This window comes from Strix aluco, chromosome 5, assembly GCF_031877795.1.
Source record: "Strix aluco isolate bStrAlu1 chromosome 5, bStrAlu1.hap1, whole genome shotgun sequence".
NCBI lineage: Eukaryota > Metazoa > Chordata > Aves > Strigiformes > Strigidae > Strix > Strix aluco.
Window position 1 is genome coordinate 9,367,102 of NC_133935.1, and position 242,340 is coordinate 9,609,441.

Genomic DNA, 242,340 nt, shown 5'->3' on the forward strand with positions numbered 1-242,340 from the left:
GTTTATTCTACTGATTATGTATGTCCCTAGGAAACCTCTTCATTCAACTTGGACTGATCTCCAGAAAACACTCAGCATCTGCTTCTCCATTCTCACTGTTGAGATTTTGGTTCTTCAAGATCAGTTGAAGATTCTCTGCCTCAAGACAGTAAGCATGCCTGTATTTTCTTAGTAGTACTTTTGATTTTGCTATTGTATCCAAACCAGTATGCAGAGATATTTACATTAACTATTATCATCTAAAAATCTAGGAACAGGCAGAACCATGGCAGTTTATTTTGCAGAAAGTGCCCTGAGTATGTTGTCAATCCATAAATCTGGTCTGAATTTTAAACCTCCACACAAGAAGTGTCCCATGACTGGAAGTCACCCATGTGATACTACGAACAAGATAATTAACTCCTCCCACATGAGAATTAATTTGTGCACCCACTCAAGTAGGTAACTGACCTAGTTATATGTAAAATGAGGTAATTCAGACTGCTTCTTCAGAGATCTTAACAGTCTGAGAAAACATTTAGGTACAACTTCTCTAAACATTTGAGTCAGCAAACCCGATGTGTTTTTAGAAGTCAACATTCTCAAAGAACAGCAAGTTAACTGCAGTACAGGAAAGACTACCAGGCTATCAAGGAAATTGCAATTACAGCAAAGAGAAACCCAACCCTAGATTTTGAAGAAACACTCAATACATACATCGGTGAAAACCTTTTAATGGTAAGAATACATACATGCAATTGCAACAAAAAGGCCTGAATAATTTGGATGGTGTTTTGCTTCAGTATCATGAAACCTGAAGTGCAGGTAATATAGTTCACTGTTCATGGCTTCCAGATTAGGTCTAAAAAATTATATTTCCGTTTTTTCTTGAAACAGTGTTGTTTGGAAACATGTACCAGAGCAGTAGCATACACAAAAGACAGACATGTATCTATATATACAATTTTCTTTTATTAACAAGGTATGTCATTACTGAACAAGGCAACTGGGAAACACAAGGACTGGACATATACATGAAAATTTTACAACTCAGCAAAAAATTGGCATATGACTTATATACAGATGCAATTAATAAAGGTTACAGCTATTTGATTAAACACACTTCTAAGCACTTACATTATGAAAATATGAAGTTGATCATACAGAGGTCAAGTTCTGGAATCTAAAAATAATAACAATTTAAAAACTTCAAAACCTTCTATGTCCATCCATTTTACAGAACATCGCTACAGCTTTTCCTACTACCATATACATGAAAGATTATCAAAAATATATCAATGAGTCTATCGCTAATCATGAATGTTTATATTTACATTAAGTTAGCAAATTCTTCACCAAATACTTTATATACAAAACTCAATTTGCCCTTTGTGAAAGAGTCATTAAAAAGTTAAAAACCATAGAAATGCCAGTTAGAAATAATGCATTCCAAAAATTGGACTTGTTTACAACAACTGAGAACAATTGAAAATAATTTATGAAAAAAGTATGTCATTTTCGTACATGTACTCTCACAACACTTTAGTTCCAATACAGAGTAGCAGGAATTGTCCTGTGTGTTCTTTGAGTGGTATCTTCTCTTCCAATAATGCTGCAAGAAAAAAAGAAAAAAAAATATTCTTAAGCAGTTTGTTATGAGTCTTTGAAGAAGGCAGAAATAATTTAAGGGACCAATATTCTTTCCCCCCTTCTCAGTGCAGGAAGCCCTGTCCCCATTTGTATTGGCCCAAATACTCAGAATTCTTATTTCTTACTCCTTAGAGGCTAAATGGGGAAAGGTTAAAAAAAAAGATAAACCCAACAGCCTCTGTACTTTAGTGCTATTCAGAAGGCGCACATCCTTTTGCCAGCAGTGTTTTTGAGTATGATCTTGGCTGATTTTTGGATTTGACTATAATGCTTTTGCAGCATGCTTTGAACACCCCTAACAAAATCAGTCTTCTCTGCCAAACTAGAAACCCCTCCAACCTGTCTCTCAATTGAAAAAGAGCTTAGACAGGAACCAGACGTTCGCTCTGCAGGCACTTCTTCTACACAGACACGAGCACCTAAGGAATTCTGTAATACAAAACATGGATGCTGAATGAATCTACACATACTAAGGATCAGACAGCTACTGAAACACGGACTCTCTTTGATTACGTTCCACTCCATCCGAGTACCAGAAATCAGTTTGAGAACACAGAAGCAGAGTTTACAGTGCTTCCAATATGTGAGAAAATAGCAGATGGATTAATCGCTAAGGTCTCGGCTCACTTCAGGTGACAGCCATTATGGGAACAATGCTGTGGTTCTTCACTGAATCAAATCAGCACAACACAATTGTTCATAATGCACCACAATAGCTTTGACAAAGTGCTGACACCACGTAACAAGCAAAATTAGATCTTGCTGTCAAATCCAAATGAGGTGGATCGAATTTCCCTTTTTATTTCTAGAGATGCTGAATGCATCCTCTATACTTGCTGTATGGAATCCCTATCTTCCAATTCCAAAGTCTCTCCATGTGCTATTATCTCGCCTATATGCTATTACTCATTCTTCAAACTCAATAATGACCAACTCTTTTTTTTTGTAAAAGGTAAGTATGGAATAACATCTCAATCACCTTTAATCTATGCAGCCACACTCCTAGTCTTGAAATCTTGTCCCCTCTCATTTCAGACAGCCCTCCATTCTTTGGCTTTCCTCCTAAGTAAATTAGTCTTTAACTTGTCTTTCAGGTCATCTTCCTTATTCCTCTCAAATCAAGCTCACTGGGGGAAGGGGTTAACATCTCTGGCCTTCTCTTTTCTCTATCCTGTTCCTAAGTAACTTTATCCGAAACCAAAATCCAGTTATCTTCTCTATGTTGATTATTTCACACATATCAAACTCCTCTTCCACTTTACTGCTTCTCTCTACACATTTTCACATCTGTTCATGTATGTATATCTAGCAATGCCTCCCTCTCCAAATTCAAGTACTTTTCACCACAGCTTTTCTTGACAAACTTTGGCATCTGAGCATCCTGCTTATGTTACGGACCAATGACAAATGTTAAAGTCTTTGAATCTTTCTTGTCCCTACATCTTTACATGCAATAACTACATCAGCATTTTGCAGGTTTTCTGCAGTCTCTAAAACATGTTCTGCTTAGCCCACTTGTATGTCTAAAACTCTAATCCAGGCCCTGAGCCTTTCCTTTTAAGTTGTGCTAGTCTTCTGATTCAGGTCACCGTACACTCACACAAACAGTGCTGCTGGCACAGCTTAAGGTGACAGGCAGGAGCAGAAAGTAACTGAAGCTACATAAGCAGCTCTGCTAATGTATGTGAAACCCCAGTTTATCCATCTCCCTTTCATTAACACCTTGATCTGTGTCTGATAATCTTTGGTCTGGTTCTATTTTTATAACTACTTCCTATCTCATACTTTGTAAACTCTCTAGAGCCAGGATTTTGTATTGTTTGTACAGTACCTGGAACTGCAATATTTACAGCAATAACTTAGGATCCTTTGCATTGCAGTGATATGAATGTTATCACAGACACAAAATCTGTACAGAAATTTACTCATTAACAGGATAACTTACCAGTTTAATTTGTGCTCTGTCGCTGGACTTTTGGTCCAGAAACGCTCTGAGTTTCTTCTTCTGGATTTGGGCGTTTCCCTGCACTAATGCCAGTACCAAGGGCTGTTCTTCCTGATAATTTAAAACCAGTGTTTACATTAAGACGCTACTGCACCTTTATATAAAAGCTTTTTTTTTGTTCTTTAAATTACCTGCTTGCAGTAAGTGTGATTGCTGATTGTCTCCATGAGCATAGTGTAAGATACTACTTGCTTGACAGTAACCTGTTCAGACACAGTAGATATTTATTATAAAATTTAGAACTGCAAGCAAGTGTACAGTTACATTCTTTACAACAACAAAAGGAGCCAACTGATTTATTTTCCATCAAGAAAAATCCTGCCAGAAACCATCCTGAATGCAGAAGAGTTGTTATGAAAATAAAAAAGCCTCATGGCAGTCTACAGCAGTTAAATATATATGCACTTATATATGCACAATGAGCGATATTAAGTGCGTACATATTTATGCATTATATTTGCAGCTAGCAGAAAGTTTATATATCAAACACTTTAATTCTAAGTTGTTATAAATTTTAACATTTGTTCTGCCAAGCCTCCTTAATTATTCTTTTACAGCAATACTTGTGAATTCTTAGCATAACTGAGCTGTAAATAAAAAAAGCAAGTAACTTAGATGCACACTATTTTCTGGTTTGCATAAACTATCCACTGGCAACCTTGACACTGAGTCCTCTGCATAAATAGTGCAAATCAGTAAAAGCAGTTGCAAGGTTTCTTATTCTGAACAGTTGTGGTGTTCCAGTTACGTCCTGGATGCTTAAACAAAACACAGATTACAGTCTTTCATGATCAGTAAGCTCACAACCTCTGTTAAGACTGCAAAGAAACAGTTCTGCTAAATTTGATTGCAACTTTGATCTATCACAAACCACACCTTAAGTTTCTGTACAGTTAAAGTAATAAAAATTTGCCTCCACAACATGAGAATATCCACACAAAACTGTGGAAATTTATTATATATGGAAAGAGTGGCAGTGAAATCAGGGAAAAGATAAGGTTCAGATTTTGCTATCAAATACACAAAGTTAACTTCTTTCTTTCAGTATCTTTCATTTAAAGTAACCTAGGATAAAGTTTATTAATTTTTGTTTAGTCACACTTGAGATCCCTCCCACTCAAAACATACAAATAATGTTCTAGATGAGCATTTTAGAGATAAAGGTGACAAGACAAGCAAGTTCACGCTAAGAAATAATTTTTATGTTTCAAGAGCAGAAACAAGGCCAGTTCAGGTTGTAGACAGCAGCTGTCACCAAAAACGTATCCATGTTATTTTGATGTTTTCTCTGTTTTTCCATAGTTGCAAGGATTTGGAGATCCTCTACAGACAGGCACTGCCATAATACCTTGCTGCTGAATTCCACTTGCTCCTGTATGAGTCTCTCCCAGGGCACATGGCTGAACAACTGTATGACCATCACCAGCTCCCAGCTGAGCTCCTGGAGAAGCAGGAAAAAGAATTATAAACATAACAGAAGATACAATCCCAGTTCTGGAATTTAAAATATTGTGGTTTTTTCCCCTCTTCAAGAGGTAGACTTTGACTGTGGCTTTTTTTTAAAAAAAAAAAACACCTCAGAACAGGGTCCAAAGCTCTAAAGCTTTAGTCCTTCCAAACTCACACTTGCAAATTCAGATGAATACACAGTAAGCTTGTACAAAATGGATATATTTCTGATGTGAAAACTGTAACTACGTGTATAGGTATACATTTGAGAGCACATAATTTTTTCAACTAAGCTCTTCCTGTCTTCTAAATCTCTGAACTTAAAAGAAATAAAAGCTCAAGCACCCAGCTTTAAGGAGTCTAGACTTTAATTCAAGAGGAATTGTACTGGCTGAAAACAATAAGGTCCCTCTTTCTCCGTGATATGCTTCTAACCTTGACTAAAGCCTAAGGAGAACACAAAACCAGCAGATTTCCAGTTCTGCTGTATCCTTTTACAATGAGAAGTGCAAGGTGTACACAGTATTCAAGATGTAATGCACCATGGATTTATACAATGTTAATACTGTTTTTTCTTAGTAAGTAGTTATTGCTAGTCTTTGCATGTTACAGTAAGAATGTTAATAGTCTAAAGTAATTTTAATCAAAACTGTGTAAATTCTATTTTAAGTTTTCAGACACTGTTCACCATAATGTTGACATTATGGTAGAATTAAATTCCAGTAATCAATCTAATGCTAGCATTAGAAAACTTTACAAATTAACAGTTCTGACTTGAAAATTCACAAGTCACTTATTACAAATATCAGGATGGTTATAGACTTCTAGAACAAAATCACATTCAAATGCTTTTGAAACCAAACTGTTAAGTAATTTTCAGGGAGAAAAAACAGGTTAAAAAATTCTTACATGTTTGAGATTAAAAAATCTAAATATGTCTATATACAAATACTACCAAACATAGTGAATAAATTTGAAAATGTTTGTGACTTTCACTGAAAACTGTCTTATGAAAACAGTTCCTTCTTATAATACATAATATCAAGGGCATTATAAAAGTTCGTGCAGTTCAGTTCCAATAATTCTATGTATTGAAAGAATTTGACTGACCTGTACTACCACAACCAGAAATGCTTTCTCCTGGTGAATAGCCCATTAGGCCACCATTTCCATTTCCATTTGGATTAGAAGGCACTGTTGCAAGAAGACCTAAGCAACAACAACAAAAAAATACAGCCATAAAGACAGACAGAAAAAAAAAAAAAAAGATTAAGTGTGGCATGTTTTTTTCCTCATGATAGCCAATTCTCCACCCTCTCCCTGAGGGGTTTACCTTTATTAAGAGGAGAACATATTGCCATCTTGCCCACTTCTGGGATCTTGCCAAGTAATTTCAGTTCACAACTACTTAACAGGCATTTTCTACATAATATTCTGCATAACTTTTCCAATATTCATTAGTTACACGTATTCACTATGTTGTGTTGAAGCGCACTGCATCCTGATTCAACATCCAGTATTTGAACATACTGACTGCTTACGCCTTCCTGAGCAATACAAGTGCGTGTGGTTTACCTCTCAGAGCAAAGGGGATGGTCTTTCCGAACTAGAAAGAAGGCTACCAGAGGTTGCACTGGTTTCTGTTTGAGCAACAGCATTTGCAAATGTAAATACAGTATGGTATTAACACCTATCTGTATAAGGGCATCAGAGTGCACAGAAGACCCAGTTTAAGCAGAAAACTTCCAAAAATCCACAGAAAAAAGTTTCCTGGTAAGATTTGGAAAGAGGCACTCCACTCAAAGTCTTTCTTCCCTCTCTTGGTTACATCTAATATTTTCATGTATTTGGATACACAACCCTGGTCACCACACTGAGCTCACACCTGACTACCACTGCTGCAGGACAAAAATTATTAATTGCTAGACAGTGAAAGAAGTTTTCAAGTAAATAGAGCAAATAGCCTATAACCATACCCAGTCCTCTGTATCGTGAAAGCTGCTGGTAGATTTGTTTCATCCTCTCGATATTCAGACGGCTTGCCTCTGCATGATTTACCATTGGTTTGGGATAATTAACTCCTATAATACATTTTGCAGCCTTCTGGATGCTCTCCGGGGCATTCCAAGGATCATAGATGTATTTTGCAGGGAAACCTCTAAGCACTGGCAAATAGCGTCTTAAAAAAAAAAAAACCAAAAAAACCCCCCAAAAGGTCATTTTAAGTATAAAGCCACTTGACAGTTTAAGTAACATCTATGAATTGGTACTACTTCTGGATTGTGAGTTACCTGATATAATCCCCATTTGGGTCAGTTCTTCTGCCAAAACCCACTGGACAGTAGCAGTGAAAAAACTGCTGAAAGAAGGAACTACAGGATAGCCACATCCAGCTTCCAGCATTCACACTCCAATCTGCATCAAGTAAGAGCTCTTCAAAGACCTTAAGAAATTAGAGCAACAAGTTAGTCTGAACATGGCACACCTTCAAGACACCTATTTTTTCACTAATTGTTCCGAGTTTCTGATTTCAGCAGAAGCAGCCCAGCTCTTCAACACTGCATCACTTTCTTACCTGGCAACATTCACAGAATGCTCAGTACACAACTGCAAATACTTACCTAAACATCAAACTCGAGAACAAAAATGCGATATCGAGAACAAAAATGCGATAGCCTGTTTGGCTTTTACCCTGTAAAAAACCTTGTAGACATCTCAGAAAGCTACAACCAAAGAGTTACACATTCTTGCATAAACACATCCTTAAAAAATAAATCCCCAAAGGATGTCTGGAGCCTGACTGCTTGCAAGTGGTATTTGTTGCTTTCAGAAGAATTGCTTCATCACATTACAACTGAGTAAGCTTTGCAAACTTCCAGAAAACAGGGATCATTTCAAACTCAAATTGTGAGTCTGAACACCAAAACTTGCACAGCACCTTTTACTATGCAAGGAGTCCCAAGGGTAGAATTCAAGGGTTTCAGGGTAGCACATTCAGAAGGTGTATTCTTGGAGACCAACAGTTAATCTAGTAAGTCAGTTTTGAGGATGCACACTTGAATTCCTGGAGGTACATGAACCACCAAGCATGCTGAAGAATGGCGGGACAGATCATGAACTCTGGTCTGAAGACAAAAATAGTCTTCGCCATTATATTAAAAATAACCTCAGAGAATGCTGAAGATTTATGAGGGTTTTACTTTACATCTGGAGCTCAACAGTTGTGAAACATTCAAGCTTTCAGCACTGATTGTTTTTTAATTATTAACACTGACAATACTAACTTGTATGAAAAGTTTCTCTGCTCAGTCAGATCACTAGCAATGCAGACTAACAAGAAATAAAGAGAAGCCTTATTCTTTGAAGGAGAACATTCAAGTACCTTTTATAAAAAGAGTGCGCTGAGAAGTAGATTTCAAAACAGGTATTTTTTTTTAATACATATTTCTGCAAGTCCTGATATCCCTTTTCAAAGTTGCATTGTCTCCAAATGTTCCAAAGAAACCATCATCTATCTTCACACTAAGACACTAAAACTTAACATCTTATTACTGCCACCCAACTTCAATTAATATTATTCCAATACAAAGTCTAAATAAGGCAATACCATTAAACAAGAATCTCTCTCTCTACATATATTCAATAAGGCATTCATTCTACAGTATACACTGAGTGTTACAAAAGTATCTTTGTCTAAATATCTGGCTTGAAAAAATAAAGTTTATCTCAAAAGATTTTTAAAAGCATTTTAAATACAAAGTAACTAATAATGTAACAAGATCTTCAGATGAACATTAAGTGCTAGCACACAAGTGTTCCACTAGATGCTGCCATGTAATAAGACTTTGGAAATAACATCACCTTGGAAGGCCAGATTAACTTTTGCTAATTATGGACGTACAAATTAAACATCTTCCACTGCACAAGTCTGCACCCTCCATATATCTGTATTATTTCAAAAGTAAGAATAAGTAGGCATTTATCTGTAATATATACAGCTTTGTTGTTTGGCTGAGTTACCTATGTATGTGCATCACCAATGTCTTTATCTATGAACCGCAAAAGGGAAATTCCTAAAGCAGCTTATGTTGTGTAACCAGTTGTTTTTTTAAATGCAAGGTGTTTGCTTAAAACTGATTTGTTAAAAAAAAGGTGAAATTTCATAAGATTATATCCATATATAAATATGAGGTCACAATCCTGATGGCAAGTAAATTCTTTTTTAGATTTCAAAAATAAAAAGCATTCTTAATTAATTATAATTGCTCAGTAAAAGATGTGCTACCCTTCTAAAAATGTAAAACTGATTCAAAGGCTGAGATTAAATTATTCCATTCTTTTCTTCAAAAGACTGACATTTGTAATTTGAACTTCAGCTTCTCTTGGATAGTTGCACAGAAATTAACTGCATGGAAACTTCAGCCAAATCATGTTGCCCATACTCACATTTCTAACATTGGGCGAAGGGACAGAAATTGCTGAAAGGACATTCTCAGCTTTTAGTTTCTTCCCTTTAATTCCCCTTTGCAGGGAAGCAGACGCGATATGTGAACAGAATCTGTTCACACGGTATGACTGGAAAGAAGTTTCAATACAAGGGAAATCCATGTTCATTTGCCAAGATTTAGGAAGAAATCTCAAATTTAAAAGAACTGCAGACCTATTCTGACTGCAAGAAATACTTTAATATTTCAATAAAAGGGGGCATTCGAGAGGCAAAACTTCAGCACCGCTGGTTTATCAGAACTGATTTAGTTTTGGCCACAGTTTAAGATTCATAATTCATCTTACACCACACAGTAACAACAATTCTAGAATGACTCTCTGAGACTTTAACAGGCACTTCAAGAAATTCAAGAATAAGAAACAATACCTTCATTCCTTCTTCCCAGCTAATCCAGAGGTCACCTCGAGTCAAAAAGCATGCTACAGCATGCCGGGCTAAATGGTGAATCCAACCTTCTTGACGAAGCTGCGTCATAATTGCATCAATCCAGGGAAAACCTGTCCTGCCTTCTGCCCATTTGGCCAAAGCCTCAGGATTCTTATCCCATGGAATTTGAACACAGATAGGATTCCCCTCCATTTTATCAAACCGTGGATTGTTAGTCGCCGCTGTGTAGAAAAATTCACGCCATAACAGCTGGCCATAGAGGGAGAGGGGAGGGGAGCTGTTCTTTTTTACCTGAAGATCACCATCAAAGGAAAACATTTTATTAGGAGAAGTAGGGAAAAATCATGACATCTAAGAACGTGTAGCTGACTACGTAGAAATCATACCTTTTTGTACAGATCCGTTAACTTGAAATAAAAGAGACGACATGACAAACAGCCAAAGCGGAGGTAGGGACTAAGCCCTGTAGGGCTTGCCAGAAGGGAATTTGCATTCATTCGTGGTCTTTCAAAGTTTGCTACCCAAGCCTTAAAATAAAAGAAACAAAAACCACACAACAATATCATACTACAGGCAACTATGTTAGCAACTTGTAAACATAAAAGGGAGAAATCACACACACTGCCTATAACTGAATCCAGACACTGGACAGGTGATCACGTTACCTACAACATCGTGGAGATCCTTTTGAATCAGCAAATCTCTAGAAGGTAATTTATCTCAATGCAGAAGGCATGAGCTGTCATCCAGAATTACCTATCCCTTTCTTTTAAATACAGAGGAAACCTAGACAACTAGCAATACGTTAGCTCTTAGAGGAATTCCCCTTCAAAGCTATAAAAAGTATGTTTCAGGTAAAAGTACCTCCAAAGAAAAGAAAAATTAAATTATTTTGAGTAGAAAATAGTCTAACAGACATTCTCTAAAATTCAAATTAAAAGACAATCTGCTATCACCTTCTAGAACTAAGAAACAGTAACTGGATTTATATCATTATATCAAGGCCTTGAGTTCAAGTTTGTGGCTTTGAGTTTTTTTTAAAAGGACTTGCCCAATTCCTTTTACATTTCACTGCAAAAAGCAAGTATGTTTCCCCGATATGTCATAGTTGCAATGATTTGAAATATACCTTTCGTTCTAAATGTCTTTCCAATCGTGTGAGAGCTTCTGTTTCTCCCCCTGGCCATACTGCAGAAGGAAGACCATCTGTGTCAAAACCTGAAAAACAAATTGAAACAAGGAAATTATACTTAAACAGTAGGGCAACAAAATTCTAGCATATTGATACTTGACTACATTTTATTGTATCTTGAGAACAACCCTAAGCTGGACACATGGCAAACAGAATGCAACCAAGTCTTATCAAAGCACATTCAATACCTCTAACTTCTAAAAGTAAAAATTGGATTTTGCTGCATTTACATTAATTCACATTACAAGTTTTACATGCTGAATAGTCTTACTTCAATTCCACTTCTTCTGGGTTTTTTTTCCACAAAACAACCTTCCTAACATTTTTCAAATTATTTTCAAGTTCTCAGCTCTGCAATATGTGGGCTATCCCAAAACCACAGCCTTTTTAAAAAAAATTAGTGCTAAGAAACAATAATTGCTATTCTAATTTACTGAATGTCTAAAACTCTTCCATCAAGTTAAAAGCATGAGTGCTATCTTCAGAACATTCCTAGGTTTCATTGACCTTGACTTAAATAACAGATGGGGATTATTGTCAATTTGATGATAAACACACAGTGGAGCTGCAAAAGAAAGATGAAAAGAAGGCAACAAAATTTCTTCCACACTCCCACACCTCCCCCAAGATTGTTCACCAGGTGCATGAGATAACATGTCTGTCTATAGTTTAACCCCTGTATAGTGAGATCTTCTCATCTTAAAAAAAGCTTTCAAAGCAAGGTCTGTTGTTTAAGAGTTCAACAGGACTAGACAGAGCAGCCAGAGCTTAGCCAAAATCTGTCCAGACCCTTTTGTTTGCAATTTGGAGGTCACACCACATTTGCTTGTATTTTGTGGCGGGGGGGAAACAGGAAAGAGATGGGGGATCCACAGGACAGTAGCTTGGTACTGTTTCTTAAAAATCAGATTTACAGAAACATAAGACCTTTTTTCTTTTTTCAAGAAGTTTCTAAAATAATTATTTGCCTTATTATTATCTTTTTTTGGCATTGCAAGACAAGAGGGGGTTTTTTTAATTAATTTGTAAAATGACAGATTAATGACCTGAAGCACAAAGATACCGAATACATTTAATACAAAATGAAATATCAAAGACTATTAGTAGCTTAATGATTATTTGGTACCATGGGAAAATGGCTACACTGTATTACAAGAAGCCAAACAGACTTAGTGTAGTTTGATATGACCTTCCATTTAAAAGAAAACAACTAAACTTTACAGAGTTGATTATCCTTTTTTGTTCCTTTTACGAAAGGGTATCATGTCATAATTGGCATCAGTTTAAAAATTAACCATAAGTAGAACGTCTCTCATGGTTATTTTAAGTATTATGCTTTCAGTGGTAGATTACATCTTACTTGCTTCACAATGTCAAAGCAACCTTAGAACATACCGAGCTCTTCAAGTGATGGGACACCATATTTCTCGTCATGGTCATCAGAAACTGGAGTAGTACATTTTTCCATTACTTCTGGGGTTATAGTCTCCACTGGCATCTCCAGTGGTTCCATTCTACTAATTAGGGTCTGGAATCGTTTGTAAGTAAGAGGAGGCTGTCCTCCATTTAATTCTATGATTCTGGATTGAAAAAACAGGAAAAAAAGAGAAAGTGAGTATGTCAGACAACAGTATATAACCATTTTAAATTTTTAAAAATGAAATATACACATCTATACACATACAGAAATATCTTCTTACCTGCCTCTAGCATGTTATATAAAATCACAGATATATACATGGTAATTCAGATAGCTTGAACTTTAGTTTTACCATTCTTTTTTCCCCACTAGGGAGACATATAAATTAACTGTTTATAACCAAGTCAATTATTCTTCACTCCTGGGTTGAAGAAAGTCTCTCAAGAACAAGTAATGAATATAGACAGCTCAGGGCAAAGAAAAATACAGAACAGCAAAGCAGATGAGAGATCACAGCTACATAAAGATACATCCAAGTCACCTACAAAACTATGCTATTTGCATTAAAAAAAAAAAAATCTATTTTTCAATTCTTGTATTGAAAACAGTAGGCAGTATTACAGCTGTCTTAATATGGGGAAAAAATAAGGTGTAGCTTAAACATAATGACTGTTGTAAAAACACACAGTTTGCATATTTTGCATTGTCACCTGAAATATAACTAAAATCTTGGAAATAGGAAAACTTCAGAGAAATAATTTACAAAGTGGTAGATGGAACCAGCTGTTCATTTTGGGGGGGTGTTTGGGTGGGGACAGAAGAAAAGGAATTTTCAAAGCAGTAAATAATTCCCTTTCCCCCCATATGACTAGCTGCCTCTTATACATTGGCTTGTAAATATAAATAATATTTATATAAATAAAACTGGCATCTACCACAATAAATTACTCAATGTTAGGAGAAGCCAAGTCATATTCTGAATAGTCTGTGGATTATGTTTCTACAACAGGGAGCTAATACTAATCCATTTAAATAGACCTGTGGAAAAATATAAACAAGGCATTAAGGCATCACAGGGATATCAAACAATCCCCAATTATTTATAGGATACATAACTGATAGGAAACAGTTCTTAAAAAATAAAGAACTTTCTGCTAACTTGTGTACAGCAAGTGAAATAAGGACAAAACAATGTAACAAAACAACTAAACAACAACAGATCTTATTTGGGAGAAGTTAAAAGTCATGTTTGAGTAACTTCATTATAAAGGACAGATAATTAACAGGACCGTTATTTTCAGAAGAACCCCAAATCAAAACTATACTTCAGATACAGTTTTGTATCATTTTTTGGAGTTGCAAAGTTCTATTCAGTATGTAGTAAAATCTGGATGGATTGATAAAAGAGAAACATAAACCAAATTTGTAGTCTTCCTAACTATAAAGTGTTCTGCGTAGGAAGTAGCACACAGTATCTAAACAAATTAATTTTTTTTCCATTTTTAAAATCAGAGGTAATGGTAACTTACTTGTCTAGGTCATATAATGTATGGGAAATTCGAACGATGACCTCCACTCCAGCTTCACTAGCCAGCTTCTTAATCGCTGCATCTCTTTCCTTTCCAAATGGTTCAGAATCATATTCAATAGAAAGTTTTGCAATGTTCCATTCCTGCAACACAAAACAAAAATATGGTCCTTCAGCAAGTCAGCTGTTTGATGGAGGGTGAGGGAAAGGAGAATGGGGAGGACAGGGACAAGGTGGAACACCAGCTATCACCTGCAGATAGTTGTCAGAGATACACAAAGGCCCAAAATACATTTAGACACTCAGGCTCACAAAAAATAAAGTCCAACATCTTGGCATCTAAGCAGGAATCAGGCATTAAAAAAAGCCTCTATCTGTTCCATTACTGTGGGTGCACACAGTAATAGGACAACTTCTAAGCAAATTTTGAAAACTCAGCTCTAACTTTAGGATCCATATACCTGAAGAGACACAACAGAAGGGAAAGATGACAGAGGCTGCCTTCTGGACATTGATCAGCAGCAGTGTTTTGCTCTGCAGAAAACCTTTTCGCATATGCCTGTCAACTTTAACAGCAGAACTGAAGTGGGGTGGGGGAGTGGGGGGCAAAATAACCCCTGGCTCCCTCAAACCAAACACCACACACTTTCCTTCCCTTTTCCAAATCCCTGCCCTTCACCCACCAGAACAGATAATCTTCAATTTCAATTAAAAAATAAAATTAAAAAAAAATAAAAATCTGTCTTCTAAAAAGAGGACACCTTCAAGTCTAATATACTTTATGTCACAGATGCTGTTACCAAGGCCAACAGTAACAGGTGGGGGAAAAGAAGCAAAGAAAGGGATCAACTAATGGCTAAGGCTTCTCCAACAGCAGGGAATTTGAAAGGTTAAGTATGCACAGAATGATCCTAGAAAGCCATCCTGTCAATCAAACTCAGAGAAATACCTTTCTAATCCCTCAGAATCTTAAACAGTTAATTTAAATACATCAGCCAGACTATTTCAGAGAACTGGATTTACACCAAAGAAAGAAGGGGCACTCTACGCTGTTCACCTACGGTGCTGTTTCACTTCTGAACTAGCTCTCTCCTAGGTGAAGCCCAAGTACAACCCTGAGGACAGGCGATTCCAAGTAGTGCTTGCTCTTTCAAAGACAACTCGGCTCTCTCCATCGCTGTCTGCCAAGACTGACCCAGGAGGCCCCGAATCCTCAAGCAACCTCCCACACCCTCATACAACATTTATTTTCCATTTCATAATGTAAAACCACTGTCTGACAAGTTGCAGCAGACATTTTTCTCAATCTTTCTTTCCTCTGGCATATTGAAAAGAAAACCACAAAAAATGTGTCCAAGAGCCAGAGCCACATCCCCAAGGGAGTCGAGGAATTCTCAGACAAGTGCCACGTGATGTGAATACACCCAGATCATGTCAGCATGAGCTAGGCACTTAGAATAAGCATGGGCACAAATCGCTTTGCACATACCACTGAATGTTTTTAGCAACACTGATGCATTTAAAGAATTAGAGATTGTTCCAATTTTATTTTCTTTATCAAAGAGCTAGAGATACAAAGCAGACCAGGACAAACTGAAGAGAATGAGGCAAGAACCAACCAAAACTTGACTGATTCAAGTTAGCCAACAGGCACCAAGTGGGTGCCTGCTACTAGTGGAAGTTGCATTGCTGCGGTCAGATGGAACCACCATCCTTAAGTTACTTAAAAATCCCAAACAAAAACCAAAAGATCCCAAACAAAAAACCCAAAGAGTTTTGCAAAGACCTGCGAAGTCCACTGGCAAAAATATTCTGTCTCTATGCACTGTTCCAAAGGATGACAGCCTACTGCTGCTATCAGCAGCACTGTTAGCTAGCACTGCTGAAAACATGTGACATTGAATTCAGTGTCTTAAGGGAAGCAAAGCTCCTCTGAAGGACTGGAAAGAGGAAAGCAAACAGTCATATATATATATATATATACACACTCACACATATATACACATACACACACACGTGAATGAAAGAGCCTAAAGGTCCTTGAGGCCTCTTACAAGGATAAAGATAGATCAGTGCTCTGCCTTTTGAAGGAATTGTCCTTCAGCCTTTGAAAAGGAGAGCCCTACCAAGAAACAGTTGAAAACATTAATCCCCAGGAAATCCACAGATGTTGGCAACTGTGATAGGGTTCCGACACAAGGGTCTATAGAAGTTCCACTGTCTCCTACCATTATTTACTTAAAGTTATCTTCTACCAGCCAAAAAACATCAACATGTGTTCTTCAGGGTCAGGATCATCGCTCACCTTTGAGACATTTAATGAGGATGATCTGAAAAGCTTGGTTCAGTGTTAAATGCCCTTCACTGCACTGCAAATGCCTGATATACAGCTACTGCTCTGGCAAAAGAGGCTGTGAGATAATGGTATGAGATGCATGTTCCAGGTAGTCTTCAGCCAAAAGGTGAAGAAGTCTTCAAGACCTTCAACAATGCCTCTCATTTGTTCAAGGATAGAGGATGTCCTGAAAAGCCCCTCAGTGAACAAATGTAAGATAAAGACACTTTTTGGTACTTTGACGAACCAGAAGACAGACAGATGTAAATGTTCTTTTTTGATTGATGCACACTATCTATATGACAAGTTATATTCATTACCGTCTCAGAACTAAAATTAATATTCTGAAAATGTGGCACTCCAGTGTTGTTAAGCATAGAAAGATCAGCCTAGTAGGAAGATCTGAAACAGGAGCTGTCAAAGCAGCCATTAAAGTATTTAAGAAAACTTGTCACAGGTCACTCAAATCCAGAAGGTAACACACACAACAGAAATATCTTTGCTCCTATTTAAATGCAATCAGACCAAATTTGGCATGCAGATATAACAAGCTTGAATATCTGGAGGGTTGCACGCAGCAACTAATGTCACAGTACTGCAGGAAATTCTTCACTGAGGGGAAATCAAGAAAAGACCAGTCAGAGAATCATCCAGTTAGTATTTCAGAACTAAAGCACAAGAATAAAAACAGAAATGTGAGTTTTAGTTGAGTTTTCACCTTGGTGTTGAAGACTTGGGAATAAAAATCTTGAACAGATCATCTCTGAAAAAATAGGTATTTATTTCGCTCCTCCAGTCTTGCTCATCTGTGTCACCTCAATCCAGTCATTCCTTAAAAACTTTTAAAATCTATCTGCAAAGTGTTCATTTTTACTATCCTATTATAGTATTGTTACATTAAATACACTATTACCCATGGAAAACAAATATCAATAATAATCCCTCACAGCTTTAATTTCCTCAATAATAAGACTCTTTCCCATGAGAGCCTTAAACTGCTTCGACTAGAAATTGCTTTTTACCTGCACTATGCTTTTACCAAGCCTACTACTGGCAAAGAGCTTATTAAATCACTTTTAACAGCCAAAAAGCAACCACAACAGATATTTGACCTAAATAAAACATTGCTTTTACAGGTCAGGCTTTGAACCTGGATTCATGTGCACGGAATTGTATTTCAGTATTTCAAAGGGAACCTGTAAAGGAAAATTTAGTAATATACAGTACCTACACTTAACCAAACCATTAGAAATCAGTTCCATTTCTGGAAAGAAAGAAAGCAAAAGCTGTAAAGTCTAAGAGCAACTCACTTAAGTTGGTGATATGCACACTAGAGGGGAAAAACCCAAATCTAACAAAAACCTTAAAGAGAAGCTGCAAGGACAGTTAAGTATTTGCACGGATAACAACTTGCACTGAAGTATACAGTACAAGAAATATTCCTAGTTGAAATTAGTTTGTCAGTCATATTTTATGGACAGAAATAACAACTGCAAGGTGGCATGATGTACCTTAAAAAGTCTGGGGAAAACATCTGCTGGCTGTCCACGAATAACAAACAAACGTGAATTCAGTTTCCGTAGATTGGCATCAAGATCCTCAAGACACTGAAGCAGGAATCTGAAAGGAATTGTAAAGAAACATTTACTTTGAGGCAAACCAGACAATTTTACAATAGAAAAAGGGAACTAAGAGGAACAATCCAACAAATATTATCATAACCTTCAGTATTTGGTGTGTATTTTAGTGATGTATGCATGTTCACATCCTAATTACACTTAGCTTACCATAGTTCAATAACATACAATATATTCAATAATACATAATTCAGAAAACCAAACTGCACTTCATTTAAGTTTTCACCTCAACACTATTCAGCTCTGGAATGGACTAAAACGTACTCAAGTCTTAACTAAAACTAGAAGTACCTTGTCACTCTAAAGAAAAAAGCACACCACAGAAAAATCCCCAACAAACAGATAATCAGCTGTTGGCATACTGCTACTAAACCTAATCCAAGACCTTCTGACCACACAGCAGCTTGAATTGTTACTAAAACCAACATACCAGAGGACTACATGGTCATAACTATCCCTTTGGCCTTCATTTATAAAAATAGCCCTCTATATAACAAACAGTTTCATACATCTTGGCTGTAACCTCACCTGAATTGTTTAATGAGCAAATCAGCAAATAAGGAAAAAAAAAGCAGGTGGGAGGAAACGAGATGCTGCAAATCTGCCAGTCTTCAAGAGAAACAGGTAGTTGCACAAAGGATATTGAGACAGGTTTGCAAGCCCAAAGTTTTATTAGTGGGTACAGTAACTAAAAATAATTCCAGTGGTGAAAGTTGTTTGGAGGAAGAAATAAAAACAAAAGGAAGGAGAGGAAAAATGGAAATTCTCCCTTGCGATCAGCCAGAAAGAGATGCTGGAGGTCCCCAGATGAGTGCCCTTCCCTGGGACTTCTCTCCAGTGTAACAAGTGGCTCCCCCCCCCAATATTTTCCCTTGTAGTAACAATATAGTTTTCACCAGGAGCTGCCCAAACCCTGTTGGCTATTGTTAATTACAATGTGTTGGCACACACCAAAGTGCATGATGATCAGGGCAGCTACTGAGTCAGAGCCTGCAGTCATTAACCTCTATGCACGCACATTATCCGATCCCCTGCCACAAACCAAAGGCTACACCCAAAGGGGGAAAAAACCAGGCGATTCCCACGCTGCAGGGCACTATTCCTGAGAGAGCCTGTTGTAATGACACTACGTGCAGGTGCAAGGCCACGAGGATAACACCCCAGGAGCAACCACCCGAGAGCGATGCAGGGAAAGCAGTGCCACGGAGGCCTGGAGACACTGCGCCCGCAGCCTGGGTGAGAGGGCAAGGAGCTACCGGCGAAGGGCAGGCTGCACAGGCAGGTGTCCACAGCACTACAAAGGCACCGAGCAACCAGGTTTACGAAAATGAAGTTCATGACACACCTAGGTTTAAGAATGAAGCCTAAAAAATAACCGGTTACAATGAAAATGCTACACCCTCTAGGAGGGATATAACATACATGACTGTTGTAAACCTACCATCATTTTTTTACATTTTCTAGAGATTTAGCAATATATAAGTGATACCTAACTAACATACATTGCCTCCCAACTTTATATGGAAAAAAAAATATAAAAATTAGTAACACTGGCAGGAAAATCCCCTAGCTGCTATTAAATGCCAAAAATGCATGGCTCACTTGACCTGAAAGGGTATAAGAAAGCAAGTCTGAGAAGAAGCCAGTGTACAAGAATACATCTGCTTCTTGGCTGGCAACTATGCTTATATGTTTAATGACTGGAACGAGACAAAAATGTCTAATTCTCTCACTTTGCTAAATTTTATTTTGAAAAAAGCTCTGGAGTAGCGAGATCATGAAGGATATGCTTGCTGTATCTAAAAAAACCCTTCTGTATGCTCATTTAGTTAGAAACCACACAGGAGTAATTTTAAGAATCAGATGAGAATCCTGTATGCTTCTAACTGAGAGAACCTGGGCCCCACGTTCCCAGGCCAAAGTCACTTCCAGATGGACTCTGAAAAATACAGCTTCATTTTATCATTTTTTTGAAACCTGGAGTGACAGACCTTATCACTAATCTTATCCACCTGAATCTTGCTTTCAAAGAGCATGTGCCTTCACTTAAACTTCACAAATTGCTACAAAGACAAACCGCAATAGTGTCCCGGACAACTATGAAACAGTCCAGGAAAGGTTGGGGATTTTTTGTTTGGTGGGGTTTTGTTGTTGTGGTGGATTTTTGGTGTGGTTTTTTGGTTTTGTTTTTGTTCTTTTTTTTTTAACTTTGTATCACAGAATATAGGGAAAGGGTATGAAGATAAATTGGTGACATAAAATGTTCACAACTATTCAAAGTAAAAATCTGTCTTTCAGGAAACTCTTAGGGTTTTCTCCTGTTTGCATCTCAGTTCACTCTAATTTCTCATTCTCTTTTCTTCTTACCTGACTGACCGTAACATACAACTTCTAGCCTGGACTTGGCACAAAATCCTATTCAAGAAGATTACATACATTGACCCAGTCTCCAATTCACATCCATGATCCCTAAACTTGCCCTTAATACTGTTTAATCTCTATTTTGTTGGTTCCCCAAATCCCCTCTATTATCTCTTTTAGCTATCTCTTACCACACTCCTGCAATCCTTCAATCTCCATAAAACTCTTTCATGTATTTAACAAACATAATGGTGTAGACTCAAAATGTTAAATATATGTATGAAGGGAGCAGTAGAGTGGCCAGGGCAGACACACATTCCCCCTACCTGAACAAAAACATAACAAATGAAAAACAGCCAAACCACGGTTTGAGTTGCACGACTGTCACTGAAAGCATATTGTTCTAAAATAATAGATTAAATTAAACCCTAGCAACCCTATGATAACTATAGTAACAGCAATGCAAAAGAATATTGCTTTTGACTTTCAGAACACAGATTCAGTTTACAAGTGGTTACTCAGAATAAGCATATTTGAATCTTTCAGTTGGACCAAATGTGTTTTAACAGAATGTGCTGCAAATAATCATGCATCCATTTCATTTTCACCAACTATATTTATGCTATTCTACATCTAAAGGCATTTTTTCATTAAAGTGTTCATATTTGTCAAAAAGCCTTTACACAGATTTGTCTCGCTCAGTTAAAAATGAGCCTTCTTAAATCATTGCTTCTAGATACAACCACTACCAAGAAACTTATAGTTGAATCAACTACTTGTCATAACCAAAGTTTTCACCTCCTCTTTTTCTCATGAGTACCTTTAGAACCTGCAGAAGCAGCACAGAACCTTTACTATGGTTAAACACATGCTAATTGACACCTAGCTTCAGGTATATCCAGATACAAATTACTTTGAATTTAAGGAAGGAAAAAAATCTACCTTTCAGAACTTCTGCCTTCATCTTCATCTAACATGTTAACATACGCCTAGGTGAATAGGCCTTCATGAAACAAAATTTTTTAATTGTACCAACTCCCTGGGACAACTTCCAATTCCAGCACTTTCTCTAATTTTGGCATGGCATTGTAATGCATTGCATTTATCTCTTGTCCTAGCAAATTAATGTTTCATCTATAACATACTCAGGGAGGAGTAATAACACGTCCACAACATGCACACCCCCACACATATTAAGCACAGTAATAGAAAAATAATAAAATAATAATTCTCAGCATTCAACACACTGTCACAGTGAATTATTATGGGATCTGGAAGAGAGGAGTTTTTAGTTTTCCAAGGTATCATTTCGAGTGGTAATGCCTGTTTGCAAGTGAACTAGTTCTGAATTACTCTAACACCATGCATGGGCACTTAACTGCAGCATAAGAATATGCAGGTGTTTTGCTCAGTGCAGACATTTAAACATAATTAAGAGCGGCATTCTAGCACAGACAAGGCAAAATTGTTTGAGCTTTCTCTCTGAAGCGATGCACCAAAATGCTCCCAAACATGTTCCTTTCACAGTATAACACAAATGAAAGTGAATGGTAAATCAGTCTGTAAACTGAAACCAAATATGAAACCTGTCTTATAAAAAGTAGTTTCTTTTCAGTATATGAGCTCTTGAGGCAAAGTTTCTTCACAGAAGCTATGAAGTAAGAGCTATTGGGCTTAAACTCCATTATACTTTACCAAAGTGTGGCAATTAGGAGGTATTAAATCTCTCCCTACAGTAACAGATCATGTTTCTAAGTCTGCAAGCTAAAACAACTTTTTCCTCTCAACCTAACAGTCAACAGGAAAGCACTTTCTTTTTCACCTTGAATGAATATAAAAATTACATGACATCATTAAAAAGACTTGAAAAGGATGCACGGATATTCTTTATCAGATTAGAGCATCAGCTCAGGTTTCTGCACCTGGTCTTCAACTTCCCTTGGACAAAACAGAGGAAGGAAAAGTTCACCATTAGCTTCACAGTAGCAAACTGTTGTGAGGTATGTGCATGACTGAGGTGATGGAGGGAGGCAGAAAAGACTTATTGTAACACAGGGAAGATGCCAATGCAAAGCACACCTGTCTTCAAGCAACATTCTTAGAGGGCGTTATACACATTTTGCTCAGGGTCATCTAATGATAATACTCAGAATTTTCATGGAAGCTTTTAAAGACCACATTCTTTAAAAGACACGCACACAAATCTTAGCTGTTTACTCCAAGAAACTCCACAGTCTTCCCTGCTGCCAATCATGCAAAGTCTGCCTGGGGTCTGAAATCTAAACTAACCTTCTGCCCCCCTGCATCTTAAAAGTGACCGCCAGAAACTGGTTTGCGTAATACAGATCATAATTTTAGCTACCATGCAACTGAAAAACTGGTACCATCAAGGCAGAAATTCAAGAAGTTAAATAACTAATTGTTAACACAGTTAACCATTAACAAAATGAACAAAAACTAAGCACTACATCAAGCAGCCTTCCTGGCTCTGCACTATTAACATGATTAAAGACTTTCTCCAGGGAAGAAGTCAGGAGCAGTCTGTTAAAAAGGTAGCATTCTTATTTAGGAGAAGACTTGCAAGATAGATACTTATAGACACACTGTTTAAGGCTACCATTAAGTCTTGTTTGGGGTTATTTTTAGGAGTAATAAACACACAGAAATTGTAATCACACAGAACCATCCTTGCCAGTATGAAATGAGGACAGTTGCTGGGAATTGAATTGAATGCAATGAATTCTCTTTCAAGACATCATTCACATCTGAAAATGGTGGTGCTAAGCCATTAAGAATCAAGAAACTTCAGTTTCGGGTTTTTTCCCTGAACTGATCCAGATTCTGAATTTAACCATTAGGCAAGACAGGAGTGTTAGACTGCACAGCTGGTACCACATGAAAGAAAGAATCTAGTCAGGCTTCCTCATTCTGAGGAAAACATTTAAAAAGTTGAGTGAAAAAGAACAGTGCTAAAACTTACTTCATTCCTAAATTTAATTAATGCTGGTCAACTTCCAGCAATCCATCCCAACTTCTGTTTAACCAATCTTTTTAAATTCCTCCTATCTACCCACTAGTCCTCATGCCAAGCTGTTGATTACAATCTCTCCAGTGAAAGAAAAGCACTGTCAAACAAGACTCATGTCATTACACACATTTGATTGCCACCCAGACATTATCTATCAGAATTACCTTAAGCAGCCTAATGTCTGCTAGTTTTATTTTCCCCGTTCAATTTTTTTTCCAACGTTGCTATCAGATATATGTCCTTCACCTTTCATAGTTTAGTAAACTGGATTCAATAAAAAGAAAGAATATTACATACTGTATAACATCGACTACATTTTTTTTATTTGAGTGGGTACAGTTTACAGCATTAGACTCTGATTGTATTAATACATTATGCAACATTTATTCCTCTTCATGGGAAGAGAGAGGAAGAGTGAGCCTTTCTTTCATCCATATCTGCTATTTTGCCATACGTTCAGTTAGGTCATTATGAAAGCCCAGCATCATTTATGTAAACACATTCCTCACACTAGCTTCTATAAGAATCATAAGGTGAATTTCATCTAATACCAAAACAGAGTGAGCCACTGAACTATCTCAAATTTTATGTACCTATATACAAATACTTGTGTTTTATCAGTGTATCTTCCTGTTTGATTGCCACCAACCAGCGTGTCTTAGCGCGAGCAGTATACTCTTATGAAACTCTAAGAAGATTAAGCTCAGACGGGATTTAAGTGTTATGTACACTCCACCGCATCCTTTGGCAGCAAGCCACAGTAGTATTTTCCTATTACCAAATCAAGGTCACAGGGGCATGCCTTATTATATTACATTGTTTCAGCAAATACCACATACAACTTCCATGTCCTAAAAAGGTACACAATAATACATTTCATAGAGGTATTATCCTTTAAGCTTATACACAAGAGCAGGAAAAAGTTCACGTTATTCAACTCTAGATACTTAGGTGAAGTGGCTGTGGGAGCTAACTAATCTCCTGCAGAGTCGCTCTACAGTCAGTGGAGAAAAAACAGCTCCTTTAGAGTGCAATTCAGGACTTCAGCATCTTTCATAACTTAGTAAGAGCTGGTCCACATGCAAAACAAAATCAAACAGAGGCCATGAAGTGCGTCACTTGGCTTTTTTCCTCTAATATTTATCAGTGTGATAACCTTCAAGCCAAAGCAGAGCTGTGATGAAGGAAGAATGCAAGATACACCCAAGCCCATGTTCAGCTGAAACATTTGTAATTGTTGTAAAAGAGGTTCCTAAAAATCAAATTCAACCCTTTGAAAAAGGATGAAGGGCTTCAAAGAATAATTGAGAGAAAGCAACATTTAAAATTTAATCTCTCCAAGCTGAGTCCTTTTGGGTGCATCTTCTAAGCAGTAAAGACCATTTCACATACGGAGTGGGACTAGAACACCAACTACAGCAAGCAGTGCTGCTCTATTAAGAACAACAAAATAATTTGAATCTAACCTAGCTTACATAGGACACAAAGCTAGCGTTTCTTTACATATCATTCCTCATCAATTTCTTTCCAACTGAACTACTTTTTCAAGGTTAGCATTCCCCAAAGGAAGGAAATACAAAATCTTTGTCCTATGCAAAAGACATTCATAATCTCCCAAATAGCAATCTGTATTTGGTTCCTATTTTGTGAGCCATACATCACAGGAAATACGTATTCAACTTCTGTAAAGATCTGGATCTTAACTTCACATTCAAAGGGCACCTATTATTCATCTAAACTGTTCCCCTGTAACTAGCAACAAACATCTCAAATTACTTGCTTGTTACAAAGGTCAGCCTTCTGGTGAGACAGTCTCACAGCTTCCTAAATCTCTCTCCCAGTGTCTTCCATTCTTTACTGTATATATTGTGTTTATTTTTCTCTAATCCTCTAATTCCAACCTGATAAATCAAAGTCCTTACTATTTCACGTTAATTCCTTATGCCTACTCTTTCCAGAGAGAAACTAGTTGGATCCATAAATGAAAACCCAAGAGTAAACAAATGTATTTGCAGGGGCAAGAGCTGGGGAAATAGGACCTAGAAGCAAATTACAAAATTAAGTTACTTGAGAGTACAGACATGGTCATATTTAAATAAATTTAAAATTCCTTATTCTCACGTACCCAAGTTCTCTTATTTAAATGAGCAGCTCATAAGGCTTGATGTAATTAAACCAGAGCTGGCCTGCTTTATAAAATAGTTCAGTCACGTTATTTTCAGCAATCTAAGCTGTCCATGAGAAAGTAACAGCTATGGCTCATTTCAAAAGAGCAAGTGTGATAAGAGCACTATAACAAGATACAGTCTTGCAATCTGATTCTGACCGACAAATTTTATACTACCCCTCATTTACTCTACTAAAACCCTTTTATTTTCCTTAAAGTGACCTCTTTAGGGTTACAATTACTGGTAATAAGATTTTTGCACAGTTTTGTTTCCCAGAAATGAAACACTCTGTAAAATGAATGTATTTCTCAACTACACTGTATAAATTGCAAATCCTTAAGGTATAATTTCATCATCTCTGGCTTCCCATATTTGAAAAATCTATTAAACTAATAGGAGAGAATTAAGGACAGAGCTGAAATCTGCTAGCAAACACTGAAATTGTTAGAAAGTTTGGAAAACAGAAAAAAGCCCTGAAGCTGTTCCTGAAAATCTTAGTTAAAACTGACTGGCTTTCATATCTGTGGTGCTCACCTTATTGTGGTGAGATATTCAGCATTATCCTAACTTCCCACTGCTACTCTTGTGAATCAAGAAGGGAAAAATACTCTGAACTGGTCTTTCAAACCTGAAATTAGTCATTTACATCTGAATACAAGGTAAACATGAACAAAACATGTTCAGGTTTTTGAGTAATCATCATGTAGGAAGAATCAACATTTTTTAAAAACAAAAAACCCCAAATAATAAACAAAGCTGTGTTTCAGTTAAGTCACATAAATCCAGAAAAACTCCACTTTGTCCCAAACTTTCTTAGTGCATGAGTAGATTAATGGAGGTAATGGTTCACTTTATGCTGCAGAGGCCTTCCCTCTCAAAGTCACAGAATCACAGAATCATCTAGGTTGGAAAGGACCTTGAAGATCATCCAGTCCAACCGTTAACCTAGCACTGACAGATCCCAACTCCACCATATCCCTCAGCACCATGTCAACCCGCCTCTTGAACACCTCCAGGGATGGGGACTCCACCACCTCCCTGGGCAGCCCATTCCAATGCCTAACAACCCCTTCTGGAAAGAAATACTTCCTAATATCCAGTCTAAACCTTCCCTGGCACAACTTGAGGCCATTCCCTCTTGTCCTATTGCTTGTTACTTGGTTAAAGAGGCTCATCCCCAGCTCTCTGCAATCTCCTTTCAGGTAGTTGTAGAGGGCGATGAGGTCTCCCCTCAGCCTCCTCTTCTCCAGACTAAACCCCCCCAGTTCCCTCAGCCGCTCCTCGTACGACATGTGCTCCAGACCCTTCACCAGCTTCGTTGCCCTTCTCTGGACACGCTCGAGTCATTCAATGTCCTTTTTGTAGTGAGGGGCCAAAAACTGAACACAGGAATCGAGGTGCGGCCTCACCAGTGCTGAGTACAGGGGCAAGATCACTTCCCTGTCCCTGCTGGCCACGCTATTTCTGACACAAGCCAGGATGCCATTGGCCTTGTTGGCCACCTGGGCACACTGCTGGCTCCTGTTCAGCCGGCTGTCAATCAACACCCAAGTCTAGAGCTGATGAAAAAGATGGACAGAGCTCAGTAATGTCAGTTCTGGTAAACAAAACTGAAATGCAGCTCAAGACATAATAGATGAAAAAATGCAAATAATCTCTAGATAAACATGCTATTTTCATCTACCACAACTGCAGCAGTTCACTGCAATACTGAAGGTCAGTACCTCACTTGAAGTACTAAATCTTGAAGTTACATAGTAAAGTGAACATTCTGATAACTAAAAAGTGATATTCAGTTGTCTCTGCAGAAGTGATAGTAGTTTAGACAAAGATTTTATGAAGAATGAAACCTTTATTAGAACAACTGTATTTTTATATTTTCCTCATTTTTCCCTGTCTACCCATTCCTTTCAGAAGATGGGAATGAATTACCAAAATTCACCTCCTGAACATCAGTCACAGATTTATTTTTTTTATTGACTGTTGAAAGAATAAAAGGTAGACAACTGGAAAGCATCATCCTACACAGAATCACTTTTTTTTTTTCCAGTTTGCTTGTGCCAGGATCAGAATTAGGAACACTGCCAATTTATGGGGGGGGGGGAAGACAGAGGACAAAAAGGGGGTGAGAGGGAGCACCAAGCCCACCTTCCTGAAGGTGGATAAACTGTTGGAGGCAAAGCAGTTAAAATAAGAGCAGCTGAATATTAAGACAAACTGTTAGTATTTCAGAAAAGAGATACTCCTAAGAAGGAAGTTGTGGTTTTCTTACACTCCAAAGTCATTTCTGTAGAGAAAAATGATATGGGAGCATTTGTAGGCTCTAAACTCTGGAAACTTAATCAGCATTGACAAGTAATTATTGCTATGCAGAACCTTCAAGCAAGAGATGTTCCCCACTAGAGGTCAAACTGAAGAAAAACAAACCCGATTTGCTTTAATCCCATATGTCCAACATCAAGGGGGAAGACCAAAAAGGGAAAAAAAAGTGGGGCGGAGGGGAGCAGGGGGAGTTTGCAAAGTCTGCAGTTTTCATTGCTACATGTCTCATAACCTGATCATTTCCTTATACCATTTGTAAGAAGAACATTTCAATATGAATCAACAAAAATAGTTTCCTAAAGTAGGTCGTTGCTGCAGCAACCAGGCGGCTGTTTGGACTACTCCCTGCCACAATGACCTACTTTTCCAGTTATATGTAACCGTTGTAGTAGGAGCTGAATTCCTCCTTCCCTTCAGAGCTGCTCCGAGAGGATTCCCATACCAGCGCCAAACTTTATTGCTAACTGCGACAGAGAAAGGCTTCGAGGAGGTACTAGCAGCAGGTTGGTTCTGTTCCTCTATGTTGTATTTAGACGTGTTGGCTACTAAAGGTTAAGTGAAACCTAGTATGTGCTCAGAGTTCAAAAAGTACCAAGCCAACGTTCAAAATTGGAGAAGCTGATAAAAAAAACAGAAGGGGAAGGTGTCAAAACGAACAGCAGCTGATGAACAACGTGTCCCCTGCCAGAGTCAACAGCTGGCAGCAAGCTTCAGCACAAACAGGCTGCTTCAGTATTACCATCCTAGCACAAGCTAATGGACATAATCCTTTATTATAGAGCTAAATAACATTAAATTTGCATAACAGAAAACCCCTCATGAGTGACAGGTAAAGCTAACACGTTTTTAAACCCTATTTAATACTGCATGGATGGTGGAGCTGAGACATACAAAGGTACCACACAAACCCAGAAAAGTAATGTTGAAAATTACTTAATTTCCTGTTGACTGGTGCTGCTAATGACCATTAACCTTATGACAAAGGAAAGCTCACCAGCACAATTTTCATTGAACTATATCTTAACCTCATGAAGAAAATAAAGATTATCTTTGTAGAAATAAGCCTACAAGGCTTCAAGCAATCAATCACACTGACTTGTGCACAGGTATTTTTTGATCAATTTATGCAAAGCCCAAGTTCAAAAGCTTTCATTCAAGGTAAAATTTTAGAAGTAAGCACAAGAGACTTAACATTTCCAAGTGAAAGAGAACTCGTTCCAACAAAAGGCGAGCTATGCATTACCATACAGTACATCCTAATTAAAACTTCAGTTAACAGAAAAGCTTTTGACAGATATAGCTCATACCGTGAAAGAAGAAAAACAGAGCACATGCAGCAAAGCTCTCCAAAGCTTATTTTACCTTAAGTCTTCTTAAAACTTATAAGTTCAACAGGAAACATATTAGAATCGATGACAACACGGTACTGTGAGTCAAAAAGTTTTTGACATTTCCCCCACACTTTTACTTGGAAACAAATATTATATAATGAGATAATTACTCCTGCAAATCTCATACTCTTCGAAGAGAACAGAAAAAAAAAAACCACCCTGAAAATTATTTTTAATTTACCATTGCACTTGACAAGCCATAGAGCAGTAACTGCAAAGGTAGGGTTCTGGAAGAGAGATGGACTAGCAAAAGAAAAAAACAAATCATAGAATTATGAAAAAAATCAGAAAGGCTGCTGCTGTAAGAGCAACATCTGATCACTAGTAACACTTTGCAGTTTGAAAGCATGACCTCCAGTGCCAAACATGCAAGCTCCATTGTGCTGTCTCATATGGAAGTAGTAAAGAACTGGAGCATAACTTTCAGTAAAAGCAGCATTGAAGAACTTTTCTTTGGCAAACTAGCACAATGTTTCAGAGTTGGCACTGAAAAAGAGAGATTGATGGAATTATATTTGAAAGAATGCAGAAAGCCAAAATCTAAAATGTAAAAATAGCAGGATCCACATTATCCCCACAAACCCAGGATTTTCTTCATGGTTTAGAAGAAAAACATACTACCACTGAAATAAAGTACTTCTCACCAGTAAATTTATTGGCAACTAGCTTACAGAAAGAAAATTTCAATCAAATGAAAAAACCCTGCTCAGTGAAGAACACCATTGCTATATGATCAAAACTAATCTTTATACCGATCTCCTCCAATTATGAAAGACTTGAAATAAAAGGGGAAAATATACCACAACTGAAGCTGAACTATCAATATCACAGCAATTTATAACTTTTTCCTTTGTCATAAACTGAAGAAACTACACATTAGTAGATGTGTCCATGTCATACCAATTAAAGAGTATGCTGGAGAAAAGAAAATGAAAAAGTCACTCCTAAGTCATTTAAAGAAGCATTCGGCAGATTTGGGATATACTGCATAACAGCAGTAAACAGCAAACAGCTACACTGTCTAAAAAGAAACACAGATAAAGCATAGTAAACTAGATCTTACTAAGCCTGTCATCTACTGAAAAATAATGATGGAAAGTCACAGGAATTATCCCTAGGCAACCCAAATAAAAACAAATAGTTCAGATGACATCCTTTGCTTGATAACCCTCATTAAGACTTAGATAGTTTCAACTTCTTAAGTTCATCAGTAGCAAGACTCATGAAAACAAAGAAGAAAACCAAAATGCAACCTTCTTCCCAAAAACCATTCTGAAACTTGGAAGTCAAAAATACTCTGTAGAATATTTTATCTTAAATGCGTATCTCAGTTTTACAGATGTAGAGTCATGCCTCTCCCATGAGAGGGGAATAAGGGGAACAATAAGTAGGCAATCTCTGCTAAAAGCTGTATTGTTCTCTTTTTCTACTTTAAGGCTACTAGAAAAGATGGGTTTGTTTATTCTCCAGAATGAAATATCAAGGGGGAAAAAAAAAAAAAAAAAAAAAAATCACTTGATGCCACAGAATTTACAAACAGAAAATTTCAACTTGGAGGAAACTCACAAGAGACTATAGGAAAGAAAAATTTTACTCCATTCTTCAATTAATCCAATGTATTGGAAATCAAATAATTAACTATTTTTAATGCCAGATGCTCTATAAAATGGAGTCTCACAATTCTCTGCACACTTTTCCAGCACTTCAGAACCGCACAGATTGCGAAACTGAGATAGACCTTGCCGTGGTGTTCTATATCTTTATTGCATAGCAAAACTGCAACCATGAAGACCATTATCCTGTTTGTATCCTATACAAACCATGAAGTAACAAGCAACCTACATGAAGGAGTTACATATTTATTTAGTCATCTTCTTATTTCTGTTCTTTTGATTATTATTTTGCCCCTCTCAACTGCTGGACAGTTTACTCTTCACCTACAAGGTAAGCAGAATATTGGCACTGGCATTAAGAAAAAAATAAAATCCGCAAGCACTGAACTCCACAAGTTCCTTAATATAAAAAGTAAAGCATTTCTAGGTCATGGATTCCACATTTTGGATAGATAACAGATAGAAAAATCCAAGTTTTCCTTAGAGAAGTTGTTATTAAGTAGCATGTGCTGTAGACAGTTAATCTCCATCACTGAAGAACCAATAACAACACGTATTCATATTTCACAATTTCCCCATTTGAACTTAAACAGTTTTTTTCAACGCTTCAGGCTTTCATTTTGAAAGGATAGGAGTTAAGTGTTCTGAAAGGGATCAGACTTACAGCACAAGAATTTTACAGCCTTTACTTTCCATGGCTGTGCGAGTCAGAAACATACTAACACATTAAAAAAGGAATGCATGTGACTCAACAGGAAAGGAAATGCTTTTCTACAAATCAGGAAACATTGAGATAAAGTAAGTTTCAAAAGCAGGCCCAGAAAATTTCTCTAGTTGCAGGAGGAAGCAATGCATAACACAAAAGCTCAGATGTACGTGAGATCACGTTAGACTTAGAGGACACATCCTGACCAATGTTCAACTGGAAGAAACCCCTTTCATCTCTGATAATCTGAACAGGTTTCATCCTATTGGAAGGAACTTGTTGCATTAGCACTTTTCAAAGAAATTATGAGCAACAGTTTAACACGAATTTAATTCTGAAACCCAGAGTATTATCAAATTCTTATTTCCTACACAGGTTTACCAATACAGACTTCCAGACTTTTCAAACACTAATGCAATTAAAAAAAAAAAAAGAATCAAAGTATAGAATTTAAGAAAACTATGCATATTTTAGGAAACTGTTCACTGCAGCTTAGCTACAGTCTAAACTAATGCTAACAAAACCCATTTGTTAATTTTTATTATCTCTCCATTAGTCATTGGTATGCTCTCAGAGTCATAACTGTTCCGAAAGTACAGATACACATGTAGGTTTTTGGCACAGCTGTCTCCATTTACACACTTGAAACAGAACATCACAATTATTGACCTGCTTTCCTCAGTCCTTTCTGGTCTATCCTTCACCTCCACTAAAGCTTTATTCCTGCGTAAAGAAACATTTACACACACAGAACTCCAAAGCAGTGAAAGCAAATGCTTAATGGTGACCCGAAAAATACATGGAGGCTTCGGGGTTAGAAGAACATTGCAATTATAGTTCACCTGTTGACCTAGATTGCAAAGAACTTGAAAGCCAGAAGTATACAGAAGCACACAAACTAACCTTGCTCTGAAAGCAAGTTCTGAAAAATTTAAGATGTATTGCACCAATACACCATTAAGTTCTTACCCCGGTAATCAAATCCAGTCCTTTCCTAGAGGTAACCAGAGGCACGACTAATTAAACCTGCTAAAATGTGATATGTAAATTACTAAGCCTATAAAACATAAAGCCACATACTCCCACACTACTTACACAACCAGTTCATGCTCAAGATGACTTTTGCCTTTTTAGGTCACTATGGGAAGGTCACAAAATTCCCTAAAGCAGGGTTTCTCTCAATATACAAATTAATACATCACAGACTTTAGTGTGACTTCTACACTGAAAAAACAGCTGACTTCACCGGCAGCTTGACCTTCCTCCTATCGTGGCTTATATAACTAACCTGAAAACCTGCCAAGCATTGAGAGAGTATGGAAAAGAATCACTGCCCTTGAAAATAAAGGCTTCTAACACTGTAGATAAACTGTCAGAAACCAAAAAGTTCAGGTGGTACAATGATAAACAGCTTTTTCTGCAATACTTGCATAATGAAATATGTTTAAAGAGTAGCTTCCATTGGGAGGAACAAAGACATTTTCATAAACTGGAGAAAAATACACTTTACTGCGTGAAAATGGCCAAAAGAGGACAGTAATACATAAAATAATTTGCTTTGAAGACCTGATGCAGAATTCACTGACATGGCCACATACTGATCAGTTGAGGGAAAAAAAAACACCACACCTGTATTCTTGATTGCCTAAAAAAAGCTGCATTCGCATTCATCACAATGGTGTTTATTGGGGTTTATCACCCTCTTTTATGACCAGAGGAGGTAACACCACAAGTTGCAGACAGATTACCTTCCCCTGATCTAATAAAGAATGTGATCTATTGATACTTAGGCAAAATAAAATAAAATATAGACTTCTGGTCCCAAGAGAAGGAAGACTGAAATAATCCTAGAGTTGTTTAAAGACCGCATTTGTCCCTCAATACTCAGTCCACGTGCTACTCTTACATATCGAGAACACTGTACCCAGATCTTCCCTTGATATCCCCAAACCTGGAGACTAGTGATGTATAAAACCAGGTCTCTAAAACCTCAAAAGTTTTTAACCTGAGGAATTAGCTTCCTCCAAGATCAATCTTGCAGTCAAAAAGCAAATTGTATAAATGCTTGCTGGAATTTTTCTGGCCTACAATAACTGCTCCTTGGAAAAAACAACTTATTCAACAGTTTGTATAAAATTGGATTTGCAGCACTGTCTGCTCTCTCCAGACCAACCCGTGCAGACTTCTTGTCCAATTTAATAACAGTTACACTGCAGAATCTGGCAATACAAGACCATTCACCAAAATAAGCAAACAAACATAGTGTAATTTCTCAGCTAGCAGGGTTATTTCTCACATTCTGACAGTTTGACAAAAAAATAAATCAGGCCTTTCCCCTAAGACAGTAAAAAGGACAATACGTATTTTCAACAACGTAAGTTCAAAGGGTGTCAACAAATGGCAAGCCACAGAAGAAACCAATAATCACCTTACAAAAAATACCCAGTGGTTACCACACACGTGAGCAATGCAGGCCACAGTTACATGGCCATTTTAATCTGCCTTAAATTCATACTGCCACTGAAAGAAATAGTACCTGCCCTTCCCACTCGCCTCTTCACTACCACTACCGCGACCTTTGCTGGCACAACCTACCACAGAGCTCATCCCACCAAAACTCGTAACTAACCTCTTTCAGACAGATTGATGAGCTAACCTGGTTCACCACAGGTCTGTGTGCTATCACGAAAGGGTGGAACCACCCCTTTAATCAGCACTGCAGGATTAAAACCATGAGGACATACGTCAGTGTGGTTCAGTGACGTACTTTGTAAATCATAGGGTATATCATATAACACAATGAATTATAGAGGGAATCGCTGAACTGTGGGCACTTCTGGGGTACACAGGGCTTTCCATGAAAGAGGACAGGTGGGCAGCCTAGGTGTGTGGCACTGGAGGGTTTCTCCAATCTAACCACAGAACTCCCATCCAAACACACAGCTTCTGAAAACAAGTTACAGCTCTTCAATAACAGATTTTGAAATTTACAGGTTAATCACCCTCAATTTAGTGGGCTGGTTGGACAAAGTGCTCCAAGTTGAGCACTGAACTAGAGTTGAAGCCACTAATTAAAAGGTATGACTAGTTGTATTGGGTTTGCATGTCAAGGTTTTGGTAGCAGGGGGTCTCCAGAGGGGCTTCTGTGAGAAACTGCTAGAAGATTCCCCTATGTCCGACAGAGCCAGTGTCAGTCGGCTCCAAGACAGACTCACCGCTGACCAAGGCTGAGCCCATCAGTGATGGTGGCAGCACCTCTGTGATAGCATATTTAAGAAGGGGGAAAAAAAAAAAACCAAACAACAAAACAACTGCGCAACACCAGCAGCAGCCAGAAGAGAGGAGTGAGAATGCATGAGTGAAATAACTCTGCAGACACCAGGGTCAGTGAAGGAGTGGAAGGAGGTGCTCCAGCAGCAGATTCTCCTGCAGCCCAAGGTGCAGCCCCTGGTGAGGCAGCTGTGCCCTGCACCCATGGAGGTTAACGGTGGGGCAGATGCCCACCTGCAGCCTGTGGGGGACCCCACACCAGAGCAGGTAGATGTGCCCAAAGGAGGCTGTAACCCCATGGGAAGCCCGTGCTGGAGCAGGCTCCTGGCAGGACTTGTAGAACTGTGGAGGGAGGAGCCCATGCTGGAGCAGATTTGCTAGCAGGGCTTGTGACCCCATGGAAGGGACCCACACTAAAGCAGTCTGTTCCTGAAGGGCTGCACCCTGTGGGGGACCCATGCTGGAGCAGTTCACGAAGAACTGCAGCCTGTGGGAAGGACTCATGTTGGAGAAGTTCATGGAGGACTGTCTCCTGTGGGAGGGACCCCATGCTGGAGCAGGGGAGGAGTGTGAGGAGTCCTCCCCCTGAGGAGGAAGGAGTGGCAGAGACAATGTGTGATGAACTGACTGCAACCCCCATTCCCTGTCCTCCTGTGCTGCTGAGTGCAGCTGAGCCCAGGAAGAAGAGAGGGGTGGAAGGAAGCTGTTTTAAGATTGGGTTTTATATCTCATTACCCTGCTGTGATTTGACTGGTAATAAATTAATTTTTTTTCCCAAGTTCAGTCTGTTTTGCACATAATGGTAATTGGTGAATGATCCTCCCTGTCCTTATCTCGACCCACAGGCTTTTTGTTATATTTCCTCTCCCCTGTCCTGCTGAGGATGGGAGTGATAGAGCAGCTTTAGTGGGCACCTGGCATCCAGCCAGGGTAAACCCACCACAGTGATATGTCTAGAACACAGCACAGGAATACATTAAGTTCCCTTGCAGACACCCTGGCTATAGCAGTGGTGTTCAGCACAGGCTACCCACCTTGTAAAAGAAACCCCAAAGCAGCTACAGAATAGAGAGAAAACTAATGTTACTCCTAAACCTGATGTATGTCTAGCTTTGTATATGAAAAACCAAGAGCACTGTCTCTACATTTTAGATGACTGACTTATGTTAAATATTTCATAAATCAAACAGATTTTCACCCCAAGTGCTACACCATGAAAACAAACTTAAAGTGATGTTTTTAGCAGGGAAGTCATAATTATTTTGGTGGACTCCTTTTTATACACCAAGTATGTCACCAAAATTAACAAAATATAATACACAAATTTTGCCTGCCTGAATTACAGAAATGGTATTTAAAACTGAAATCACTCATAGAACAATTCTATTAAACTTTTTTCACTAATGCCACATTCAACAAACAGGTCTCTATAGGACAAATCATTACATACATAACCAAAAGCCAACTGTGTCCTGGGCTGCATCAAGAGCAGTGTGACCAGCAGGTTGAGGGAGGTGATTCTCCCCCTCCACTCCACTCTTATGAGACTCCACCTGCAATGCTGTGTCCAGCTCTGGGGCCCCCAACAGAAGTAGGACACGGACCTGCTTGAGTGGGTCCAGAACAAGGACATGAAGATGATCAGGGGGCTGGAACATCTCCCTTATGGGGACAGGCTGAGCGAGTTGGGGTTGTTCAGCCTGGAGACGAGAAGGCTCTGGGAAGACTTTATAGTGGCCTTCCAGTACTTAAAGGGGGCTACTGGAAAGGTGGGAAGGGACCCTTTATCAGGGAGTGTAGGGATAGGATAAGCAGTAACAGTTTTAAACTGAAAGAGGGTAGATTTAGATTAGATATAAGGAAGAAATTCTTTACTGTGAGGGTGGTGAGACACTGGCACAGGTTGCCCAGAGAAGCTGTGGCTGCCCCCTCCCTGGCAGTGTTCAAGGCCAGGTTGGATGGGACTTTGAGCAACCTGGTCTAGTGGAAGGTGTCCCTGCCCATGGCAGGGGGTTGGGACTAGATGGTCTTCAAGGTTCCTTCCAACACAAACCATTCTATGATAACCTGAACCTATAAGGGTATTTTCAAAACCCTTCAAAAAGAATAGCAAAATTTAACAAATGCTACAGAAGCATGTCTAGGCATTAATTTTTTAAAACAAGCTCCCATTTCCATGAACTGTAGTGATTGTCCTGGAAATTAAACGTCTTTTTGCTCAAGCTTTTAATTTTTAATTTGCTTTGAGGTATGAGTGTTAAAAAACCCCATATATTACACCTTTTCTTTCTCCTAAATCAACAGGACCATCTGACATAACAGCAGTTAACTTTACAGGATGTTGAACACATCAATATTCTCACAAAATATACTAAATAGACAAAACAAATTTTATTACTCATTTTAAAAGCGAAAGTTGTTCTCTTCAGGAATGATCAAAAAAAGAAATACAAGGATTGGCAAGATTAGACTATCTTTTTACAGTAAATTGCTGCATGCCAGTCTTAACTAGCATATCAAAAACATGCATACACACTCAAAAAGACAAACTAAAAAAGTAAATTATTACCCAAAGTAAATTCTTATGCAGCAACTAGGTGAATGTTTGCATTTCTTTTTAGGTATTGTGATCAATTGCCACTCTGTACTAAAACCAGGGCTAAATGAAACCCTGCCCTAAGTGATATTGCTAAACATGAGATCCCATTCTCCTTAATATGGAAAAGTCTGTGAGCACATACGAACACATTTTTTCGTAAGTAGGTAATGGTTACTTGTTGGAGTACGTAAATTACATTCTTTGTCTACTCTGTTGACACAGATGCAGGCTAATTCTGGTGCCAAAAGTTTAAGGGCAATTGACAAAACTTTGAGAGTGTTAGAGTGATTTTCCATTTAGCATCTCCTCCACCACTTCTCCATCACCTTTTACTACACCAAATAACCTCTCTCTTTAAAGCCTTGATCTCTGAACAACACTGGAAAACTTATAGGAAAAGCACGTCTCAATGGAAGCACATCTTGATTTATCTGACAGCTTGAAAGAAGGAACAATAAGAAGAAAGAACAAATCAGAAAAAAAAAGCGAAGTGAGTTGAGGAAGTCCTTGGCATTTTTTACGTAGCATTCATGATTTCAGAACAGGTAGGCTGAATGCCAGGAGAAAGGAGGTCAGTAAGACCATGTGACTGCTTAGTAATTAGACTTGCTCAATAGTGCAATTACACAAAAATATTAGTTCATGAGTGTTCCATGACCGCTTAAAGAAAAAAGTTAATCAGAAAGCACCTATGTATTAAAGGCTGCTATTCACCAGATCTAATGCACATTTTTAAAAAAAAATCAACCCTAACTGGTAACTCTGCAGTGGGACAATAATAGTTCTAACAAGAAACTAAACCCCATGGTTTCTTGTATTCTTGCACCATTTTTCCTCATATCCATTGTGTTAGTCATACTTTGAACTCTGAGTGACAAGAGTTCTGCCCAGGGCATTAGGACCATAAACTCACCAGAACATAAAGTCTCTGTGTCAATCAACTCAAACTAAGAAAGGACCACTGTAAATTCATACCAGAAGATTAAATCTGACTCATGTTTCAAATGCTGAAGGGCTTCTGCTCCTAACCTCAAAAAAAATATTTCTGACTAATTCAACACCCTACTCCACAGGCATGTAAGCAAGGATCTTGCTTATGGTCAAGTGACCAAGGAGATAAAATGCTTGATTATTAATTACAAGTGCCAAATGAGACTGGCAAACCAGAAAACTGCATCCTAAGTCTTGCATATACATACTGTGAATGTGTGTGTGTTACCAGTAGTTAAAAAGAGCTCATTAAAATGACTGGAACCTAGAATGGATTCATTCCAAACTAGTAACTGTTCATTTAAATAAAAGTTTATTGAGAACACTAATAAACATACAGCTCTAGCAGTCAGTTATTCTATAAAGTTACTGTACTTTTAAACTTGAAAAAACCCAAAGATCTCACAAAACTGGGCTATGCAGACAGTGAGATTTCCTACTCAAATCCATGTGCAGGATGTGCCTTGAGGGTATTTGAGTCCCAGGAGATTGTTTGAAGTGCTTTGGATAGGGGAGTTGTAATTTACCCTTCTGGGAGATCTTCATGGGGGGAAGGAGAGAAGCACACAAAAACAAAGGACTAAAAGAAAAATGTTCCTCTTCATTAAATAAACAAACCCACAGCATCGAAAACTCAGCCCCTCTAACCAGCAATTAAAAAAACCCATGGTTTTCTTCAAATGCAAAATGCAGCACAGGGACTAGTTGCCTTTTAGAACACTGAGAACCCTGTTAAAGCAAACCAACCAGCAAATACATCACACACAACTGTACTCAAGGACTGTATTAGCTAACAAGCATATTAAACAGTCATTGAAAAACCAGGGCAGCAGCACTAAAGACATGAACTTCCTTTTGCTAGAATCAAAGTTCACATTTGTCTATTATTCACCAGCTCAGAGAATATAACCAAAAGCGTTTTAGCATTTCGATTGCAAGACACATTAGAAACCTATGAAGTATTATTAAGACATGTGATTTCCTTCACACTTAGACTTGTGCCAATTACCTGCATTCTTTTAAAATTGTAGTTGTTCATGCTTCATCCATAAAACTAAGACCTGTGAGCTTTCTTTATAAAGTCGGGATTTGTTATTCAAAAAAACCTTATCCCCTTTAAAACAAACAAAAAACCTAAAAAGCCTCTATAAAATAAAGGTACATCGTGAACCTCAGATAAGGGAAGTATCTAACAATTATTATTCTTAAGTGGTATGAACATTATTTTTGTCAGTGAAAATGGAATAACCATCAAGTTAAAGTTCACAGAAAGCATTTTTAGTATTTCTGTCTTCTGAAAATGAGAAATAGGATAAGGAAAACTTTTCAGAATTTGAAAAACATACCTCCAAAGGTAAGTTACCTTGCTGGTAAAGTATTTAATGACTTGGGATAGAAATTATTAAAGCTGAAAAAAGTAATCCTTGGAGAGAAATAAACGGAACTGAAACGCAAAGTATCTCAACTTTGTCATTCTTCTATGACATGGTGTTAAGCCAAGTTTCATTGTGCTTGTTCCATAATTAGGCAACTCTTCTCAGCACCATAGTCTGGGCAGGCTAAACTCAGGAGCATTTCAAGTTCCTGACACTGAATGGACAGATGATAGAAGAACTCCACTACATTAACAACCCTTTAAAAGCGTAGTAACTTTCAGATCCCTAGTGATGTTTTAACTAATCTCACAAGATAAGTATGCACAGATGTCCCATTAACCTCTGCCTCATTATGGCACACATCTAGCAAGGAAGCATCAGTCACAAATCCACAGTAAAGTTCTTCTTTGTGTTGGGTAAAACCACACCTGGCTTGAAGGTGCAGGAATAGATCTGCATGCTCTGGAAAGGGACACTACATACCCTTCCGTGCAGGAATGCTACTCTGAGGATTTACTTCTGAACCAAGCAAGCAGCTTAACAGTTTTTTTCCCCAGAAAGGCTTCACCCTGTGCCGGCACGGGGTTCCTGGCTACCCAGAGGCGCTGAGGTGAAGCAAACCCTCCGGGCTGCTCCTCCCGGGGCTCGCAGCCCGGCAGCAGCCCCGCTCCGGGCTCCAGCGCGGGCGGGCACCGGTGGCGCGGGCGGACACCGAACCGCCGCCCTCGGCAGCAGGAACAAGACCTCCCCCCGCCCCCCGCTCCCCGTCCCCGGGAAACCACGGCTCCCCGGCCCCGCGCTCCGCCAGAGGCTTCCCCGCTTCCCCCCCCTCCTCCCCCGCCGCAGGGGCTGGATAAGGATCCCCGCCGCCGGCGCCCCGGGGGGGGCGGGCGGGCGAGGGACGCCGGCGCTTGGCGGCGGCCCAATGGGGCTGCGAGAGGAGGAGATGGCGGGGAGGCAGCGTGACCGCATACATAACGCGGGGACCGGGAGCCCCCGCCGGGCGGCCGCCCCCGCCGCCCCGCACTCACCGCCACCTGTTGATGCCCACGTTGGAGGAGCCGGCGAACCAGGGGTCCAGGATGTAGACGCAGCGGACCGTGTCGGCGCCCTGGATGCACTCCCGCAGCGCCGGGTTGTCGTGGAGCCGCAGCCCCTTGCGGAACCAGTGCACGGCGTTCACCCCCATGCCGCCGGGCCGGCCCGGGCCGGGGAAGCTCAGCGGGAACCGCCGCCGCCCGCGGGGCCGCTCATGGCGCGGCGCCGCCGCTCGGCGCCCAGGCGAGCAACGGGGGACTGTGGGGGGGGGAAGCCCACGGGGCCTCGCCTCGGGCGGCTCTAGGACCCGGCGGAGGCGGCGGGGGCGGCCGCCCGGCGGGGACGCATCACCCCGCGGAGCCCCCGCGCCGGGGAGAGCGGTAGACGGAGGGAAGGAGCGCAGGATCTGGCGGTGGCTCCGGAGCCGGTCCTACGCTGCCCGCGGGAAAGCGGCCGCCGGTGCCGGCCGCGCGCACGCCCCTCGTGCCAGCCGGCGGCCGCCGCCTCGCCGCTCGCCCTGTGACTCTGCGCCGGGCGCCGGGGCTCCGCCGGCCGCCCCGCCCCGCCCCCCGCCGCCGATTGGCCGGCGCCTCCCCCACGTGACCGCCGGCCCTCACGTTTCTGAAGTGTGTTCACTACCGGCGGAGGGGGGAGGCGGCGCGGCGAGGGGAGGCCGGGCCGGGCCACGCCACGCCACGCCACGCCACGCCACGCCAGGCCAGGCCAGGCCAGGGCGCCGCCCGCCCGCCCGGTCCCGCTCTCGCGGCGGGGCGGACGGCAGAGTCCGCGATCTCGGCATGAATCCCACCCGCCGGGGCGGCGGGGAAGGGTGCAGGGGGCGGAGAGCGCGCGCTCCCCCCCCCCCCCCCCCCGGCTCGGGGCGGCGGGACCCGGATGAGCACGTGGCTCCGAGGAGGCTCTTGCAGGCACCGGTCCCTGCGGGGAGGCGCCTGCGCGGGAGCTGACCTGTTACGGACGGCGCCCGCGCGCGGCTCTCCTCCCCCCCCGGTAGCGCCCCGGGGCGGGGGGGTGCGGCGGGGTCGCGGTCACTCGTGGGCCGGGCCCGGCCCGGCCGATCCCACCCGCAACCCCATCCCGCGGGGCAGAGGCGGGGCGCTTATGTAAGCGCGTGCGTCGGGAGCCCAGCCGGGTGCCGGCCTCTGCGCGTCCCCCGCCCCGTTTGAGCCCTCGCACGTCTCCCTCTGCCCCCTCCCCTCCCTCCCGCACCCCCGGCCCGGGCCCCTCCCCACCCGTGGTTACGGTGCGGACTGTGGTTTTGCCTCGGGCCTGAGGTGGTGTCAGGAGCGCTGGGCAGGAACCGCGGGGCTGCGGGAGGCGAAGGCGCTTTCAAGCGAGTTCTGAGCAGCAGAATGAGTTAAAATGGTCTCTCTAGCACTGTTAGTAAAGCCATTATTAGTAAATGGCGTGTATCTAATGTCTCCTCTTAATTACAGAGCTCAAACAACGTCTGCGTGCTGCCAACACGGCAGGTCTCCCTGTACCTTCTCTGGCGTTAGGCACTAGGCACGGCTAACCGCTGGATGAGGCGCCACTGGTGGGGCTCAGTACAGCCATTTCGAGTCCTAACAGGGCAGATCTGAAAATAAACCTCCACCTGTGGATTGCAACTCAAATCTACTACTTCCAGAGTGTTCATAGACGAGCCGCTAGCAACAGAAATAACGGCTCCCAAGCAAAAGACAGAGGACTCCCATCAGCAGTACTGACTTTTCCTGACTTCCAGAATTCCGGAGCAGGACAGTACCTTAAGAATTATAGTTGCTTTTTCTACTATTTTTTTTTTCTGCTAAGAGACACAGAAAGTAAAAGTAAAGTCAACAGAGACATGCATCACGTGTTTCCCTTCACGCTTTTCTTTCCTTGCTTTGAATGACTTAATAAGATGTCATCAATGATCAAGGTATGCTTGCAGCAAAGGCCCCAGCCATGATTACAATCCCTTTCTATTTGATTTTATACAAAATTTATTTCCAAAAAGTGTGGAGGCCAAACTGTTCTTAAGCTCTGACTTTAACAATAGCATAAATTACTAGGAGTTTTTCAATTACTACTTTGTCATATGTGGAACATCACACCCCAGAGCTCATCGTTCTGGTCCAAGAAGAACATATGGGATCTCAACATATACCCTCGCTGTAACTCAGACCTGGAGTAGTTGGGTCATTGTAAAGTTGAGCACTGTTTTCTCAATTAATACAAAGTACATGCTTTCTTGCTTGGGTTTTTTGTTTGCAGTCTTATGAAATGCGAAATATTTAATGAATAATTTTCAAATAAATAAAAAAGAAATCTTGGTAGTTAATGACCACTTTCCATCGAACATATTAATTCTATAATTTTTGAGCACATTGAAGAAGATAGATTCCTTATTTTCAAGGAAAGTCACCTCACGTTATAGTCTTTATTTCAAATTTTTAAGCTGCTTTTTTATACTCCTTATGTCCCTTGCTAGCTCCTTACAAGGCTGCAACACTGAAGATGGCCCTGAATAAAGTCCAGCATCAACTGATCTGCCTTCTTGGGAATACTAAGGTGGAAGCAACCCTCCCTCACTAGACCTTATGGTTTCATAATCAGATTGTAACCATGAAAACCATCAGTCAATAAGCCATTTGTTGCTACATACTAAATAACAACTGTAGTATACCATTAGCATATCGTTACTTCAAAACACCATTCAGCTCTAGCCATACCTTCCATGCTAGATGGTTTGTTCTTGATTTAGAAGTGGAAGGAAGGTGAAGAATGTATTAATTAAAATGTCAGATCTCAAGGGAGGAGTGTCTCCAAGTTAGTAGAAAAAGAAAATAGAATCACAGTTAATCAAGAAACTCGTACAAGTAAACCTCACTACTGTGTTCTCTTGTGGATAACTTTTTTAAAGAACATTATTGCTAATTTAGCTAATTGAGCCCAGACCGTGATCGCAAATATCAAGAGAGTGGGGAGGAGTTAGAAGGGAAAAAAGCTAATATGAAGGCATGAAATGACAAAAACCTAAAGAAGCAAGTACACAAATTAGAACTGTATTTTAGATACATGTTTTTAACATCATTATATGTCATTTATATTCACAAACACTGTTAACTGTTCTTGAAACAGCGGATATGTAGGAGACCAAGCCTGAACTTTTGGTCTTCATTACAACTTTTTCATAGATCTAATACAGACTATTGAAAATGTAGCTGACAAAAGAAGCGTTCCCAGAGACACCGTACCAATTTTCACTCTCTGAAGAATGTGATTATCCAGAGTTAGTTTAAAAAATCCTAACACACCTAGAAAAATATTTCTAGTCTAGAAATCATTTATCTATCTCTGCTGATTTGTTACTCTTAAGTTCAGAAGAGAAGTAGCTACAGCTGAAAAAATAACAGAGGAAGATGCTTCTCACCATCACAACCTATTTAACTTCTGAAACCCCACCAGCAAAACACTACAAATCCACTAACTGCATATGTGAATTTTATTCTTTTATTCCCTGATAAGTGCAGTGATGACATGGAAGAAAATATACTGATGTAAGACAAGCCTGCCATCATCACATCAGTGTTGCCTCTCATCCAAATTTGATCCTGAAGAGATTTTTCAGGGTACTGCTTTCAGAAAGAGTAGAAATGTCTTTGCAGAGGTATCACAGAATCATCTAGGTTGGAAAGGACCTTGAAGATCATCCAGTCCAACCATCAACCCAACATTAACAGTTCCCAACTACACCATTTCCTCAGTGCTATGTCAACCTGACTCTTAAACCCCTCCAGGGATGGGGACTCCACCACCTCCCTGGGCAGCCCATTCCAACGACTAACAACCCCTTCTGGAAAGAAATACTTCCTAATATCCAGTCTAAACCTTCCCTGGCGCAACTTGAGGCCATTCCCTCTTGTCCTATCGCTTGTTACTTGGTTAAAGAGACTCATCCCCAGCTCTCTGCAATCTCCTTTCAGGTAGTTGTAGAGGGCGATGAGGTCTCCCCTCAGCCTCCTCTTCTCCAGACTAAACAATCCCAGTTCCCTCAGCCACTCCTCGTACGACATGTGCTCCAGACCCTGCACCAGCTTCGTTGCCCTTCTCTGGACACGCTTGAGTCATTCAATGTCCTTTTTGTAGTGAGGGGCCCAAAACTGAACACAGGAATCGAGGTGCGGCCTCACCAGTGCCGAGTACAGGGGTAAGATCACTTCCCTGTCCCTGCTGGCCGCGCTATTTCTGATACAAGCCAGGATGCCATTGGCCTTGTTGGCCACCTGGGCACACTGCTGGCTCCTGTTCAGCCGGCTGTCAATCAACACCCCCAGGTCCCTCTCTGACTGGCAGCTCTCCAGCCACTCCTCCCCAAGCCTGTAGCGCTGCTGGGGGTTGTTGTGGCCCAAGTGCAGCACCTGGCATTTGGCCTTATTGAAACTCCTACAGTTGGCCTGAGCCCATCGCTCCAGCCTGTCCAGATCTCTCTGCAGAGCCTCCCTACCCTCGAGCAGATCAACACTCACACCCAACTTGGGTACCAGGAGCAGTAGGGCTCGGCTTCCTGGGGGGTGTGTACAGCAACTGTTGTGCTGTATAGGGCGCAAGGCCTCACTAGCACCACTACTTCAACTTCAGTTCTGGATAGATTCATGAAACAGACCCTTTCCGTTACCCAATCAATGGGATCGTTTGTTTCCTGTCAGAACACAAGCACTCAAGTAGCCTATTTTAAAATGTTTTCTTCGCTATCATGATATGTCGAGAGTATTGATTTTCAAATTATTTTGATTTTAAAAAAATACTACACTAATTCAAGCACCTTTAACCATTTCTAAGCCCAGCGAAATCGATTTTAACCAGCGGCAGAACCTCACAGTGATTTTGCATCCCGAGGAAACGGCACAAGCCCATTTACCACAGCGAGAGCAGAGCGCGCCGAGACCGGAGCTGCAGCCCGCTCGAGTCACGGCCCTGCGATGCCAAAGTCCTTGTTTGCTGCCAACTCAGACCCGGTACCTGCCCCTCACTGCCACCCGCCCCCCCCGCGGCGGCCGCCACATGGTACAGCCTCTTCCCCCCCCCCCGGGCGGCAGCGGTGGCAGGGCCCAGCGCGGCGGCGAGCCAGGTCAGGCGCGGGGCGGGGCGGGGGAGCCGGGTCGGGCCGGTCCCGGCGGGTTCCGGTCGGCTCACACCGGCCGCGGGGCCCGTCGGTGCTGCCGCGGGGCCCGGCCGAACAGCGGCCCCTGAGGGCAGCCTTGGCGCGGCCCTCAGCCGCCCGGCTGACGTTGCGTTTGGCCTCCCGTGCTTTGCCGACAGCGACGGCCCAAGGATAAACGGGGCGAGATGCCGAAGGAGCCCCCGGTGGTTTCTGAGCGGTGCGCCGTTGGGAAGGGCGCGAGTCCTCGCTGTAGGCCCCGTGACGTGCCCGCCGGGGGCCGTGGCAGTAACGGCGGGAGCGGGGCTGGGAGAGCCCCGCTGGGCAAACTCCCGTTCCGGCGGCAGGAGAACGGGGCCCTCCCGCCCCTCCACCCCCAAGCGGGGTGCAGAGGGAGAGTGGGGGTGCGGATGGGGCTTACGCGACCAGGCTGTGACTGAGACTTCCCGTTTCTCCGTACTAAAAGCACCACTTGGTGACCTACCTTTGGTTTAAACAGTGTCATGCTTCCTTAAGCTTTTTTTTTTTTTTTTTTTTTAAAGTTTTTCCTTTCCTAGATATAAGGAAAAGCTTTTTTTTTCCTAGGTGGCCAAGCAATAGAACAGGCAACCCAGAGAGTCTGGGTGGGCTCCATCTGTGGAAGTTTTCAGGACCTGACTGGACAAAGCAGCCTGGTCTGACCTGATAGCAAGACCTCCTTTGAGCTCTTGAGGTCCCTTCCAACTTGGATTGTCCTAGAATCTTGTACAGTTTTTTCCTACAAAGCTTTATGTTGGTCTAGCATATTTTTGTAATCCTTCTTTACCTCATTTCCATTACTGATGCAAAGCAGGGATTCATTTTTTGTCTGTAATTGCAGAAGTGTGAATTCTTGCTGTAGTATGCACTGATCTACAAAACTGCTACTTACTAATGCTCCAGCTTTCTTCACAAGCTATTCAAATCCTGTCTACACTGCTCTCTTCTAGGTAGATACCTACTCGTTCTGGTTAATTCAGAGTTCAGTCTAGGCATTTAGTAGTTTCATTTAATTCTCTACTAAGACCTGGCTACGGTTTGCTGTAATGAGAGTGGTAGTGACCAGCATACAGTAGTAATCACACTGTTGCTCTCTTTAGCGAAAGATTTTGTGAAAAATACAACATGAGCAAGAGGTTGGTTTGTTAATTTTCCAAAAGTGAGATTTGAGTCTCAAAATAGGCATTCAAAGATTTTGAGGGATTTTTGAGAAATGAGGGATGAATCAGCTAGTTGATCCTAGTATCCACTTCCTATAGAAGATCTACGTAGGAATCTCACTAAATAATGAAACTTGTAACACCCCTTTACTCTGTAGATATAGGTCACTGCGAGTGTGCTAGCAAGCAGGATCACGGGTAACTTCCAGGTAGACATTAGTTCACTTCCTTATTGCTGTTAAGACACCTGGTGATAAGAGGGTGCTGCTGGCAGTGACAGCCAATGTCTCATCTAAGCTGTTCTGGGTTTTTTTTATCTCTCGATTTACAGTCCCCACAGCAATATAAGTATGTAAAAAGTTACAGTGGGGTCCTGCATATTAGAACAGTAGTCCAGCATGAGCTCTAAGAGAACTCCAAACTCTAGGAAGAGGTTACATACCCTAGAAATGTGATACTAACATCTGTGAACTTTGAAATACACCAAATTATAACTCTTAATCATCTTCACAGTTTTCTATAGAACATCATGACATTAAAATCCATTCATCTCATTTTGTATGTTGTGTTTTGCTTAGTGCTTTATAAGGGCTCCTGAATACCCCAGTCAAATGTGGTTCAGCAAATAAAGTCTTCCTTCCTTTTATAGTAATCTGTGTTTCTACATGGGTGATCCTCACTAACAACAGGAAAAAAATTGGCTATGATGTCAAACTTTTTTTGACAACATAAAGCTTCTTTTAAGTGAACATAATCATTTCCATGTCAGATCTTGGAAGAGGACAATTTACTATACCAGAATTTTTTAAAAGTTCTATAATAGATGAAATGACTGTATTTTAAGTGACTGCATTACTCAGAAGACAATTTTGTTTAACAGCAGGATTACACATTGAAGTAAAAGTCACGGTTAGTTATTTTTCCAGTTTGTACTTTGGAAGTATCATCTGACATCCCAAACAATTTTAGCAATACTTTATTTTGCTGGCACTTTCCAGCTGAGCTGAAGCATTAATGAAGAAAGCCCTGATCCTCCAGAGGTTTATTTACTCTGACTGGACCCACTAAATTCAATAGAACTACTCAAGAGTACGCAGACACGGGCGGTTGTGTCACTCCCTGCGGAGGAGAGGCTTTAGTTTGCAGTTCCTGTGAAACAGTCACTTTTTTAGGACATGGAAAGGTCAGCTCACGAAAAGCCTGTGACTTACCTACACTTTGAGTGCTTTCAGGGCTGTTGGGAAAAATCTCTTGTTCTGTGGTAGAACTCGCTGGACAGCACTTCTCAAGGCACAAAGTTTATAAAGATAAAATCATTAGCCTTGGGGTTACGACATAAGCAGCTTGATTAGGCAATCAGATTTTGCCTCAGAGATTTGAAATAATACTAAAAAAACAAGTTACCAACAAAGAGCTTCTGTTAATAACATAAGTTCACATATAGGAAATGATTTTTTATGTCTTACTCTGTTAGTTTATGATGTAGGAATGTAACAAAGAGTCCAGCTTTTAGAAGCTGAAACACATCAACTTAAAGGTACACTGTCTTAAGATAAATTATTTTACCCCTGTAAAATATTTAACCTTACCTGGCAACTAGATAGAGGCTCTATCATTTAAGTTCTCTAAACAAACCATATATTTTCTTAAAAGATGGCTATAAAGTTTCTAGGGGTCCCATATAGGGTTCTGCAATAGGCTTCTTGGTCTGTTGCATAGGAGATGAGACTGCATGATCATAACAGTCTTTTCTCTCCTAAAAAAACCCCAAACCTAACTTTTTGAAGCATGCTATACTTTGGGAGAGGTGAAAGCAACTGTATAAATAGAATTACCAAATGCACAAATTGTATTTTTTTTTCTCATGTTCAATTTGAGCAGTTTTAAATGTTACCAGCAGCAGCAATTCATGTGAGTATGTCACAGGCCAGCAGTTCTTCCTTTCACGCTCTGTGCTTCTAAAAGGTTGTTATGAAAACACCACCGAGGAGGCTGAAGACACACTTGATGAGATCTTTGTTGGCTGCTGCGGCTCCTTTGGCCATTGCAGAGCAGGTGGCAGCACATGTGGTGGTGGTGATACGTGGCAGTCAGTTGAGCAAAGGTGGGGTATGGGGTTGCCCACAGCTGCCCTATGGTTGCCGCATGGACCCCAGCATAGCCATGCACCTATTCCACGGGTGCACAGGGACTCTCTGCCTACTGGGGGTGGCTGGCAACAACAGAAGTGACCTGGAGACAGAAATAAGGGGTCGGTGCAACGGGCAGAGCAAACTAGGTACTAGAAGAGGCAAGTGAAGGCCTGAAGATGTTGCAGTGAATGTGGTTCCTCCCCCAAATTACCAGTGTGCTTATTCAGAACCCAGTTAACAGACTCAGCTAGTGCAAAACACATACGTAAAGGTTTCAGTGACTTTTTCCTTAATTATAACAAGATTTTGTTTTCCTCAATTATAACAAGATTTTGAAGTGCAGTTAGGCTACTAACTGCTGCTGAAGGAGCACCGGGGCGGGGGGGGGGGCGGGGTGTGTGTCTGACACACGAAGGAACAAGTCATGCTCCAAACAACACTTGAGAAGTTAAGCAAATACATTCAGAAGGGTTAAGAAAGATATTTAAGTTCTTTTTCCTTTTTTTAGTTCATTTAGTAGCATTACTGTCAAATTAAACTGCATGAAACATTCTTCTAGTATGGTGTGAGCGAGCTGTAATGTAATAACAATATTAGCTGCGGGAACTAGCTGACAGTTTGGTTCTTGTATGACTGCAAGCATTTGCACGGACAGATTGCTGCCCCCCGCATCAGGTCTACTGCATCCACGTGTTACTGTTCCAGTGAGGAATTCGTCAGAACATTAACCTTTCAAAAGTATTTCCTCCCCGCCAGCTTTCGCATGAAAGCTGAATTTTGTGCTAATAACAAAAACCACTGCTCTTAAGAGTAATTTCTTATGCCAGCTCAGTCTAAATAGCAATGTCTCGGAGCATTAACTTGTGCCTTAAACATGCTTTCTCACAGTTGCAGAGCTGAATTCCACGATGTTGAGAGGAGTCGCTCACGGTGCAAGAGACACATTTACTCTTCTGTTGGCAAGATGGCAGTACCATTACCCAGGATTGAATTTTTCATCAGTATGGAATGAAGTAGCAAAGAGAAGCTTCCTAATACATTCCACTTACACAACTGATACAAAATCAAGAGAGGAAAATAAAAAAACCATCGAGAGTCTCTACAGATTTTCAGTTGACATTAAGAAAATACGCAGACTAAAGGAATGGGTCCTTCTCCAGGATACAGCCTATGTTAAAGAAATTGCTGGTATCTTAAAAGAAATGGGAGCAGATGAGACTGCTGTAGCCAACATTTTAGAACGCTGCCCAGAGGCAATTCTCCGTACCCCTGCAGAGATAAACTCTCAGAGAGCTCTATGGCAATTAGTATGCCAGAATGAAAAACAGTTGATTAAATTAATAGAGCAATTTCCAGAATCTTTTTTTACTACTGAATATCATGAGAACCAGAAGGCAAATATACTGTTTTTTCAAGAGCTGGGACTTAAGAATAATATAATCACCAGGTTCCTGACAAGCGCACCCAATATTTTCTATAATCCTGTTGAGAAAAACAAAAACGTGATAGAGACATTACAAAGAAATTATTTAAGCTTAGGAGGTTCTCATGCAAATATGAAGACCTGGATACTGAAGCTATTGAGCCAAAATCCATTTATTTTATTAAACGCATCCACTGCAATCCAGGAGAACTTGGAATTTCTCCAGAAGAATGGTTTTACTGACCCTGAAGTTCTACAGCTGCTGTCCAAACTTAAAGGTTTCATTTTTCAACTTACTTCTACTACTATGCAGAAGAGTATGCTTTTTTCCAAAAAAGTCTTTCAGTGCAGTGATCAAGAATTAAAACAGCTAGTGCTGAAATGCCCAGCCCTTCTCTACTACTCTGTTCCAGTTTTGGAAGAAAGACTTGAAGGACTACTGAAGGAAGGAATTTCTGTAGCGCAGATTAGAGAGACACCAATGGTGCTGGAGTTGACAACGCAAATTGTTCAGTACCGAATTAAAAAACTCACTGCTTTGGGATATGATATAAAGAGTGGAACTCTAGAAAGCCTGAATGGTACTAAGAAAGATTTTGAAGTCAGTTATGGTAAGATACAATCAAAGAAGGAGAGGCCAATTTTTAATCCCGTTGCTCCTATACACATTGAAGATTAATTTGAACGCTGTACTTTAAATTATGCAAAAGATAATTATGAAAAAGAGATGTTGATTCTTTGAGAAGAGCCAGAACAAAAGTAATCTTAACCGGATTGTAGTTTTACGTTGTACTTTGTCCTGGAGTGGGTCTTAGGCACAAGTTCATTATACAATTGTAGGTTTCTGATGTGTTCAAATGGTATCATAGAACCTGGTTACGATAAATGTTGCCTTTTTTCCCCAAGGAGTACCTCACAGTTGTTTGATTCTGTTGCTTTTCCTTATCTAACAGGGTACTAACTGCTTCAGATTTCCTGCTCTGTCACTGCACAGTCCAGCCTGTGGTAGTGATTTGCACAATCTTTATCTGAGACAGAGAAAAGGAGGGATTTTTTTTCCCAGCAGTGTTCATCAACCCATGGTTCACTGACTTTTTGGAGACTCTTTTGGAGTTCCGTTCCTTATTGCTGCAGTAAGTAGCCCTAGCTCCTGGATCCTGACCTGCAGCAGACTTGACTTCTTGGATAGGAAAGCCTGTCTAGAGTGAGTCTGAGAACAGGGGCAGGACATAATATTTTTTATTTAGCGATTGCTACATGAGGCCATAGTATGTTTGTGTGCAAACCATAATGTAAAGAAACTACAAGACACCCTCCTTCACATTTCTGAGACTTCAAAATTTACTCCTTTTGCAAAAGGTTTGGGGCAGGAGAAAATACATTTATTGCTACTGTCTAGTTCTTAATTTATTCTTTTCTAGCAAGCTTATGGAGAGAAAAGGGTCAGGAGAGACTCGAGTCTCAAATGATTGTAGGAAAAAAGGAAAACGCCATGCTTTTATATTAGGTGTAACAAAACTCTAGTCTGTAAACCACTGGTGATTAAAAGTGACTACCAGATTTGCAAACAGCTGCCACAGTTTCTAAATATATGGGTGACACTGCTTCTCAGATATCACCGTATGGTAATTGTTGACAAGTGCTGGCTTTCAAAATAGTAACTATCTGACAGTGTTTAAATTCTCAGGGGATTTTATTTATTTTCATTTACGGGCTGTGAATGATAATATAAAGTAGTAGAATCACTGACAATCATCTCAACAGAACTAGGATCATCAGTGATTTCATTTCACAGAAAGACTTTCCTAAGCAATTATTCCATACACATTCCCTCTTGACAGCAGGAGAAAAAACAGTCACACAACCCCCTCACTCCAGGCCATTGTTCAAGGTCATTTTTAACAGACATTTTGGCAGCAAGTCCAGGGTTCCTTTTCTTAAAGAAAAGTTTTAACTTGCTGAAGAAAGCTGGTATTGAATTACTTGATTAGAGGGTGGGCTGCAAGATGATGATTTTATATAGCCTGCCACTGCAAGCTTGGGAAGGGCTAGAAACATCTGGTTAGAGCAGTGCCAAGATCTCAACAGCTGAAGGTCTTAAACTCACGGCCATGCAGGCGAGTGCGGACGTGAGAGCAGCTTGTAGGGGTAAACGCTGCTCTTGTAGGAGCACGTGTGACAGTGGCAAGAATTCAAGAAGGGGCACGTACCACCAGCACGATAAAAGTCAGGTTGTCTTACTAAGCCCATTTCTTTGTTGACTCTTCAAAACACATGATCATTTTCTAAGAGGAAACTGGGAAGACAGCCATATTAAAAATTCATAGGAACTTGACTTTGTCACTTTCTGACTGTCCTTCAGGGCTCAACTATTAAGCAGACCACAATATTATTTGTATTCAAAAGCATCCTTCCCCTCATACACAAGGGGGCATTTCAGCTCTCTGAAGCTATTCACAAGACAATCTGAAACGCTGAACCACAGAACTGATTGGTGGTTTAAGGACAAAAAGGAAACAAAGACATAAAAATTTAAGTTTCGGCATTTCTACAGGTATCTGTTTTTAAAGTTCCTGAAACTGCTTATTCCCATCACTTACAGGATTTGCAGTGGCAATGGACAAGACAGAAAAGTGACATATTTCCTTACCTAAGTCACAGCCTCAGTTATCACAAACTCATTTTCCATTCTGAATGTGTCAATTTCTCCTCCTCCCCTTTCAAAACAAAAGCAAAAGCAGAAAGACTCCTTTTCTCTACCAGCACACCAAAACTCATTTAATTCTTCATTCATAACTCTTATGCCTGGGACTTGTTTCTCTCTTCTTCCCAGGATTCATTTATAATAAAACCTCAGGGAAGCTCCCAATTACCAAAACATTGTATTGCTGAAATCCACTTTCTCTTCTCTTGCTGTTACTCACAGTGAACGTGAACCAGTTTATACCGTTTAAGTCTGGCACATAAAAGCCTGTAGACCAGCCTTTCGTTACACAGCAAGCAGTCAGGCATACAAGTAGTTTTCATAAACATTTCCCCTTTTCAAATGGGGGCTGACAAAAAAGGAGAGTAAAATAAAACCACCACAAAAACAACCCCAAGACATAAGAACAACCCCACTCCCCCTGAAAATTTCAGTTCCATATTCCGTTCAGCTCACTACAATCTTAAAAGTGGGTATCCCCAAGCCTCAGGTCCCAGGAAAAAGAAAAATGGGTATAAGGAATTCTGTGTTGTGTCTATGCACAGCCTATACAGTGGAGTTACAGTTTTTGCTAAGAGCTGGCTGGTGATACATGGATGCAGATAAAAGATACTCTGGGGCATGATACTGTAGGAAGATTTATACCTAAGTATGTCTTTCTCCACAAATTAAGTAAGGAAGCTTTCAAATGTCTGAAACAAGCAACAGTTTAATGTTTCACAAGTGTCAGGACAGAATCAGAACAAGTTTTTAAGACGAAGCGAGTTTCATAAGGGAATGGAAAATATGCAGGATATAGGACAAAGCTCTTTTCGAAAACTAAAACCATATGCCATGTTAAAGTTTTAGTTACACGATTCAGAAGTAATAACTACAGGATATGTTAAGAACAAAACGTAGTGAAGTGTTGGCAGCTCTTTACAGACCTAACATTGTTTATCTCAGACCACACTTGCTTTGCAGCAAGTTTCATAGCATAAAAATGAGAGAATGTCATAAAAAAAAGGGGTATGACCAGTTCAAAAATTAGGAAGGGTTTGGTTGAGCGTCACAAATACCACTATGTTCCAAACGGGTGACTCTTAAAGAGTTCAGTGGTAGCACTCTGGGTATATGTCTGCATTGGAAACTGCAGGGGAGCAGACCACACTAAATCATTTGCTGCAGCTAGACTGCCTCCGGTATCCAAGCTAGCTCATTTCTAGAGCTAACCAGTATCCTTAAACTACACTATATTCTATGCAATTAGCTTTTGACTATAAAAACAGTTAAAGTCTTCCATTTGTTGTGTAAACTTACCTCACCACACCCTTGCAGCATTGGAGCTAAGCAGCTGGTACATCTAACAAAAGGAGCAGATAATGCCAATTGTTGGGTTTTTGCTCTCCCCGCTGCCCCAAATCCCCACGCTTATGAATACCATACTACCAACATATACAATTACTGATATCAAATAAAGTTGTTCCAGAGTGCAGTTGAAGTACCAATGGCTCAGAGAGACTAGGTGACTACCATAATTTACACATAGTGTACTTTCAACACCCATGAATGTAGGACTAAGTTTTAGACAAGTGATATGTTCTGATTTTTTTTTAATTTCTAAAATCTCCCTACATATCCTTTGTGTACAACCATAGCTGCTGAAAAAGTAAGCTTACATGCTTAGAAGTTCTCAGGTGGGAACAAAAGTTTTTAGAAAATACTGTATACACAACATTCATGGCCTTCTTCTATGGGCTTCCAAAGCGATTACTTATTTGCAAAGGCAGTACACTAAAAAAAAAAAAAATATCACTAACGGTTTCTATTTTAAGGCAACCTCAAGCTGTGTCATTTCAAGTGCATTTTGCCTCACACACTGCAGAGGACCTACAGATGTTCCCATTTGAGGTGTGTCAATGTTTGGAATCTGTCAGTATACAATTTACTTGGAAGATGTTTCTTTCTCTCTTTTTTTAAGGCCTCATCTAAAATTTTTTGGTTCGTTTTAAATAAAAGTATTGCATTTTACTCAAAAATCAAAATGCAAAGTATGAGAGGAAGATGTAGTGAAAAATTCCTTGCATTTGCTGAAACAGAGCAAGAAGCTAACCTGGCGCATGACGGAGTTGAGACAACAGCTTTGCTAGTTCTTCAGTGGTTTCCAACTACACAAAGGAATTTCTTTCAAGTCAGACAGTCGTGCTAGATGACCACAAACATCAGCCCAGTTTCCACTAAGCCATCATTTTTTCTAATGTCTAGAAGAAGTTTATTAGAAGCAAGTTTTCACTTGCAGGAGATAGATGCATATCATTAAATACACCTGAGATGGAGCAATCTCATTTTCAGTAAAAATTTACAAGGTTTCAGATATCGGGATTCTTAAAGAGAGTCTAAAGCTCATTCTGTGAACTGCACTGAAATGACAGAACAATTCTTTACACAGCTTCACCCAGTAAAAAGATATTTTTTTCTAATAAGGCATTAAGTTAGTTTACTCTTTATGATCCCTTCTACCATGCTATCAAACTTTCTCACTTCTATCTCCTGCTCTCATTTCCAATTTCTGCGCACCTCCGGTTCTATTTGCTCCAGTCCGCACTGGCAGAATGCAGTCACTGACAGTTTACCGCCTGCCTGCAGATACAGTTTCATGACCGAAACTATTCGGGTACATCCAACAATGCTGTTACACAGCTGAAGGATCCTTAGGCAGAAGGATCTGGAAACCACTGAGAACAGTAAATGGCATCTCATCAAACTGATGGTATGGCAGAGACTACCAAGTTTCTATGTTCACATTTTAGTCCAAAACTGCAAAAGACTTACAGTAAATGAATATTCAAATACATATTATCCCTTCAGATACTCGTACTCACTTCTATAGTTATCAAGTGTAACATTTCACCAGATACAAAGCTTCAATCTAGGCTCTAATAATCTTCATACGCTGTGCTAGCCAGGCTTCTTCTCTCCTTTTCAGATGAAATCGAGTTACTTGCACAGCTCTTTAGAAGATAAAGTGTCTAAGACACATGGCTTCTCATGGTCCAAATCTTAGCAGATTTTAATGCCACTGATGTAATATTCTGGAGAATCGAGTATGTCTCAGTTTTGGTTTTAGTCAGACTTATCCTTTTTCTTTCCTGTTAAAGGCACTTTACTTGCAACAGCAGATCCTACAGCTGTAACACCTCCAGCTACAGCAGAAACACTTCCTTTGACTAGCCCCACTCCCACTGAAGGCACAGATGTGACCGCTGTTTTCGTAATTTCCAAGCTCTTCCCTCCAATCCAAGCAACACCCCCAATCGTGGCACCAACAGCTCCCTTTGTGACACTGAAGAGGCCACCAGTCACACGAGAAAGCATGCCAGGCTGCTGCTGCGGGTGGTCTTTTAATGAACCTAAGGGAGGAAACAACAAGCAAATCAATCACAGTGCTACGATTAAAGCATTTTCAAAAGAAAAGTGTTCCTTAGTATTTACTTTTCTAGCCTAACAGCCACTGCACACAGCATATACCTACCTTGCAGGCTACTTTTCTTGGATGCTCATACACCACCATAGTTCCAAATAAGAAAACACACTTTGTTGCAGCAAGACATACCTCAATGCTGTTTTAGAACACACCAATCAATACTGAGCATACAAATATCAGGCATACAGCTCCCAGATAGTCTTATGTGATAAACTTCTGTCCTCTGTATGCACCACTACCTTCCCAGACTTTGGACAGTCTCATGGCCAAATTAGCCTCATTTCTGGACTTTACTGGGGGGGGGGGGGGGGGGGGGGGGGGGGCACACCCTCCTATTCCCCCATTCCTAATATTAAGAGTTAGCCCACAGAGTGGGGGACACTCCCAAAAGCAGCAGCACTACCTTGCTGTTCAAATCTCTAAGGAAGGACTGGAAAAAGTTTCCTGGAGAAGCAGAGCCAAAAGGTTTACTAAAAAAAGAGCTGTTCTTTGAAAAGAGCTCACCTTGAGACAAAGTTGCTTCTTTCCTTAAGTAATCACTGTTTCGAAGATGTGTTTACAAGGGTTGTGTGCAGGTGTCAGGGAAGAGGGAAAGAAGGTTACAAACAAGAGAGCAGAGGAGTCAAAAGAACTGCGAGAAGGACAAAACTGATGTTAACTCTTCACTGTACCAGCTCCTTTCTTCATCATGTACACAAACCTAATTTTCTTCCAAAAAGGCCTTTTCTGTAAGGCCTTGGATACAGAGGGGGAAGGGGGGGGAGGAGAGGAAGTCCAATGGCCAAATAAGCTCATTAAATACCGAAAGTGGTCCCTACAGACATTAACTACAGCAAGAGTTACAGGCTCCCAACAGAAGTCCCAATATCATGCACAAAATCAAATCTCAAACCATAGGGTATCTGCATGTTATTGACCACATATATATGGGTTTTTTTTCTCTTTTATGTTATGTTTAACCTGCATTTTGCACAATTTCTTGTTATATGCTGCACAAGTCAATTCCTATTCCATGTTTATGGTACAATTACATAGCCAGAAAGTAATAAAGTAATCGACTCCCAGAATTAGCCACTTCGCCTTCTAATAGTTTAGTAATTACTTCGTATTTCTAAATGTGGGCTTCAAAATCCTAGAGATACACACGCACCTTGCCTCTAAACAGAATTAAGACTGCAACGCCATGCCCTACTACTGCATAAACATCATCTCATGTTCAAAGAAGAAACAGGAAGATGAAACAGTATGTTAATGTTGTATTTAAGCACACAAGAAAGTATCACTTACTGCACCTATAAACCAGTAGCCCCGACACATGTTTATCTGCAAGGTATTTTCAATGGGACCCTTGAGAAATCTCTGGTCCTCATTGTACAGGAAAGTGTTTTTCAGCTCCTGTCTTGTCAATTCCTCACCAACCCCAAACACTTCTTAAAGTGTCAGAGACACCCATGGCAAGAGCCAGCCAATTAACACAAATATATAAGAGTTCTACAGCTTTGTGTATTTTCTAGCTACCTGTAGATATCATATGGGATTTCCCTTTCTTAGGGGAAAAAGAACAGAAGGAACCAAGAAAAGAGCAAGTAGAACCACAGTGGGCAGAGCTAGGGAGGAAACAAACATGAAATAAAAAGGTGATGGAGTCAGCAGCAGAAAGAACATGCTTGGAAGAGGACAAGGAGTCTGGAGAGGCAGGGGAAAAGAAAAATCAGATCTAGATCCACCAGACACCTCTATCCAGCCCCTGCCAGTGCATTCACTCTGCACTGCGACATGCCTTAGCAGGACCAGCAGAACAGGTCTCTCTCTCCAGTGCCCTGACTGCTGACAACTCGCATTCAGAGGACAGTTTCCAAGAGCCACCTCCCAGCACTCATCATCTACAAGATGAAAACTAGGGTGAACAACTTCATGAACCTCCAACAAGTCAGTAATAATGCCAGGACTGTCCCAAGACTCAGAATTCATTAAAAAAGTGGCAAGTTAGGAGTTCCTATGTGTGTGCCTGAAGTAATTCAAACAAAAGATGCCATCTAAATGAGAGAATTTCTTACAAGTTTGTCAAGAAGAAAAAAAGTATACAGAGGAACAGTGCAGCTCAAGGGAGCAAAAAATACTTCCAGCTTACACTATCTCTCATTTAAGAAATTGATATAAATAACGGAAAGGGTCATGGAAACTAGAAACAGAATGGACAGCTTTTTACTTAAACCCTTGCTGGTTCATTCTAGGCCAGCAGCTTTCAGCTCTGGAGATGTCCACATCTCCAGCAAAAATGCATTGCTGACATAAACAGAAATCAGAATTTCTATTTACTTACAGAAAGCCTTTAAACCATCACTCTTAAAAGAGGAGTATATACAGCCTGGTATAAAATCCACTATCTAGGTATTACTCCTGAGAGGATTCTTGTCACCAGACTTACACACCTTGTAAAAAATTTGGTCAGACTGTGTTTCACTTCCACCGAACTGGATCACTATCATCAGGGTGAATGGGAGTAAAGTTTTATCCCATTGAATTCTAAGAGCTGATTTCAGTGAATCAGATCTGACATTAGCAAGAAAGGACCCATCACAGCTAAGTTAAAAAAATAACAACAGAGAACAAACAAAAGTAATCTTGACATGTTTTTTTCCCCTCACATTACTTCAGGTAGCCAATCCTTTGACATCATCTACTCTGTTTCACGAGCATAAATACTGACTGCAACTCGGTGTATTAATAACTTCTGGTGATGGCTGACACATTCTCATTTCATTCCTGTTTGCACTGCCCATGAGATATAGTAAATGCTCGCAGCTGCAATGAGTTTTTATTGCCAGCTGATTTCTATTCTAGGATATGCATGCCTGGTCTTGTTTCTAACCAGTATGAGAAAAAAGGTAAAACAGATCATTCCTAAATCTAGGGAGAAAATGACACAAGTTCTCTGTTCAGGGGTTGGCTCTACCATGCCACCTTGCAGCCAGCTTCCTGCTGAAGAGTCCAACAGCGAACAAGAGTTTGAATGAACGTAGGTGGCAAAGGCTGGTGCCACTTGCAAAGCAGAAAATAAAGCATTAGAATAGCACTACTCATAGAAAGCATAAGCACAAAAGCTGCTTCTACATATGTATTTCTTTAAAACCTTTGGGCACCAAGCTTGTCGAGTGTGATTTGGACAAACTGAAACTATTTATATCTTTACGGAAAACTGCAAATTGGTTTTGGAACTGAGCCTTTCCTCTAAGGATTTTTTTTGGCAGCCTGTTCAGAGAGCTGATCTTGCCAGCATTGAACTGGTAGCCTTCCATCCACATTTGGCCATCTTTATGATGGTGTAAGCATATTGCATACGAAGGCCTCATATGACATTTAAAACAGGGATGTTCAAGGGTATGCCAACATTTTAACTAAACTGATAAGTCTTGAAGAGTGCATGTGAAACAGGATCAAAAAAAAAAAAAAAGCCTCTTCAAGGATGGAGTTTCCATTAAGATGAGCTGTGTTTCATTCTATTCCCTCTTAACCACACCAACTTTCTCCATTTAGACTTCATATTTAAACTGGTCATTGTTATACTGAAAGAAGATACTGTGCAGAAGAAAATCAGTCTTAATTGTTCACAAATTTTAAATAAAACCTTGCAATACCTAGTGATGATCAGACTCTGCTGTTATGCTTTGATTCTGGACAACCTGCTGAATATTCTAGGAAGATAAAAAACGCCCACTTGTTTCACTGCCTTCCTCAAGAAAGAATCAGTTGTATTTACCAGTCAGACCACTGTTCACTTTCTATGTGAAGTTTAACATGTTAAAATACAATTCAATCTTTAAGGAAAAAAACAAAGCTTCCCCCAAAACACCCTTAAAAATGAGACTTGAAGATAACACACATTAGGGCATAGTTTCCAACCTGACATTTGCTTTCAGAAATGCTTCTGGGATCTTGACAACCCTGTAAGAGCTTACAAAGAAAAATTTCTGTCCTCACACCATGACACTGTAACAAGTTCAAGTATAGCAGAGCTTAAGAACCACTGTGCCACAAAAATCTATTTCTCCCTTTTCTCTCATCTTCTTGTACTTAGGTTTACTGCCCAATAGTTGTTAAGAATACAGTGAGCTATTCCACTTCAATCCCTTCTGCTACAGTTAGTGGATAATACTGTTGTTCAAGTGAAGTAAATTGTTCAGTTATACAACATACAAAAGCTGAGGAAAAAAAACTCCAAACCAACCAACAAACAGAGCTTTAAAGGGTCATAATAACAGAATCATAGAATCATTCAGGTTGGAAAAGACCCCTGGGATCATCGAGTCCAACCATCAGCCCTACTCTACAAAGTTCTCCCCTACACCACATTCCCCAACATCTCATCTAAACAACCCTTAATAATAAATTAATAATAATAAATTGAAGAGCAATGAACCGAGAGGAATCGTGACTCACTGACCTCTACATCCAACACATTTGGTCTTAAAGCAAGAGAAGACAGAACACAGACAATCTATGTGCCAAGAATGGCTTTTGATCTAGCATGCTTCAGCCACATTATGCGAGCAGGATTCTTCACAGTCCCACTGTCCCACAGCCTGGAAGGGAACTCTGCTCATTTGCAACACCACTTCCTCTACAGATCTAATAACCAATTTAAGATTCATTTGGTTCAGGAGACCAAGATGCCACTGCATTAATAAAGTCAAGCGTGCATTTGTTTTTACAAAACCATGAGATTAAGTCAACATTTCAAATCACAGTTAATCATGATGGAAAAGGGTCTCCAAAAGAATAAACTTCCATATATCTTTAAACATACCCTGTTTAAAAGTCACAAGCACTATGAACTCAGCAAGGTCTCCAAAAGTGAAGCTGGCCTCTTTCCATCTCACATAATGAACAGCAGAATTAAATACCTATTGGACCAATTCGCATCTCTGGAAACTAATCTGCAAATTATGTCCTTCAGTATCTCCCCAACTTCTCCGTAATTTATCAGTACAGTTGTTCACCAAGTTATATTCAGTGGCCTTACTGTAATTAGGAAAATGCAAAAGTGAACAATAATCCAGGCCCATACCATCCCATCCCAGGGTTGGCTGGCTCACTGTTACTTAAATGAAAGTTCAAGTGTTCAGCTTGCAGATCCAATCTTTTAAGAGATATCTGAACTTCTGTGAATTTACTTGATATTATGAAAACTAATACATACCTTCTGGTGGTTCATCATGAAGGTATGATGGGACTTCCTGTTGATTTTTGTCCGTTTGATTCATTATTGCCTAAAAAAGAAAGTCACATATGCTGTACATTTTGTCTGGCAAAGCATAAATGTAATAATCCACGAATCCAAAATTCATGTAGCTACAAGTTCCATAGAAAAGGAAGTTCTTTTTCATTACTAGATACACTAACAGCTCCTGCCAAACTACTGCTATTTCATTATCAGACTGTGCTTTTGTATTGTTCAACCAGACTTAGTACTTGAAAAAGGAGCCTCCACCAGGTCAGCAGGCTTGGTGAGAGCTGCCACCCCACACTAAGTGTATCTCAAACCTAAAAAGCAATTGGGAAGAAAACCAGTATGAAAAACAAAACAGCCACTGTCATACAACAATTTCTGTTTATGTACTAAAAAAAACAAAGCCCAGTGATCACAGAGGTGGTTGGCACTAAAAAAAACAACAGCAGCATGCCTGTAAGATCTGTTAGTACCTGGAAAGTGGTACTTTAAAGAAACAAGTCCTTGCAGCAGAATTTGAATAAATGCCATGAAAACAAGATGGAAGAAATGCAATGAAAACGCTCCATTTATCTTGTAACAGTACTGCATACACGGTGTGGTGATAGCAACAGAACGAGACTGTTTTAACTCTGCACAAGCTTTCCAATTAAAACATTTCAGAAAGAAGGTTTCTTTACACCAGAAGTTGTTTCCTAGAGCAGTAGTCCCTGATGGTAAGGGGAAGCACACGAGAAAGCTCAAATGAGCAGCGCTGCTTACTGCATTTTCCCTTCGGAGGGGAAGAAATCAGTATCTAGCCCAGGCTTCCCTCACGCTTTCCTCCCTGACCAAAGGTGCCTTGGTGCTAAGTCCTGCCTCCTTCTCTGAGCCCTCCTGCCAATCCTGCTGTCCCTCCTCAGCAGCCACTGAGGTCAGGAAAAGGAGAAAGAAAAACAAGTTCCATTATACTACTCAGCATCCTTCTATCTTCCTGCCAGTGACTTCTTAGTTCCTTTCTCCCTACACATATACACAAGCCTTTAAACAATTTAATTTTTTCCAGGAGTCACTGACCACCACAAAAATAATTCCAGCCTGTCTTGCCAGGCCCAGATCTCTCCATACCTCCTCCGGGTGACAAAGCAGTGGCTGGCATCTGAAGAAGGGATGAGGAGGCAGAAGCAGAACTTAAGGGTGGGAAGACTCACCTGGAAAACAACAGCTCAAACCCTCACAGTATAATTATGAAGTCAAAATATCACAGTAAAAACCAGCACCCACACACTAAATGATAGATCTTTGGATGCGAAGCAAATCTAAATTGAATATTAAAGAGTCCTTGCAATCAGCACTAAGGGTATCAGCTCACGACTCAGAAAACAGGTGCCTTTACACAAGAAGCTGAACAGGAAAGCAAGGAATAAAACCTACTACAAGGATGGCTGATTTGATGGCAGTGCTGAACAAATACCTCTCAAAAGCCAGAAAAGCAGATGTGAAAGCTAAGAAACAGGAAAGTGAATAGAATAGCAACACATCAAGATGGATGTAGTCCAATGCATGAGGGCTAAAAGGGCTAATTTGAGAAAGTATCAATTATAGAATTCCTTGTTATTTTATTTAATCACAGGTTAGTAAGTCAAGGGGAAAAAAAAGAAAGAAAAAAGAGCCCAACCAATCACAGGGAGCAACTAAGGGCCATCAGGTTCTGAGGAAGGACTGGATTCGGGTACTACACAACTTCTTTACATTCATCTAACACAAGCTGGAACACACACAAGGATTTCATCCTCACTATGTGAAGTTACATGTAGGTTGTTGCTTTTTTTCAACTTGAAACAAAAATATCAAGCACTGTAAGAAAGAAAAGGCAGATGCTGTAAGAAACTGACAGGACTGACATTATTTGATCAAAACATCTGTACAAAGATGAAGCAACTATACTTCTACTTACCATGTGGCCATTTTGTTTAAGATGATTACTCTATCAAGAATTTTGAAGAAGTTTATTTGCTGCATTAGGGAAGGTACTAAAAAAAGTAAAATAAAAGCCCCAACCTAGCAAGTCTTACTTGAAACAAAGGAATAAAAAAGTGACCAAAACAGTTTTAAAGCAGACTCAAGGGAGACAAATGAGTTAAGCCAGAGATAAATTAATTTTCATAAAGAACTACCTCCACTAATATATTTGTATCTAACTGGCACGTAAGTCCCAAAAGAAACCCAGATGAAACTGCTTGTTTGAGCTTCCAAAAAAGTTTCTGTCAACAATTCCTCATAAGAGGCTCAGAAAAGTTATTTATCTTATGAGGAAAGACAAAATAATGTCAGGGATTATCAACAAGTTTAGAGGGGAGCTGGAGCACGTTACCATTTTTGAACATAGCAGAACACTAAGAAAGTGTCACAAGGCTCCACAGAAGTTTTAGTATTTTCTGCTATTAAGAAGGTATTGGACACAGCAGCACTGTCAGCAGACACAGCCCTGATGAAGTACGGAGGATCTATTGTGCTAGGCATCATGTAAGTATTTAAGACGAGACCTGTCCAATGGAAAGAGCCAGACTGACAAACAGCACAAGTAAAAGATGCTTTCATAACTCTCCATAATCTAGTTTAGGCCACTGTCAGATTTGCTTGCAGTTCCTGCAAGACTAAATGAGCAAAGCAATGTATTGGCAGGGGAGTTTCACAGCAGAGTTTCTAGTTTAAAGTATTAAAAAAAAGCATATAAAAATCACAGCACTACATTAAAAAAAAAGTGGTAAGATTAGGTATTCCCTCCCCCTACTACCTTCCCTAGAACCTCAAGGTTACATAAATCTTGACCCCCAGCTACTTTTAAAAAGTTAGACAACAATATGACGCAATATATCACTTACACGCAATGATTTAATGCACTGGCAACTCCTTCTAAACCTCAGAAATACTCCACTCTCTTACAACTGCATGGACCACAGTGGTCTTACCTTCCACAGCTCAGGCACTGGTAACCTCCTGATCCCAGAAGCCAAGGGAGTACTACACAGGACTGAGAAGAGCAGCTAAGGGAAATAAGCCACTGTTGTGGGACTGAATTTGTTCTACACAGAGGGGAGCTTTCAGGGGTCCGCAGGTCAGGAAGTTGAAAACTACTGTATCATCTGTGGTTCTACAGGTACCTGGAAGCACTCCAGGGATGCTGCAAGAGATGTGCCTAACCAGCTTGTGCTAGGTTTTACTCACTGTTCTACTACATCAGTGCAAGTGAAAACAGAAATCAGATCACTGTCAGAAAAGGCTCAGAACTTGACCCGAAACAGAACTTGGTACACAAGAGCTCACAAAGTGTAATTCAAGTCCTTTTATTTTTCTGTAGAAGCTCTCCAGTGAATCACAGAATCAAGACCAAGATCCAACAAAGGACTTAAGCAGAAAATTTTAAAGGTATCTAGGTTACAGCCTACATCATGCATCCTTGTAGCCAATTTAACACATCAGGAGACTTAAGAGCCTCTGAAAAGTGATCCAAAATCCTATGTGCTAAAAAGGGTATATTACAACTGCTGAGCAGGAAATACTAGGCACAGGAGCATGTCTTAAACCTGGCTCCCCTCCAGAGATTTAAGGTATTTCTATTGACTGGAGGTCAAAGGCCTGGAATAACTGATTGGTGGCAGATAACTTCATCCAGTCTTCAGAAAAAAGAGGGCAGGAATATAATTTTTTTCTTCAAAAACTGTAGTTAGAAAAGCAGAAACCACCCACTATCTTTTACGTAATACCATCAAGGTGAAAGCACTCACAGTTCAATGCCTCCTTTGTCTAGTAAGGTCCAAGCTCGTATGTCCCACGTTGCAGGAGTTGCCTGGTCACCAGACCGTAGTGTATCCTAAGGGAGGTTCCTCTCCACCCTCCCCGCTGAAGGTGTGTCCCCAGAAAGAAGAAGAAAGCAAAATTCATGAGACCCAGTAAGAGATTACAACTCAGCTAACACTTCAGGCACTGATCTGGAAGTGCAAGGATTTGTGTGGAGAATTAGGTCATTCAGACATGGTATTGATTAAGGAACTTTGGAAACTTAAGATGGAAGCTACAGATTCAAAGTCCTCTATGCCCTTAATCATTAGTCACAATTATTACTGATATTGCAAGCGCATACAGCAAGGCAAAGCTTTATCAGAAGCCTGAACTTTGGAACTTTTCTGATACGTTTTTCAGAATCTTCTTCAAAGTATGCTAAGATTGGCCAAAAAAAAAGAAGGGAGAAAGCAAGCAAGTAGATCTTCGGCATTTTCATCCTGTGATGCCAAATTCAGAGTGTCTTGTGTCACTGGGGAGAAGTCTCCAGCTTCATTTAACACCTGCATTAACTGATCACATGGAATGAGGTAGGACCTATGAGTCCTGGCAGAACTCATACAAGACATTCATGAAGCATACATCTCACATCAGTGGCACTCTCCACTTTTCTTCTTCATCTGTGCAGATGAATACGTAAGCTTTGTGTTCTCGTATGCTGAGAAGCGAAAGCAAACCCAGATCTTAAAAGATACTTCACAAAGGGACACCTGTAAACTACTTTCTGTTCTTTTTCCCTGTGTGCTTATAAGGGTGCTTAGTCATTCAAGAGATAACGGATAACTTCTCGTATTTTTTAATAGCACATTAAAATATGTATTAACCTTTACACTTTAAAAAAAGTCACTCTTTCAATTTGATTTAAAGAAGAAAACACACTTTCATATTGTCAGAATATGAAATATATAGGAAACTTCAAAGTTTTACACAGCTGTAAGGAAAGAAATTGTTTAGATGAGAATTTTTAATTCAAGAGCTATCTATAACATTAACACTGTTATAGGACCCTCAATGAAAGTGCTAGGAAGCTCTGGAGGTAACGGTAGAGCCGCACATTAATTCACATCAAAGCTGATTAGAATAAAACTCTCTCACCAAATATATTCCTTAGTGAAGATTTCTAGTTATTTGTTTCCACAAAAGTTTTCTGCATACACCTACGAGAAAAATAGAAGGTTAATGACATCTTACGGAACAGTGCTACTGTCACATCCCTGCCATGGGTATATGGCGGGAATCATAAATACAAAGCCCCAGGGGGGCAGAGAAGCACACCCAGCATGGCCTTAAGACGCCAAAATTTTATGAGATTTATCTCACCAAAACACCGATTCCTTCTGTGTGCTTGGGCAATGGAGATAATTTTACTTGCTCCGTATGCTGTCATGAGGATTACTACAAAGCGTGGTAACCAATGTTAAGACACAACCTCTTCTTAACAAGCCTGCAGTTCTTGGACAGCAATTTGCGTAAAATTTCAGCCTTCCATTGAGAAGTGGGCTCTAACCATTACAGACATGTGTGCAACTTCCTGAGCTTCAGATGATGCTCTTGATGTCTTTCTGACTTTACAAACAAAAAGCCCTACTGTTCCAGCACAGCAAACCTGGCCCAAGCAGCAGCCAGTAAAGACTGGCTTGTTTCAATGCCACTACTCAGATATTTGCGGGCAGCAACAAAACTACCCAAGGATGGGGCCAATTTCAGTTGGCAGCGTTAACGCTGCTCCAGAAGGCTGCAGCAGCAGCAGACAGTGCTGGAACTATTCACCTGACGGAACTGCAAACAAACTGATCGCCTCGTCTCAGTCCACCACAAAAAAATTATCCTCCTTCTGCCCACCAGTTATGCAGTTAGAAAGCTTGGCTACAGAGCTGATGGAAAACAAAACAACCCTTGCCACGTGCACGGCTCTCCTTCCCCTCTTTCAGCGGCTGCAGCAGATTTCAGAATGAACCTGATGTCTTTCACGTACATGAAAAAAAATTCTTTTCAGGGATGGTACTTTAAGAAATACATTTTGGAAAGAGTAACAGTGCTCTACTCTCCAAATTAAACAAGGAAATAAGCATGAAGCCAAAAAGGTAATTCCACTCATGGCTGCTCTTCAGGATACTGCTCCAAGCTGCACAAGCAACCCCTGACTATCTGTTTCCCTGCTTTATGCCTTGGATTGGGGCTTGTAACGTGTTACAAGTAAGAGTGCTCAGTGCTGTTAGTTCTCTCAGACATAACCATCAGAGCACAGCCGATACAGAAGTGTGTTTTTCAGTTAGTTAATGCAAGGGAGACAGTTGACTGAGTTTCTACAAGAAAAGAGTCAACACTAACAGCACTAAAGTAAAAAACCAAATCCAGGCACACAGAAAGTGTATAGCTAAAAACCAAGAGCATAGCTGACATTTCAACAGGCCTTCTGTTTAAAAGCCAAGTTTCAAAATTCAGATTTATATACAAAGCAAGACTGGCTTGAAAGCAAACATGCCCATTTCAGAGGAAAAAAGACACACTTTACACGGAAAGACTACAAAAAGTTCATCAGAAGTTTCCATGTCTAAACCACAGCTTACTTTTTAAGCCTGTAGCAGGACGGGCTACAACCCTCCTCAAAAGATACCAAGTCTGCCATAAGAAATACAAACAACAGGCTCACAGCATGCAGCGTTCAACACACAGCTGGGAGGGTAATGCAACATATCTGTATTAAAAAAAGCAAACACACACACTCCACAATTAAAGGCAATAAAGGAGGCATATCTCCTTCAAAAAAACCCACAACCAACCCTTATTAATTCTGCCCAGGGCATTGCAGCATTGTATCTGCCTATAAGAGAATCCAGCATTTCTCCAACACCCTCAACTAAAGTACAGATCAGCTCCAGAAGAGGCTCTAGGGCTCTAGATGTGGGCAATCAAGTTTTCTGTGAAGCAAGAATTTGCAAGATACCAAATCAAAGGCTGTGGGAACCTGAATTCCCCTTTTCTAGTCCTCCAAAACTGGTTTGTAGAAACTAAATGGTAAATTCCAGTAAGGTACAGGGCACAGCTTCAGAAAGGCCACGGAAGCTCCATTTTACCAGTCCTGTCATCCTCTGCCTTCTGCTAGCCCAGCTTTCTAAAGCAGAGCTTTCACCATTTCTTCTAAGGCTTTCCCAATGCCCGAGCTCCACACTCACCTCAGCTCCCCTTTTCCAGGAGACCTACAAAACGAAAACCTGACAGTACCTAACAGCCAGAGCGAGAAAGCAGCTGCTGAACTTCTTGCCATCACTGCTGATGAAATAATGAACTTTTTCCCCTAGCATTCACCACCTCTTTGCTGGCTCCTGCCTGATATTTAGACCCTGTTTGCTTGCCGGACAAGGACCACCTTTCAGTTTGCGCTTTTGTGACACAATCCATTTCTATACTGAGGAAGCAACACCAACTTCACTGAATGTTTAGCATTCAGCTTAATAGAAAGCTTTAGGGGGAAAAAAAAAAGCCTGGGTAGTATTTACTGAGCAGTCTTAAAATTGATGTGCGCAGAAACCAGTATTTGTGTACTAAATTAAGCTATCTTATATGTACCCTACCAATGATACAGAGCCATGCTGCCCAAAGCAATGCTCTGGACACGCTGAAGCTGGCTACGTGCACTTGATATTTATCTTCCTCATGCAGTGACATCCTGATTCAGAGTTCTCGTTTTCAGCCCGGTTAAACGAGCAGAAGAAAGCATTTAATCGCATCCGCTGAGGCTGTCCATGAGCTCTGCACAATGACCAGAACCAGCTGCACGGCTAAAATAACTTGGGTTTATTTTCAGGCTACACTACACGAACACCTAGGCTAGGTGAACGCGAAAAGCTTTGCTGCTCCCGAACAGTTTACAAAAAAAAAACCCCACCCTCTTCAGATTCTACTCTTTCACGCCGGACTTGAGATAAATGGAGGAAATAAAGAGCAGGTTACTACAGGAAACATCTGAACACAGCGAAGTTTAAACAGAAGAAAAGAAAACCCCAAACAAAGCCTCTCCTGGCACGGAGAAGTTCACGGGGGAGAACAAGAGCAGCCAGGAGCGAGGCCAAGGCGAGCGCGGCTCCCCCAGCCGCCCGCCCAGGCGGCAGCTCTCCGCCACGGCCGCGGGCACCGCGGCGCCCGGCCCGGGAAGCGGGCGGCGGCGGCAGGACGCGGCAGCCGCCCCCGAGGCCGGTCCCGCACCCGAGGAGGCGCCGACTCCGGCCCGTCGAGGCCCCGCACCACTCCCCCCCCACGGAGGGCAGACCAAGGCCCCGCAGCCCCTGCCACGTCCTCCCCCCGCCGCTACCTGCCTCCCCGGCGGAGCGCGGGAGGCGGCCCGGCCGCGACCCCCGCCCGCCTCCCCCGCCTAGCCGGCTGCGGGCACCGCCGCGCACCTCGGCGCAGGGCGGCGGCACTGACGTGGCAGCCAAGGCCGCGGCGGAGCCGCTACGGCCGGCCCGGCCCTCCCTCCCTCCCTCACGCCCCCCAGTCGGTGCCGCGGCAGGAAGCACAAAGGCGGGCGGCTGCGCCCGCCCCGGGCCGCCGGCGCGCCGGGAGGCGCTGGGGGCAGGTGGTGGCGGCGGCCCCGCTTCCCCGGGCCCGCCTCTCCCGCCGGCGGCTCCGCCGGGTCCCCTCCCGCCTCCTCCCCCAGAAGTTTCCCTTCCTCCGCGGGGAGGAAAAGAGGGGAGGCAGGAAGGGCGCTGGGGCGGCTGCTCGCCCGCCCGCCGGGCTGCCCCGGCTAACGGCGGAGCGGCCCCTCAGCCCTCCGGCACTCACCGCCCGGCGGACACGGCTCGGCTGGGCTCGGCTCCGCCGCAGACTTTACTCCTGCGCCTTTCCCCGCTGCCGACGTGGCGCCCGCCGCCGCCCGCCCCGTCGGCGCCCGCAGACCCCGCCCCAGCGCCCGGCGCGGCGCGGCCCCCTCGGCTGCCGGGGGGCGCGCAGGCGCCGCCGCTCCGCCGCCTCCCCGCCCCGGGGGCTGCCGGGGGCCCCCGCGGTATCGCCCCACGCCGCCTCCTCCTCCGGCGCCGCACGTCCCTGCCGGCCGCCCTCGGAGGGGCCCGGGCGCCCCCCAGGGCCTACGCAGGCCCCGGCCCGACCCTCGTGGCCCCGACAGGCCCGCGGGCCCTTCCTCCCCCGGGGAGCGGGGCAGGCCCGGAGACGCGGGGCCGTGGGGGTCCTGCGCTGAGCGGGGCCTTCGTGGCTGCGGGGCCGGGGCCCCGATGTGGGGGAAGATGGTAGGTAGCGGTAGGGCAGACAGAGGAGAGGAGGAGAGGGAGGATGGTCCGTGGCTGAGGTGCTGCGGGGTGCAGGAGTTCACCTTGCGGCACGCAGTTGGGCTGGGGAGCGCCTCGGCCGAGAGGTCGGGGTGCCGTCGGCTGGAAGGGGAGGCTGCAGGAGCTCCCCGCGGCGAGGAGCAGCACCGTCCTGCGAGGAGCACCGCCTGGTGCGGTGCCAGCGGCCTGGGGTGAAGCCACTACGCTGAGGCAAAGGATCTGGGTTTACGTTAAGCAGGGTTTATATCGCGCCCTTCATCCCAGATACGACCTGAGCGAGTGGAGCTACTCACGTGCAAGCTGTAGTTGTAGACATGATGGTTTAAGGGCATGGCTTTCTAGGTAACTACACCAACAAGGGTGGTTGGGGAAAGATGGGTGTTCTGGCGCTCACCCCCTTCTTTGGGACCTTTCCATGTGCATCTCTAAGGGACTTTCAAGTTTGTTAGACAAGGAAGTGTTGGATGGCCAAGGGAGAGAGGGAAGTCCCAGGTACTTCAAATGTGAGTTTAGAAACAGAATTCCTCTCGGCAGCACAGGAATACTAAATACCCCATGAAATGCTTCACAAGATTAAAAAAATTGGCGTAGGCAAAATACCACCCCAGCCTCGTGCTTGACTGCTGCCCTTCTGCTCCACTCTCCTCTCTACAAAAATGTGTATGGAGGATAATCTTTCCTTGGACTCCTCCAAAATCATTAGTCCTTGTCTGAACTCAGCTCTTACATGGAAAATAGAGAAGAGCACCCTGTTTCTGCAGGGGTCTGCCTAAAGAGGCCTTTTCCAGGCTCGTTACCAGCCCCAGCTTCAGCAGGTTACCTCTGGATTAGCGCAGAGGGGTGTAACGCAGGTGTGAGATGCAGATAAAAGAGATCTGTCCTCCTCAGAGCATACAGATCTAGTCAGGTGTCACTGGACAGTTGCAGGAGGATCAGTGTGACCCATCAGAGTGACACTGTATGGGCCTTGAAGGGATAACAGGGACTCAGCATTCCTGACCCGCTCAACGGATACCTGCCATATTCTTTAGTGTGGCACTGAACGGGTGAAAGCATGAGTGCAGCAGAATTCAAGTGAAAAACCAAGGGCGGCATCTGGTCAGGAGCACGCCTTGGGATCTTTCAGCACATGGGAGGCACACAGGGTGCATGAGTTACTCGTGCTCTTTGGAAATACTACATAGGCACACACGAGTCCTACTCTGGGACCTCAATTTCCACCTGGGTGGACAGGTCAGCAACTCTCCGAACTTGTACAGTATTTACCTCCCTGGCACTAACAGGCACCTGCCACTGTTACCATTTTCTTGGTCTTCCAGATAAGGAGATTTTCCTAGATCTGCTATTCATCCCTTGCCCTAAGGCCCAGGCGTACACAGTGCTTTCTTTACGTGCAGTGATCTGCTTCAAATGCAAGGCCTGTAGCTTCATGTTTCTGGTGACAGCAGAAAGAGTTGCTGCTTGAATATTTTCTGTGTAATAGAGTTAATCAATCACCCATAAATTTCACAGAATGAGACGCTGAAGAATGTTTTGCCTCCTAGTAACTGAAAATGAAAGGCATTGCAGAGATTAAAATCTCCTCTTTTTCAAATTCTGAAAGATTTAGGATGGCACAGAAGGACTTGGGTTGGTGAAGTATTTTGCTGAGCAAATGGAAAGAGGCAACTTCCTCGTAAAACCACAGCCATTGGCGGTGGAGTCTCACTGGCAGGTGTAATAACTGAAATAACTTCAGGCTGACATCTCTGTAAACAACAGAAAACAAATGAGTGGCGTCCCTGTTGCTTTGCTAAACCAACATTGAAGCTGAGGGAAAGGTTTTGGTTGCCGGGATGTCATCATTGTGACTATTTTTGTTCTCATTTCATTTTTCATGCATTGAACGTTCCTCTCATAAATAGTCTCAAAGATGGTCCACTGTTGGTATATTCAGTAAAGACTTCCTTAGCATTGCTTAGTCTTTATGATAAATAACCTTCTTTCACTGGAGATAGCATAAAAGCAGCTTCTTAACAATTTTAAAATGGAAAAACTACAACCTTCGGTCTTCCTCCGTGGAGGAGTGGTTCCTTCATTTAAGATTATAAGTTTTTGTCTGTGAATGCACTGTGATTACAGATACACAAAGTAATTGAAGCAAAGTCAAAATATATACGTTTTATATTCCATTATGATGATTGTGGTTACTTCTGTTGCTGCAGTAGCCATGGGGAACTGCATCCAGGGTTGGAGTTTCACTGTATTGGATTTGGTGTAGACTTAGGAAACAGCCCTGAAAGGAATCCTTCTCTTTCCATACAGAACTTAATTTAAAACGTGACATCTGTCTTCTGAACTCCTAGGCCTCACAGTTTTGTTTTTCCTGTTGTAGGTAGCTGTTGTGAAAAGTCAAAGCTGTGAGGAGAGCATCAGGCTCTTAAGTCTGGTGAAGTCTATAGGCATGTGAGTGGAGAGCAAGTTCCAGCTGGACTGTTTGCTCAACAGGAGACCTGAATGAGAAGCCGAACGGGAAAGCAGATGAGGATCAGCATGTGCTGTTTTATCTGGTTCATTTCTAGAGATAATGAAGCATAGCAGCCAGAGGTGAAGGCAGAGCTGGATCTTATGGGGTGCTATCCCCTAACTTGTATGCCACTGCAGATCCGTGCCTGTGGTTTAGTGGAGAAAAATTAGGCAAGAACTGTGCTTTTGCAAATTAGAAATATAATTCTACTTTGGGGCTTAAAAATGGGTTCCCTGAGTAGATAACCTAGGTTAATAGTGTGCTGGAAGGAAGCAGGGAGGGAGAGAGATTAATATCCAACGTTTGTCGGTAGTGAAACCACCGGCTGACGTTATCTTGCTAACAAAACCAGGTTGGAATGAAGGAGCAGCGTACTCCACTCAAACGTATATAATGTCTTCATTGCATATGAAGACACATGCTTAATTAAGTGTGATGTCCTACCTGCAGATTCATGTTGTCTCATAGAAAATGAAACTGTCTGCTAGGAGTCCTGGGTGAGTGTAGCGTGCGGGGGAAGAAAGTCAGGGACATACATTGATTGTACATTTTCAATTGATGGTTCAGAAAGTAACAGATCAGACATATTACTGAAGTACCACTACAGTGCTGGGTACCAACAGAATGGCCAGAGTATCCTCATTCTTTTTATAACACAGCTGACTGTAGAGTTATTCCGATACTATTTGGGAATAAGCAAGAATAGATTTTAAGTCTTAGGTTTAACTGTTTGGAGGTATCTTTTCTGTTACATGTGCACACACAAGTTCAAGCCATTATCACAATATAATTATATACTTTAAAAAATTATCAAGAACTGTGGTTTTGCAGTCGGTACTGGCATCTCATTACTGAGCCATTAAAAAACTGGTTCCAGCAGCAGAACTATTAATGAGCTTGTTTCAAGTAGCGTATGCTTTGTGATTACTTGGCACTCTGCCTCAGTTTAATTAAGATTTTAAATTTACATACTGCTATTCAACCATATGTTGCACTAGTGTTTACAAAGGTGAATACATTTTATTGTCCTCATTTTATAGGTCAGAACATGGTGTCATTTTGGGGTCAAGTGGCAAGACTTGAAGCCACCCAACCCCTGAAGCAGTCTGGATCTGTTGCTCCGACGTGCAGGGTGGCATTTCCTCCGTACAACTGAGAGAATTATTGGGTGGACATTGACAAACCCGGAACAAAATAATTACAATAATATTATTCAGTAGAACTGTAGTACCCTGTTTAATGTGTTCATTAAGATTTATTGCAAAGATCACAGAAAAGCTTCCTATCTGTGGAAGTCCAGTGGCCAATTTAAAAATGTACCTTTGACAGGAAAATGATCAAAATAATTCAAGTGATTTCTCAGAGTCTTAAAGAAAAAAAGATAATCACATAATAAGAAACAGTATTGTTCCGCCTATCACACTTTCTTTATATTATCGGCAATTATTTGATGTTCCAATCTTGCAAGTCTTATGAGTATGAGCAGTCATGAGTAGCATGAACAAAGTTTGCTGAAACAAATGAGCCCAGAAAGGTCAGATCCCTGCCTTGAATAAATAGCTATAGATGGTCACGTTACTGTTCAGTCTTCTAGGTGTGGCGTGCTGCGTATAACTGCAGCAACTCCTTTGTGACGGTTTGGTTTTTTTATCCCATTTTAAATAAAATGTCCTTCTTGCTGTTTCCCAGCTGTGTGCTCTACTTATTAGTGCATTTTTGTAAGCTTTTAGTTGTGTTTTATGGAGGTGGAAGGTTGACTGAGTTACGAGTTGGTGTGTGTTCACTCATTTTCATAGCGTCTAACCTGTGAAGAAAATTGTTGGCACAGGAACCTCCCCCAAGAGTCTGACATTTAAAACAACAAGCTGGGCTAAGCATGAAGTCACTTCTCAAGCCTATCTCTACCATGCCTCTAATTTTGTCAGGAAATAAAATATTATCAGATTTACAGATCTACACAGCAAGAAGTCCTTCCATGTTTTTGAGGTTACAAACAAAGCGAAGATAAAACCCAGGTCTGTAAGGGCACTGAGCACCTCTTTCTTTGCTTTTGTCTTCCAAGGGAGACAAAATCCCTGCTCTGCTGCCTTATTCTTCCCAGTGGACTGATGAGATGCCCAAGCACTTGGAAAATCAGGCAAGTATCTCCATACTTCGTTACAGCTATTTAATGACCGGGTTATAGATAAGTAAGTGCTTTCATGTACCCTTGGTACCTTCCAGAGGTGGCAACGTAACAATAAAACACTCCACGATCTGTCTTAAGCTCTAGTAAGTGGTCTGATCATTGCTAGCGGTTAATCAGGAAAGCCAACAGACTGCCATGTCAGAGACTCTTTTTGCTGTTATGGTGTTTATTCCCACAAATGAAAAGATGAATGTGAAACAAAGAGTTGTAAAACAGGTGTGGGAATACTCAGAAAAAACCACCTTCATTTCAGTTTTGAACTACAAATCACCTACTTCAAGTAAGAAGTAAGATAACAGTGACACTGCTAAGAAGTGAATACTTTATGACCCTGTGGCTTTCTCATGCTGTGCCTGATCTCGCTCCATACCTATAGCTGGCAAATGGAGAGGATGAAAGGAACATTCCAAAGTGAAAGAAGCCACGTGATTTCACAAACCCTGGACCCAACCTTCTGAACGCTGTCACATACAATCCCGTACACAACTAGATCTAAATTCTGCACAATGGTTTTGTACCATTCTTCTCTATGTGGAGTATAGTTTCCTTCCTTCTCCCCATTTTTCTAACCAAACCCTATACTTCCTTTAATTCATTTTTCTGTTGAAGAACAGAATAAAAACAATAAGTGACGATGAGGATGACGATGGTATAATTCATTACTTGCATTCTATAGCACTGACTCATCCTGTGATGCAGTTAACAGCCTGTAGAAGACACAGCACTCCTTTTTTGGAAAGAAGTGATATGATATCTGTCCTTGCCTAGGGGACATCCCAGTACAACTCTTTGACATCCTGTGGAGCAGAGGCTGGGTGTTGGAGGTGGTGTGTGCCGTCAGCCTGAACTCCCGTGGTGGGAGCTGCAGCTTTGCAAGGTCCTGCCCTGGGTGATTTGGGAATTCTTGCTGTGCTACCAGGAAGGGGAGTGGGAGCGAAAAAAGGTGTTTGTAGGCTTGAGGTTACAAGGACTTACAGAGTTTTTATCCTCCATGCAGTGCACTCAGTGACTTGCAGTTCTGCCATCCTTTTCCCTTCGTTAGTCATATCCCATCACTGACCTGTCATTAACCACTTCCCATCATTAGCTACACTGTCAGCTCTGACCCTGTTTTAGAGTTCAGGCACTAAGTAATGACAGCCTTCTCAGCTTGCTCGGCTGTGGGTAACTTCTGAACAACATGAAGTACCTAGAATAAAAAATTTTTAAAAAAAGAAGAAAGTTTTGTGAGTAGAACCATGGAACGGGTAAAGCATCACAAGAATGGATCATCCTTGGAAAAATATAGTGCGTCGTATTCACTGTGCATTATGGAGAGCATGAGGGAGATGGTGCCATTTGTTAATACATAGACCCAAGAGAATTAATCAAACATGTAGAAAGGGAATGTTCTGACTACTTGTTGATTACAAAATGACAATATAATTTTTATTATAAACTGCAAACATGCTCTCTAAAATCACCCTAATATTTCTAAGCAAAACCACCCAAATCAGTCTCATCTCTATACAGATAAAATCACACACCCTGGTCAGTGCTGTTTTATCCATGCTGACATCTTACAGTGTCTGGAGCAATGCTGTGGAGAGAGAATGAGTTGCCTGTAAATCTTAACAGCTCAGGAGCCAGGAGGCAATTAAGGGCAAGTTAAATTCACTTGATGTTTGTTATTTTTTAAGTCCTGTGAATCTGGAGGATTGTGTCAAGTTCGAAAAGGTTGTGCCTTGCACTACTGTCTCCAGTCTCCAACTGTGGTCTGGTGTTTTGATGTGTGAGCTGGAAAGTCCCTAAGCAGCAGCTGCTTCTCTGGTTTAGGCTCACAAAAAAGAAATGAGAGGACAGGTTGGGTCTATGTCTTGCCAGCTTTTCTGCCAGACAGCCGTGAGCAGCTCAGGAAAAGCAGGGCCCACACTCAGTTGGCTCTGCCAAAACCTAGGGGTGAGCCTAGCAAGGAACCATCCTCCTCCCCATCTGGACTTTGAGTTCAGCCCAGCAGAGAAGGACAAGTCATGGTGAGGACCCAAACTTAGTTTTTGTTTCCTGATTCTTTGGCCCATCACGATAAGGGTAGATGGGTTACAGGTCTCTGCCAGCACTTAAACAAGGCATGGGCTTGACCGTATTCAGGAAGAGATTGCCTTTTAGCATCATACTCCAGGCTGAATTACCAGTTTCTGTAGGAGTGTGCTGAGAAGGTAGACCCTAAAGTACTCATGAAATATTTCTAAAGTTCATAATGGTTTAACCCCTGCAGATGATTGGACTCTAGTCTATGGTTTAATTTAAAAATACATGTTTTCTGCTGTTGTTTGCACTTTGAACCCTAAGGAGGGGTTCACAGAGGCTCCTGTAGAGGTGTGGGTTCCTCTGTGTCTGTGGCTGGGTTGCTCAGTGTTTCACACCCAGGCCTTTCTGGGCAGCTCATTCTCTCCAGACTCTGGAGCAAGCTAAATTGTTGCCCTGAAAAGGAAAGCTGGTTACGAACCCAGAGAGATGAAATCACCTGGACTAAAGCTGGCTTTGCTGTGCAGAACCCCTTCCGTGCAGCACTGCATGTAAAACAAAAAAAAAATAGTCTAATGGGTATAAACTTACATGAGGATTAGTACATCTAAACATGATATTCAGCAAAACTGCAAGCACAGATGCCTTTTATTCCTAATCTACCTAAGCCCTGATGACGTAAAGCATTAAACAAACCTAATGCTTGAGCACAGACATACACATTATGGCAGGTTTGTCTTATATGATCTCAGCTTGATTATTCTTCTGTTAACATGACTTAGATATGGAATAATGTGACTGGCTCATGCCAATACATGAAATGAGACCTGGCCTTCCACATGCATCTTCAAAGATAGCAGCAGCGGTTGCTGGAGGGTCATATTTTTTAATCAAGCCAGCAGATGGCATTCGCACACTTCGGGTTTCCCTGCTCCCCACCTCCTTTTGCAGCAACGCACTATGTTTTCCCTTTATTAGGAGAGCCCGAGTCCCTCACGTGAGATTATCTCCCAAATCGGTAATGAACTATTTTTTTATAATGATAGGAGTATTTCCTGTACACTGCCCAACCTGATAAATTACTGGACTGTGAAGATTAGATCTATTATCCCAGAGATTAAAATTTAAATTAGATCTCACAGAAATAAACTACTGCATACAACCTGTCATTTCCAAAACACTTTGATGAAAGTTGGGAGATTTCCAAGCAGCTGCTGTCTCTTACTCCTTCATATGACCTTTTCAAAGCCATTTCATTATTCTGAGTTCTTTGGATTGAGCAGAGTATCTGGAAACCTAAAGATTTTACAAACTGAATAATTGCTTCATTTATCAAGTATGATCAGAGGAAAATAGCACAGAGGTGCATTAGGAGTAGTTTTTCAAGAGTGAATGTGAGACCAGAAAAGACACTACCATGTTCCCAGTTTTTCAAGGTTCACATAAACCAGTAGGAAATAGCTGAGGTTTGACTGTCCAGCTCGTTTCAGCTTGCATAGCAATGAATCTCAACAGGAGGAATTAAGTGTTAAAACAATTGTGATGTGACAAGGAATGCTGATACACACTAGACAGCAAAACGATTGATGAACCTCACAGAAACCAGCCAAAGAAATGCCAAAGGCCAAACTGAAGATTTTAAATACTTGTAAATGAAAGATGAGCATACATGTATTTCTGCCTTCTGTACATCTTCTAAAGGACACAGTAATGGGGGAGATATGTTTTATAGTAATATTGGACTGAAACTATTCCTGATGTCTTTGGGAGTGAAGATTTTATTAATTTTAGTGAGTTTGAGCTTAGATTTTATGTGAACACAGTTTAGAGAGTCAAATGCCAGACTGAAAGAAAAGCTCCCTCAAACTTCCAGAAGATGTATATTGGTAAAGCCAGTATTATTGTAAAAGCTTTAAGTGGAAAACCTGTGACAGAAATGAAATGGAATAGTGCAGTACTTGTGTATATAGCTAGATGGCTGCAATCACACACTAAGAATGTCCAGATTTGCTAATTCGTTGCGGATTCTACTTTTGTTTTATATTTTGCTTCACATAAAACAATCTTTTCTGTTTTCATTTTCTTGACATTTTTATTATGTACCAACTCTGTCTACTTTTGTCATCTTATTCTTCTAAATAAAGTTAATTGTCTTTAAGATGTACATCAAATGATTTTGGGCAATGGCAATTTTAAGCTGAGACTGTATTTCATTTTTAAGTAAAATGTTCAGTCTTTATTTCCTCTGCGTAGCTGCTTCTTTAACTACAGAAATACAGAGAGACATTAAAAAACAATTTAAGAGAACTACACGTATTTAGAAAAATATCTTTTAAAAAGAAATTTTCTTGCAGGCAGCCTGTTTTTACCATCATTTTATAATTTTACAGAATATTATGTCTTAGAACTCTTGCATTACCTTTAGGCAGTGAATTGACACAAAAGGAAACTTAACAAAAAGATGAGAGAAGCGTTGGCGGGCGTGGGAGGGGGAACACATCTTAGTAGCTTACTCAGGCATTTCAAAACTTTTGGGGGGGGGGTTCTGTGAGTGTGTTAGTTTAAAAGATTAAAGTTTGCAATCTGCACTGAGAGGAGAGTTCTTGCTAAAGTCTGTATACCAAAGCTGGCTGTGAATTGAAGAACTGTTGTAATTAGATTACTGTAAATACAATAAGAAACTCACTCCTGGTGGTCTGGGGAGGGGTGTCATAGGGCACTGGAGAATTGTGTTGGCAGGATTTGGGACAGTTTGACTGAAAGCAGAGAACACAATCTCAAAATCCTTTTAATCTTTTTTCCCCCCAGTTCTTTGGGGATTTGTTTGTCATTAAGTAACAGTCAAAAGATTAAGGAAGTATAAAATGACATTAAAGCTCACAAGTACTTCTATAAAATTATCAGTGCTAGTGTAGTCTTCAGCTGGGATCGCTTCTGCCAAGACTTTCTAGAGCCAGGCAAAATTAAAAGAAAAGAAGCAAGCAGGCACAAAAGCCAACCCCGCGACCGTGGGCTGGAATACCGCTTTTCTGCTAGCGCTTCGAACGCACGGTCTTCCAAAGTGTGGCGGCGGCTGTTGCTATGTGTCTGGGCTCAACAAGCTTAAACTTTGCATGGCCCATGCTAAACTAATTTGAGTCAATTTGTCTACATCATTTCAACAATCGTTCTGTGCATTTTGAATCGTACATACAACACTGCATGATAAAGGCCCACCGAGCAGATGCCGACTGCTCATTCTGCCGTGGTCTAGCTGTTGCTAGTTCTTCACCATGGTTTCTCCATATCCTAGTGACAATGTTAGTTTTTCGATGGTGAGGTTAAGTCTGTGCCTGGCTAGTTAAGACTTTTCTTTACAGAGGACAGCTCCTATAACAACTGCCAGCTCTAAGCATGACCTTTAAAAATGAAATGAGGGAGTGTTAACTGGAGTATTTTTTTTTTTTTAATCTCCCAAGGGAGTTCAAAGAAATACAAGGAGATTTTGCAAGTAAAGTTTTAAGCCTGCGCAAGAAAGAGACACCAATATCAGAAGCTCTTATCACAAGAAAGCTGATCTAACCTGCTTACAATTACACAGCTTCAGTGCAAAGAATTTTTACTCATTTGTAAACATACACTTTGTAAGACAGTTTTATTTTGGAAACTGATATCAAATAAGAATAAAGAATTAAAGTAGCTCCACTCTGCCTGTACGTAATATAAGGGGGCTGATCTGCAGCTGGTGCAAATCAGTATAGCTGCAGAGGGAATTAGCTGCGTTATCCCATTTTCTACCAGCTAAGGATTTAGTCTTTGAGACTGGGGCATCATGTTTGGAAAACTCCAGTATTTCATGAGTAAAAGAGAAGAAGGAGCAGTAAAAAATATACCACATTCTCATGTATGCTAAATCCCTGCAAGAGGCATTAAAATCCATGTGTTCTGTAGGGAGAGAAAGCCTATAATTAAGGTTTTTATTATTCTTGGATTGGTTTGATAGTTTCTCTGCAAGCCTCTGCTGAAAAAGGATTACCTGGCGAGCCTTGCCAATTTGGAGCCCTGTATAACTCCAGGGACAGGCTGGCTGTTTTTCTCTCTCTGTGACAAACTACTGAGAATTTTTTGCTAGACCCCACTAAATGTGGCAGCCGTTTTCCTACAGCAAACCTTGAGATAACTCTTAGTTTTGACTGTGTTTCCAAAACAACAAAACTCTGCCCAAATTGCCAAAAACTGAGTTGGGGTTAAACCTTAGTGTTTTAGTGGTTTTTTTTCCACAGTTTTTCCTTTTTTTTTTTTTTTTTTCCTTTTTTAAACCTAAGACAGTTAGGTTAGCCCCTCTGTGTTAACCAAAATTTTATTTTGATGAAAACCAAACAAGGATATATTGCCTGAGTCACTTTCACAGAAAAACATCAGTGTAAATCTTTCAGTGAGATCCAGGTTTTGGAAGAAGTTTCAATGCAGAGGGGTTTTTTTCAGTGTTTGCTCTCCAGATGATAAAACCAGAGAGATAGGAAACTTGGGCAGCTCTGCTTACTATTGCTTAGTGGCTCTTTTTAAAATTCACATCCTCCAGGTGTGTGCTCATCACATTCTGATTTGAGTTTTAGGGCTCAAAATACAGTTCAGTACGTTATTCAAATTCAAATGAACTGTGCTACACTCTAGCAGCCTCTAAGGATGTGGCAGGCCTGAAACCCCTCAGAAAGTGGAGGGTGTGGCAGGAGCTTGCAGATTAAATGCTGGCTGCCCCAGTGAAAAGATATTCTAAAATCTCTTTTCTGGGTAAGTTGAGCAGAGCAAAGGCACGCATGAAGACCTGAGCTGGTCCTTCCTGCATTGCTACAGCTAATAAAGGTGCATCTGAGTTCATGCAGCAGAGGGCTGCACATTAGAAAAGGTGGGTCTGAGTTTGGGCTTCCTGCTGATGACGGTGCTGTGGGAGTGCTACGGCATTATGGTACTTCCTGAATTTTGGTAGGGGATGGACATGCTGGATGTAGATGCTGGGCCAGAGAGCTGAGCTCTACTCTGAGAGTTAGGGAACAAAGTATCTGCCACTGTTGATATAGTTGGTCACTCAAATAAAAGCAATTGCAGCAAGGTTTATCAAGGCTTTGAAAAGCAGTATCAGGAGTAAATCTGAATTTAAACAACAGGGGTTTATAAGATAGAAGTGGGAGATTGTGAGTGCCCAAAGCTAGAATAGGAGCTGGATGCTGCAACCACTGTTGGACACCTCAACCCAAAGTGCCACCTGCAGTTCTGGCCTGAGCCTCAACTCCCTTTGTAAAGCCTCCAAGGTGTTGGTTGAAGAACAGGAGTCACAAAAAGTGGGGATCTGCCTACATTTTTCAGCGGGGTAACTGAAGAGAGAAAGCTGTGTTAAATCCCACCCTCTCGTGGGCGTAGGTGCCATGATAAGTACAACTGGTCTCGTGACAGAATGGCATTATCTGAGGCCACTTATGGCCCCATGTGTATGATGCAGTTCAGCACTGCCAGAACAAGTCTCCTTCCAGCCAGGTATTCTCCTAAAGCAGGTGCTTTTCTTTCAAAATATTACTTAATAAACAAAACACTTCTCAGTAAACACTCCCTTTCTTAAAACTGATAACTCTGGAGTCAGTAAAGATGTTCATGTCAATAATTAGAAAAGTCACCTGGGCAACCTTCCCCTCCAAGAACTACCTGGGTATAATTTTTACCTTATTTATAATGCTCTTTCCCCCAGCTTGATTTCCCAGATGGTAGATGCACAGAGAGGACAGTAAAAGTAGATTAACATATCAGGAGTTAGCCATTAATTTTCAATCTACAAATTATACAACATCCACAAAACTTCTCAAGGGAAAGGTGTCTGGTCTTCAGTGCTCTGCTGGGAGCCTGTGGGACCCAACTTGTTCAGTCCTCGACTTACCCCTTTTCTCACATGGGAACAGTCACAAACACCAGGATGGAAAAAGCGAAAGTTTGCCAGATTTTTCTCAGAAATGGAAGAGATCCCTGCAGGGAGCCGTGGGCCACCAAAGCTGGTCTCAAACAGCGCTTTGTTCAGGCGGCTTTGGAGAGTGCAGCCCTTCAAAAGCGCCAGGGCAGAGCTGGCCTTGCTCTCTGCTCTGGGGATCGGCCTCTTCGGCAGGCTGGGAATACGAAATATGTCAGGGTGAATCTATCCCTAGTAAAGAAGGTAAAAGTAAGCAGCTAAGACCTGACAAGGTTAAAGAGACAGGTTTTCAGCTCTTAGTTTCCAAATAGAGATGCAACTGATGGGTGCACCTAAAAGAGTCTTTTCAAGCATTTTTATGCGGATGTGGTGAGTGCAGCCAGGGCTGGGTCACATATGAACACGGGGCTCCTCAGCTTGGTGAGTGTCCTGAGGGGAGACTCAAGATCCCCAGGCCAAAATGCTTTGGATCTGGGGGAGCCCACCACAGCCACCAAAACAGGGAGCTCAGACCTCATCCAAGACATGGAGATGTTCGCCCTGAGTAAAGCTGGCAGCAAGGTCTCCCTGTAGCCTGGGAAGGCTTAGCTTCATGTTGTAAGCAAGTTCTTGAAGTATTTTTCCTCCAGTGCTGGAGCCAGCTTGCTACAGACCAGGCTGCCATTTAGAGAGCACAACAAGATCAGGAGCCAGGATGAGGGATGAGGGCAGCCCTAAGTCTCTAAGCTGCAGCCACCTTACCTCAGGGCAGATGAGTGAGCACTGTTGTTGAGGTCCCAGTGAGGAAGCTCTCCTGGCCAGGAGAAGGTCATCCATCTGTTGGGCATCTCAGCTGCCTGCCATGTTGAGCAGGGGCAGGATGGGAGGGATGGTCCAGCACCACAAGAAAATGGGACATCAGCCCTCAGACTGCCATTCTTTGGAGGCATCACAGTCAAAGGAGCAAGAGGAGATGGTTCCCCTTTCTGCCAGAAAATGAAAATATGATGAGCACCTATGGAAAGGGAATATGTTTTCACAGTATATTGCCCTTCTAAATGAAAATGCCCACTCTGAACCTCCCACAGAAAATTGTTTTTTCGTCAAATAAAGATGTTCCCCTTACCCAACCTAGTACCCTCACTGGGACCCCCAAAATGAGTAGCAACTTGTTACATGAGCAGTACCACTCTCTCCACAGGCATAACCATAATGGTGCTGTTTTGGGTAAATCAAGTTCTCAGAATCTGGTTTTATAAAACTTTGGACCAACAATTTAACTGGTTGGTGCCATTCCCTTTTTGTCATGCAATGAGCATAAAACCATGCAGTTCTTGCATAACAAGGCTACAGTGCTAAGATCTTCAATATCTTTAAGATACTTGGGCCTGAGCTAAATGTAACACTGCACCTGATCTGGGGAGCAAAGCAGTCCTAACCCTTCCCAAGACTCGCAGAGCAAATATCTTGCACTGAAAGTCCCAGACTAACCAAAGCATTGCAGGTGTAGGTTTAGTGATGATCAAAGCCAAGAGACCAGACAAGGTAGGAGGCCCCAGCAAATGCTCCATGTTAACTGCTGAGGGGATGAGGGAAGATGGGGGAAGGATGCTGGTGCTTCAAGGCTGCTGGAAGGAAAAGGAACACTATTTTGCCCAAAATGGTCAAAGCCTGGGGCTTTTACTGGCCACTGCCACTGCCTTGTCCTGGTCCAACAGTCTAAGGCAGTTTTTAGAAAAAATGTATTTGTGGAATTTGAAATTCCCCTTGGCATCCCTTGATCTCAGTGCTAAGTTTCGGCAGGATGCAATGCTGTGTTCCCAAGTGCTGGCCAGAGTGTGTCCAGCACGCTACAGCAAATGTGTTTTCTGTGCTACATGCTGAGCATCAACGCTGGTCTTATTAACGCACAAAACCCCTCATATTTGAACTGTGTAAACTGCTTCTAACAGCTCCTTTCCCCTCTTTGTTCAAACAAACAATGGCCTTTGGAAATTTATTTTAATGCTGCCAAGACCAAATTGTTATTTAATTTAACAAATGAATAATTCTCCCTTCTAAATCCCCTTTAGCTCTGCATGTATATTACTTAATAGCTTATCTATACGCCTATCAAATTCTTGCTCCTCTGAAAGAATACAATGAGCGACCCTTTGCTTGTACAGCAGATGAGAAGGAAAGAGGGATACGGCTCCTCTCTTCGTTCCCATCTTGCCATACAGAGAAACAACGTACTTTGGTTTTCTATGGAGATGTTTTCTAGCTTTTTTGGCCATGAGATATCAAATTTGGAGCTGCCTCTGGGAAGACATTTGTGATAAGGAATGCAGCACAGAAAACATATTTGCATCAATAACCCCTGCTGATAAATCATAAAGATGTTTTGTATCATTTGACTTACATGTTACTCCATTCCTTTTTTTGCTCGCTTTACGTATTCAGGATTCATGTTGATGGGGATAAGGTTAACACTTTAAAGGCCCCCACACCTTTGCACACCTGAGGAGCTATGTAGGTGAGCTGTAGAAGACAGTTTGCTCAGACCCACCTATTTTAGGAGCTGGAAGCTGACCTTACCTCCTTCCACCTCACTGCACCCCACTGCCCTCAGCCAGAGCTTCAAGTTTTCCCCGGGGACTTCCCTCTCTCCTGCAGGTAAAGAGCAGCCCTGGCAGCACAAGCTGAACATGAAAGGTGAGTGCTCAGCTCCAGCGGAGAACAGAAAAGCCACATGTGCTGTCCCTGCAGGCCTCCCAGGCGCTATTAGGGCCCCCTCCTCAGGGAGCCAGCATGAAGAACACACACAGGCAAACACCGAAGGAGCAGAGGAGTGCAGGGGCACAGAGCACCATCACAGGCGTTAGACCCCCTTGGCACAGATGGGAACAGGCCTGTCTCAGCCTCTTTGCAAACTTGGGCATCACAGCATGCACTGCCACACGTCACATTTCCAGGGCTTTTTCAAAGCCAGTGATGGTACCTTCCCTTCATATCACTACACTGTTTGAAGGCCCTTTACTGCCATGATTTCTGAAGAAATTTTTTGACAGCTTTCTTCAAGAGCAAGCAGGGATAGCTTGTGTGTCTCTCTCTCTCTCTATATATGTATATTGTATATCACAGAATCATCTAGGTTGGAAAAGACCTTGAAGATCATCTAGTCCAACCATTAACCTCACACTGACAAATATATTATGATAGATACTAGGATTGTCAAAACCCACATTTTCACAGCAAACCACAAGGTGCAGGCTCTGCACGGCAGTGAGCACTGTGAGCTGCCGGACCTCACTGTGTGCTGTCTTTTGGCACAGCACCATGACCACACGTCACCAGTGCAGGAGCATTTCTTTTCCCAGAGGACCAATACACTTCTTCACCTTCTGCCACCACCGCCTCGGTGGGTGCCCAGCCTGCACTGAGGTTAACCTGCCTTCACCTAAAGGGATCCGATCGGATGCCCACGCTGGCCAGTGGGACTCCATGGCCTTTGAGGTGTGCTCCTGCAGATGAAAGCAGGCACAGCTGAATAACCTCTCTGCCTGCCAGGAGAGATGGGGGGTGAGGGAAAGGAAGGTTATTAGGAAATTAATAGCATGAATGGAGAGGATGGGCAACTCAGCTCAGCTTGGTGAGACCTGGTTGCCTTGAATACAGAGCCCACATGGCTGCAGGGACTTCTTTTAGTGATGGGTCAGGAATCCTGCATCTGCCCTGGCTTTACAAAAATTACCTGTGGAGCTGAGGGCAGTGGAAAGCAGCAGCTGGGCTGCTCTGCAGGTATTTCAGGTATTATTAGCCTTGAGAGAACGAAAAGGTGTCTGTGTGGGACAAGAGAGCGGCAGCATTGGGGGAGCCTGCTGGGTATGGACAGCACTTCAGCCACTGAACTGCAGAGTTTTCCTTATCCTTTCTCTTTCGCCTTTCCAGCTTCTCTTCAGTCTCAGCCTGACTTCTGGATTTATTCAGCCTCATTCCCCAAAGCCTCAGATTTACAGAAAACATTTTCCAAGGCTTCTGCCCTTTTACTTGGTAATTTTAGAAAGGCACTTTTGAATAAAAAACCCCATGAAATAACACTAGAGGGTATACAGTAGGACCTACCATGTCAAATTATAAATAAACTGAAAACATTTAACTTTGAGAACAAACACCCCCATCACCACCACCACCACCCCCCCGCCCCCCGCCCTTCACCCTGCAAAAGGCAGCATTAGAAACATTCTTGTATTTAGGTTAAAATGTGAGGCCTAAGCAGTTAAAAGGCAATGTGCTCTAAAGCTTCCCTAATCTATTTTCCTCCAATTCTTTCCACCTCTAAGAAGCTTGTGGAGTTAGTTGCCGATTAACATTCAGGAAGATTGTACTCTGTCTCCAGTTCATTGCTCTCTTGTTGGCTTATTGTTATTCAGAGCCCATTTATTGTAGATGAGCCATTCATTTTCCTCTAATTGGATGGGATTGGATTTCACTTTCATTGTTGGATGCATTGAAAACCCGGGAGGGGCTGCAGGGATCAGCCCAGGGCTGGGGAGATTTAACTCAGCACAAAGTTTAGGTTGTAGCTGAAAGAAGCTACATTTTTTTTTTTTTTAACGTGCAAATGCCTCACGGCTAGATTTGTAAGGTCTCCCTTGTGATCCCAAACACCTTATTGGGTAACTTATACTTTCAGTATTTTTATGTAGTTCCTCACCAAAGCACTCATCACACAGGGATTGCTAGGAAGATTTCTGAGCATCAGAAACCCAGCAAGGGCTTTGCACCAGTGTCCCTCCTGTCAGGATCTAACTGGCCTTCTGACACTCTCAAATGTTTGGATTAAATCCATTCACAGTGCCTTGATTGTGCACTGTAACATCTTCCCCTGCAAATCTGCTCAGATTCATTTGGGGTAATACAAGGGTCTGCAAGCAGAAGGTAATTTGGAGCTGCACTCTGCAGTTATTTGCACCGCAAATTACTCCAGCAGCTGCTGTGTCCCCACCTAAGGGCAAGCAGAAGGCTGAAGAGCCTGCCTGGTGCTGAACCACAGCCCGGTTTTGTGGTAGACACACAAGCCTGGACCAAACCCATCCCTCCCAGCCATCTCATAACTCACTCTGAAGTGTTGGCAGCAGAGCTAAAAATACGCATGGGCACCCACACGTGGGTGTGCGTGTCACTCAGCTGGCAAGTCGCTGTGCTGTGTGGGAGCCCCCTTCCCAGTCAGAAATTCAGAATGGCTGTGGTCATGGCATGGGCAAGGACAGCACAGACACTCCAGACTCCTGGGCTATAGCATCTCGCACCTCACCAGACAACCCAGGAGCATCAGAGAGGGAAAAGAACCCTCCTTGTCCCCTCAGAAAACTGTGTCTGCTGAGAGCAGGTCTCAGGATTTAACTGCCTGAATTAAAGGCAGTATTAAAATTAAATTCAAGGATTTAACTGTCTGAAAAATAGGTGTCTGATCTGCTGCAGGTTGCTCTGGAGTCAGAGGAGAGATGGGCACACCTGATGAGCGAGTGATGCCTTCCAAGATGGCATCATGACCCATCACAGATGGGATGAGCTACTCTCTGGAGCAGAGAAGCAAGGAGACACCTACCTTAGATGCAGTCCTGAGCTCTAGCACATCCCCTAAACATCCCCTAAGCACCCCAAAACTCACCTCTAAACATCAGCTGGCAAGGTTAACCCAGGGGCTGTCTTTCTGGGAGAGAAGGTGGAGGGAGAGGAAAAGGAGCAGAGAGGCAGTACGACAAAACTACTGTGGTGTGTTGAAAGGGTTAATATCCAGCCTCCTGCAGATGTGCATCTGATGGGGACCTGGGGGCTGGCTGAGCTGGGGTATTTACATGGGAAATTCTCCATCGAACTGGAAGCATGTATTGCAGTATTCCCCTTGGCAGGGGCCCATTTTGCACCTCTTTTTTCTTCTAGGGTGCAGATTTTCATTAAACATTTCATTAAACATGTCATCTCTCTGACACCTTTACTGCCCTGACAGATAAGTCTGAAATTGGCCAGCAGGTTTAAAAGCTACCAGAGGGGGCACAGGGAAAGGAGGGAAACACACATGTACCTACACACTGATGGTGTGATTGGAAAGTGGGTTATTAGAAGGGTGAAAGAATTATCAAAGAAATGGTTGAGAAAGACCCTCTGTTCATGCACACAAGAACCAGCGAAACCCATTTCCTACAGATCTGTGCCTAGTTGCTGATAGCACCTAAGAAGATGCCAGCTTGGTCCAAAACCCTACCAGCAGTAAGGTATTTATTAATTTCTTTTTTATGTGGATCCTCTGGTTTTTTTTTATGAAGGCTAAGTGCACACTTAAACCCTTCCTTCCCCTCTCCCTGCCTCCTTTAGTTAAATTTTAGGTGACTTGATACCTCTGAGAAGTCCACCCATCGCCCACACTTGGTGAAATGAGACCACAAGAGCCTGGGATGGAGGCAGAGGGACCCGCGCATCAGGCGAGCTGAATATGAGACAACACCAGCCCCAAAGACCAGGCTCTGACCAAGACACAAGATATTTAAGACATTAACCATTAAAACTGATAGACCAAGCAATGAGGACAATGTGCCAAGGTGCCTGAAATGTAAAAAAAAAATATTAAAAACAAGAGGTAAAATTTGACCTGTTGCTTGCTGGGAATTTTTTTGTTTAAAAGGATGATGGGAGACACTATACCTAAAAGGCTTTGACACGAAGACCTGCATTACAAGTAACTAGTACAAAGCACAGATGTTCTGAGGGCCTGCAGCCCCAAAATAGCACATGAAACACCAATGGCAGCATCAAGCCTGGCCGTCCAGATATGAAGGTGAGTTGATCAACCGAAGAGCTTGAGGTGACAGCAAGCCCACCAGACCTCAGAGTCTGTCGCTTCAATGCCCAATTATGCACATAAACTATTATTTCAGTTTTTTTCAGCTTCATTAAATAAATCAAAGTTTTACATATCTTCTTCCTATGGAGATATTTGGTGGTTGTCAACCTCTGGCTCTTGGTGGTTCCTAGGGTCTCTGGGTCCTTATTAAACAGTCTGTGAATGGTAATTAAACAAAGCAAGTCTATGAGCTCAACAGCCACTATCCCGAGTTTGCATGTCCCCTGGAAAATTGTGGTGGTCTGCAAAGTAAAAATTACAAAAAACATCTGCTCTGGCTCCCACACAGCTTCCACTTAGCTTTCCCCTGAGTATGCTAAGCAGCACAATCGTAAATCATCTCACTGGGGTTTTCAGGCCTCTGCAGATACGTGGGTTATGGGCACGAAGCTGGCCACGGTTGTGGTCTCACTAGCACTGTACGGAGGGGATCAATTTATGTCTAACATTGCTTTTCCTCATTGCCCATGCAGGGATTATGCAGCCTCTGTGTAACTCATCGGCTTTAAATATTACACCCCATGTCTGTGCTACATCCAGTATTTTCAGGTTGTTTTCGAAATCATGGATGCAGACACTGAGTCCCCCAGGGCCACAGGTCTTCCAGGAACCTGTTGGATATTTTCCTTTGGATAGTGTTCTCCAACAGCAGTTACAGCTCAGATACTGCTGAGCTACTTACAGTCATGCTCTATGTACTGCACCAACTTTAGCATTACTTGCTCTCAAAATGTTCCTTCTTACTTAAGCAAGGACCATGCATTTCCACCTTTAACCCAGCTTCAGGAGAACCTTTGTAAAATCACATCAACCCACATTCGTGAACATCGAGGTTGTGTCACACAGAGTTCAGGTATTTTTCTCCTGTTTCTTTCCATTTTTTTCCAACTATCGACTACAATGACACAGTGGGACTTACACAGTGAGTCACCATCACAGGCAAGGAAGTTTTTTCCCAAAATCAAAAGAGGGCAGCGTCAAAGAAACCAAAGTGCAGGCGGGAGATCGCTTACCTCTTCTGTCTTTGGGTGCAGCTACATTTCAGTTTTTCCTCCTGCACATCAGTCACACCAAACTCCACTCTTCTCTAAAGAAAAGCAAAGCCAAACTGCTTATCCCACAGACACGGAATCTCTGGGACGTACTGATCTCTACTGGTGCAAGGGCTTTACCAAACGAAATCTAGCAGGAAAAGTAAAAGTTATGGCCTTTTCAAACTCTTCCAAACAATTACAGACGGAAACAAGAACTTTCTGTTCCATTTTTAACGTCCCACTGTTTTAGTAAAAATTTGACATAACTGTTTTGTTTTATTTCATTTCAGGATTTTTGCCGATTTCCTGATTTTTGCCTTGTCTTTGGTTACTTATTTTTCCTTCCTCCCATTCTTAGGGTATTTACAGAGGTTAAAAAGAACACACACACACAAAAATTGGGAAACTGAGAAAACGGATAACCCTTTTTTCCATCTGGCTACCTTTTCCAGATGTTTTTGAATGGGAGCAACCAACCAGGCAAAAAAGGCTTAAATGAAAAATAAAAAAAAAAATGTTGGAAGTGGGGAATGACAGAAGTGGGAAGGTGAAAGAGAAGAGCATATCGTTCCTAAAAGCAGGACATCCCACCCCAGACTGCACCTCTTCACCCTCCAACTGCAGAAGCAGAGGTTATTTGCAGGCTGACCGGCTCTCCTGGCCTGACCTGCTGCCAAGCCTTTATTTCCCAGAAAGCCTCTTTCCAGGCCCAAAACAGGTGGAAGAAGTATCTGGACCCTGGTTTTCAGCAGGCAGATGCAGGAGCTATGGTGGCACTGACACAGCCTTACTCTTGGCATGCCTCTGGGAAACACAAGGCAAAGGCATTTTGCCTTAGGCTGGGAAAAACTGCCCTCATCTTAGTTGTCCAAGAAATGACAATGAACAAATGGCTCCCTGTCACTCATTATTTTATTATTGGTTTGCCTCCATGCGAATAAGCTGCATCATGACCTAGGGAATGAAAACCGCCTGATTCTTGCAGGTTTGCACCCGATACTGCCATTTCCTCACTGCAGTAATTGAAGTTCCCCATCCCTATGCCTCTTATAACCCTGTTGCTCCTCTTGCCATGCCTCAGGAAGGGCCCCAAGCCTTTCCATGGTGTGCCCAGGTCCCTTAAGGCTGGCCAGGCATGACCTGCTGCATCCCCTTGCAGGGATGGCCGGGGGTTTTTCCACCTCCCAGCTGGGCATTTGAGGGGTCATTTCTATCTGAAGCATCCTAACATACATTGGTATGAATAAAAACAGACAGGACACTAGTTAACAAATAACAAAGCCACCACAGTCAAAATATCTGCTTACATCCTTGGGGTATACCATCCCTGGAGAGGATGGGCCTCGCTGTCAACTCAGCTGCAGCACTGCCTGCATGGCGAGGACAGGCCAGCCATTACCCGCAGGTAGCGGGTATGGCAATGGCCCTTCTCCCTCTGCCATCCCCAGCCTGCTGGGGCATGGCTCCCACCAGCTTTCCCTGCCCAAGTGCTTGGGTAGAGTGGTTGGTCTCCGCTGGCCTCGTTTCTTGCTTGTACAGGTGGACATGAAGGACCATGTCAGCCATGTTGTGTCAGCTGCCAGGGCCTGGCTCACTGCAGTTAATTGTGGGAGGCCTGACAGGGCTGCCAGGACACAAAATGGTGTTTCCTCCTATGGCCGCTGTCCCCAGGAAGGGAAGAGAGTCATTTTTTTCCACCATGCCTCCCAAAGGCCAGAGAGGCTTGTAGCAGAGCAACCCCAGTGAAAACACCCCTTAAAGTGGGGTGTGCCGGGAGCAAGGCCGCAGGGCACGGCTGGGCCAGGCAGGAGCCATGGGGGCAGCCCAGCCCAGCTCCCTGGAGAGCGACTTTCATCCACGCCCCGCCAGCCATTTTGTGCTGGTCTTATTTATTTGTTATGAATAATTACAGCTCCCCTTTCCCCTCCCCTCCAGCCTGGGCACAAAGCAGCCCGCTCCCCAAAAGGCAGCGGCATGTAAAAGTTTGTTGTTGCATCTCCATTAAACTGTACACTCTCCGCCCGCCAGCGATAATGCACTTCAGATAATTCGTTGACGCAATATATTTTCCAGGATAGGCTTTTGTTTTCTTTCTTGGCCGCTCACCCTCTTTCTGTGGTCAGTTTTGCTCATTTCTCTTGTAAGCTGTCTAGAGGCAGAGAAAAGGCTTTCAGTTTTAAGCAGTTTCCTTTTCAGTTCCCCTTTATTGAATTCCAACCTCCATTTTTTTTTTTTTTTTAAGCATAGGGACATCATTTATCTTGGACTTTAAGTTTCAGGGGCCTTCAAGGGGCTTCTTTTTTTCTTTCCCAGCTGCATTTGTTGACACACAGTCAATCTGTTTTTTGCCTTCGTTCCCCCTCTTCCCCCCAGCAGGCCATAAAGTATCGACAGCTGTGCCCTTTATTAGCATAGCCATTTTAAGCACAACAAGGGGGAAGAGACTAAATATATTACAGCCATTACCTCTGTCAAAAAGTGACAATTTTAAAACATTTTAGCTTTTCACTGAGAAAGCCAGCAGCACAAAAGAAGGTGCTATAATTTTATTGTAAATGCTTTTTAAATATGGGTCACTTGGCCATAATCAATAGAAAGGATGGAAAAGTTCAAAGCTTGAGAACAGTTCAGGCAGATAGCAGAATTTTTTTAAAAAAAGGCTTGTCTTTAAAATATGCTAATTGGGGCAAAAATACAACAGTGAGAAGCATGCAAAATAAGATCTTGTTCCTGGTGGTTTTGTTTTCCGTACAGCTCTGTTCATGCTTTTCCCATCTACTTATAAGTGTGTTTTACAACTTGGATGGGAATTATTCCTCCCCAACAGGGTGTTATGAACATTTGAGGACTGAGAAAACAGGAGGGAATCCAGACAGTCACTACTCTTCTCAAGAAGTAAAAAAAAAATAAACTACTGTTTTTTCAAATGCCTTTGGAAGCGTGATGTGCCACAGCGCTGTGATTTACCAGGCAAGATCACTTCCTGAGCATAAAATAACCCTGAAGCCTTAGAATCCTGGTAGTTTAGGGTCAGGTTTGGATTCTTATACTTGCTGGTTTTTATATGGCAGAAACTTGTATTTTAAGTTTCCAGAATGAAGAATTGGCCTTTTTGATTAGAGGAGGACTAACGCCCACAGTCAGCATCTGTTATGAGCTCTAAAAGGTAAAAGAGGGCTTACAGATGCCCTGAAGACTGTGGATCTTGGCTGCTTTTGTTGTAATTTGCAACGTGTTTATCAGGCAAAGAGGAAGGGGCAATCTCAGCAGGGTTTATTTTGAATGGCTTCACCTTCCTCTCCACTTGTAACATCTGGAGAAAACTTGTCTTTTCTCTCTCTCTTATCTGTACATCCCTAATTACAATTTTTGCTTGAGGTTTCACTTTGCTTTTTTAACTTCAGAACATGTGTAAAACTTGGCTTACACCAAGGCAAGTTGTTAAACAGGCTCCCAAAAGCAAAGCTGCTTTAAAGGATCTGTTTAAGCGAAAGTCCATGAAATCTTACATACACATTATACAGTACCTATCAACTGTTGTGATGCAGTGTTTATCTTGCGGTGGTTCCTGGGGGTCTGTATCCCACTGCACTGAGCACTCTCTGAATGTGCAGGAGAGAGCAAGCAAGCATCCTACTCTGGGAATAGTGTGGTCCATAGCAAAGGGGAAATGGGAAGGAATTCTCACCACCCATCTTTTGGCAACCAATTTAGCAGTTAAATGTAACCAGCTGGTCTCCCCAGGCTCCCTCTGTAGTCGAGGGAGGGAAAGCAAAGCTCCTGCAGAGGGTCATTCAGTGCACCCAAATTATACTTACTCTGAATTGTCCTCTCTCGTCCGTGACTAGAGAAGGAGTTTGAAGAGACTACTCTGGTAATTTAGCCAGCTAAGATGGGTGGTCTGAATAATTCCTTCCCCACCAACCTCTAAAAGCCTGCCTAGGTACCCCACAGAGATTGGCATGCTGTTGGAGGGATCGATTCCCAAGCACGTCAGCAGTTCTGTAATCTGTGTTCATGCCTGCTCTAGGGAAAGCTGGGATGCCCAAGCAGTTTACCTGATTATGTTGGACCCTGTAGCTCCCAGCCAGGACAGGGAGCTGACCTGAGCCACACTGTCAGATGATGCTGTTGGAATGGGTGTGGTGATGGTCAGGTTTTGGGGATTTTTTTTCCCCACGTGTCAGACTGCATTTGCTGTCCTCAAGCTTGGCCAGAGGCCACTGAGATGGGAGTAGCTGCCGGACAGCCTGGCCCTCAGATGTGTCTCATGGTGAATTGAAAGTGGCTCCTGTGCTGCACAGACAGGACACACGGCCGCTCCTGCCTCCTTTCCAACAAATGAGTTTGGTCCCTTCTTGTGGGACCTCCTCTTCCTCATTCTTGCTTGTACAAAGTGAGGGAGGGGAGCTTGCTCTCAAAAAGGAAAGTCAGTCACAGAGGTATGGTGCACCTCCAAAATGAGGGACGGACACACAACAGCCAAAGCATTACCAATCCTTACAACCAAAGGCAATACCCTAACGATGGCACCGCCGTCCATATGGCCAAGTAACAGGTAAAAGTAGAGGATTAACCAGACTCACCTGCAGATAGTGTTGCTGGTGGTGAGAGGAGGAGCCCTGAAAAACACTCAGCTTTACTGCAAGTAGGCAATTACCACCATTTTCCATGCCACATAGCCACCTGTGTCTTCCCCATCTGCCTGATCCCCCTGCAGCCTTGTGCCTGCCCTGGTTACCCGCAGGCAGTAGGAGATAGGCAGGGTGGCCTCCCAGGTCCCACCCCTGCCCAGGCAGGGCCCTCGCTGCCCTGCCTGGCAGAAGAGGTGGGGAAGGAGTGACAGACAGCATGCCTTTCCAGGCTCTTCTGCCTGCTCTTAAGCCAGCTCTGAGAGCCGCTTCCGCATTCCCAGGCACACCCAGCTGGAGGATACACAACAAAGCTAAAAGGCCATCACTTCCCCCCAAAATTCCCAGTCTAAATATTGCATCACCAGAGTGAGAATATGCATTTTGGAGAGAACCAACTTCAGGATGAGCAAAAGCTTTTGCACAAAGAAACCAGGAAATGTTCCCTATCACTTTTCCTAAGAGCCAGAGCCATCCAAGTAACTAAGATGTTAATGCAACAAAGATTTTCATTTGCAGGATTAAATTGTGCTCTCTTTTTTTCTTTTTGTCTGAAAGTGAGCTGCATCTTTGTACTACCACTAAATCATCATTTTTCCATGCTTGACCAGAAAAGAATCTGACCTGGGCAGCTGTTTAACTTGCTGCTCATCAAAGACCAGCAAAGTCTGGCTCTCAACTGTTTGAACAGTGGAACAGTCTTTTTACAGCCAGCCTTATTAAAGCACAGGATTTTATTAGCTGTTTTGTGGTAATAAGGTGAAGGACAATGCTGTGGAATGCTCCTTCAGGAGATTTGGGAACTTGTATACTTTGGGGTTTACTTTCCTCTTTTGGACTAGGATGCCTAGCAACCAACTAATACGACAGCTTCATTGTAATATTCTCTCCTTAAACCACTGATAACCAATTTTTCACCCAGGTAGAGGAAAATTATTGCTTGAAGAACTATAAGAGAAATAAACTATTGCCCAGTTGTTTTCCCTCTTTTTTTTTTTTTTTAAGTCATTGCAGATTTTCAGGTACTTGGAAAAACTCCAGATATAAGGTGAAACAAATCTACTTTGGCCACACACATATACAGCAATGTTGTATATTCAAAACATTGAAGCTAATGTGGTTTTTCTCTTTTTCAAATTTCTTTAAAGTTCTGGTAATTTTCTCACAACAACATTTTTAACAGATTGTAAATGTCCCTTTTTCCTGAAAACCACTTTTGGGCACATAAAGTTTCAATTAGCATTTGAGAATACCTGCCAAGAAGTTTTCATGAACATTTAAACAAATACGTCTGCATTATTTTGCAAAAGAACAAAGTATTCTGACAAATTTCAGCAATTTTCCATCATCTTTTGTTTCATAACTCTAATGGGAAACAAAGAACAGCAAAGCTTCCAAATCATTGACGAGCTTTAACGAGAACTGTGTTACTTCGGACTATTGATGCCAAAATAAAGATTGAAACACAGGGGTTTGTATCTGGGACGGACTGTGAAAGGCTTTTGGGGAATGAAAGGTACACGTCTCTGAAACCCGCTGGCTAACACCTTTACAGTCACCACCAGAAAAATCTATTGATGTTTTACTCAGAAGACTTCCTTCTGATTACAGTGTTTTCTTAGTCAACTATACTCACGTGTTTTGGAGGAAAAATGAAGGCATGTATTTATATAATCAAATGTTGTTATTTCATATAATACAGAACAGCTCACACCATGTGGAATGAAATGCATTAGTCAAGTATGTCTACGATGACTGTCAGAACTACTGCTAGCAGAGGCAGCAAACCTTTCATCACTCCCCAAGCTCAAGACTACCAGGTATTAAAACGTTGCAGGTTGCAGCAGAACCGCATGGTCACATCAGACAGGAACTTCAGACACTTGTTCAAATGCAGAAGTGGCCCCTCTAGGCTCTGTTGGGGAGGGAAGAGATAGCATTCCCCAAACCAGTCAGGCTCACTGCACAGTTTGTCAATTTAGATAAAGTTCAGTTGCCCAAGCCTCTGATTTTGGAGGTACAGTTTTGAAAATAAACTCAGGAGCAAATCCTAATTTCACAGTAAACAAAGAATTCCAGGGAGCTTTTTTTTTTTTAAAAAAAAAAAAAACCCCAAACCATTAAATACTCACTTTACTTTTCTCCAGACTCCCATCCAAGAGAAATCTTAACACGTGCACGGTTACTTTGAAAACATCATACAGCACACAAGGAAGCAGATGCACTGTGTTGGAGGAACATTGTCTCAAGATTTTCCCAGATCTCCAGCTGGCGCAGTTAAGGATGGACCTATGTTACATTTCAAAGATAAGCCAAAAATCTTGCAGCACCCCTTCCACAAACTATCATCTTAGAACAAGAGATGCTTCGGGATAGTGGACTAGTGGAAGTTAATTAATTTAATTAGATCAACCTGAACTCCTACTACAGGCAGCCCAATTAGGAAAATCACTCTTGAGCTAGAAGATTCAGGCAGAACCTTCTATGCTCGGTCTTCATTTTTTTCTTTTTAATTGAAGCAGCATCTCATGTCTGTAAAACCTACTACGAGCATGTATTTTCCAAGATAAACTAAACAGAAGAACTGTTTATTGTGGCTATTGTTGCCCTGTCATAATTGGCAGGAGCCAGACCACAAAAGCCTCATGGTATACCATTTGTAATGAGGTCCCTGGAGCCATTATTGTTTTATTAATCTCTTTAGCCAGCTAATTGTAGGAGCATATTCTGCAACTTGTAAAGCAACAAATTGAGATTTTGCTCTTTTTCATGCTCTGTACTCACCCTTCTATAGCAACACAGTTACTGAAATAACTGCTTCTCCAGCTCCAAGAAACAGTCTCAGCTGATACCAAGACAGGACTCAGTTCCTCATTAACAGAGCTAGTGAAGTTTTGCTCCTCAGGGAGGGTTCATAAATTCTTTGCACCTGCAATGCATTTAGTACTTGCCTGTGCTGGACTCGGAGTAGTCAGTGGATGATGCTAAACCCAGAGTTACATTTTTGAGATGCAGCTTAGCATATTTCTTGCTCGTGGACAACTCCTCCCTCCCCCTTTTGTGTTCATACATAATAAGTATGATTACAGCATCATCAATACATTGATGGGTTTTGCTTTAGCTATTGCTGTGTGAGAGTAGCTTTTCCCCCTATACAAATTGTGATGCTCCATGTAGATGCAGCAGACAATGTAGCCTAAGTCAAGTCATAACCCAAAACATCGATGATTTTAACATTCAAGAAGGTCCTATCATACAGCAATGTATACAATTAATGTCTCTAAGTTCCCCTGTTGATTTGGTTTGTTTTTTTTTTGTTTTTTTTTTTTTTTTTTAAAAAAAGCCTTGCTATGATGGCTGGGCAGTGTCCAGTATTTCTTTTTAGTCCTTTCAGAAGACTAAGGGAATCTGTGGAAGCTCCTCACATGGGAAACCACAGCATGACTTCACACCAAGTTCTCCCTTTACAAGGTCTTTGAACACCAACTTCCTTAGTTTAGGGAACAAGTGTCAAGTCATAAGAAGAAAAAAGACAAACTGGAGAACCTTCACCAACTGCTGAAAGGTTCACAAGAACAGCATGTGTACGCTTCTGAGGAAAAAAAAAAAAGAGTTACAAACTAGGACATGAATTATTCTTCATGTAATTCATGCTGGGAGAAACACACAGAAAAAGAAACCAAGCAGGCAAAGAGGCAACAGCAGCAGTGCAGCACGCCTAAAACTTTAATCTTTTTTTTTTAAAGAGTACAGAGTTGAAAGTGACACTTTCTTCTCCTTCCCACCTTCCCATTCTCTATCCCATTGCTTTCTAAATTCTCCCCAAAAGGAAACAGTTCTTTGTTAGTTTGACTTCCCTTCAAGTGAGGCACACCCATTAATCTCCAAATGTAGGCCCCAATTCAGTAAAACACTTGCATATGCACTTCACTTTAGTCCACTCCCATTCACAGCAACATTTAAGTGTATATACTTGAATGCTGTTTTGAATAGGGATGTTTTTACTTAACCAAAGATTGAGGTGGGGAATATTTCTGTGGTCTTAACAGGGGAGGGAGGGAGGACATACAACATACATCATTTCGTTCCCAATTTAGAGGTAATTTTAGCAGCAGTCAGCGACTGACACATTGGTAAAATCTTAAGCAGCAGCTTAACCACAGAAGTGTGTAGCAGTAAGAAATCCAATGACATTTTAAAAAAGGGTACCCCTGAAATCACTGCTGAATGCCAGTTAAAGCAGCTTCACAAGGTCAGTCAGATTTCTAAGCTTAAACACCCTCTGCTCCTAACGCCATTAAGCAAACGTGCTTATTTAATTACAATTATATAAAGGGAGAGACTGGTAAGACAATACAAAAAAATTATCAAGAATGGGAAAACCTACAGAGTTCAGAAAACAGGATTCTGGAAAACTAAAATGTTTGTATTTTATTTTACATTGTAGGCTTTCACTTTTTATCCCTTTGAAATACATTTAGTTTTAAATTAATAAAGATCGTAAACTAATAAATTGGTATGTTCTTTAGACAGACATAATAAAAATTCAGACATTACACCACAGGACCTATCATTTAAATATCCCAGTAACAGTTAAAGTGATGCTGGTTAATGGGAGGATAAAATGCCTAGATAAAAGATGTCGTTGCTCTAAGGAAAAGTGTGGATTAGAGGAGAATTGAGAGTGAAGCAGGTGATGCTTTAGTCTGAATCTGAACTGTCTTGCTTGTTGGTATGGTACTGGCTGACTGCCTCTTCCAAAGGAGCCATTGTACCATCCGGCCGCAGTCCCATTGGTTTTATAAGCTCATCTCTGTAAGAGATTTAAAAAAAGAATATATATTAGCATATGCACACATATCAATTCACATGTGTATAATACAGTCACATACAGTATATGCTTTAGTACATAATGAGCCTTTAAAAGGAAGTTATTTCTGCTAAAGCTCTCCATTTTGAAGAAAGAGGAACAAAAAACCTTCCAAAATAGGTGGGAGGGGAAGAGCAGGACAGATAAAGACTTCATTCATGTAGGCCAAACCTACTTAGCCAATTAAAGACACCATGAAAAGTCAGTGCCTAATAGGCTCAAGACAAGGAGCAGGTTCACTGTTTTAGATACACAAACTAGCTTTTCTTCTAAGAGTTCTCTGACAGCCATTTCTTCCTAAAATTTCACCTGCCATTCTGGCCAATATATGCCCAGGCAATTAAAACAATGATTTGATACATATTCATCTTGTTAAAGTAAATAACTCAGTTACAAGAACAGACTCTGCCTACACCACTACTGGGGGTGTGTAAGTACTTGTTGATTCATTTAAAAAAAGCTGACTGATTGTAATACTATTGCTTTTGTTTGTGGCAGTTTAATTACAGGATTGACAGCCATTTTAATCTCTTCAAAGCTCCAAAGGCCTCTCAGCAGCTAATCCAATTATATCTACTCCACAAGCTACAGCCTCATCTAAGAGATGATTAATTATTGATTAAGCCAATCAAAAAGTATTAGCAAAGATTTATTTAATCCTTACTTTTTATCACCTCATTTATATGTGGATTATGGCAAAAGCTGTAAGGGCAAAGATAACATTTTGATCTTCTGCTGAAAAAAAATAACGGAGAATAACTCCAAATATTCAGGAGTCACCTTAAATAAAGGAGTGGAGGCTTGATGTCTGACAATTTACCCCTTGCTTGAAAGGCAGCCCGGTAAAACTGTCAATTTAACACACATATACCACCCTTCTGAGCCACAGACAATAAAACGCCATCACTCAATGGGGAAGAAAAGGCATTTCACCAGCTCTCAGCCTGGCCTGCACTACTACCTTGGCAGAAAAAAGGGACAGAAATTGCTTGTACACAGCTGGGGACCTAACCTTAACACAACCATAGCAACAGAAGAAAGGCAACACCTGAATTACACAGCATTTGTACGCTAGATATTGTACAGTCAAGCAGCAGTTAAATTAAGTCTCCAAGTGTATTTTTTGCTCAGGAAGAGCAGAAACCAGCAAGAGACACTCAGCTATTTGTGCAGATGTGGCAATCAAGGTAATACGGTGATAAGCTCACAAATCCCACTGCCTGCGGCATTTCAAAACATGAGAAACTGGACCTGTGGTTTGGCTAAGCAGGTCTGGGTGGGAAGCTGAGGGCCAGGAAAGGAAGTTTGCAATGACCATACTCAAAGAGCACAGGCGAGACTCTGCCTGCGTGCGTGTGTAACGGTGGGATCTATCTTTAAATAGACTGGAGATAGCTTGCCATACTTGAGGACTGACAGCAAGTCCTCTTCCTTCAGGCAATGGGATCTGTAGTGTGCAGATTCTGCCCAAATAAGAGCACTCTGAAGTTTTCAAGTATCTGCTGGAGATGTGTGCAAGAAGAGATAAAAAAAAAATACTTGAAATCAAATTCAAAAGCGCTCAAAAAATTAAGACTGCCGATCTAGCGTCCAAACAGACCAGAACCCTGCCTGCCTGCTGTAGGGGTCTCCCAAAGGGAAAGCCAGAGTGCTCTGGAGCTGTGTCTAACAGGAAAGACTTTTTTCACAGGAAAAAACCCTATACATCTAAGGCCTTTTTGGCTTTTAAACTTTCAACACCATAATGCAAAACAAGTGTCCTTTGAAATCTGTAATCAATCTTGCAACAATTCTTCAGTGCCACTTATTCAAGTTCAAGCCTCAGCAGTGATCTATTACACTTATTTTTGGAGAACAATAACCTGAAGAGGAAGCCCTTGCTCATTTTTTTTGAGTCCGAAGAGTAATAACATAGCCACAAAGAACAAAATCACCTTTGCTTGCCTTCTAAGCTGAGAGGATCCTTGATTTTTGTTTTAAAAACCACAACACATAAATGTTGCAACATTTAACACTGCAGCCAGAAGTCATAGAATCACATCATTTACTAGTCATTTACAATTTATTATTGGTAATAAATTATCATGGCTAGTAAAGGATAAAGAAACAGTTCAAGAGAAAGGAAAGAGAAACACAGGCAAACAAGGTCCTAAGGTCCCCTTATGTGGGGACCTCCCTCTCCTCACATAAGGATGCTTATAAGATATCTGTAAATATTGTTAAGAAGTCCTATATCATCATTTGTCAATTATAAAGACAGCTCTTTCTCTGCAACTTCCCTTTCATGCTTCACTTTTACATCCAGCTACACACACTCCAGAACCTGACACAAACTTTTTCTCACCCAGTGAGTCTGAACACCAGATGCAATACACAAGACACATCCATATGCACAAGTCCTGGTCTGTGGTTTTTGTGGGGGTCTTTTGGGGATAAATGCACCAAGTTTTGCATGACAATGTAACGCAGAAGTCTGAGTCACTGATGTGCATTTGTACCTTCTTTCGTGATGCTCCAAACCCGTTTCTCAGCTCACTGTACTCATTTCAAAGTGCACTGTTAGGAAGTGTGCTGTACTGCATGTGAGGTTCGTTCCCAATGCATTTCCCTCCTCTCTAGGCTTTAACCACGAGCTAGGCTGATCTCACATTTCATAGAATAACAAGGATGTTTATCAATCCCCTTTCTGTTCGGGCATGAGCTTCCTGCTTTGCAAGTCCTTGAACAGGATGAATGACGGTTGTTACAAGTTTGCTGTTCTTTCTCTGTGTTAGGAGGCTGAACTCCATACATCCTTCCTGAGACAAATGTTACCGAGTAAAACTGAAATGTATGAAGACAGAAATACTCTAGGCCACCAAGAGGTAGGAGGAGAAGCAGGGATCAGCTTATTTTTTTCCTTATTATAATCTAGTCCTAAAATGGTGTTAAAACACGGCATCCTTTCACCAGTGAAGACCCAACTGCAAGCTCTGAACACCACACAAGCTTACTCCTGATTTTCAAACAGGAAAAATACAGAAGACAGATGAAAATATCTGGGCTGCCTAGCTTCAGAAGTTTGGAACAACCATCTGCTAAGTAACGGCGTTTTGGGTAGGGTTGCAAGAGACATCACTCAGCTAACTTCAGCACCACACACGAGCCCACGGAGCTGATCCTCACCTGGTATGAACAGTCTCAGCTATGCCAGCCTCAGTGATTTGCCCATTTAGCACTGGCTGCCTGGAGACCTCAACTGAGCTTTGACAGCCTGGGCTAGCTGCAGATGTGCTTACTGTTTAAAGTGAGATATGAGGTGGCAAGGGAAGCACCAGAAACTGGTATATAGCCTCAGAAGAGAGGTCACTATGCAGAATCTAGATGTTTATGGTAGATTTATAGGGCAGAAGAGAGATTGCTTCATCCCAGTAGGTGGCAGCAGGAATGCTTCTGTATCCATGAGGGTATATACATGTACACAATGTGGGTATTTATACATATTTGAACATCCTTATGTGACCTCCCATATACTCAAATACACCTTCTTGCCACATTCATTTTTCGAATGCAAACAAAGCATTCTATTCAAGTGTACTTAGAAACACACCATAATTAAACAGTTGGTAAAATGCATTCTCTTCTTCTACTTTCAGATCTCCCAAGAGTCCCTTCAAATGTATCTATACAAGTTCTAGCTTCCTGCTTGCCATTTAGCTTGATAACGACTCAAAAATCATTCCCTTGTTTTGAAGGGTAACTCTTTCTTGGCTGCTCTATGTGCTATAGGGCAGTATTGACACATGGAATTAATGACGGTGTCTGTAATGAAACAGCCATCATGTAAACACCAGTCTGCTCCTTTGATAAAATGGCATGTTAGGGACCTATTCACCTCCTTATAATTGAGTACTACATAATAGTTCCGATCCTTTCATGTAACATTATTTTGTTCTATGATTAGAAAGGGGAGGAAAAAAAAAAATCTATGTAACATTGCCTTCTTCATTCATCCTATGATTAATTTTGTGTTTTTAATGAGTATGGTTGCTTATTTAGACAGGTTCTCTTACATACTCGTTTTGTTGACTTCTGTTCAATGTACAACAAAACCCAAGCTGTGATAATTGGAGACCATTTCATCAGCAAAAGGATTCTTGCTATTAATACAAGGTTGGCTTGGAAAAAGCATCCTGACATTTTAAATTAGTCAATTAATATACAATTCTATCTACCATTTATAATAGAAAAAATGTTAGCATTTTTTCCAGTCATTTTAATTAACTCGGAATATATCCAATAATCTAGGATATAAACAGACAGAATATGACAACACTGATTTAAAGTGGCTAACTTGGTATTTTGCAAAAATGAAAGGTTGAGTTAAATCTTTTTGCAGATCTGCGGAGTTTTTCAAAGCTCAAAGATGCGCAACACATACAGAGGGCACCGATTTACAGTCACCAAACAATTCTCAATGAATCAACAAGATAGTATTGACCCTTACTGCAGACAAAGCCCATAAAGTTACTTCAGGGCCAAGTTCAGGCATCCAGCAAACTACCTAAGTAACATCTATATCTCCCAAGAGCTGCAGTAATCAAGATTTTTCATCACTAATAATTCATATATATTTAATAATGAGCCTTTAAAGGCTCATCATTTATAATTCATATATATTTAATAATTTTTAAAAGTAATCTCATCCAGACAAATTTGAGCAAAATATTAATTTCTATAGGAGGTTCTGTAGAACCCAAGTCTATGTTAAAATATTGGGGCAAGGGAAATGGGTCCACAAACAATATTCAGCTTTCCTCCATACATTTTGATAAAACAAAACTGGGTGATTAATTTTAATTTAGCCTTGTTGATGGTCAATTACCCCATGAACAGGCCTAAACACCAAGAACCTAACAGAATAGAAAAACTTTGAAAGTAAGACCTGAAATGACTAAAAACATGCATCAGTTTTACATCACCTCAAAGCAGTTACAATTCTTCAGTGCCAATGCTGACAATAAAGAGAAACCTGGAGACCAAAAATCCACTGGCGTCTTATGGAATAAGGGAGAAAATGCCACTTTACTGCTTATAGTTTCAATAAACCTGTACAAACAGCAGCCATTAATGAAGCCTGTAACTTTTCAATGAAATAATACTGTTCTGCAAATTTGTTTTCTGAGTTCAATCCGTCACCAGGTAACTTTTCAAAATCGATAGAGAGCCAGTCAAAGCCAAATCCAGAACATGCCAGTGACAGACTGGCCTGATTATCCTCAGTCAGGAAGGAAAGCAAGTTTGTCAGTCGTTCAACTCTTTTTTTTTTTTCATACCTTTCTCCAGTGAAAACATGCTAGCTCTTTAAAGCTTAGCTTCCATTACTGGGACAATACAAGTGTATTAAGCAAAGCAGTTTTGCTGTACATCACACAAATTCACTCTAAGCTCTTGTTCCAGTTACACAGATAAAGTTACATAAACTCGTTAAAGATTAGAAGGAGCAGTTGGTTCCCTGTCCAACTTCCTCCTCTCTTATAAGCAAAGCCCTGCACCAAACTGAAACTGCTCAGTTCATGGTATATGTCCCCTCCTACCGTGACAACAACAAAGGCCAGCAGAAGGAGGAAACCTGCCACCAGCAGTCTGACTCAAAGCAAGATTCAAAACCCAGAATCAACTGAAGACTCCTATCAAAGCAACTCCATTTTAAATTTGTAGGTTGCAAACCAAGGGAAAAAAGTGCATTCCACTGGTAGCTTTAAGCCTTTGAAAACTCCCAGCACTGAAAGGGCTCAAGCTGGAGGCAGAAATGTTCAATTCCAAAAACATGGAGGGAGTCCCACTACTATCAGCATGTTACTGACTCTTTCTTGTATACAAGACTGGCAGCTTCCCATTTTATTTAACATCTGCAAAACCCTCAATTGCACTCAATTATGTTCATTAAAAACATCCCACAGCCTCCCAAAACCACGTCTTACTTTCTTTTTCCTTCCTGCCAGCATTCCACCTCCCCCCTCCTCCCCGCAATTTTCAGTAAAACAAAAAGGGTGGGAAGAACAGTCAAGTGATTTTATTCATGTTATCACAGCACCTAAAAGGGCCACATCGAGAACACTGTCCCATAGCAATCACTATATTAAAAACCAACCAAACAAAAACCTCACAAGAAGGAGTCCCAGCCCTGAAGAGCTTGCAATCTAAGTACTATAGAAGAAACTGCAGGTGGATGTAACTGACACAGAAAGCCCAAGGTGAACGTAATGCTCCTGGCCAAGAGGATAAGTAGGGACACAGGGCACCAGCTGCTTAGTTATTGTCAGTCTGTAGCAGCAACACAGCAGGTGTCTCCAATCCTCCAAACTGAAAAGGCTCTTATGTTACAGTAACGCCATTTGGACTTTTTGTGTAACTGCTATAGTGATAGCAACTGACTTGTCTTCAGTCTTAGTTTATCTCCGGTCTCAGTCTTCCTTTCTTAAAAGTTTTAGACCATTTAATCATTTTATTGCGGTACCCCTAACGCTCAGCATCTTAATTCTCTAGTTTACATAGCAATCATTCCATTTTACATTGTAGTTCAATTAAGATTATATGTCCATTGCATTTTCTTCTCTTTATTAGAAAGACTGTAACATACTACACTTGCCTTCCATGCAAATAACATGAAAAAGTATCCAATTACTTCACTGACAGTCTCAGATCGGTTGTTCCGAGATCCTTCCCTGTTTTTGCTCCTGCTTATAATTCAGTCTTTGTCGGCTGATATAAAATCCAGATTCCCCCATATCTTTTGCTGTATTCCTAATCTTTAATAGAGATGTAAAAATACTTGGTTTGCTGAATTTCTCTCAATAGCTCTTGTTATTTGAATATCTACAGACTCACAAAACACAAACACATTTATAGCTGCTGAGTTTTCCCATGTTTGAAAAATGATACACTTACATATTTACCTAAATTCCTACAGCTCAGTTCAATGGTCAATTAGTATTACAGTAAGTGTTCCATCAAGAATGTAAAACTTTGCTTATGCAGAAAACAAACTACAAGCAGTCACTCCAATATGGCTACAAGTATGGCAGAAGAAAAAACAGCAAATTCTAGTCATATTGAGTCAAAGACAAAAAAAAAGCTACACTAAGTGCACAGGTCTGTTCCCTTTTTTGTATGTAGAAAGATATAAAATAAAAATCAGCTTTCTGTATCAATAATGTACACCTTTATGTCACATTAAGTACCATTTTATGGCATTATCTCAGCCATTTAAAACAAATTATAAAGGCTCATTTGTAATCCAGTCCACACATACTAAGAAATCCACAATAATTCTCAATTGTAAATTCCATTTTAATTGCTCCATTATATAATGTATTGTTTCTGGTGACAACTATTTTCATACTGTATTTGTTCTTCCATATAAGCAGCAGACATAAGTAGTTACCACGAGATGCTGCTCATTCACTTGGTGAAAATGAGTACACTTGCCTTGGGCTTGGATTGTGTCCCATACTTGAAAAGGAGAAATTCTTTTCATTATTATCAGCCTATCCATTTAGGAGGCAGGTCCCCTCACCACCAGATCTTCCTGATTCTGTCCAATCCTCTCCAAAAGAGGTTTCCTCTGAAGTCCTGTTACATATAACTCTTTTCTTTGAAGTGCTAAACATTTTTCTCTGCATTTATAATGGTCCTAATCCTGCAAAGAAGTTGATTATAGCACTATTTTGAAGCACTAGACCTTAGGAGAGAGTCAGGATATGAGCTGCCTCCCTCAAAAGCAGCTATAATACAATACCTGGAAAGTTTATCAAACATGTTGACAAGCTTCATAGCTTCGTATTCTTTTTGTTCTTCTGTCATTTCATCCATTGGATTGGGCATTGGTTCTTCTAAGTGACCAGTGATAAGGTTAATGCTGGAGGTGGAAAAACAATACAGTTTACACTTCTATAGAAATATGTAAATTTTCTGTCTTCTTGATAGGAGGAAAGAGGAGTATACTAACAGAAACCACCAAGACTAAAACTGTCTGACTTGCACATAGAAGTTTTTCCTATAAATAGCCAACCTTCATATTTATACCTTTTTTGTAGCCTTTTCTCATGAATTGTGATATTATCTTCTTGTTGATTCACTTGTTAGCTACTCAGAAATACACAGCCCACTAGCACTTGTTATAATCCATACACAAGCAGTTTGAAAGCAGGGGAGTAAAGATGCTAATAATGACAATCTCATTAGTAATAATGACATAGATGAGGAACTGAATGACAGATACATGTTTGAGACTAATTCTTTACAGGATTAATTTTAAAAATATAGACAGGTTCCAGTTACATTTTCTTATTCATGAAGAACCATTAAATTAGTTTACTATTCCCCTCCCATGATAATTTTTGCTCAAACCAAAATAAGGTTACGTTACTTTGAGAATTTACAGTGTCAGTTTTATTTTCACTGTTAAAACAAGTGAACTGAGATACAGAAATGGTAACAAAAGCAGAGAAGTAGTTTTAAAGAACACTGTCAGGGCAAATTATCTTTTCAAGAAGTTTAATCACAAACATTTAACAGCAATACAGAAAATTAGATACATAAAATCAACTGACAGTTGTCTTGAATATTTCATTTAAGTGTCAGTTTTTAACTAAATAGGTGTTATAGTTTTACTTGTATGCATATAACTGAATGTTAGGCTTTTGAAAGAAGAGCAGAGACAAAAGAGCAAGAAAAAAAAATCCTGAAGTGCAGAAATAAAAAGAAAACTCCCGTTTCAGAGTTCAATCCTTAGCATAGAAGCAATATAATTCCTGTAACTTCTCATACATTTAATCCTGTCCTTCATTTGTGTTCCTTAATAAGAATTTTTCAGTAAGTCACAACTCCCCTGTCATATACTTACTCATGTCTGTGTAATTCAAGGAAAATGCAGTAAAGTTGAAAAATAACACGCTTCAGATGCCCACTATCAACAATTTCAGAACCTACTTAAAATGGCATCAGTTCATAGATGTAACATGACAAACTGAAACCTCTTAATACCAAATCAATTACAATTAATAAAAAAAAAAAAATCAACAGACAGAGCTTCTATATGATCATTGAATCCTTCAAAGAAATATACTGGATTCTGATGCATGACTTCTACAAAAGTTATTTTGCTCCTTCCGTATTTACCTATGTGACCTACTCAATTCTTTAGGAAAATTTTAGTACTGACTGAAACTAGACCTACTGGTTGGTTCCTTTTTTATAAAGTCCCGCTTAAAACCTTAAACCACATTTGACACCTTTATTTTCTCTGTTACAGAGATATACCCCACAAACAATAGTTAGTAGTTTGGCAACTTCATGTGAGTTCCTCAAAAATCTGGGGCAAAAGCCATCCTTTCTAAGTTTCTTACTATAATTTTTTTGTAAAATTTGCTCAAAAAATCTCTTTTCACACTCGAATTTAAATATTCAGACTCAAGTTAAATAATTCTCATAGTGATTTTTTTTTTTTTTTTCATCCTGGAGCCTTTTGACTATATGATGGTCACTATTACAAGTCCACAGCAGACAGTAGCTAATGCACATGTAATTCCAAAAGAGGCCTCTCTGGAAAAGGTGAAACAAAAAAATTATGTCAAAACATCTAAATTGCAACAGGATATACAGAATTGAAAACAATACTATACTTAGGCTTTGCAGATTTGTATTCTTCTGTATCTGTATCTTCATCATCCGAGTACCAATGATCTCCTCTTCCTCCTGCTAACAGGCCCCTTGCTGCCAGCAATCCTGCTGCATTGCCATAGCCTGTATATTTTAACAAGCTGTCAACTGCAAAGAGTGATACAGAAAATTATTCAGCTATAATCAATTACAAAACAAAAACCAGCATAGTGTTACAAGAATCGAGTTACAGCAAGAGGCAAATACACTAATTACTGCTAGACCTTATATAAAAGGGAGAAGAAAAAGTAATTTTTACCTCTCTCTTTACAAAGAACAAAAAGAAATTCTGCTGCAATTTGCTTTACTCCAAGGTCAACATGTGTCATAAGACGCACAAGCTTGTTTCTCACTGTTGTGCCAACTTCTGGACGGTTCGATACATCTCTTAATGGAGGCAATACCTAGCAGCACAAAAAGAGGAAAACCAGCATAGAATGAATGCATGGCAATACCTATCCAATCCTTGCAGAAACACAGTCAACAGAACAAGAAAATACTGTAAGCTCTGCTCCTTCAAAAAAAAAAAGCTAAAATCAAGACAACTATGTTGGCATGCACTAGTAATGACTCTTGATTCTCAATAAATTCAGGCCTTCTGGTCTGCCATCCTGGACAAAAGAGTACTCAGTACCAAACGTAGATTAAAAAAAAAGACAACTATTAGCATTTTAAGAGCACAAATGAGTGTCCCAAAATAGTTGGCCAACAGGCAGCAGTAACCTCACGTTCTTTGTTTCTTATGTTTTGCTCAGATATGTGGTAAAAGCATTAAAAATACCAGCTTAAGGAAAATTATGGTATTAATATAATGTGTGATTTATACAAAACAATGAATATACTTATAATGAAAAAGCAGGAAAATAAGTCACACTGCAAATTCTACTACCATAAATTTCAAAAATTGCCTCTGCATGTATATAGGAAACGTTTACTTCTCCCAGAAAACACTCTTTTAAAAGCTCAAGCTAAATTTCTAAAAGATTTTGGAGAAAACACTATTTAACATTTCCTCAAACACAGTATTTTCTCATTAAATGTCATTAATATTAACTTCAACCCTCAAGAAAGGCGGGAGGTGTCAGAAATATGGCTGGTTTTGCAACCTAACTTCCACCTCCTTGCACATCTGCCTTCAGACTCAAAACCTACATTACTTTTTTCACATTCACAGGATATGATATGATACGATCTGCAAACAAATCTGGGCCATAATATGAAATAATTAATGATCTGAAGACTCCTATAAGAATTATAGATCTTCAATGTTTTACTAGGGAATGAAACCAAAGATGTCACTAATTGTCATAAGAAATTGCAGGTCCTTTGTCTTCTAGGTGTCTAATGTAAAATGTCATGTTCTGTGCAAAATTACTGCACAATTACTACTGAAATCGGACTCACTAGGAACTGATACTTAAACAAATGAATGCTACAGTATTGACTACTTTGAACAGACCCAGTCTTTTTCAAACTAAGTATTCAAACAGTTAGCAAAAGCATTTTACTTTGTCCCTGCTTACTTTCCCCAATGGGGATAGTACCATGACTGCCATTTCACAAAGTGTTGTAAGAATGAATTAATGTTTTTAGAGTACTCTAATACTAATACAGTGATGAGTGCCACAGGACAGTCCATGAGGAAATTAATCATTCTGTCTTCAGATCAGAATTTGAATAGTGCACAATAAATAAAGCCTAAGGCCAACACTTAACAATGAGGGTAATTCAAAATATCAAACATCCGGTCATGCAGTTAGCAGTATCCATCCATTCTGTGCACTAAATGAGGCAGTAGCCCTGTGGCAGGAGACAGCATGCAGTTAGATCCTGACATCTAGATGCCGAGATGTCATAAAAACATGCAGACAACTTCATTTTCTAACTTCTGAACATTCTGCTCTGCAATTTATTTATTTTTTTTTTTTACTTAACAGATCATGAGTATCCTAGGAAAGAAATGCTGCAAACAAAAACAATGAGCACCAAGAATGAGTTTCTTAAATTCCTCAAAACCACTTTTCTGGTATAGATGAAAGAGGCAAAAAATATACGCTCTTTTCCATTATAAACTCCATTCATAAATCAGGCACAATTTTCATCTGGGAGTGGTATCTACAATGCAACCCAAAAATCACTGCAGCTTAGGAAAAATAACATTTCTCAGCTGGTTTCAGCTGTCTTTCCCTTGCTCATCTTTTAAGTTGTCTCCACTCAACTTCAGGAAAAGCAGCAAAACAGAAAACACCACACCCAATCACTGAACCGCAGAGATTCTTTAGATCTTTAACCATGGCATGGAAATCTTTTTTCCTGTAAAAAGCCTACCCACAGTCTGTACGGTATTAAACAGCTCTTCTAAGAGACCAAGTGATGAAGTGTGCCTCTGTTCAGGGACAGAGTTTTACTCTAACAGAACAGCTGACACACACTGGTACACAAGTTTCAATTCCAATCAATCCTGCCTGCTGAGGTCAGGTCAAACTGAAGTTCAAGCAGAACCCATCAAAGCACCTGTAGCCTCCATGGCTACCACAAAGCTTTGCAAAGTTTTATTAACTGCACTGAAATTTTTTTGATATGCTGGATATAAGGTGACAGGCCTCACTGAGTTCTTTGCCTGTGTGTCACATAATCCATGGTGACCCACATTAATAGAGCTTTACAATATCCCTAATGCTATTATTTAACAGCTCTACAAAATGTATCGTGGAATTTAGGCCATAATATCTATTGATTTACATGACCGAAAAATTATTTCTATAGCTAACAGTTGTCAGAGACCTAACAGAAAAGAATACTGCAGAGAATTTTGTGGGTAATTTAATATGCAACCATTCATGCTTTTAAAGTATCAGTGTCTTGCACTGAGGTACAAACCTCAAAAAGTATATTAGCTTCATAGCCAAATTTTGATGAATATTTTACTTACCTGAGCTTTGATAAACTTCCTGATATTCCTATGAGTTCGGCAGCATTCAGTTAACAAACTGAGAACTGGAGTCAGACTTTCTCTATAGCTACTTCCCTAAAATAAAACCAAATACAAATAAAACATTTTAAAGAGCAAATTTTCCTTTTCAAATCCTATGAACCCTTCAATGCAGTCCTATGTGACAGCCAAAACACGAACTTTACATAGATATAAACAAAGAGCCAAATGTTCCTCCTCAAAAACACGCATAAGCCAGTACGCTTCAGATATCCACAGGAATTTGTTCTCAATTTTGAGGTGTTTCACAATCTAGAAGCAAGGACACCCATATTTGCGCTAAACACTGTCTGAAAGGTTTCTAAGAAGCTTTATATATGTGCAATTTTGTTTTAATGAAAGAGGCCCTTTCTGTGAAGAATCTTTGCAGCCCATACCTTGTCTATTCTCTTCTCCATGAAATCCAGTAAAATCTGAATTGCTCCCATATTCATACCATTGTATTTTATATCTGTTTCCTCTTGGGATGATGGACTAATAAGAACATCCAAGCAAGAAACGGGAACATTGCTTAAGAGGTTGATTGCATTGCTGAAACAGATTTTAGAAATTCGTTATTCATTTGGAAGAAAGAATTAAAAACAGAGTACAACTCACCATAAACTGTTTGTACAACTGCAACCAAAAAGAGGCCTTGCAACTCAAACAATGCTTTATTTTCTGCTCTCTGGATTTTAAAGAAGGTGGCATGCATTATCGCCTGAGTGCTGGCTCTTGGAACAAACAAGAAAAAAGAAAGACAAAAGCTCCAAAAGCTACGCTGCAGCACTGCACTATTACTTCCAGCCCCCACAGTATCCTTTCCCATAGATAAGGCACAGCTTCCAGCAGTATGTTACAGCAGCAGATCTTGCAGGACAGCAGGGGGAACTCTCACATTGATTTGCAGCCGTCAGAATTTCTTCCACCTTGAAACTTGTAACATTTTACAGTGCACCCATATTACCATCATTAATGTGACAAACTACACCATTTCCTCCTCCTATAACAGTGGGGCGTGGTGGCAAGTTCTCAGGTACCTTGTAATATTTTCACCTTTACTTAACTTGTAGTGCACAGGAAATACAGAAGGCTTTTAACACATTAGAAAAAAAGATTCAAGTTTATTTACCAAGGCCCACCTTTCAGTAACTGGCAGTCTTTGCATTCTACAAAGCACAGAGAGGAGCACTTCCCAAATATCCATTAGGTGATTTAAATTAGACCACAGGGTCCCTCCCTCCTCTTTGATGGAGTAAGATGGAACTTTGCAAGGGTCCCTTGCATGGTACACATCCCTTGAGTTTGCTATCTATCCTGTTCTCATTACACAGACTTGCATTCGTACTCTTCCTGAATATGGGGCTAAATTACACAGATACTGCAAAAATCAGAATTCTGTCATTATTTACCAGCTGATGCTCAACTAAACTTATAAATAGATATATTCAGGAATACTACAGATCTATTTAGACTTACATATGCAGACCTCAAAGCTATCAACGAAACTATAAGCACCGATGTTTCAAGGATTGACAAAGTGTTTCAAGAATAGAGAAGGCTTTTCAAACAACTTAATTTAACACTTTTAATAATATCTACGTAGAAGTTGCCCTCAGTTTTTATGTTGTTAATGCAATTTTAACAAAGAATTAGTAGAAGAGAAAGCAAATCATGGCAATCAAACATAACAGGATTTCTAACAAATCTGCTGGTTTTGGTCTGATCGGACTGGGTGGCTGTTCCACACTGTGCCATCTCCCTTCTGCTCTTTTAGCAACTGAAATTCAGACAACTTCTACTTTTTGGAAAGCTTGTTCTCTTTGTTTTGTTTCTAATTCCTGTTTAAGATACATCTTTTATATCATGGAAGTTATTCCCCTCCAATAATTCAGGAATAGTCAGAAACAAAACAGACTGAAATTCAACAAATATTTGGTGGCTTCAGGGCTTTCATCAAAAGTTCTCTTTTTACCAGTTTCTTATTAAACAACCAAGTTCCCAAACACCTACAAAATTAATTTTCTGGATCACTGTGTCTGAGCTATTCTTTTCAATAAATGAAGCCCGGCTTTCTGATCTTTGTCACTCCACTGACAGTTTTATTTGTGGTAGAGGAGTGTATGAAATTCTCCAGCTACCAGGAAGTCAGTGACTATGCACAGATCTGCACAATAGTGTTTGCATTCCTACTCCAGGGGGTAGAAATACTGCGTATATTACTCTCCCCTTTTCGGCTTCCTAGAGATCATTAATCACTGGGACATGACATCCACCCACTCATGCTCCCAGCCCCCTCCTGATATGCAAATTCAGAAGCAAAGGCCTATTTAGAGCTGCTGAATGCCTTGATTAAAACCTTGTTAGTGGGCAAAAATGGCACTCACTCTAATATGTGGTGCTTTAAACTGTTCATATTCAAACGTTAAGTAATGACATGACAGAACCACAATAATGACAACAATACCAGGTACTAAATTAGTTAAGATATTTTTATAGGTAACTTCTGCTTATTTATTAGAAATAGAGTCACACTGACAATCAGTACATCACAGCTCAGGGCATGTATCCAACACCTGATGCTCACATAAAATAAATCCTCAGCTTACACATTCAGAGCACAAGTATTCATACGACGTGCTCTAACTGGCTGCCTGAACCCTTCATTTAAGCATCTTACATTCTGCAGATTAACAAACTTAGAGAAGTGCAAGTGATCACCAATTCTAAGAAATATACCTCCCTGATGCTTCATAAAGTTTATTCTGCATTCAACACTGCTTACATTTTATTCAATTTTTAACATTATTTTTGCAGTTGCCTTACTGATAGGCTCCAGGTGGAAAGCAGAGGGAGAAGTTGCACTCTGCTCTCTGACTCACACCTCATCTCTAGCAATAACGACTGCACGGTCAGAGTCCAGCATACAGAACAGCCCCAACGACGACACAGCCTCATTTTTTCAGCTATGCTGTGTTAGCTGTAGACTGCTAACACAAGTATACTCATTCATTATTGAAGCTCCTATCAGGAATGAAAGTTTTGCTTGACCAAATACATCCGGGGACTGAAGTGGGGCCCTCTGATCCAGGCCCCTGATCCCTCTGAGGATTTGCAGGGGTATTACTTCTGAGTATACCTTTTCTATTCCAGAGCTGCCTTATGAATAGTCTTAGTAGAAAAGCGTATTAAATTATTCCGCTCTTATTGCACCCTGTAGCATTCAAAGACAAAACTCAGGTTCTGCAAATGGGCTGAAATATTTGAATCACAGAAGTCAAAACCTGTGCAGTGCTCTTCTAGCACGGTAAAAAACCCCACGTGTGACATATATCAATGTCAAATACTACATGCAGCAACACTATCCTTGCATTCTTTCTTGTATCAATTTGAGCTAAACAAACTGGCTACTGTTAGCTAACATAGGGAGAAAGTTGTTTTCCCAGCATAACAGAAAGACTGATGCAGTGCTATACTGTCTGATGGAGAACGGGAAACAACTGAAGTGACACAAGGCAGTGATAACCACTCTCATTTCTTCCCTGCTTCCCCCTCTCAGAACTATGGAGAAACCTCGCCTTGACTTGGTGTCACTGTAAGGTCCACGTGGGCAGCATCTCTACACAAAATATCCCTTCTGACTGAAAAAAGCAAGGACAGAAATCACACTAATACTACATATTCTTCAGAGCTGCCTACTTCTATATGTAAAGTCCTTTCTGGATCTCATCTGCAAAAGCTAAAACCAAAAGGACCTGCATAACATGCATCCTTTTGCAATAGCACAAGATAATTAAATTTTACAGGGTGATTAGACTAGTCAGATTCCTGGAGAAGCACACACCACATATTTTCATGGGAAAAGTATCAGCTGTATAATAATTCAGCAGAATATCAGGCAGTCTTGCTGACTATGTACAAGCTTAAATGCTAAAGGTCTATCTCTGTCTTCTTGTGGTTGAATTTATCCAAACCTGTTCAATTTTCCCAGCAGTGGTGAATTCATTCCCACCAGTCCCTCCCTTTAAAGGAGGATGAGAGTGCAAAACAACCACCATAAGCAGCAGCAAAGAGAAAACACTGAGTGCCTTTTAGGACACACTCAGCACTAACTTTAGTCATGGCAACTACTGCAGTGGTATCCTAAATTATTCCAAACTAGTCTGCACCAACTGAGAAGGGCTCTGATGTAGGATTTTAGTGTTCACCTACTAAGACTGTTGATCTCTAAGAGCTTTCCAAGATTTTAATCAAGTTCATTTAACACTTTCAAGATTGCTGGGTGTGAAAAGCTATATCCTTCTTCCTGGAGCCTGCTGGTTCAGAAGAAGATCTTCAAAAGATCCTACAGTTAGATATAGGGACATCGCTGAAGAAGAAAACAGCAACACTAACTTTGATTGCTGAGAGATAACATGGGATAGTGTTTGAAGCTACCGTACTGTCAGGCCCTGAGAAGAGCTGACCTACTTGGATAAAAATAAGGGTGTCACAGAAAAAAACAGTAACACTGAACAGAGAACTACCACCTTGCTAAAAATACTCTAAATTTGGATTGAATTGTTGGCTGCAAATACATAAACAGTTGGGTGCAGGACTGAGGAAAAAAAACCAATGCACCTAAAGCTGCAAGATGATTCACTCATCTTTGGAAAAAAAAAAAATATTACCAGGGAACTGATATTTGTGCTTTTAATAAAGCAGCCTAGAGCTACTGGAGATAAAATATCAACTTGTTACTTCCATCCCAATCCATCAGAATTGCAAAAGTTACATACAAAAATCTCAAACGCATTTTTTCCATCAGCTTCTGTGCAAAACAACAGAAGTTGCATTTCATTTCAATTTGCACTACCCATAAAACTTCCATATGTATTTTCATCCTCAGTTATACACACACACAAAAGATTTCAAAAAGGTCAGCTTCATTATTATTCATCAAAAATAACATTATTGCCAGCCACTTTCTCTCTGGAATGGTAGACATGCTTAAAAAATATTTCAGGCAAACAGTTTTCATCAAAAGGATTAATAATATTTTACTCAAAATTACTAGTTTCCATTGTTTCTCAGATTTCCAGTTTAGATTTCAGGTTTTTTTTTTTCCTATTTTTTAAAAAAAATAAATAACCTTTTAAAATAGATTGGTTCTGCAATTCTACCAACCTGTGCAACTCTTCAGTTTTGTCTTCAGTAGGGCCCGTGGTTAATAAGCAGTGTCGAAGGATGGCAGCCATGTAACGAAATTGATGAGATTCATTCTATATAAATATAAATTATGAAGACATTTTTTCATTTTGAAGATTGCAAGTGGGGTTTCAGGTCACTAGAATAATAAAAATTAAAGATGGAAAATACCTATTAGATCATAACATCCATCCCTATCAATAAAAGGACTGTACCTTAGAGTTCACTGAATGCTTAATGCAATGTAACTGTCATATGCTGGCCTTTTAACTAGGCCTTGTAAAAGTCGCTGGGGACTTTTTTCCAGTTAAATGAACCTTCACTACCAAAAAATCCCATTACAAGCATTTCCTCAATTCCATACTACTACTCCTAATACACCACTACTATCTTCCTTGCTGTATTTACACCCGGCCGCCTCTTCATCCATTTAGATTACATATGTTCTTCATTTAATTTGCCTCCTGCTCATTTAGGCCTTTTGCTGCCAACAGTTTCATTCCCCCACCCAGTCTGTTTCTTTTCCTAATTCACTTGCTTCTATTCCCTTGATACCTTTTCTCCATTTCGTTAATAACTTCTCTACTCTCAGCAACCTTATTTGCCCTACTTTTGCTCTCTCCAAGCAATTCCCCCTTCCAGTCTCCCACCAGACAGCTGCCACACAAAAGTACACCAGTATCTGCAATCATTTAACTGTGTGTATCATTGTCCTCGTCCTTTTTCATTAGCTCTTCTTGGCATCCATCATATGTTCTGGTGTGTTTGACCTAGCACAAAGCCCCCCAATGCATCTTTTGTAACATCAGCATCCAAATCTGCCAACTGTACCACCTGCGGCTCTTGTCTGGCTTTGCTACTTTGAAACCATTTTGTCATTAAATACGGGTGTTTCGAATGGTTCTCTCCCCCTTAGGATGGATCTCATTTAGTTTTCTACCCACATGCCTAACCTCTCTGCTCTCCTTTTATTTTCCATCCCATCTACTGTTTGTAATCTCTTCAAATTCTGCATCTTCAGCCCACTTAATTAACATAGTGTTTACTCTTCCTACAGATCATTAATATTTCCACAGGGATACTTGCTAAGCAGAATGTCACCTAACATATCTGGCTGGTTACAACTACTAAAGAGCTCTTTAAAGTTCCCTTGCTTTTAGGAAATTTTTGTGGAGAGTTATTACAAAAACTTTATCTCAAAACACAAAATAAGATTCTCCCACCCCAGAATGTCTTAACCTCTCATCCAAATTTAAAAAAGAAAAGAAGTTACTAACACCAGAATTTCCTCCAATTTGAAGGAAATTTTCCTGACAAGCTGCATGCTTGGACTCTTTTGGGACGAAAAGTTTTGTGGGACAAAACCTCCCTCATTCCACAGAGAGCGGCCATAGGAAACTTCATCAGGTAACACCACGACTGTGTGCCACCTCCTGCCCGCCCTTCTGCACTAAACCAGGCTTTTCATCTCACAAGATTCCCAGTATTTTGCAAGAGTACTCCAACTTCAAGATCCAGATTTCAAGAGCTTACTTTCTCAAGAGGTGAACATGTAATACAGCTTCATTTTCCAACTTAACACCTGACGTATCCTCCACACAGAAGAACTTAATGAGATGATACTTCTCAAACTCTGAACTAGCAAATATTCATATAGCCTTGTTACATGATTGACTTTGGGTAATTTTTTTTCCTCTCAAGCTTTTATCTCCAAAACAATCCCTTGCCTATACAAAGAACTTTCTCTGACAAAGTTATTTTCAATAAAGGTCTAAGTCAGGAATGTAAACAAGAGAAAAGTCCCTCACTTTCTTTATATTTCCTTGAAATTTGAAGTATTAGCCTCCCTGATTTTCCCTCCTGTCTTAAATTTCAGGATTTCTTATTCAGCGTATTCTTGAGACAGCAAAGAATAAGCTTCAGACTTTTCTCAAGTTTTACAATCCTTAATGTTACGGTTAAAGTCTTATTTGATGTTTAGTCCAATGCACTAAAGGGAACAATTATTTGTCAATTTTAATTACTGTAAACTTCTGCTTAGCTTTATAATATGCTGCATATTTACAATGCCCAGCGAAAAGTTAACAACACTGGTTTAGAGACAATATGATGTGGACTAAAAAGAAATTATATAATAAGAAGAAACTATATAATTCTATTACTGTAGCACAGACTTGGGGTATTCAACAAAAAAAGTTATTCTTATCATTTCTGTTTATAAATTTAGGGATGCACACATAGGAAGCATATTTGTCCAAGAAAAGAAAAAATCTGATGTCATAATGAAAAAAAAAGATAAATCTTATTCATAAGATGTAACAATGTAAATGCATTTGGTTCTCATACTTGACCTCATCTTAAAAGATCACGTTTAAGTCCAAACCTGGTGTTGGAGGGATGGGAGATAAAGATATTAAAAACAGTACCACTCTTTCTTCAGAGTTATTTGTTAAAAATTAAAGAGTTGATGTGGTTATCATGCCGAGGAAAACAGAAGACAACCAGGGAGACTTCTCAGCTCTAATTATTACCCTGTTGTTATAGTCCACAATCTCCAGAGATGTAGCCATCTGACAGATTTACATTTAAAAATTTTTCCTAGCCAGCTAATTATTAATGAACAGCATTTATTTTCTTTTGGAATTCTAAGACTCTTATGAAGTAGTCGTCTTTGCATTTTTTATTTGAAAACATACACTTGTGACTTGCGTTATATAACCCAAGCTATTCTCCCACTACACAGAAAATGTATCGATTAGATTTTTTGCCTAAGTAGTAACAAGAACAAAGAAGTTATTTTGTTATTCAAAGCAATGAGCATTAAAGACTCAACACCTTTTGAAAGCCCAAGATCATCAATACACGACACAATCGGAACTCAGACAAGTTTTCTCAGATTGATTTTGCATATAGAGAAATTATGATGTAAAATTTCAAGACTACCTGAGATGCTATTTTGAAAAATGCAATCATATTCCATCAAAATTACAGTATCAAACGTTAAGTATTCTTGCCCAGGGGCTCGGACAACTGCCTCTTGTGTATCTACCTGCTGGTTCTGGCTCTTGCAGGCTAAACAAAACCAATTTAAAAAACACTTCAGCTAAGCCTTACCTCGCTGTGGACATTCCAACTGTCAAGTGTTACATTAAAAAGAGCCTTTAGGGCCTCAATGGCACAATCTGTCTCTTGCAAAGACAGAGGAGGCCTGTCACGATCTTCCGCTGTTTTATATTCTTCCACCCATCTTACACTCAGGGAACTTTCCAAAGCCTGAGTCAAAACTTGCACCCCTTGTAGTTCCTGGCGTAACTGCGATCTAATATCTGTGTGTAGAAGTGACAAGAGGAAGAGCAGCCGCAAATCAAAGCATTTAATGTCATCAACAAACTGTTGGTCCTTGCATTTTTCAAGGAGATTGCAGAGCATAGCTGCAAGATTCAGTTCCAGACTGAGCTTCTGTGCAACAGCACTATTAAAAATTATGTTACAGAGGCATTTTAAAGCTTCTACTATAACGGGAAATTCAGACATTCTCTCCAAAGGATCTTCCACAGTGTCCAGCTTTGCTAGCCTCATAAGTATCTGCATGTTCCTCTTTGTGGTTACAGGCACTAAAACCTTCTTGTCCCTGGAGAGAATACGGAGGGCCTCCAGACAGGCAACTTGACATGAAGTTTTTGTGTCTTTCTCAAGGATGTTTAGAATTCCCTCACACAGTTTCTGTGCAAACACAAACAAAAAAAAAAAGGAACAGTTTTAGCATCAAAATATTGGTGGCAATAGGAAACTTTTGCTAAGCTTCCCTACAACTTTTGAGTTTTCAGCTGACTTGAAAAAACTAGGTATTCTGCTTTAGCTCTTCAAAATATAAACTATTACAAAAGACTTTTCCACAGATCATCAAAAGCAGTTTTCCTCATGGATACAATCGAAATACATCAACATTGGCAAAAGCATTAAGCCAACATGGCAGATGCTATCCATCACTGCCAGTTACTAAGTTTTCATAGTATCAGGACTAAAAACTTGAGTAGCCAGAGTAACAAAGCTAGAGAGAAGTGAAAGGTTTTAAAAATACATCAAAGTAGAACAGTCATATCTACAGTGCCTGCAAAATTATAAATTGAGGTTGTTTCAGTCAGAAGGCTGGGAGAACAAAAACCAAACCAAAATAACTGCTGCTGAACATACAGGTATTAGTACTCCATGTTTGGTAACAGCTATAATTTGTGTTGCCATTTCAACCTAATCTACAGACTTCTCCCATCTTAAGTAAGATTCTTAGAAATGTTAGCTCTGACATAGAAACATAACGCAGTTTTATTGGAAGACTTGGGCTGTAGCAGTTTTACCAAACCAGCAAAACTGCTGCTTTGTCACACAGATTCTTCTTGAAGTCAAAATATTTCACTGATACTTTATACCAACATGACTGCAGGGGTAAACATTAATCTTATAAATGCAGCACAAGAAAATATAACACTCCAAGAATCTGCAGGTCAGAACAGTAACATGTGAATTACAGAAGAATTACCTTTTAGAAGATAGAAACAGACAATCAGATGATCAATCAAAAGAGAGAAAAGACAGGACAAGAGGTTACTTGATGGCAGATGACTCTTTAGGTTTTTATACCTTAAACTCAGGACAGCACTACTACTCATGAGTACCAGAGCCAGAAGTATAGTTCCCAGGTAAGTGGCAATACAAACTGTGTTGTACCTCACAGGACACAGTTCCTCCCTCCTTCTCACCGCCCAAGCTTTGTGTCTTGACCATTGATACGAATAAATTACCAAAGAAGCCAGAGTCGCAACTGAGTTGAATAGCCCTAGTGCAGAAGTCTGCTTAGGACCTGAAATTCGTATCACGGTTTCAGACATTATATGTCAGTAAGTGATAAAAAAATAGCACATAGGAATACTAGTAAAGTAAAAAGTAGTTCTTGGGGAACGGTCTCGGGAATTGCACTTTTCACCACCACCACAACAAAAAAAGCAGGAAGCACAGCAGCGCATCACCCTGACTCAAAGTTCAAAACAAAAGTTCCACTTGGGACATCCAAGCAAGTTTTGTTCACTTACAATTAAAGAAAAAAAAAAGGTTAAATCTAAAACAAATCTAGAACAGACACTCCAGAAGAATAAGGGAGAAAACAACCCAATATTCAACAATGTTAAAAGACAATCTGTAAACAAAATCAGACAGTAGGAACTCACAATACGATTTCTAGTATATTTGTCCTGGGGTGAAGCCCACCCAAAAGCACCACCCAGACAATCAAGATCTTGACTACATCTCCACAGCTCTGACTAGATTAATCTAGTAAAAGTTTGAAAACAAAGAGTGAGCTCCACCTCTTACTATCACACAGGCAACATGAGAAATCTTCATCGGAATATTACTGACACTGTAACAGTATAAAACTCACATCTGACCACCTGTACAGGCATACAGGTACTTACTGTGGGAATTTCACAGACAGGTACCTGGAAATAGATACCCAAGTACAGAGTTTTCAGAGTTCTTCAACATTAACCTAACACTGCTCCCACAGACCTGTACAAGCCCCTGACTTGAGCATACTATGCTAGACCTGCACTAAAGGTTTCTGAAGGTGGCACCTTTGAAGAATTTTTTAAAAAATGCCCAGGAAACAAAAAATGACTAGTCTAGATCCACAGTCAAATTTACCTGGTCACAGCTCAACTTCTTACAAGAATTTTGTTTCTGTTGTTAAGAGTTTTCCATACAATTAACTTTGCTTTGCAAGCTGAAGCAACAGTTGTGAAGCCTGTTTGGTTTTGAGGAGTAACACAGAACTGAATGAACAGTTCAGAGAATTCCAGGAAAAGGCCATTTTACTCTCTTCCATTTAAGTACATTTCTATTAGACTTAGCAGTTATAGTCTTCCTTGTTGACACCAGCTGTTATGAGGTGGTCTGTAATAATTTACCCAAATTCAACAGCTGGTTCACCAGCTGGACTCTCCCTCTCTTCAGGAACTGTGTAGCAGTACCACATTAACCACACAAGAAGCCAAGTTACCAGCCTTTCCCAAACCAAGATGCTGAATGAACACTTCAAAGACATACTGGGCCAGACAGACTGCCTTATCAGTAAATAAATACAGCACAAAAATATATCTGATATTTCATTAATGGTGCTGAAGGTTACTTCTAGGACTTTAAATACCAAGGATCACTTCATAAATTATCTGATCCAATCAATATCCACTGAAATTAAGGGGAGTTTCCACTCATTTTTGTTAGCAGCAGAGCCTATACACATCTTGCATCTGGCGCTCTGGTCTTTAATCTCAGTCCAACAAAACCTGAACACTCATTTGACTACAAAGAGACCAATCCTTCCAAATTCAGACAGATTTTTTTTTTTTTTCCCCATAAGTTGCACCCACCTGGCTGCTATGGAAGTGTCACTGCAAAATGTCAAAAGCACTGCAGGGGAGATCCCAAAGGGCACCACTGACTTGCCATGGGAGGTGGAAGCCTAACCCTCACTCCATACATTTGAAGACTATCCTTGCAATTTAATTAAAGATTATAAAAACCATCATCTCATAGCTTCAAGTTTTAGTGAAATGCAGCAACAGAAGATTCTTAACTCTGAACAGCTGTACTAAAGACAGATACTAAATAGAACACACATTTTTTTGAGATTTAGCAACCTACTTACAACAAAAAAACCATAGGTGTGCTTGTAAAGTGCTTCATTTCCTATATGCTCCTGAGGCCTGGGCTGTATAAAAATTTCACAATATAAGCAAGGCCAGAGTTTATGTTTAAAAGCATTAATTATACAGTCTTATGCATACCATATTAACAACTAAGCCATCACACACTTAAGAACAGGTTACTAAGCTTCGTAGCCATTGCAGCAAAATACAATTTTTTTAAGATGCAAGACTCACATAAGTGAAAAACACATAGAAACTGCTGACAAAGTTCTCTGGAGTTAGACCCTGGTGAGCCATCAAGAGTGATTTTAAAGGAACCTGCATTGTTACAATACTACCGCTTGCAATACTGCCAAAATCTGAACCACTGCTGGCTGATCTTGAGTGCCAACAGGAGCTTAGGAAAAACCAGAGCATCTGATTATAGTTGAGGAGTTATCCATGGAAAGTTTTGAAGCAAGGAAACAAAACTCATCCTGTTAGGAAACTGCCTTGGAGACAACTAAAACCAAATGCCATACAGCACATTTTCTGCTTTCTCCTTGACAGTGTGAGAGGAGTGATGCACAGGGAGAAGAGAAACAGGGAAGGATGTGACCACATAAAGCATTATTACCCTTTTCATTTTCTTTAGGTGGTGCTTTTTCTACTGCCCTGTAGGCCATTAGCATGGCATAAACTAATGGGCACAGATGTTATTTATTTGGTTGGAAATGAAAGCAAGTGAAAGAATTCAGACAGCAAGGTACCCCCCTCCCCTTTCACAAAATATATGATGATTGTCCTAGTTTCATGGATTTATTGCTATCCCCTAAATTACTGTACAAATTTAATTGTTTTTTGAGTCCTATCCTTTCAACATGCAGAAGGGGGTTTGACTTTCATCAGGCATGCTACAGCAAAAAGCATTTTTCATGTACTTTTCCACAGAATCAAGGCTGTTTCTAGTCTTTTTAAACTTTTTCTTAATTGTAAAATACATTCACATCTCCAAAATTCAAGAATTCTCTGCTTTCATGCTAATAGTGAGGTAAGGACAGAGCAACACACACCATTGCTTTTGTTCACTCTGCAGTGTGAGTAATAGTAAAATATTTTAAAATTTTATTGCATGTTAAAACAGGAAGCCCAGAAACACTGACTTGTCATCTTGTCTTGACGAGTAAAATATGAATCCAGTTTGGTCCTTTATCCTAATAGCATAAACGCTTGATGCTAAGAAGCAACACAGTCCTATGGAAAAAGCAATATCCTGAGATACAAGAGACCTGCATTTTCTTCCCTGCTCAGCCACAGACCTATTGTATGGCTCTGGCAAAAGGGCATCACCTCTTAACTTCCATTTTCTTTTGTCATCTTTTTTTACAGTCTGATTAGATGGGGGGGGGGGGGAGGGCAGGACAGCACTCTAAGTGCTTATTAGCAGATGCTTATATTTTCAGGACTCAACCTCAGCTGGGGAAACTAGGTGCTTGTGAAAAACAGGGTACTTCCTTGAGCTTGCTCTTTGGTCCTGGGGCACCTGCATGTGAGGTCCTTTTCCATCTCCTCCCTTTGTGCTTGAAGATTGTTAGAAAGCACACCTGACCTAGAGTCACTTTTTTCAATTCACAGACCACTAAACTTTAGCTACATTATGTCAGCCGAATTTACTATAGCTTCTCAACACCAGAGTAATAAATGTCTTGGTGAGAAAAGGAGACAATTCCCCTTTATTTGCTTCTTCCTCTTTGGCAAATCATTCTCTTTACTTATACAGGCCTTCAGACTAGAGCAGGAACAAGAGAATATAGTCCCCATTCTGCAAGTATTCTAATCCAAGCAAACACCACTGCTTTACTGAATATAGCATTTAATTTAGACACATATTCTTCAGTGCTTGAAAAGCTATAATTCAAAGGTAAACAACAAGGGTCCTGCTAAACACTACAGAAATAGAGTGCATACTTTTATCTATTTTCTGTGCCTTTATTTTTGAATTATGCCATAGATGCTGTAAGTACCAGGAGAGGTATGCTTCTTAGCAATCAACTTTACATTAAAACAAGGGGAAAAAACCCAACTTCTTGTCAGGAAATACATGCTGCTCCCATTTTCCACCTTCCTCAGTGATGGAGCACGTTAGTAACAAAATTGCCAGAAAAGTCCATCAAGAGCAGAAATTCTAGAACAGCAGAACATATGAGGTGTGCTTGGTTTTGTAGCACCTTCACTTATTTCTCATGATCAATGTTCATAAGACTTCTTTGTATATTTCAAGGCATAAATACATCTTGATGGAACAGCAAGTGATAGTAGCACATGGGGAGCAATATGAGTATGTCAGACTTATGGAATTCTTACTACACTTCTTAGGCTTAAAAAAAATCAAGCTTTTTAAAGAACTGTCCACAAAAATCAAATGAGTCCTCCTCATTGTTCTTTAATAGCTGGGAAGAAAAGTCACAGAGCTAACAGTGAGTGATTGCTCGCTCTTTTAGCATGGGTGAACCAGAAGCCCCTGTGTCTTTGGCCTATCAAGTATTATGTGCCAGAACACACCATCTAGTTGGGAGAATGGGAACATCGCAAGTGGTACCAGGTCATACTTTCCTTCTCCTGCACTGGCTTAAGTCCCTCTAGTTCACTTTGTCTTCTGACCCATGTTTTTCATAATTTTCAAATTTCAATTTTAATTAAATTGTCTCTAGGGGTTCAAGAGAAGTACATTCTTAATTTAATTCAACCTAGTTCTGCAGCTGTTCAGTGGTGAGAATGGTTAAAGCAACCGTAGTGCCAAACACAAAGTTCACAAGGAACTGTATTTACCCAAAAGGTCATATAGGTCTACTGTTGCTTACTCCATCCGTACTGCTACCTATTCCTCAAACTTACCTTCTACTTCACTACAAACTTTAAGATTCATAGCAGACTCTATCCCATTTTCAGGTAGATGAAAGGAACGTTAGTAGTAACCACAGTAAACTGCACATGAAGTTTTACAACTACAACAACTCTTACGTTTCTGTGGCTCTCAAAGTTATTCAGAAGCTTTTCTTAAAACACAAGTCTCTCTCCATCTCATAAGGCAAAAATCAAGCATTTTGTATGTTTCTTATATTTTCAGTAGACTGTGCAAATCAGCGTTTCAGAAAACAAAAGAGAAACTATGTTTCTGGCAAGTTAGAGATAAGATTCTATGAGCAAAGAGGCATAACTTGGAATTGCTGAATAAGAACACTGGCTGATCATTTCTGCTATAGGAATGGCATTAGAAGAATAGAATAATTGTTTTGTTCTGCTATTAGGTTTCAAAGTTAAGCATCCAAGGCAGTAAGAAAGTAAGCCCAACATTAATATTTTCTCTGGAAGTCAAGACAACATTTATAATCAACTGTGCTGAATAATGGGACAATTAGACAACCTCCACTGAAAAGGCCATGCTCAGTTTTTGCCTAGTCTTTGTTGTCAGATGTGGGAGGGGAGGGAAAGTGTACACTTTGATTCTTTGAGGATTCAGTCCGCTTCACTTCAAAACTTCATTGTTCAGCCTTATCAACAGCAGGAGGTTGGCCTGTTTGGCAGGAGCCTGCCAGCGCTGACACGGCTGAGGTCCAAGTCACAGGTTTGAACATGTGACAGCTTAGGTTAGATAGCACTCCGCGGGTAAGGTGAGGAGCACCCACAATAATCCGTGTTGTCACAACTGGTGGAAGAAACACCTGGTTCAGAGTCACAGGTGAAATGTGAAAGGTGAAATTCTGCAGAGCTGCACTCTCCTTGCCCTCCCCACTGAACAGGGAGAGGGGGGGGAACCCTTTATAACCTCTGTAACCCAGTGGTGAAAGAAGGGTTTCAAAAGGAGAGATGGGTTTCACTGGCTTGACATAAACCTTAAGAAATGTAAAAACTGAAAAAAACTGGATGGGAGTGGCCAGGACCAGAGGGAATTAGAACAAATGCTTAGTACTAATGAAGGATACTTAGTAACTTCTCTTACAGACTGGTACTCCCTTAAGGGGTTTCAGTAAAGTCAGAACAATAACAACAACAATTATACTAAGATACCACACAGTGTGCCCACAGGAGCACTTAAGCTTAATATTTTTATAGGACACTCACTAACAGTCTTTAAAAGCTTGCAATGAAGTTACTGGGAGAAAATTTCTGTGCCTTTGTGGCTGCAGGAACCTTCAGACCTCCCAGAAGTGTCACAGTGTCAACAGCACTATCTAATAATGAGGTTCTCCTGAGATTTAGAGCGTGACAGCATCTTGTTCCATCAACATACCTTACTCCTTCCATCCTTCCAAAGTTCAAATATGGTACAGGCCACAGCCTTAAGGAATCTCTCCACATCATTAATTTAATTAGGAGATAAAGTCCCACAATACATTTGATATGATTTACCATCATCTATTTCAACACCTTTAAAACATTCAGCAATGCAGAGGAAAAGACTGGTTTGGAGATTTTCTTCCCACTAAAGGAGGCCTTGAATTTTAGATTCATTATGTTCAAATTGAATCTGAACAATAAATTAAGAAAACTAATCTCAGACTTTAAAGACTTATATTACAGGGCTGATGCAACACAGTAAGCCAGAGACAGTAGAGTAGAAACCAGATGTTATAAGCACTACAAGAGGTGAAGCAGACAAAACAAGGAGTTGAAGAGGAAATACGCCAATCATGAAGACCTTATTATTTCAGGTAAGAATATGGCTTATGAGTAATATTCTTACATTTGGCTGCTGCTTACTTTTTTTCCTCCCCTTCCTCCCCCAAACTCAGCATCTTCCTCCAACTTTAGCAGTCAGTCTTGCTTGCTATCTTGGACAGATTTACTTTTTCTGTTATATCATCTAGGCAAATGGTGCTGTAGCTCCTTCCAGCTGTGGAATGCAGAGCTAACTCGGGAATCAGTACTGACAGACATTTCCAGGACACAAACAGTGCTGTGATTTTCTTACCATTTTAAGACTGTAAACAGCACAAATGTGTTGCTACTTCAGAAGCAGGATTTGGACCTGTCAAGGTATAAATAATGGAGAACAAAGCTATTAAATGATGAGAAAGTGGTTGTAAAAAAAAACCTTTCCTTTTTGTATTAGGGCATGTGAAGCTTAAGATGAAGTGCCTACTATACCACATTGAGAGGGATTCACTACGCCCGCTGACGCTACTCTCCGAGGTGACTGACCAGTCAAGTTGCCAGATATTCATTTTCTGGAGTTCATTCCAGCACAGACCTAAAGAACCAACTGTTTGTGTCAACCATGCCATGCTGCTATGAAGTGCTGCAGTTCTGAAGACTCAACCTTTTCCAGCAAAACACTGTCAAGAACTTCTTGGCTGGTTGAAACAAATAAATATTTTAGATTTCTAAGAGCTGGTTAAGCTCCTCTGAAGCAACCACACTGCCTTGATTTCAGTTGCTATTCCAGAACACATTTACCTCTGGTTGGCAACTTCTATACTGTTTACACAAACCAAAACCGGGCTTTCAGAAATTCCTATTTTTTATTATTATATGACATGTTAAGAAGGAATGGCACCAACCTGATCCACCTGGTATCTGAGTAGATCTTAGAGTATAACACAGGTTGCCAACTGATTTATATCCAGAGCACCCATCGTATAGGCCAATGCAGATACATATATCATTAAGCAAAACAACCAGGACAAGTAACATCTCACATTACAGTCTTGTGGTTTTTATCATCCTGTGGCTATGTCCAGATAGACAAGCTTGATAGCATTACCTCTCTTCCTGCCTTCTAGAGGACACAACCTACCCTCCTCCTGGCATTCAGTATTACAAACTCACTGCTGATTTAGTTAGTTTACAGCCTAAAGCATGATGATTTGAGTGTGGTGAGGCAGAGAAAAAAGTTTCATTGCTATTGTTGATCTTGCACTCTTGCATGGGCATGAATGACTTACTGGAGTAAGTAACTGAAAGCAAATTTACTCCTAGGCATGAACAAACCCCATATGCAGCAAGAGACTGGTAAGAAGTATGTATTACATCCATCAGGTTGTACAGCAAGTTACCAATAGCACCAGAAACCAAACACAAAATCTTTAAGTCTCTCTGTATTTGCCCACATACCTGAACTTCAAGTGTACTACATGACTTCATTATGGACTGTGACCCTTTGTCTAAACTCTTTTGCAATGCAACCACTCTAAGCTAATAGCATTTGCAGTTCTGCTGCTACCAACTCAAGTGTATTTCGGTATTCCTAAACAAAAAATGGACCTCGTTTCTGAACTAGCATGAGGCTACATCATGCAGTCTTTGAGCAACCCCCATTAATTTTGGTGACAGCTTCAGTAGTTTGCTCTTAGCAAGAACATGAACTATTTTACCCTGCAATTTAAAACATTTTTATTTTTTACCTTAACTGAAGGATGAAAGGAGCATGCTCAATGTTTTACAGATACCAAGGATATCGAACATGTGCAGCTGATCAGCTGTTAAAAAAAACCACCCAAAACCAACTATACACAGAGAAAATCCTACACTCTCCCATCCCCCCAACTCTTATTGTCTTTATTTAGCTTTTGCCAATTTGGCTTCTGATCTTTTCCTATGTTCTCTACTTAGCATTCAGTTTTCCAGACTAGACACTTTTTCTTTCTCGATGTAAAAAGAGGTGGAAGGAATGGGGAGGAAAGAGGGAAGAACACAAACACAGTAAGAAAACCAAATCAAGGTCTCATCTGAATTCTTCCATAGATCAAAAAGGACACATAGTCCATCACCACACTACTGAACATCAGCTTTGAGTAAAGCCATAGGTAAAGCCAAGGTAAGAGGTCTTCGAGTCATCTGTGTAATAAAGAATTGTAACTTAAGATTACAGTACACATAACTGATGGTTTTGTAAATGCAAAGGACAGAGACTTACCATCCCACCCATTTCTACCAGAAAAATACCTGAATTTCTACCAGAAAATACCTGAAAATATTTAGATTTTGCACAAAATCATGGAATGAATCAGTGCATGTCCAGTTTGAGACAGACTATTCCTGCAGAAACCTTGCAATTCTGATTTCAAGCTTTATTTCAGAAATGGCGGAAACATACAGCCTCATTCATTAATGAACATTTTCTGAATAAATATGCAAATCAGCTCAAAAACTAATTACAGAAAAGAAAGGAAGGGTCTTGTCATTACATATTACACCATAAAAATAACAACAGGAAAAAAAAGAAAAAAAATCATCAACGTCCAAGCCTTAAATGTGAGGCTGTGGATGGATCTCAAGGGACCTGTTAAGCCCTGACACACCTGTACAGCTCCATGCTGTGACACACAAACATTTCTCATCTCTGGAACCTGACATGCACAGTACACATTCTGCTGATTACAGCTACCTTTGGATTAACAGGCTCCTGTTGCTCTGTCTCCCTTACAGCTCCACAGCTTCCTTCTGTACTTATCCCTTCATCTTAATCGCTAATATTCTTTAAGTGTCTAATATAGACAAGAAATACATCTGTGATATTCCTACCTGCTGAGAAGAGAGAAAATGGAAACGTGCATTGCAAAATTTTTCTTTCAGTAGGTAAAAAAGAGTATCTTTACTCTATTCCCCCACACCATCCCAAACCTGTACCCAACAAGATTATTTATGGGCTTTCCTGTTACTACTTTTATTCAAGATGGGCTTTGCTAGGGGAATTTGCTCTTCTCTTTCAAAAAAAAAAAAAGGGGAATGGGTAGTTATTATGTCTTTTGCACTGAAGAAACAAAAATTAGAACTTTATAATCACTACTTGCACCATTTCACAATGGCAGCTAAGTTAAGAGACTGCTTTTACTTTTTTATACTTCTAACCAGAGCAGGTACGGAGCTCGATAGCCCATTTTACGTACCTTTCTTTTGTCTTCATCTGCTGGATCAAATATGAAAATAGTCCGATTCTGTAAAAAAGAGAAGAGTTTGCATTTGTTACATGAACATCAGCTGCTAAGTAATACCTGCAAAACTATTATACTTTAGAAGTCTGGTTAAAACCAGCCTCAGATAATGAGGCCATAACCATGTCAACTCATGTCCTTTCCTGATCCCACCCAACACCAAGAGCTTCAGTAAGTGGCTCCAACTAACAATTTCACAATTACTACTGGTGCAGAGCAAGCCTTTATCTGTGGGCTGTGCTTCTGATGCAAGTTAACAACCTCACACATGGCACTTTACAAAGCGAAAAACATCAGCTATAGCCTTGTGTTTTACAAATACGTTATTACTCAGACTCTTCCCTGAGCAGTTCTTGTTTACAAGCTTTTGACTACACCAGAACAACCATAGGACAATCTTGCCCAGAAAACAACCAGTACAAATCATAAGCCTCACTATAAAAACTATCAGTTTTGGTACTGTGGCAATTTCCAAAACACATTAGCAAGGTATTTGTTTGTCTGGTACAGTTAAACACAAGATAGACATGGTCTAACAATGAGTACTTATTTCCTGTTCAACATTTCAAACAGAACTAGACTCAATTACTATGTTAGTATCCTGAAGTATGTTATTACTGAAATATTACTCATATGACACAAAGTTTATTCTGTCAGTCAAGGAAAACAGCAGTAATACCAGTTATTTTAATGTCTTTTTAAAACTTCCAAGCTAAATGATCAAGCACGATGAACAGCTTCTCAAAAAATTAAAATCTCAATTTCTATTATTTCTAATACACAACTTGCTACATCATGCAAGTGACCAAAAACCAAAAAAGTGATCTTCCATAGCACATTAGTGGGTCTCTTACCTTTCATGACACAAGCCCACAATTACACAGAAAGGCCCTGGACATCTACCCTACCATCAAGGGTTACCAATATCAGTCAGATCCTTGAGGATGGTAGGAAAATAATTCCTTTCCTTTCTCTTTCAGGGCTCCCAATAAAACTATTGCACCCCAGAAGTTCAGCAAAATGCCAGCCAAAACCAGGTGAATGTTAAATGATGAGCAATTAACCAAGAGAAGGCAACCTTTGCATTTGCACATGAACACTTTTGGAAATTTATAAAAGAAACGTAGTGACAGTAAGAAGTCCAAGTGCTGGAGGAACAGAGATTTGGAATAATCATTGCAACAGCAGAGCATAGAACAACAAGGACAGACCTATTAATTTCTCTCGTTACAGTTATTCTATAGCCACCTGCACCTTAGAACTACACTTAATCCATCCTTTCTCTTCAATTAACGCATATTTAATTTGTTATTTGGAAAAAACTTAAGGAAACCTAAAGCCCATTCTGGCCACAGGTAAAGATCTGGAACCTGGAGCACTCTGCCCAGTCTTTGCTGGCCCACAGGCAGTATATCTGAGTCAGTAACACACTGCACAGAGAGATGCAAGAAACATTAAGGCAAACTTCTTAACAAGAAACACAGTAAGAGAAATGTCATATTGAGACAGTATTAAAAGACTCCCATCCCACTTCAAAAGAAGTATTTAGCTACACACCTAACTCCACGACTTCATTCAAAGACTTGAAACACTAGAATAGAAACCACACCAGCTCTCACTCTGTCCTTGAGAATTCAACTTAGGCTTAAGTAATTTATCTGGGAAAGCTGCTGAGAAGGCATAAAATCCAGTACAGCAAAATAAAGAAGTGATGTTTGTGTGCACTTCTTGACTGAACACATTTAATGAAGGGTCATTTTCAAGAGTAAAGACAGGAGATAAAAGTTTCCCTCAATCAGAATCCTTCCTCTGTACCTTAGTCGGCAGCGAGTTAAAACAGCTAGATGTGTCTAATGAACTCCAGATCTACCAATCCTTCAGAGAAAGTGCCCTGCAGCTGCATGAATCTCTGCATTTGAATTTCATGTGCACAAAGGCAGCCTATGTCAAGACTGATGCTCAAGCTTCTGCTAGAAGCTCAAGTTGGAGTGAAGTTACTGCCATTGTTAAGACTTAAAACATACTGCGTGTAAGACAGCAAACTTCAAGCCATCTCTTGGAGGCTGAAAAATAACCATATACCAGACCACATTCGTTTGGCTTTTTGTCTAACCACAGAGCTAGGAATCTTTAACTAAAAACCTGAATGTTTGTTCCTGTAACAGATTTCTACATTTCACCAGATAGTTCAACACAGCTGCATTTAAATTGCATCCAAAGCCAAACTCCAAGTCAGTACCAGCTTTAGAGGCTGGTGTACTAGTCACAGAAGTGTCTACACAAAGGAGAGACACCTGATGCGTTGAGATGTGATCTTTAGAGATGGACTATACTGCTCTACTAAAATCTAGGTGTCAAAATGTCCCTACCGGATGAGGGGGAGAAAAAATAATCCACCTAACATCTAGCTTCACTCCAGTTTCTACTTCCCAACATTACCACAAAAATCCCTTCACTTCTCCCTATTACACAGACAGTAGACTCAGCATACACCTATCACACTGGCAGTAATGGCAGTAGACACTAGGTAGTCTTTTAATACTTATCAGCTTAACCTGTTGTAACCCTGCTTTTAGCTGCCTCCCCTCTTCCCTTTGCTTGGCCAGAAACTCAGAAAATCAAGTGAGGATTGGCAGGCCATTTCACACACACCCCCCTCCCACTGCAGAGCTGCTCCTCTGCACGGTGACAGGGCCACTGCCGAAGCAGTGCCAAGGCCTCTCTCCCACAGGCCAGCTAGACCAGGGGACACAGGACCGCCCACACAGGGCAGCGCCTCGGGGAGGTGAGCAGGTACACAACGTTGCTATCCACGAAACTTCTGTGTTGTTCAGTCCAGCTTCTTCCAAGAGGTACAGGCAAGTTGAGACTTCTGAGGCAAACCTGGGCTGTGGAACAGTTCTTTTTACAGCCTGATCACCAGCAACCCACTACGCTACACATCAGGCACGTAAAGTAGAGAGGCCAGACAAAAGGCGCGGGGGGCCAAGCCTGACAACGGGCTCGATCCACCCGCGATACCGCTGGCTTTGTGCTCCCGTGCAAGTCTGCTTTCCTCTAGGCACTGCCCTCGCTCGGCACGCCGATGCTGCCGCGGTGCCCTGCAGAGCCCGCGGGGAAGACCAGAGCGGGACGCGCAGGGGACGCGGGCGGGCCGACGCGGGCGGGCCGCCCCGGCACCCAGCCGGCGCCGTTAGCGGGGGGCGCGGCAGCAGCAGCGGAGCCCAGCCCGGGGGGCAGCGGCAGGAGTCCCTCCAGGCCGGCCTGGGGAGCGGGGCCGGGACCGCCGCGGCCCGGTGCCGGCGGTGCTGCCGAGGGCGGGGCGGGGCGGCGACACCACCGGGGGAGCGGGGGCGGAGGGGCCGGCTGGCGCCGCGGAGGGAGAAGGAGCACGCCCGCCCCCCCAAAACGGCCCGTTACCTCCTCGTTGTACCGCGCCAGGACCTGCTCCACCGCCTCGGCGCCACCGCGCCCCTCCACGGCCTCCAGCACCGCGCCCAGCTCCATGCCCGCCGGCCGCCGCCCGCTCTCCGCTCCGCCAGCAGCGGCCACCGCCCCGCCGCGCCCTGACCTCCTACCCCGCGCCCCACTGACGTGACGCGACGTGACGCAACGCTCCCCTTGGAAACCGCCCCCGACTGGCAGGCAGCACTCGCGCGCTATTGGCTGGAGGGGGCGGCCGCGTGCGCCCCCGAGCCCTCCTATTGGCTGCCCTCCCGCCCAGTCCCGCCTGCGGGAGCTAGCGGGGATACGACTACGCCTCCCGGCATGCCAAGCGCGGCCGCACCGCGGCGCGCGGCGGGGCCTGCGGGGCTGTGGTGCCGCGGGGCGCGGTGGGTGCTGTAGTCGGCGCCGGGCGGGAAGGGCGGTGGGGTGGGATGAGGGACCCGCGTTCGAGTCCCGAGCGGGCACCGCTGGCCGGGAGAGCGCCCTCGGGTTTGCTCGGTGGCACAAACCGCAGCCCGACGTGTGCCCTCCTCCTTAGGCTTGTCCGTTTGTGTGCTCTCTGCGACTTGCCATGCTCTTTTACCGTGCCCATCGCAAGGCGAATGGCCTGGCAAAATGCGGTCTGACGGCTTTTCCTCAAGTTTTTAGGCAAAATGGTCACACCGCAGCATTTTGTGGTGCCTTCACCGCACCTGCCTCCAAGCCCAGGGCAGACACACCAGCGCGTGATGGCTGTGGGGCTGCCTCCCACCCCTGCCCTCACCCACCGGCCCTGCACAAAATGGCACCCGCTGGCAGCCTGAGCCCGTGGGCAGCGCAGGGTGGGAGCGGGGCCCCAGCATTGTTGGGCCTCCACTGCAGGCGATATCTGTGTCCATTGCCTGAAGTGGGGCACCGCCATAACGTCTGGCAGCAAAAGAAACCCCTTTTTCTGAAGTCCAACCCACCAGAGCAGTGGTAGTACACAAAAATTCTCCATTTGGAGACAAAACCCTCTCTCTGAGGGACAGCATGGCTGCCTTCCCAAAACTGCCCACATATCCTTTTGCAGAGGGGTCAATATATGTTTTGGAGGGTGTTGATGTGGGTGTGAGCAACCAGTGTGTTGCGTAGGAGAGATGCCAGTGCCACACTGCTGCCGTGCTTTGTTCGGGAGGTGGCAGGAGGGAAGGGTGGGCTGCACCAGTGGAGCCTGTGGTGGCAGGACAAAGGTGAGCTATGTCTCTAAAGTGCTTTGCAAGACCGTAGATTTAAACTACATTGAGAAGATATGTAGTATTTCCATACTCAGGGTACTCTATTAGAAAAATTCACTGTCCAGATAGCAGAAAGATATATTGAAGCTAACAAAACCCCACAATAATAAAGCTTTGGAGCAAGCTGCGGTCAGTCTCTCCTTGAAGTATTTATTCGCTCAGCAGCAATTCAGCAGGTACTCTGTGGTCATGAAGAGAAAACTTTCATTTTTCAGGTGCTAGGATGTGTCATCATATGCCAGTGTGTTTAAGATGCAGACCCAAACCAGGATCTGAATTTTCTGATTAGAGGTTTCTTGCCACAATGGGTTGAACTGAGATACAAAACCAGAACAACACTGTTGTTGGACTGCAAGGAGTAACAAAATCCAGCCTGAAGTGCGTAGCCATTTCTTCTGAGTCAGATCCATGTGTATACTAATGCAGCTTTTGAGAGAAACCGAGTAAAAATAATCCTTTGCTTGTTTGATTTACAACTCTATAATAAGGCATAAGCCTGCTTAGATTTACTTCACCGCACAGAAAACCACTCATTTTACTTGTACATAGCCAATTAAAATTTTTTTAATTAAAAAACCTAGAAAATAAAGACTAGGAAACTGTTACTGCCCTTTGAAGGCACATTGTTATTCATTATCAGTGCGTTTTAGTTTCCACTTTAGGTAGCATATGAAGGATTAGGATTTCAATGAAAGAGGGGGACAGAATAAATTGCGTCCTCTACCAAAGAACTGCCAGACCTTTTCAGATGGGTGCATACCATGAGCCCTTCCCATGTTAGTCAGCTTTATCTAAACCTTCCAAAGCAATGTCTGCCCCTGAATTTCATGGGTTTCAGGGTCAGTCACAACAGAATTGTGGGGCTGGGGAGGTCAGAGGCCATTTTTGTCAAAGGGTAGTGACCTTAGCAGCAAGAGGTAGCCTGACAAAAACAGGATTCATGCTAGTGAATGGAGTTCTCACTGCTCTTCCCCCGCTGAGTCTTTTTTCTACCTGGTAATGAAAAATCTTGAAGAATTGTAATAGATTTTTATATGCATACATACATGTTTGTGTGTGTGTGTGTATACATCTATTTAAAAATACTATATATGTTATGTTAGTTATGCTGTAATTATCTATTACAACATACAATGGATAATAGTGGCACATATTAGATACAATATTGTATCTATTACATCCATCTACTTTCTGTTATATGTTTTAGCCCATGAAAAAAATCACACTTTTAATAAAGTGTATATTTGTTGTGAGAAGATGGACAGAAAGTGAACAACTAAAAAAATAAGAAAAGAAGAAAGGAGAGAATGTGAAAATCAGATTGAATATTTTGGCATGTGGTATAAAAGCTTCAGAAAGATTTGTGTAGTCACATTTTTACTTTGTATATACATAAATATGTGGCTAGGCAAGAAACAGCAGTTTCAGTTACCATGGTCAAGGGAAAGGCTTAATTAACAGGCTGCAGGCTCTGACTCAGGTTTGGCAATTTGTACTAGGATGATTTAAGAGATTCCTGCCCCTAACCAGCCGTTCTACTCAGAGGTTATCATCCTCCCATGAGCTGCTGCACTTCACAGCCTGGTATATACCCCTGTGACCTGAAAGCTGTGGCGGTTTATATTAATATGGTGGGTTCTGACCTGCAGTGGTTGAGGAAGGGGCCTGCTTTCCCTTGCAGTGCTCCTGACGCAGATGGGTGACGGTGACCTCTGCGGAGCTGTGTTCAGTAATCTATACATTGCTCCCCATGAATGTCCAGTTTAAATTTCAAAGCCCTCATCAGGAAGCAGTTCAAAGGTAGTTGGAAGTGCACATTCAGACTCCTGTGGCATCAACACAAGTTTCTAAATGAATTAAAAAAAAGAAAGACTGTGGAGGTTCTTTTACAAAAGACTTTCAAAGCCCTTTCTGGCTGATGATGTTCTGTGGCTCTTTGTTATGAGCAGCTTTGTGGTGCTGCTGTTGGTCAATATTCCCTCTCCCAGGACTTTGCACAAGGTGTTGCAGTTCTCCACTCAGAAAGTCTGTATTATTTCTGGGGCTGACACTGTGTCCAATATCCATCCTCCTTCCTGAATAGTCTCCCTGGGCTCTTCAAGTCCAGGTAACTGAGTTGTCCCCAAACGTGTTGAAGGACATGGCATGTTTGTATACTAAAAGAGTCTCATTTTCTCCTCTCTTTCAGTCAATGAGGATTAGACTTTATTCGGTTTAACAAGTTATTGTAAAAAATGTAGGAAGTGCTTCTGGCTTCCCTTGAGTGGTGCTGGGGTTCACCTCCTTCCTGATCCTTCCAAAGACCCAGCTTTGAGTTACTGGTCAGTTCTGCCCACAAACATCTCACCAAGGCATCTGGTCCTTGGAGGGACCTTGGCAGGTCATGGTCATAAGTCCGTCAGGTGACTGGAGACTGATCAATGTTTCAGCAAGAAAGAATGAGTGAATGGGGTCACAGTGGGCTCTGGTCAGGTGCAATGCCATGCAGAGATTTGGAATTCGTTGGAGAAGAGAAAGTGGATTTTTCCATTCTAGTGACACTGCCTTTCTCATACTAATTTCTCAGAGTCTTGATGAGGCAGATATTTCTATACTTGTTAATAATTAATAGGCCAGAATCAATGCTTTGATTTAACCATCTTCAATAACAAAATGGAAAGTAGGACTTTGGTCACAAACACATCAAAACTCCAGCTGCTAAAGACTGGCCAGTAAAAAAACTTCCTTACATGATTTACTTTCTTCATGTGCAGACAATTTTGCCTGAAGATAACTTGAATAAAATAGATGAGTTAGCCTAAGCCTGATCTCCACTGTCCTTAATAAAAGTGAAGAGTGAAAGTATATTGGGTAATAACACCAGCTGAGGGGTAAAATTTCAGAAAGTCTGTGACACTAGCCCAGGAAACAAGATTTCCATCAGGTACCTAAAGGTGGAAATAGGCTCTTGATGTTTTTGTAAATCCACCAGGACCTTAGCTGAATATTTAAGAGCCTGGACACTTGCCAAACTTGTCCTGGAACATCCTTCCTCCCTCAGCCCTTGCAGATTTCCAGCACCTTCCTCTAGCTACTTTAGACCCCAAACACTCACCAGTTTACCCACTAGTTAAATATACAAGGTCTGAGAACTTTGCCACTTTATTTACTTAGCTAAGGAAAAATGACTTTTCTATTTCCAGTATTCCAGTGGCAACACGTTTGTTACCAGGTAAAGAAGATAGCAGATCTTACCTGCCGCAGTGAGTACCCTGGCTGGGGTGAGCCACAGCAGCACGGCTTCAACCAAGCAATGCCAAGTCATCTGTCCAGTCACAGCCTCGAGCAGTTTGTAGCTGCGAGCACAGGTGTAGGGCTACGCATTTGCTGTGGGTCATACGTGTTCTCAAGTCCTTCGTTGGATAAAAACATACACGGTCACATTTAGAGTTTTTTTAAGGTTTGCGGCTTGTAGATTTTTCTGTATTTTAAGTAAATTTAAATGGCATCTATTTAATTTCAAGAACTTTATTTGAGTGTGAAAATCCCTCATTTATCTTGCACAACTGTACAAATAACACTTATGTCCATTTTAGGCATAAACATGGTTATCATCACACTGGGTGCTATCAAAGATTTTATTTACAAAACAATTACTAAAATGCCTGATGTCATATTTCCATTTATTTATTTCTTACCCATAGGGTAATAGGTCCACCATAATTGCTTGGTGCATTTTATAATACAGAAGAAAAAGCTATGTTAATAAAATCTAACAAAAACTCACAAATAGCTACAAATTTGACAGAAAATGTCTAAGAAAAATTCTCCCCAAAATACAATACATTCTTCCACACATACACAGTACAGAATAAGTTCAAAGGCACAGCTTTGAATTTTGCTTTTGTAGAAGTATATAGAATTATCACCACGTGAAGGAATTGAGAGAACTGTTTCATACCTGTCTATAGGTAATTAAATGAATAATCATGTTTGCATTGTCATTTTCTTTACATAATTGCTTCATATCATCATATTTAACATATGTGGCTCTGAATCCAAAATCTTCCCAGTCCCCAAGTCCCTTCTTAACCTTGTCATTACTGACCAGAGAAGTTAGATTTTTCCAGATTGTGCAAACTTAACACAAATACATATATAATAAGAACAATAGTCAACTTAAGGCAGTGTATAATTCAATGCTACATGTCTCTTCTCTTTTGTAAAGATCAAACTTACTGGATCAACAGAAAGGTGCATCAAGATACAAAGTTAGGTGTAAACGGAAACCTACAACACCGCATGTCTTTTAAGGAGCCAGATAGAGGAATTGATATGAGTAAGTGATGCCTTGGCAGAATGGTTTTTAAGGAATGCAATAAGAGCTTAAAAGAAGAACAGATGACAGAGTTTTGCTGAGGGTGAATTTCCTGTCTTTAACTCAAATTATAAATAGATCCTGTTCCAGTACTTTTATTTTGTAAGACTCATTACCATTTGTCAATAAAAGAGGGGGGCAAGAATGGCTCACTCAAACTGACGTCACACAGGGTTGGCCCACATGCCAGAATTAAAAAAGGCACAGATTGGCCCAAAAAGTGGTCTAGAATAGCACAAAAATCTTTGTTGGCTACAGGAACATTCAGTCATACTCGTCTGCAATCTGCCCATATTATGAACTACGTTTATCTGCCCAGGATCTTTTCCATCCTTTTCCTCCCTTGAAGAATGTCCATGAAAGTCCCACATAACATGAAGTTTTTATAACTCTTTTAATTATATGGGCTTAGCTCATACCAGTCATTTTCATTTAGCCCAACCTGTGGTGGCTTCCCCATTGATGTAGGCAAAGCCAGGAAAGTGTTGCATGTGCTCATATTCAGAATTTCTGCGCGTAGTCAAGGGGGTGTACATATCACTAGAATTTCCATATCTTGTGGAGTGCATGGATGGGCTTGTGTAGCAGGAGTTTGCAGCCGGGACCTCTGGCCAGCGAGGAGTCACTGGTGTGGGATGCAGCCTTGGAGTACTGCTCATCAGACAGGGCTCCATTCTTGATGTTGGGCTGTTGAAAGGGTACTACAATAAAAATAAAAACAAATTAAGGAATTATCTACCACATACTTAATTTTAATGTAAGGGCTGGTGGTATCACAATTCTGTGTTTACAACCCAAAATCATATGAATTAGCAGACCTCCAACAACTAGGTAACATACTGAAGGTGGGGTATCAGATAACTAGTGCCTGCAGTCAAGCCAAAGTGTCGGGGAAAGTCTTGCAAAGCAGTCACTGCATTTAAATATCGAATTAACTTATTGAAGAGCTAGGTACTGGCTGGTATATCTGTGAGCAGAAAAATAAACAAAATTAGTCTAATCTTTTTCTCACAGCTTTTACTTGGAAACATGCTATTCAGTAAAAAACAGAGTATAAAATGTCCCAAACCCTGCTCAATCAACTGAGTTTTAAGGGAAGAGAGCAAAAGGATCTTTATTACTGGAAAGGTGCCTTCCTTTTAAATGTTCACAAGCCACCCTGCCAGTTTCTGCAGAAAAAATAGTATGGTCTGGCCTCAGAGCCAGCAGCTAATTGAAGAACTTACAAAAAGAGTCAGGCAGAAGAAGAATCTCTCTATTCCCCAGCTGTTTGCAGTGACAGTTGGAAACTAGAAATCAAAGAAGTTCCAACAAATGCCTCCCACTAAGGAGAAGATGTGCTGAGGATAGCATAGGATAGGCAGGAAAACAGAGAACAGCTTTTGCCCTCTATAGCCACAGGCTTCCCAGCAACAGAAAGTAGACTGTGCTTATGAGTGCTTGCTTAACATAAATTTATCTTATTGCCTGTCTTACAGGAGCAGATCATCTGTGTGCTGTGCCTAAGAAATGGCTCTTCCTGTTTTGCCCTCCTATGATCCATCTGCATCACAGAGATGATTAGGGTCCCTGTTCCCCTTGACCAGCCATGTATTTTCAGAGCTTCTACATTTTACACCTTTATAACTTTTCTACAAGAAGTGTCATAATTTAAAATTTCATTATCTTGAGTTGTTTGACACTGTGGTATTTCCTTAACTAGAAAGCTGTCACCAAAGTAGAACTATCATCTCTTCTGATGCTTACAAACCTTGCAAGCCAAAACTTTATATGGCTGAAGACTGTAAGACCCCTTCCCCATGTCTTGGAGGGTGTAGTGGTTTGATCCCGGAGGGCAACTGAGCGCCATGCAGCCGTTCACTCACCCCTTCCCTCCCAGCACTGGGAAGGAGAAAAATGAATCAAAAGGCTCATAAATGGAGATAAGGATAGGGAGGGGGTCGCTCACCCATTATGGTCACAGGCAAAAGACAGGCTTGTTAGGGGAAGAAAAAAGGACCTCACTTTAATTCAAAACACTAATGATGACACTTAACAGACAGAATGGGACAGTGAGAAGTGTTACTGTATCTTAAAAACATCTCTCTCCACCCCTCCTTTCTTCCCGGCTTAGCTTTGTTCCCGATATTTCTACCTCCTCCCCAGTGATGCAGGGGCAGGGCATGGGAGTGCAGTCAGTCGGATGCTTCTTCCTGCAAAGGTGGGGGAATCACTCTTCTGCATTCTTCCCCTGCTCCACGTGGAGTCCCTCTCACGGCAGACAGTCCTCCACAAACTTTCTCTGCCGTGAGTCCTCCCCACAGGATGCATTCTTCTGGAGATGCTCTGGCGTGGGTCACCTCCACGTGCTGCAAGTCCTCCCAGCACCGAACTACAACAGCGGGGGCTGCTTCTTCCCATGGAGTCCTGGGGGTTCTCCACAGGCCACAGGCGAATCTCGGCTCCTCCAGTGACCTCCATGGGTGGCAGGGGGGTGGCCCTGACATCTCACCATGGGATACAGGGGGGCTCTCTGCTCCAGCACACCTCCCACCCTTCCTCCTCCTTCCTTTCACTGACCTCGGTGTTCGCAGAGGTGTCCTTCTTATAACTCATCCTCAAAGTCGCCACCCCCTCTCAAGTTTCCCTTCTTAAACATGTTATTGCAGAGGAGCAGCCACCATCGCTAACTGGCTCGGCCTTGGCCAGAGGTGGGTCTGATTTGGAGCCAGGGGAGTTTTTGAGAAGCTTCTCACAGGGGTCACTGCTGTAGCCCCCTCCCCTGCTACCAAAACCCCCTCCATACACACAAACCCAGCACAGAGAGTCATGGGGAGAATAGCTGCTGTGGTTGTTCATAGGAGGGAAATGGCAGTAATTCCCAAAAGGTCTCATGACATTACTCCACTGCCGGATGGGGCTGGGGTTAATCAGTTGTGTAAGCGGGTCCCCAAGGCAATTACAGCAATGCCTCCATGAGGAGTTTCTGCTGACTCCCTTCAGACTGCAGCCAGGAAAGCAGCTCTGCCTTGGCAAATGTATTCAAACAGTTCACAAGCCTCAGGCAGCTCCAAAGCCACATACTGGCCACCTCTAATTAGAGAGGAGAAAGAGAAGACTATTTTTGACCATCATGCTGTAGTTAGTGATTTAGCATATTCCACCATGTCCTGGGGAGACAGGCCAGTTAGCAGATGAGAGGGAATACATCAAAGCTGTATGATGCGTTATTTAGCACACACTTCTCATTGTCACAGAGACTGGATTTACCCACGCAATCAGCTGCTGAAACAGGCTAGTGAATGGCAGCACCATACTGGACCATCAACACTTCAACTGGCACTGCTAATACATCTGTCAGAATAAGCTGTATTGGCAACACTGGCAACAAGTCTATACAAGATCATCTAAATTTCCATCTTCACCCCAGAGAAAGGCTTTTCAGTAGGAAAATTCAGCAGAGCTTAGGCACTGGCTGCAGAAAGTCTTATATTTCTTTGCAGAAGAATCAAGTTTTCAGACTTCTTGGCTTTCCAGAAGTTTCTGCTGAAGATAAGAGCTGTCAGTGCCCAGCAACAATGAAACTCAAGCTTTCAAGTTTTAAATTAGGTGATTTGAATTTAGGATCATGGTTCTCTCCTTTAACTCATTAATTAAGGACAGGGCACTGTCAAAAGACAACCAATCTGCAAGTATTCTAAGTAAACACAAGAGGTTCCAGAAAAAGTTGAACAATTTTCATATTTTTAACATTTGGAGACTAGCTGATAGATTTAGGATGCTGCTTTCCTGGTCTGCACTGGCAATACATGAACATCATTTTCATGCTAGTGCCTGATGACTGCCTTCGCCTGAACATCTTCATGAACAAAGCTCTTGTCGTAATGAATACAGAGGAAACAAGTTGTCTTGTGATTCACTATAGCTTCAGAGCTGAATACATCTCACCTAACTTTAGTTATCCAAAAGTTAGGCATCTAATAAAAGTGAGTCATCTGAGCCTTCTCTACAGCCACTGGAAGAATTTATCAAACCTCAAGATAAATATTTAAGATGGAAGATGAGCAGTCCTCAGAAGATAGCTCTTTTCTTCCTCCTGCTCCATGATGTAATCCATTAGTTAGGTTGGCTCGAGTTAAATAAAAGTCCTTCTTCCATAGTTGTCAGATCCATAAGTTGTTTTTCCTGTCTGATCTCAAATGTCCCACTAATGACTGTGTAGCAGATGTTTTGAGATGGTAGGAGTCAGGACCAGCATGGGTCATTGGGAAAAAAACACATCACAGAAATAATACATTTTAAACTTTCTGTTTTCTGTATGTCACCTGTGGAGCTGCAAGATGTGGGACAAACTAGAAACATTCTTCTTTGTCTTCAGTAGTGTTTCACTTCATACCAATTATCATGGTCTTTGCCTTTATTACCCATCAATCTATACCTGAAGTCACTGTAGATTCCTGTATTAAAGAATATACTTACAACAAGATTAATCTAGACTTTTGCCCTAATACACCAGTGATTACCTCTTGTCTTCTTCTCAATGCAATAATTGATCTACTCTGTTGTTAACCATAACAGAAACCTTTGCCATCCTGACTCAGTGCAATTTTCCTTTGAGGTTGTGAAACTGAGGTTGTGACTTGTAACATGAGAATTACCTGCTTTCATATCCCTTTCAAATGTCAAGAGAAAGCCATGGCTTCACCTGGGATAATTTGCTACTTGACAACTTGTAGACTGCAAAAATTTCATCTATGAGCAAGAGAAACAAAACAAACTCTGGGAGTATCCTGGCGGGTCTCCTGATTGTACATGGCATTATGTGGGGAAGCCACGTAACATCTTTTGGGTAGTTTGGACACAGAAAACCTGTGCTGTTGGGGAAATGAAACCTTGGCTCCCAGAATGACCTTCAGGATGCACTGAAAAGGAAAGATAATCCTCCTCCTATCTGCAGTCAAGAGGCCATGCTAAGGCTTACTAAGAAGGCAGGGCTAATGGCTGTGCATGAGGGGACAGGATACAGTGTGCTGCTTTTCCTTTTCATCGAGTGCACCCGATGCAGCTGTGTTTATGAATGTGTCATGAATGTAAGAAGAATAATTGCTTGAAAATAACATGGACTCTAAATATCTAGTATTTTACAATAAATTCTGTTATGACTGAATGCAAGATGGAAAGTTTTGTAATGGTAGGTCAGCTAATCGCAAATGAGTCAGTGACTTCTTTTTCCCTACAGTGAAGAGACTATTGAAAGACAATATTTTTAAAGTACTCATTGGCCCCTGCCTGACTATTAACTCACCCAATGAAGCATCTATTCAGCCTTGTTGGAGTGTCCAAAGCATAGCCATCTGGGCGGATGCCTGCCCATGCTGCCTGAATCACCTTTCACACTCTACATCCGGTTTAATGAAGAGTGCTTAAGCATGCTGAACTCAAAACACTGGGGCCTAGTGATCTTTGCCAGATATAAAAGCGACATTTGTTGGAGGGCTCTTGACAGGAAATTACCATTTTCTGGGTTAACTCACACTTGCTGCTACTGCTGCCATTAGACCTAGACAAGAAGCCCTTTAAGTCTGGGAGACTTTGAGCAGATTATTGTTAAGGGCTTGCTCAAAAATGTAAAATTAATTCAATTTCTTTTAGTATTATTTTAGAAAATACAACGTTAAATATGTCCTCCCATGAAGTGAAGACTGAGTTCCTGCAGTGTGAGGATGGAGAATAATGTCTTTATTCTTATCCTCAACTCACTGACTGATTATGCATGGAGGTGAAAGGTGTCTCTGTCCAAACAGCAAAATATTTTTCTTATGAATGTGGCTCTGACTTTACATTGCATTAGCTCACACTTTTGCAGAATGCTTCAAGTTAATGCTGTATGTTAGCCACTACTTTAGGACTTTCAAATAACTCATACCAGAAAAACCGGCTATAATTTAACTTCATAAAAATATGCTTAAAATTTTAAAAAAATGACATAATCAAAACTATTGATTGACTGCATCTTTATAACCCTTAATTTGATCCATTTCTCCACAAATTGAAGCTCATTGAATATTAGTCTGTCAAATAGGTTGGGTGAAACTTTCAACTCATTCTAAGTGCTTTTGGTAGTTTTGGGAGTGGCATTTGGAGCCTTATGAAAATGCTATTTGTAATTATTTAAAAAGAAGTTACAACATCTGTTTCCTGTTACATTCAATACATAATTACTTCAATTACGTTCTAACAATCTCAAGTCCGTTATGAAGCCATACAGTTAGGAACAATGATTCTTGTTGCATGGGTGGGATCTGGATAGCATTTTTTCCTTCTGTCATTACTAGCTGTTTGATGACAGAGTGGTTATTGGGAAGGGTATATTATTCTTACTGCGCTGATATAAGCTTATACTGTGTATGTGCTGGGGAGACAAGAACTTTTTCCCTTCTTTTTTATTGTGATGTAGGTGGGCCAGAACAGCATAAATGGACACTAAACACGAGCTTTGTCTGGAAAAGGAGTTCTTTGGCTTCCCCACTGTAACAAAACCCAGTTACTACTTTCTTCCAGTACCGCCCCTATGAAATCCTGCTGTGGAGGCATATGAAGGGAAGTGAAGATGTGGTTGGGTAGAATTGTTGCAAGCAACATTGCGCAGAGAAACTAAGTGGTGCTGCAACACATAGGGAATTTCTGTGAAGTTATGTGAGACCACTGCAGTCCTCAGAGCAGTTTAGGACAGTCAAACACTGCCTTAAAGCTCCTTTAACTGTGGCCCCAATACTGTGTTCTGAGAGGTGCAGACCCAACCTACTGCTTAAGAGCAGATTGTACTACCGCAGTGTTTTCCAGGCTGGTTTGTTCTGTCCAGACCATGGAAGTCAACTACACTCTTCATAAACCAAATTGACAACAACAAAACAGCAGCGCAAGCACTTGCTGATACAAATGTGCACCTCCCACTCCCAGAAGTTGATTAGTGCCTCTTAAGGACAGAGCACTGGTTCAGGAATAGCTGACCCTGGCTATGTTCTTGAGTGCAACAGGAGATAGCTTGAAAGCAGCAAACATTGCTTGTCTTTAAGGTGGGAACTGCATCTTGAGGAACAAAAAGGGAGACACTATCTTGCCACTTCTGTGGCGTTCTGTTAAGTACCTCCACCTGAGATATGCCATTTGGAGGTGGTTACTCCATCTTGGAAGTGAAAAGGAAGAAAAAGTAAAATAAGGCTGTATACAACATGGGATCTAGGAGTGCTTCCCAGATCTAAGTGGCTGATCTGGCAGCTTCTTGACGGAATTCCTCCTACCTACTCTGAGATCAGGTTTGCACAGAAAGGCTGGAGTGGAGTTGCAGCTCCAGCAAATTCCCTGTTCCTGAGGGAACAGGATGTCTGTGTGCACACCAGACTGCCCTGCAGTGCACCTACAGTTCTTACATAACTTCTGTGTGTAGAGCATCCATCACAGGAGAAACTAAACAGACTCTTAGGTCTGGAAAAGAGATGACAGGAAGGAGGTGGGACGAATGATGCCGAGCTATGTCTCAAATGGTGAGAGCAGATAAATAGGGAATGAATATTCCCTATTCCTCATCACCCAAAAAATAGGGCACCCAATGCAATTACACAATAACAGGCTTAAAATTAACAAGAGCAAGTATGTTTCATACAACCTATCCTTAAGAAGTCTGTAGGTACAACAAAGCTCAAAGAACAAAAAAACTCAAAGACAGGGGAATGGACAGTGGTTTGCTACAAAATACAGAAGTCCAGCTGCTGCTCCCTACTCAGGATGTCCCTAGTCCTGCTCTTGCCAAACACAGCGTGGCTATGCTGGTGAAAGGACCACTCTCTACCTACGCTATTTCTAAGACTTTTCTTCCACACATTCGTTTCTGGCCATTGTTGGAGATAGGACCTGGATAAAGGGACCTGCAACATGATTCACTACAGCCATGCATTAGAGTACTTACACATATATTGTATGTTTGCTGGGTTTCGTACTGCATATACAGTGATGCACATTCATATGATGTGCATCTTTATATGTTACCAGATATATTAAAATATAAAAATATACATTAATGCAGATTTCTCTAATTACTCTTTCTACTAAAGGTGTTATCCTTGTGATTTACAAAGAAAAATTGCTGCAGCATGAATTACTTTAAGGAAGAGGTGGAATGATGTGAATGGAAATATTTATGGATAGCCTGAAAGAGGATCAAGACCTGTCCAGCTGGGCTGAAACTTGCAGCCAAAAGCTGTGATCAAAAGCCAGTCAAGCGTATATTGTGGAGGTGGATGAGGTGGTGACATTGTGAAGGGGTTACCTTTGAAGGGGGTACCTCTCTGGTAACCTTGACATAGGTTCACAGGAACGCTCAGAGGCTTTTAGACAGAGTTTTTGTCTATTTTCTACCCTGGCATCTGGTACCTAAAACTGCATAGGCAGACAACTGATGAAACATAAAGTCAGTATACATGTGTTTATGTACACACATTACACAGTCCCCTTCTGAATGATGACAGAGCAGCATCATAAGATTGTATGCACTTACACACTATGGCTTAGAGAATTAGGTGGTAACAAATCAATCTGTACATCATTTATTTTTCTTTTGTGTGCCAGGCTCCTGGCCAGTAAGCCAAGTCAAGAAATGAGCAATTGGGCCTGGAGTTACAAGGAAGCAACTGTTCTGAGAACTATTCACAGATGCTGATGAAAGAAAAAAAATAATTCGGATTAATACCAAGGTTTGAACAGACTGTGCCTGTCAGCAAAAAGACTCTTAGCCATCAGTGGGGATTACTCAGCCTACACTGCCAGAAGGAGCCAGTTTTAGGCTTATGCTAGGTTAATAGCTGCAGATACTACTTCAGCAGAACATTTACTCCCCTATAAGGTTTTTTACAAGCCATCTCCTCCATTTTTTTTTGCCTTCTTGTCCATCTGAGAGTCACTGATCTTTCTGAAACTATGAGCTACTTATCAACATTTCTATTTAGCCCAAAGTCACAAGACACCACATTCCTCTGTGAGCCAAGGTAAGCTCCAAGACTGCCTCAGAGATGGGAGATAACAATAATCTCAGGGGCTCTCACCAGTCTGTTACAGGATGGGGTGTGAGTGAGCATGGAGCTGTGACATCGTGCTTCAGTGATATCAGCCTTAGCAACTACTTCTGTCTCATTTCCTCTAATGCTGGGGGGTTCAAATTATCCAGAAGTTAACATGGACTCTCACTAACATGGACTTGCCGCTGATCAAGTGAGATAGGCTTGGCTTGAGACCCCCACCTGCATTTGTCAAGAACTGTACATAGTACAAGGTCTACAGTTGTGTTACTTCTACCCCAGCACAGCCCCACCGTAAGGATTCCAATGACGAAACCACAGCAGACATCCTAAAATTAATCAACCATCATTGTATTGTCAGGTTGGGATCAACATGGTGTTACATGTTGGCAAATACAATTTAAAGGGTCACTCATTCCCTCCCCCCCTTCCCAGCTGTTCAGTTCCCCACTTTGACTAAATAGAAGTTATTTGCTCCATCTCCTTTGCTCCAATTCCACTTTTTTATTGATGACCTGTAAATTGTATCTGTGAAATGATCCATCTTAAAGTTCTGCTAAACAAAAAATCAAGCACAACTCTCTCTTCTTCTTTAGGTACATTGCTCTGGGATGGAAAATAGCCTCAAAATAACAAACCTGATAAAACCTGGGGTATGTTGCTCTCTTCCACATGAAAAGGGTGGACATGGTGTTCTTTGAGACCAAAAAAGTAATTTATAGCTGCAGCCTGAAACCCACCTTTATTATATGTCTCCTGTTTTGGCTCAGACCTCTGTCTGGGGCAAGGGCTCTCTCTGATTACATGCTTGTAGAGGAGAACTTACCCCACACAGATTTTTTTCTTAGCAGTTAATCTCTAGACATGATCCTGAAGAGCATGATAGAATATTAGCTAAAGCTGAGCCAGAGTTCTATATTTGGACTGAATGTAGATTACAACAAAGAGTTCTTTTGAAGAGTTATGGTCAATGCCTCCTCTTCTTAACTGATTACCACAGCCATACACATGGCATCTCCTCTGATTTCAGTATAGTGGCAGCTGTTTATATATTCATTGTAAATTTGGCCTCCTATATTTTGATTTTACAATGTCATGAGTCCTACTGCAATTCCTTGCACCATGTTCCCCTTAGAAAGTCTGCTAGAAAAAGAGTAGTTCCCTGACATCTTATTAGGTTTTACAGGCAACAATATATTATGAACTTTTGTTGGTTAAAAGTAGCTAAGAAAGGAATTATCAGGGCAGGCATTATACAGAAGCTCATTTATACCTAAAAGGAATGTCAGCAAATTCCATATTAAAATCATTCAAGAATTTTAGATTATTTTTGAAAGTAGGGTTTCAGTTTGTAGCTCCTTTCAATACAGAATGAGCACATTGATAGGATTTTGTTAGCTGCGTCCTGCTGTGAGATTCCATCTCAGTTTACAAGCAGCATAAGAAAGAACATGCTAAATACAGGTTGAAATCATTTTGCTCTGAAGTGCTATCATTACAGCATAGCTGTTCTTCCAGTGTGTCCAGGACAGTTCAAGGGCTAGCAAGAGAAGAAGAAATCTGGCATCTGCACTTGTAGAGACAGCCTCCTACAGTATAAAAAATACTTGCATGATTTTAATGTATGTTACTATTTCCATATAACATGTTAACCAGGACATGAACAAACTACAAATGCATTGATCTTGCTTTGTTTTATTTATTCCTTGCTTAACTTATGCTGTCTATATCAGTGTGACAAAGACAGTTGTCAGAGGGTAGAAAGAAACTCCTTGTGCAGGTGATAGCATTTCTAAACAGTAAAAGCCTAATTCTCTGTTTTACATACAGATTCATGACCGTTTCAGAACCAGCACTCATGTGGGTTTTCTGTAGTAAAGGACAAGAGAGATTAAAGAAAATTGGTGAGTCAATTTAAAGTCAGAAAGTGATGAATTCTGGAAAAAAGTCTTGAGATAACAGGGTAAGGCTTGTATTGAAAAACCAATGTATACAAACCCAAGAGGACACTGTACTTAAATGTTCACTCACTGTTCCTAATGAAGATACAGAAGCTGCAACAACCCTCAAACAAATCGTCACACCTCATGTAGTCTGTCTGATGGACCAGGTGCTACACAAATAGGTGAGAAGTTGTAGACTTTTTCTTTTCATAAGCTAGGGAGCCATTGCTGAGCTGGTCCAAAGGAGCATATTGAAGTTGTATAAGACAATCTGCCCAGTAGATTTCAAAAAACTTTAAGGAGATCAATTCCTTTATTCTTACCTTACAGCTAGGGAAAATGAGGGGTAAAAAAGAGAAATTACTACTCTGAGATCAGCTGGCAGACTGATGCCAAAGACCAGAATGAGATGAAGGTTTTGTGTGTTCTAGTCCAAAGCACTATCAAATTCACATCTTTGCATCTGGTATGAAACTGTTCTAGTGCAGTGATGGGAGTTAAGCGTGGTGGTCCCTAATATACTTGTATAAATTTCCAGTAGATAAACCGTAAGAGATGCCATGTGGGTGGACTATCCCTATGCCATCACCTCCTGCCTGTACCCACCTTTTGCAAATCTTACAGCAGAGAGCAGCTTCCTACACTGCGGAAGCACCAGTTGCATGATGTACTAAAGCCCTCCTACAGTTGTATTACTTTTGAACTGTTGCCAAATATCATCTTTCCACTTAATCTCCCTTGGTTTCTACTGGCTCACCTTTTGAACTGCAATAGTGTCCTGAAATAGTTACTGACATAATTTCTCAGCATTATAGTAGGGAACTATGGCATACAGATTAAACAGAACCTCTTTGCAATGGTGTCCTGAAGCTATTCAAACTGTCTTCAGAACTCACATTTTTGGCAAATTCCTAAACGTATGTATTCTCAAAAGCAGAGGCCACAGAACAATTCACTATGGTCTCTGCATCTTCTTACAACTGTATGAAAACACTTTTATTTCTTGTTAGGAATCTCTTCCTGTTCCCAACACATAAGAAACATACAACTAATCATATTAATTTTTGTTTCAGCTACTCCTTAACACAGAAACACTTTCTATGATTCAGACTGCTAGATGTTAGAGTTTAGTACAACCTACAGCTACTTCTGATAAAAGAATATCCACCAGAATGAAAAGATATCTAGGTAATATTAGAAAAGAAAAAAATTAGGGACCATCAATGACTACACTAATGACAGCTTATTGATTCAGACAGCTAATATGCTGATAAGAAAATTACAAGCACAACTTTAGTTAAAATGTTATAGCAAGCATTGTCAAATAATAAATCCAACTTACCTGTGAAGAGCTTCTGTGGTAAGCTGAGTAGTGAAGTGGTCCAGAAATAGCAGTATCATGTGGTAAGGACGGATACTGACTCTGCATTGGATGGGGATGCTGGTTGCTATAGCTACCATAGTTGTAACTTCCTGTGTATCTATAAAATCCATTTAAAAACATTATTTAGCATGCATAATTGTTGTATTGCCACTAATAGTTCTATAACTTTTGAGACATAGTTGCACTTTTTTGCATAGGAGAATGACATTTTAAATAATCTTTTTTAAAAAGATATTTCCCAGCTCAGCTGGGAAGCAGATGCCAGTTAGAGAAATGATGTGTTAGCACAACAAATAGACTCAGCATGTTTCTCTGACTAGTTTTAAATTGCAGACTCATTTGTGCATTTTCTAAGGAGAAAGTGTCTTTCCTTTTTATTATTATTTTATTGCCATGTTCCTAATAAATTGATATGCAGGCTGAGGAAGTATGGTAAGATTTGATTTAAAGAACTACACTGTGGAGTTCAGCTATCTCCTTGCCCTGGGGTCAGATGTTCCTTTTCTGGGAGGAAGAGAGATGTATTAATTTGCATCTGAAGCACACAACATACAGCTTTAGCACAGCTGACTAAGGAATAGAGTGGGATTTGAGGCTGAAGAACATGCCTACTTTCTTCTTTCATCCCAATCCCTTGTCTAGGGACAGCCAGGAATAAAGGAGGGAGCAGTTTCCTTAGCTATAAGAAACTGCAGGGTCAGTGTTTGCTGGCCACCATTATTTGGGTCATTCACTCGCAGGAGATGCATGGACACTTTCTGCAACCTCCCCATCTTTGTGGAGCCATGTGAACATTTGGTGCTAATTCAGCACAGAAGTTTAAAGACTTTTAAAAGATATGCTATTGAAATGAAACACAAACCATGATAAATAAACAAACAGGGTAACCAATTCATTGTGAGAAAGGGAAGAGTTACTTGTACAGACTTTTTCTGGAAGGTTCAATGTCATTTTTACACTGGGTAGAGTTTAAACTTCTACTATTCTTTTGATTTTATGATGGTATTCTAGAGACACCATGTCATGTCTTACACCAGCCAAACCAGCAGCTTCAAAACGAGAGCAGAGAACCCCCTCTGAAAACATTTTCATGACATAAGGCCGTATGTCTATCTTCATTGTTCAACACTGAGCTCTCATTCTTATATTCACTTGTGCATAGCTGTACATGAGTGGTTTCCATAATCTACCTCAGACAAGCTGGTGTTCACATGATACAATTTTGATAGTCTCTCTGTGGAGAGTAGGGGAGGGAGGAATGGCTGTGTCATAGAGCTGTTTCACACTGTGGTAGGCAGACATCTTGTGTTTTAATTCCTTCAACACGATAGACTGGTAAGCAAAATCTGCAAGATCTGCATAAGCCCGGCATTTCGCAGTGCAGCCGTCCCTGCTTGAAGAAGATGCTTGCCTATCTAGTCCCTCCTGTAGTCCAGACTCACAAACAAAGCCAAGTCCTGTAAGACAGTGTTTTCCCTTCATGCTTTCTCGAGTCACTAAGGATGCTATGTCCTAGTCTGGAAGCTATCGATCTTGTCTCCTCCATTCAAACACTCATCACTTTTGGCTTCAATTCTCTTGAGCATGGAGTTATAAAGTTTCTTATCCTAATCTCTATTGTGTACTTCTGGTCCAGGAAGCTTCCTCTGTCTCTCAGGAGAGAGAGCACTGAGGACGTGAGAAGGAGATGACCAGGCTCCTCAAGGCTAGTATTTTCCTGCCTATCTGAAAGTGCTTGGCTGAGGAACCCTACATCTCTCTAAGAAAATGTACCTGAAAAATCCAGTAAAAATGTTTCCTGCCAAGTACCATGTCTTACAGTGACTACTGAACCACATCTATAGTCATTGAGTAGTGAGGACAATACACAGATGGCATGTAGGGAAGTCCAGCTGGGAACTGGCAGTTACTCTGGAGTCTAGCAGCTATGATTCAGAAAGAATGGTCAGTTGATAGTACAGAGAATAATGCAAAGTCCTGCATCTGCAACATCATAACTCCTGCAGTGGTACAGGGGCCATCTGGAGAGAAAGCAGCTTTGCTGAAAACTGCCTGAAAGTTCTGGTGGACAAAAAGTTGAACATGAGTCACCAGCAGGCACTTGCAATAAAGACCACCAGCTACATACTGGGCTGTAGTAGCAGGAGTGTGGACAGCAGGCCTAAAGAACCGATTATTCTTCTCTATTTGGCACTTGGGAGACCACATCTGGAGTACTGTGCCATGTTTTTGGCTCTCCGCTATAAAAAGGACATTGACATACTGGAGTGAGTCTAGTGGAGAGCCATTAAGACAGATAGGGGGCTGAAGCACAACTTACAGGAAGAGAACTGGGTTTGTCCAGCCTTAAAAAGAGAGACAAAGGGATGACCTACAACTATCTAACAGGACGGTATAGACCAGCTAGAGGCAAACTCTTCTGAGAAGTTGACAGTGGCAGGGTGAGAGGCAACAGACACAAGTTGGAACAAGGAAAATTCCAATTATTTATATTTTCTTCTATTAATACCACAAATTTACAGCCCTGAGACCCCACACGTGTGGAGACTACCATTGTGGATTTAGAAGAAGATTTACTGGAGTGAGCTCGAGTAGATTATGGACCTTGTGCTATTCTCAAGTTTCACAAATCTACACTAGTATTGCTTGCTGTAAGACTTGTTTTAATAATGGGGAACGGATCATGTAGCCCTTTCCTCATTTCTGGTAACATGCATTTGGCCTTAATCAATTTTTATTTTACAGGGAGCAGTTTTTATCATTGAACTTACACTTTATTTTCTATAACTGGTCAGAAGCAAGTAAAGGGTATGTACAAATGAATCCAACAGTCTATATTTCACTCTATGACAGTCTATATCCAGTTCTCTCTTGGGAACTACTAGGGCTTTACATTGTTCCAAGGCTTCAGTTCTTAAATGTCTTTACATTGTGGAATATAATGGTATAGAGCACTCTGATCTTTTAGGTATTCTCTTTCTATCTCAAGACAGTTTGGAGCCTTTATATTTCACAGAGGATCATGTTTAGTGTGCAAGACTGGTAGGAGCCCCAGCAGAACTACTGTTAGGAAACTTTCAGGTATGCTGGGTGGCTAAGAGTCTGCGTTTGGTGGGAAATGCAGCAGGGGAATGGCTCATGGCCTCCATACTGTTTATGCTCCCTGCTGGGCCCTCTGTACGGGAGTGAGGCGCAGTCTCAATGGCTACAGCAGCTGCTCACTCCACTTCTTGCTTCTCCAGAAACATGGAAATCTTAGTGCAGACTTTGATCTCTCTTTCTTTCTTTCTTTCCAGGGCAACCATCTGTTTGAATCTTGCATACAAGATGTCTTATTTTTTCTTTTCCTCTCTGAAGATATAGTTCTTTAATGCTTTTAAACAAGCTCTGTCTTGAATCTGTGACTGTAACTTCCGTAAGAATTATATAATGACTCTTGTGCTTCAAAACATCATGGGTGAGGTCACCGGATTTCCCCACAGACATTTCTTCAGGAACATGTCTCTATAGCCTGCCACATTAGACTCAAATCATATAAAAACTGAAATACCAATATGTTGATTTTGCTGTAGATCCAAAATAAGTACAAATTGTAATGAATCAAAAAAATTTTAATAGTACTATATAGAGGGCAAATGAGATCAGGAAATCTTTGTGACAGAAGCCATGTAAATGCAGATTAACAGAGGCCCTATCCCTATGAGTTTACAAAGTCATTTTCAGACAAGAAGGCAGATGTCACTGAAATGCTTAGAAGCATCACCAAAATGTTTATATCCACGTGTCACATGTAAAATCAAATGGCAAAAGAAGTCAGATTATAGAATTCTTTGTTGCTTTTCAGAAAAATTGATTCACCTAGATTAAAAAGTTTCCTCAAATCACCACCCAGAGGCAAGAGATTCCTTTAGGAACAATGAATTCTCACATATATACACATATATATATTATATATACACTGCCTTACTGTGGGCTGTTTTAATTCTTGCATCCTGTTAGCTCCCTGCTGCCCTATTTCTGCCTCCACCAAGCAATCATACTGCTGGATAGGAGAGATGTTCCATATCTCCATATCCAGATTGTTCCAGTAAGGGCATAGCAGTGACATTCAAACAGAAATCCAAACCTAACCACATCCAAGAGAGAAGGAGATGCAGGGTTCAAATTAATCTGCTGTTACCCTTTCAAACAGTATACAGTCTTCCACACTGGGAAAGCACTTGTGCAAGGTTAATGAGTATGCAGTGAGACTGAGGAACTTGGTAAAGTCTCTTGAACCTCTTGCATCAGGTCAGCATCTGAGTATTAACTAATCTTGCTATGTGCCTGGCCCTTCTCCATCAATTATTTTGTGATTGTTTCTTTCTAGTCATGGATTAAATGAGATTATAAAATTGAGACATAATATAATCATACAACAATAACAACAGCCAAAGAATAATGATACCAGCATCTTTGCAATACAGACTTACTACATCAAGAAACAGATTTCACTTTGTTTCAAAAAAAACCCTTAACCATAAGTTAATACTAAAATCATAAAACCCCTCCAAGACACTGAGAAGTGACTTACCCATGTTCTTCTCTGTGGGGATAAACAGGTATCCGGTGTGTGACAGATGATGATGGTACATGCGGACTTCTCATGCAGGGCAGCTGTTGGGAATTTTCAGCAGGGGACCCAGCAGCTGTTGTCACAGTGTAGGTGAGTGACCACGTGTAAGATTGCATAGCTCCTGCAGACAAACAGTATTAAAGGAATACAGCTAACATGGGCTGTCACTCACAGAGGTCTTATGCTTTGAGATGCTTACAGGAAAGCAACATAATAGACACAGATAATGGAAACAGCACCAACCAAAGTGAACAAGACTATTACGTTGCAGGCATAAATAAAAATACAAATAGATCAGCTGGAGTGTGCGAAGATCCAGAGGTAAAAGACATATCTGGAATAGCTCAGACTGTGAACTTTCAGTGTGGTATTGTAATTTGAGGCTATCATTTTTCAGAAAAACTGGGATAGGACTTAGAAATGGAGGAACACCAGTACTAATATTTCTCAGGCATGATGCACCAAACCCTGAGGTCTCCCTCACATGAAGTGGGCTGCTGGTTTGTTTAGCTCCAAAGCTGATCAGGCCTGGAGTGAAGCAGGAAGTATAATCAGAACAATGAAGGATTCAAAAAATATGGGTGTTATGCAAATACATTTCTTGAATCCTTTTGCAGTTTGTATCTGTTTCACCCAACTAGGTACCAGCCTTTGTAGGGGCAAGACAGTGGTAGATCTCCAAATTGTAACAAATTTATCGACAGAAATAGCCTAGCCATTTTATTCCTGCAAATAATGTTTCTTTCTTCTTTCGAGGTGGCAGGGACTGGACTTAATTTATTTGTTCATGTAGAACATTTGTGGGTAGAGCAAAGCTAAGAAGTGGGTTTTCCATTTTGCTTGGAAGGTGCTGAGTTTTTTAATCATCCTGATCCCTTCCAGGCAGGAACTCCAGATTCATGAGCCAGCTGCTGAGAAACCTTTGTCCTTTGCACACACCCCTTTCACTCAGGAGGCTGACAGATCCATTGTTCCAGTATAACATAGCTCTTGCTGGAGGTCATGACCATACTGGCTGAGATTACCCTGCAAATGAGGACCAGAACACTGAATTTAACCCAATGCGAACACTAGTTTGGGGGTCTCTGGGCACTCTTGACTCTTTTTCAGTAGCTAAAAGGAATTGCAGGAGGTGACTCGTTTTTTTCAGTGTGGATTCTAGGACTTCCTGTAATATGAAAGGGTCTAATTCAGAGGGGGAAGTGATTGTATTACCAGGTCTGTGTCCACTCCATGGCTTTGGGGAATGAAAAGCCTATCTCAGATGTGCATAATTTTCTACAGGTGTGTGCGATTTTATTTGGCAAAATCAGACAAATAATTTTTTGAAATGGAAAATGCTTAATTCTGGGTGTAAACGAAGGCATTCTGAACTTCACAAGGTAAGTCCAGCTTGAAATATTCCAGCAGGGTGCGATTTGGTGCTCTTACAGTAGAGACATCTTTGGATGTGTTATGAACAAGGATATTTGTGCTAGGCCTATTTTCACATGCCTGCATTTTCTGTCACAGACTCTTGAATTTTCAGTCTTTTATGTCCTCCCATTGAAGAGGACCACTGAGATCTCTGAGACTAAAAAGGAGACATACACATTTGAGCTAGCACATCAGTGCTGCTGTGGCTATGAGCAGTCATGGTTCCTTGAGTTGAGGAAGAGTGTTTAAGGAAGCCTACCTTCACTAGAAAATACAGTTTCTGTGGAAGGGGCCAAAACTACTTATGCAGTCACCAAATATCTTCATCTGACAACAAGAGAAAAACTGTTTTGAAAATATCAACAACTTTTCTGAAGAATATTTTGGTGAAACTTTCCAATTTCAAAAGGTCAACATATTTTCCTAGTGTTATTTTCCAAAAGAAAATTTGAAACTTTTTTCAAAACAGGCCTAAATTCAAAAGGCAAAAACAAAGAGAAAAGAAAGAAAAGAAGGACAACGAAGATGGTGAAAAAAGCCAAATACAAATTTTAAGGTAATATTACTGGTTTTTTTCACTTTTTAAATTCACTATAAAACAAAAGTTTTACTTTGACCTGATTTTATTTTTTCCAAGAAAAAATTTGGCCATTGAGCCAAAAATCTCATGACCTTCCTAGCTCTAACAAGAAGTGGTAATAACAGGGCCAAAAGATCCTTTGCATTTTACCAAATATGGTTAATTTGACTGTCCCCAGCCATTGTGACAGCCTCCTTTTCTTTTTTTGAATAATACTAGGGATCTTATCTCAGTCTGAGGAAAATGAGTTGGTCCAGCACAGCAAGTTGTTTCATGTGCTCCCTGTGGGAAGTCAGACTCCTTGGATGAGAGGACTTGGCCACTCCTGGCATTCAAATCTAACTGGCAGCTACCTCAGTTCAATTTTAAAATAAATGTTTAGAGTGTAACATGCTTTGTGCCTGTCCAGACAACACAGAAACAAATACAGAGAATAGGTCTTGCACTGGAAGAGCTGTGAATATCTTTGTTTAATTTTTCTAACCAAGAATTGTCCTCAGTACTACAGGATAGTACTTCACACAGCTGCTCTAGGAAATAGCCACCTTCTTCTGGAGGTTATGGTTTAGAAGTAAATGTATGTTGGGTTTTACTCTGGATTTACAGAGTGACAGAAAGCTGTTCAAATATTTTTTTCAGGATGTTCTTGGGAATCTACAGCTGCCTCACTTCTCTTTGCCTTTTTGAAAGGGATGCCATTATTTTCATCGACCTAGTCACAAAGACAGAGGAAGGATAGAAGAAGACAACAGATATATATTGGGTCAGCCAGGATACTGCCAACATGGTGGTGGGTGAAAAGAAGGAATTAGGTAAGTCTGAAAGTTTTTCATAGTTAGCTTTTAAATACCCGCCTATGTCCCAGCCCTATATGATTAATTTCCTCAGCTGGATGCAGAATTGAACTGCAGGAGTTGAAGTTTCTTTTAGATATGACTGAACCCAACTGAACTGCTTTCTGAAATAAGCAAAAACAATAGTGATTGAGCAACATTTTGCTTTGCTTTGTGTTCTGAACACGCCGGATTTGATTAAAATAGGGAAGTTCATTTATTATCACTTCTTTTTCTTTTCTCTTTTAATGAAAAAATTGATTTTAAGGATACTAACCAAGAGACCAGCTGACCTGTAGTAGAGCCAAAGATATATGGAACTGCTATCAGTCCAGCGACGGCCCTGTTGTCATTGGTGCCATCATGTACACCAGTGCAGAAAGAAATAAAAGTTGCTTCATGATGCTGCATTTTATATTTGCTTTCTGCTGGACTAAATGACCACCCAGGTACAAGCAAGACACTTACAGCCCTGTGTATTATGTCTGACAGTAAGCAGTGCAGTCAACCTCAAGCAATCAGAAATCTGGAGTCAGACCCCCATTCTGCCCCCACACAACAAAGAGATGATCTTAACTATCAGCTTTAGAAAAAATACAAACCCTTCCATCTGGAAGGGGAGAATTGCCTTTTGAAACTGGAACCTATGACTTTTACACTCTGCAGCCATGAGAATTAAACTCTGCTTGTTGAACAAGAGCTAATGTTCTCATATATTCATATGAGTCCAGGAGCTGCAGCTTTAGGAAAAAAACCAGAAATTTGTTGTACTCACACATGTAAATTTGAGAGGTGGTAGCTCTGTGCAAGTATTTCCTATGCCAGATTCCCAGAACTTTAATACCTAGCCTAGACTTGGAAGAACAGTGAGCTTAAATGACCATTGCTGGCCTGAAGAATTATTTCACACATACATTTCTTGAAACTAAACAGTAAACTGCATAGATTAGTTTACTAACATATCAGGAATTACTTACAATTCAGAGTTCATTTCAGGTTGTCTAAAAACCATGGAATTGGCAAATGAGTAATCACAGCTTTAAGAGGGGCTTTAAGAGAGAATAGCATAGTCAGCCATATAGCTATCACTTTTATTACAATATTGTTGCAGTTTGAACAATCATTAATCTGGCCTTTGTGATTTAGAAAGGATGGAGACTAATTATCCTTTTAAATGTCTAGTAACTGAACAAAAAGTTTTAAATAGTTAGCTGAGCCATGCCAGATGTTCTGCCACAGAATGCTATATATAGGATTTACCTTTCTTTTGCTCAGTATCATGTAATTGCAACAGTTTAATTTGCTGGTTTTGTGCTGACCACTGACTGAAGGCAAAAAGGTTAAAATGCAAGTTTAATAGTTAACTTTTATTGCTAATGCCACAAGCAAGAAAGAGTTAATGATGCCTTAAACTGGGGACTGAGAGCTAGTAGTAACCAATGGAACTAGTTCTCAAGATTTGCAAAGCATTTGCAGAATTTTACATTGACCTCATAAAAGACACACAAGAAAATCAATAAAGTGTACTTTAAATACATCTCTCCAGAACAGAGGTTCCTGTTCTGAAATATTCTATATATTAATGCCACAAATCTGTATATGGAATAGTTTGATTATATGTAATACATCTTCAGCACTCCTATTTTAAAGTATAGCAATTTCCTATAGCTGGAACATGGTTGTTATTTTGTATTACTTTATGTGAACGAATCCTGCACTCCATGGTGTAATGGTTAGCAAACTAAAAAGGTGATCAGTTCATCTACATGATGAACATGAGAAATGGAGGTATTACTAATTGCCCAAATTAAGACTATTGACAAATTTGGCTTGTGCTAGGCAAAAATTATTTTCACACTTGCAAAAGTGGGACTGCACCAGACCATAAGAATAAAATCCAGTTCAACCAAACAAAAGTTGTTAGAACAACCTAAAAATGAAAAGTGGGAAAAAACAGAGAGCTAAAATAATCAGAAATAGCTTTCTTGCCTAAGAAGTTCTGCTATGGGAACAACTACATCAGGTTCTACTGCCTGTGCTGTGGGAGTAGGTCCTTCAATCATTGTTCCCAAATGATCCTGTTTCTGGCTTCAGACTTCAAACTAGTTGACCTTGGCCTTACCAGGACATAAAAAATTAGAGTGAGAGAATAAACCAGACTATAAGAAAATAATAAACAACATGAAATCAAAAAGGAATTGTATTTGTAATGTGAGTCCATTCCCTTGCATTACTGGTGGGATTCAGGAGAGAATATGTAAGATCCGTGCAGTTCACAGGCCTGCCCAGATCTGCGCCTAAGTCAAGTACCTAAGACAAGTAAGCTGAAGGTGAAAGCACAGATAGCTGACAAATAAGTTACTATATAAATATGGAATAAGCTTTGGGTTAATAGTTATGATAGTCACATAGAGTTACAGTCTCTGCAGCCTGAACACAAGTCCCTCAAATCTCCATTCCTGTCAATGCCACTGGAGAGCACACAGTTCCCTACTTCTCAGTCCGTTACTTCTGGGTACAGTTCTCGTCATACGAAGTTCTGGTTATAATGACACAGTGATCCCATTGGGCCACAATGTCTAAAGAGCAAGTTACCCACCAAATCAACGTTTCCAGCACTGCCTGATCCAAAGCCATGTGATCACCTGTCATGTCTATGAATCATGTGTCTCTTGTCTAACTGTTCTGGGGGTAATACCATCCTATTTCCCTCTTAAATATGGTATAGTCTCCAACAGTGAGAAAACCTTGTGTTTCAATGTAGGTACAAATGTTCTTAAATCTCTTTCCACCACAACTAGGCACTGTGCTTCCCTGTGGAGCCTTTGAAAACATGAAAACCATTTGTCAGAAAGATTTATTAGTCCTTTAGCCACTGCCAAATTCTCCAGTGTGGTAAATCATCACTTTCTGACATTCTTTCAAGAAGGTTTTGTAACTTTTCTAGTACGTCACAAAAGTGATAGTTTCCACATTCTGATTATATACCCATTTCACTAAGCAGCAGCAAAGCTGGAATTTCACTGCCTGGAATGCCTTCTGAAAGTCATTCACATTTCTGTCTTTCTTTCCCATGAGTTAAGAAAACACTGTCTTTTGATCATAGAGACAGACTGTCCTGCCCACATACAGAAGGTAATGACTGAGTTTTACGTTAGGGTACAGAGGATGGTTGCCCATTATACAGAACACACAAGAAGACAGTTTTGTGCTTATTGTTTTCTGACAATCCTGCCCACAAGTTGAATACCTTTAAGCACAGATTTTTTAATCTGTGGGCCAACCAGAATACAACTACCTCATGACTTGCCATAATAAAGTATGCAACTGAAAATAGGCTTCAGGCATGTAATTCCTAGTCTCTAACATTGAAAGCTGGAAGTTATCAACGATGTGTAAAACATGTCCAAGAGAAACTTGTGCAGGTATTTAAACATATTTGTGTCTCAAATATGTTGAAAGATATCAAATTCCCATTTTACCGACTAGGAATTCTTGAACCACTAATGGTTAGGATTTTGAAAACCTCACTAAACCTTAAAATATCTGGCACGTTTCCTTGAAGTAGATAAAATTTTTCAGAGAGACTGACTGCCCTTAAAGTCATCAAAGATGCTCAGAAGTGCTATATTCATAAATAATTCTTTTGGGGCATTGCTAAAAATTTGAAAAACCAGACTGATTTTTGAAACCATTTAGAAATAAAGTGAAAGGTGTGCTCTTCTGAAGGCCTCAGCTACCGAACAGATTCTGATATGCTTGAGGTCTGGGATCTCCTGTTAGGCCTTTGGACTCCAAACATCAGATCTTTTTCCTGTTAGATTACACATCATGTTTGGATACAGTGAGAAGGCATAACTGATACTTTAAACAGATTTCTGTCTGGAAAGGCTTCTCATCTCTTGAAAGCCGGCATATCTTGTTCTCAGGCTCAATTTCAGGTGACCAAGGGCAAAAGCCATTTTCAAGCAGATCCAGCTGCCATAAGCCTACCTACCTGTTGTAGCTGCTATGACACCGTACTCTGGGGACTGATTGCTGACAGGCGAGGGGGCAGAGGGCACTTCCACTGAGGTGGCAGATTTAGCTGGGGAGAACGGCACTGGGGAGGGAGTTGGAGGAGCTGGTTCACTCAGAATAATTTCTTCTCGTAGTTCTGCTGCAGGATGAGAGAAAAATCATGAAACATAGTTAAAGGTAGAGTCAAGAAACACTGAGGAACTAAAAAAATGAATGCAAGTAGTTAAGTTCTGTAGGCTGTATTTCAAGAAAAGCATATTAGGAATCACAAATCTTTGAAAGAGTACCTCTGTAATATTCAGCATTACAACCTTCAGTGTGCCTTCATAAGACCTCTTAAAGGAAAGTGCTATTTTTCCTGTTGTATAGATAGGAAACTCATTCACACACAGCTTAAGGTTTATATTCCTGTAATATACTATTAGATACCTAAAATTAGGAGTCCAATTTGAGTGAGGCTCTCCTATTCCTTCTAGAGATATTGGAAAGAAACAGAAATCTCCAGGGGATTCCAGTGACTTTTGGCCATGACCTTCTCTCTTCATTGACTAAAGAGGGTAACATCTGGATAGTTCTAGCTGCTAAAGCTATGTGAAAAGTACACAGGGATAAGCAACTTGTTTGTCACAAAAACAAGAGGCTATGGTAGGGCAATAAATTAAATCCAGGTCTTTCAACACATAGAAGATATTAGCCTAATTATTGAAATGTTCTTCTTCCCATAAATCTATAGGGTGACAAATTAAGCCACAGCTAAAATGAAGAGTGGAATGTTCCAAAGGTGACAGAGGGGTTTAACTTAATGGGAGATGCAATGAAGGTAGATCGCTGAGGATCCCTTATTACACGGGGCTGCCCTGAGCAGAGACACTAAAGACAATCTGTGTTCACTTCTGTTCTGGCGAGTCAGTGCAGAGTGAGCGGAGCAGGACTTGGAATCTGCCTCTGTACAGGCACTTAGAACATAAGTGCATCAGAAACAACAGCCTTGCTTTTTTGTCTTTTCTCACTTCTCCCATCTCTCCCTCTTATTTGGACTGATTCATATCAGTGAATTTATTTAGTGCTAAACCACTGATTCATACCAGTGAATTTATTTAGTGCTAAACCAGGGTGAGAGCGAGAATCAAGTCTGGGTTCACTGAAATATAATGGTGGCTTAGACAGACTGAGGTAAAAGGCTCAGTACAAAAATTTCTTACTGAAACACCAAGTGTGTGCTTAGGAATGGGGTTCAGACACCCACAGTCACATCATGAACCAGGCAGGCCTCTTTCAGAATGTATTAACCAGGGATGCCCCCCTCACAGATGACTTCAAATCATGATGGAACTGAAAAACACTTTGCTCCTAGGTAAGCCTCACTGGATTACGTGAGGATAAAGAAATGCTCTAACGTAGAAAATAGTGAATCCAGTGGAACAAACCAACAAAAGATCAATAAAAGAACAAACTCACCTGTGCTTCCTTCTCCTTTCATTGCCCTCATTAGCTCATTAGCTCTCTCCTGACAATGGAGTGATTCTAGCAGGTACAATACGTAGTCATCAAACATCAAGTGAATAAGGTGAAAAGACCCTGGTAATAAAGTGAACAAACAAAAAAGCCATTGACTGTCTCAATACACTCATTAAACCAATGATTAGGGTATTCAACACAAACAGTACTGAGTGAGTAGGACTGCCTCCATATACTACTGTCACTGAAGTATCTCTCTTACTCAAGGTAAGAGAGGTCAAGGTAGAACGGGACTAGCAAACACTGTTCACTCCTGGATTTATACAGGCTTATACAACCATTTATTTTGGTTTAGGGTGCAAGGAGGCTGCCTAGGTGAGAGTTGGGACTTGATGGAGTTTTCTTCTCCTGTATTAGCACTGAACCATTTAGACAATTACACTACAGTGGAATTATTTCCTTTTATGTAAAGGACCAGATAAAAGTTTCTGTCAGAAATAGAATCCTGAATTGGCTGCCTTAATGACACATCCTGGTATGAATTTTCTGAACTACCTGTGACGCTGGACAAAGAAATGAGAGACTAATCAACAGGAAGGTAGAAACAATCTTCCAGATCTCCTGATGGTATATCTCCAGTGCATTGCCTGGACTGGATGAGGCACCCATTAGCTGCCAAATAGAGGCAATAGCAGCAATTATGGATGTCTTAGATGGAAAGACATGCCAAAGCTTTGCTCTGTCATACTTCTCCTCCTATATTATATTTTCCTAATTATCAGTTTGAACCATATCAGCAGCATAATATTTGGCCTGTTTCTGTGCTTACCTCGGAAGATGCCAAGGGTACTATCTCTTAGCTGCCATGACAGGAATGTGACAAACTTAAGGGCTAAAGGACTGAAGAACTTAAGGGAAGAGTATGAACAAAAGAAAATGCAGGGAATGGAGTCAAAAACCACTTTGAAAATTAACAGTAAAAGGAGATTATATGGATAGCTATCTGCCACAAATCCTCAAGCAAGATTTGAGTACAGATGGAGAACCTGTTAATGTTGTTAGGAGGAAGGACTGGGTGATGCTGTGGGCTAGAGTAATGGAAATGAAATTTAATAGCACACTGTAAGAAGTTCTGCCCTTAGAGATTTATATCATCCTCTGATTTATATACTTCCCCTGTAGAAACAGAAATATTAATACTATTGCACAAGGCACTGGTGAAACCTCACTTAGAATATTGCATATAACTCTAGTCACCCACGGTCAAGAAAAATTAGTACAAGTTGAAACTGGTATGGAGGATGCGGGGAATGGATAATAGACTTTAAATGACTAAAAATGCACGGCTGGCTTCATTTTGCAGAAAGGAAGTGAGTTGCTTCCCATAATTTATAAAGGATACATGTCAGGGATGGTGAAGAAATGTTTGCCCTAGAGCACACAGAGACACAAAAATAGATGTGTAAGAAGAGACCATAGATGCATTTCAGGGGAAAAATAGAGGAGCAAAGTATCAGAGCCAAGACATTGTGTAGTGTCCTCCTGAAAGGAATAACATTCATCTGCAGGAGAAGACTGACAAGGATCAAGATAGAGTTTGGTCAGTTTATGCAATGACTCCATGACACAGAGTACCTGTAATAGCTCCAGACAAGATTTGAGCATACAATGTTGTTTTTTTAAAAATCTCCTACGTTTATTTAAACTTGCACGGAATATTTAAAATACATTCATATAAGTCATTATATAACTCTGGCAACTGCAAATGCGGTCAGGTTAAAATAATAGCCAGTCCAGCAGCTGGCTTAAACCAGAGAAAGATCAGCAGCTGAGAGGGAAACAGAGACCAACTACTGCCAGACAAAAACAATGCCTCATCTAGATGTGTTCTTTCTGAAATTCCATTACTACATTTTGAGGAAAAACACTTCCATAGGAAAAAGAGGCAACAAATTTCAAATTCAGTCAGATTTCATAATGATTGGTTTCTTCACAGGAAAGTTAGGTTTATCTTGGAATACTAGATTTTACCACAACAAAGCACAACTACCCCTACTCTGACATCTCTACTCAAACATACTGTTGAGGGGCAGAAGAAGTGGTTTGAAAGACCCTACGTCCTCATACAATTCTAGCTGGCAATTCAGCTTTCAAAGCGACTCTGAGCACATTCTTTTTCTTTGTGACCTGGATGGTCTTTGTGTTTCATTCTCTCACTCCACGCCTGCATGGCTTCTGTCGTCACTGATACGAGCTGAGCACACACACTGGGAGGTGAACACGCACCTTTGTGTTCTTGGGCAAGGCAGCACAGCAAGAGGACATACATGATTGCAACACCTTTGCTATGGGGAGGAGATCTTTGGCTGTTGGTGAACCTGAAGCATTCTGTTTTTCATTTGTTTCACGTATCTATGCAAATCAAAATGGTAACAAGTTTGCCCAGCCTTGCAAGGGTAAATAGTAGACATCTTCACTTAACTACTGTGGAGAATTTGGTTTTAGAAATCTTTTGGGTTCAAAGTCTTGGTAAATAAAATCCTATTCAATTTAGCAGTTCAATAAAAAGAGCAGACCTTGTTACTGATCTAGGATTTCCCCAGTAGAAATCTAGATTATCAAGAATCTCCATAAAATGCTCGCTCTTCTTCTGACTACAGTTTTTCAGTGGAAAGTTTCTATTGACTTTAGTGCATTTACTAGTAACAGGTATTTCCAAGTAAGAAAAACAGGTCTAAATGCTAGCAAACTTCATGTGATGGTATAAAGCTCAAGGTATTTAGTGTTTCCCATCAAACTCCTTGCTCAGCTTTTTAATTAAAAAAAAAATTAAGGAAAGTTGCTTGTAGTTTCATAAAAATGTTTGGAAGTATAAACCCTAAACACTAAAATGCTAGCAAGCAAATGACAAAACCCCAAGATTTGCTATTTTTAAAAAATGTCTTTGTCTTTGGGGGGTCTAATGCTTTATTTTGAAGACTTGGGGTTGGCAATACTGAATGCAGCATTTAAAAACACTCTAGTGCTCTTGTCACTCTTTTGAATTTCTCTCTTCCTCTCCTATTATTTCTCCCACTGTGTATTTTTAAACTCTGTATAGAGTTTTTTGAGCCCAGAATTTGCGTGAAAGACACTAGACAAACAAGTTGTTGGTACTGAATGAATGCAATATTTTTACATTTTTAAATGAGTCAAATGAAATGTAAGCTATAGAGTGAAACCAATATCAGGGCACACATTTCAGCTACACAGTGAATAGCTTTTCAGCACAATGTACAATAATCTATTCTGTGTTTGCAAGCTACTGTTTTTCACATGAAACTATTTGGTTCTTCCAAGTATATCTTTAAGTACTGAAACACATCCAGTTGTGGCTGGAAAACCATACGCTTCTTTAGGAAGAGGTAAGAAGTTATTCAAAAGACTGTAGTTACAATAATAAATAGCATTTGGCTCTAATTTTCAGGAGTTAACAGAAATCATGACAATTATTACCCAGTTAATGTACAGTAAGTATCAGCAGCTATTAACAGATAGAGCAATTATGTGTAAGTAGCAAAACAACAGTGAGATTTCCAGATCTGGAGAAAATCATGGAGCTTCTATTACTAATTAGTTACTTTATACACTGGATGCATTACCCAAACACTGCCACCAACTGTGCCTTTGATATGCATAGACAGGAAGGAGGGAGGGAGGGAGGCAGGCAGAGAGAAAAAGGGAGAGGGAGCAAGAAAGAGAGGAGCTTTTTTCTGCCAAGGATTGTTTCAACCTGCCCGTGCTACCATGCTCAAAAGCTCTGCAGAATCAAATCTCTGTGCTAGCCAGTCCAGTGACAGGTATTCCAACTTCCTCCAATCAGATTTCTGTATCATATATTTCAAAGAAAAAAATATACCTTCTTGTATATAGTAAAGATCCCATCATTTAACACATTATTTTACTTTTAAAAAAAAATTACACTGTGACCATCTGAATCTATATATTGCTTGAAGCAGGAAAAAATAATTAAAAATCAGTCCACTGAATCAGTTTCCAATGCAGTAAAAATGCAAAACTTTTTATTTAAGTTAAGAACAAAGGTATATAGATGTAAATATTTAGAACAGTAAATTAGTCTTTGTTTCTCTCCATAGAACTCACTTAAATGCATGTATTATTCTGAAAAGCTAGAAGGAACTGTGTTAAATAAAGCACAGAAGAGTTTCTGCCATCTAGCTCTGAGCTGTTTACATTCAGGGGTTATTCTTTTGGAACTTCCTCAACTCTAATTCATGAACAATGTCTCAAATGGCCTTGCAGTGAAAGAGTAGCATCATTAATACAAATTATTATAAATTTGTGTCCATGGCTAAATAACATTTGGGACATTTTGAGGGAAACAAGGTAGGGATAGCCCAGGCTTCTGCCTGATAGGATGAGGATATGGTTTCGGTGTCATTCTCCCCTTTGAAAACCTGAAGGCTCAGATCTCCTCCTGCCTCCACTGGAGTTGCACCTGAGCAGGGAAAACTCCACCATGTATAAATAAGGGTTAGAATAGGGACTGACCAACTCTTGTCACATCACCTCCCAGGAAAGAACCCACCTAACAGGCTGCACACCTCTGCAGCTCCACAAATGGTTATGTGGTTTATACAAAGTGAAATAATTTCAACATAAAAGATGAGAAAACCCTCCCACAGGACAAATCCTCTAGCCCTTTGGTTAGACGTCTTGTTCCGGCAGTGATTAACACTGCTTCAAGACTGCTGAGGCAGGCAACTGTGGTCTAAGCACCAAATGTAGCAGATGCAAAAGAATTCTCTTTGAGTTTACTTTTTTAAAATAAAGACTTCTGAATTTGATAAAAAACCCAGACTACCTCAGCTTCACACTGAGCACAATGATTTTTTTTTTTTTTAAACTCTTGCTTTGGCTACCAAATTGAAAAGCAGTTATTGATCCAGTTCTAATTATAACACCACATACACATGAAAAATGCATCAGCTATGACAAGTACATTCTTTCCCTGACAGTAGTTACATATAAGCATATCAAATTCATGTTCAGAGGTGTGTGTCCATATAAGAAAGAGAATCATGCATTTGTACACACATTTATACTCAGTGAACTAAAAAGACAAAAAACCTCCAAAATTCTACAAACTTAGCTGAGCAGTTAAAGTTCTCAAAAATGAGAAATTCAAGAGCCAAATTTATAACAAAGACAACAGGTAAGTTATTTTGGTAGATCTGAAATCTTATATTGCAGTGGGTCCCAAACTCGAACCAATTAATAACTCTCAATCTTCTCATTTACTCGCTACATGCCAAGTTCATAAATGTTTCCATTATATATAATAACTAAGAAATCACAGCTGTACAGACCATTCAGACAACTGGTGGTCTAATAACTATTTGTGGAATCCCCGTTTGATAAAGATGTTTCAGTGACTGATGCTCTGAAAGGGAGAATGCTTGATTAGGTTACAAACATATCCTGAATAGGAATAAAAATACTGGGGTAATGTGCAATTCAGTACCAATAATGTATCCTTTGGGGAAGTTTAATGTCAGCATTTCATGACTTGTAACAGTGTAACCTCAACATTGCACTAAGACAGGATGTTTTTTCATTTGTTGGGTACCCGCCTGTTTCACAGGTTGAGATTAATGTCTGCAGAGAGAAGTGCACCAACCCAAAGTGCTAGAAAACAAAATTCAGCATTTATTCAACACTCATGCAAAGGGATTTCTGAACACTGGGGGAAAGTATACTGTTAAGCAGTATCAGCTACTTTTATGCCCACAACAAAAGAAAAGCTGCAGTGACTCAAAGAGAAAATGAGTCCTAGAGGAGGTGGAAAATAGATGTGACCAGGTCACTGGTGCTGAAAACACAAGTTAGCAGATGGAAATTGTGATCATCCTGGGGATGCTCTCTATCCTGATGGCTACTGGTGACTCACTAATACCTGTTTGGAAAATTCTTTACAATGGGAAACCAATGAAAGTAGTTTCAGATTAAAATATAAATACAGATCATATTGTGCTTATCTCTGATGGTATCTGAATTTATGCTATTAAATTTATGCTGTTAGATGGTTCTAATAGCATAAAGGCCATCAAAGCTCAGCTGGCAGAAAACCTTGCAGTTGTTTAATGCAGTGCCTTCATAAATTCATTCATTATTAATCTTCTACTAACATGTTCAGACAAATGTGCATTTATAAAAACCATCCTTCATGCAAAATCTGGTTCCAAGTGACTGTGAATGTTCATACTCATGACACAGCTGTCAATTTTCAATCATTCCTGCTTTTAACTGATTTTAATCCTAACTGTTTGTACCCCAGGATTCAAGACAAAGCCCCTTTTGAAACTGTGTAGAAAAGCAATATGTGTTTTCATTTAAAAAGTAAAAGTCTATTTTTCCACCCTGACTGAATTCTAAGAGAATGGAAGAGAATCTGTCCAGGGTATAGAAACACACTCATTTTGCAAAGACTAGTTTAAAATGCTATGTATTTTAAAAGCAGAACTGGTAAAGAGGTTACCTGGAGAGCTTTTCATCCACTTCAGTGCAAAGCCATCACACGTGGTCAGAGTGGTTTGGGTAACCGGGATCACTTTGCACTGAAGTGCATTAGGGAATGCTCCGGTAATCAACTCCTCCAGCTGACCTGCGACTGATAACTCCAGCTACTGGGTAACAACAAACAGAAGGAAGTAGTAATGTTTTCAGCTCCCCTGGCTAAATCTTGAAGGCAGACATCTGTCTGAGCATTATTTCCAAATGTCAGTAGCCCCAACCCTTTTGTTAGTAGAGCCCTGGAAATGTGAAAACTGGTTATGTTTTCATTTAAACTGCACATCACAAGCCAGGATACAGAATTTTTTGATTGTGGCATGCAATTATGACAACAAAATGAAAGTACCAAAGCTGGGTGCACTGTGCAAAGTCATGTCCCGAATCACTCGAGTGCCAAAACAGGACCACATCAGGAGGAACTGCTGAGCTACTTTCTTCAAAGAGCCTTGTCTCTTGGCAGCTACCTGCAAGAAGACAGATATATCTGACACGGAGAAACTTATTTCTACCACCTCATACAGCTGAATGATGCACATAACTGTCTTCTTTTTTTTTGTACTGAAAAACTACTTACCTTTATCTTCACATTAAAATACACACTAAAAATTAAAAAAACCCCAAACCCCAAACCAAACAAAAACTTACAGAAAGCCACCTCCAGAACCTTCAGAAAGAGGAAATCATAGAGTATTATTCAACACCAAGATTGAATTTCCTATATAAAGGACTGTCAAAAAATTGTTCTGATCTTCATCTTAACCTAATTACTACATGTTCATTCTTGCTTCCTAGTCAAGGAAGCAATTTATAATCCAGAATGCTTGCTCTATACTGAAAATTTATATTAATATTTCAAGTAAAGTTTACTATTGAATATAAAATTTTTTGTTCCTTCATGGTTTTATTTTTATGAATTCACATAGTCATTTTACTAGCAAAAATACTTTCCAAAAAGCACACTCTACACATTAGTTCTTAAAAAAATTATTTACTATAGCCATATGTGAGTTAAAGAATCAGGTTCATCCAATTAGCTAATAAAATTCATATTAAGTTCTTTATAAATATTAACAGTTGTGGTCTGAATTTCAAATTGCATTCCACTGACTAAAGGAAAAGTTCCACAAAACTATCAAAATATTTCAAGTAATCTAGGGAAATATCTGTTGTTTTCTGTATGGATCTTTTGCAGCAGAGAGAGGCAGCATTTTTTTTCTGCTTCTTAGCTCTAACAACTGGAATGAAGAGTTGAAATTCTAATCAAAAATGCTAATACAAAGCATAGTTAGTGACAGAAGTTAAAATGATCAGTCATATAGCTTCATACTCTATGTAAAATGATGGTGATGCCTGATCACTTCTGAAAATATTTTTGAAGATTTGTTAGTAGCTTTCTGCATGCACTTAAAATAAAATACAAGTCCTTAGTATCCCAAATCAGTTCAAAAGGCAACATAAATGTGTCCTTCACTGAATGGTAATGTAGACTTTCTTCCTTACGTTTGAATGCATAGAAATGAATTAGCTAGCCTAAATACCCTTTTCATTAAAATATTAAAAGGCCAGACTAATCATGCTTTTTATTTGCACTGTGTAGTTAGGATTACTCTGAACTCATCTCTCCATACCCCTGAAATACTGATTTGGTTGGAAACCTCAACCCTGTTCTATTCTTGAATATCATGTTTTGGGATAGAATAGGTAAGAGCAGAGAAAAGCAGAATCCTCAATGTGAGCTGTTCTCACACTGAGCATGAAAACTGACGAGATTTTGTCCACTGATGCTTTACTCCTGCTTACTACCAATGACTGACTGGGGTTTTTTTTCCCCTTTTTTCTATTTTTGCTAAAAATCTCGGACCTGAATAGAGCTTTTAATGCACATCAGTGACTCAGGTCCTTACTCCTGCTTACCAACCTTTACAACACATCTGTCCACCATGGAATCCAGCCACTCGATGTACGACTCAATGGGGGACTGCTCCTCCAGAAGGTGATCAAACTCCTGATACACTGGCAGACAGAGAAAAAATAGCCTACCTCAGTACTTGGATTCCATTTTGAACAAAAGAGAAACAAATCACAAAAAGCTGCCAATAACATCACAAGTTTGCTGCGGTTTTTATAATAGATTGCTTAGCTATAACAAATATATCTTTCTTGGTGCTGACCCAATAAGTTGGCTTGGTCTCTTATCTTGTTTCTACTGAAAGTGATGGAGTCATTGGAAGTGGTATTTTAATGTGAGCAAATCAGGACCTATTGTTTAAAAATAATCTTCTGATTTAAGCTTCAGCTGTCTGATGTGTCCGGAAGTGAAACGTTTATGGTGTTCTCTACGAAGAGTGCGAAGCTAGGCCTTGACCCTGGTGATGAAAAAAGGTCATGCATGAAATTGATTTAGAAATGCATAAAGAATCTTCTAAGCACCAAGTGGATGAGTATTGTTGATAGGGCTCTCATCTATATAATGCTTCAGTTGCAAAAACATGATTTAACTGCTGCAAATCATCTATTTGCCATGCCAGACACACACACACACAAAGATTTTCCATCAACTTCTACTTCTTCAAAACAAATTGCTACCAATGCACAAATGCTATACTTAATTTATCGGGAAGAGTTTCAAAAAGCAACCTGTATACTCTTTAACCTCTCCCGAGTACACATATTCATATTTTAATACAGAAAGCAAAACCAATCAAGTCGTTCAACTGCAGCTCTTAAAACTGCAAGTCTCGATTTATGAGAATCAATGGCTGGAAGACAAAGAAACATGCGCTTTGACACCTTAAGAAACTATTCTTCAACTTAGCTAAAATAAAAAGCCCAGTAAGTCAGGAAGAAAGATACTTTCTACCTGCTGTGTTACAGGATGATCTCGGTGTGCCATGCATTTCCATTTATGCTTAATTATGAATAACAGAAGAAAGGAATTTCCCACCATAGGAAAGATAGGGAGGGAGGTGGCGGAGGCAAAGCTTAGAGATGATAGCTAGGGAAGTGAACCAGAGGCGCTATCCAACAATAATGCAAAGAACAAGCTCCCTGGTCTCTAAGTTGGATCAGCAAGATGAGCAGGAATGCATTTGCTTCACACCTGACTGTAACTTTGTTTAACTTAGGCTTTCAAAGGCTGCATGGTGAGAAACATTAGTTGGGGAAGAAGGGAAACAATGACGTTTGGGCCCCCCTTATCTTGTTTCATTGTTCTGTTGAATGGGCAACCTCCCTTTATTCAGAACAGGATCACAGAGAAATCTAAATGTTGTCTCCTTACCTGAGTGTTTGGCTGGACAAAAACTGACTGATACAACAGATGAAGTAATTCATATGCTGTGCAAAGAGGGGAGCAAGAGTGGAAAAACAAACCAGCTGCCTGCTTTGCTGCTGGAGCAATGCAACTGTGTACAACAACCTATTTGAGAAAAGTAATGGTTTAGCCTTTAATGACTGTTAAAAATACCTCAACAGGATCTGAGAAAGAGGGAATAAAGAAGAAACCATGTCAGACAAAGATACCATAGCAGAGCAGGAAAGAGATTCTCTTATACCCATTGATATTTCTGTTTCTCTCTAAGCTTGCATATAGGCTTATAAACATATTTTTTTCCAGTTACAGTAGCTGGAAATCATACTTTCTTGATTATTAATACCAAGAATGTGAAAGTAGGCCTTTACTCTATGCCATATGAGTCATACAGAGCATGATCTTTGACAAGATCTTTGGCCAATAAAATAAACATCAAAGATAGGGTAAAAAAAATTAAGGTCTAGAATAATCTCTATACATATCTGCATATCTCAGTGGAATCCCATCTCACTGATGAACATTCACACTAGGTTACCATTTCTCAGTAATCACTTATTGGACTATATGGGCCTAAAATATGAGAAAATGTGCTCAAATTCATTAGTATTCATGAAAATTCCATTTGATTTTATTACACTTAAGTTTGTATTTAAATAGCTAGCACATACACAAAAAACTTTCCTAAACAGTAAGGATTTTCTGAATGAGAGCCAAAACTGTCGCTGCTACTAGGAATTACAACTTTGAGAACTCTCTTTTTTGGCCAGTAGGAGGATGATGGGTAGATATTGAAGACATAACAAATGACAGAAGGATGCACCCAGCTTTTGGACTCCAGTCTCACTATATGCTACCACCCCTGCTGTCATGTCAAGTTTCTATCTCCTCATAAAGGGAAGAGGGCCATGTCAGGAAATGAATCAAGGGTTAAGGAAGAGAGGAAAGAATACCGAGCGCCTCTCACTCGAAAACAGAGCTAACAGAGAGTTCAAGGCCTGTCCCTAAACTGAGGAGAAGACTTCTGGTGTTAACATGGTGGGATGAGTGCCAAAGTCAACCTTGCAGGGTCCAGTGTACATGTGAAGGTGTCACCCCTCCTCTTCCCAGCCACTCACTGAAAGAGGTACCCCACTAGCAAACCTACCCTTGCAGGGCTCCCACGAGTGGTTGCCTGGGTTGCTCCCCATTAAGGCTGGTTCTGGATAAAAGATGGCTGGTCCTCCTCAGGAGAGAGATTGCAATACAACAGGTGGGTTCACAGGGAAGTGAGGTTATGAACGATGATAAAGACAAAGCTGGTCACCTCTGGTGCCTCAGAGGGACAAACTCAGCGTGCTTAGAGTTACACCTAAGCTTACAACCACGCACACTTGCTGGACAACGCAAGTTAAATTTTATATTTGAAAAAGATCTTTGACTCTAAAACCAATTTGCCAACATCTCCAAAGTCACTTTTCAGTTCACGCCCTTACTATACTAGGCAGAATCTAAATTAGCCAACGAGCTTGCTTGATATGGGACTTCTACTTACTCATAAAAGCTCAGGGTGAAAGCTTACCTCATCAAATGATCTTGTTTGTGAAAACAGTGTAAAAATGGAGCTTTTTATAAATAAATGTTTACAAGGGACTCAAATACACAGCCACTTTAGTGTCAAAGCCATTGAAAAGACAACTCTCCTGCAGTTCTACAGCAGGAGAGATTAGACTTTATCAGAATCAATGGTTAACTCGTGGATTTAGTTTGTTCAAGTTCATGGGAAAAAACCCTCCTGAATTTGGGTGCAAGTTTTGTGCCATTGGCTGTTCTGGATACTAGAAAGAAACTCATTAATGGAAGAGTGCCCAGATCTATGCCTCAAAACATAACACCTTGACAGGGCTTTGCCTTACATTTTGATAAATGTCTCTATATTTATCTTAAGCCTCCAAGCAAACCAATGGCTGCAAAAACAGTGTTACTTTCACTGAGCTTTGTTTCCAGCAGGAAACAAAGTTCATCTAGCTTTATTTGAGGGTTCTGCTCTTACATTGTATGATGAGCTTTCTGTGTTCCTCCCGTGAGTCCTCCATAGTATAGAGGGTTTGTTTGGTAATGCTATTCAGATCCACATTCCTCCAGTCCTCCAGCATTTGAAACGTGATGTCTGCACTGTGGATCACCGTTCTTGATGCCTGTAATCAAATCCAATCTATTCATTAGTTCATGGTTTATTAGGTTAAAAAATAGGCTTTATCCCCTTTTATGCTTCCTTAGCTAGGCTCACTAAGTGGATTCTCTTCATGGACCCCCACCCACCAGCTTGATGTCTTATGGACATTACAGGCCCTCTAACCACAGAGAACTCCCAAGTCATTTTGCCTACCTCAGTCAGCTGCAAGTATTTTGATTGCATCCATCACAAACCCTGACGAGCAACCCTAATCTGGTGGTGCTGTTGCTAGACGCCTCAATCTCTAACAGCTCTGTTGGTTTTCTTGACCAGCTTTGTTACTGTAAATGTTTTGGCTTATAGCTTCAGTTCAAAACCAAATAGCAACAAGAAAAACCAAGCCAAAACCAAACAATCCCCACTCAGGTTGGCACCCTCCCCTCTCCCAAACTATGAAGACTCTCATTCTTCCCTCAGCCACATGAAAAGGTTAAAGCTCCTTTGCCTCTGCATCAGATCTGCTTATTGGCTGGTTGAGACAGGGGTCTGCTGTTGATAATGGGGAGGATGGCCTGAGAGAAAAGGAAGTGACATAACATCATGGTCATATAATATACACCAGATCTCTGTAAATTAAGCAGAGATGATAACCCACACTAAGGTTATCGGCTTCCCCAAGGAAATGATGCATTTGAAGAGTCTTTCATGTAAGTAAATTGTTACATCCCAGGTATGATGCAGAAGGCTGTGGTCTCTGTATCTTGATTTCCTTTGAATCCCTATGGACGTCCAAAGTTCAGTGATGATCTGCTGTGTTTGCGGAAAGGTAGCACTGGTACCTCTGCCTCCACCACTAAAATAATGCAGGAAGAAATCTACAAAGAAGTCCTTGCAGGAGTGGGTTTTTTTTCCCCAGAGCTTCTTCCTGTGGGCTTCACCACTCACAGGGTTAACCTGGGGTGTGGGATGTACCTTCCAAAAGTGGAGCTTTCAGTGTGATGGGAAACACAAACTGCCTGCTCCAAAACATGGGTAAAAATCTAATTAATTCAATGCTTACTCCCCCTTTTTATACTACACAGAATTTGGCCTCATGACTTTTTGATTGGTAATTGTGATCTAAACTAACTGGTGAAAAACAAACACTTCAGAGTAGTTTTTATATTCACTTGCTATGGTTGCAAGAATATTTCTATTTAAAACCCCAGCAGTTCAACTGTTTTGTTTTTTACTAATTTGCATTTGATTTATAATTGGAATTTACTGTCAGGCACATAGAAATTTTTCTTGCCTTGCAATAAGTCTAATCCAAACTGCTCTGAAATGAATGGAATGTCTCTCATTTATTTCCTGGAAATGAACCATCTCTTCAAATCAAATAATAATTTTGTTTCATAAAAATACCCTGCTGAATTTAATGATCAGAGATTGTCAGTCTAGAAAAGCATTTTTTGCTGATTAATTTTTGATTTTGTAAAGATGGTTACAATAAATATTGGAGCCAAACTGCTAAACATGATCTCTTCCTCTTTGAGTGAAGTCTAGCCTACCAATTCATAAAATTGTTTGAAAAGTCAGTAAAAATGGCATTCAGCAAACCTGGGTAACTGAAATATTTACCTGGCAGAGATGATTTAGTGATGTCTGTCGCCGGAGTATTTGTGAGAATCTTCTGGACACTGCAGGAAAGAAGAGATACATATTTACATACTGTGCTAAATAAAGAAAATTACTTCTGAAAATACTAAATTAAAACAAGAACCAAAAAAAATATATCCACTTTCCCATGTACAATTGTGGCTATATAGAGTTCATTCAAATAGCCCAGTTTTAACTTAGTTTAAAACTTGACCTAAAACCTTAAATCTGGATGCTCAATCAGTTTTACAGAGGCACATTACAAGCAATGATTTATAGATGCTGTGAATAATGAGATGACAAGAGAAATGTAGAGGACAATGGAAGAGCTTTCTTGTTGAGCATAGAAAATTTTCTCTTGGTACACAAAGGAACTGAAGACCAGAAAGAACTATTTAACAGAAAGAAAAATGTTGGTGCAAGAACAAGTGGGCATAAAATGATAGCTACATTATGTGTGGAAATTAGAAAAGGTTGATAAATCTTAATGCAAACTAGTTTTGGAGGAGTCTTTTGACTGGACTAGTAGAAGCTAAAATCTGATACAGTTTCAGGTAGAATTTGATCAAAGTTTCTGAAAGAGATTACATGATGTACTAATATACTATAGGGTAAGATGGCCCAGGAGGTACTTGCCAGGCCTCTGCTCCTATTTTAGCTCTTTCCAAGTGATATAGACCTTGTATTAAGATATTTCCTATACTTGGAAGATGAACTTTTAAAATGTTGTATTTTGCATCTGTCTGAAATCTGTGACTCGGGAATTGCAAACATGACCAAGGCTTCCAGTTATTCCTGTCAGTACCTCCACTGGCTGTGTACACTATCACAAGTTCTGATGAGGAGGAAACAATTGCAGAAGCAACAAAGGCTCATGTAAAAGGTAGGATGCTCTCAAGTTTTTCCTTATACTAAAATCACCAAAGACTTGCAGATCTATCCAAACAGGCCTTGGGCTTGGCCACACAGTAGGTTTTCCCTCTGTACCGTACACAGTGGCAGTTAAAGAGTACAGACTGAAAATTACTATAAAGTGCATTGTCCATCTCTTTCCATCCCCCTTATAAGACTGGAAGAGATCTTCCTGTAGCAGATTCTCGATATTTTTGAATTGACAAAGATGTGATAAAGCATATTCTCAGTTCTGACTCCGTGTAACTTTTAAAATAAATTAGTAAACACAAAAAAAACCCCTAAAACTAGCTGTTCCAACTTGTATCCTGAGTGTTCTCAGGAAAATATACACCTAATTTTCCATGCTGATCAAAATAGTTAATCCTCCTAAATTAGGTTTTTTTTTTTCCTTTAACTTTGTGGTGTGGAATTTAGTGCTCTTGAAAGGCAAAGAATTGAGAGCCGTGAAATAAAGCAGGCTTTATCAATAGGTGATGTGCACTGCAGGCATCTACAAAGCACGTCTGAAAAGGACTAGTGCCCTTTCCTGTGGTGACAGGGTAATTTGATCTCCTTCATTTTTAACTCTGGCACTTTTTTGAGTAAGGGCCTCAAGCTGTATTCAAATTGTGCTAGCCTAAAGGTTTGTTTAATAATTTCCTTTGCCTAATATCATCCTTAATGTTTGCTTACTATCAACAAAATTAATTTCTTATCAGAATCCACAAGAAAGGAAAAGCAATTCTTCTCATTTTGAGCAGTGCCTTGTTTCACTAAATGAAATTGGTTCTCATGAACAAGTGGAGACTGTAAGTGAATGCAAGATTTATAACGCTTACAGGTTTTAATTCCTAAAAGAACACTAGTCTCACTTCCAATTAATTTGTAATCGATAAACACTGTATGCATCCCAGCTTAATAGGAGAGAGATTGGGCAATACATACATTCAAATTTGATATTTCGTAGGTTTTCTGGTAAATCATGGAGAGCTACTTTCAGCCACTCATCCAGTTGCTTTGCAAACTTTCGGATTACCTGCGTCAAACTGAAAAGAGAAATTACTACATCAGAACATGTTTACTCTGTGCTTTATGTTACAAGATCTGTGAACACATGAAGACAATGAGTCTTCACGTTATTTACAACTCACTATTATGCAGAGTTGCTGATATATTTTGGTTTGTAGGCGTGAAGAAAAACTTCTGAAAACATTGGCGGGAAAAAGAAAACATATCACTGTGCTCAAAACCTCACAAAGAATTAAAGTCTCTGTACTGCACCGCTTTGATACTTACAGTGTTTTTAGCTTGAAATAAAATCATTCCCACTCTGTACAAACATAAAAACATAAGATCACAACTGTTTAAAGAAGAAAACAGATCAAGCTTTGGATTTCAGCTCATCTGTGCCCACATTTATACAAATGTACTCAGGGATGCGCAAGTGAAGCAACAACCAACTACGCTGCAGGCTGGAGCCAATGAGTGGGTGATGATGGTGGGGAGGAATTTCGAGGCCAAGCCCACACAGGTGGGGAAGTGGAGGGGAGCAGGGCCTGCCTGCTTAGCTGGGCACAGGACAGGAACTTTCCCAGAGAAGTGAGATTTCTCTCTCCTCCATTCCTACCTTTTCCTGATGGCTCCATCATTTCCTGCTAAAGTTGGTAGACAGCTCATTCTGCCCTTCTTCTTGGAATTGCTCAGTATAAAATGACAGGTTCCAGGAAAAGTTGCAGGGTGTTGTGCAAGGGACCCTAACAGTTGGTTCTGCCAGACTGAGCTGCACTGCCTGTAGCAATACTCGAGATACACAAATGAGAAAGAGAGGAAAGATGCAAGGAACCTTCCCTCTTTCAGCTTGGCAGCTTCTTCTGTTTGTACTCCTAACATGCTGCACTGAGAACAGAGCTGGTAAAATAAACATGGCCACAGGCCTGCTCTGCTCCACAAAGACACCTTAACAGGACAGGGGATGGATGACAACTGCTGCACCCACTAAAAAGTGGCTTTTCTGGACAGCCAATATTTGTTCCCAGGAAGTCCCTCAGAGGATTCTGGCTGAGTCAGCAAGATTTCCTTCAGGAGCTTCCATTGCAATGAGACCCTTCTTCACCCCCTCCAGTGCAGGCTATGGCTTAATAGCCACAATCTGGCCCTTTATATGCATTACAAAAGTCTATATTCACACTCAAGTCTCTCCTTATTTGCTATGAAAGAACTAAGCAGCTTGAGAAAAGGACTGCTGTTCTGTTTAATCCTTCCAATGAAATAGATTGGGGGGGGGGGGGGCTGTGAGGGACAAAGCCTGTAAAAATGTACATGTCTTATCAAGAAAAGTCCATTCTTATAACAGGTTTCTTGTGGAAAAAATACTTTGCCTGTACTTTATCAGTCATGCAGTGTGCATAGGACAGCAGAACATCTTGAAAACATTTGCCATGATTAGAGACACTTTAAAATCTTGAGGGCCAAATATATAGCACCAATAAGAAACTCATAGAGCAATATTCTTAACAAATGACTCAACCTCAGGAACACATGAGTCAAACAATACTAAAGGTGTACACATATATTTAGAAAAAGAGAATTTCCTGGAAAATCAAAGGGAGAAGCAGGTTGACTGCACTCGGTGATTACACTTTTTGCCGTGAACTGTTGATCTCTGTCCTGCTTTACCTATATAAACAAGACCTCTTGGACTCACATGAGCTCCAGGTAGGGAGAAAACTGCTGAGATCTACCACGCAGATTGGAAAAGTGAATTTACCTTTGAAACAAAAGAGGCAAATACTTCTTAATACTAATAAAGTGATCCTAACATAAACATGCATCTGTTCTTCATAGGATAGTATTTAAATTAAACCAGCTTGTCCAAGACTTCACAAGTATGATCTTCATGTTTTATACTCCTTGCAAGCAAAATAACAATTGGGTTCCAAGAGTGCATACAGAGACAAAAGCTTAGGTTGCAGTGCCTGAATATGTATGTGAGTATTTACAAATAGAGCAAGCAGGCCAGCTCCTCTTGTCACTGTAATTCAGAATACTGTTATGTTGTTATCCCAGACTAGCAGAGAAGTGTCTGAAATTTTCAGAAGACAGTGTGGCAGTCTGCAGCCTGCAGACTTCTGACATACCCTGAAAGTTGGGACACGACTATCAGCTTGATGTTAATAAACCAAGAAGAAGGTGGTATCCTTTATCACACAAAAAATAACAAGTTTTTCACAATACAAGTCTTGTTAAAATCTGAACATTTCTTCAGGAACGTGTCAGCTCTTCAACACCTTTGAATTGACACAGTGATTTAAACTCAGGAGATGGGTGGCAGCAAGCAGCTTTCTGAGAACTGGTGCCATTCTTGAAGAAAAGACATATAACAAAGACAGCTGAGCTAGAAGTGGTCAGTGCTGCTAGCTATACTGACCTGTCAGGTAATGCTTGTAGTACCGTTGGCATCAAAACTCCAGAAATTGCTTTGTACAGAATTGAGTCACAAACTCCCACTATATTCACTACAGTTGAAGAACCCAATACAGGCAGCATATGAGGAGGCATCCCTTGCCAAAAGTGCAGAAGAAAACTTTGAACCTGCAATCACGAGAAGAAGCAGGGATGTTCAAATTAAAATAATCAAAAGCCACAAATACCATTTTCTTTAAATGATCTGCTTATATAACATTTGTTTCAGCCCCAGAGCTGGACTGATGGTGTACAATGCAGGCAAGGTATATTCCTTAACTAGACAGGCTTATACTGTAATGCAGCGCACAGTGGGATAATCAACCAAAGGGTGAGCAGACACTCCAAGTTGGTGACAGGGTGTCTACATGAGAGAGACCCATGGGAACCACCGGATTTTTACCTTCCATCAGTGGCTGGTGAGTGTAACTCTTTGGCTTCCACATGTCAAGCCTTTTTCTCTCTTTGCTCTCTGTCCCTGTATACAAAGGAATGCAATCTAGGGCTTGGTGTAGGGAGGGAGAGAAGGATAACACATGGCTTACAGGGGTCAATATACCACTTTCTGTCTTCATTTTGGAAGAAACACTACACTTATGGATTTCTTCTTTCCTCCACTATGAAGGAAAGAGGAGAAAGAATGTAGAAAGACAAAAAAGAAAATGGGGAGATTTCAGACATAGCAAAATATACCTCTGAAAATTTTTGTTTGCGAAATAAAGGTGTTATTCAGCAGACAATATGATCAGTTCTACAGGGGGCAGAATATTGGTGTTCATAAGTGATAACCTTTTGCACACAATCTGTATTGAAATAAGTAACCACACCAGGTGCAGTAGACAATATTTGCCATTTATATATTGAGGCTGCTCAGCCCCCTCCCCACCACTGATTCAGACAGATTCCCTAACAAAATATAACACCCTGCTCTTAAGAAAGTATTTTGAGACCCATCCAGCAAAACGTCCTGAATATGTGTCACATACTTCTCTCATATGGAAACATCTAGACTGGATACAATGACTTAAAAGAGCCTCAGCTTCAAACCAGAAGAGCATGAGAATTAAACAGTGAGAGGAAGAAAAGCAGGGAATTTCTTGCCATTGTTCAGAAGGAAGAGTCAAAAGACCCATTTCCTTCGATTTTTTCCAGGACCTGGATGTCATATTTGAGTCAGGCCCTCAGCATCTCTATAGTCAGATTTGTTTTCCTGGACTAGAGGCCTTCTCCACATGTAAGATGAAACTGCTTGCATTCCAGTAATGTTTTGGTTTTCAGCTCTAACTATAGAGCTGTCTGTGCGCACTGCCAGAAAACCCTCAGATACAGTTAGATATGCAGCAGGTACAAACCTTACCCATCTCTAATGGATGGTATCAACTGCTGAGCAGTGTGTGTGTTCTTAGCTGCACTGCAGTACAACTGAACAATTGAAGACTTCAGCTACAGCTTTCTGGGATATCTGGGAGGCTGTGGGCCCCCCACTGCCCCGCACCATTGTTAGGAGACCAGCAGAGCCTGCCATTTTGGCTGTGGCACCTGCCCTGGGTTTGTGCTGAACACTCAGAGGAATTCCTTCAAACAGAGCTCAGTTCCAACTCAAAGCTTTGAAAAGTGGTGGTGGACAGACTTCTTGAATTGTAAGAACTGGATTGTCCAACATCTTGTAAGGGGATATTGCTACCTTAATCCTGCTGGAGAACGAAGAGACAAAAACATTCCCATTGCTTTCATTCCTCTAACTCACACAGTGTTATAAGTGAGATTTAATGCTATGAGTCACATATTATATACTCAAGTATAGGTATTGTTCATCACTCATGAAAAGGATCTGCCACCACAAAACCATAAGTTTATAATATCACATTCAAAATAAGCTGTCAGATCCATCAATACCTTATGTATCATTAAACTACAACTATAGTTTCTAACCATACCTCATCAAAGTTTGCTCTTATTACAGTGTCTAGTATCCTCTGACAGTGAGTTCTATACATCATAATAAAGGTAGAAACCTGAAAAAGAATGAGGGAGACACACAAAAGATCGTTCTACTTTAAGAAATCTGCTTTTAAAGTTATCAGAATATAGAGCACAAAAAAGTTTTTTCTTATTTTACCTATGCACAATCGCAAAAATAATGAAATCAGTTAGAGTCTAGTTAGATTAGTTAGATTAGCTTTAAGATGAGTTTTCTTCTTAAAAGTAAATTCTCCCTTTGAATTCATGGATTTTTCTATGTCAATGGGGATTCTTCAAATGTAAGAGGAGCAAAAAGCCTCAGTGAGATCAAAGACGAGAATGTGGCCCTAATTAGGACATAAAGAACTATAAAACCCTATTCTTTTGTCCACTTTACATTGATACTACACATGTGAATAGCATCAGAAAACTAGCAAGCTCAGCCAAGAGCAGCCAGAGCACTTTTGTCATATGTGCAGATAGGATTCTCTTAATTTCTAGTCTAGAAGGATAAGAAATATACTAAGTTCCTCTCTGCTCAAGAAAGCATCAAAACTGTTTCTCAGTTTGCCATCAGATGTGTTCACATATTAAAGAGCTATAACATATTTAAAAACAGTTATCCTCAAACCTCACCTGCTGTATGTAATGTAACTTTAAAAAAAGTGTGCATGGGCTTTAGAAATATTATACAGCTGATAGCGTCAGCTGCTTATTTTAAGGGAAGATATTTCTTCCTATTATATGAAGTAATTAAGTCCCCCATAAATAAAGTCAAAGCATTATTAAACTTACTCTAATTTAAAGTCTTTATATTTTAGATAAAGCTTTCATCCAGAGCAGGGAAAAAAACCTAAGACAAGCCGAGAAAAGATTTCCAAAGCGTTACCTTCTCCTCTGGCAGACTGGCTGGCAGATTTAGATCTTTGACATTTGGAAACTCTGGCAGTAATGTTCCCAGTTTGGATCGTGGTGAATATGCCACTGTCTGTTTGGTTACTTCTTTTTTTCCTGTTTCGTTGACCCAGGCTGCTCCTTTTTTAGAATACATCACATCATAATACTGGGAGTTTTCTTTCACTGCAATTCCATAATAATGGTACCTGATACATAGAGATGTGTATTTTATAAAGCAGATTGTTTGAAATTTTTTTAAAAAAAAGATATGGGGGTAGGTGAAACATAATGCTAATGATTTCTACAGCAAAACAGACTGTGCAATAGTTTATGTATTATTAACAAGCATTGATTCTGTAGCAGAACACTGTGGTAATATATTTGGCTTCCAATTTTCATTCCTTCCGGTAAAAGTAGCTCTCTTCAGAGTTAATAAAGCAGACTCTGTTGCAGGGCAGGAAAATAATGGACTTCCATTTTTTTCTTATTATTGAAAAAAAAGCATCCTAAAGCCACTTGTTGGCAGAGCTCTACTGTGCAGCTGCTCCTTTAGTTTAGCGATAAGCAGAGGTACAGACCCTCTGGACTGGTCCTTTTGTTGTTATTTCAGCTCTCTGATTCTCAGACTGTCGAGGGCTGGTTTGATCCCTGAAAAGCATGAGTCTTTATTGCAAATGAGTTGATCAGAAATGCTTCAAAAATTGAAAACACTTCAATGAAAAGAGGTGGGGGGAAAGGCTTGTGCTGGAAAGCAATAAATGATAGGAAATGTACAGTTCAAAATTATTTGTTTCATGACTTAGCATCAGCACTGGGCTTAGATCAGCAAGCGATACTACACAACACTGTAACTCTGTGCAGGCCACAGTGGGAATTACACAGTGTGACCGTGCTATAAAAATGGACTGGTGGCCTTATGGCACAAGTTTGAGCTACAATTTAGCTTTATTATAGGTGTTAATGAAAGCACTGATTATCCAATCCAACTCTTGCATCAAAGTAGCAAAGGTAATCTTATTCCTTCTATAATGTGCTAACTTTTATTTCAGTTTCTCAGCTGTAGGCACCACCAAACCATCAGCTAAATTTTTAATGATTACAAAAGGCATCATAAGATTGTATTGCTCACATACTTTTGATTCACCCTACTTTCCTAGATGGAATTTTCAATGATCTTCCAGTTCTCACCTTACACCTTATCAGACCATGATGAGACACAGTCTTCTGGATCCCACTACAGTGGCAGGAGATGTTACCATCTCTGGATGCTTGTTGTACTCCCCAGATAGTTACTGATCTCAGAGTGCTGCCAGCAAATCTGTTCACTTGAATGGACCCAAGCTTGCTTTAGGCAAAATCAGCTGGTTTTACAAAGGCCATCTTAGTGGAAGAGTAGCATTTAAGTGATGGTAGTTTAAATAAACTCAAGTGACTTTTTTCCTTTTTTCACCCATAGTCATTCACCCACAGATCAATGCATGTCATAATCTCCAGCAGAAAGTGGTGGCAAAGATCTGGAAGCTCTAATCTTGTCTACCAGCACAGATGGGCTGAGAGGAGGCCTGGGGAGTTGTACCAAAATTCTAGTACATGGCTCCCTTGACATGCCTACTGAGGACATTCCATATTGTCCACTAAAAATAAAAGCTATCTTGAACTCAATATTGAATAACCAAGTGAGATTTACTAAAACATTACACTTGATATGGTATGAATGAGATTTCCTAGCTTCAATACCTTAGAAAGACACACTATGGGCTCCAAATCTGCCCATCAGAGCTTAGGCCAAAACGTGTATTCCACACCAGAAACCAGGATCCAGATTGGTCCTAACCTGTTACAGATAGCTAACAGCAAGTCTGAGCTAACACTGGGGTTATAACACCAGCTGTAGAAGTCTGGCTTTTTAGCTTGAATGGTAACAACTACAACTTGCAGTTCAAGTCCCCAGTTTGGTCTCTAGCAGCTGTCATGTCTGCACTGCATGTAAGAGCCATAAAGCTCACATACATCCTGTGCAGTACGTCTGGGGTTGGGGAAACCAAAAGGAAATGCTACAGGGAGCTAGCACCACAAATTGCTAAGGGAAGGGGGGAAAAAAAGGGGAAAGGTCACAGTAAGCAGGACTGCAAAAGTTCTAGATGGACTGAAAGGTTTGTATAATTTAAACAGGGGTTGGTCTCATGTCAAGTTTACTCTTAAATCAGTTCAAGAAAAAAATGAATGAAAGCCTGGAAAATGTAGAATTTCACTGTGCGTTATTGAATTTCTGGTATATTGCACTTGGCAGTAAACTACATAAAAGAGTTTTCCATGTAGCTTCAAAATCATATAGACAGCAACAGCCAAATTAACTTCAAAATTCTTCCAGATAGCTTCCTCCTTCAGTAATTTTACCATCCCAAATGGCAAAAACTCACTGGTGCAGTTTACAGAGATTATTTTCCAAGCACTTTTCTGTATTTCTAATCAGAAAACCCCAACTTAATTCAATAAATAGGGCTTGAAAGTTTGATCTGTAGCAGAATAACATGCAGACAACAGTAAGTTTTGTGGTAAACAGTGGAATCCTCTTTACTCTCATGGATGCAGTATCTGCAGCACTCCTTCAAAGAAAGAAGCAAAATTCCCTTCACACCATGTAGTTTCCATTGGTTTAACTAACCTCTCGTGAACATAATTGAAGAGTTTCAAACTACAGCACAGAAAGAAATTGGCTTTTATGTTTAGCTGCCTTCTCATGGCTCACCTCTGGTGGAACTGTTTTGAAGCTCAGTGCGATAGAGAACAGCTGCATGCTTACAGCAATAAACCCAGCTGCAAAAAAGAAAGCCTCACAACTGATGACCAAGAGTATAGCACTATTGTAGCTCTGAACTTTGTAATGTTACAAGGCAGCCGTGCTATAAAAAGACTGAAGGAAGAACAGTGTGAAGTCAGATAATCTTAACCACTTCTATGGCCGAATTTCCTTTGGCAGTAGCGGGGAAGTGGAATGAAAATCATACTGGCAGCAATCGGTCAGCACAGTTGGCGATAAAGGGACTGAAGTGTTAATGCCTAAAGTAATTTCTTTACATAACGCTTAACAGGAATGCAGTCAGATGTTTCTGAAAACAAAACCAGAGCTCAGTTACAGCTGTGCTGGGTGTAGCAAGGAGTGTATTTATTGTAAAGAAGTACAGTGTGCATGTAGAGAGTGTGTGTGTGTTTATACCTCTCCTCATCAATGGACCAGATGAGAACGACTCCGCTGTATGCTATAATCTTTGGGGTGTCAACCACTGACAAAGCTGTAGGCATCCTCTTTTGGAGCAGAAGAACTCAATTTCATACCTATCAAGGCTGTGACATTTGAGTGACTATGATCTCCCTCTCAGGAGCCAAGGATTTTGTAGAGCACAGACAGCACGCTTTACAGAAACCCCTTCTTTGCTAGACAGTGAGCAGATCCATGGCAAAGGTGGCCTGAGAGGAGTATATGACCTGAAAGCCCCTCTGATAGGCATGCAGGTTAGAGGGGAAATATGCAAGAAATATTAAGTTTCATTGATTTTTAGCCTCATTGAGAGTAAGCAGACATAGCTTTTGGAGATGCAAGACACCTTCAGTCAGCAGATGAAGAGCATCTTGCCCCTCTGAGAGACTCCTGGAGCTGCGTAAGGAACAGTTTAGAAACACAGCAGTGCTCATTCCTTTCATTAAACAGGAAGACAAATAACAAAGTTGTAGCCAATCTCAGAGTGATTTGATAGCTGACAGCAGGTAGCCTCATATGAATGCTTCCATAAAGCAACCTGTGCGCTTTCACTCTGTCTTTATGAACTTCCACAGAACTTATATTCGGTGCTAAATCCTGATTCTGTGAGTCTGGACTTATCCTGCTTTCCTAACATGCTGTTGGACTAGCCCAGAATTTGCTCCTGAGAGATTTCTGGTAGCTTCGTCATGCATAATATTATGGTAGCTCTGAATTTGCATTTGGGAAGAGATTTCAAATCTTCAATTAGCTGATTAAATATGGCTGCTCTAGAAAAACAAAGCTTAGTTATAAAAATTAGGAGAATCTCAAGATGGGGGAAAGGACATTTGGTCCCATCAAAAAGATACTGCTTGGCATGGACCACTTGTTAGAAGAGAAGAGTAGAGTTAATTTTAATGGCATTTCTTTTAGCATCTTAATTTCTTCTTTTGTTTAAAGAGTGGGTCATTCTAGCTTTAGTATGTAAATTCCATTCTCATAGCATATTTATTTCTCAGCATTTAGCAATATTGTGTTTCTAGGCTTTGTTTTGAAAGAGAACCTTTATCAGCAAAATTCTGCAAATACACTGTCCCAGGTTTTCATCTTCCCTCCACAGCTTTCCACTTGCAATCTACAGAGACTACCCTTAGACTACCCTGTACAATTCTGTGAAAAGCATATATATCTCTCTATATATATAGATATTTTTTTAATAGGCTTATGTTTCCCATAAAAATATTCAAAGCTCCACTGGAAAAATTTCATGGAGTCCACAAGCAGAAAAAAGTATAAAAACATCACTGTATCCTCTTTATAAATTGGTAGAATCACATCTTGTCAACAACTGGAAAAAGTCAAATACCCCAGGAAGTGCATTCTTCTTTCTGAATCAATTTGTCATTCTGGCATTAGGATGAACTGTTTTCAGGAAGTACCATCTTTTGGGTAATGCAATGAACTACCTCGTTGATCACTTAAAGATATGCTGGATTTCATTACACAGGAAAAATGGTGGATAAATCCAGGTTTGTGAGCAATTTCAGTTTAGACCAATACCTGCCTAAATTCCAGGTAGCATTCTGCCACTTGTCCTCTAAACTGAAACATGATGTTAACCAGCTGTCATTCCCCACCCTCCAATGGTAGTTCCGTTACTCCTGGGATTGAATGTCCTTTACGTTGTGTAAAGTGAGTTGAGATGAAAAACATTACCGGAACAATATGGAAAATACTGCTGATGAAATCAGTAAAAGGCTTCCATTAGACTACCTTTGCAGGATCACCACTGAATCAATAAGACAATGTAAAGACTACACTGGAACCTCCATCAAAGTTGGGTTTTAAGTCTCCAACTGGACAAATTATTCCCTGACCTTATACTATTCTATTCAGTAAAGCCAGAGCCAGATGGGGCCCTGTGTGAGATGATAATAATACCATACACTGCTTACTTTGATTGGCCTCTGGTTCCAAGTCTTCTTGTTGTTAGCTGTGGAAACTGTTGCCTTATTATCTGCAAATAAATAGAACTGATATTAGAAAAAAATTGAAAAGCACATTTACCAATACTTAATTTAACATAGACTGTTAAGACAGAAAAGGAGAAAACCTGTACTGTAATGTCAGCAAAACACACAGCAGGAGAAATTAGAAATAAAGCTTTTGATTTTTTCCATTACTGAAAGAGAGGAAAGAGACTTTAAAATTCACTATACTTCCATTAACTACCATTAATTTAAATAAAGTCTTTCAGACGTTACTGGAGTACATTTCCTTAAAGATCTAAGATCAGTTCTGCGTCTAAACTAAGGAGGATTGTACTTAGAATTGGCCTACTATTTATTTGTGTCAGTTTGCAGGATCAACAAAATTGGTTTTGCTACAAACAGAGGAAACTCTCCCTTTGAGAGTTTTGGAGGCCACAATTCTTTAAAGACCTTCACAATCCTGCCATTAAACACTCCTTTTTCTAAACGATGAGTCCCTGAAAAGATTTTGGTATTTGACAGAGGCACCACTTCTACCAGGGAAGAATCACTGTTGCATTTGTAAAGATAGCTCGTAATCAATTTATCCTCTGGAAAACAAGTGCATCTCAGAAACAGCAGGGTATCATCAAGAATCTGGACTCTAGCCTGTCAGCAGAGATTAAAAGAACATTGCTACTGTAAAACAAAACTTCTTTAGTGCCAGATGCATTTAAGGAAATGGATTAATGAATTTAGATTGTGCCTTCAGTAATCAGAGCCTCTGCAACCAGGCTAGTCCTGATGAAAAAGTTCTGCTCTAGTCGCTGGAAAGGCAGCACTCAGAACCTCACAGGATTAAACCTGATTCTCAGTGTGGTCTGCAGTAGGAGGAAAATTCTTCCGGCAGAACAGTCATGCAAGAAAGACTGCAGTAAGCCTTGAAGATTCACTTGCAAAAGGAATGTCTTCCTTTTTTAATTTATAATTATTTTAATTGTGTTTTCATTATATAAATTGCTGTATGTTTTCTCTTCGGGGTGGACACTGACTGATATTAAAGGAAAACGGGCATACAAGATGGAATATAACTGCTCAACTAGAAGAACACGTCAATTAAAATTGATTAAATAATATAGATTTTTTTTTTCTCCATTAGCCATTTTGCCACCATGATAAATATTTAATCCTGATCGATGACTGAAAGCTCTGGAACACGTATTTGGATCAAAAGGTGCTATATAAATAAAGACATTACAATGTCACATATTTGACCATTTCTTCAGTAATTTTTCTTTTTTTTTTTTAACAAATGTACAATCATCTCCCCTTTGTATCACGTAAAAATTGACCTGTGTCGGTTTCCAAGAGCTTCGCACAACGTGGCTGATGTCAAAAACGCAGCATAGACTTAGAGTCGCTAGGTTGTTCAGCTTTAATTTCTGGAGCAAAACTTCAGCAAACAGTAAAACACTTTTGTGGAGCTGTGAAAGTTCAGCCTAGCTGTTTGATAAATGAGCAGACAGGCAAGCAGCCCTTCTTTCTTTTTTTGTATGGATTCAATGAAGCCTGCCTAAAGAACACCACATGCTGTTCCAGCTACTGATCTAACATTCCGCAACATCTCAGCCTTCCAAATTCCCTTTAATTACACATTAATCCCACCCCTCTCTCTTTCATTTTCTGCAGACAGGGTTGGGGGCTCCACAAGGCTGTGGGAAAAAAGGCAGTGTTGAAGAACTACTTTCTGAGGATGGTTTTTTGGGCTAGGGGACTTTTTAATTTTTTTTTTTTTTTGGTGGTGGCAGTTGTCATTCAGAAAATACCATTCCTCTCCAAAAATTGATTTTACAGCAGTAGGCTCAAAAGTAAATCTTAATATTAGAGATACCTTTACCCTATTTTCTCTTTTGGAACAACATGAACCCATATTACTTTCAAGTCTTTCTAGCAGTGATGAAGTGTTACAATGCACACTGTAAATGCTACTTTATGAACCATATGTCGTGGGAGTTCCTGGGATTTAAATAAATCAGCCAATTTCTACATACCAGGGCAGAGGTGATCAGGAAAAGAGAAGAGTAACAGAGCAGTTGATCAGATGATCCCTTTTTCTTTTCTTTGTTTGCTTCTTTTTAAAATCCAGCATATTTTAAACTATGAGATACACCTTTCAGAATACAGCTGAAAAGTATGCCTCACTTAAAATATTCTTTACCAATAATTTACAAAATCAAAAGAATAATCTAGCAAACCTTTGAAAAAAGATGTCAGGACTTTTTGATCTAATGCTGCATATGTAAAATATGTATAGTATGGCATACTCGTGCTTGGATGCTTGTACACAGGAGCATGGGTATTTATGTTTGTGTTTGAAATAAAACAAGTCAAGTACTAAATGAACTAGCTGTTCATATAAATGTTTATATTCAGCTACATTTATGCAAATCCCTGTGCAATGATATTGCCAAAGGCAGTGAGATTTCCCTGAAAGGAGAGAGGAAGCTAGATCAGGCAGGACAAAGTGGAGTTCACTGTGTGCTGAAATCAATGGAAAAAGCAAAGGGTCCAAAATGTTGATTTTTGAATCATACTTTCAGCCTGAAAAGTCACCTATAAAATACATCATCATTGTGTTTCATGATTATTAACTTTTAAAGACCTACAGAGAAAATGAGTTAATTTTACAGCTGGGTGGGAAGGGAAGGGATTTCCTAATTGTTGGACATGAAAATTCAGGTCCTGATCTGAAAACCAAGTTGGATCATTTTCCTTTCATTACTGCAGTGGAGTTGCGCAAGCAAACGAATCAAGACCAGACCACGCAGTTTGAGATGCTTTCTGAATGGAGCTCAGTCCCCGTTCTCACAGCAGCACTGGCTTCTCAACAGAAGCAGTGGTAAAAAGATCTCATGGGTGGTATCCAAGGGAATTTTGGAGTGAACAGGCCTTTTACCATTGCCCTTCAATGGAACTGAAACTTCACCTCATACTTCTCTAAAGTGACCACAAACCCAGCTGCCCTGTGAGATGTGCTGAGTAAAAGGGTACAGGTTTTACATTTTTCAAGTAAAATTCCATCTAAATTATGTGGCACTTTTGACTGTTAGGTATTATTTTATGCTACTTGGCTTTTTGGTTTTGAGACAGATGTAGACCAGGAGTTTCACATGCAAATAACTTCTGTCCCTACTGTATTAGCCTCAGAAACCAAAGCTCCTTCAATTTCTTTCTCAGTTAGTAAACTTTAATTGTGTTCTCCCTCTCATTCCTTTGCACCTTGCTCAAGATTTGATCTTGTCTTCTGCCTATAGAAGATCTTGTACGCCTTTCTTGATTAAAAAAAAAATAAGATCTGGCTTATCTTTTTGCAACTCCATAGTTCTTTCGGTGATTGCCTACGGTATATGTAAGAGCCAGACAGAAGTCAACTTATATATAACATATATAAAACATACACCTTTTCAAGGGATTAGTATATCCAGGTCAGCATTTGTTTAACCCTTTTGCAGACAATCCTGATACATGGTTTTAGGAATGCCTGTGCAGGTAGAACATAAGGGGAACTTTTTCTTTCTGACAGGCAGTAACCTTTCCACTCTGAACGTATGGGACAGCCAAAGTGAGGGCAGGAAACAGAAGTGTTCTCATATCATTCTCTCACAGTGCAATTACAATGCCAATAGTACAACATGCAACATGTATTGCACAGATCTTGGAGCTAACAGGATTTTTATCCCCTTTTGGCTTTTTAAACCTAGTAGAGGTATCTGAATAAACTTGAATTAAATATCTAGTTACTTGTATTTTTGGTCATTCTTAAAATAATGCAATAAAAATTAAATAAGTTACTTGAGCACCCATGCAAAATACAGAAAGCTTTATGAGCATCAACTAGAAAAATGCACTTCCTCTGTAAAGGTCTATATTGTCATCTGCACAACCTATTAACCTTAGACATGGCTAACTGCAGGAGCTGTTCTGTTACCCTCAAACGGCTGCAAAGGTGCATTCCTTCATCCTGATTACTGCCAGCTGTAATTTCTGCCACTGCGTCCCTTCTCACATCTCCAGCACTGTGACAGTCCAACACAAGCAGAGGCAGCCCCAGCTTTAAAATGAGCAATGTATTGTCTATTCTGCCTTCATCCCTACACTGTGACCCATCACTCCTCACTGCATTCACTATCAAACTGTGAACTTTATGTTTCCCAATCATTTCACCTAAATTCTTCTATGATATGAGATGACAAAACAAATCAGGGAAAAAAAAAACCAAACCAAACTATCTTATAAAGCATCTTATGCATCTGTCTTCATGCGAACAAATAATGATGGAAGAAACCAGAGATGTCTGGGAACTTCTGAAGTCATTTTTTCCTCTCTCCCTGTGTCAAAATATTACATTTTGCTCTGGGGGCAATATGCAGAGGATGACTTTTAGAAGTCTTTCCCCTGGAATAATATAAATTGCCACTTTTCAAAAGGCATGTTCATTTTGTTAGGGCATCTGATCTAGAGCGATGTTATTCTTCATGACTCATGTTTCTTTCTATTTGAAATAATTCTAGCCGTGCTTCTAGAACTTCCCAGAGTAATGAAATAAAATTAAGTTGCAACCCAGTATTTTCACTCTGCCAGAATGAGAACTGGATTTCAGGCTCCAGGCTCTGTAGCTCTGGGAGGTTCTAGAAAGATTCTAAATACAGTGGAATAAATTCTCTTTCCTCTAATAAGAATTCTTCATAACAGGTTCTGGCTCTATTTATCTCAACTCAAGTTTCAAGTCCTGTATCTAGAGGGCACGCTTTTCTTTTATGAAGTCAGGTACAGAAGATCTGTGTTTATTTACCACATTCTATTGTAGTGTTCAGTCTTAAACTTCTTTGCCATGGCAGCAGGAAAGAAATCAGTGGTGTCAAATATAACTCTGCTCCCACACAGCTATGGTTTCCTTATTCTCACTGCTGTGAAACACAAACAACGCTTATATCCTCAATCTTATATGATAAGTGTAGGATTTTTAGGCTCATTCATCTTTGGCCTGGATCATTCTGGGATTTCCCCATCTGCTTCAGAGCTTTTGAAAATCCTGCCCTGAGACAGTCTGTTACTCTTACCACTAGTGTTAACAGGTACCTTTTGGCTCAGAGATGGCTTGGGCCTGGCTTAATACCACATTACCTTGAGGTCAAGAAAGCTTTGCCCCAAGAAACATCCACTGATAGGAAAGAGCATAATCAGATTAGTCCATTACAAAGTATCATTCCTGTCCCCCAAATCCACCAAACTGTGCAAAGAAGAGGAGAAGAGCTGTGACTGTGTCTATACCTTCTCTACTCCTTGCTTGCTTACTTGCATCGCCCAGGAGAGAAGACTGTAGTGTATGGGTCCAGTATTCTTGACCCCAGATCTGTTGTCTACTTTGATTCAATGACCTTCCCATTTCTCTCCACTCACTTTCACCATTTTGTGGAACAGGGCATGGTCTAGCTGTAGGATAAGATCTTGTTTGTAGCACTGATACATCTCAACTGATACTGCAAAGCAAGTCAGAAAAGCCTGCTGGCACTTTCTCTAATGCCTGTGCCCAATTCTGTCTGCTATGGAGATTAGACTCCATGAGGAACTCCAACTGAACTGGACCCTTTAGTGAAGCTTGTGAGACCTCTCCTCAAATTCATCTATGCACAACAATATCCTCCTTCAGCAGCTCCTCTGGCCAGATGGAATTCAGCCTAAGGCATGATCAAACAGATTACTGCATCCCAACAAAGCTACAGACATCGAATGCTCTGACTCAGATGCTTAGCTGAGCTGCAGCCACTTTTGGTGCTGACTTGCTGAAGCCAAGCAGATCTAAAACCCTGCACAACTCCCCCTGCTCTGTACTGGTGCCAGCACGCTTACTGCCATCACCCAGCATATCTGTGGGAAAAGGCTGAGCGCCAGGATCCGTGCACTCTGGCAGACCCTGTGCTGTAAGAACAGCCTCTGGGACATGTTGACAAGGCATGAGGTAAAGCAGCCCAGAGGCTGCTCTACTTTATGCTGAAGACCTAACTGGAAGCCAGATGCTCAAAGTGGCAAAGCCAGTAAAAATTCTTTTGCTAGAGGGCAAATCTTTGGGGAAGGAAAAGTCACTCTGAAGGAACTGAGGTGTCCTTGCTGGTTTTCTTACTCCCCAAGATCAAGGAGAAAAAGGCAATAATCAGCAACCTGCAATAATATAAGAGATCAGTGAAGCAGAGCCAAGGGGGCAAAGACCTTTCCAGCTACACTGTAGGACCCCTGTTCCCCACACCAGCATGGCCACTTGCTTCTGCAGTACGTGTGTTACTACTGGCCTCCTCAGAGGAGCCTGGCCTAGAAGATTCTGAATTGGGAAGAAAAGTCATACTCCTGTTAACAATCCTTCAGTCAGGAACCTTAGCGGTTAAAAAGGGATGAAGAAAAAGCAGGGACTGCTCAAATAGTGCCAACGGACTGATACAGACATTCAGTGCAATAACAGAAACCACATCCTCAGCTTTAGCTTGATTTTTCCCCAGTTCTATTTCTCTTTTCTATATTGACTAGAAAAAAAAGTTTAAGTAAAAAAAAAATTCCATGTATAGTAATTGTTCATATTAATGTAAGAGCTGGTTTAGTCTATTGGAAGAGAGCACTTAAGAGTAAATTTGGTTTTGCTATACTAGTCACTGTTGAGGCTACTTAGGAGCAAATTGAGAGTAAAGGAAAAAAAACCACCATCTTCAGGAGAAGTGTCTCCTTACGCACAGCAGGTAATTTCCAGATGTGCGCATTTCAACACAAAGACAAATCAGAATGCAATCACATTGCAATGTCATTATCAATAAGGCTACTTGTCTGTCCTTTTTAAAGATTAAAGATATATAGTGTGATAGGATGAAACTGTAAATCCTATTTATGCGAATCATGCTTGGAGGAACAGTCCTGCTGGCAAAACTTCTGGGCATAGAGACAGTGCATAGTGATAAAAGAGGACTCTGGCTGGTACAGCTTGTACCTCCCTGGAGCAAAGCAAACTATTGGGTGAAAAGCACTTTTTTGCTGGTATAACTGTCCCTCAGCCCATTTTTTGGAAATGGGGTGGAAATATTGGTCAAAAATGTAACATATCTCTTTCCTAACCAATATTACAAGTCTACTGTGGATTTTACCCTTCCTTATTTAGTGAAATAAATTTATTGGAATCTAGTTTTCACTTACAGTAAAGCCAGTCAGGGACCAACAAAAAGGCTCTAAAATTTGTATGAGCATGAATCCATGTTAAACCTCTGTATGCTGCCAGAGTGATGTAAAGGGACCTCAGCTAGGGGAGAACCACCCTGCAAAGTGTCAGCATCCTTCGTTTTCCTTTTCAAATATTACTTTATTATTGCTTGTCAAAAGACCTGACAGGAAAGCACCGAAAGAAAAAAAGAAAAACGACAGAAAGTATTTAACCTCCAGGGGGCATATGGGAGTTGTGGGAAGAACACCTCATGAGGATGCAAAAGAAGTTGCACCACGAGAAACTACGTGTTCTGTATGAGAGATACAGCAGGGTCGGGGAGGTGACTTATCAACCGCACAGTAAATTTGAAGTAGTGCACTGAGGACACGGAGGATAGGGGAAACCGGTGCAGAGAAGGAAGATTACATCTTTAAGGGGCTTGATTAAGAAAATAAGGTTCACACAGGTCACAAAAGAAACAAGAAGAAAAATCAGTGTTGGAAATAAAAGTGAGAGACTTGCCGGCCCCATTGAACAGCTGGATGACGTGGCACAGCTAGGAGGGAACTAAGAAGCCTTATGGCACCCACCCATACGCAGTAGTTACTGAGGGGCTTGGAAATGGTCAAAACATTCCTGCTTTTAATTCGACTCAGTGAAGGCCCCAATTCAGAATGATTTAGCTTTTGCAACTAAACCCAGTGAGAATAGAGTCAGAGCCTTCATCCACCATAATTCCTACCTCAGCGATTAATTATCACTGGCATTTTACGTTAACATGTTGCTCAGAAAAAAAACCATACACCTGCTCAGCCCTCCCTGCTGCAGGCAGCAGCAGAACTTCCAGTTGGAAACACCTTAAACTGCTCTCCAAGTCCACAGGGTCCCGGAGCAGAGCCCAAGGCATTTGCAGCACAGGGCTGAGGGGCACAAGGCTGCAGTCTTTTTTAAGTGACCCCAGCAACAGGGCTTTCACTCCTTCTGCCTGAAGACTAATTCAGAGTCTAAACATGTTCATGGTGAGAAAGCTTTTTTCATATGCAACATTTTATTGTTAATAACTCCGTGACGTACCTGCCTTTCCTCACGGTACTTCCCTGTCTTCTCACTGGTTGCATGGAACATTTTTACTTATTCTGCTTCACTTCTGGGTGAAATCATGATCCCGTTGTATATAATATGTATATAATATGCTTTGCTGCCTACTCAGAAGTTTAACACTGGAGTCTCCACTTGCTGATGCTGAGCTGTAACGAGCAAATACAGGGCCCTCCCTAGTCACTGTTTAGTTAAAGTAAATGGGTAAAAGAGTGCTTGATCCGGTCTTTTGCAGGCAAGAAAAAGTTCTGTAATGACAGTCTACGTAGCATAGCTATTAGCAGACTGGCAAATGCTAGTATAGACAAAACTACCTGTAATTTTCACATATTAATTGGGTGAGTAAAGCACTAAAATCTTGGCTAATGTATTAAAGCTACAGCTCCCTTTGTCATGTAAGAATATATCACATTAATAATCATATTAGAGTCTTCCTTATTTTATATGTTCTTTAAGTGTTTTAGGAGTATAGGTTGCTTTTCTAAAGGTGTTTATTTATACAGTAATTCTCTTCTTTCCTCTTGTTGTTACTTTTGTTGCTATTAGCCTGGTTTCATCAGGAAACAGTCTATGAGATATTACTGTCTCTCTGTTCATTTCTCCACCCCTGAGACCAATTTTTGTTTCACTAATCCAATATTACCAAATGCCTGAGGTCCAGTCCATGTCCTAGAAGTTTAATAGAAAACACTGGCTGGATAATGGGGAGACCATACTGATGTTAATGCTGAGGACAAAGACAGGGAAGAGAGCTCAGGTTTTAGCTGAGCCATTTGGCACCACTGACTGGACAACCATGAGTATGAGGCAACCAGTCAACACTTCTATTACTTTGAACCAGCCACTCCATGTGCTGCTTCTTGTCCAGCTGTTGGCATGAGGGGAGAAGAGAAAAACAGACAGGCAGACAGGAAGGAATCTAAAAATAACGTAGAAAGAAGGTGCAGCAGATGTGTGACAAAACTGAAAGAAGCAAGACCTTGATGTAGTGATTGGGACCTGGAAATAATTGAACATACTGCAGGGAAAAATGGAGATATTATGTAAGATTTGGGTAAAGCTATGGATTTAGGGAACATAGGAGATGGTAGGAAACAAGATCCATTAGTTCAGCTGTTCTGTTCTCCCTGCCATGCTCTGCTGTGGATATATTTGACTTACATCAGGCTTAAGTAGTATGCATGGGCTGAAGTATTGTCTACAAAACCTTAATCTGGAGAGATCACTTTCAGGCAAATTTCATGTGTCTCCAGCGGTATCTTTAAAAGTGAAATCAACGCTGTTCTGTTAATTGAGATGTAACTGAGTATGTAACAATACACGAGGATGTTACTTATTACAGATTGCTTTAATGTGCTGAACTCTGTGTCTCTTTCTAAAAACTACCAGTCTGTTAAAGAAAAAGCCTAAATGTTTAACATTGCCCACAGAGCTAAAGTTCAAAGATGAATCATAAATTCAATGTGGTCTATTGAAAGGCGAACTGTCTACAATTTCACAGAACAACTAACTCCTTTCTCTGGAGGAGATGACAGCTGCAGGGCTCTTGAAGATTCCCAATGAGGACAAACATGTCTGGGGTCTCTATTTCAGCAGCTAAGTATGGAACCCCTCAAATAGCACCTATTTCACTGCACTGCCTCCAAGGCATTTATGCAACACACATTGCCAATATGGTATTTAAGTCACATGATAACAAGTCTGTTGGCTAAAACTTCATTAGTGTACCTGCTCCTAAGGAGAAGCTGACTGCAAACTATTGACTGAACGAAGTGGGTGTCTGCCTTGCAGATCTTCATGACTGTGCAGTACATTTTCTTTGCAATAATAGGTTGGAAAGAATCACTGGGGTCTGCTCAGTTTCTGCAGATGCAGAAGCCTGTTTCACTTCAATATTTGTGCCAGCATTGTCTGAGGTTCCTGGACATACCTGTGCAGAAGCCTCAGTTCCCACATCCAAAAGTAATGGTCACATGAAGCACTAGTTTGAGACAGTACTAGGATGATTCTGCATGGCCTCCTCTCCACAAAAAGGGAAAACAAATTTCATGCGTCACTGCTTCAGAATTTTATTGCAACCAAGTGGGAAACATTTGGACCACAGCACATGAAAAACACATTTGAATGCCATGATTTTTGGATGGAAGACACTGTACCTGTCCTGCTAGGTCAAGGTACTCCTACCAATGAACAGCTCTGTGCATGAGGGGCACGGGAGAAGGAGGATGGAGTAATAAACAGTGTAAAAAGACTGCCACATACTGAAAATCGGTGAAGTCCCTGGTAGATTTATGTTCTGATTAAATAATGTCAGAATATTTACACCTTGCAATTTACAGAATTTTCAGCAGCGGCGAAAGTAGCATTGTGTAAATTTTACCCACGTTTCAAATGTGTTAGACTGCATGAAATCTGTTTCTTGGTCTCACTGCTCCTAAATTACATGTTGCCACTATACTTACCACTTGGTAGCAATATCAACAACGAACAACTTCATTCACACTTACGCAGTGTATTTAAACAGAAACCTAACACAGAATCAACTGAGCTATGCAGGTCTTTAAGACACAACAAACATTGTAATGTTAGAACATGGTACAGTTACTTGCCTTGCTAAACTGCCTACATAAAGATGCACTATAGCAAATGACACCTCATTAAATACATTCTTCTCCTTCACCTACTCTTTACACAGGCACTTACCCTAGGAACATTTTTCCTTCTTTGAATACCCAGCACTTCTATAGAACAAATGTTGCAAACACTAGAACAGAATAGCCTGCAGGACAATCAGCTTCAGATTCATGCTTGCAAGCATTTTAAAAACAGTGGCAAACTCTACACTTTGCTTTTTTCACAGCCCACAAGTTTTAAAGGTTTATGATACATTCTATAGTAAAATTTCAGTTTTGAATTTAAAAAAATAAAAAAAAAAAAAAAATAAAAATATCATCCTATTTTTCACTGAGAGGAAAACATCACCTGACCAGCAATTCCAAAACACAAACTTTATGTAACATCCTAGACAGCCATTAACGTCTGCTAGTGGTGTATAGCATAACAGCTTTATTGCTCACATCTGGACAATGCACAGCTGCGTCTGTGCTCAGAGTGCATCTCCACTGTGAGTCTGGAGTTAACCGCAGTGGCTCTTACTAGAGCTGGACTGGAAAGTGGAGGCACAAGGAATCACAGTACAAAGATAACTAAGCAGCCTGTACCTGCAGTGCTGCACAAATGCGTAATAGATGCTTTGTGGACTTTCACATCCAGTGGCATTGTACTCCACTGTGTGAATTTGCCAGTGTGGGCTGATATCACCAGTTCAGGGATCTCTGTATGATGCTTACAAGAATGGCATAGACAGGCTCCAGAATTAAATGATCGATATTTTACCCTTCTATTTTTAAAAAAATATATATTTGTTAAAGCAGTGCAGGTCACAGCGCAGATGTGTTTACACTGACTTGTATTCAACTTCCAAGTTGCCAATATTGTATGCCATGTCACTGTCAGCTAGGCTGGGGACTGAAGTCATTGATAAATTTAGTGTATTCTGGAGCTTAGTCATGATTAGAAATTATTCCAACTGTCAAAATAGTTAAAATCTTAGTCTTTGTCCAATAACTTGAATACAGAAGATATTCCATTCATATACCTCTATCTTTAATGGTAAATGATGATTTAATTCTTTTCAATAATCCAAACTCACCTGAACCAGGTGAGAGCTCAAGGCATCATACTGCTGTTTAAACTTACCTTCCCAAAGCTGGCGGCATTAACAGGTTGCGTGTCATTTTTCTCACAGAAGTCCAAGTAATGCATGTAGAGAGCACTTCGAGGAATGCAGACACCTTCTGCAATCTCATAGTTCTCCTCCAGCCTTAAAAAGCAAATATCAAACAGAGAGAACTGCAATTATGTTGGATGTCCTCTATGGTAAACAGTCTGCAAAGTTGCATCTTCAAGACCAAACATTCCGGCTTTTGCTTGTCTACTAAATTTTCTCTGCTTTGTTCCTAAGTGCTCTTTCCAATTCACTTCCATAACACTTGCTTCATTTGGTTCACGCTTGCTATCAAAAATATAGGCTGTGAGTTCTCAGGCAAGTAGAGATTAGCACAAAGGGATATTGGGTTTTGAACATGCTCCAAAGTTCTATTTTTAGGAAAAAATATACTAGTAATCTGTTATACCCTAAAAGCATCCTGCAGTAAACAAATATACGTACAACTACAAAACAACAAACATTCACTGAGGGGAAGCATCCTCTCATTATTTACAGACAAGTCTCCTTTGGTTCATGACACGCTTTTCACTCCTGTCCAGCTGCAAAAGTCTCTACCTTGAGGAGGCAGATGTGGCTAAAGCAAGTTATTTGCAAATACTCAAGAGTGTGCACAAAATCACATCCGTAAAATATTTTCTTGCTACTGCTGATGGACAAAGTGAAAAAGAGTCCATGATCTGAATACAATGCTGAATAAAATAGTGAAATTACAGCCTCCTCTGCCTTGTAGAAATTATTATTACTCATTTACACAGGCAAACACACAACTATAAAATTTTCAATAATGCATCAAATATATGAATAGGCATATGATTCATCTTTAAAATCAGAAACTGGGCCATTATAAGTCTATAGATTAGAACAAACATTCATCTGAAATAACATTTTTATGATTACTGATCCAACAAAGTTCAAGAGGTATTTACATACACACTTAACTTTAAACCATAATTAATCTTGTCATCCATGGTGTCACTCCTATGCATATAGTTACATGCACGCTTGTCTGCCTTGCTGGCTAGAAGAAGGTAGGTGCAACTTCCTCTTAAACATATTAGAAAATTAATACATTTTCTCAGAAAACTCCAGTTTTACAGTAAACAACCCCCTGTCATTTGATAGCTGTAGAACACCTTCCAAATATCTAGTTTCTCTCCTTCGTTGACTTTTTCAGGACCTACCTACCGTCTATTTCAGTTATCATGATCATTTGTGACTGCAAACTATTTTAATAAGATATCCGGCTAGATGAATGGAATCAGTTTGTATGGGCAACATCTATTCTTCCTTGGTTTCTACAGAAATATCATCATGGCATCTTTCCTCAAATTCATAGCGCTTTAACAAAACCTCCTTTCAAAACCTGGAGAGTTCGTTTGTATACTATAGCTGCTAATTGGAATGTCAGCTTCCGTGACCAAGACAGGACAGAAAGAAAAGCAGTTAATTATTTCTGTTCATATCTGATGAATTTTTCTCTTTTTCTCCTCTCTTTCACAGAGAGTCATTAGTCTGACACTGAACAATGCTCCATTATACCTGAACTTTTTTTTTAATGATCAAAAACCCATCTTGCTCCACTTCTTTTATTTTCCTGTCTTTTATTTAACAACTTTATCATATTTTGAATTCAGCTTCATTCTACAGTATTGTAGAAAGATAATGAACTCAATCTTCTACCTAACAAATCACTATCAGAAGTAATATATATATAACATTTTAAATGTCCTAATAAAGCCATGTGAAATCCAGTAGTTCACAATGAGACCTTTTGTACACTACAGTACAGCAATAAAACCCCTAATCCTTCCACAGGAATGACAATTTTATCTGTCCCTATTACTGTTTCCCTCTTTATACACTTATATACTTCTAGATTAAATGAGATTATTCTATAGCAGAGTCAGGTCTGCAGTGTTGTTACAGACTTGTATTTAGATACGAAGGCAACAGAACAACTGCCATGTTAACTATTGCTAAACACATAAAGGATTCTAGAACTGATTCATTTTGATGCATTATAACAATTTCTGAGAAACTACTAATCTGGCATTACCTAGCAATGCTTTTTCTTCCTCTTTTTTACTTCTTTTTATGAATGTTGCAGAAAATAGATTTGTTGACTTTAGCTGCACAATACTGTTATTATTCAGAGCGCCTACACTGTAAGCCACCAAATTGCATGGAATTAGGCTGTCCATGCTTTGAATAATTCTGTGTTTGAAGAAGTAAACACACACAGCCCCCAAACTGAAGTAAAGTTTCACACTTACAATTTGGTCACCAATTAAATATTCATGAACATTTTAGAGCCAAATGTTTAGCAAACTATAGCTTTACACATAATAATGAACACTGGACCATGGGATAAGCACAGGATACTAGGTATTGGTATATTCATGCCTTAATCGTTAAATTCAAGCTCACATAGTTTCCCCAATTATGATGTATTTGGCAGTAATGCTACATTTACCAGGCCTTTCACTTCATTTTGTGTCATCAGTGAAAACAAAACAAAACTATCATTCCTGTTTCCAGGGAAAGGATATTTAGCTAGGCTGACAGTCATCCAGAGAAGCTTTTTGACATCTTCAGCTACTTCTTCCTCCTCCTCATTTGTAGTGTTCAATGGTCTTCGCCTTTGGAGAGGCATAAGCATTAAGGATAAGATCCCCATGGGACTGACGTTCATTCTTTTCAACAAGATGTCAGGCAAGAAATAACTAATAAAGGTGATGGCAATATGAACTGTGTGACAAGATTTACATATTTCCCTTAAGTCTTGCTTCACTTTCCCTACTACTTTCCTCCTCTTCTTTTTCCTTGCTACGGCTGTTTCCTCTGTTTCTGTTCTCCAACACTCCCTTGCCTTCATTAGCTGTAAAAGACAGTAGCATCTAACAGTAAAAATGTGACCAGCTTTAATCTGGCAGACACCAGATGCTGCCGACAATCATGGTGCTTCCATTTGCCAGAACAAGGCAAGTTCAGTACTTCACCTCGAAATCTGGTCAATAATTTACCCCACCACTTTCATCTCTTGCATCTGGACTAGAGATTCGTGTAAGAGGGCAGGACACATGCTTACCCAAGGCATATTCAGGTAAATTTAGTCTTTTGTCTTTCTTGTCTGTGCAAAAACTTGGTCTGAGGCCTGAGCAGGCAAAACTGTCAAACATGTAAAGCTAAACCTACAGGAAGCACTCAGTGCAGCATTTGTACAGTGCTGACCACAATAGTTTACTGACCCATGGGTTGCTAGGTGCTACCACGGTACAAATAATCTGATGTTAATGGGTCTGGTTTTCCAGAACAGTGGAAACTCGACATCTTACAAAAAGCAAGCTCACTACTTTAGCACTTTGACCACAACTTTTGAGCTTGCAATTTTATTTAGTGTCTCAAACCCAGTAGCAGAGTTTCTCCAGGAAATACCAATTCAAAGCTGCAGCACATAAGCTGAAAAGCATATGGAAACCGCCAGAAAACTGTTCTATGGTACAGCTACTAAGCTGGGAAACTTTTACCTACAAGTCTATTAATAAATGAGCCAATCATATGATTCAGTTTGACGCCAGCTAAAGAAATTAAATTTGAAAGCTTCATTGCTTTCTGTTCCCTCATGTATTTTTTGGGAGGAAAATTGTATGGAGGAAATTGAAGATGCTCCAAATGACTCAAAAGGGACAATGTCTGACCTACCTAAACATGTAAAAAAAACAACACAACAGACAGGTAGTAAGCCAGTACACTAGCAAAGCAGAAGGGAAGATGATGTAAGTAGCCTTTTTAGGATAAAATTCTAGGATTCTATTGCAAACACTGCTGAATGAGCATTAGCGTGCACACTGCATTCCAGCAGGGCTCAATATCCCAGGAGTTTAGAGATTTACTAACCTTTATGACCGAGGAAGCCTGAAAGTATTTGGTAAAAGATTATGTACAGTATTTGCATGTCTTCTGTTGGGAACAGTATTGTTGGCATGTCCTAATTAACTCTGACTTCTTGGGTACTATGTTATTTGCTCCTGTGGAAAAGACTCTTAACCAACTCTACTGCAAAATAAACACTGTTCTGAGTTTGGGACTGCTAGGCCTTGCCTGCTATTTTATTTCAGCTAGATAGTTCTTTGGTATCCTGTTTGAACTGTGTCGAAGTTGTGCTGCTGAATAATGGAAAATAATATCTCTATGACATTTCATTATTATTTTAATAATTTTCTCTCTGTAGTCACTCCCTTTATTTACTTTACTTGAACTTCTTAAACAGTACTTTTGTGATACAAATAGGTACAAAGAAGCAATAATTCAGAACTAAATGCCTTTATTTATATTTGCACATCTCATTATTTGCACTGGAAGTGTCTGCAAGTTTCCACAAGGCAGAACACTGAATACTTGCAGTAACCTGTTCTAAATCAAACCCACAGATCTTGGAGTTTTTAAATCTAAAATTTAACTGATCACCTTCAGAAAGCAAATACAGATGAAATAATTGAAATGTCTTTATGCATATTTCACAGAATCACAGAATTCCACAGGTAGAGAAAAAGTAAAATTCACTGAGTGAATTAATCTTTGCTGTTCAGTTAGATCTCCCGAGAGACTGACAGAAGCAGAAAAATAATTTTGCTAACATTTTGCTAAAAAAACCCACATTTTTTGCCAATAATCTTTTCACCCAGAAAATTATGAGAAGTAATTCCAGGTGAAGTAAAGGCCTTTCTTTAAATGAAACAAGCTAAGGAGTATGAGTTTTCAGATAAGCATGCTCTGAGGCTTGTCCGTAACAGAGCTCTGTTCTGCCAGATAAAAGGAACCTCCTGAAAGATGCATTATCACCTACAAGAATAAGAAAGTTAGACCAGAATTAAAAACCTAAATTAAGGGAAAAGTCAACAAAAGTCTAAGAGATAACCTATAGAAAGGGATGTCAGAAGTATAAGTAACATTACAGAACATGTAGACTGCAATACTGCTGTAAATCACGGTGAACAGCACTTGTTCATTTTTCATAGCACAGTAGATTGCTCACTACCTGCCGACCGATGCCCAGCCCGTTCCCAGCTAGCGATTCCAGAGGAGGGAAAATCCTGTAACCACAATCCCAGAAGAGAGACAGACAGCTTCCCGGCCAACCTTCATCTATACACTGAGCATGACGCTATAGGATATGAAATATTCCATTGGCCAGTTTGGGTCCGTTGCTCTCACTATGCTCCCTCCCAGCTTCTTGTGCACCTGCACACGGGCAGGACATGGGAAGTTGAAAAGTCCTTGATTTCTTAGCAACAACTAAAAAACATCAGTGTATTATCAACATTCTTCTCATACCAAATCCCATACTGAATCCAATACACAGCACTATTCTAGCTACTAAGAAAGAAAATTAACTCTATTCCAGCCAAAACCAGGACACTAACTCACCAATTTTTCTCTCCCCATCCTCTCTTTTTCTCTTCCTAATTACACTTCCTTTTTTCCCCTCACTACATTTTCAAGGGGATTTTGACAAATTAATCAATCCTCAAGCTCCCTCTCTTCTTTTGTTGTCTTCTACATTAAATTACAGACATCTCATTTCAGTAAAACAGTCAGTAAAGGTGGGCTTCATCATACACTGCAACAAATGTGAGTCTTGAAAAATATTCTCAGTACTAGTTTTCTTTTTGAAATAAATATAACTGATGACAAACCATAAATCACCAGCTGGCAAGGTGGCAAACAGATATGCCAAGCAGATCTTCTAAACTGTATCAAGAGGTTTCCTATGTTCAAACAAATCCCATAAGAGTAAGACATTTGTTAAGAAAAGCTGTACAGGATACTAATGAGCAGATTAAACACATAGAATAAGATGTCCAAGACCTCTATTCACTTTAGCTGGAAAAAGTATAAGAAAAAATACTAACGAGTTTTCTTGATTTTTTTAAACAGGCATCTTACCATTGCAGTGTAGCTGGAGTTGAATGTGGTTTTGATGCTCTATTATTTTCTTTTTCCTCATCTGTTAAGAAACAAAAAAATACTATGTAATTTCAGTGGGAATTGCTCAGGCATTTATGAACTGGTAACGAATTATCTCATTAAAAAATGTTTTCAAGTGCCACAGCTTTCTCAAAATATTGGGTAAATTGTGGAAAGTAAATAATGATGTTCTCTAAGCTGGCATCTGTAGATACTGCTTAAGGCAATAAACCTTGCAAACATTACTGATAGCAGGAGCAGAGTGGTGCATACGAATAATGACATTAGAAAGGACAAATTTATATAAAAAAAAAAGTAACTCTTAGACCTCTAGCAGCATGTCAGAATATAAAAACACTTTCACCTGCTTTAAGCGAACAGTTGCCTTACCCAAGTTTTATATTAGATGAGGCATTTAACCTAACAGGTTTCATCCACTGCTGTCATCCTAACATATAATATATACTAGATGTTTATAAATTTACAAAGATTAATTCTGAACAAGAAAAACTGAAATTAAAAACATTCTATAATATACTTTATTCCTCTTCAGATAATTTTTCTGATAGTACTCCTCATTAACTATTTCTGAGGTTACTCCCTGATTTGCTGACTTGCCAAAAATTTGAGTAAAAGATGAATAAAGAGAAAGATAATTAAAATAAAACTCTTAAAATACTGGATTCTTCCTAGTTCACATTAGTTCTTCTGAAACAATTTAGAAGTATGCATAGAATAATTCCTATTAAATTGTGATTTGTGAAGCATATAAAACATTCCTAGCTGAAAGCTGAAGTGAAGCACAATCAGCATCTCCAGAAGGGTATTTTTTGGGAAACACTACTGTATCAAACACAGTTTGATATTTTAACAACTCTGTCCCTGATGAAAGCATTAAGTGTAAATGGCTTTGATACCTAAACAAGTAAACCACTGTGCCTCTACACCATGCTGCAAGTTTCATTTCTTCATACAATTAACTTTTAGAAGTTATTTAAGTGAGCCTTTAGGATGCTGAATCTTAAGGGAGCCAGGCTGTCTCCTCTGAACATCAGAACCCATTGACAGGGCTTTTTTGCAGTCCCAAGAACTGATGCACACCAATAAAACCCCACTTTGGAAAATGCTGTCTTCAGCCATCACACCACAATATTTCTTCCATTACATATAGGGCAAGTTGTGTTAACTGAACATGCTTTAGCCTGCGAGGCTGGTTCCCTGAATGTCAGGAAAACCCAGATTTACAGTTACCCGCAGACACTTCAGCAGCCCCTCTTCTGCATCTGCATGACAATAGGCCTCTAATTATTGTACTGCACACTCCTTCCCTGCCTTTCAGGGGCCCGCTTTTATTCAGCGCATAGGACCAACATACACATTTCAAATCACTTTTAAATTGTGTTTTTCATTTGTTTTTCCTAAACAAATGGTCAGCATGCAACAAACCTTCAGCATGCAGGGCTTGAATGCTGAGCGGCCGTGACTGCCACAGGCCGCTAACGCTTGACAACAGCCCCCGGCCTCGCCGGCGGTGGGACGAATGCCTACTCCCTAGCAGAGCCATGCAGCACAGATTTAAAACACTGGGGTGGATAAAATAGTCGTGGCTGTCCCCTCTCAGAACACCTACCACTTTCCCCTTCTTACCCTTAACTGATCGCACAGACACCCTAAGAAGAGCTTCCCTGGCTCCAGACTTCCCTGAGGAGAGGCTTGGGGAGGATAGGGTGGCCATGTCTGTCCCCCTCTGTGGCGGGAAGAGCCTTCTGGGTTAAGTTTCATGTTTTTCCAGGCAACAGGGGACGAGTTAGCCTGGCTCAGAGGTGCAACAGCCCCTACTGGGAGGGCAAGTGAGCCCTGGCATGGAAGGCCCCATGGTTGCCATGGAGGGGCAAGAGGCAGGTGGCCTGATCAGAACCGGGTCCAGTCCTGCATCCTGATGTGTCTTCCTGGCCACTCTGGCCAGGAAAAAATTAGGCAGCAGGGCGGGGAGGGATGCACAGGAGTTATGTCAGCTTCCTGGGGCACACAGGCAGCTGCCTTCACCCACGGGCAGGCTGGCCTGGCCTGCCAAGGCCCTGCGGGTGTCCAGCAGCCGGTGGCCTCCCAACCATTCCTGAGGTAAAAGCGAAAGGGAGATAGTTATGAATGGTTCATCTCAGCAAAGTGTTGCAGGGCGTAAAGTACTGGCTGAGAGTGGGGAGGGTGGGCCTTTCCCCTGCTTTAGTAATGAAAATTATGGCTGGCAGTCATGTGGGGTGGGCAGGCCTTGCCAGCAGGGACCCAAAACACAGAGCACTGCAGTGCCTTTCTACCCACTGGAGAGATTCAGGCCTTTGCTGTTGCAGGGAGGGAGATGTCACAGTGAGGTACGACCACCAAAGCTGCTGCCTTTAGGTATCAGCAGCATGTGGGGGCCCAGTTCTGTGCCCCACGACCTTCTTGTTCAAATTAAGGTTATTGTCTCCCAGGTGGAAGTCATCCTTTTTCTTAATCAATATTTTCTAAGTCAGTGTCAAAGCCTACCATCCACTGGTTTAGGTTCAATATACAGTTGGTTTCTACCTCACTGGAAATTGTTTGGGGGATGCAGACTGGAAAGGCTGGAAGCCACTGATCTAAATAACTAAGGTACAGAAATTGTAAACCTCTGCCTGTGAAACCAAGAGTTACTACTCTCCCCCTTCCTGGAATAAAACTTTTGATTATCTTTCTTGATTTAAGGGGGTTAGTATTCAAAGGTCTGTTCTTAGAAGGCTTTCCTGTGCTAACTAGACTTAGTTTTCCCCTGGATATGTGGCTGTCTATTAGACATCAAGCCAACATCTAAATTACACAATATTAGAGTGTCTACATCCCTTCCATCCCTCCCCCAGCTGTTTTTCATTCACATTAAGAGTGAGCACCTGTGAGCAGATGCTTTACATAACTTGCCCTCAAACACACCACAAGCCAGCCGTACTCAACTCCTCCCATGTAAGGATTTGTTTTAACAACACAAACTAACAATAAGATCATAAACTGCAATTTAAATCTTCCTCCTCAGGAATGTCTCCTTCCTGGGGATCCTTCTTCAAGACTCTTCAGCATCATCCACTGACCATCCCTTAAACCCAAGAAGGAGAATGATGGACTTTGAACTTACTAAAAAAAACTTCTTTAAACAACATTTTCCATCAAAATATTACCCATCGAACAATTTGATTTTCAACAAAACCACATTTCTCCCAGTTAGTGCTTGTGTACCCAAAATCAAGTCTCTGTACAAGAAAACAGAACATGGTTTTTTTTTTTTCTTTGCCAATGCACCACCTGTTAGTCAAAATGTTTCTCATTTTCACAAGGTGTTGGCTAAAATATATATTTTCAGAAAACATTCACTTTTTTATTAAACAGATGGAGAGAATTGTACATGGTATAGGAATGGAGGGGACCTAGAAATAAAAACTTTCAGTATTACATATACAAGAAATTTATTCTACCTCATATAGTTTAACAATATAATATCAGATAATTGACGAGCAGAAAATAATAAATAACTGTATTCCTTATATTTTTAGTTGGTAGCAGGGCACTTAATGGCTTTCCCATTGAGCAGGGAATGTTTTGTGTAACTCTTGACTCAGGTTGGATGCCAGATCTGTTTGTACAGCATGGAAGAGGTAAGGAATGTTTTTTCCTGTCATTTTATCAGTCCCCATCAGAACAACACTGCATATTAAAATGAACCCATACCTTTCAAGATTCAGTACTTTTAGAATCTAGTATATTTTGTAAAGAAAGGAAATAAAGACACTGAAAAGTCTTCCTTCAAGGCATGGTCATAGCTGACAATTCTTCTGTGACAAATGCAAAAGGACTTGAAGTAAAGAGGAAAAACCTTGCTTCTGATGCACAGCTGCAGGTGTTCACACCTACGGCAGCTGCACAGCACCTCAGGGAGAGCAGAACTCACTCCACTGCCAGCAGAACTACCAGTGTTCCAAGGAAAGATATCTTCAAGGTACTTGGTTAGGTGGGAAACCTGGTACTCATCCCAAGCTGAAAGCAGGGAAAAGCTTAGACAGCTGCAAGTAAAACTCTCAGCACAGAAGAGGCCTTCAAAGATATTAAAAACTGGGATCATCAATGTACTAGAAAAATAGTATTTCTTGGCTCCCAAAGATATCAGAAAGTCTTTTTCTTCCCAAACTCTGTGGAATTTTCTTTGCCAACAGCTCTGCCTCTCTCCTTTCAAAATTCTGTCCCAAAGCCACCAGAGTAGAGTTCTGTTTGCATCTTGTGCATATGTTTGTGACTTTCCCTGAACCCCCAGTAGTATCCTCTAACTTCTGCCGTCTGATTTTAGGTACAGCTCGAGGGATTTCTTGCTTCTTGGAGCAAGACACGAAGAGAATAGGAGCTATGCTCAGCACTTCTTTAAGCACGCTGCCTTAAACACAGTAAGCGAAACGACTCAAAGGGAAGACCCTGCATTAGTACACCTTCTTCTAAAATGTTGATGTCAGTCTGTCTGTCATAACTAAAGTGGAGTTAAAGTTCTGCTTTCTACCGTGGAGATAATAAAAGAGTCCTGTACTTTCCAGTGCTGCCTGCACATGTCTCAAAACCACTAAGGAGCTAACATATTATTAGTAGCTTTATATGGATAAAATCCTTCCCTTAGTTCAGGTAGCTCCACACCTTTCAGAGGAATAGCCTCTTCCTCTGTAGCCCCTCCTGGCCAGGTTCTGACTGTTCTCAAGTGATTTGCCCTTAGCTGAAATTAAGTGATAGTAAGAAGCTACCTTGCTTCTTACATGTAGCCATAAATAAGAATCAGGCTACTCAGCATGTATTCTGTGCTTTTAAAATAGTGGGATTTTTTTAAAACCCTCTGAGAAACATGGGAGCATAGTTCTAACTGAGTAGGTATGATTGAAAATGAAAGAATTTCCCCCCAGGAAAATTTCAATGAAATCAAATAGCTCTTTTTTAAACATTTTTTTCAGTGGAAGAATAAGAGGTTTAGTTCAAACAAAAAAAGAAACTATTGGATAAATCTTCTATTTCAGACAGTTTGAACATGGATTTTGAAGTGCAAAAAGTAGTCTGAATCTCTTCTTTTATCTCACATGAACTGTCTACACATTCACATTTCTAAATATGCAAAAAAATTTGGACAAGCAACCGTTCCATTTCATGACTTAACATCATGACTCCTTCCCCAGGGACATGAAGTTGAAACTTTCATAATCCTGGAATTGTATTCTTCCAGACCTCTATTTCAGTTTGAAGAATCTGGCTCAACACAAAGTACACAGAAAACGTTGTGGGGTTCTTTTAGTTATTAGATGTAAGGTTGTACCATTCCCTTTTCCTATGGATCTTTTAAATAACATGTAGAGTGTGGTGGTGGAAGGAAAAATGTTTAAAAAAATGAAAACTGAAATAAAATTCACCTAGAATTTTTATATTGGAGTGTAAATATAAACTCTGTTTTGGGAAAGGTCATAAAAGGTTCCAAGAGGGTAAGAAGTGCACCAGAAAGCAGCAAGACCATGGGAATCCACAGCTACAACTCATTGCTTCCCTTCACAATGTGATGCAGGTTCAAGAGGCTGGGATGTGTCTGAGAATAGAAGATCGCAAAGGACCCCTATGGCCTGAAGTATGGTTCTGTAGCATACTTCAACTGTAGAAAAAGGAGACCAGCAAAACTATTACTCTTGTCCTAAAACCCTACGAAGTCTAAAAACATACAGGAAAAAAAAGTCACATGAGCAACCATGATACTGAGTTAAGAACATTATCAGTTCACAGTGCAAATTCTCATAGTCTTCACTGGATGCAAGGCCAAAAAAACCCCAAAACACCACCAAAACCACATTTTCTGTGGTAGAGTCCAGCCAACAGCTACTCAATGTATTTAGAGACAAAAAAACTAGACAAGAGAAAGATGGATGATGCCTTCTTTTGGCTGCAGATGAAAATTGGAGGTCCATTGACAACAGCAATTTGACCACCGTTCTGAAGAATTCAGTGTTACATAGCTTTTCTCAAAACGTTTTGCCTCCTGCTGTTTGTAAATGTGTGACAGAGGCTGGACAAAGAGTGACACAACGGTTTGGAAATTTCTTGGTTGGTGTGTGGGCACTGTTAGAGAAATGTTAGAAAGATCTCAAGGGCTGGAAAGGAGCACAATGATTTCTAAGGTGAAACCTCTAGTTCGTTCTGGATTTCACAGATTATTGGTCTTCTTGCTGCTGGGCAAGTGGCTTATTTTTCTTTCCTACTCCTTCCTTTTCACCCCCTCCCCTCCCCCTCACCCCCTAAAACAAGGATGACTTTTCAGGTGGATTAATGCTCTTATCTGCACCGCAGAAATGCTGGTATCAGTGCAAAGGAAGCATCTGGAAGAACTGGCTATTAAGAAGGAAGCTAGATGAAATCAGCGCTCACTCTCATTTGGGTTTCCATTATATATTGTGACAACATCTTCTGTGCACAAATTGTGGGATAAATTAATTTATATATTTATTTTATCAGTTCCAAATTTGCCACCTTACATTATCATCGCTTGCCCCTTAATTCCAGTAAAACAGAATGAACAACCGTCCTATCTTCCCAATGCCATTGCCTGAAATACCTCTTCTTGCTCACCCACACAGATCCACTTCTTACTATCCTTAGGTATGTGGAAGTTTTCTCATGCTCGCATTTACACTGAAAGCACATATAACAAACTACCACTAGTTTCGCTACAACTTATTTAGGGTAACAGATCTAGAACGGAACGCAGATGGAGACTTATAATTATGACTTTTTTTTTTTTTTTTTAATATAGCTAGTGATGCTAAATAATTACCTTGACAATACTGTCTTGAACTGTGAGTCTAAGGAATAGTTCACTGAAGTCAATAGGGCTGAATCTTGAATTCTGACCCTATTAAGAGTCTGAAGTCACATCTCATTCATTACAGATTCTTCCCATCACTTTCTCAGTAGCATCACAGTGAAATGAATTTCTTAAGTCTCACAGGTTCTCATAAAATGCAAATTAACAAGCAGATGTTTTTTGGATTTCAGTGCAATTCATTACAATTTTATTTTTAAAGAGAAACTAAGTTCTAATTCCTTAATTTTTAAAAACAAAAAAATCAAACCTGTCCAAGTTTTATTGTCTGTCTTTAAGGATTCTTGTCCACTGTTCTTACCTTGGTAGTCATGAATAAATACCATGTTTGTAACACCTCCTTTCTCCTTCAGAAGAGATATTGCCTCAAAAGAGATCCCTGGACAAATAAGAGTAGGGCCCCAATACACCAAATTCTGGGATCCACTAAAACACTGTGCTGCAAGGCATGTAGTTTTACTATGACTTCAAAATAAAGTAGTTTTCTTAAAAGGCAAAAAATGTAAAAGGGACATTCAGCAATTAAGAAGTTATTAAAAATAAATTTTCTAAACTTATGTGCTTGAATATTATAAAAATGTGAGTCTTTCTGAATTAAAGAATTAAGGTCTGCATTAATATCTTGTAACATGAACTAACATATGAAGTCCAGAGAGGAAAACTAATGTGGAGTATTTTGCTTCAGGCAAATTAAGTAGAATAGAAATTGCATGAACAGGGAAAATTAAATGATAAACTAAAAATTGTCCTACAATTTTAAAAAGAAACAATTAGGTTATTTTAAGGTATTTTGGAGTCTTTTTAATTACCTGCTGTTGAAAATCAAGATCTAAAATTACTGTAACTAGAAAAGATAAGAAAAATAGCTAAAATCAGCTAGATTTATAATTTTCCTCTCTATGACTAAAAAGGAAGCAATATCATGATTTAATAGGCTATTTTTTAAATCTGGTGATTGCTTAATTCTCAAAAGAAAAAATTTATCTGTATGATTTGATTGAAAAACATTGTATTGAAAACCAGCACATTTTTTCCTGTATTTCAACTGCATGGTGTTCACCAGTGAAAAGCAAAACAGATGGTTTTACTCATGAGCTAATACTATCAGCACATTTCAGAGGTCATCCAACCTTTATTCAGTGACACACAAATTCTTCTGGTTGTTTTAACTAACAGATAGTATTACTTCCTTTTAAATAATGCAAAATAGCAAATATTCCAGAGGAAAAAAAATTAATAAAACTATTGGATGTGTCAATTGAGTTGGCTCTTCAGACTACAGAGTACTAAAAACTTATATAGCAGGAAATTAGAACTTGGACACGTTCACATTCATTTTAAATGAATGACAAGTTACTTACTTTCATCGTTAGAAACATTCCCCAGAGAGGTGTGACTGGAATAACGTTTGTTTTCACTTTCATTGAGACATCGTTCAATCCAACTCTCTGCAAAAGAACAAAGATGCTCTTTTTTTGTGTTTGTCTTTGCATAAGAAATAAACTCCCAACATATACAACTAAAAAAAAGCACTGGTTTTCAGCAGATGGTGTTCTGTAGCATTTCTGTTAAAACATGCTCAGTCTGAGGTTATTTAGCAAGAATATCCTTTCTTGCTTTCAAACTTAGCTGTTGCTTTTTAGTTTCATTTTTTGTTTGTTTTTAAACGACAGAGACTGAAACACTTCCATGTACATAACAAAGCTCCTCAGGATATTCTCTCCCCTCCCAATCACATGATACATTTAAAACAAAAAATCATCTCACATGGGCAGCTGAAACACATAAATTGCATTAATTTCTAAGTCTTAGTCTGGCAAAGACTTATGTACTCCAGTATTTCCACTGGTTTTGAAAGGACTCTTCATATGTGTAAAATCAAATCATTTATGTGATTTTTTTTCACAGCAGGGCTCAAACTGTGCTTTCTGAAGTCCAGTCCTACGACGCCATTCACCCTGGTAGAGTCCCAGGCCATACCAAGATCTTTTCCATGCTGGTACGAGTCCAATGTAGCAACTCAGCAACCACTGAGCTACTCGAACCTTTGTCACTCTGCGGCGGGTACTCAACCACTCCTGTCCCCACTTTCTATTTTTCTTGCCAGTCAGATGAGGTACAGCATTACACTGATCTGACTCTGCTGTTCCTCTTTCTGGAAGCTATAATGTACATCCCCTGATGACTTTAGAGGATGCACCAGGCTCAGCAGAGGCCTTCAGTGCAAAAGTTGCACCTTCCTATATGTTTCCTTGGACAAAGTATGAAATACAAGTCCTTGAGTTTGCCTGGAGCCCCTCGATACTGCTACAATAAACTGACTTCCCTCGTAAGACTATTTTTCAAGGGCATGCACGTGGGCAGATATGAACTTACACTCACAGAGCTCTCTGGTCAGAACAGATAGGTGGGAAGGCTGCAAGGTAACCCCACAAGTTATGACATAAAAAAACCCCACTGAGCAAAGAGATGCACAAGAAATAAGGGGAAACAGGCCTTGCTGTCAGCAAACTGCCAGAGCCAGAAACACCTTCAAAGACACAGAAATGGCTGCAGATTCTTTTCCATAAGCCACCCTCCAGACACATCAGGCTACCTGCACAGTGCAGGCAGCAGCCTGCTAGCCAGAGAAAACCCATCACAGCAGCAGGCTTGAAGTGTCTTGGGAAAGCTGCCCATCTGGTTTATAGTAAGTAAAAGTTGGTGTGACTTCATTTCAGCACTAGATGCCAATAAATAAATGTATGAATAGTCATGGCCAAACACATCCTATAGAAAAAATGCCTTTTAAACCCAGGCAGTTGCACAAACTTGTGTATATTCCTCTGTACACACACTCTCCACTGCTGCACAAACAGAAGGGCAATGGCATCTGTGTACAACTTCAGAGTCTGCTGAGAGCCCTTCAGAGTTGATTTCCAGGCCCTGCCATGAGACTCCAGGTACGTTGCTTTGTGTGCTTCTGTTTTTCAGGAGGTTGTGGCAGCTCCAAACCATTCCCTTCTCTCTGCCTGTTTGCCCGCGTATGCGCAGCAGGACCACGCTACGGTGCTGCCTTCATCAGTACAAGCATGTCCCTGTGTGCGTCTTCCTCATTTGCCATCGAACTGCCCTGTGCTTAAGGAGCCTCATGACTGCCTCCTCCCTATAGCCTGCTCCTTTGAGTTACTTCTCTGAAAATCAGCAAAAATAACTCTTGTTGTCAATAGATTTTTCAGGATATTTCTTCTCCCATCAAATTCAACACAGCCTTGTACAAAAATCAGTTTAAGTTTGCTGACAGAGCAACTTAAAACTTGCCAGTGAGGCCTGAGCTGTCTAATTGGCTCCTGCTCAGTTACTAACCCACAAGCCTGCCAGCAACTCTAACTTTGAGGCTTTCCCTTCTCATGCTGCTCAGCTGCATCGGGTGGGGGTGTATCACCTCCTCGTCTAAAGGCCAACACGATATGGCTGCTTCATGCCAGATTTCTTTTACTACCCTAAAACAGAGCGAATAGTATCTCTTCTTTCCCATTTTAGTACCATGAGCTGGGAGACAGGAGCTTGGATCCTCACAGATCACTACAAGGTGAAGAGAAACTTGCTGCCGAGGGTAACATCAGAGAGAGGTGCAAGAAGCCTTGAGAAAGATTACCCTACCTCCTCCTCCTCCTCCTTTCAGCGCACAGCCATGGCTGTATATAATTCCCTTGGCTCTGAGCCCAGCTGCAGGGAGTAAAAGCAAAGGCGGCTGCCATTAGCGCCAAGGAGAGACCGATGCCCAGCTCTGCCCTTTCTTTTCCTCCCAGCACCCAGAGCTGGGAAGCTGGGACGCATCCTCTTCCCTCGGCAGCAGGGAACTGGCAGCAGCCATCTTTACTCACGTTCCCTGCTTAAGTAGTAAGAAAAAAAAACTTTTTAGGTGTCATTTGATAACAATTTTCACCATCCTTGTTCACGTGCTGTCTCTGATAATTGCGCATATACCTCTTTTTCATTGGTAAAGCAGGCAGTTTACACTGCAAGATATAAAGTCTCTGGAGTAGGGCGCAGTTACTGTTTAATTATGTGCTGCAGCTCCTTTGGTCCTGAATCACCCTGGTTCAACTCGCTGCAGCCTGAGTCTGGCTTTGTCTTTGTGGCCTTGCATTTAAATTGCTGATAGAAATTCTTCAAGCCTGAAAAGATACATGACCTGTCTGGCAGCAAAGAATGAAGAAAACTAACTCTTTTGAGCAAAAATGTCAGGGAGTTTATGGCAAAGTTGTCAAATTATTTGGCAGGTGACAAAATGCAACAAAACTAACCAGCTATTTAAAGGCTGTATTATCTCATAAACCAAGTGATGTAAGTATAAATAAATATTCTAATAAATACCTTCATTTAATAAGTAGATATTTCTTACTGCTTGTATAAAGAAAAAAAGTTTTTACAAAGCTTTTAACTCTCAATATCAATAAGAAAGCCTTCAGGCATTAAAAGAAAATACAACCACAGTTTTGCTGAAATTTAAAATATTCCCTTCAGGATCCCACAGACTCCAGATATGATAGCATCTGCCTAAAATAAAACAAAAAAGAGAAAGAGGCGGAGCAAACAAAAAGTCAAAACTAAGTCTGACTTTTAGAAGTTCTTTCAGAGTTAATATCATTAGATCCTGCCCCAGCCTAACGAACCCACTGGGCAGAGCCCTGCACACGTCGAACGCTCCTGTCCTGACGACACACACCCGGGTGCACAACCCGGCTGCACTGGGGCCTGTCCACTGCAGAGCTGGGGGAACAGACCCGCAGCTAAACCGCTGGTGCCTCGAGGCTGAGGTCTCATCCCTTGCTTCCAAGGCTGACCCCAATCACACTACAGCGCTGTTCTAGACAAGCCGTCACTTGGTATGGAAAGTTTTATGCAATTAAAGCCTAAATTATTGCGCTTGGACCTTAAAAACTTCTCATAGACAGGATTTCACATCAGGAACAGTCACAGAATAATGGAGAGTTTAGGTGGTGATTAAGGAGAAGTGCCTATCAGACCTGAAAACAATGATGAATCATTAACACAACATGCAGAAAACAGAGATTTCTAGTGGGAAGTGATTGTGAGAGCAAAAGCAAAAACATCCTGTCTCATACAGGGTGTATTTTTACTTGCTGCATTTTCAGTGTATCAAGTCTTAAGGCATTTCCTCTGCCTGCTCTCTAGGACTCCTTCCCACTCTGAGCCCCAGCATACCGTACCCTCCGTTGTACCAGCACACTCATTTGAGCAAGGATCAGCACTAGCCAGAAAACATCTAGGCAAAATAAATAGATTAATCCATATTTAGTAGCAATATGTTGTGTAGTCACATACTTATACCTGTACTGCGACACAGTATGGAAATTATTACAATCTTACTAGCAAAGAATGTAAATAAGGTGTATTTAATGGTGTTTTGAAGATGTACCTTTAAATAGTGTATCAACTATTCAGTTTTGCAAAGATCAAATTGAATTATCATGAAGCACACAAACATGTCCCTCAGTCTTACAATTTTTGTTATATAATTTTGTATACCACTGAATACAGATACATTGTATCTTCTGCAGGATTCCAACATGAGGGAAAGGAAATGGCTATTCAAATTACAATAATTTTTCCTGTGTCAATTTTCTGGCAGAATAACTTATGATGACACAAACAAAAAATATAAATTGTTCCCAATGAAGTGCTGAAAGATGGGTTTAAAAGAACTATGAAACTACTTCTGGCCTTCATTTTGTCCCAGCTCTTTTTGATCCTAATCTTGCTAAGACTGATACATCCACTGAACCTCAAGCATGAGAGTATTCCTCTTCCATTAAATGTACCCACCACACTTTTAACAACAGAAATTTAAACTGAGCTTGCTCTCAGAAGTTGGCAGAACAGAGGCCTGCATGGCTTTCCCTTGTGCCCACCAAGGCTCTTCACACCGACAAGAGTATTTTTATTTGTATGGTGCTTCAAACACTGAGCTGGGAAGGCAGGCCTGGGACTCCCCAAAATAGAGGCAAACGCATGAGAACTGCTCAGGGGCAGGAGCTTTCATGAACTATCAGAAAAGAGAAGCATGAACTGCTTTTTAAATATATCTTTGACAAATTATTTTGACAGATTATCTCCTTCAGAAGGAAGGGTTTGCTCCTGGAAGACACCTTTGAAAGTCTTCTCCCTCCAGAGCCTCAGCTGAGGTGAGAGAACACAGCAGAGGTGCCTGTGTACTGCCAGTACATTTAATTTGTTTGTGTAATGGTTATCGGCTTAGCATATTTGCAGCCCAGAAAATAAACCATTCATTGCTCCCACATGTGCATGGCCATAGCCAGAGCAGTGTGAGAGCCACCTGGGCTTCGCTCTGCGGAGGGGAAGAGGAGGTGGGCCTGACCACAGCCGGCAGTGCTTCTGCAGCTGCTGTCCTGCCAGGAGGGTTAAGAGCTGCTGCCGTTAGCACAACCTGTAATCACAGCCTCTTCTGGCCTTTGAGAGGCACCGTGTCCTGCTCGGCACCCAAGCAGGATGCCAAAAGCAGCTGAAGGGGCTGTGCTGTGCAGCTGGGAGGTGAGCACACCCAGAGCCTCTGGCTGCAGCCCTGTGGGCATGTGTGTGCATCCTGAAGGGAGATTAAGAGATTTTACGGGCAGAACGAAACTCTGTGGTCACCTAATCTGAGCTGCATTTTGTCTCACCTCATTACCCTACTAACTGCACTGGTTTTACCCAGTTATGCCATATCCTCTGATCTGGATGTGGTCATATCACTGGCATAACTGTGAATCACTATTTTTCACTGAAATTGTACAAGATGAGAATCCTCATGTTCTAGAAACATAGCCAGGGCTTGTGGTAATCACAGTATCAGAGCCTGCACAATCACCACACGCTTGTTTCACCACAGCCCTAGCAGTTGCACAGAAATCCCTATCCTACACCTTCAGCTCTAGATTGGCTCCCGTACTCCAAATTTTAAAACAGTTTGCCAACAAGCATGACAATTTTCCTAGTGCTCTGCACAGGGACCAGCATTTCTTCCACACAAGTTTGCTTGTCACTGAAATAGAGCTACCTCTAGAAAACGAAATAGAGATTTGCCAGGACCCAAACTACTACCCGAGCTATGTACCAACTTGGATGGTGCAGCTGTAACAGTCCAACTCCTTCCTTTTATTCACAGCTGCTCTTGCAATTTTTTCCCATTTCTCAAGGTAGATGTAGGAAAAAGTAGAAAGTAACTGTGAGCAAAGGTATATAAAATGTAGATAATGCAAATATAAAGGACCACCAAATTTTAGTGGATTTACAAGAGGACCTGTTGGAAAAATGAATATCCAAAAGTGATGACAGACTTAATTTTACAGTTCCTGTGACAGAGGAGGAACTCCTGTCATGCATATGGAGTCTTAGCACCCCTCTGAGTTATTTGTTCGTCGTTCTCAGAGGGAAGAGTTACTCATCTCCTCCTGCAGCATCTCTGCCAAGTGTCTCAGTACCAAGCTGGCCAGCAATACCGCCTAGCTGCTCATCTGATCTGTTAGGCCAAGAGAAAGTGGCTGCAAACAGCAGATTTAGCAGGCAAGAGCAGCACCTCGAAAGCTCAGGAGACCGACCAAACGTCACAAAACCTCCCTTTTCCAGTTTGCTAGCCCATGGTACTAACCAGATACCATATCTACCACAAATTTTTTCAGTGGAGTTGATAGGATGATATTCTATATTTTTTCTTTTTTAGGAAAACCATCACTGCCCTGACAGCTGCTTCTGTTGTATGTCTCAGAATAAATACCGACGTCTGCATGATCCATTGAGGCTTTTCTCTGAAGACCTTATCTTTCTGAACATGTTCTGAGACATGCCACCACCCGACAAACCCTCTGTTCATGCTGTCTGTGTTGCACCATTGCTGTGGACAGAGAACTTCTAACCTCTACAGCTGTTAAATTCATAATGTCTGACTAGTTTCTGCTTTGACTATCCCTTAGTGTGCTGCAAACGTGATTTCTAACTGCCATATGAATGAAAGTAAAGCAAAAAATGAGCCAGTACATCTAATATTTTCTCTAGTGCAAGTGAAAACCACACTTTATAATACCTCAATGTCTTGGACCAATTGGTCATATCAACTTAGAAGACAAACTGATAGTTTAAAACTGTCCCTTAAAGGCAAAAGAGACTTTTGTCAGGGGAAATGATTAGGAGATAAACCTGAAGTCTGACCCTCAAACTATTAAAAGCCTGCTCTAGTACCTGCTGCACATAACATCTGCTCTGACTAGAAGCAGGATTCATGTTCTGAGTCTCACACCTTGCAGCACAGCACTCCTGGTTACAGGCACATCTGCCACCTGAGAAGCGTAACACTGCTGCAGTGCTGTGAAGGCTGGTTACAGCAGCACATTCAAAGCTTTAAAAGAACCACACTGCTTGAAAGAAGGCAAACTAAAATCACTTTATCTCCGAAATCTCAGTGTACTGTAAAACTAAGACCTGAACAAGATCTTCTAGCTTGCCCTCTGCACAATGTTATGAACAACTGTGTGCCTGTAACGCCACTGGCTCCCATGGAGGGCATTAAACTTACCAAAATCAACTAAAATCAAGCAGAACAAGCTATTAGAGACAGCTAATCACACACACGGGGATTTTCTAAGATTTAGGCTTTCATAGATGGTGTAATCTCCCTCCTCCCTATTGTGAAATGAAAGGTTTGTGAGACCACATCAGGGCCATCGTCCAACCGCTGCTCCGACTACTCCATCGCATTGACGCTCCTCCTTCACAAAACAGCTCCTCTTTGACCATCGAGGAGCCACACAGAGCCTGGTTTTGCTCCTCGCTGCCTCGTTCAGTGCCATGGGCTGGCAAGGCACGTATCCCTCAGTCAGTGCATGTGAGCTGTCAGGAACATCATGCCAGTGTCCTCCTTGGTCCTGCATAGCCATCTTCTGTTCTTCCAAGAGACCTGCTCCTCAGGGATGACAGTGACACATGGCCTTGGTGCAGATGGTAGAGCCGCAACCCTGACAAGCTGCCAGATACCTTGGTGTTTTGTTTGCTAATCTAACTTTTTACTTCATCTCCAACAGGGGAAAATGTCGGGCACTCTTGTTGCAGTCCTTTCTTTTGTTCTCGTTCCTTGGCATACAGTTCTCTTGGAACTATTTCAGGGTTAATGGACATTGGTCCAGGGCACTTACTGGATGTTGGCAGGAATGTTTTTGTTCTTTTTCTTTGACTTGTGATTCTGATGAAGCATCGTGAGATTCACCATGATATCATAAGAATGCAAAGAATCACTCTCTTGAATCTGTAAGAGCTCTTTTGTTTTGTTTAGCCAGGTCTTTGCTCCTAGTACTGATTTTCTACTAACACATTTGATAAGGTATGTTAAAAAATACCATGCCGTGTTTAAACTGATATAACAAAAAGCACCACAGTTCATCTTTTAAGTCCTCTAGAATACTTGGGTAGGAAAACTGGAATTTATGAGATGTTACATTCTTGTTACTCTGCATACTATGCAGAAGTTCATCTAAATGTGATACTTTCATTGAAGTACTCTGTCAACAATATTCCTTGTTAAGAAGCTGCATCCCAAATGTAGATCAAGCACCCTCAGGAACCCTAGAATACAAGATTCCTATGCATATTGATTCTGGCATTTAGGGCAGCCTCTAACCTGGAACAGACAGGCCTTCTGAAGTCCTACCCGTTCCTTTCTCTGGAATCACATACCATATTGCTACCGCATTTCCAACTCAGTGTGCATGTTAATTGGGAGTAGCCCTTTCCCTCTCCCGGTCACACACGGATGCTATCATTTTATTTTGAAAAGTAAGTTTCATCAGACCAGTAAATAGCCACTTGGTTTTAATTTCATCAAGGCTATTCCTCATTTAAGAGCAAAGAGAACCTCACCTGGTCCGATTTCAGTGCAGCGACATTTCCTCACTTTCACCTAGGGTCATTTAAGCCAGTGACACCAGTATCTGACCAAATCAGCTCTCCCAGGGCGCTTAACTTACATGGCTGTGCAACATGCAAGCAACCTTTTCACGAGTAAGATAATCACACACATCACGTGCTTTCCAAGCACCAACTCTGCATACAGCAAAGTCCACCCTCACGCTTCCACAACATGATGTGTTATACAGATCCTCAGTCCTTCAGGATCTGCTGCATGAACCAATGTAAATGCTGCTGTTGTCTCCCAATTTAGCTGCAATGTTTCCTTCCAAGAAAATGCAAACATGCTCCTTGATTATTGCCAGTCCTGTTCTCTCCCAGAATCTCTTCAGATTCAGTCAGAGTCTCTTGATGCCCTTTTTGCCTTGTTTCATTAACTTCTTATGGTATAGAATTAACATGAGACACACAAGATTGTTCACAGGGTCTCCATTTCTGGGTACTTATCACAACATCTCTTATACTCGTACCCTACGGCAGTCTTTGCTCACTAGCTTTTGCATTAAACATTCCCAGCTGCTACCACGGTCCCTCAGCTCACCAGTGTGCATGAGAAGACATGGAGTCCTCAAATCCTTAATTCAGCTCCGCTTCACCAGTGCACGAGGCTGGAGTCACGTGGATGAACGGGAAGTCTGCCACTCAACAAGAAACAGGATTTGCATCAAGTACCCATGAAATTCTTCCCTCTGCCTCAAGAGCGGATGAATCCAGCAGACAGGTCAATTTGGCACAGAAAGGGCAGTACATCAGTGAGAAGGGCCCACAAAGATGACAAAATGAAAAGATGTGAGATATGGGTGGGAGATACACAATACACTGGTTGTGGGGCTCAGGGAGGTGAGAGAAGAGGGAGAAGGCTGGTTGTTGGAAAGGATGTGAAAAAGAAAAGGAAAAGAAACAAAAGAATGAACGACAAAGAAAAGGGCATGGTCAGAAATAAGGAACAGGAGGAAAGAAAGTAACTACAGAGAGGAGATTTTTTAAAAAATCAGGAGAAAAGAGGTCAGCTCCTGAAGGAAAGGGACTACAGTAAATATTTCTCATTAGAAACAGCATCCAGTCAGGCAGACTGAAAGTACAAGAGAAGACAGATGGAGACATATGTGCAAAAAAACCTCAGGTGTCAGGACATAATTGTAGCAGTAAGAAAGAGACAATCATGTGACTGAAGAAGAGTGTAAATCAAAGAAAAGAGAAACTACATTTACTCAAATGGTGGCCGCTTCTCCTCACTTTATGGACATCTATTCCGAATCTAGCTGTTGCTCGCTACTGTCAAAGGATGCAGCAGTACATTATTCACAACCATTTTGTGAGCAAATATGTCACTAACTAGACAGAAACAAGTAAAGAATGCCATTTCTTTCAGCTCTCAGATGCACCCAGAAAATATCTGCATACCAAAACTAGCAGAAAGGACATTAATAAATCATCATAACGTACTCCCACAAAGGTTGGTACCTGTCAGAACTAATCTGAGCATATAGAGCAAGCATTTTATGCTATTAAGTTCACAGCCGAAATGTGCTTGTCGGAAAGTCTTCACTCAGTCCCAATGTGCCTAGACTTACAGATTCATAAACCTTGTATGAATTTAGTCCCTTCCACACTGTCGCTTCCCTCCCCTTAGAAAGTACTATGAAAGTAGACCAGTGCTTTGAAACTAGGAGCCTGGCTTTTCTGAGAAGCCTCTAGTCTCCTCTGAACAATATGCAAAGCAAACTCAGGGAGGGAACATGAGAAAAAAGAGAAGTCTTCTTTCCTCCTTCTTTTTTTGCCTAAGACTCACCAAAACAAGAGTCTAGTATTGAATATTCAGCACTGAATACTAACTGCTCAATAGACGGTCTGTTTGCAGAGCTCAAAGTGGAAATGACCCAGCAAGGAGGAGAGGTGAACACGCTGCTCCATCCATGTGATTAAACTGCTCTGTAAATGCAGTCCTCCCCAGTTCTCCCCACCTCGTTACAATGGAGGCCATTTGCTGCCCCTACCACAACTCATTTAAAAAAAATGTTTGCATTAGAGGGGCCCCCGCACCAGTATTGTCCCCATGACTCTGCATTTAGGAGAGGAATGCTATCCAACATTGGGAAACCTGTGCTAGCCAGTCCACCCGACCAGCAGGATCCGTTATTGCCACGGCTTGGGAGGAAGGAAGAACAGGGCGCAGTTTACAGAGGAGCAGAGCGCCCTGCTGGGTGTCTCAGCTCTCAGCCTGCGCAAGGCACAGACAAAATCTCACCCAGCAGCTGCCTTGCTCTGCTGTGGACCTCCGAGGTCTCTTAAGCGCTCCTCCTCTGAGTTAGTGCACTATGGCGTCACACAGTGAGCACCCAGGAGGCCCAGCTGGGCCACAGGCTGGCGTGCAAACACAACACGCCATTTAGCAAACCTGTCATTTGCACACAGCCTCTCATAAGGCCAAATTTTCCTTGATCACTAAAATATAGCTCATTCTACCCTTGACCCTGAGAGGCCCAGAAGCAGCAGCCTTTTACTGACACGAGGTGAGTGTTGCAGACCTGTCAAGCTCTGCGTGAGAATTCCTGGTCTGGCTCTCAGGTGACGTCTGTTCCCCACGGGATCTTTGTCTCACACGCAGCACCGGGCACGGCTCCTCTCCTGCTGACCCTGGGGTGCCAAACGTGTTAGCGAGGAAATCTCTGACCTGCTGCTCAGCCAGGTCCGACATCCAGAGTGCTGGAGCTGAAGGGCTGTGCTGAGGGGTGGGTGAGGCTCTGCAAAGCAGCCCGTTCCCTCCAGCCACCTCGTGAGCCCACGCACCCAGGGAACACCCACCGCAGGAGCAGACATCTCTCGTCACAGAACACCATGCTACTGCTGTACCCTGATACATAGCACTTGTGGAGTAGGAGTCCATTTCCACATTTGCTTGCACCGTGGTTTTTCACAGTGTCTATCAGGTCACTGTCACCTTAAGGACCAGCAAGAATTTTTGTTTCCCCATGTTGTTTAAGTTTTGTAGAGGAACAGGATTTTACTTTCCTCTGAGCATCAGAAATGGCAACAGCCAAGAGCAGGGTACCCACAAGCTATGTCACAGAAGCTAACAGCATTAAATACTAATTTGCTTAATTAGGACATCCTGCCACATGTTCATGGTTAAACTGAATGTCAGATGAGGTGGGAACCACGCAAGTCAGGGTGTTGAGGATTGCTTTTTTCCTCTTTGAAGAATAGGATTGGGTCTACTTCCTTCAACCATCCATGAATTTTAATCAACAAATGGCCTGTTTCTGCAAGATCCTAGAGTATTAACAAAGCATAGAGCCTTTCCTCCTTGTCTTCTGACATACAGGAGCTTTTGGTCTTTTGCAGGAGGTTACACCTTTGTTACAGGATTCTGGAAAGTGTCATGGGTTGTAGAAACAATGTTCTGTGGGGTGTTTTGAATTAGGTAGGGACTGCTGTCACCACAGGCGACCCAGCTCTGGGTTACAGGTGGTTTCTCCAAGCATTGGATGACTGCTCATGAGATCCCACTTATGAATTGGGCTTCCCCTCCATACTGCCCTTCCTCTGCTGCAGCTGAGGTAGTTGTAGCACTTCTGAAATAGTTTAGCAATTAGTATCATTCTAGGGAAGAAAAAAAAAACCAAAAAAAGAGAGTATGTTGACCCTTCTATCATTGCATTTAGTGGTACTTGTATTTACCCCTACATTTGGCTTTTTTCACTACTTTTAAATTCCCCTTGTCACCGCATTTCTGATATTTTATTGCTTTACAAGTTTAGCACAAACTAGATCTGAATTTACAGATCTATACAAGAGCAAAAAGCTCAGGCCTGTTTTGTTGGCTTAGGGGTCTCATTTGCAAGCTCACATTTGCATGTAAGGCATTTTCCATATCATGAGTTCTACATGACTTAATGTGCCTGTAAGTCTCGCCCCAAGTAGCCAAACCAGTAAAAATGGCTTCATTGAAGAAAAAGGGATAGTCTAATAGCATTATTCTAAGGAGTCAAAGTTGAAAAAGAGAAAAAGAGAAGGTGAGAAACAACAAGTAGTTCTATTCCTAGTGATGGTATTCTTAAAAAAAAAAAAAAAAAAAGAGGCAATAATTTCTAACACTCAAAACTTGTAGTCCTTACTTCCAGGCAAATCTCCTTTTCTCTAGATATGATCTCAGCAAGCAAATCAAAACCCCTATAGAAGAGGATTTTGTGTTTCCAAGTGTTTGAGTCTATGCCATGGGGTTCATGAGCACCCAAAGCTCCAGCAGGAAGTTTGTCAGAGCGATGACCACAGCATCAGGCTATAGCAAGCCTAGAAAATTGATTAAATCCCAGCATATGTCCCCAGCCACTGCTCTGAAATTAATGCCTCTAATTCCCAGGGCTGTAAGTTTCAGGGAATCACTCATTCAGAGAATGTTACAACTATCTAAAATGTCTTGTTTCCCATTACCATAATATTTGGGATCCTGTGCAAAAATGCTCAGGGTAAGCTGCTAATTAATTGCAAACCCATCATTCATAGCTGTGAATCGACTCCTTGGTTCCTGTAATAAATTCCATCTCAGAGAAATTAAGTTCACTTACCAGTAAAAGAAAACCAAGTGCTTAAGTGTAGCTGAAGCGAAGGAAATGGGACAGCACTGAGCCCCATGTTTCGGTCTTGCAACAATTTAAGCTGCAAATGAGCTTTTTCTTCCTTACTGGGGGCAGTGAGAGCCAAGGCTCTATTTAACCCTCTCCATTTTTTTCTGATTTGAAATTTATCAGTAAGGAAAGAATGGCCAAAAGTATTTAACCCAACACTTACTTATATACAGAGAATGAAACCACAGCTCTTGCAACAAGCCAGCGAGACTCTGCCACTGACTTTAAGCAACATTTCTAACACTGGCTAGTATTTTATAGCTAATAAACTGCTCTTGCTGCAAAACTTGTGGGAGAAAATAAATGTAAATGAAGACAGGCCAGGACTGCTAGTTATGCATGTAAAATAGCTGCAATTAAGTTATGACACATTCCCAACCGTTGGGAGGGATCGTTATGAGCTAACCCTGGGCACCTGCCCTCTCCCAGGCACACACATGGATTTCAACAGGTGTCTCCCTTGTGGAGCCATCGCAGAATCAGGACCCATCTCTAACAGCAAATTGTATTACAGTTTTAAACACAGAAACTCTGCGCCACATATATACAATTCTACAGGACCTAGAAGATGTGTGTAAACATGGTTTTTGTACAGAAATATTAAAAAAGCCTACACGGGCCTCCACTGGCTTAATAATCACCACGTACTCTTCCTTCCTACGCTTGTTATGTATAGGATCGCTCAGCCATCAAATATCCTTTATGCTATCCATCTTCCTAACTAGAATGTTAGCAATCAAATCCCCTCGGCCGCCGGGGCGCTGGGCTCCAGCAGGGTCGGATCGTACGGGGTATTCATTTTCAGACACAATGAAACAAATAGAAAATCCAGCACAGATGCAGGGAAACAGACAAGCGAGTGAACTCAGAAAATTCACAAACCTCAGTGCTCACGGAATTGTGAGCTAATTATTTGGACTCGAATGTCACATCAAGTATCCCCAAAGGACTGACCTTATATTTGTATTAGTTACATGACAGCCCACTGCTGCTCTAAAGGCATTGTCATGAACCATCAAGCCCTGGCTGTATTTAAGGCCACCTCTTCAAAAGTCTTCATCTGAAGAGGCACTAACGTTTCATCACCGTGCGGATTTCAGTGATCGCACAATTTCATCTTTATTTTGCTATGGTGAAATCCTACGTATAGAAACAGTATCCCAGCGGAGGCTCCTCCTTACGGCTGTCCTATCTTGCAAACTACTTGCAAATTAAGCTAGAAAAATGAAGAGGTGTTTACACGGGGAGATGCTGCAGATTTACAGCTACGCTAACCTTCTTCTTTGCCTGCACGCTCACTGCTTCAGTGGCTGAAAACCAGACTTATTTTCTAAAAGCAAACAAGGCAGCGACACTGATGGAAGCTGGGCACGGTGCTGATGACTTTCTGTGGGACAGCTCTAACAGCATCACAAGTATCTTAGCACAAAATGGTCTCTTCTAATTTCAAGAAGATCTTTCGCTCAATAGGGGTTTACTACAGTAAAGGTACAGCTGCGATAGACCAACTGAGGTTACAGGTTTCTTTATAACCTCACAAACAAAAGTTTTATCTCTCTGAATCCAGAGTCTCTTCTTTAATGAGGGTTTTACCCAAATAAAATCTTGAGGACTGTAAACCCTAAACTGTAACTTAAATACATGAAATAGTTTCCTACAGTAGTCTGGCTATTCTTATGCAAAAGCTTGTTTTCATTCTTTTTTCCCTTCATCCTTTTAAAGACCTTTTCTCTACTGCAGGTAAATAACAGATCGCGGAGCAGTGAAAAGTATCACAATTCCCTCTCCCTAAGTATTTCAGAATTAATTCATTAACAGACAAATAAATCACAAAATCATTCTTTTCTCTGAGTCAGACTTAAAAGACGAACTTCAAGGAAATTTTGACCAATTTACAAACCTTTAAAAAATCCCTATGGATTTTACAAAGTTATTAAAACTCCCTCAGGAATGATGACCTGATCCAGTGCTGGGACTTGTGCGTAGATCCCAGTTCTGCTGCTGCTGAAGGCAGAGGGAGCTGCCAAGGATCAGGCCCTACTGCGCAAACATTGTCCGCAGAAACTCTGCAGCCAGCAGGAAAGAAAACATTTTTGCTGGGTTTTTTTTTGTTTGTTCCATTTCTTTCATGTGTCTTATAAGATACGAAATGACGTAAGACAAATAGTCAGGTTCAATTTTATAAAGGACCAGTGGTGTTTCTTTTGCATGTCCATATTATATCAAATTTAGGATTCAAAAGAATCATTGAGTCATCTGAACTGCTAAGCAGGTAAGAGCCTTTATAAACACAAATCCTGGAACAGTAAAGAACTTCTTTTATTTACTAGAACAAAAATAAACCACATTTTTGCTTGAGTATGAAAAGTACTCCGGGAAAGTAAGGAAAAAAGCCAATAGCAAGCTCCTCTTTATCTATTAGTAAACTGTGTTGCAATAAGCAAAGCAAACAGTTTTCAGCAGCAAAATCAACCACTCATTTGGATCAAAAAAAAAAATCGAGACCTAGGACCTGACGCTTCAGCGTTATAGTTCTGTTCTGAAATGTCACAACTGCTTTCTCAACTAGCACTCAAGTATTTATTATCAATACTGGCAATTTCATTAATTGAACCGGGACATGAAAGCCATTAATTCCCTTCAATCAGTGCTTATATGCCAGATCCTTTCTAAATGCCAGCTCATAGAAAAGGTCACCCACCACTGCTGCAACGCCCGTATATTTGCAAGAATATGGACCGAAATCTGGCCACCACCACAACGTGTTCGGCTCAGGAGCTGAAACCCGCTTTTCGTGGTTCACACGAACTGCTTTAAGGGCCTAATCCCAACGTCCTTGACAGCACTGAAAGGCTTTCTGCTGATTTTAATGGGGTTTGGATCAGCTCCTAAGTCTCAGCTTCACGTCCCAAGGATCTCATCCATCTAGCGCTTGGAAACCAGCGGAGTTTTTGCCTGGCTCCAACACTGAAATAACGAGGGATATTTATTGAGTCATGCAGAAAAGTTGCACTCCAAGAAAGCGCCTCCGCTCCCTTCGGCTCCTGCTCCCTGAGGCGGTGCGGCGCGGCGCTTTCCCAGGGGGGACGGGGAGGGTGGCAGCCCCCCGAGAAACCCACGCCGCCCCGCGTCCCCTCCACGCAGCTCCCTGACCGGGCGGCACCCCGAAAACCCCCGGGGAGGGGGTTTCCTGCGTTGGGACAGCTCCGTCGGGGCGGCGGGGGCGGGCACCGGGGGTCCCCGGGCGCTCCCCCTGCGCCGGGTGCCAACTCGCGGTGCCGCCGCGGCCGCGGGACCCCCCATCCCGCCCCCGGCCGTGCACCCCCGCCGGCAGCGCCTCGCCCTCACCGTGCCGGTGTCACTAGGGGGGGCTGCGGCTGTGAAAACCTGTGATTAATACTCGGCATCTCCTGCAAAATCTGCCTCCCCCCGCCCCAGCCGCCCTCCGGGGCTCCCCGGGCACTGGCCCCGAGCACCCACACCCGGTGGGCTCTGTCGGGGGCGAAGATGGGGGTCCCGGTGCCCCGGCAGGCTGCGGGCACGGAGGCGTCGGGAGGCTCTGCCGGGGGTGGGGGGCGAGAGCCGGGCCGAGCGCAGGGTAGGCGGCGGCGGGCGCGCCCCGGCAAGCCCCAAAAGCCGGACACGGCCCCCCCCCGGGAGGACCCCTTTGTGCCCCACAGCGAAGGGGCGGGCGGGCGAGTCCCGGGGGGGGGCCTGCAAACTTCCCCCGGCCCGGCTCGGGGGAGTCACGGGCTTCAGAAACTACGCCCGGAGGCGGGCGGGCGCCTGACGGAGTTAACGGCGGCGGCAAAGCGAGGCGAGGAAAGACGCCACAAACCGCCCGAGAAGGACGTGTACCTCCCCCCCCCCCCCCGCCACCACCCCGGGGGGTGCCCCGCTCCCGGGCAGCAGGAGACCCCCGAGGACAGCTCCCCGCCAGCGCCGTCGGGGCCGCCCGGCCGCCAGCCCGCCCCCCGGCGCCCTGCCTTGGGAGGGGAGCGGCTGGGGTGGGGGGTTCCCGGGGCTCCCCGACGGCCAGAAATAGGTTTAGGCTTGGTGACAGCCCCCGTGGGTCACTGCCCAGGTTAGGGGGACATGAGCTAAACTCGATGGAAGCACACGGCGCTGCTGGGGGAAGGGGAAGGAACCCCACCGGTCCCTTGCCTTAAAATTAGAGCCGCGGGTGATTTTTTTTTTTTTTTTTTTTTTTTTTAATCCCGCTGCTTTAGGGAAAAACTGTTAAGGAGAAATTAAAACATGACTGATTTTTTTCAATGAAGCCATATTTCTCCACAATGCAAAAGGATCTTTACATAACAACTGAAACTCAGGAGAAAAGCTAATTGGATTAAGTCCTCTGAAAGGGAGGTTAAGGTGTCTGAATGAGACAACTGCAAAGCTCCACTTTTCTTGCCATCTGTTTAGCAAGACTAAAGTGTTTTCTGATTAATATTATCTTAATCAATCATGCTGCCATTTATTATAACCATTCTGAATTTAAGGAACGAATGCTACGGAGGCTCCGCCCGAGGATGGACGGTTTTGAATGCAGGGCTAGAAAACGCGGGGCTTGTTCGCTTTGGTTTGATTTTTCTTCTTTCCCTCAAGCCCCGTTACTCTCGACAACGAGAAGTTGCCAGCAGTGCCCCTCGCTCCGTCCCGGCGGTGCCGCCGGACACAAGTGCAACTTTCTTTTAAACCCTGCACACGCCCTGACCTGAACACAACGATTCCTGCCCCGCCGAGCACTTGCTCGCCGGAACAGCCCCCCCCCGGGTTTTGTCCCGGGGCCCCGGCAGTAAAAGTGGCCCAAACCCGGCCGGTGTCGCCGGCGGCCGGCGAGGGGCCGAGCCCCCGCCCCGGGACCGCGGCAGGCGCAGCCTTCTTTCCCCTTCTGGTTTTGGTTTGGTGTTTTTGTTTTTTTTAAAATAAATATTTAAATTTTACAAAATGCTCTTCTGGCCGCGTTGGGGGCGAGGGGTGAGAAAACCCTTGGCGGGTTCGGGGCGGCGGGGAGCCGGCGGGCTGCCCCGCCGCCCCTTTTGCCCCGTCCCCACCCGCACCAGCTACACCGGGCCGGCGCCGGGAGAGCCCGGAGGAGCTGGGACGGAGCCGCGGGGCTCCCGCCGGAGCAGCCGGGACGCGGCCCGCCGCGGCCGTCGGGGAGGCGCGACGGCGGGGGGGGGGATGACGACGACGACGACCCGATCCCGCTGCGGGGTCCGGCGGGGCTGGGGCAGCCCGGCTCTCCGCTCGCCGGCCACCTCGCCGCCGGGCACGGCGGCTGCGGGAGGGGACGGGGCAGGTCAGGAGCGGGAGAGCCGTGCCCGGGCTGTGCCGTAACCTGCGAGCTGTCCGCCTGGGCAGGCGGGGAGGGCCGGAGCAGGGGCTGTTTTCCGGCGCTAATACAATAAATGAAAAGCGCGGAGGTTCTCTGTGGCGGCGGGCGCTGCGCGCAGGAGGGAGCGCAGCCGTTACGGCCGGTGGCTACCGGGCTCCGCAGCGCCGGGGGAGCACGGGCAGGGCCGGCGGGAGGCAGCGAGGGAGAAGGTGCCGTGGTTTCGGGAGGCTGCCGGCTGACAGCCGCCGTGGGAAGAGCTAGAGCTAGGCCTGGGCCCTGCCCCCGGGGAGAGCCGCCGCCCTCGGGCCGGGCCGCGGCGGCCGTCGGGTGTCCGGCCATGGCCCTCGGGGCGAGCGGCCCCTCCGCTGCGCCCGTGCCCCCTCGCCTCCCGCCGGGGCTGCTCCCCGGTGTGGCACTGCAGCAGCCCTCCTCCCGTCCGGCCGAGCTATCGTTTTGGGGGTGCGGGGGGAAAGAGACCCACGCTGCCCTTCCCCAAACTCCCTCCCCTCTAAAGCAGCCCAGCCCTGGCTCTGCCTGCGGGACAGGGCGATCTCGGCGCTGGGCTCGCCCTAATCCACCAACCATCTTCCCTAATAAAACTCGTTTTCTCGCCCCTCTGAAAGGCTCCGCTCAAACCTAAGCGAGCATCTAAAACTAGAAGCGGAGAGGAAATTAAGTTTGCCGGCCGGCAGCCTATGGAGGAGAAAAGAAAAAAAAAAAAGAAAAAAAAGAAAGGAAACCACCCTCCGCTCCATCGTATCTGCAAGTGCGACTGGAGGTCCCCAGCCCAGGAGCGAGGGCTCCCCCTCGGCGGCCCCCGCACCCCGCTCCCCGCACACGCCCGGGCTCCCCCGCCTGCGAGGCCGGTGAGGCGGGCGGCCCCCCCCCGCCGCCGCCCGCGCTGCCCCCGCCGCCACGGTCAAGTTGAAAAGTCCCCGCTGGTGGGCGAGAGGAGCCCGCTGCCTGCGAGGGGGGCACACACGCACTTACCTGTGGAGTCCATATCGGGTTCCTCCAGCAACCCGCAATGCATGCTCTTCCCATGGACGGGACGGGAGCCCCAAGGTCCCGGGGTGTGGAGAGAGAGCCCCTATCTCAGAGATGCGCGGGGGAGAGGGAGCAGGGTGGCGGCGAGAGGGTGGGGGGGAGGGCAGAGGCAGATAGTTGGGGGGGGTGGGGGGGGAGTTAGCGCGGGAGAGAGGGACACTCCGTAATCCAGCAGGGGAAAGCCAGACCCGTCAAAATGTTTGCGGATGTTTCATGGGAAAAAGCATCATTTTATAGAAGCCCTGATGGGAGAAATGTCATTGATAGGCCAGCCAGCCTGATGAATGGCTGCTACTCAGATGGGGATGTGGCAAGGCTCAATGTGAAGCCCATTGTGATGCTGTTTTGAATAAGAAAAGCTTTCCTCCAAAAAGGGGGGCCTTAGATCTACGCAATCCCAACACTTCGACTTCCCTCTTCTATTAGAGCATTAGAAACGTTTTTCTTATTTAAAGTTCCAGCGGCCTTTCCACTCCTCCCTTCCCTCCCCCAGCCCCCACCCAAGGTCCTTGGCTCATTACAGCCCGAGATCAAAATTGGCTTAGATCTTCAAACGGGCACTAGGTTTGGGGTTGTGCTCTTTGGGGCTGCCGGGTGTGCGTGCAGCGCCGCCGAGCTCCCCTCCTCCTCCTCCTCCTCCTCCTCCTCCTCCTCCTCCCGGTGGGCTCTGGGTTGGGATCCTTCGCGGGCACATGGCGTTGGAAGCTGCACAGCTTCCCAAATATCTTGTAAGCTTAGTTTATTGGGGGAAAAAAAAAGGGCGATGTGTGTGGGTAGGGAAGGGGGGGGGTGTGGGGTGTGAGGGGAGAGAGAAGTTGCCAGTGTCTGGGCGAGCGGTGCCGGCGTTGCTGACCGGCGCCGGGGACTCCCCCTGCGTCTCCCCGCGGCCCCGGGGAGCGGGGGGCAAGGCGGGGTGGGGGCCGCCCCGCCACCGGCCTGTCTGCCCGCGGAGAGCGGCTGGCCCGGAGAGCGTTCCGTGGGACCGGGAGCGGGGGGAGAGCGGGGCGGTGGGAGATCCCGATGGCCAAGAGAAATGAAGAACCAAAGGGGTGCGTTTTCGAACTCGTGTTCCCTTCCAGCTTCAGCCCGAGGATGCGAGGATCCCTTTTCGGGTTAGCACGTTGCGGGGGGAGAGGGGGGCAGGACGGAGGCTGGAAAAAGTTGCTTATTCTGCATGCGGTTGTATGTGCTGGAAGTGGAAGTAAAAGTGCAAAGCTAGGGCTCTGATAAAAGTGGCTGGTTTAGGGAAGGAAAAGCTGTGATTAGAATATGAATAGAGCTCCAGGAGAGGAAGAGAAAGGGGGATTATAGCTGAATTACTTTGACCATGGACAGAGCCAACGTTTTCCACTCTTCTCCCCCTCTCCCCTCCCTACACCCAGACTACCCCCCTTCCCTCTCCCCTTCGGCAACACACACACACAAAAAAAAACCCAACCCAAAACCACCAACCCCACACAGCACAACAAGCGGCGAGGTTGCTGAAGAGGAAGCCCAGCGCTTCGCAGTGCCCTCGCGTCCCGGGCGGGCCGGCGGTGGGAGAGCCCCCGCCGCTCACCCCGCGGGACCCCGCCGGGGGCGGCCGCCCCAAACCCACCCCCCAGGCCGAGTTTTGGCGCGGGGAGCCCCGTGTGCCTGACCAGAAGGCCGGTAAAAATAATACCGGGGTGAGACAGTGCAAAAACCGAGAAGGCGGCCGATGGCGACTGAGAAGCGCTTGAGGCCGCGGCGGGGAGCAGAGGTCCGGCGAGGCGGGAGCAAGGCCCGGGGAGGCTGGCACTTCTCCTGCCTCTACTGCCCCCACCCCACCCCAAAAACAACCCCAACCCAAAGCAAGGGCTGTGCTTTTTCTCCCGGCTGCCATGGCTTTCCCACTGGAGCAGTCCCACTTCTCCCTTCCCTCCACCGCCCGTGTGCTGCCGGGCTGGCTCTGGCTCTGCTCCCGGTGGCACCGCACCGGGGACCCTACCGGCAGAGGAGCAGGGGGGTTGCAGGGCCGGCTCTGCGGCCGCCGCCCAGCCCTTCGACGGCGCGGCCCGCCGCTCCCGCCGGCCTCCGCCCGCGCCCCGCTCGCCCCCGCCCCG

At 41.3% G+C, this 242,340-nt stretch overlaps 5 protein-coding genes across 18 annotated transcripts; 1 reads left to right on the forward strand and 4 right to left on the reverse strand.

Annotated features, from left to right (window-relative positions):
* Positions 1-932: 932 nt before the first annotated feature.
* CRY1 (cryptochrome circadian regulator 1) lies at positions 933-70,877 on the reverse strand. 2 transcript variants are annotated; one of them, XM_074825825.1, is made up of 14 exons: positions 70,829-70,877; positions 17,964-18,072; positions 14,119-14,261; positions 12,565-12,749; positions 11,107-11,195; positions 10,364-10,504; positions 9,957-10,268; positions 7,375-7,526; positions 7,060-7,262; positions 6,194-6,292; positions 4,983-5,075; positions 3,766-3,837; positions 3,575-3,685; positions 933-1,591 (listed from the first exon to the last, which is right to left on the reverse strand). In XM_074825825.1, exons 4-13 carry the CDS (start codon positions 12,680-12,682, stop codon positions 3,579-3,581), a joined length of 1,386 nt encoding a protein of 461 aa, XP_074681926.1. In that variant the 5' UTR covers positions 12,683-12,749; positions 14,119-14,261; positions 17,964-18,072; positions 70,829-70,877; the 3' UTR covers positions 933-1,591; positions 3,575-3,578. The 2 variants fall into 2 exon arrangements, with proteins under 2 accessions (XP_074681926.1, XP_074681925.1); XM_074825824.1 differs by lacking the exon at positions 70,829-70,877 and adding an exon at positions 40,945-41,508.
* MTERF2 (mitochondrial transcription termination factor 2) lies at positions 45,948-51,732 on the forward strand. Of its 2 annotated transcripts, none has more exons than XM_074825829.1 (2): positions 45,948-46,000; positions 50,293-51,732. In XM_074825829.1, exon 2 carries the CDS (start codon positions 50,313-50,315, stop codon positions 51,504-51,506), a length of 1,194 nt encoding a protein of 397 aa, XP_074681930.1. In that variant the 5' UTR covers positions 45,948-46,000; positions 50,293-50,312; the 3' UTR covers positions 51,507-51,732. The 2 variants fall into 2 exon arrangements, with proteins under 2 accessions (XP_074681930.1, XP_074681927.1); XM_074825826.1 differs by lacking the exon at positions 45,948-46,000 and adding an exon at positions 46,037-46,064.
* On the reverse strand, positions 54,221-70,932 carry TMEM263 (transmembrane protein 263). Of its 6 annotated transcripts, none has more exons than XM_074825830.1 (5): positions 70,829-70,932; positions 67,142-67,203; positions 65,992-66,106; positions 62,195-62,264; positions 54,221-56,920 (listed from the first exon to the last, which is right to left on the reverse strand). In XM_074825830.1, the coding sequence occupies exons 4-5, from the start codon at positions 62,256-62,258 to the stop codon at positions 56,634-56,636; spliced, it is 351 nt and encodes a 116-aa protein (XP_074681931.1). In that variant the 5' UTR covers positions 62,259-62,264; positions 65,992-66,106; positions 67,142-67,203; positions 70,829-70,932; the 3' UTR covers positions 54,221-56,633. The 6 variants fall into 6 exon arrangements, with proteins under 6 accessions (XP_074681931.1, XP_074681932.1, XP_074681933.1 ...); XM_074825831.1 differs by lacking the exon at positions 70,829-70,932 and adding an exon at positions 70,363-70,439; XM_074825832.1 differs by lacking the exon at positions 70,829-70,932 and adding an exon at positions 70,359-70,383.
* Positions 70,933-100,193: 29,261 nt separating this feature from the next.
* Positions 100,194-137,405, reverse strand: RIC8B (RIC8 guanine nucleotide exchange factor B). 3 transcript variants are annotated; one of them, XM_074825843.1, is made up of 11 exons: positions 137,250-137,335; positions 133,785-133,832; positions 130,868-130,924; positions 122,330-122,938; positions 119,195-119,289; positions 114,427-114,580; positions 113,990-114,085; positions 111,317-111,461; positions 111,021-111,165; positions 109,136-109,255; positions 100,194-101,298 (listed from the first exon to the last, which is right to left on the reverse strand). In XM_074825843.1, exons 3-11 carry the CDS (start codon positions 130,868-130,870, stop codon positions 101,187-101,189), a joined length of 1,479 nt encoding a protein of 492 aa, XP_074681944.1. In that variant the 5' UTR covers positions 130,871-130,924; positions 133,785-133,832; positions 137,250-137,335; the 3' UTR covers positions 100,194-101,186. The 3 variants fall into 3 exon arrangements, with proteins under 3 accessions (XP_074681944.1, XP_074681942.1, XP_074681943.1); XM_074825841.1 differs by lacking the exon at positions 130,868-130,924 and having other exon boundaries at positions 137,250-137,405; XM_074825842.1 differs by lacking the exons at positions 100,194-101,298; positions 130,868-130,924 and adding an exon at positions 108,850-109,036 and having other exon boundaries at positions 137,250-137,405.
* A 4,618-nt stretch (positions 137,406-142,023) lies between these two features.
* On the reverse strand, positions 142,024-240,307 carry RFX4 (regulatory factor X4). 5 transcript variants are annotated; one of them, XM_074825318.1, is made up of 19 exons: positions 240,200-240,221; positions 229,782-229,875; positions 220,642-220,728; positions 212,365-212,425; positions 206,388-206,511; positions 194,276-194,337; positions 189,072-189,285; positions 188,158-188,235; positions 186,186-186,349; positions 183,704-183,804; positions 181,847-181,905; positions 180,104-180,248; positions 176,680-176,774; positions 175,108-175,225; positions 168,189-168,308; positions 166,708-166,869; positions 159,840-160,002; positions 155,225-155,363; positions 142,024-143,590 (listed from the first exon to the last, which is right to left on the reverse strand). In XM_074825318.1, the coding sequence occupies exons 2-19, from the start codon at positions 229,789-229,791 to the stop codon at positions 143,318-143,320; spliced, it is 2,175 nt and encodes a 724-aa protein (XP_074681419.1). In that variant the 5' UTR covers positions 229,792-229,875; positions 240,200-240,221; the 3' UTR covers positions 142,024-143,317. The 5 variants fall into 5 exon arrangements, with proteins under 5 accessions (XP_074681419.1, XP_074681418.1, XP_074681417.1 ...); XM_074825317.1 differs by lacking the exon at positions 229,782-229,875 and having other exon boundaries at positions 166,708-166,866; positions 240,200-240,307; XM_074825316.1 differs by lacking the exon at positions 229,782-229,875 and having other exon boundaries at positions 240,200-240,307.
* Positions 240,308-242,340: the final 2,033 nt, after the last annotated feature.

Bases quoted from the DNA above. Each gene is read 5' to 3' on its own strand.
- CRY1 (XM_074825824.1), bottom strand. From the start codon at position 41,102: ATGGGGGTGAACGCCGTGCACTGGTTCCGCAAGGGGCTGCGGCTCCAC. The intron at 10,505-11,106 runs GTATATTTCAAA...TTTTATTTTAAG, and splicing joins AAAGACATTTAGAACGAAAG to GCTTGGGTAGCAAACTTTGA. The intron at 6,293-7,059 runs GTATGGTTATAG...GTTGTTGCTTAG, and splicing joins TTCACGATACAGAGGACTGG to GTCTTCTTGCAACAGTGCCT.
- MTERF2 (XM_074825829.1), top strand. From the start codon at position 50,313: ATGTTGAGAGGAGTCGCTCACGGTGCAAGAGACACATTTACTCTTCTG.
- TMEM263 (XM_074825830.1), bottom strand. From the start codon at position 62,258: ATGAATCAAACGGACAAAAATCAACAGGAAGTCCCATCATACCTTCAT. The intron at 56,921-62,194 runs GTATGTATTAGT...TTCCTCCCTTAG, and splicing joins TCATGATGAACCACCAGAAG to GTTCATTAAAAGACCACCCG.
- RIC8B (XM_074825841.1), bottom strand. From the start codon at position 137,336: ATGGAGCTGGGCGCGGTGCTGGAGGCCGTGGAGGGGCGCGGTGGCGCC. The intron at 114,086-114,426 runs GTATGGGCTGCA...GTTTTATTTTAG, and splicing joins TGGAGAAGAGAATAGACAAG to GGAAGTAGCTATAGAGAAAG. The intron at 111,166-111,316 runs GTAAAAATTACT...CACTCTTTGCAG, and splicing joins TGTTCTTTGTAAAGAGAGAG to TTGACAGCTTGTTAAAATAT.
- RFX4 (XM_074825316.1), bottom strand. From the start codon at position 240,242: ATGCATTGCGGGTTGCTGGAGGAACCCGATATGGACTCCACAG. The intron at 212,426-220,641 runs GTAAGTAACTTG...GTTTCTTAACAG, and splicing joins GAATGTTTCTAACGATGAAA to ATGAGGAAAAAGAAAATAAT. The intron at 181,906-183,703 runs GTATGTATTGCC...TCTTTCCTGCAG, and splicing joins ACGAAATATCAAATTTGAAT to TGTCCAGAAGATTCTCACAA.